At 37.6% G+C, this 205,950-nt stretch overlaps 68 protein-coding genes across 68 annotated transcripts; 31 read left to right on the top strand and 37 right to left on the bottom strand.

The window, feature by feature from the left end:
* Nucleotides 1–646: 646 nt before the first annotated feature.
* Nucleotides 647–2,510, bottom strand: GCK72_017270 (uncharacterized protein; the record flags this gene model as incomplete). Its single annotated transcript, XM_053731986.1, has 7 exons — nt 647–754; nt 1,131–1,496; nt 1,542–1,637; nt 1,686–1,904; nt 1,958–2,109; nt 2,169–2,227; nt 2,278–2,510. 7 exons carry the CDS (start codon nt 2,508–2,510, stop codon nt 647–649), a joined length of 1,233 nt encoding a protein of 410 aa, XP_053580899.1.
* A 1,023-nt stretch (nt 2,511–3,533) lies between these two features.
* On the bottom strand, nt 3,534–5,079 carry GCK72_017269 (uncharacterized protein; the record flags this gene model as incomplete). The annotated part of the gene is made up of 7 exons (XM_053731985.1): nt 3,534–3,784; nt 3,829–3,944; nt 3,991–4,085; nt 4,136–4,576; nt 4,622–4,713; nt 4,759–4,889; nt 4,934–5,079. 7 exons carry the CDS (start codon nt 5,077–5,079, stop codon nt 3,534–3,536), a joined length of 1,272 nt encoding a protein of 423 aa, XP_053580898.1.
* A 1,913-nt stretch (nt 5,080–6,992) lies between these two features.
* Nucleotides 6,993–8,924, bottom strand: GCK72_017268 (uncharacterized protein; the record flags this gene model as incomplete). The annotated part of the gene is made up of 8 exons (XM_053731984.1): nt 6,993–7,094; nt 7,141–7,289; nt 7,340–7,446; nt 7,499–7,593; nt 7,805–8,017; nt 8,064–8,333; nt 8,378–8,469; nt 8,657–8,924. 8 exons carry the CDS (start codon nt 8,922–8,924, stop codon nt 6,993–6,995), a joined length of 1,296 nt encoding a protein of 431 aa, XP_053580897.1.
* Nucleotides 8,925–10,035: 1,111 nt separating this feature from the next.
* Nucleotides 10,036–11,399, bottom strand: GCK72_017267 (uncharacterized protein; the record flags this gene model as incomplete). The annotated part of the gene is made up of 6 exons (XM_053731983.1): nt 10,036–10,106; nt 10,156–10,537; nt 10,580–10,646; nt 10,691–10,904; nt 11,043–11,156; nt 11,285–11,399. The coding sequence occupies 6 exons, from the start codon at nt 11,397–11,399 to the stop codon at nt 10,036–10,038; spliced, it is 963 nt and encodes a 320-aa protein (XP_053580896.1).
* A 526-nt stretch (nt 11,400–11,925) lies between these two features.
* Nucleotides 11,926–12,498, bottom strand: GCK72_017266 (uncharacterized protein; the record flags this gene model as incomplete). The annotated part of the gene is made up of 4 exons (XM_003097582.2): nt 11,926–12,023; nt 12,071–12,248; nt 12,292–12,420; nt 12,469–12,498. 4 exons carry the CDS (start codon nt 12,496–12,498, stop codon nt 11,926–11,928), a joined length of 435 nt encoding a protein of 144 aa, XP_003097630.2.
* A 943-nt stretch (nt 12,499–13,441) lies between these two features.
* On the bottom strand, nt 13,442–14,746 carry GCK72_017265 (uncharacterized protein; the record flags this gene model as incomplete). Its single annotated transcript, XM_003090282.2, has 7 exons — nt 13,442–13,533; nt 13,577–13,754; nt 13,798–13,926; nt 13,973–14,114; nt 14,159–14,293; nt 14,341–14,419; nt 14,464–14,746. The coding sequence occupies 7 exons, from the start codon at nt 14,744–14,746 to the stop codon at nt 13,442–13,444; spliced, it is 1,038 nt and encodes a 345-aa protein (XP_003090330.2).
* A 129-nt stretch (nt 14,747–14,875) lies between these two features.
* On the bottom strand, nt 14,876–15,579 carry GCK72_017264 (uncharacterized protein; the record flags this gene model as incomplete). The annotated part of the gene is made up of 4 exons (XM_003097542.2): nt 14,876–14,987; nt 15,072–15,214; nt 15,275–15,478; nt 15,523–15,579. 4 exons carry the CDS (start codon nt 15,577–15,579, stop codon nt 14,876–14,878), a joined length of 516 nt encoding a protein of 171 aa, XP_003097590.2.
* Nucleotides 15,580–18,079: 2,500 nt separating this feature from the next.
* On the top strand, nt 18,080–19,430 carry GCK72_017263 (uncharacterized protein; the record flags this gene model as incomplete). The annotated part of the gene is made up of 6 exons (XM_003097552.2): nt 18,080–18,229; nt 18,278–18,388; nt 18,433–18,543; nt 18,591–18,653; nt 19,172–19,273; nt 19,377–19,430. The coding sequence occupies 6 exons, from the start codon at nt 18,080–18,082 to the stop codon at nt 19,428–19,430; spliced, it is 591 nt and encodes a 196-aa protein (XP_003097600.2).
* A 197-nt stretch (nt 19,431–19,627) lies between these two features.
* On the top strand, nt 19,628–21,035 carry GCK72_017262 (uncharacterized protein; the record flags this gene model as incomplete). The annotated part of the gene is made up of 6 exons (XM_003097600.2): nt 19,628–19,786; nt 19,833–19,940; nt 19,993–20,115; nt 20,172–20,231; nt 20,766–20,882; nt 20,934–21,035. The coding sequence occupies 6 exons, from the start codon at nt 19,628–19,630 to the stop codon at nt 21,033–21,035; spliced, it is 669 nt and encodes a 222-aa protein (XP_003097648.2).
* Nucleotides 21,036–23,044: 2,009 nt separating this feature from the next.
* GCK72_017261 (uncharacterized protein) lies at nt 23,045–24,428 on the top strand (the record flags this gene model as incomplete). The annotated part of the gene is made up of 5 exons (XM_053731982.1): nt 23,045–23,215; nt 23,266–23,373; nt 23,976–24,146; nt 24,192–24,302; nt 24,348–24,428. The coding sequence occupies 5 exons, from the start codon at nt 23,045–23,047 to the stop codon at nt 24,426–24,428; spliced, it is 642 nt and encodes a 213-aa protein (XP_053580895.1).
* A 6,749-nt stretch (nt 24,429–31,177) lies between these two features.
* GCK72_017260 (uncharacterized protein) lies at nt 31,178–31,675 on the top strand (the record flags this gene model as incomplete). The annotated part of the gene is made up of 3 exons (XM_053731981.1): nt 31,178–31,267; nt 31,336–31,414; nt 31,467–31,675. The coding sequence occupies 3 exons, from the start codon at nt 31,178–31,180 to the stop codon at nt 31,673–31,675; spliced, it is 378 nt and encodes a 125-aa protein (XP_053580894.1).
* Nucleotides 31,676–39,943: 8,268 nt separating this feature from the next.
* GCK72_017259 (uncharacterized protein) lies at nt 39,944–40,587 on the top strand (the record flags this gene model as incomplete). The annotated part of the gene is made up of 3 exons (XM_053731980.1): nt 39,944–40,222; nt 40,281–40,489; nt 40,539–40,587. The coding sequence occupies 3 exons, from the start codon at nt 39,944–39,946 to the stop codon at nt 40,585–40,587; spliced, it is 537 nt and encodes a 178-aa protein (XP_053580893.1).
* A 164-nt stretch (nt 40,588–40,751) lies between these two features.
* On the top strand, nt 40,752–42,090 carry GCK72_017258 (uncharacterized protein; the record flags this gene model as incomplete). Its single annotated transcript, XM_003097566.2, has 7 exons — nt 40,752–40,809; nt 40,856–40,975; nt 41,042–41,187; nt 41,237–41,409; nt 41,538–41,616; nt 41,668–41,908; nt 41,957–42,090. The coding sequence occupies 7 exons, from the start codon at nt 40,752–40,754 to the stop codon at nt 42,088–42,090; spliced, it is 951 nt and encodes a 316-aa protein (XP_003097614.2).
* A 540-nt stretch (nt 42,091–42,630) lies between these two features.
* GCK72_017257 (uncharacterized protein) lies at nt 42,631–44,294 on the top strand (the record flags this gene model as incomplete). Its single annotated transcript, XM_003097574.2, has 5 exons — nt 42,631–42,849; nt 42,893–43,005; nt 43,058–43,316; nt 43,365–43,628; nt 44,160–44,294. 5 exons carry the CDS (start codon nt 42,631–42,633, stop codon nt 44,292–44,294), a joined length of 990 nt encoding a protein of 329 aa, XP_003097622.2.
* A 188-nt stretch (nt 44,295–44,482) lies between these two features.
* GCK72_017256 (uncharacterized protein) lies at nt 44,483–45,801 on the top strand (the record flags this gene model as incomplete). Its single annotated transcript, XM_003097615.2, has 6 exons — nt 44,483–44,698; nt 44,749–44,861; nt 44,905–45,033; nt 45,080–45,209; nt 45,262–45,522; nt 45,574–45,801. The coding sequence occupies 6 exons, from the start codon at nt 44,483–44,485 to the stop codon at nt 45,799–45,801; spliced, it is 1,077 nt and encodes a 358-aa protein (XP_003097663.2).
* A 1,123-nt stretch (nt 45,802–46,924) lies between these two features.
* Nucleotides 46,925–47,375, top strand: GCK72_017255 (uncharacterized protein; the record flags this gene model as incomplete). The annotated part of the gene is made up of 2 exons (XM_003097547.2): nt 46,925–47,052; nt 47,096–47,375. 2 exons carry the CDS (start codon nt 46,925–46,927, stop codon nt 47,373–47,375), a joined length of 408 nt encoding a protein of 135 aa, XP_003097595.2.
* Nucleotides 47,376–52,980: 5,605 nt separating this feature from the next.
* GCK72_017254 (uncharacterized protein) lies at nt 52,981–54,687 on the top strand (the record flags this gene model as incomplete). The annotated part of the gene is made up of 6 exons (XM_003097586.2): nt 52,981–53,199; nt 53,246–53,487; nt 53,541–53,673; nt 53,720–53,811; nt 54,322–54,496; nt 54,544–54,687. 6 exons carry the CDS (start codon nt 52,981–52,983, stop codon nt 54,685–54,687), a joined length of 1,005 nt encoding a protein of 334 aa, XP_003097634.2.
* Nucleotides 54,688–55,950: 1,263 nt separating this feature from the next.
* GCK72_017253 (uncharacterized protein) lies at nt 55,951–56,950 on the top strand (the record flags this gene model as incomplete). The annotated part of the gene is made up of 4 exons (XM_053731979.1): nt 55,951–56,223; nt 56,270–56,352; nt 56,593–56,767; nt 56,816–56,950. The coding sequence occupies 4 exons, from the start codon at nt 55,951–55,953 to the stop codon at nt 56,948–56,950; spliced, it is 666 nt and encodes a 221-aa protein (XP_053580892.1).
* Nucleotides 56,951–57,335: 385 nt separating this feature from the next.
* On the top strand, nt 57,336–58,521 carry GCK72_017252 (uncharacterized protein; the record flags this gene model as incomplete). The annotated part of the gene is made up of 4 exons (XM_053731978.1): nt 57,336–57,523; nt 57,571–58,090; nt 58,211–58,401; nt 58,452–58,521. 4 exons carry the CDS (start codon nt 57,336–57,338, stop codon nt 58,519–58,521), a joined length of 969 nt encoding a protein of 322 aa, XP_053580891.1.
* A 38-nt stretch (nt 58,522–58,559) lies between these two features.
* GCK72_017251 (uncharacterized protein) lies at nt 58,560–59,287 on the bottom strand (the record flags this gene model as incomplete). Its single annotated transcript, XM_003097601.2, has 4 exons — nt 58,560–58,727; nt 58,776–58,965; nt 59,014–59,097; nt 59,253–59,287. 4 exons carry the CDS (start codon nt 59,285–59,287, stop codon nt 58,560–58,562), a joined length of 477 nt encoding a protein of 158 aa, XP_003097649.2.
* A 109-nt stretch (nt 59,288–59,396) lies between these two features.
* Nucleotides 59,397–60,143, bottom strand: GCK72_017250 (uncharacterized protein; the record flags this gene model as incomplete). Its single annotated transcript, XM_053731977.1, has 4 exons — nt 59,397–59,531; nt 59,581–59,882; nt 59,930–60,050; nt 60,099–60,143. 4 exons carry the CDS (start codon nt 60,141–60,143, stop codon nt 59,397–59,399), a joined length of 603 nt encoding a protein of 200 aa, XP_053580890.1.
* Nucleotides 60,144–62,434: 2,291 nt separating this feature from the next.
* On the bottom strand, nt 62,435–65,370 carry GCK72_017249 (uncharacterized protein; the record flags this gene model as incomplete). The annotated part of the gene is made up of 12 exons (XM_003089216.2): nt 62,435–62,602; nt 62,654–62,843; nt 62,886–62,969; nt 63,361–63,469; nt 63,528–63,648; nt 63,692–63,999; nt 64,052–64,172; nt 64,221–64,568; nt 64,623–64,751; nt 64,908–65,079; nt 65,129–65,221; nt 65,267–65,370. 12 exons carry the CDS (start codon nt 65,368–65,370, stop codon nt 62,435–62,437), a joined length of 1,947 nt encoding a protein of 648 aa, XP_003089264.2.
* Nucleotides 65,371–65,786: 416 nt separating this feature from the next.
* Nucleotides 65,787–68,206, bottom strand: GCK72_017248 (uncharacterized protein; the record flags this gene model as incomplete). Its single annotated transcript, XM_053731976.1, has 10 exons — nt 65,787–65,954; nt 66,001–66,274; nt 66,325–66,433; nt 66,478–66,598; nt 66,649–66,956; nt 67,005–67,125; nt 67,170–67,520; nt 67,743–67,914; nt 67,958–68,050; nt 68,103–68,206. The coding sequence occupies 10 exons, from the start codon at nt 68,204–68,206 to the stop codon at nt 65,787–65,789; spliced, it is 1,821 nt and encodes a 606-aa protein (XP_053580889.1).
* A 1,260-nt stretch (nt 68,207–69,466) lies between these two features.
* Nucleotides 69,467–69,731, bottom strand: GCK72_017247 (uncharacterized protein; the record flags this gene model as incomplete). The annotated part of the gene is made up of 2 exons (XM_053731975.1): nt 69,467–69,634; nt 69,681–69,731. The coding sequence occupies 2 exons, from the start codon at nt 69,729–69,731 to the stop codon at nt 69,467–69,469; spliced, it is 219 nt and encodes a 72-aa protein (XP_053580888.1).
* Nucleotides 69,732–70,691: 960 nt separating this feature from the next.
* Nucleotides 70,692–71,232, top strand: GCK72_017246 (uncharacterized protein; the record flags this gene model as incomplete). The annotated part of the gene is made up of 2 exons (XM_003093006.2): nt 70,692–70,802; nt 70,849–71,232. 2 exons carry the CDS (start codon nt 70,692–70,694, stop codon nt 71,230–71,232), a joined length of 495 nt encoding a protein of 164 aa, XP_003093054.2.
* A 1,149-nt stretch (nt 71,233–72,381) lies between these two features.
* GCK72_017245 (uncharacterized protein) lies at nt 72,382–77,169 on the top strand (the record flags this gene model as incomplete). The annotated part of the gene is made up of 19 exons (XM_053731974.1): nt 72,382–72,420; nt 72,467–73,016; nt 73,063–73,232; nt 73,280–73,500; nt 73,555–73,685; nt 73,732–73,949; nt 73,995–74,260; nt 74,306–74,491; nt 74,536–74,803; nt 74,852–75,046; nt 75,091–75,165; nt 75,211–75,420; nt 75,467–75,570; nt 75,622–75,830; nt 75,877–76,007; nt 76,058–76,150; nt 76,204–76,362; nt 76,409–76,682; nt 76,730–77,169. 19 exons carry the CDS (start codon nt 72,382–72,384, stop codon nt 77,167–77,169), a joined length of 3,939 nt encoding a protein of 1,312 aa, XP_053580887.1.
* Nucleotides 77,170–81,289: 4,120 nt separating this feature from the next.
* GCK72_017244 (uncharacterized protein) lies at nt 81,290–86,077 on the bottom strand (the record flags this gene model as incomplete). The annotated part of the gene is made up of 19 exons (XM_053731973.1): nt 81,290–81,729; nt 81,777–82,050; nt 82,097–82,255; nt 82,309–82,401; nt 82,452–82,582; nt 82,629–82,837; nt 82,889–82,992; nt 83,039–83,248; nt 83,294–83,368; nt 83,413–83,607; nt 83,656–83,923; nt 83,968–84,153; nt 84,199–84,464; nt 84,510–84,727; nt 84,774–84,904; nt 84,959–85,179; nt 85,227–85,396; nt 85,443–85,992; nt 86,039–86,077. 19 exons carry the CDS (start codon nt 86,075–86,077, stop codon nt 81,290–81,292), a joined length of 3,939 nt encoding a protein of 1,312 aa, XP_053580886.1.
* Nucleotides 86,078–87,226: 1,149 nt separating this feature from the next.
* GCK72_017243 (uncharacterized protein) lies at nt 87,227–87,767 on the bottom strand (the record flags this gene model as incomplete). Its single annotated transcript, XM_053731972.1, has 2 exons — nt 87,227–87,610; nt 87,657–87,767. 2 exons carry the CDS (start codon nt 87,765–87,767, stop codon nt 87,227–87,229), a joined length of 495 nt encoding a protein of 164 aa, XP_053580885.1.
* A 790-nt stretch (nt 87,768–88,557) lies between these two features.
* On the bottom strand, nt 88,558–89,710 carry GCK72_017242 (uncharacterized protein; the record flags this gene model as incomplete). The annotated part of the gene is made up of 5 exons (XM_053731971.1): nt 88,558–88,714; nt 88,764–88,990; nt 89,038–89,345; nt 89,396–89,516; nt 89,564–89,710. 5 exons carry the CDS (start codon nt 89,708–89,710, stop codon nt 88,558–88,560), a joined length of 960 nt encoding a protein of 319 aa, XP_053580884.1.
* A 1,730-nt stretch (nt 89,711–91,440) lies between these two features.
* On the top strand, nt 91,441–94,527 carry GCK72_017240 (uncharacterized protein; the record flags this gene model as incomplete). The annotated part of the gene is made up of 10 exons (XM_053731969.1): nt 91,441–91,544; nt 91,592–91,717; nt 91,764–91,856; nt 91,901–92,072; nt 92,250–92,378; nt 92,859–93,206; nt 93,253–93,373; nt 93,419–93,705; nt 94,208–94,315; nt 94,360–94,527. 10 exons carry the CDS (start codon nt 91,441–91,443, stop codon nt 94,525–94,527), a joined length of 1,656 nt encoding a protein of 551 aa, XP_053580882.1.
* Nucleotides 92,855–93,343, bottom strand: GCK72_017241 (uncharacterized protein; the record flags this gene model as incomplete). The annotated part of the gene is made up of 3 exons (XM_053731970.1): nt 92,855–92,988; nt 93,082–93,174; nt 93,307–93,343. 3 exons carry the CDS (start codon nt 93,341–93,343, stop codon nt 92,855–92,857), a joined length of 264 nt encoding a protein of 87 aa, XP_053580883.1.
* Nucleotides 94,528–95,323: 796 nt separating the features above from the next.
* GCK72_017237 (uncharacterized protein) lies at nt 95,324–101,065 on the bottom strand (the record flags this gene model as incomplete). The annotated part of the gene is made up of 16 exons (XM_053731966.1): nt 95,324–95,491; nt 95,536–95,643; nt 96,146–96,432; nt 96,478–96,598; nt 96,645–96,992; nt 97,474–97,602; nt 98,643–98,792; nt 98,840–99,113; nt 99,164–99,390; nt 99,453–99,763; nt 99,809–99,929; nt 99,976–100,323; nt 100,367–100,495; nt 100,607–100,778; nt 100,823–100,915; nt 100,962–101,065. The coding sequence occupies 16 exons, from the start codon at nt 101,063–101,065 to the stop codon at nt 95,324–95,326; spliced, it is 3,090 nt and encodes a 1,029-aa protein (XP_053580879.1).
* GCK72_017239 (uncharacterized protein) lies at nt 96,508–96,996 on the top strand (the record flags this gene model as incomplete). The annotated part of the gene is made up of 3 exons (XM_053731968.1): nt 96,508–96,544; nt 96,677–96,769; nt 96,863–96,996. 3 exons carry the CDS (start codon nt 96,508–96,510, stop codon nt 96,994–96,996), a joined length of 264 nt encoding a protein of 87 aa, XP_053580881.1.
* GCK72_017238 (uncharacterized protein) lies at nt 99,839–100,327 on the top strand (the record flags this gene model as incomplete). The annotated part of the gene is made up of 3 exons (XM_053731967.1): nt 99,839–99,875; nt 100,008–100,100; nt 100,194–100,327. 3 exons carry the CDS (start codon nt 99,839–99,841, stop codon nt 100,325–100,327), a joined length of 264 nt encoding a protein of 87 aa, XP_053580880.1.
* A 1,089-nt stretch (nt 101,066–102,154) lies between the features above and the next one.
* On the bottom strand, nt 102,155–103,121 carry GCK72_017236 (uncharacterized protein; the record flags this gene model as incomplete). The annotated part of the gene is made up of 5 exons (XM_053731965.1): nt 102,155–102,322; nt 102,367–102,640; nt 102,685–102,790; nt 102,844–102,964; nt 103,020–103,121. The coding sequence occupies 5 exons, from the start codon at nt 103,119–103,121 to the stop codon at nt 102,155–102,157; spliced, it is 771 nt and encodes a 256-aa protein (XP_053580878.1).
* A 1,820-nt stretch (nt 103,122–104,941) lies between these two features.
* On the bottom strand, nt 104,942–108,708 carry GCK72_017235 (uncharacterized protein; the record flags this gene model as incomplete). Its single annotated transcript, XM_053731964.1, has 8 exons — nt 104,942–105,109; nt 105,156–105,429; nt 105,473–105,578; nt 105,627–105,747; nt 105,936–106,243; nt 106,292–106,880; nt 108,325–108,438; nt 108,493–108,708. 8 exons carry the CDS (start codon nt 108,706–108,708, stop codon nt 104,942–104,944), a joined length of 1,896 nt encoding a protein of 631 aa, XP_053580877.1.
* A 209-nt stretch (nt 108,709–108,917) lies between these two features.
* On the bottom strand, nt 108,918–110,429 carry GCK72_017234 (uncharacterized protein; the record flags this gene model as incomplete). Its single annotated transcript, XM_003097543.2, has 6 exons — nt 108,918–109,016; nt 109,065–109,154; nt 109,446–109,572; nt 109,635–110,193; nt 110,261–110,329; nt 110,375–110,429. The coding sequence occupies 6 exons, from the start codon at nt 110,427–110,429 to the stop codon at nt 108,918–108,920; spliced, it is 999 nt and encodes a 332-aa protein (XP_003097591.2).
* Nucleotides 110,430–111,243: 814 nt separating this feature from the next.
* Nucleotides 111,244–112,930, bottom strand: GCK72_017233 (uncharacterized protein; the record flags this gene model as incomplete). Its single annotated transcript, XM_003097545.2, has 7 exons — nt 111,244–111,516; nt 111,565–111,764; nt 111,810–111,914; nt 111,958–112,091; nt 112,505–112,633; nt 112,678–112,756; nt 112,816–112,930. The coding sequence occupies 7 exons, from the start codon at nt 112,928–112,930 to the stop codon at nt 111,244–111,246; spliced, it is 1,035 nt and encodes a 344-aa protein (XP_003097593.2).
* Nucleotides 112,931–119,101: 6,171 nt separating this feature from the next.
* GCK72_017232 (uncharacterized protein) lies at nt 119,102–121,373 on the top strand (the record flags this gene model as incomplete). Its single annotated transcript, XM_003097596.2, has 8 exons — nt 119,102–119,132; nt 119,235–119,368; nt 119,422–119,537; nt 119,582–119,709; nt 120,184–120,622; nt 120,667–120,807; nt 120,862–121,209; nt 121,256–121,373. The coding sequence occupies 8 exons, from the start codon at nt 119,102–119,104 to the stop codon at nt 121,371–121,373; spliced, it is 1,455 nt and encodes a 484-aa protein (XP_003097644.2).
* A 1,474-nt stretch (nt 121,374–122,847) lies between these two features.
* On the top strand, nt 122,848–125,205 carry GCK72_017231 (uncharacterized protein; the record flags this gene model as incomplete). Its single annotated transcript, XM_053731963.1, has 8 exons — nt 122,848–122,899; nt 122,950–123,082; nt 123,808–123,935; nt 123,978–124,091; nt 124,142–124,457; nt 124,500–124,640; nt 124,686–125,033; nt 125,091–125,205. The coding sequence occupies 8 exons, from the start codon at nt 122,848–122,850 to the stop codon at nt 125,203–125,205; spliced, it is 1,347 nt and encodes a 448-aa protein (XP_053580876.1).
* A 981-nt stretch (nt 125,206–126,186) lies between these two features.
* On the top strand, nt 126,187–128,484 carry GCK72_017230 (uncharacterized protein; the record flags this gene model as incomplete). The annotated part of the gene is made up of 8 exons (XM_003097593.2): nt 126,187–126,241; nt 126,292–126,431; nt 126,485–126,600; nt 127,127–127,254; nt 127,300–127,413; nt 127,458–127,920; nt 127,972–128,319; nt 128,367–128,484. 8 exons carry the CDS (start codon nt 126,187–126,189, stop codon nt 128,482–128,484), a joined length of 1,482 nt encoding a protein of 493 aa, XP_003097641.2.
* Nucleotides 128,485–129,759: 1,275 nt separating this feature from the next.
* Nucleotides 129,760–131,520, top strand: GCK72_017229 (uncharacterized protein; the record flags this gene model as incomplete). Its single annotated transcript, XM_053731962.1, has 6 exons — nt 129,760–129,863; nt 129,918–130,145; nt 130,189–130,296; nt 130,343–130,479; nt 131,153–131,348; nt 131,406–131,520. The coding sequence occupies 6 exons, from the start codon at nt 129,760–129,762 to the stop codon at nt 131,518–131,520; spliced, it is 888 nt and encodes a 295-aa protein (XP_053580875.1).
* Nucleotides 131,521–131,775: 255 nt separating this feature from the next.
* Nucleotides 131,776–134,393, top strand: GCK72_017228 (uncharacterized protein; the record flags this gene model as incomplete). The annotated part of the gene is made up of 9 exons (XM_003088855.2): nt 131,776–132,094; nt 132,144–132,331; nt 132,819–133,018; nt 133,145–133,306; nt 133,389–133,500; nt 133,544–133,645; nt 133,870–134,007; nt 134,051–134,224; nt 134,289–134,393. 9 exons carry the CDS (start codon nt 131,776–131,778, stop codon nt 134,391–134,393), a joined length of 1,500 nt encoding a protein of 499 aa, XP_003088903.2.
* A 1,176-nt stretch (nt 134,394–135,569) lies between these two features.
* Nucleotides 135,570–137,312, top strand: GCK72_017227 (uncharacterized protein; the record flags this gene model as incomplete). Its single annotated transcript, XM_003090950.2, has 7 exons — nt 135,570–135,724; nt 135,783–135,857; nt 135,901–135,959; nt 136,133–136,275; nt 136,329–136,825; nt 136,877–136,992; nt 137,050–137,312. 7 exons carry the CDS (start codon nt 135,570–135,572, stop codon nt 137,310–137,312), a joined length of 1,308 nt encoding a protein of 435 aa, XP_003090998.2.
* Nucleotides 137,313–137,430: 118 nt separating this feature from the next.
* Nucleotides 137,431–138,555, bottom strand: GCK72_017226 (uncharacterized protein; the record flags this gene model as incomplete). The annotated part of the gene is made up of 2 exons (XM_053731961.1): nt 137,431–137,588; nt 138,360–138,555. 2 exons carry the CDS (start codon nt 138,553–138,555, stop codon nt 137,431–137,433), a joined length of 354 nt encoding a protein of 117 aa, XP_053580874.1.
* Nucleotides 138,556–141,510: 2,955 nt separating this feature from the next.
* GCK72_017225 (uncharacterized protein) lies at nt 141,511–142,254 on the bottom strand (the record flags this gene model as incomplete). Its single annotated transcript, XM_053731960.1, has 3 exons — nt 141,511–141,831; nt 141,878–142,027; nt 142,210–142,254. 3 exons carry the CDS (start codon nt 142,252–142,254, stop codon nt 141,511–141,513), a joined length of 516 nt encoding a protein of 171 aa, XP_053580873.1.
* A 1,683-nt stretch (nt 142,255–143,937) lies between these two features.
* Nucleotides 143,938–147,313, bottom strand: GCK72_017224 (uncharacterized protein; the record flags this gene model as incomplete). Its single annotated transcript, XM_053731959.1, has 12 exons — nt 143,938–144,222; nt 144,272–144,342; nt 144,594–144,642; nt 144,960–145,045; nt 145,097–145,193; nt 145,243–145,328; nt 145,382–145,458; nt 145,757–145,829; nt 145,883–145,934; nt 146,598–146,797; nt 147,190–147,239; nt 147,285–147,313. 12 exons carry the CDS (start codon nt 147,311–147,313, stop codon nt 143,938–143,940), a joined length of 1,155 nt encoding a protein of 384 aa, XP_053580872.1.
* Nucleotides 147,314–147,391: 78 nt separating this feature from the next.
* On the bottom strand, nt 147,392–148,467 carry GCK72_017223 (uncharacterized protein; the record flags this gene model as incomplete). The annotated part of the gene is made up of 3 exons (XM_053731958.1): nt 147,392–147,579; nt 148,184–148,360; nt 148,413–148,467. 3 exons carry the CDS (start codon nt 148,465–148,467, stop codon nt 147,392–147,394), a joined length of 420 nt encoding a protein of 139 aa, XP_053580871.1.
* Nucleotides 148,468–148,751: 284 nt separating this feature from the next.
* Nucleotides 148,752–150,027, top strand: GCK72_017222 (uncharacterized protein; the record flags this gene model as incomplete). The annotated part of the gene is made up of 2 exons (XM_053731957.1): nt 148,752–148,806; nt 149,852–150,027. The coding sequence occupies 2 exons, from the start codon at nt 148,752–148,754 to the stop codon at nt 150,025–150,027; spliced, it is 231 nt and encodes a 76-aa protein (XP_053580870.1).
* A 251-nt stretch (nt 150,028–150,278) lies between these two features.
* Nucleotides 150,279–151,980, bottom strand: GCK72_017221 (uncharacterized protein; the record flags this gene model as incomplete). The annotated part of the gene is made up of 4 exons (XM_003089770.2): nt 150,279–150,407; nt 151,150–151,586; nt 151,652–151,751; nt 151,801–151,980. The coding sequence occupies 4 exons, from the start codon at nt 151,978–151,980 to the stop codon at nt 150,279–150,281; spliced, it is 846 nt and encodes a 281-aa protein (XP_003089818.1).
* A 5,659-nt stretch (nt 151,981–157,639) lies between these two features.
* GCK72_017220 (uncharacterized protein) lies at nt 157,640–157,945 on the top strand (the record flags this gene model as incomplete). The annotated part of the gene is made up of 2 exons (XM_053731956.1): nt 157,640–157,811; nt 157,857–157,945. 2 exons carry the CDS (start codon nt 157,640–157,642, stop codon nt 157,943–157,945), a joined length of 261 nt encoding a protein of 86 aa, XP_053580869.1.
* Nucleotides 157,946–158,122: 177 nt separating this feature from the next.
* GCK72_017219 (uncharacterized protein) lies at nt 158,123–159,840 on the bottom strand (the record flags this gene model as incomplete). Its single annotated transcript, XM_053731955.1, has 3 exons — nt 158,123–158,188; nt 158,241–158,374; nt 159,681–159,840. The coding sequence occupies 3 exons, from the start codon at nt 159,838–159,840 to the stop codon at nt 158,123–158,125; spliced, it is 360 nt and encodes a 119-aa protein (XP_053580868.1).
* A 264-nt stretch (nt 159,841–160,104) lies between these two features.
* Nucleotides 160,105–162,126, bottom strand: GCK72_017218 (uncharacterized protein; the record flags this gene model as incomplete). Its single annotated transcript, XM_003096441.2, has 6 exons — nt 160,105–160,288; nt 160,400–160,525; nt 160,575–160,952; nt 161,184–161,402; nt 161,675–161,913; nt 161,977–162,126. 6 exons carry the CDS (start codon nt 162,124–162,126, stop codon nt 160,105–160,107), a joined length of 1,296 nt encoding a protein of 431 aa, XP_003096489.2.
* Nucleotides 162,127–162,424: 298 nt separating this feature from the next.
* On the bottom strand, nt 162,425–167,087 carry GCK72_017217 (uncharacterized protein; the record flags this gene model as incomplete). Its single annotated transcript, XM_053731954.1, has 12 exons — nt 162,425–162,691; nt 162,805–163,045; nt 163,522–163,725; nt 163,768–164,047; nt 164,106–164,191; nt 164,247–164,317; nt 164,362–164,483; nt 164,531–164,686; nt 165,383–165,486; nt 165,529–165,880; nt 166,749–166,938; nt 166,992–167,087. 12 exons carry the CDS (start codon nt 167,085–167,087, stop codon nt 162,425–162,427), a joined length of 2,169 nt encoding a protein of 722 aa, XP_053580867.1.
* Nucleotides 167,088–168,473: 1,386 nt separating this feature from the next.
* Nucleotides 168,474–169,500, bottom strand: GCK72_017216 (uncharacterized protein; the record flags this gene model as incomplete). Its single annotated transcript, XM_003096439.2, has 3 exons — nt 168,474–168,564; nt 169,008–169,074; nt 169,437–169,500. 3 exons carry the CDS (start codon nt 169,498–169,500, stop codon nt 168,474–168,476), a joined length of 222 nt encoding a protein of 73 aa, XP_003096487.1.
* Nucleotides 169,501–180,885: 11,385 nt separating this feature from the next.
* On the bottom strand, nt 180,886–181,351 carry GCK72_017215 (uncharacterized protein; the record flags this gene model as incomplete). Its single annotated transcript, XM_003096418.2, has 2 exons — nt 180,886–181,200; nt 181,250–181,351. 2 exons carry the CDS (start codon nt 181,349–181,351, stop codon nt 180,886–180,888), a joined length of 417 nt encoding a protein of 138 aa, XP_003096466.2.
* Nucleotides 181,352–181,630: 279 nt separating this feature from the next.
* GCK72_017214 (uncharacterized protein) lies at nt 181,631–182,112 on the top strand (the record flags this gene model as incomplete). Its single annotated transcript, XM_003096458.2, has 2 exons — nt 181,631–181,768; nt 181,819–182,112. The coding sequence occupies 2 exons, from the start codon at nt 181,631–181,633 to the stop codon at nt 182,110–182,112; spliced, it is 432 nt and encodes a 143-aa protein (XP_003096506.2).
* Nucleotides 182,113–182,324: 212 nt separating this feature from the next.
* Nucleotides 182,325–183,858, bottom strand: GCK72_017213 (uncharacterized protein; the record flags this gene model as incomplete). The annotated part of the gene is made up of 6 exons (XM_053731953.1): nt 182,325–182,420; nt 182,466–182,639; nt 182,688–183,116; nt 183,167–183,256; nt 183,310–183,759; nt 183,817–183,858. The coding sequence occupies 6 exons, from the start codon at nt 183,856–183,858 to the stop codon at nt 182,325–182,327; spliced, it is 1,281 nt and encodes a 426-aa protein (XP_053580866.1).
* A 1,322-nt stretch (nt 183,859–185,180) lies between these two features.
* Nucleotides 185,181–185,636, bottom strand: GCK72_017212 (uncharacterized protein; the record flags this gene model as incomplete). The annotated part of the gene is made up of 2 exons (XM_003096436.2): nt 185,181–185,480; nt 185,538–185,636. The coding sequence occupies 2 exons, from the start codon at nt 185,634–185,636 to the stop codon at nt 185,181–185,183; spliced, it is 399 nt and encodes a 132-aa protein (XP_003096484.2).
* Nucleotides 185,637–186,368: 732 nt separating this feature from the next.
* On the bottom strand, nt 186,369–186,850 carry GCK72_017211 (uncharacterized protein; the record flags this gene model as incomplete). The annotated part of the gene is made up of 2 exons (XM_003089566.2): nt 186,369–186,662; nt 186,713–186,850. The coding sequence occupies 2 exons, from the start codon at nt 186,848–186,850 to the stop codon at nt 186,369–186,371; spliced, it is 432 nt and encodes a 143-aa protein (XP_003089614.2).
* Nucleotides 186,851–187,118: 268 nt separating this feature from the next.
* Nucleotides 187,119–188,278, top strand: GCK72_017210 (uncharacterized protein; the record flags this gene model as incomplete). Its single annotated transcript, XM_053731952.1, has 2 exons — nt 187,119–187,220; nt 187,964–188,278. The coding sequence occupies 2 exons, from the start codon at nt 187,119–187,121 to the stop codon at nt 188,276–188,278; spliced, it is 417 nt and encodes a 138-aa protein (XP_053580865.1).
* Nucleotides 188,279–188,942: 664 nt separating this feature from the next.
* Nucleotides 188,943–189,451, bottom strand: GCK72_017209 (uncharacterized protein; the record flags this gene model as incomplete). The annotated part of the gene is made up of 2 exons (XM_003089573.2): nt 188,943–189,254; nt 189,311–189,451. 2 exons carry the CDS (start codon nt 189,449–189,451, stop codon nt 188,943–188,945), a joined length of 453 nt encoding a protein of 150 aa, XP_003089621.2.
* A 305-nt stretch (nt 189,452–189,756) lies between these two features.
* GCK72_017208 (uncharacterized protein) lies at nt 189,757–190,251 on the top strand (the record flags this gene model as incomplete). The annotated part of the gene is made up of 2 exons (XM_003096424.2): nt 189,757–189,906; nt 189,958–190,251. The coding sequence occupies 2 exons, from the start codon at nt 189,757–189,759 to the stop codon at nt 190,249–190,251; spliced, it is 444 nt and encodes a 147-aa protein (XP_003096472.2).
* A 1,202-nt stretch (nt 190,252–191,453) lies between these two features.
* GCK72_017207 (uncharacterized protein) lies at nt 191,454–193,998 on the top strand (the record flags this gene model as incomplete). The annotated part of the gene is made up of 7 exons (XM_003096457.2): nt 191,454–191,495; nt 191,566–191,655; nt 192,431–192,553; nt 192,602–192,959; nt 193,578–193,644; nt 193,705–193,833; nt 193,878–193,998. The coding sequence occupies 7 exons, from the start codon at nt 191,454–191,456 to the stop codon at nt 193,996–193,998; spliced, it is 930 nt and encodes a 309-aa protein (XP_003096505.2).
* Nucleotides 193,999–196,111: 2,113 nt separating this feature from the next.
* On the top strand, nt 196,112–197,560 carry GCK72_017206 (uncharacterized protein; the record flags this gene model as incomplete). The annotated part of the gene is made up of 4 exons (XM_003096394.2): nt 196,112–196,166; nt 196,212–196,354; nt 197,025–197,270; nt 197,324–197,560. 4 exons carry the CDS (start codon nt 196,112–196,114, stop codon nt 197,558–197,560), a joined length of 681 nt encoding a protein of 226 aa, XP_003096442.2.
* Nucleotides 197,561–197,686: 126 nt separating this feature from the next.
* On the bottom strand, nt 197,687–199,109 carry GCK72_017205 (uncharacterized protein; the record flags this gene model as incomplete). Its single annotated transcript, XM_003096400.2, has 5 exons — nt 197,687–197,979; nt 198,023–198,221; nt 198,273–198,397; nt 198,444–198,611; nt 198,941–199,109. The coding sequence occupies 5 exons, from the start codon at nt 199,107–199,109 to the stop codon at nt 197,687–197,689; spliced, it is 954 nt and encodes a 317-aa protein (XP_003096448.2).
* Nucleotides 199,110–199,710: 601 nt separating this feature from the next.
* On the top strand, nt 199,711–201,057 carry GCK72_017204 (uncharacterized protein; the record flags this gene model as incomplete). Its single annotated transcript, XM_053731951.1, has 4 exons — nt 199,711–199,723; nt 199,984–200,141; nt 200,195–200,401; nt 200,935–201,057. 4 exons carry the CDS (start codon nt 199,711–199,713, stop codon nt 201,055–201,057), a joined length of 501 nt encoding a protein of 166 aa, XP_053580864.1.
* Nucleotides 201,058–201,327: 270 nt separating this feature from the next.
* On the bottom strand, nt 201,328–203,296 carry GCK72_017203 (uncharacterized protein; the record flags this gene model as incomplete). The annotated part of the gene is made up of 6 exons (XM_003096444.2): nt 201,328–201,448; nt 201,501–201,625; nt 201,676–201,801; nt 201,852–202,157; nt 202,875–203,031; nt 203,082–203,296. The coding sequence occupies 6 exons, from the start codon at nt 203,294–203,296 to the stop codon at nt 201,328–201,330; spliced, it is 1,050 nt and encodes a 349-aa protein (XP_003096492.1).
* Between the last annotated feature and the right edge of the window lie 2,654 nt (nt 203,297–205,950).

Here is a 205,950-nt window from a genome sequence, read left to right as displayed (position 1 = left end):
ACAGCAGCGGCAGAGAAGGTTGTCTAGGTGATGCGGAGTCCCCTTTTCCAATCTTCTATGGTTACCAATATGTACACACGGCACAACACAATACACAAGGAGGGCAACGCAGACATATGATTTAGGCCGTCGGAGAGAAGAAGATAGTTCGTAAAGAAAGAAAGAGATGAACTTGTGATTCTTTTATACTTTCATATTCAGGAAACCCGAATAACAATCGAAAAATCAATAGTATTTACGATACGGAGAAACGTTGAAAATGGGTAGTGTTTGCCGCGGAAATAGACGTGAAGAGAGTTAGAGAAACAGAGATAGACTACTACAAAGCTTAGTACATAAGGACAATAGAACCACTTGTTACTTCGGAGGGGTACCTCCGATCAAAGGTTAAAATCTTGTCTAAAAACCATCTTCGAATATTTGATTAGACACCGCGTGTTCAAGAATTGACGTCATTTTCTGACTGTGTTACGAGTCACAACAGACCAAAAACGTTTTTACCTCCGATGAATCGAAACATGGGTGACTATTAAAAACACAGTATTTATGACGACGCCTACACATGTTTGTTAAAAAAAATTTATTCCAGGAATGTAACCAGTTCACGTTAACGTGGTGTTATTCAGAGATCACACGAATAATTTATTTAATCGAAACGCTCATAAATAAACAAATCGTTGTGAGACCATTGTACACGGAATGCGTTGAAAATCTCGCCGAGGATTCGGATCTTTCGCTTTTCCTCCATTATGCTCTGAAAAATCAGTTATTGTCAGAACAGAAAACATTTTTTACGCTTGGAGACAAAAATTCCAGGTCTATTTTTTTGTAGTTGACAACTTTTCGACAGGAGCTCAAGATTTTGAGAAGAGCGCTTTTGAAGCAAGAATATCTCGTTTCTTTTTTAAGCCACTAGCCAAAAACCGTCATAACTCAAAACCTAATAAAGTTTTCAATAAGTTGTCAACTACAAAAATATTGTTCATGTTTACATCTTCATTTTTGTAGTTGAGCATTTTTTGATATCTCTGCAAGGTTTTGAGATATGCAAACAAACAGAAAGAGAAGAGACGCAGAGAAGCTAGAGTGTCTCGTTTCTCTGCGTCTCTTTCTCTGTCAAAGTAGCTCACCTTATACTGCTGACTAATTTTCAATATCTGTCCAAGCCTATGCGAATATCTCGATGTCTTATCGTGTTCCACATAATATTGATGCAAATTATCCGCCAATATCCCTTGAAACCGTTCCATTGTCTCCTGCATCGCACCGCCCAACTTGCTGCCAAGGAAATAAAAACATAGATCACAAAGAATATAACATAGTTCCTCTTCAGTAGGTTGTACTTCTGCCATACAATTTGTTAATGGTTCACAGAGAATCATTTGAGTTGTTCCAAGAAAATTTTGCATTTGATCGGAAGGGAAGTGTGTGAGCCAGTTGAAATCCCATTTTAAGGTTTTGGTGTTGATAACTGAGTAGGTGGTGAATGCGTAGTCCTGAAAATGTAATGTTGGGCAATAGTGAATCAACTTAAAACTTACACTACTCCCACACTTGTTCGCTCTTCTTAACTCAGCGGTCATCGCACTTCTCTCCAATCGAGTGAATATAATCCACATACATTTGCTGATATGGGTCTGAACATTTATAGTTAAAAAAACTAAAATGGGGAAAGGAAGACTCACTTTATCTTCTATACTCAACTTCTGAAACTCATCGAAGTATGACAGCCATGTACAAGCCCTTTCCACCTCTGATTTCCAGAAAATGAAGGACTCATTCTTCCCTATACATTCGGTAATTGGTAGATCATCCCAGATTTGTGTTTTCCTGACTTCTCGTAGGCCATAGGCTAGTTTTTGGAGAGGATTCAAACATTTTCTATCGTAATCTTTGAGAGATCTCTGTGAATGTTATAAATGAACTTTTTTTTTTGAAAAAAAAACGGTCGACTTACATCTGATAACATTTTTTGTAAAGTCTCGAGTAAAGGTGAGATATCTATGAACGACGTATGCTCTGGTAATGGTGGAGATCTAGAGATTCGATTGCATTTTCTGGTCAAGAAGTCCTCAGAACAGAAAAAGTGATCTCGGTTGTACTGGATATCTGAAATATAAATCACACACAGTTTCAGACATGAGGCTACTTAGGCTATGACGACTCACTGTCAGGTTTCATCCCCAGTGCAAAACATCTATCGGTTCTACAGCGTTTGCAGTTCCATCTATAAACTTATTCCCATTAAATCTTTGTTCCTATCAAATGGAAATCTACCTCCCATAACTATCCGGCAGACACTTCTTATTCCCATCTCTACACTTGAAATGCTGTTTATGCGTCACAAAAACACGTCTGAAAAACGCGGCACACGCGCGACAGCTGTCTACACCAAAGTGTTTTCCGTGTGCAGCCTGGAAGCATATCTGACATTTCCCCATATCGGGGGTATTAGTGCCAGATGATGCTCCGAGCGAGGATAAAGATGAGGTAGAGGTGGAGGGATTCATTGCTGTAACAAACTATTTTTTCAGTCATTGAAAAGTGGAAAAAGAAAAAGAAATTTGAGAGTATAAGAGCGTGGACAATAGATATAGGGCTTCTCTGTCTATGTACACACAGAGAGGGAGACTAACGAAACAACAATTGTCATGGCATCCATTCGCTCGGAACGCCTCAGACATAAGGTTTGTTTCTTGTTGTTATGGAAATGAAATGAATAACAAGACTTGGAGAGCGGAAATTAATCAAATTTTGTGCCAGCGATTTAGTGGGAACATTGAGAAGCCGTGAAACGAAAAATCGTGAGAATAAAATTTATAAAAACTTTATTAAAATGTACATTACAATTCAAACCAAGGAGGAAAAGAGGAGAAAGAATGTTTGCGTAGAGAGTGAGTCAGTTGAAATTCGGGGGATGAAATGATGACGGAAACGCAGGTAGGTAGAGAATAAGGAAAAAGAGAGAATGAGAAGAAGACTGTCATGGTGAAAAGAATCACAGGGAGGGAAGGGGAGGAAACGTACTAACACGTTTTACATAGATTGGAGAGATCAGAACTTTAATAGTACAGACATGTTGGTTGGTTGGTCGGGAAAGAGAACGAGAATGGGGTATATATTATTTCGGCTCTTGAGATTTTAATTCTGAATGGCAAATCTAAATATGAGGTTTTAGAGCTCTTGGTTTTCAAATTGGGAAAAAAAGCGTGATAGCAAAGTGCGTTGAAGTTTTCGGATTATGTAATTTTGATAGTTAGAGAGCTGACAGTTACATGATACCAAATCTGTTAATAAATTTGAGTTTACATCAAAATGAGCTGAGTTATGAGTTATGAGGAAAGCTGGTTTTATTGTGATGACATTTTATGTAACAAGTCTCATAACTCAACTGATTAAACAAATTTTGAATTTGAAAACAGATGCAGAATCACGACGTCAGCTTCTCCACAATAATGACAATGCCTTAAAAGTCTCATTGCAGAACTAAAATCCTTAAAGCCGGAATAATATGAAAAAGGACTCAAGAAATTTCAACCCGAATACTGAAACAACTCTGGATGCGAGAACTTCACGTGGAACGCATCCAGGATATACGCCAAATGCAATCGGTCGTGTCTCTTATGCAGCAAAGCCAACCAGTCATTACCCAAAGATAACAACTTCCCCAACCGATGTGCATATCTCGACATCTCCATTTTCTCATAATACTTATGCATGGAATCAGCAAGCACGTCTTGTAGCCTTTGTGTGATTTCCTCAAATTCTCCGCCTAGTTTTTTGCCTGTAATGAAAAGGTTACGGAGCAGTAGACTCTACAGAGCTCACCTGTCAAGCGTAAGCATAGATTGCACAGTAAGAATACTAGCTCGGTATCCGTGGGGTTAACATTTATGAATGAGTCCACTAGAGGCTCTCCGTGATATGTGGGAGCGTCTAGGAAGCTGAAAACCAGGGCTTGAAATTTTAATATAATAGTTACAGACTTACCACTGCAGCTCCTCCTTTGAATACGTTGTGCTCCATTCCAAATCACAACTTATATTGTCATAGTCAATAAGGGAGTCGTGGGACACCACGAATTGCTGAAAAACTCAATTGTTTCTACTCATAATCCTTCAGGTTAGACACTTACTCTCTTCCCACAATATCCATTAACCCGCATCTCAGCAGTCATCGATAGACGTTCCAGCCTGCCCCAGACATGCCACATACACTTCAACATGTCAAACTTATGATGGAATGGAAGTTGTCGGAACTCATCAAAATACATTATCCAGTTAGTGGCTGTGATCAATTGGGACTCCCACATAAAGCAGGTCTCTTCCTTCCCCAATTTTTTCAGAGCGAACACATGAGTCCTCTGGTTTTTTCTTGCTTCCTTCAACCCGAATGTTAGCTTCTCCAGTGACGTCATTTTTGATATTCTGGGATCAAATTCCGGTTGGCTCCTCAATATCTTCTCAGCTCTCTCCACAAGATACTCCAAATCAATATACGTCCACATTTTCTTTGGCAGCTTTTCCCGTTTGAAATATAGTATGGAATGAGGTACGCCCATCACTTTTTCCACGGTCTGAAATTCCTCAATCTCTGTATTCAAGTGCTGCATGAAACTTACATTCGGGATAGTACTCACTTGCAATTTCCGTCTTTTGTGGTTTTCCTGAAATAGTTGGGAGCTGTGGAATGCATCCCTGTCGTGTTGGATATCTGAAATTTTCAGATCAGGTAAGGTCGGGTAAAGTAAAAACTCACTATCCGGAGTCATTCCAAGACCGTAGCATTTATCAAGCCGGCATTTTTTGCAGAACCACCGCCCATCTCTCGGCTTACAATCCTTCCTTAACCTACACTTCTGTCGATGCCCGGTCCCTACAATCATTCTTCTGAAATTTTTTTTGTTGGTATTTCAAACACAATTAGTGGTTACCTAAAAAACGCTGCACACGCTCTACATGTATTCACACCAAAGTGATTGCCATGACCCTTCCCAAGACAGATTTCACATTTCACATAGTTATTCTCAACGCTTCCGATGGAGCATTCAGATGAGGACGGTGGACTTTCACAGCTCATTTTTCTGAAAGTTATGTGAATAAGTTCGGAATAGATTTCGCAATCAAGATAATACAGTAGCGAGCATAAGTGAGCACCCCTTCATACTTTCATGTGTATCTCTGCTGAATCGTGTCCTTTTGCATAAACTTTTTTTTTGAAAAAAAGCCAAACTATTCAGCAATAAGGAAATATGTTTTTTGAAAAATTTCAATCACTGATTTTTTCGATAATCGATTTTTCCTAATCTTGATTTGAAAATTTGAAAAAAAAAACTTTTTATTTTTCTCTTGGAGATATTGAATTTTTTGTTTCAAAATGTTGGAAACAGTCTGAATAAACAAAAAATTGTGTTGAATTAACTTCTCAACTCCTAAGTATCGTGCTAAAGCTCCAGAAGTCAAAAGTAGTGCCCTCGGGGAAACCATCATAACTCATCAAAAAATTCTCCAAATTTTTTGAAACATGTATCAAAATACGTGTCTTGAGTTTTTCTACAAACCAACATTAAAAAGTTACAATTTTAGAAAAAATAATTTTTCAAATTTTTTTCACTCAAAAATTATTTTATTCTCATTTTTTCTCAATTTCCGTAATTTTTCGGCTATAAAACGTACATACCTTTCCAAAACTGTATGCAAAGTGCGTTATCACAAATAACAAAACACATGTATGTATTCCTTGTTCGTGTTATAGCCAAAAAATTACGGAAATTGAGAAAAAATGAGAATAAAATAATTTTTGAGTGAAAAAAATTTGAAAAATTATTTTCTCTAAAAATGTAACTTTTTAATGTTGGTTTGTAGAAAAACTCAAGACACGTATTTTGATACATGTTTCAAAAAATTTGGAGAATTTTTTGATGAGTTATGATGGTTTCCCCGAGGGCACTACTTTTGACTTCTGGAGCTTTAGCACGATACTTAGGAGTTGAGAAGTTAATTCAACACAATTTTTTGTTTATTTGAGTGTTTTCCAACATTTTAAAACCAAAAACTCAATATCTCCAAGAGAAAAATAAAAAGTTTTTTTTCGGATTTTCAAATCAAGATCAGGAAAAATCGATTATCGAAAAAATCAGTGATGGAAGTTTTTCAAAAACATATTTTCTTATTGCTGAATAGTTTGGCTTTCTTTCAAAAAAAAGTTTATGCGAAACGGACACGATTCAGCAGAGATACACATGAAAGTATGAAGGGGTGCTCACTTATGCTCGCTACTGTATAAGTATTTAGATTCGGAGAAAAAATCCAATCGATATTAGAGTGTGATCAAGGAAACATAGAGCAACAATTCATTCATTAATTTTTTCTCTCTCAACTCATGATAAGAATAAAATAGAATACATATAAAACACGTAGAATACATAGATAGCGAAAAAAAGAGAAAAGGGAGAGAAAGAAAAGAAATGCAAACATTGGGGGCTCACTAAGTTCATGTTTAAAAATCTTGGGCTCTTTTTACTCTGCTTCTCTCTCTCTCTCTCTCTCTTTTTTTCTCTCTCATCCTGTTACTAAGGAACCAAAAGTTTGAGAACAATTGAGGGCAAAGGAAAAAGAATAGGCGACGTGTTAATTATCTCGGTCAAAGATCTCCGGGCAAGGTCAAGAACGGGACGAAGTGGAATAACTGAATTGGAGGGTTCAATAAGTTCGGGTAGGGATAATGAGAAATAAATCGTTATCTAGCAGACAATTGCAAATGAAAGGGAAAGGGAAGATTTGGCGAAAAGAAGATAGTATAAAATATGATATGGTTTGAATCACTTATTTACATACATTAAAAATGAATAGCTATCAACTTTGAGGATTCGTCAGGGAGCGATGACTTTGTATACTTTTTGTATAGATCAAATTTACAGATCGCGAGAGACGCAGAGAAGCCAGAGTGTCTGACTTTTCTGCTCCCTCTGGCTCCCGTGAAACAATCCATAATTAGCATGCTACTTTGAAAAACTCCTCATTTGAAATATAAAGTTTGAAAACATCAAGAATCGAGCAGATGTGGTATTTTTCCGATCGAATATTTCTCAACTTCTGAATCAAAAATAACTTTGAAAAACTTCCAGCTAGCTCAACTTACAACAAATTTCTCATAAATCTTCATTAACTGACGTAGCCTTAGTGTATACGATGTTTTATTCCGTTTAGTATAATAGTTGTGTAAATCATTGGCCAAGGTGTCCTGCAGTTCCTCCACTACATCCCGGAGCTCTCCGGAAATTGAGTTTACTAAAGAAAAAAATGGTCGAGATCACATAAGAAAGCGTTACCTGCCAAACCAAACGACAGACTACACAACAGGTACGTAAGTTCAACAGAATCCGGTCGAATCTCGATAATCTCCCACACCAATTCATCATAGTGCAGATCTTTCGGGTTGAATAGACTAAAAATATTGGGATTTGTAATTCGCGCTCTATCGAAATGATTTCTCTTACTATTCAAGTTCTTCGTAAGTATAATGACTCCACCAACTCATATCCGCCTTGGTTCGAGAAAAGTCGATTAGATGTTCGTGAGAAACCACAAATTGCTGGAAACAAAGAAGTCATAGATTTTGATTTTTGGAATGTTTGGTTTCTGTATATTTACACAGAGGCGCGTAGAGTGTATGAGCAATATGTACAAGGCGAAAACAACAGAATGAGTGTAAATGAACGAAAATTGCAGTGGAGCGCGTTTGTATCAAATAAACAGCCTGTGTGCAAGTAAGCTGTGTTACCAAATTCCCAAAGGTAACTCACATCCTTCCCACACTGCCTATTCACTCTCATCTGAGCTGTCATTGCGATTCTTTCCAACTTTCCCCAAATCAGCCACGTGGTTTGCAGTAATTCTTGCTTTAAATAAACCGGGAGATTTCTGATAATTTCTGAATAGTTCAGCCAGTTCGCAACAGTTAAGATAATATTCTCCCATCCACTGACAGCGATTTCTTTGGTTATTAGAGTGGCTTCCTGAAATGCAAATATAAGAAATTTTTCACTAAAAAATGATACTCACATTCAAAAAAGTCTGCTGTGAAGATCGATAGTCATCCAGTCCAAATGCGAGTTGCTCCAAGTTGCTCAACTTTTTTAGTTTGAGTTCAACATTCTCATTATGCACTATTTTTGGCGGATGGTCAAAAGAAAATGACGGTTTTTCTACCAAAAATTCACTCAACCTTTCAGCAAACTCAGTCATATCTATATAGACAAACTTGTGATTGGTTGGCAAACTTTTCAGTTTGAAGCATATATAATGAGGTGAGCCAAGGATTTTTTCAACAGTCTGGAACTTTGGAACTGTCACGAGGTAAAAAATTTGATGCTCACCGCTGGCACTCTTTCCGTCAAATAAGAAGATAATAGACGTTTCTTCAAAAAAGTTTTTGATGACCTGAAGGAATCTCGATCATACTGGATGTCTGAAATATTAATATAATTTATTAACTAAGACTGCTAGCGCAGCACAGTTCTTACAATTGCGCTCCACCAAATCGCCCTTGAAAAATGCCAATACTTCTCTGTGTCTCTCAATTTCTCACACAATTTTCTTCGGTTTCGGTAGAGCGCGGTTGTAAAAAGCGTACCGTGATGATACCAATAACCTACTTTTAGTAGACATCCCTTGTCCCAAACATCTATCTAATCGACACTTTTTGCAACTCCATCTTCCATTTTCATCTGGTTTACACTTAAACTTCATATTCCGACATTTTGGTTTAGCTTCTTTCGAGAAATGACATCTCCGGAAAAATGCAGCGCAAGCCCGACAAGTAAACGCACCGAAATGCTGGCCATGTGCTGGCTGGGAACATATTTGACATTTTTGAAGGCTCAGGTCTGGCAGACAAATTTCGGTTGATGTTGAGCAATCCATGATCTGTAATTCTTAGAAATCAATATAACTTTCATAATGGGGAAAAAGAGAGAAACGAAACATAGACAACCGAAGAAACGGGGAAGCGCACTTGTATGTTTGCCGTCAGAAGAGTAAAGAGAAGTGTATGTAACTAAATGGTGCAGACCAAGTGATTAAAACAGGTAAAGAAAGGTAAAGAAATGAATCACTAGGTTGGGTTCAATGATCAAAATTGAAAAGGAATTCACATATTTGTCGTGATTTCTTAACTATGGAAGACTGATAACATTATTTTAAAACTGATAACAAAATGGAAAGTTCCGGATATAATGTACTAAGAATACTTTGAAGGTATTGTGATTCATAGAGGATCGGTGATAAATTTCCAGGAATGTTTTTGAGTTCCATACATTGTGGGCGTGCTATTTGACGGGCTTTGTAAGCACACAGAAATAGAAAATTGAACCGTTCAGCATGTAAAATAACATTGATAAGATGTTAATTTGTCTTTTTTGTCTCTCGTGACAATTTATTATAGATTAAGTAAAATGCTCAACTTTTGTAAATAGTTATTTTATGTGCGGGCACTCCCTCGAGAAGTTACAGTCAGTTTATGTAGAATGACATGCAATACTCACAATGTGGTATTTATGTACTTTGACTCTAATTGGTTTGCCCCCTTCAGCTCGGGTTGGTCTTACAATTAGAAATCTAAATCCGAACAGTTATGTCTTCCAGGGTCATCAATTTTTTCGTTTTTTAATAAATCTGATCAGTTATCGTGCTCAGCATTCCGTTTCACATGCATCATTTGAGAAACCAATGTTTTTGTAAACTTGCTGTCCCCTGTTTTTCTATTTTTCCAAGTTTTTTTCAAATATTCAATGAGCAAACATTTCGGCCAGCCAACCAAAGTTTGCACGAGACAGGTGTTTTTTCTTTCAAAGTTTCACATGTGATTCGCAAAATGACAGCATTTGATGTAACACTTTCAAGTTCAAAGGGTTCACTTTTTGAGGAGATGTTACAATAAGGAAACGACTAGACACGATCAATGCTTTTCACATTTATTCCCCTTATTCAATTACTCGCAAAAAACTATAAAATAATCAGGTTTCCAAACGATTGGTTATAGAGAAGTTCGACCCTTTGAGTATAAGGAAGTGACTTCTTGTTGAGCAACTTTTCGACAGAACAATCCTAAAAATTGATTGGAATTTATTAGAAGCTCTCAGACTGATCTACTCACGTTTTATAGCATTTCTATAGTCTCGAATGATCCATATAATTGCTAACTGATCTAAGGGTGGGTACACTGCAACCATGGACACCGCAATATTGGAATATGCACCAAAGGATACCCCAACAATCGGAGAGACTAGGAGAAGAGCAGTTGGTGTATACATGATAACAATTGGGATCCCTGCTTGGATCACCAGAGCAAATAGTAACTGCTTCTGCATTTTACTTGTATGCTCGCTGAGTTCTGATTTCATTTGATAGAGTCTATAATAGCAACGGGTACCAAAATAACCCATCACTGCCAGACAGATTACGAAGCAAGAGCATAATGCCAACATTGTTAGCCAAACACCGATAGGCTTAGTGCAGACGTCTTTTTCATCGCAGATCTGAAATTTCACTTTGCTAAAGGTACTAATGCTATACCATACGTAATAGATAGGTCCGTTATATAGCACTTGGTCCATGGTGAGATTATAGTTAGTCAGAAATTCTTCTCTGAAACAACATTATAAAGATCAAGTAGATCAAAACTGACTAACCTCAACTGCTCTGTAAAATGAGGGAACTCTCCGAGGAAAAAGTATTTGAGAGATATTAGAAGCAATCCAAGAGTGAAGGACCCAAGTACCCATAAGCCCAAATAGAATTTGTTGAATATCCAAATGTATCTATGATAGAAGATAGCGACGTAGCGGTAGATAAAGTGGACAGAGAGGATGATGAGCATGGTGACGTACATGGTGCAGAATTGGACTGAAAGTATGGGGAGATTGAAGGGGGAAGTTCTGGCTGGTCTTGCTTAAAATGTTGAGTTGGATTTTGAGTTGAATAATTTGATAACAGTTCCTTCTACAGCTTGAAGCTGGTTATCTTTCGACTTATAAGACTAACCCGGAATAGGTCTGGAAACAAACATGTGGCCAGTTTCAAGCTCACTCCGTTTCAAGCAATCATTTTCATAACGCTTTTGGTAGGCTGAGGACTGTCTTGCACATTTCAGGTTGCCTGGACCAATGCATTTGAATTTTTATGAAAGAGCATCTCACAAATTAGTCCGGACCGGAATCAGGCTCAGCCAACTTACGGCATGTTGCCCTGTCCTTGCCGAACTCACTTCCCCAAACTCAACTTACGTATAAACAACGGTCCCACTGTTCTGTTCGGACCATTATACATTCGAAACAACACATAGGACGTCTCAGTACTGTGAGCTGCCAAATTTGCGTTTGACGTCGCAATGGAATACATGATAAGCACCACATTATACACTATCATTAGATATTTATAATGACCAAAACTTTCTCTAGATTTGTATACAATTAATACTAGTAGAAGGATCTCTGATATTAATGAGACGAAAAATCCAATTCCAGAAGTATGGAGAGCCATGTTGAGAAGGAATTGGGAACTCATCGTGGAAGGTAAACTAAAACAAAATAAAATAAAGAAACTTGGCGAAGGAAAAAGAAAGTGAAACAAGTTAAAACACGCTGCACGCAGGTGGATATTTCGTTTAGGCTAAGAAGCTATGAGGTGTTTTGCGAAATGTGATTTATTAATATTTATATTTGATCAAAGTTTGATTCAGAGTAGAGTGAGTGACTGATCATTTATATATATAAATGTCCACATGCAAAGGAGACGTCTCCCGGGAATATAACTGAACGAGGCGGTTCTTGTTTCTATAATCCCTCTTGTTTTTTTGCAAACTCATTACAAAAATACATTTTATTCAAAGATCTCGAAAGAAAAAACATGCAAAAAGCCAAAAAAATCACAATTTGTGGAGCCCAGTTGTATCTGTGTGGTTGTTTTTGATGTTGTTGTTCACTGGTCCCTTCCTTGTTCGACGCACAACATCGCAGAAGATTTCTGAAATTTTTCGGTTTCAGAGTTTTATTTGTTCTAGAGACCCATACTTTTGACGCATTGTCGGAAATCCTTGATTATGTAGATTATAAAAATTTGGTCGAGTGGTGGGTAGATAGCAAAGGCGATCATGTTCAGGTTGGCATAGGGGCCAAAGGAGATACGGAATATTGGGACGATGTACATAATGAGGATTGGGAGGTACATGAAGAGAATTGGGTTGACGGTCTGGAAATTTTAGGTGGTATGGGACCTCTTAGGGTGCGAGTACCTGAACAATAAGTGCTATCCATAGTTGCCTCTGTAATTTCAGCATTCGGTCACTTCTGGCAATTTGATATTCGGATAGTTTGAAGTATGTCATGGCACCGAGGTAGATCATGGATCCGCAGATTGTTATCTGAATGATATTTGAGTTGGAGCGCGTTCGCTGACCCGATAAACTTACAATGTAGATGACGATAAATGCTACTGCCATACAAGTGACAATGGAAAGTTCGCAGTCTTCAGAATTATGGTTGCAGATCTGATAAAGAAACATCGAATTATTTACCGTAACCCCATTTTATTAAGCGTACCCGAAGTAGCGGCCCATTGTAGACAATTTCTTCCATCGAAATATTATAAAGGCTCCTAAACTCGGCTCTAAGTCTATCTGTATTTTCCGCTGTTTCAGAAAAAAACAAGACTTTGAATAATACCCCGATTGCCCCAGCCAGAAGGCAGATGACTATCCAGGCGCATAGATTTGCTCCACGAAAGAGCCAAAGGTAGTTGGATCTAAAATAATTTGCTGCGTAGCGACTCAGGATACACAACTCACTTGCACAGCACACAAAATCTATAGATAAAATGAACAAGGAGGAATACCAAAAGAGAGAGATAGAAGGAGCAGAAGGATACTGTCAGGAAATGAATATTTAAGATTCAATTTGTGTTTAAGATTCAACTCACAAAGAAAACTCCTTGCTAAATATCTGTTTAAATCTCCGACCGGACGAAACAAGACATAACCATCTGGAGTGCTGTGGATTGCCTAAAAACTTGAAACATATATCATTCGACTTTGAAACAAAACCAATTCCGAAATCAGTGCAGCCAGTGAATAAGCCAGCTCAAAAATAGAGTAAGCTATCATAATGTACTTATAAGTGCCGAAGTTTTCATTAGATTTTTTGATGATAAGGAATAAAAGTGTGGAGTTTGAAAGAATCCCCACAGCTATTCCAGACTTTTGCATATTGTGGGATAAGCTGATCAGCCATACGACACTCATTCTCAGGGAATAGTAATGGAAGTGTTGGTGTGTCTGCTTTAAGAGGAACTTATTATAATCTCTTGGAAACTGCTATTGGTAGACAAGTTTTATTATATTTAATTAAGAACATCAAAACCAATGTCTAGACATGTTCTAAAAACATTTAGAAGGCGTTCGCCCTGTAGCTCCCTCGAGAAGATACGAAAGCAGCGGAGGACGTCGCACTGACGGATTTCTTCTTACAGTTGAAGAAGTCTGAAATCTTTGAGCTTTATAAAACAATCACAAGTGTACATACCTCTGATAACAGTTCTGAAATCCTTAATGACATAAATTATAGCGAATTGGTCAATCGGGGGATAAATGGCAAGAGTGGCCATAGCGATATTAACATATGGGCCAAAGCCAACGCGAAACATTGGGGTGACGAAGAGAAGGATTATTGGGATGTACATAAACACGATTGGAATGACGGACTGGAATGAGGTAGTCAGTATTAGAGTGGCCTGAGTACTGTACCTGAATGATCAGAGCTGTCATCAGTTGCTTCTGTAGCTCATTGGTTCTGACACTCGCATTTGGATCCTTTTTGTTAAGCTTTTGAGTTGACCGATACCCACAGTAGCACATTATGAACACTGAGGCTACCTAAAACTGAAGTTGTAGCTGCAAGAAAACCCAATGAGACTCTTACCAGCGCACCAGATAGGTATATCATAAAGATCCAATCACCAAGAGGTCTCTCACATTTCCCCGAGATATCACATATATAATAAGTGGGACCGTTGTATACAATTTGATCCATTGTGAGGTTGTAGTAGGTCATGAAGTCATTGCTAGAAACAAAAATGGATGATCTCTAAAATGAGATCGAGCATACCTCAGCTCATTACTCAAACGCTCATTCTGTGGGAACATGAAAAACTTTAAGAGAGCGTTTGAAAAACCGCAGATGACAGAGCCAAACACCCAGAAAAACAAGTAATAGCCCTTGAAGTACTCCAACTTTTTGAAACTGAAATGAAGAGTTGGGTGATCTAATTATAAACCTGAATAGCTCACTCGCAAACAACAAAGAAGCGGTAGATGAAATGGACAACAAGAAGGAGAAGCAAGGTGAAGTAGATTCCACAGAAGTCGACTATATATTTTTATGGAAAAGTGTTTCAAGAAAACTAGACTCACCCAAGAACAACGGCGCAATTGATCTCTTGACATAACCATAATAAAGACTGAAGACTACAAAAGCCTTGTCGGTACTGTGAGCCACCATTCCTGCCATAAAACTCAAGACTGAGTAGATCATCTCAATGATGGTATAGGCGAACATTAAATGACGATAGGCACCGTATGAGTTCGTAGCCTTGAAAGTAAGCATGCCGAGAAGGATAATGTTGGAAAAGGTGGCGATGAAGATTCCCAACTTTTCAGACCGAAAAGTTAGGTCTAGCATCCAGCGAGCGCTCATTTCGTGTTGAGTGGTGGGAACAATGAAATGAACGAAAACAGGAAATACATAATGTTTTTATTCAGTTTAAAAACTATTCATTGGGGGATTTCTACTATACGATTTGAACTATTTCAAGAAAACAAAGTTTTATTCGAGGAATAGAGGATACTCAGAAAAAAGTGCCAAGTCCTTGAGCGATTTGCCGACTCCGAAGTCATTGGGATTCGCGCCAGATCCGATTTTCGAACAGTCAATACATCTGAAAAACAAAACCATAATTAACCGTCTCCTCTCAAAAAGCCTCAAACTTCTTATAGCATCTCTGAAGTCCCTTATGACGTACATCGTCGCTAGCTGGTCTAATGGAGGATAGATGGCGAGACAGGCCATCGTGATGTTTTGATAGACTCCAAAACCAATTCCAAACATTGGCGACGTGAACAGGACGGCAATGGGAATATACATAAAGATAATTGGAATTCCCGCCTGAGTGAGATAAAGTTTGAATGAGATGGTGTCTGTCGGGATAGAAAAAGTAGACAGTACCTGTATGAGAAGTGCTGTGAGAAGTTGGTGTTGAATCTGACAGGTGTGGACACTGAGATTGATATATGACGTGTTGAGTCGGGTGTATGTAAGATATCCGAAACTTGACATGAGTAGAAGACAACCGAAACATGAAGCCTGTATGAAAATTGAAACCGCCCAGATATAAGGGTCACGTCTGCATTGGTTATCTTTGTCGCAGATCTGGAAGGATAATGATTGCTAAAACTGTTAATAGAGTTTCTTACGTAGTAGATGGGACCGTTGTAGCAAACGTGCTCCATGGTTAAACCATACTCTTCCATGAATTCTTGTCTGAAAATGTATACATTCTCTATCTAAAACGGTCTCAACGATTCTAGGTTTAGCGGCTCTGAGCTCAGCGGTCTGGATCTCAGCGGTTCTGAACACAATGATTTTTTAAATCTAGAGCCCAGTGGTCCTAGCTGATTTTCGCGAACTTTATGATCTTTTCAATTGGAGTTGTTGAATATTTGCGATAACATCTACTTCCGATTTCCGACTTCCAGCTTCCGGATAAGAAAATTTCACTTCAGTGCAACTCTGGTGCAAACCGTACCTCAAATTTTCCGTCGCCGCTGAATTCTCCCCCAAGAACAAATATTTCAAAGATGATTCAAATATCCCCACGCCTATAGCTCCCAGAATCCAATACGCGATTCTATGACCCTTGAATAGATATAGGAGTTTTGTGCTAAAAGAAACCAAGTTTTGAAACTATTACAATTATGAGACTGACTTGCAAACCGCAAAGTACCGATAAATGAAATGAATTGCAAGGACCAGAAGGAGCACGAAAATAGCCGTGCAGTATTGTACTGAAATGTAGTTTATTCAGGGGAATACCTTAAAGCTTACGTATAAAAACTGGTGCCACGTCTCTACTGGGTCCATTATACATACGGAAAACCACATAAGTCGTGTTGGTACTATGGGCGCCCTGAAATACCAGTTGTTTTGATATATTCCGTAAACCTGAGCTTACCGCGCTGGTACTGTAACCAATGCATGAGTATAGAAATTCAATAATGGTATAACTGATCATCAGGTACTTATAAGTACCAAATTTTGTGTTTGACTTGAAAAAGAGAAGTAGAAGTAGGACACAATTCAAGACGGATGCCAGACAAATACCTAACTTCTCACTGGCCATAGCCAAGTCCAAAAGAAATATTGAAGACATGTCTTAAAAATGAAAGGATTTGCTATTATTAATGACCCTTATATATTTGTGTTTGCAGCGGCTCTTATTTTTGCTTTTTTGTTGTTTGTTGTGTCCATAATGAACTCAACCATTCTTAAGAAAAGTCGGAGATCAGTTTTGAGAACAATGAGTATATCTATAGAAATTGGGTCAGTTCGTTCAGTGGATTTATGTTGTTGATATGGTTGTTCCTATGTCTGGTCACGTTATATAAAGGAAAAGCAGGCAGACTGCAAATAGTGTAGCGACCAGGGTTATTGCTTCTGGCTAAATTTGAAAAGGTAATGTGGTTATGGTCTGCAGAAAGTTTTTTTTAATCTACGAGGTATGCACCGAGTGCAGAATGATGAAAATTCTGGCAAGGTAAATGGGAAACTGAAATAGTGGGGATCCGCATTTCGCGTAATGACACTTTTTTGCCAAACATTTTGGTATTAAGACACTGTGGCCGTTTTGACTAACAATAGCCCATTATCTGGCCCAGCTCTTGATACTGCCCGATGACTTGCTCACCTCCACAATTGGAAAACTCGATCTAACAAGGGAAGTCTTTGGAGACGTGGCTTTCAAACGATCTATGCGGCCGATTTGGAATTCCATGTGAAAAAGCTTAACCATATGAAATGTTTGAGAGTCCATAACTCGGCACGCAGAAAGATTTAGCAGGTTTTGATGGCAGAAATGGACTCCCCGTAGTCGAAAGTACCTATAACCAAATTTATAGATCGTTTGAAAGCCGCGTCTCCAAAGACTTCCCTTGTTAGGGTGCGAGTACCTGAACAATAAGTGCTATCCATAGTTGTCTCTGTAATTTCAGCATTTTGTCACTCTGGACAGTTTTCGTTTTGGATAGCTTGATGTATGTCATGGCACCGAGGTGGATCATGTACCTATAACCAAATTTCGTTTAAAAGATCGTTTGAAAGCCGCGTCTCCAAAGACTTCCCTTGTAAGAATATTGTGTTCGCAACATCCCACGAGACTACATTAGGCTTGCTGGCCTAAATCCGGCAACAAATTTCCTTGAGATGACATCACTATCTAAACAATAATCAAACTATTTCAGCAATTTCAGTCCTGCCCAATCAGAACACAATACCAACAATAACCAGTTTCCCTTTTAGGTAACCATTCTTCTCTCTCGTCATAATGACTACACTACGTTTACTTCAAGGTCTCCTTGCCCAATTCGAAAAACAAGACGACTTTCTTTGTGTTTTTCAAATTCTCCCTCTTTCTCTAGCCTCATCAAAGTTCTATTCCAAATTTCTTCGGTCATTTTAAAGGTCACTCACGTCGTCTTCCCTGTTACACTATCTATAGAACGAGAGGGAAAGTGAAATGTTGTTTTTATCATTGATCTTCTGATATAGTACTTGTATATTTATTTACAGACAATTTCTTAAGATTTAGATTTAAAATACAAATTTTCTGAGCATCCATTTAAAAAAACCTGTAAACATAGCATACATAACATGTCATACGACCCCTTCATTCGCCGAAAACGTCCTTGCCATCGGATTACCTCGTCTTATTCCAAACCTTGGCCATTCATTCATTCATTCTTTTTTTTGCAGAAAATGAAACCTCTTACTAAAAACATATTGATCGGATTGGCGGTTGCGATAACTATCGTTTTAATTCTTCTCATAATTCTGTTCGTTGTTATGTATGTGTTGTTGGTTATAGAAAAAAATGAAGAGCACAGAAAGTTAGGACATTGTGTACCGGTAGGCCAGATTTTTCGAGAGTTAAGAATTTTAACTGTGAATTTTTAGCTAATAGACTCCGCCCTTGAAACCGAAGAAGATTTTTACAACTCGACGAAAACATTTTTGAGTAGTCCCAGTAACTACAAGGAGTTGGCGGATGAATGTGAAAAAGCTATAGTGAGTCTTTAACTCCTGACTTTAAACTTCAAGGAAATTTCCAGAATTGCGTCGGAACAGTCGATTCATTTATCTCGGCGGATGTACTTCACACGTTCTCCTCTTGTCAGTTTTATGTGTTTTATAATAGGCAGTTTGCGCCGTGCGCAGAAAAGGTGAGTCTAAGGATGAGATGTTTAAAAAAGAGGGTTTCAAGTTACAGCTGATAATGAAGAGAGATGGAGACGCAGCATGTTTGAAAAGGGTTTTCGATGATAGTGAAGAGGTGAGTGTTTAAAAATTGAATTTGATGAGTATCGACTCCGGCGATACCGAGCTGAAAGAATGAATAGTCATAGATGCGAACTCAGAGACCGCAAGGGACGAAGAGAGAGCCTTTTTAAAAAAAGTTCTGAGACGGATTGTTTTAACAGAGCCTAGTTTTTATCCGGGTTCTGCTGATATCCCTTTCCAACAGACTTGTCACGGACCGGGCCGAAATCAAGCAAAATCTCGACCCGGCCCGGCCAAGAGAAAATTCGGCCCGGCCCGATTTTTGACAAGTCTACTTTTCAAAAATAGTTAATTGCAGTTCTCTCAATGTATTGCTCAAAATTCGTGACAGCGTAGCGACTCACGGATATGGAGTCTATCGGTTTCGCGACATAACACCACAAATATTTAAAACTCTGCCAATGATTTTGATAAGCTGAAATCACTACGCTGCTCGTGGATACAGAGCCTACAAATTACAAAACCCAAAAATCCTACCCTAGCCTACTGTATTCATGTTTCTCTTTCCAGTCAACCGATAGCCGCTGCAAAGAATGGGATAACATTCAAAAGTGCATAAAAACGCAGATCGGCATCACTTGCGGCGACGAGATGACGAAGCGTTATGAGGAGGTGAGTAGAAAAGGATTCCCGCCGGATATATCCATCCGACGGACGTTCTTCTTTTTTTTGCTTCATGTTATTCTTATGTTTCCCACCATTCCTTCCTTTTCAGGAGGCCGCCAATCTGCGTTCCTCGATTTGCATGGGAGGAGAAAGTTTAGTTTAGATACATATGAGAATCTATGAGAATCTAACTGTATTGTTTTCTGTTTTAAAATAAATAATTTATTTTTTGAACATCTGAGAACATTCCGCTTACTTTTTTCGACGATCGGGAACAGTTATATAAACCTTTGCAAATCCTCTCGACATAGCAAGCAGTGTTTCTTCTCCACCTATTGTTAGTACAACTTTTCCTGAAAAATGGCTTGTGGCTGTGCCGTCCAACTAGTCTGCTGGATTTGTCTATTTTTCTGTATCATTCTATTCGTTGGCTTTATAATGACAGTCTGGGAAGCTACCACCTCTAACAGTGACTTCTGCTCAAGGGCTCAACTGCTGACAGGTGTGGATTGCGCTAAGGTAAGTACCCTCACTTTTTTGACCTGTCACAAATCCTATGTTCCAGAAAACGCGTCGCCTTGAAGACTCCCTTATGAAAATCAACAAAACAACCCGGTTCCTTCGACCACCATCAGAATACACCGAAGTGGTCGCTGATTGCGAGAAAGCAGAAGTAAGTGAAATGATCCCTGTTCAGACATCAAGGACGTTTTTTTTTGTTTCAGAGTTGCTTTACAAAAATAACCTGTGAAGATGGTCACGACTTTGTGGCCGATGTGATGGACACGTTTCCAGCATGCAAGTTTTATAGGTATTATACCGGAGATTTTATGGAGTGTGCTGAGAAAGTGAGTGGAAGGGGAGGGGAATGAGATTTGAATAATTTGGGAAAACATTTTTTCAGTTAATGTCACTAGCACCGAATACCACATGCTTGAATGCTCTGTTTAATGCAAAACATGTGGTAAGTGAGCAGATATGTAGATTCTGGAAAGCTTAAAAACCCCTACACTCGCGAGGTTTTCTCATTTTAATCATTTTTAGCGGTGTAAAACCTGAAAACCAGGGCTCCAAGCATTTTTATAGGAAGAGGAGGATGTTTTCAGCATCTGAACAGTCTGCAAAAAATATTTAGCCCGAGTGGGGTTCGAACCCTGGTAGGTCAGGGTGGGAGACGTTGGGGGAAAATCCCACTGAGCCACTCGGACACCTTTTTTCGAAATTTTTCAAAAACCCGATTTAAGTGTTTAGATACAGGTTTCCAAGGGCGCCGAGTTCATTTTTCGCACTTTCAGACCCGTAAATTTTTTAATCTTCGCAAATCAGCAGAGCAGATTCAACCGCTTTTCAAAAATATGACAAACTTTTGGAGTTCTGGTCTTCAAAGTCTTCTACATTGACCAGTTTAGATACTAGTCAAAATCTAAAACCTGATTCAGAATCCTCAAGTTTTCTGCTCTTTAATTATACCAATTATTTACTTACTCCCTAATTCCAGATCCGATTCAACCGCTGCAAACAATGGCTCAACATCCAACCATGCATATACGATGCTATCCTGAATGAATGTAACTTTGATGGTAACTCCACTCAACTGGTGACCGATTATGCAGAGGTAAATAACTTTTTTTCCACACACTTTTCCAAAAAAAGTTGATAATTCCAGACCGCCCGAGATTTCTACCGCTCGATGAACTGTGAGCCAAAACCTCAACGCATTGACACAAATGACATTGACTACGAGATAATTGGACTAGTCGGGCAGTAATAATTTTTTGTTTGTATACATAAATTGTTTCCCTCAATTTTCGATTTTTCTTTTTTCCAATTGATGAAAATTTCAAAACAAATAAAATCGTATCGATCTGATCAAATTAGCTTGTTAGGCGGTCCTTCACATTTTCGTCAACATTTGAACTAATTCACGCCGCGACGACGTCTAAACAGTTGCCTGCCTCGTTTTCCCCAATCAAACACTGTTCTTTTCTCTCACCATCTAATACTTAATTTTAAGCCCGAAGCTGTTTTTGTTCGAGACCCCCAACTGGTTGCGGTGTGACCGATGATGCGAACAAATTCAGAGAGAAGGGGGCGGAGCCTGTTAATTAAGCGATCGTGGTCAGTTGACTACATAGAGAAGTACTCTGGAATATACTTTTGTTTTAATCGAAAGATTCGAAACATTCGTGGGCGTGTTCATGGGCACCGGGTCGAACCAAGTCAGGCGATTTTGGGTTCTAAGATATAAAAAGTTCGATATGAACCAAGAAATCAAAAATCATAGCGATCACTCAATCAGGGTGTTAACGATATACAACTTTTTGTCTAGCCTTATCTAAGATTCCAGAATCTTCCTAGATTGGAAAAAATCTAGACATCACGTGCCACACATTTATTTTTGTTGTCTTGTCCCCTCCCGATAGTTCCGTAGGAAAACTCCTCCTTGCCCTATCAATTTTTCACTTTCCGTCTCATCCCCCCATCAACCTTTCTTCCAAAGAAGAAATGATTGTCTTTCCGTTTTCCTGATTGATAGCAATTGGTTCTTCATCTTTTTGACACTAGCGTTTTTGACTTTTTGGATCTCCTTGTTTCAACATAGTTCCCATGTAAAAAAGATTAGAACAGAGTTCAATCCAAATTGGTTCATTTTGATTAATTGATTCGATTTTGACCTTGAATTCTTCAGATAGAAACCTTTCAAACATTTCGTTTCCGTTCTCTAACCGTCATCGGGCTGATTCGTACCGGCAGAAAAAACGAAAACGTACCGATAGATATCATTCGATGTTCAATGAACGGTATTTTTGGACGTTATATGGGATTTCTGTGAATCAGGGATAGGTGTGACAAAAACATAGTGTTCTAGATAAAATATAAGGTGACTCCGGTTGTAAGGTGTCAGAATCCGCTTTCAAAGTTGGGCTGACAATCAGAAAGCAGGAGTTTTTCAGTTTTTTGAAATTTAATTGGAACATTTGTTTGACTAATCGTTAGCATTCTGAAACTGTCTTCATGACTTCTCCTTGATCATCATTTAACATGACGTTTCCTCATAGTTCTAGACTTTTGAACCAAAAATCCTTGTACAATTTTGAGAATGTGTCAAGGTAATACTGATTATCCCACTAAGAAAGTTTTTAATGGATCGTAGAGATTAAAAGTAGTGCTTCACTTTTATAGTTGACAACTTTTTTGTATAGACACTCAAAAGAGAGTTATGGTCGTTTTAAAACCACAGCTCAAAAAGTTTTGTCAACTACAAAAATGGAGCTCTTCTCTTGGCCTGTTCGATCCATAAAAATTTATTTTGTGGGACAATCAGTATTACCATAAAACACTCTTGATGTTGGACAGTTTCAACTGAAAACGCCCAAAGTTTACAACCTTTTGACCGGTACTGTAACTCGGCTGAAAAAATCCAAAAATCTATTCGGAATATCTCCATATAACTAAAAAACCCCTCAAAATCTTCCTCACTTTCCTCTAGACCATAGATCTATTCAAAAACTACAAAAGTCCGCACGCACTTTTTCTCGCTGGACGAGACCGCTCTTGTAAATTTTTCAATTAAAACCATTCACTCTTTTCTTAATTGGGATTCCATTCCTTTTGGACTTTACTGAATCAAAAATGTTCTGTTTTTCACGACATCCTGCGTGTTTTATGTATTGTTGAAGTTGTTGAAATTGTATGCCGAATACTATTTGATGTCTAGACACCGTAAATTCCTAATTTATCTATTTACCATTATCTAATTTCAGAATTTCAGAAAAAATGAAGCGATCTACGAAACTGTGTATAATCCTAAACCTCTCCTGTTGCTTATGTATTTCACTGATCGTCGGTTCCGTGGTAGCCATCTACATGTTTGGATTACAATCCAAAATGCCGGATCCTGGATTTTGTACGAGGAAGCATGCGGCGATAGCTATGGAGTGTGCAAAGGTAAGTATCTGAATGGGAGGAAAAATTATTTGGAAAATGAGAAATTTCAGAAAGACGATGAGCTTGGAGCAGCTGCAGCAAGTTTGAATCATACGAGTATTCTATTGAGGCGACCCGAAGATTATGAGCCACTCGGAGGATTGTGCTTTGTCACTTTGGTGAGTCTCATAGTTTTTCTATAAAAAAAACTACTGTATAAGGTATAAAGGATCAGGCGATACCATAAACTATTCAAAATTCTAAACGGTGAACAAACTTTAACAACTTTTTTAAAAACACTTTAAATTGTTGCCATTTTTTAAATAAAAACATCACAAGTTTTGTACATCCGTAACTCGTTTATATATCTTTCAAACATTTTGAATTTAATATGATTTTGTAGATCAAATCCAGCTCTCCATTTTTGTAGTTAACTTTTTGATATCTATTCACGCTTTCGAGATATGCGTCTTCAAAGATACACACCTGGAGAAGGAGGGATAGAGGCGCAGAGAAGCTAGACACCCTCCTCTTTTCGCACACTCTCTCGCTCCCCAACTTTGAAGGCGCATATCTCAAAAACGTGAATAGCTATCAAAAAGTTGTCAACTACAAAAATGAAGATCTCGATTTGATCTACATATTCTAAAAGTTTTGAAACCTTGTGATTACTGGTATACCGTGAATCACTTTCAAAATTGATTATTTTTTATTTAGTACTGTATCTTTGCCTAAATCGGTCCCGAACTGTATATGTTTCTTCAATCTCATTATTTTTTAGCAATGCGCTCGTGAGATCAAATGTCGAGCTATCCGAAGAATCCTCAACGACATCAGCATCTGCGGTTTCATCTATTACTACACGAAAGAGTTCTCCGAGTGCGCGGACCGTCTCTACGAGAGAAGGAATGATGTCCCGTGTCTTGGAGAGATTTTCAATGAAAATAATCGAGTGAGTAATTGAATTTATCATGCTGAAAGTTAAATTAAACTTTAGACTCCTAAAGAGGCCTGTCAAAAGTGGAAATCAATCAACCCATGCGTGAAAGAAGCGATTCGAAACGAGTGTGACGACAAACTTGGAATCCTACAGTTTAAATGGGAGCAGGTTAGTCAGTAATGTATAGTTTCTAAACTTTTGATCTACTTTCAGAAATCCCAAAAAGCCAATTCGATCTACTGCGAAGAAGATCACAGGATCACCCTTGGTTCAGAAGAGGCGCCCGATAATTAAAGATAATTGAATGATCTTTGGATTCAAAATTCCACTTTCTTCTAATTTTGACCGGTAATAGACGTGATTTGATTGTCAGTAGGATGTTTTCTTGTATCTATTCTATGTTGAAGTACAAAACGTGAAAAATGAAAAAAATTGTATACATATGAGAAAAAACTGGGGTGAACATGAGAAGAGATACCAATGATATACATAAAAGATGATATGATTTTTGTTGTCTTAGAAGATCACTATTCGTTTGATTAGGGTGTGATAGATGGTTTTTTTAATAAGAATTTAATATTGAAACTTTTCTGCCTTCTGAGTGGTTAACTAATAATCGAAGTCATAAAATATCGAATCAACGTTCTGATAATAAGTACATTGTGGCCTGAGGTTTTATACGTAGATCACACTTTTAACCAGAAAGCTGAGAGGATTCTCAATAATATGAATGTTTCCTTATACCGAAGAGGGGCCGAAATGCATGAAATATTTCCGACATACCCATGCATTACGGGATTTTTTGTAGAAACAATAATTGAGAATTGTCTTAAAATGAGACCACTATGTATTAAGTTTTGCTTGTGAGTATTTTATTTTTGCACAGGGTGTTTTGAACCAAGACGTTCTAAAACCAATGTAAAATTATGTTTGGTTTCAGAATGCTTGTTGCCGAATTGTCCAAGTTCCCAAAAGTTGTAACTTTTGAATTTGTCGGTTATCAATAATCATATATCAGAATGTCAGTGTTTCGTAATATAAGACGGTTGAAATTTCAAAATTTCTTGCTCACGAATTTATTTTCTTAAAAATTGAGAAATTCTGTACTAGTACATATTCATTTCTTAGTTTTAGACTTCGTTCAAAAATGTGTGAAAAACCATGATGTAGAACAATTTTGCTTCACTTTGATCTGTTCACGTCATTTTCTGTACTTTTTTTCAAAGTGTTTTCCAAAGTACAGAATCGGTATCGATACCGATTCTGTACCAAGAAATTTCTCCAGATTCGGTATTCATACCGATTCTGTACTCTGCATAAAAGGTCACGTGAAAAAAGGTTTTCTCTAAATTTATTCAAAAGTACCGATTCTGTACTAAACAACAACATTGTATAAAAGGTCACGTGGAAAATTGAAAATCCACAGTTTCATATTGTCAAATTTTATTTATGATTATTTTCGCTTACGTGGATTCAAATCTGATGTTCATCGAGTGGATAAACTGACAAAGATGATAATTTTCGATGAATATTCACCTAGATTCTGTAATTAGATTTTGATCAACTTCATTTTTTCTTACTTAAAGGAGGTGAGAACGCAAAAAAAATTATGATCTTTATTGCAAAATCTTTCAAATTAACGGAAATATTGTATTTTCAGTACAGATTATGAAATTCGTTTTTTAGTTCGCTAGCAAAAAATTTTGAAATTTCAACCGTCTTATATCTTGAAGAGGAATCAAAAAGTTTCGAAATGTCCTAAGTTTCCCGGTTTTTGAATTTATCGGTTTCAAAACGCCATGGATCCATTTTTTGACCAACAAGATATAACCTACTAAAAATTTACCATTTATTTTCTTGATTCGAAGTTCCAAAACAAGTTATCTCCTCTGCGAAATAACCGTTTCCAAGAATACATCTGAAATAAGTGACGATTTGACTTGAATTACTTCAAAAAAATATTCAAATTGATGTGTTTCTATAAAACGTATGTTTGAATAATTATATATCATAACAAAACACGAAACTACATATTTTTTTACGCGTTTCTTATAACTTTGAGTTTGAAAAATCGACTGCGGCTTTCCAAAGTTATGCTATAAGACTTGAAACTAAACTCAGCTATACTTAGAATTTCCAATATATTTTTATTGATTCAGACTATAAATGAGTTATTTACAAATGTCCGACAACTACCTGGAAACTGATCTCGAAATTCCCCAATTTTTAATTCATCATTATTATATTAGCGGGAGTTTGTGTATTGCTATGAACACGTTCGTCATTTATTTATTAGTTTTTCGAAAAGGAAGGCTTGACACTTTCAGATTTTACCTGTTAGCTTTTCAGGTAGGCTTTCATCTCTCTATTTCCTAATCCTCATCTTTAAACTATTTAAATTTTCAGTTAATATGTTTCTCCAGTGACTTCCATCTATCTTTCCTTATGCAATTAGTCCCCTTCTTCCCCTATATTGTTGGTGGATTTGCAGTCGGGATTCTACCAAGACATTCAATTTTGACACCTCACTATTGCATGACTATACTATCGTTTTTAGTGGGATTTCAGATTAACACACTGACTATTTGTTTCTTAAGAAAGCACCGAGCAATTACTAGAATGAGTGGGAAGTATGCGATATCGAAAAAAGTTTATAATTGTATTGCAATTAGTTGTTTGCTTATCCCATTTTCCTATTCTATACCATTTCATCTGACAGGGAAAACTAAAGAAGAGCAATTTCAAATTATAGATATAAAATACCCGTTATTCCGTTCAAAATTCGAGAAACTATCCAACTTTGAAATTTATGAGTTTGATATCATGATGAAAACCTTCTCAGCAATGGTATCATTTGGATGTGTCCATTCAGTATCCACAGTTTCTGTATTAGTATTTCAAATGTATCATGCTCTAATTTTATGTAGCCTAAGCTTGTCGAAAGCCACACTGGAAAAGCACAAGTCATCACTAAAGAGTTTGATTGGGCAGGTATGTAGGTTTGCGGATTTCTACTAAGAACAAAAAGTAATTTAAGTTTCTAACCACACCGATTGCAATTCTACCATCTGTAATGATAGTGTTAACAATAGTGGTTCCATTTGAAGGGGCGCAAGGTAAGTTGGGTAAGCAACTGGACAACCCTTCTAAAAATTAAGATTTCCAGTTTTCACCTGGTATCTACTCATGATAATGACCACCCACTCTACTATCAATTGCCTTGTCGTGATATTCACCTTCCCAGAATTCCGCGCTTTTGTATTATTTTGGAGTAAGGAAGGAAGGAGATGGAGGCAGAGTAGATTAGTAAGCAGATCTACGTCATTGGTGGGCACTCGGACTGTTAGGAATACTTTTGTGTTATAAATACGTATAAATAAACTGAATGAAAACAAAATAGTTGTTGGAAACTTAATTTGGTTTGATTTCCGACCAAAACCCAATTTATTAGGTTGTCCCATAAGTTTTCGAACATTATTGAAATCAAAATTATTCAAAGCCAGAAAATTACAAAAATCAAACATAGTGACCACCTTTATCCACGACTGTTTGCCATTTAGTAGGTAGAGATGCAATACCTTTCCCCTAAAACTCAGGCTGCTTCGAGTCAAAATACTTTTTCACCCATTTTTCGACCTCTGACTTTGTTTTGAAGTCCTAGCCTACAAGGGATCGATGCATGTCGCTGAACAAATGGTAATCCGAAGGAGCGAGGTCAGGGCTGTACGGAGGGTGAGTAAGGACTGTCCAGTGCAATGTAGCCAGGAGAGACTTTATCGTCTTTGCGGTGTGTGGTTTTGCGTTGTCATGGAGGTAGCGGACTCCGTGACCGTGTAGAGGGGAGGTTTTCAGTTTGGACTTCACCTTTTGTAATTGAGAAGAATAGTAGTCGGCGGTGATATTTTTTCCCTCGGGAAGCAGTTCCCAATAAAGCAGTCCATGAACAGACCACCAGACGGAGAGCAATATTTTCTTAAGGTTAAACTCCTGTTTGATGACATCCTCTGGCTGTTTATCAGCATCAACCCACTGGGCTCTCCTGTGGTGGTTTTCTTATAAGACCCACTTCTCGTCCGACGTAACCAAATGATCCAGCCAGTTGAAATTAGGATGGAGGGTTAGAAGTTGCAGTGACATCTCTACTTGGCGCTCAAGGTCAAAGTTAGACAATTTGTGTGGTATCCATCTTCCCATTTTTTTTAGCTTGCCAAGAGCTCCCAGTCCTCTTTCTACCGCAGAGTGGGTAGAGCCCATTATTGTTGCCAGTTCGCGAATGGATTGAAATGGGTCACTTTCCACTACCTCCCGTAGCTTGTCAATGTCCAACTCCACTGGTCTTCCAGAACGTGCTTCTTCGGCCAAAGAAAAATCATTATTTTTGAAACAATGAACCCAACGGCTAATTGTCTGCCGTTGGGGGCATTATCCTTTTAAACTTCAACCATACGTTCTTCAATCTCAGTGATTTTGGAGTTAGATAGAAACAAAAATAAAATGACATGACGAATATGAATTCGGTCGGGGACAAAGATTGGTGCCGCGTTCATTGAGAGAAGGCAGCCAGAAGAAATGAATGTTATTGTCAATACACCCGACGTCTTATATAATGGAAAACGTGCACTATTTGGTTTGATTCTTGCTCTCTTTCCTATAGCAGAATAACAAAACTATGTTCGAAAACTTTTGGGACAACCTAATACATAACATAAAGAACGCGCAAAATATGTTTATAAGTATAGGGTTCAACTTTGCACGAGGTATGAAATATATTCTTTGAACATGTTGTTGTTTTCCTAAAATTTAAGAAAATCGAATTCTCAGTTTGTTCTAAAGATCCTTATTCTGAGAGAAAGATGCCTCAGAATTATCTGGACACTGATCTCGAAATTCCCAATTTTCTGATTCATCACTATTTTATCAGTGGGAGTTTGTGTATTGTTATGAATTTCTTTGTTTTTTATTTATTGATATTTCGAAAAGGAAGACTGGATACTTTCAGGTTTTATCTTTTAGCGTTTCAGGTGGGTAGCGCTATAATTTTTTCATTTCATCTCAATTTTCAGATTATATGTTTCTCTTGTGACTTCCATCTATCCATCCTAATGCAGTTAGTTCCATTCTTCCCTTATATTGTTGGTGGATTTGCTGTGGGACTTTTACCAACATTTTCTATACTGACACCTCACTACTGCATGACTATCTTATCGTTCTTGGTTGGATTTCAGACTAACATGCTGACAATTTGCTTTTTGAGAAAGCATAGAGCGATTTCAAAGATTGGAGGGAAATATAAACTATCACAAAGAGTTTACAATTTTCTAGTTTTCTTTTGTTTGTTAATCCCATTCACCCATTCTGTCCCGTTTCATCTGACGGGGAAAACAAAAGAGGAGCAATTTCAAATTATTGATCAAAAATATCCGCTGTATCGTGCAAAATTCGAAAAACTATCCAACTTTGAAATTTATGAGTTTGACACTATGATGAAGATATTCTCTATTATGGGCTCATTTGGATGTGTCCACTCAGCTACCACAGTTTCTATACTGGTATTCCAGATGTATAGAACTCTCATTCTATACAGTGCGAGGTTATCGAAAGCAACATTAGAGAAACATACGTCTTCACTAAAGAGTTTGATTGCGCAGGTTCGTTTATTAGTGAAATTCATCTTTTTAAAACGAAGATAGTTTTTTTTTTCAGTTTCTAACCACGCCAATTGCAATTTTCCCCGCAGTTGTTATAGTTCTTACAATGGTGTTTCAGTTTGAAGGAGGGCAAGGTATTATAAGTTCAAATTTTTAAGTTAGCCATCTCTAAAAATGGTTTCAGTTCTCACTTGGTACATGCTTATGATGATGACCATGCACTCTACTATCAATAGCTTGGTAGTCATTTTCACAGTTCCCGAATTTCGTGCTTTTGTTTTTTTCTGGAGTAGGGAAGGAAGAAACTTGAGGAAAAGCATCTTAGTCAGCAGATCTACGTCCTTGATGGGAAATCGAACGACACGGAGTACTAATGTCATGTTTTGAAATATATATGTTCAAAATGTATTCAACAGACTAAAATTCTTTTTTTTTTTTAAATTTAGTAATACCTAGTAGCTGTTTGGTTCAAATAAGGAAAATTCAAAATTGTTAAAACACACTTGATGTCTTGTAACAATAATCAGAATAAAACCACCTGCCCTTCCAGTCGATTTCTAATCTCAGTGAATTTGTCTTAATTCATTTCTCACTCGTAGTCGTCTCTAATAAATTCTAGATCAAGAAAATGACCGAAATATCTGAAAACTACCTTAAAACTGATCTTGAAATCCCACAGTATCTGGTTCATCACTATTATATCAGTGGGAGTATCTGTATTTTAATGAACTCGTTTTTATTTTATTTATTGATTTTTCGAAAAGGAAGGTTGGATACATTTCGGTTCTACCTGCTAGCGTTTCAAGTGAGCATCTCTCTAATAATTTTAGTCCAATTGTTAAATTTCTAGATAATATGTTTTCTATGTGACTTCCATCTATCGTTCCTAATGCAGCTAGTGCCATTTTTCCCTTATGTTATCGGCGGATTTGCTGCAGGACTCTTACCAAGATTTTCTTTACTGTCGCCTCACAACTGCATGACTATCCTATCATTTCTCGTCGGTTTTCAAGTCAACATGCTGACCATATGTTTTCTTCGGAAGCATCAAATTATTTCAAATATCAGTGGTAAATATAAATTGTCCACGATGATTTATAATTTCATTATAATTTGTTGCTTGCTGATCCCTATAACTTACTCAATCCCATTTCATCTGACTGGGAAAACTAGAAATGAGCAGTTCAAAATTATAGATGTGGTAAGCCATACTTACTCAAACAACCTCTTTACGTATCCTGTATCCTGCAGAATTATCCATTATTCCATGAAAAGTTCTTGCAATTGACAAATTTCGGGATATATGAGTTTGACACTATGATGAAAACATTCGCTACAATAGTATTGATTGGCTGTGTACAGTCAGTGATCACAGTTTTCTTGTTAACTTTCCAAATGTATAAAGCGCTGGTTTTATGTAGTTCAAGTTTGTCGAAAGAGACATTGGAGAAGCATAAGTCATCGCTGAGGAGTTTGATAGGACAGGTTAGTTGGGAGCTAAACTTTATTTCCCAAAAAATCTCAACAGAGCGCAAAAGAAGAAATTATTTCAGTTCATGGTAACCCCGATTGCAGTTCTACCCGCCATGCTAATAGTATCAACTATAGTTTTCCCATTCGATGGAGCACAAGGTACATATTTTGATTTATATTAGGATTCGACTCCATCACGGTTGTTTTTCAGTTTTCACTTGGTTCATGCTTATGATAATGACCACTCACTCTACTATCAACTGTCTCGTCTTGATATTCACAATTCCCAAATTCAGAACAATTATTCTATTCTGGACTGAGGAAGGCAAGAAGTTGAGGCGAATCAGGATGGAGAGTCGATCTGTGTCTTTTATGGGAAACCGAGCGACTAGGAATTCATTCAGGAACTCGATGTCTTGAAAATAGTGGACATTTTCATATAGACCAATAAATTTCCTTCGATCTTCATCCCCTTCACTCACAACTGAAAAAAACGGTTAGTAGGAAACACTTCTCTATTACTCATCTTTCCAATCATTCTCATTCCAACTCTCCAATAGCTATATAAAATGACTGAAAACTATCAGAAAACTGAAAAAAATTGGAGGGTCACGATCGATTCAGGTTATATTGTGATAACACTGGAACCTGGAATCTACTAACAGAATTCATGAGAACTATTCTCTGAAACTATGCTCCAATCTTAAATAATATAATATATAATGCAAGGAGACATTTCGGTTCCGATCAGTTGCAGACCTATCTCAGACTGAACAGGCCTGAAAACACAAAACGGCAAACGAGGTGATGTTCCTATCTTCGAACGAACCGAAATTCGAACAATGATTGTCCTTTCTCAACCACCGTCCACTAAATACCTCCTAGAATGGAACACTTCATGGAAATATCAACTTGATCAAATTTGTTTGTTTTCCCCCTGCTTATTTGATCCTTGGTTCACTCACTCAACTTTGATTGCTTATTAATTGAAATTCGTACCTTAAACAAACTAAAACATCTGTCATGTCAAAAATGATTGCATTTTTTTTTTCCACTTCTAAATTTTAGTTACCTTCGCTTAAATATGACTGACGAGATATTTTTGGATGTTGATTTTGAAACTCCCCAGTTTCTTGTGCATCATTATTACATATCGGGTTCGATATCTATAATAATTAATACATTTGTCTTCTACCTTTTGTTGTTTCATAAAGGAAAAATGGATTCTTTTAGATACTATATGCTTGCATTTCAGGTAAGGCAGATTAATGATAACTTTTTATTAAATTCTTTTCAGCTCACATGTTCCTTATGCGACATCCACCTAACCTTCCTTATGCAACCTGTAACATTGTTTCCCATGGCGTCTGGGTACTGTACAGGAGTTCTTATTAAACTTATCGATTTAACTCCTCATTTTCTCATGACTATCCTCGGATTTTTTGTTGGGTACCAAGTGAACGTACTGAATCTCTGTTTTTTGAGAAAACATCAGGCTATCGCAAAAATAAGTAACAAATATGTCCTACCGGAGAAGATTTACAACGCTATTGTGTTTTTCTTTATGACCTATACTTTTACTTATGTAATACCGTTCTATCTTGCACATCTAACTAAGGAAGAAGAATATCAAATAATTGACAAGGTGAACAGGGTAAACCATGAACAGTTTCCAAATTTCCAAATTTCTGGTTTCAAAACGTTCCATTTCTAGGAAGTTACGAATCCTTTTACTGGTCATGAAGCGTTTTTAACAGTTAACTATTACTATTCCAGAACTACCCCAATCTCCGTCACAAATTCGAAACACTTTCTAACTTTGATATATTTGAGTTTAACATTATGATTCAACTATTCGTTGCAATGATAATGGGAGGATGCATTCAGTCTACAATCACTGTTTCCGTGCTAGCTTTCCAGATGTATCAAGTACTTGTGCAATGTAAACTGAACCTATCTAAATCCACGTTGGAGAAGCATAAATCAGCGCTGAAGAGTTTGGTTGGGCAGGTAGAGAATTACAGTGTAAAATAGATTACAGTCAGATGTTTATAGTTTATGACCACACCGATTGCAATACTTCCTGCCATGCTGATTGTGTCGACACTTTTTTTCCCGTTCAAAAGGACCCAAGGTATATCATGTCTTTAAAATTATCGTAGTTTGAAACATACATTTTTTCTTTGCTTTTTAAAACTGTAATACACCAAATGCGCCAGCTAATTAACATTGTATATATGTTTCCAGTTTTCACCTGGTATATGCTTATGTCAATGAGCACACACTCGACGATCAACTGTCTTGTCGTTATCTTTACCGTCCCGGAATTCCGAGCATTTGTATTATTCTGGACAATGGCTGGAAAACATCAGCGACACCGAAAAAGTGTCAGTTTTGTGAGCAACTCTGTTGGAAGTACACGGACGATTCGTGTGTCACCGAGAAGTTCGGTTTTGTGATAGGCCAATTTAATTAACCTCCAGTAATAAATATTTAGGTAATGTTTTAAACTCTTTTTCAGTAAAAGTCCAATATTTGAGACTTCTGGAAATCAGTTCTTCGATATATCCATGTGAAGCAGATGACCGTGATGGGGTTATGTAACCAGATTGAGTTGCTTCAGAATGGAGCATTTCTCCATTTTTTCTGTACACAACTGATCTTTCAGGTCTTGGTTCATTTGTAATCAATCGTAATCAATCTAAAAATCTCAAACAATTTTCTACACTATAGTACCTCATTCATTGTTTTCAGCTCTTGTTCTATCAATTTACAATTATTTGCACTATTGTGTAATTGATCTCTCAAAGACTTAAGCTAAAATATTCTATAAGGCATATGAACATGATGATCTGTTTCTCAACCTTCTTTTCAATCTTCAGTTCTTCAATCACTTGATCGAGGTTTTTTCTGATTTCTTCCAAATCCGTTCGGTGTTCTCCGTTTTCCTATAGGAACTTCAATGAAACGAAAAAAAAACTCTAGAAACCTTGTGTGTTGTCTCGAATTTCGCTTTCCACTTTTGGGTACGTTGAGTTCCATTGAGCCGCTGGAGCAGCGCTATTTTTCGATTAGAAGTGACAGGCATGAGCTACTTTTATTTTAACTCGAAATGATGAAAATCCCACGTATCTCCAGTTTTTTGTTTTATTCACACGTTTCTGAGATATTTATCCCAAAGATCGTACATACAGTAGGAAAGTACTGCCCGCCTGACTTCAAACTGGACCTACTTTTTTGTATGTTGATCAATTTCGCCGTTTCAAAGTGCTATAGATTCAGGTTGAAATTTAGAAACTTCGCATGGGGCCTATCAACTTGATCGAATTTATTTGTTTTCATCTTGCTTATTTGATTCTTGGTTCACTCACTCAAATTCAGTTGCTTATTTATTGAAATTCGTGTCTTGAATAAAATAAAACATCTGTCATGTCAAAAATGATTTCATTTTTCTTCACTGCTCAGTTTTAGTTACTTTTGCCTAAAGATGACTGACGAGATATTGCTGGATGTTGATTTCGAAACTCCCCAGTTTCTGGTGCATCATTATTATATATCCGGTTCTATATCTATCATGATCAATACATTTGTCTTCTACCTTTTGTTGTTTCATAAAGGAAAAATGGATTCTTTTAGATACTATATGCTTGCATTTCAGGTAAGACCTACTGATAACTTTTTATTAAATTCTTTTCAGCTCACATGTTCCTTGGGCGACATCCACTTAACCTTCCTTATGCAACCTGTAACATTGTTTCCATTGCCGTCTGGATACTGTATAGGAGTTCTTGTTAAACTTATTGATGCCAGTCCTCATTTTCTTATGGTTATTCTTACATTGCTCATTGGATATCAAGTAAACGTATTGAATCTTTGTTTTTTTGAGAAAACACAAGGCTATTACTAAAATAATTAACAAATATGTTCTCCCGGAGAATGTTTACAACGCTATTGTATTTTTCTTTATGGCCTATACTTTTACTTATGTAATACCGTTTATTCTTGCACATCTAACTAAGGAAGAAGAATATCAAATAATTGACACGGTAAATTAGAAAAACCATTAACAACTAACTATTACTATTTCAGAACTACTCCAAGCTCCGCCACAAATTCGAAAATCTTTCTAATTTTGCTATGTATGAGTTTAGCATTATGTTTAAAATTTTCCTTATAATGATAGTGGCGGGATGCACACAAGCTACAATCACCGTTTTCGTGCTAACTTTCCAGATGTATCATGTACTTATGCTATGTAAACTGAGCCTGTCTAAATCCACATTGGAAAAGCATAAGGCAGCGCTGAAGAGTTTGGTTGGACAGGTAGAAAGTGATAGTGCGAAGTTGATTAGAGACAGATGCTTATAGTTTATGACTACACCAATAGCGATACTTCCTGGAATGCTGATTATGTCGACAATATTCATTCCGTTCAAAGGGGCGCAAGGTACACAATTTTATATATTTTTTGCGTTCCGTAGTTTATAGCACACATCTTTTTTTGTTTTTTAAACTATGATACACCAAATGCGCCAGCTAATCAACTATATATACATTTTTCCAGTTTTCACCTGGTACATGCTCATGATAATGACCACCCACTCTACTATCAACTGTCTCGTCGTGATATTCACAATTCCACAGTTTCGATCGATTGTTCTAATGTGGATTGAAGCGGGGAAAAAATTGAAGCAAATTAGGATAGAGAGTCGATCTGTGTCGTTTGTAGGAACCCGAGTTGCTCCGAACTCGTTTAGGAACGCGATGTCTTGAAAGTTATCGATTCAAACCGAATAAAGAATATATATATAAGAAACTATAAATGCTGATGTGTAAAACTTTTGCTTTATAGAACTATCCAATGTACATCGATTTATTTTATTTGCTTAAAATTTTTATGTTTTATAAGCTAAATCCAATGATAAACACGTTTTTCGCAATGGTTATTATCAGGTGTTACCAATCAACATTCATAGTGTTTTTGCTAGCTTTCCAGATGTATAAAGGGTTAGCTATTTGTACTTTGAGCCTATAAAGCATACTTGTCAACCGGGCCGAAACGGGCCGACACGGGCCGGCGCGTAACTTGCTTCAAACTCAATTCTATGAGCTGAAAAATATACCAAAATGTAAATCTTTACGAGTTCTATGTCTGTGTCCTACTACGGGCCGGATGGCTATTCGTTAATGTGCCGCGGGCCGGGAAAAAGTGCCAAAAAACGCGAAAATGGCCAAAAAAGCCATTCTAGCCCGGCCCGCGGAATATTAACGAATAGCCATCCGGCCCGTAGTAGGCCACTGACATAGAACTCGTCGAGATCTACATTTTGGTATATTTTTCAGCTCATAATATTCATTTTGACGCGAGTTACGAGCCGGCCCGTGTCGGCCCGTTTCGGCCCGTGTCGGCCCGTTTCGGCCCGGTTGACAAGTATGCTATAAAGGACAACATTGGGGAAGCATAAGTCATCATTTAAGAGTTTGATTGTGCAGGTTGGACTCGTGTAGAAACAAACGTCTGATAAGTTATTTCAGTCCCTAGCAACACCCATAGCAACTCTACCTGCTATCTTTATAGTTCTCACAATAATTTTTCCGTTCGATAGATCGGAGGGAAACTATTCATATTTTCTGCCAGACATACCTACCAAAAAAGTGTTTCAGTCCAAACTCGCTATATGACGATGACCATGCCAACGCACTCCTTCATAAACTGTATATTAGTGATTTGCGCGTTTTCGGATTTCCGAGCGTTTGCATTGCTGGAGTAAAGAAGAACGATATAATATAAGATGAACTCAGACATTTTGGTTCCGATAAGTTGCAGATCTACATCTTAGGCTGAAACAGTCCTGAAAGCACATAATGGCAAATGGGGTGATGTTTTTGCTTCCATTTTCGAACAAGCTGGAATCCTAACTATGATTGTCCTTTCTCAACCACCGAATACCTTCTGGAGTGGAACATTTCATAGAAATATCAACTTGATCGAATTTCTTTGTTTTCCTCTTACTTATCTGGTTCATGGTTCACTCACTCAACTTCAGTTGCTTATTTATTGAAATTCGTGTCTTGAATAAAATAAAACATCTGTCATGTCAAAAATGATTTCATTTTTCTTCACTGCTCAGTTTTAGTTACTTTTGCCTAAAGATGACTGACGAGATATTGCTGGATGTTGATTTCGAAACTCCCCAGTTTCTGGTGCATCATTATTATATATCCGGTTCTATATCTATCATGATCAATACATTTGTCTTCTACCTTTTGTTGTTTCATAAAGGAAAAATGGATTCTTTTAGATACTATATGCTTGCATTTCAGGTAAGACCTACTGATAACTTTTTATTAAATTCTTTTCAGCTCACATGTTCCTTGGGCGACATCCACTTAACCTTCCTTATGCAACCTGTAACATTGTTTCCATTGCCGTCTGGATACTGTATAGGAGTTCTTGTTAAACTTATTGATGCCAGTCCTCATTTTCTTATGGTTATTCTTACATTGCTCATTGGATATCAAGTAAACGTATTGAATCTTTGTTTTTTGAGAAAACACAAGGCTATTACTAAAATAATTAACAAATATGTTCTCCCGGAGAATGTTTACAACGCTATTGTATTTTTCTTTATGGCCTATACTTTTACTTATGTAATACCGTTTATTCTTGCACATCTAACTAAGGAAGAAGAATATCAAATAATTGACACGGTAAATTAGAAAAACCATTAACAACTAACTATTACTATTTCAGAACTACTCCAAGCTCCGCCACAAATTCGAAAAACTTTCTAATTTTGCTATGTATGAGTTTAGCATTATGTTTAAAATTTTCCTTATAATGATAGTGGCGGGATGCATACAAGCTACAATCACCGTTTTCGTGCTAACTTTCCAGATGTATCATGTACTTATGCTATGTAAACTGAGCCTGTCTAAATCCACATTGGAAAAGCATAAGGCAGCGCTGAAGAGTTTGGTTGGACAGGTAGAAAGTGATAGTGCGAAGTTGATTAGAGACAGATGCTTATAGTTTATGACTACACCAATAGCGATACTTCCTGGAATGCTGATTATGTCGACAATATTCATTCCGTTCAAAGGGGCGCAAGGTACACAATTTTATATATTTTTTTGCGTTCCGTAGTTTATAGCACACATCTTTTTTTGTTTTTTTAAACTATGATACACCAAATGCGCCAGCTAATCAACTATATATACATTTTTCCAGTTTTCACCTGGTACTTGCTTATGGTAATGACCACACACTCGTCGATCAACTGTCTTGTCGTTATCTTTACTGTCCCGGATTTCCGAGCATTTGTATTATTCTGGACTACGGCTGGAAAACTTCAGCGCCAACGAAGAAGTGTCAGTTTTATGAACAACTCTGTTGAAAGTAGAAGGGCGATTCGTGTGTCGCCGAGAAGTTCGGTCTTGTGATTGATCAATTTTTTTCCTAAACTGTATTTTCTCTTTCTGAATCCATTGTTCTTTTTCTCCCAGTTATTTTGTTGCCTATCCCAAATATCTCGCATTTTCCTCCATATTTTTTACTAGTCCATCTCGTGAGGGATGTATCTCCTTATATATATATATATATATATATAACTAACCTGCAGTAATAAATTTTTAATAAATGTTTTTTAACCTTTTTCTGTGAATGTCCAATATTTGAGACTTCTGGAAATCAGTTCTTCGATATATCCAGTTTAAGCCTTATGACCGTGATGGGGATAACCACTCACCTTACTCTCAACGCGATCGTTGTAAATTTAAGTTATCCGAAATTCAGAAAAAAACGGTGTTCTTTTAAAAACATAGAAATCTTAGGTAAGCGGTATTTGGTGCAGAAGTGAAGTTAAAAAAAATTATTTTTCAGGATGCGATTGTGTCAGTGGTTTAAAAAAGGTGGTATAACTTGCATGCAATATAAAGTAAAATTAAAGTAGTCTTAATCAAAACTTAATAAGAATGAGGTATGTCTTGGCTCAAAAAATTTCAAAGCTAAAAGTGTCAATTGTTGGTGATTGTTGATATTTCATTTGCCTTATATATAGATTCACGCCAAATTTCTACTGGCAGCTGGAACTCAAAACGCGTCTAGTTGGTCGACGACTCCTTCATGTCAATGCCAACCAATTTTAGCATCGAATTCCAACCACCCAGTTATTTAGCAGAACACTTTTATATTTCTGGAACAATTTCTGTTATTTGTAACGCTTTTATCAGTTATTTATTGTTTTTCAAGGGCAAAAAGCTAGACACTTTCAGATATTATTTGTTGGCTTATCAGGTAGACATCTCAATATTTATTAATGCAGTTTTATTGTCATTAAGCTTTTCTGCGCTATCGGTGACATTCATTTATCAGTTTTAATGCAACCAATTGGTCTGTTTCCTATAACTGCAGGGTACAGTAACGGACTGCTCGGCAAGTTTTTGTCAGTTCCAGTAGATATTCAGATGGTATCACTGTGAATCAGATAAATCAAACTGTACGAAACAGTTCAGACCCTCCTGTCCCTTCTTGCCAGTATGCAGGTCAATATGCTGAACATTTGTTTCATTAAAAAGTACAAAACTATATCTCATATGAGTAGTCGTTTTGAGTTATCTATGATTGCCTACAGAATATCTGTAACTGCTTTAGGAAGTTACCCACTGCTATTTTCTGGCTCATTTTTTATGAGTAGTATATCAAAAGAAGAACAGTTTGTGGTGATTCGGAAGAAGTACCCATTCTTCGAGTCACAATTCCTCTCCCTCAAAGATTTTCAACTATATATCATGAATTTCTGGATGTCCGTCTACTTTTTTCTTGCAATGTTTGGATGTATTCAATCCGGTGCCACAATAGGTATCTCAGTCCTACAAATGGTTCGAACCCTTCATGAAGTGAAGTCACTCATATCTAAAGCAACTTGGAAGAAACACCGGGTGGCAGTCAGGAATTTAGTACTTCAGGTATGTACACAAATAGGTCTAACTAAACTATGTACACAACAAATTATAAAAAATTTAGTTTCAAAGCTCTTTGGTCGGCATTGTTCCAGCTGTCTCTATAGCGTTTGTTGTCGTCATACCCACTAGATATTCTCAGGTGCTATCTTACTATTTTACTATGATAGTGGCAATTCACTCAACCTGTAATGCAATAGTCATAATGATCACTTACCCGGAACTCAGGAAACACGCAATGTTCTGGAAGAAAGCAGAGATTTCTACGATAAGGTAGGTTGTTGATAGAGCGCGTTTGCTATTCATGTTTTTTGAATTTCAGTGTGAGCGTAACACAGAATTCTTCTCAGCGGGTTAGGTCGATGGCTTGAACCTATTGTTATTTTGTTATAAAATTCATACCAAACTATCCTATCCAATTATAACATACAGACACTAGTATTCAAGTTGAAAGGGTAAATCCTATAATCCGTGTTCCCCTATTTTTGCCTGCCCCGATATAATATACACTTTCATATGTGTAACATATATTCCGATGGGTGTTATACTACAAGACCAGGTGGCTCTGGTAACTGGGGCCTCCAGGGGAATCGGTAAGTCTGAAATTATTATATATTCGAGTCACCAGTGAGTATTTAGGTCGGGGGATTGCTCTCCAACTTGGTGAAGCTGGCGCTACAGTATACATTACTGGAAGACGGCCAGAGTTAAGTGACAACTTCGGGCTTGGCCTGCCGTCATTGGAGTATGTTGCAAAAGGTAATTTGTTAATTAACAATCCCTAACAATCAATTTCTGTGATTTTACCTAAATTTATAATATTAGAAATCACTAACCGAGGTGGGAGAGGGATCGCGTTGTATGTCGACCATTCGAACATGACCGAAGTGAAATTCTTGTTCGAAAAAATAAAAGAAGAGCAGGATGGACGACTTGATATACTGGTGAACAATGTATATAACTCGTTGGGGGTAAGCTTTCAATTTCAACCCGTAGACTCAGAAAAATGCTAACTTTTAGAAAGCCACGGAGATGGTTGGGAAACCATTTTTCGATCATGACCCATCATTTTGGGATTCGATTAATGATGTTGGGCTGAGAAACCATTACTATTGTGCCGTGTATGCATCGAGAATGATGGTAGAGAGACGCAGAGGGCTTATTGTGAATGTCGGATCGTTGGGTGGCTTGAAGTGAGTTTCCTTTATTAATGCAAATGCGCTCTTCCGAAGAAAATCTGAGTTTCTGTTTTTGCTGAAAGGGACAATGCCATATGAATCCAATTTTTGCTAAATAAGTCAGTCCCTTGCTACTATTTCAGATATGTATTCAATGTTGCGTATGGAGCTGGAAAGGAAGCACTGGCCAGAATGTCAACAGACATGGCTGTGGAGCTCAATGTACCGGATATTATTCTGCCTCGTTTCCTAGTATAACACTTCTATTTTCAGCCCTACAATGTTTGCGTCGTTACTCTTATTCCCGGTCCCGTGAAGACTGAAACGTCGCTTCGGAAAAATGTGGAAGATTTTATGAAAGAAGACACAGAGGAGTATGTGAAAGGAGAGTCCACTGAGTTTACTGGAAAAGCGTTGGCTCGGTTGGCGATGGATCCGGGGAGACTGAAAAAGTCTGGGAAGACTTTGTTCACAGAGGACTTGGCGCAGAAGTATGATTTTACGGATAGAATTGGTGAATCCTCCAGGTTAATCAATTTTTTATATTCTTGGGGGTTTTCAGGAATGGAACCGCAAAACATCCGAAGCGTCCGCACGATTCTTGGGACTATGGGGAAACCAGAAGTGGCAAAGTTTATTTCACCAAAGATAAAACTACCGAAATGGGTCATCTGGCAAAGTGTGAACCGCTTTTAGACTGGCAGATGCAATTTAAGTTGTTGAGAATGAGCAATGAATCATTTGACTATTTGAATGAAGATTATTTATTATTTACCTCTCTCCTGAAGTTTTTAGTTCGATCTCATAAAAAAGTCCAACTGAACCAAAGCTTAGTCCTTCCTAATGACTAAGAGATTAAGAGCCTTTTTTCTTTTTCCAGGTTTTTGAATAGATACAAAACCTAAGGTTCTTGATCTAACCTAATCTTGTCACAAGACATTTTTCTAATCCTTAATATAAATAACCTTAAAACAGTGTAGTCAACGAACTTTTTATCTATTTCTACCCAAATTTGAATTATATTTTGTATTACTACTATTACACAAACACTTCACCTGTTCCTTGCCATTTCCCTCGACACCGACCTATTAGATTTAATTTTTCAGACATTCTTTCTATCATTTTTCCTATTTTGAAACGATCACTTGACTGGCTTAGCAGGCGCTTAACTTTCTAAAGGTTCTGAGCCATATAAAAGGCTCATTCTAGTCTTCTCCGCTTGCAAACAAATTAAAAATGATCGAGCTCGTCCCAAAAACCATTCTTGGATTCATACTTCTCGTGGCATCTACCATTGGACTATTTCTCAATATCACTGTGGTGTCCCCAGTTTTCCAACTGGCATTTTCTGAGGATAAAAGTTCGATTTATGTGATTTCAAGTGTGAATATAGTCAATGACATTGCCCACTTGCTGATTACGACATTCTACTTGGCGCCAACAATTATTATGAATGTAAGCCACGGGGAAAGAATGGGGTTTTCTAGACAAATTTCAGAGTTTCTTAACCACCGAGGAACGGAATGGCCAACTTACTGTATTCATCTCCTTCATCTTCATGGTCTTATGGTATATTGGGAATATTACTCAGATTGTGATGGCGGTAAATAGGTGAATTCTTGAATTATCTTAATGACTCAAAATATGTAAAACTTTTTTCTAGATGGGCGGTTATCTGTATCCTCCGATCTTCTATGTTCACCAAGAAGAATTTATTGATATTTTTCACCTTCACTTTCATATTTGCCTTGGTCAAAAGCTACATAGTACAATATGTGTTTCCATGTTGTACCTTCTTGGTAGATCAAACTGTTCTATCCTATTCCTACTTTCAAATTGGAAATCTTACTAACTACACTGATCAAAGTGATATCCCTCTGAACGCTATTAGCTCGATTATTCCGGTTGTTTGTTACTCATGGGTACGATTATATTTCAGTCAGCAAGGTCTAGCTAACTGAAAATTCCAGATTTTCTACACAATCCGCAGTGCTTCTAAGAATATCACTCCAAATATGGAAACTGGGAACCAACGGAAAAGAGGACGTCAGGAATTGTCGTATGCAATGCAATTCTGCTTGATCTCTATGTTTTACACGTTCTCGTGGATTATGTTTCGGATTTTTCCTATTATTTTCACCGGGAGGCAGATCGAATGGTTCATACTGACATCGTTGTGTCACGTGTTTAATTGCAGTGCAAATGCGTTTGTCTACATTGTTTTTAATCAGGAGGTGAGTTAGAAGTCTCCTTGTTGTGAAAATTTTTGGGACACGTCCCCGGAAATTCTACCGTAACCCGTAACAATGGGTGGTAGAGAGACATGATGGTTGAAAAGTTAGGCCACAAAGTCATTCATTACCTTCAAACCCACCAGAAACTGCGACCCCTCTAGCGGCATGTGCGACGCCTTTAGTGAAAAACGCGACGCCTTTAGTAAAAACCGCGACGCCTCTAGTGAAACCGCGATGCCTCTAGTGAAACCGCGACGCCTTAGTAAAAACCGCGACGCCTCTAGTAAAAACCGCAGCGCCTCTAGTAAAAACCGCGACGCCTCTAGTGAAAACCGCGACGCCACTAGTAAAAACCGCGACGCCTCTTGTAAATACCGCGACGCCTCTAGTAAAAACCGCGACGCCTCTAGTAAATACCGCGACGCCTCTAGTAAAAAGCGCGACGTCTCTAGTGAAAACCGCGACGCGTCTAGTGCAAACCGCGACGCCTCTAGTGGAAACCGTCTCTAATATCATAAAAGAATATTCCAGATCCGTCGCCGTCTCTCCGAACACAAAATCTTCCGATTCTCCGGAATTGGCACCACTGATCACTCCCACGAACAACACACCCAGTCGAAAGTGCACACTATTCCAATCCCATCCGCTAGACCTACAACTCATTAATTCTTATAACTATTTTGAAAACTATAAATCAATTGTATGACTTCCTTATTATATGATTATATGGCAATGAATTGTACATACATATACCTCATTTCCGTTTTTGTTCATCAGGACACCATGTGATTTTCAGTAAGCGATCAGTGTCTGTTCTTTCATTATTATTCTTTCTCCCATTCATTCATGCTGACATGGAAATCACTGTGAAAGTAATACTCGGATTCTGCTACGGCATCCTATCTGCTACCAGCCTTCTCCTCAATATTATTGCACTCTTCACAGTATTCCGCTTGGCCTTTGTGCTCCGGAAAAATCATGTCTATATAATCGCCTTCTTCAATATTCTATCAGACGTCCTTCAGATGACAATGTCCACGTTTTACCTAGCGCCTAGTATAGTAGCCAGCGTAAGTAAGAAGATACGGTATATCAAATCTGATCAATTCTTTTCTTCCAGTCCTTTTTAATCAGCACCGTCAAAAAGAGCACATGGACAATGGTGTTCGGTTCTTCGTTCATGTTTCTATGGTACTTTGAGACAATCACTCAAGTAATCATGGCTCTTAACAGGTGATTCCAAAGTCTTCTACTCAGAGATCATAAGAATTTTCAGATACGTGATCATCTGTCAACAAAAGCACAAAATTTTCACCTTCACCACTACTATCCTTCTATTCACGTTTCTGATTCCTTTCTGTTTTATGCTCATGTACAATTCTCAGTACTTGAACCCATGTTGCGCGTAAGTAGACAATGTTGTGTTTTACTTCTATTTTTTTCTTTTTTAGATTTGTATTCGACCAAGAATACCTTTCGTACTCCTACTACTCATTAGAGGGGATTCCGAATTATTCGGATAAATTTGACCTTCCTTTGAATGCAAGCAGCTCCATCATTTCTGCAATTTGTTATATCATGGTAGAAAATTATTTCACCTGCTGCTTAACCCTAATAGTGAATAAAATTCCAGATCTTTTGGACTGTCCACAACTCTACTCCTACCTTCTCCTCGGTGGCTGGAGAGCACCAGAAGGCAAAAAGAAACCGAGATATCAGATACGCCATACAATTTAGCTTACTCTTGGTGTTCTATGTTTTTGTTTGGGTTTTATTCCGAGTTCTCCCAATCCTGCTGGCAAATAGACATGTGGAATGGTTCATCTTAGTTCCCACGTTTTATACCATTAACTGTACATCGAATGCTATAATTTATCTTGGTTTTAACAGTGAAGTAAGAACACGAAATTCGAAACGAATCCTTGAAAAAAGCGAATACTTGCAGGTCCAAAACAACATTTTCCCTCAAAAACTACTCTCTGTGCTTCAGTTCATTGGTTTGGCCAAACAAGAGTCTCCCAAGTTTAACATGTCTATGATGAGTGTGACAAATCAGTCAAGAGCAAGTGTCGGACCGGTTGCACATGTGGCGATACGATTTATACCGGAAAGGAAGCATCAGCCATTCAGATCGATTGGAATGGTCCATGAGAATCAGCAGAATGTAGCATGAAGAGGATTTATAACATTTTGATTAAAAATTATAACTTATTCATAAACGTTTTATAATCACTACTAAACTTACAGCAGACATCTTACTGTACCAGGAAAACACCAGGAAAACAGGGATTGTTGGAAAATCGGTGTTCATTTAACTGGATCCCATCTTGTGTATCGCTGGCCAGCCAATCCTGCCATAATTTGCTGAGTAGCAACTCACAGTCATCAGTTAACAGTTGGCGGGGATACGGACCTAAAATAAAATTTTAAGACATGCACATCTTTCAGTCAAATTTTTGGTTTAGAGTCAATCTTTCGAGCACAACAACCTAATCAGACTATCCCACAATACACACACCTCCGCTAAGGCAGAAATCCAATTTAGCCTATGTTCTTTGTAGAACATCTACACGTCTTTAGACAATACCGGAAACCATCCCAATTTCCGAGTCACCTCAATAACTATATAATGTGGGAACTGGACAACAACAAGCTTATTTCACGTAACAATGACGCTGAAATGGTATCTCGGCATGACTTCCTTCTCCCTCTCGCTCTTCGCCATTTTTTTGAATTTGCTGATTTTTATGCCGGTATTTCGACTGGCATTTATTGCAAAGAAGAGTTCGATTTATGTCATCGCATTTTTCAATGTTATATCAGATTTGATGCAATTATCGATAATTTGCTTTTATCTAGCAGCTTCGATTATAGCGGACGTAAGAGTTTTCTGAGCTGAAGTATACCTTATCCCGATAATAAAATTAAAGCGATACGTGATTACCGGACACCGGACCAATGCCCTGGCTATTGTATTCGGTTGGATATTTATCAATGCCTGGTACATGGAGTGTCTAGTACAGATAGTTATGGCGGTTAACCGGTTCACCGTGATTACGTTGAAACAGAAAAATGTTTTCACTTTCAAAACTACCATGATAATTTTTGCGTTCCTTATTTCGTTTACTGTGGGATCTGCGGTTTGTACCCAGTATATTTTTCCGTGCTGCGTGTAAGACTCACTAAGATTGAGTCTGTCGAATCTCATCAGACTTTTATACAGATTCATCGCCGATCATAACGTAATGTCATTCATGCATATTAACATAGATGGTCTCTACTCCTACTCTAACCTAATGCTTGTCTCATATGATATTGTATGTACCTCCACTTCCACACTATGCTATATATCAGTATTCCGGTCAATCCGAAACCATAACAAAACAAGTAATGTTCAGAGAAATAAAAGTAACCAAGATGTGAAGTAAGTTATGAAGAGCTGAAATTCATTTTAAGATTGTGTTCAGGTACTTATTCCAATTCGTGTTCATCTCTATATTTTACATTTTCACTTGGGTTCTATTTGAGCTCCTTCCCCATATCGTCCCAACAAATCAATCAGAATGGTACTCTGTTGTACCAGTGCTAGTGACCTTTAATTGCTCTTCCAACTCTATTATCTACCTTTCCATAAACCTAGAAGTTCAGAAATCTCTTCAGATTCCATGGTTGAGGAAGAAGCTCGTTGGAGCCAAAGCTTCAAGTCAGGTTCAGGTGATACAAGTTCGTGCCGCCAAAGTTGCTTAATTGAAGAATAAAGGTTTATTTGAACTTACGAGACTAATACACACATCATAAAAAAGAAAGAAATGCAAAGCGGAAATGAGCCTAGCGGAAGTCTATGTGGGCTTTATGTACATATGAATTAAAATACTTTGAGTAAAAAGAGGGAGAAGAGGTTCAAGAGGGACCAAATAACTCAAGGAGGGTGTTGGTTCTGACGCATTTTTCTTGGAAATACTCGACGATAACCTTTTCTACCCGATCCTTAACTTAGCAAACACTAAGCAAAGAGCACATGTACATGGGATTATGTTCAGATGTCTCAGAAGTCTACCTTTGTGGACAGGGTGCTGAAAAATGATGAATACATACATATGGACAACTTTGATAGGGTTATAATTAGGAAAAATTGGAGTTGTTGCAAATCACATCTTGAGTTATAAAGACGTTGTATACTCAGTATGATATTGTGACAGGGCAAAATACGTTCCTGTCATTCTTTTATTATTCTGTTGTTCCTGCCAGCGCGCAGAATGATTTATCTCCAATGACCCCTCTTGTTTACACTTTCCACTATCTTTCCGTACGAACGGCCTTTTTCCTCACTTTTATGCATACGCATCGGTCGGAGTAGGTTGCCTCTTGGCACCTCTCTTATACCGACTATTTATACTATTTAATAAATATGTTGCAACATATCAAAGTGTTAGAAGAAACACACCAAGACTAAAAGACAAGACAGGCGAGTCTTGATCCTTTTATATGGAGGTTCCTAAGAGTAGGATTTCAACTGATTCGCCTATAATCAGTAGTTATCCGTGAACTCTCGGTCAAGGATTCATATTCCTCGGTGCTCCCGAGTTTTACCGCTACACCTGGGTACCGAACCGTCTATTTATTCCCTTCTGTTTTGCCGTTCTACTATTCCTTTTTCTATTATTTGTGAGCCGATTTTCCGGAAGCTGATCTCCAATGCGGATGCTGTGATGTCAACCGTCGGATGCTGACTTCTCAACTGGCAATCATAAGTTCTGTTCTCATTAACAATTATCGAAAAGTTTGATCCACTGAGTAGTAGGCGTTACCCCAAAGAAATTATTCTAGTGTATTGTTAAGGCATCTCTACACCTAGGTAATTATCGAGTAGGATTAGTTTTGAGACCAATGGATTTTGAGTTGGGACCTCCGTCCATTGTTAACTTATGAATTGTATGGTAATCTTTTGAGAGTTACATTCCTAGTTTGATTTTCACTATTTTGTATTGTCGAGTTTCATTTGATTTTATTGTATCTCAGATTCTTAGTGTTTTGTCGTTGTCACTAATCGAGTTAGAGTATCAGTTATTGAGAGTGACTTTTTCCGACGTATTAGTTTATAAGTTTAGTGATAGAATATTAGTACATTGTGTTTATTCTTTTGGATGTTAAGGTTTTTCGTGTAACTATTTCTAACTAGATTTTTCATATCATTCCATGGGATATGAGACTTCAGGGACGAAGTAGCTATTCGAAAAGGAGGGAGAACCCGCAAAGCTTTGTTTTGTTATTGTTCTATTGTTATACTTTTTGGGGGGAAATGGTTCTAATTCGAATTCAAAATTCCATCAATCATTTTTGTGGTTCGAGGACGAACCATCTTTTCCTAAGAAGCGGGGATGTGACAGGGCAAAATACGTTCCTGTCATTCTTTTATTATTCTGTTGTTCCTGCCAGCGCGCAGAATGATTTATCTCCAATGACCCCTCTTGTTTACACTTTCCACTATCTTTCCGTACGAACGGCCTTTTTCCTCACTTTTATGCATACGCATCGGTCGGAGTAGGTTGCCTCTTGGCACCTCTCTTATACCGACTATTTATACTATTTAATAAATATGTTGCAACATATCAAAGTGTTAGAAGAAACACACCAAGACTAAAAGACAAGACAGGCGAGTCTTGATCCTTTTATAATATACTGTATTTCAAACACGCTTATTTTTATGATAAGCAAAACAATTCGTCGGCTCAAGACAAGCCTTCTGAAACAGTACTAAAAATTTCCAACTGGAATTTATTGTTAATATTTTATGTAAAAAATTGGAATACTAAAAATTGAATACTACAAACTCTTTAAACGTCAGAGCTGTTCGGATTCCGGATTCTGGCTTTTTTGAATTTTCAATTTCCGGAATACGGAGCTTTCGGAAATCGAAAAAAAAATCCGTAAAACTATGCACCTCTCAGTACCTCTCAGATTATGACCAAAATACATTTTTCAAGTTTGCAGTACTATTTTTAAATGAACAGAAAAACTCTTAGGTACTCGTTGTTGTCAAATATGAGCAACAATGAACCTCTTTAAAATTTCTCGCTGAGATCTGGGCAGCTTTACATTATGTTCAGTTCTAAATTGAAACTACTCGAAAGTTTTAAATCTGACAATGAAATTGTTCAAAATTTCGCAAACAGTGTTTAGACAAGAATTTGTGACAACTTTAAAAATTCGAATCGAATTTTTTACAAAAACATTTCAGATGAGATATATCTGCAATCAACTTGACCAACGTTGGAAAATATCATGCTACTAGATTGAATTAGTAAGAAGACATTGAAACTAAGGGGCGGGGCTTGGTAGCTTTTAATTTTAATTCTTGAAAATCGCTTCTCAGGTATTTTTGGGCAAGGGTAGGGCAACGAAACTTTCGATTGGGCCATGTGGCCCGTGAATAGAGCACAGTGCCCACAAAAAGGGCCACATGGCCCAGTGGGCACTAGTTGGGCACAGGTTGGGCCACAGGCTGAGAGATAGGAAATAGTTGGTGGATGTGGGCACAGGTTGGGCGCTTGGTGAGGCAGGATGGGCACAGCATGGGCACGAAGTGGGCACAAGTTGAGAAATCGCGCTCTACTGCACACTCTGATTTTTCGCCACAATTTTTCTTATTTATTTCGTTTCTTTCACAATTTTATCGTCTTTCAATTTTATGCTACTTATTCAAACAGAAGATGAAAAAAATCTACACTCGACTCATCAGGTAAGACAGTATTTTTTATTTGTTTTTGTTCAATTTTCATGAAATTTCAGCTGTACAAAAAATTATTTCAACAACACAATAATCATCATCAACTACGCTATCCAGCTGCTCACCTTCTTCTATCTTTCACCGTCTTCTATCTTCAAATTTTTTGCATTTACTCTAAATTTTTTGTTGTAATTTGAATATTTATAGTTTTCACGAAAAATTATTTCCTTCTTCTGTATTCCTATTCTCCATCTCATATTTTGACAATTTTAGTTTATTTTACCCTATTACTTCCCATAATTACTGAAATTATTATTATTTTGTGTTTAAATTTGACAAATAAATAGTAGAAAGTACAAATATGTGTAACCTTGTTAACTATATTGCTGAATGGGAAGGAGCAAAAGGAGCGAAATGCCGCGCGTTGTACCGAATCTGGGCACTTTGCCCATCGAGTGGGCCATGTGGCCCTGAAAACGGGCATAGTGGCCCTCATTGAATGGGCCACCATGCCCATTTTCAGCGCCACATGGCCCAATTTGAGGGCAACTTGGCCCAAAAATACCTGACAAGGGAACCTTTTAAGTGGTCCCTAATGCCAGCGAAAACGACCTATACAGGGTGAAAGAGCATGTTTCAAAACCTATAAATCAACTTTCAAAAGTTGCTTACGTGGCCTGTAAGTGGCTGAAATCTCGACCTGAAAATCGACAAATTTTGCCATTGATTTATTGTATCTCCTACCACGTTTGTAATGACTTCGGCGGCAGTTTAAAAACGTGTTCGAGTGGCGCAGGTGGTTAGCGCCCAGGAGGAGAAAATTTTTGCGCTGGTTCGATCCCCTCTACTGTTTTTATTTTTTTTGTTTGATTTATTTTTTTTTCATTTTTTCAGTGTTTTTCGGAAGTTATCATTATAGATTTTCGGATTCCACCTGGCGGCACCTGGCAACCGGAAGATCTTTCTTATAATCATCAGTTAAAAGGGATTCAGAAGGTAATCACGTTGATGGTGGAATCCGAAAATCTATAATGATAACTTCCAAAAAACACTGAAAAAAGAAAAAAAATAAATCAAACAAAAAAAAACAGTAGAGGGGATCGAACCAGCGCAAAAATTTTCTCCTCCTGGGCGCTAACCACCTGCGCCACTCGAACACGTTTTTAAACTGCCGCCGTAGTCTTTACAAACGTGGTAGGAAATACAGCAAATCAATGATAAAATTGGCCAATTTTCAGGTCAAGATTTCAGCCACTTACAGGTCACGTAAGCAACTTTTGAAAGTTGATTTATAGGTTTTGAAACATCCTCTTTCGACCTGTATAGGTCGTTTTCGCTGGCATTAGGAACCACTTAAAAGGTTCCCTTGTGAGTTAACGTACAGATGGTCAGTAGTCCAGACTTCAAATTGAGAAAACAGGATTTCTAATAACTAACTTGAAAACGATCCTGATATACACTCAGATTTTGAAATAGCTGATGCCATATAATGTATAGTTTTCAGAACTAACCTTAATGGTATACAGATTGAATTAAAATCAAATTATACTTGGCAAGCCGGCAAATAAATACTCCAGGATCGTTCTCAATTTAGTTCTCAAAAATCCAGTTTTCTCAATTTTTAGGACTACTGACCACTTGTACGTTATATTATATTGTATCCCGATTTTCAGGAATCAAAATTCTCAGAAAGAACGATTGGAGTTATTGTTTGTATTTTGATTTACTGCTTCTCCTACCTCACTGCGGTTCCAAAGTCTGCTGCAATCCACATGTCATTCGCAGATTGCTCTTTGCATTAAAATATTTCCCCACGTGTGTCTATGTTGTCTCTCTTAAATTATAATTGCAGCCTTCTCTCTCTTCTAGATGTCTTCCATCATTTGACATTACCGCAACTTATTGTTAGATTTCTGAGATATTAGGAAACCTAAAAAGATTAAGCCTAAGCACATGTGCACCTATTGTCTCTGCTAAGTTCTTAGACGCTAATCTTGTACTTCTTTCACAAAAAAATCAAGGATCGAGCATTACAAAAGAGTCATCGTCACGGATTACCAGAGTTAGGGGTATTTATTAGAACCTAAGACTCTTCGAGCCTACGGTAATCGTGTCACTCATTTTTTGCTCATTTTTCTATTTTCCTTGGTAAAGCAGCATGTTGAATGTAATTAGTAGCGATGAAAGAATTTAATTTTTATTTTCTAGAGTGCCAACGTTAAGACACCCTTTTTCCATTCTCAATTTCAATTTGTTGCCTCCTCCTCCTCCGCTTCCTCTTTTTTAGCATTCTTATTATATCTATATGTGCAAATAGCTTGGGGAGAGCCTTTGTTTACATTTCATCTGAATCACGTATCCTCTGGAATCGAGGACACCCCACGTCGAGAAGATTAAAAATTTTCTCGAAAGTTTCATTCTAAGAATGAATTTTCAGGAACTGTGACATAGACAACCTTCCTTTTTATTCATTTTTTAGTGTCTGAGATGCACAGACCACCCAAAAAACATGTTGTCGTAGTTAGCTTCTTTAGTAAAAGCATATTCATCATCATCACTCTCCATTTAAATTTTCCTCACGTCTTTTGAAAGGAACACAATTTGTTCTCATCTTACATTTGCAGAATGGTTCCCTGGACCCTGAAAACTTTTCTAGGCTGTGGCCTTGGCCTACTCTCTCTGGCTGGCCTAATCGTCAACTTGCTTGTCGTGATCCCAGTATTCCGTCTGGCATTCATCCAAAATAAGAGTCCAATCTATGTGATTTCATTTATAAATATAGTCACAGATATTGTGAATGTTTTAATGTCTACCTTCTATCTGGCGCCATCTATAATTTTCGAGGTGAGACCTAAACAGTGACGAATTTTATTATTTTTTGAACCTTTAGACCTATTTTTTCACCGAAAACAAAACTGGAACAATCCCAAAACTAATGGGATCCACTTTCATGTTCTGCTGGTATCTGGGATCTATGACTCAAATTGTAATGGCTGTTAACCGTCTGGTGGTTATCTATTTCCGCAGGAGTGATCTTTTCACGCGGAGAAATATCTGTAAACTATTTGCTCTATTGATCCCACTCTCCTTCTTTCTGATGTACATGGCACAGTATGGGACTCCGTGTTGTTTGTAAGTTAATTAGTTAATTGACCAATTTAAATAATTAACATGAACATTTTCAGCTTTGTGTTTGACCATGTTGTTCTATCCTACTCCTATAACCAAATCGAGGGACTGGACAACTACCCGAACATGTTTATCGACTTGCCATTGAACACTGCAACTTCTGTTATTGCAACGTTTTGCTATGCTATGGTAAGCTGATGGTGGAAGATTGAACTGTAATAAAAAATAATTTTAGATTGTCTGGACGGTCAGAGAATCCACAAAGGGTATCGCTGCGTCAATGGCAACTCAACATATGAGAAGATCACGGAAGAATAGAGAAGTGACGTAAGTTGGGAGAAATTAGACCAGGGCTTTTGCCATTTTTCCAATTTTTTATAAAAATACAGTCTAAAAAATTTATGAGCCAGGTTGTGGGTCCCTTTAATAGTAGTGTACTCAAAAATGTACTCTTGATTTCTTTCCCCAAAGGTTTTCCTTGTCTAAAACAACCAACACCATGAAGATTCAGAATTTTTTTTCAGAAAATTTAGAAAAATTCAGGAAATAAGAACCGGTGACCGTCTGAAAATGTTTTAGAAACGATATTTTCTGAAATTGAATAAATGCTCAAACCTTTACTAATTGAAGAGTCACAATCTAATCTACCTGAAAAGGCATTCATTTTTTGTAAAAAAAAATCAAAAAATTTAACATTTGAGCTATATCTGATTCAAACTATAAAGCGTATTATTCCCGGCATCTAGAATTTTTTTCCTGGCTATTCAAAACTGACTGCAACTTTTATGCAACCTGCTCTTCATCTATCCCACCTTTCCCTTACTCCCCTTTTTCCAGCTATGCCATGCAATTCTGCTTCATCTCTATGTTCTACACATTCTCCTGGATCACGTTCCGTGTATTCCCTGTGGCCATCGGTAATCGTGGGCTTGAATGGTTCATTTGTATCTCTGCTGGAGTCACTATTAATAGCAGTGCAAATGCATTGGTCTATCTGATTAGTAACCAGGAGGTAGGTTTCTTTTTTCCGCGATTCTAACCAAAATTTTTGTTATTTAGGTCTGGCGCAATCTGAAATCCAGCGGTCTCAACATCTTCACCCGAGCCACCAACTCATCGGACGTCGCCAACAACTCGGCAGATGGTCACAGCATCGTCCGCCACAGTCATAATACCACTACCAATACAACCTCTAAATATTGATTCTATTCAGATCTCCTCAAATCGACATTATTTGTGATGTTTTGGTGAACTTTTGTGTATATATAATATATATAACTCACTATACAACATATATTCCTAATAAACCATTATTTCCTACTACTGAATTGTCTCAGGTGGTTTGGTGTCTGAAGAAACAGAATAGTGATCGTGCCGATAACCTTAAACAATTTCCTACTTCTGAGACCAGAGGACTCACGTCAGAGTATACCAAGGTGGGCTATATAAAACTGCTTGAGATATGGATAGCCTCTTTGAAAACAAACTTTTCCATACTTGCAAACCGTTCCGAAACGGGCCGACCCGGGCCGGCCCGTAACTCGCTTCAAACGCAATATTATGAGCTGAAAAATATACCAAAATGTAGATCTCGACGAGTTCTATGTCACTGATATAATACGGGCCGGATGGCTATTTGTTAATGTGCCGCGGGCCGGGAAAAAATGTCAAAAAAGCCATTCTAGCCCGGCCCGCGGCACATTGACGAATAGCCATCCGGCCCGTATTATATCAGTGACATAGAACTCGCCGAGATCTACATTTTGGTATATTTTTCAGCTCATAATATTGTGTTTGAAGCGAGTTATGAGCCGGTCCGGGTCGGCCCGTTTCGGCCCGGTTTGCAAGTATGAATTTTTCTTTCATTCCAATATTTCTCCAGACAGCCTGAAAGTTCTGAAAGTATACTTGATGAGCATTTGAACTAGAAAACTCAAAAACCAATCCCAAAAAATCACGTACGTGTCTAACAATTGTAATTAGAAAACGTAGATCATTACAGCTCATTTATATAATAAGATATACTTAACTTTTGTGATACTTTGTTCTCCTTGAACTTATTCATTTAAAAGCTGATCTTTCCGAATTTCAGCTTGCTCAGATGCTCCAAATCACCTTAAAACTACTCCTGGGTATCCTTCTCGGAGGTATCTCTTTCTATGGCCTTGTCGCTAATTTTTTGGTTGTCCTTCCTGTTTATCGTTTGGCATTCGTAGCGAAACGAAGTCCAATATATATTATTTCACTGGTAAATATATTCGCGGATGTTTTCAATTTGTTACTTACCACTTGTTATTTAGTACCTCTTATTCTTAAAAGTGTAAGTGCCCTCTGGTATAAAGAAAGTCCAGAAAATAAGTTTTACAGGCATATATACCTAATAGTACTACTGATTATAAAGTGTCTGTCTTTTTTGGGACCGGATTCATGTTCTGTTGGTATTTGGGATCAATAACTCAAATAATAATGGCTATCAACCGCTTAGTGGTCATCTGCTTCAAAAGCCAAGACCTATTCACTTGCAAAGTGCTCATCGTCATCTTCTCCTTTATTTTCCCCTTATGCATTGCGATGACGTATATAGCTCAGTTTGGATTCCCCTGTTGTGCATTGGTCTATGATTCACGCATCCTTTCTATAAGCTATATGTCTAGCGGGGAAAAGAACTTTTCGAACATGTTCATTGATGTTCCTTTGAACTTTACTACCTCGTTCACTGCGTTGGTTTGTTATAGTCTGGTGAGGAAAAGGAAAAAAGGTTGAAAAAAATAAAAGAGTTTTTTAGATAACAATAAAAATCTGGAAGTCAAAGAGAATGGTCTCACCAAATACGGATTCAACTGGTAGCTTTGGAAATAGGGAATATGCGTGAGTAATAGTGAGAGACACAGAGAAGTCAGACTCTCTAGCTTCTCTGCGCTCTCTTTTCGTCTCGTTATTCAAATAGGTTGAGTTTGAGGGTGCATATCTCGAAAACAAGCAAAGTTACTGAAAAGTGGTCAACTACAAAAATAGAGCTCTTGCTTTGATCTACACAACCATTATAAATTTACATAGATTGCGTTTTAGAATCATATTTAATGAACGCTCTTATTCTATGTTTTCCAGATACGCCACTCAATTCTGCCTAATCACAATTTTCTACACTATCAGTTGGCTCTTGTTTAGAATTTTCCCTATCATCCTGGATAACCAGAAAGTTGAATATTACTGCTTTGTAATGATTGCAGTATCCCTTAATAACAGTGCCAATGCAATGGTATATATTGTTTTTAACAAAGAGGTGCTCCACAAGTTTAGGGACAACGAGAAATGAAAACAATAGTTTCAGGTAATCCGCCACATTCTACGCAGCCGATTTTTCATATTCCCACTCAGCGGAGCACATTCTTCGATTGCCTACGAGAATAATGCGTTCAAAATGGTGTCATCTGCGAATTTTCCGTCGAGTGTTAGGCAGATGTGAAGTATGAATTCCGTTGACACCCACATCACTACGGGTTCAGTGAACTGAAAAATGTTTGTTCGGCCGAGTTGAGAGAGCTAATGATTTCCATTCGGTGGTTCTTTTTTTCTAGATCAAGATTTTTTAAAGCTTTTGGCATAGATTTTTTTTTCAAAAAATGTTGAATTTACCAAATAAAAAATTGTTTTTGAAATCGCTTAACTTACAAATTTCAAAGTTTGAACTAATGTTATGTTCCTTCCAGTTTTTAAACAGTGTTATAAGGTTCATCCCTCCCCCTCTTCTAGACAGGAACTACTATTTCCAGTTGATTCTGAATCCGCTCATCCATATTCTAATTGCATGTCGCACCCCCTCAATCTCAGAAGTTCAGTTTTTTAGAAACATGTTCCTAACTTTTATATTCATTTGGCACGCATTCGGCTCCGCTTTCGGATGTGTTGCAAATCTATTGCTTCTCTACGCAGTGATTACAAAGACTCCGAAACAAACAAAGTCGTATGCAACACTTATTATCAATTTTGCCCTTACTGATTTTACGGAATGCTTGATGGATATTTTTATTCAATTGAGGTATGTGAACACTTTTTGAAACTTGGTTTTGATTTCTTAGCGTTAAGGTTCATAATCCCTCCATTTGATGTCACTTATATTTATGTGTTCCACGGGTTATGTCAATACACTGGTCCACTATCTTGCAAAATTGGATTGAGTATCTTCTACCACTGCTTCCCACATAATGTCTGGTCCCTCCTTTTATCATTTTCATATCGATATTATGTGCTCCATCATCCGGTGATACCGAGAAGAATTTTATCCTTGATAATACTAATGATCTATATTCCTTCATTCATCCAAGCGGTGATCTATTGGCCAACAATTGCTGACCGAGAAACTATTCTTCCACTAGCCAATAAGTTCTTCCCGCAATATGACTTGGCTCACGTAGACGGTCTACTTGCTGGAATTCCTACTATAAAAGACTTTGCCTCAATATATGTTATCGCACATCTTTGTGTTCCTATCTTCCCGGTTTATGTCGCAATTTTTGTATTGAGGCATAAAGTGATAAAAGAGTTGCTGAAGAAGACAGGGATGTTATCAAAAGATGCAAAATCTTATCATTCACAGATATTGAAGGTAGGTTTTTTTTGTTATTTTTTCATTTTTGTAGTTGACAACTTTTTGCTAGCTCTGAGATACAAGCCGACAACTATTAGGTAAGAGAAGTAGAGAAAAAGAAAGAAAAATCACTTTCAGTGCCTCACAATCCAAGCCATCATCCCTTTCATCTTTGTCATTGGAGTCCTATCCTACCTAAGTGCCCAACTTGGAATTTTCACTAATCCTATCCTAGAATACTCTATTTTTGCCTGCACCTTACCCATGCCAATGTTCTCTCCATTCACTTATCTTCTTTATATCAAACCTTATCGGATGTTTTGTGCAAGGTAAGTTGACTCTAGTTTGAAGTCAGAAATATGTGTTTTGTGTTTTGCAGGTTATTGAGACGGCGGAAAGATGTGGAAACTTCACTGGTGGAACGGAGTAAACAAGTATTCAGTATTTGAAGCGTAATAATTGTTTGGTTTATATGATAAAGAATATTTTAAAAATTATCCATAACATCCTCTGCAAGTTTCTTGAATAATGGATCCATCTTCTCTAATCCTGCACTTGTAATATGTACAGTGTTGTCAACATAAGATAACTTTGTTTCCCTATCAAAAGTGAGGTACTTGTCACCTTCCACAAATACACTACTCAAATCGAAGAGCTGAAAAATTTAAAATAATTACAAAATTTCATCATTTCCAAAAAATACCTGACACTTCTCACATTTCAACATACTAAACCTCTTCTTCACATTACTCATTTCTTCATCTGCCAGCTTCTTTTTCAGGTGGAGGGACTCAAGTTCACCAGGTTTTTGAATGAGGTAGTGTAGATATAGGTTGAGGAATCCAAGACTATATAAAGGGTGTGCATCCATAATGTAGATTTTCTTGGTGAATCTGAAAATGGTTATAATGGACGAGTTAACGGGGTTTCCAAATACCTACTTCTCATAAAAGGATATAGCTTCATTCATTTGTTTAACATACTGGTCGTCTGGGGACACGGAGGTTTTCATAGCTCTGGTGTATCTGAAAATTTTTCGAATTAAGGTATGCTTAAAAAGATGGAAGAAAGAGATAGAACCCAAAGCAACCAACTTTTTTGTTTGAACCCCTAACCCACTGTATATTTCTGAGCATGAACTTTAAGAAGTGTAGACTCAAAATCTGTCTTTCAAACTAACCTCGCTACTATCATCAATACATCCGGCTTATACATCTCGACTTGCTGCTTTCCTACCTCCAACCCTCGGTGTGATATCGGGGAATCTGCGTAGATACCGTACCCCTCTAAAAATATCTACAGTATTATCAACTATCCCCGTTTTCTATATTAGCTCCCCATTTATTGCAACATATCTATAGTCTGAGTAGTTATGATGGAAATGCGCTCTGATGTGTTCTCCAAGATTCATCACGTAACTATTGCCGAGCATCATAATGGAGAAGTTTCCACGACCTTGCTAAATAAATTTTGTTAGTTAAATAATTTTCATTGAATCAAAATCTTACCGGAAACTTGCAATATCCGTACATCTTCTCATACAGTGGTTGAATTTCCGTTTCTATACATTTCTCATTTTGTGGCTCGACTTTCCAGAAATATTCAAAAAACTTTTTGTTAGAATGAACGACATCTTCAATTTCCGGAGGAATCGTGGTTTTCCAAAATGTATCGTTTCTAATACTATACTGGAGGTAAGAGTTTCCAAGGATCAGCACTATAATCAGAGGGATCACCCCTTTCCAGGATAACTGCAGATACTGTTTTTCAAAAATGTGATGGAGAATTATAGATGCGATAAAGGTGATCACTGAAAACGTATTGAAATGTAGATCAAAATGGATATTATAAGCTTACTTATGCAAAACAAATGACTATTCACAGTTGCTGAAATGAAAATTGACAAAACTGGCCAGTGAACCAGGTACACCACATAGGAAATATCTCCGATGTATCCGAGAGCTTTGGATTCAAAAATCTGGAAAATAATAGAAAATTTTTAAACAAAGTCATTGTTTACAATTACCTGATTACTTTTGGATTCCAGAGTTATTATCAGAGCCGTTGCCATAGTTACCAGAGGTCTCGATATCATTACATCTACTTTGGACGGGAGTAGGCATATTGAGATAACTGATAGCGCGATAATCACGATGTCTTCTAGGCTCATCGGATAGCTGATAGGACTATCTGTGTCCTTTTGCATATCAAAAAATGCCACTTTGTTCCAAAACAAAGCTACAAATCCTGCTGAGAACTGCCATAACCGGAGAAACATAAAATTAAATGAGAATTGAGGGTTGATTGTGGCAAACAAGTTGAATACAGTTATAGTAATCAAGGAGACTGCGATTAATTTTAAAATATCTTTCCGGAGAATTTGAAGTCCAATGAAAATGAAAGGAACGAAAATGTAGAATTGCATTTCAAGGGATAAAGACCAGAGGTGCACGAAGACGTTTAGGGAGGAGCGCTCTGCTTGAAACTGTAATTTTTTTGATTACCTATCTATGGAAGGCTCTCGAGTGACCGTGGAGTTATAGGACGTGACCTATATCATTGGAAAGCTGAGAAGGCGTTGATTGCGAATATATTCAATTTTTCCTGAAGATCTGGTATTTGAGAAGAAACAAGGTCAAAGTTCGGAGCGCTGTCTACGCTGCAAATATTTTTTCACAAAAATTTAAACTTTGACCTCGTTTTTCTCGAAAAACAGACCTCGAGGGCAAAAACTGAATATATTTTTGGAATCAGCGTCGTTTCAGCTTTAGTACGATACAGGTCACGTTCCATATCTCCACGGTCATTTGGGGGGGGGCCTTCCCTAGTAAGTTCTCTGACATAGTACCTCTCTAAAATAATCCGCTTGATCCTCTATAACCAACTGGTTAGTCCACAGGAATAGTGAAGCCAAAGAGTATCTGTCGTTATTCTCCCATAGAAAATCTTCTAGGTAGATATGAACCAGGACAACAGTTAAGAAGATAACTAGGAAATACAATGGTAAAATTCTTTTGAATCTGAAAATTCTAGACATGCGTGAATGAATATAAATTCATGTAACTCACCTTCTGTAATAAAATCTTAATATATCTTGAACTTTTGTAATATCAGTTCTCGTTAAATTCCTACCCATCAGGTATCCGGAGATCACAAAGAATATATCAACTCCAAGAAATCCGTTTACAAACAAAGTTGGGAATAGATGATACAGAAATACACAGATGATAGCGACTCCACGAAGGCATTGGATGTCTTTTCTCATTTTCTGACAAAATTTTTTGTTGTATAATATAAAATTGAATTGAATAAAAAATCAGATTGCCTGGATCGCAACGACATTATGTTCTGAACGCGTTATCAAGATTCGATCTCATTCAAACTACAGACGCACTCAAAACACACTTGAATACACACAAAGGTTCTTGATTTTTTATCGTAAAAGATCAGAAGATGAGACATTGAAGATTAGAATACAGATTGTATCTTTGGGTACCTTGAAAGGCTTGGAGTAACCAAAGTGTAGAAAAAATTCATATAGTATAGTGATTTTATTTATAAATGTTCTCTAAGAATGATGATTGTGTTTTGGCGTCGTTATCTTCTCCTTCGGGAGATATAAATTCCGAGAATCGCAAAGCCCGACAATTAGGTTGATTGCTGGTTTGCATTATCACAGTAGTGCGAGGCGTAAGATCGCGGAAACGCGCTCCGTCGCACAACGGTTGGCACGGTGCCAAAAAATACTTGGTTGAGTGCCAAAGATTTTTAAATTTATTAGTCATATCTTTCAATGTAAACCGCGGTGCGCACGCAATGTGACTAGGAAAAATTCGAATCTGTTTGTTGCGGACCTTACGCCTCGCACTGGAACACTGGTCAAAAAAGAGTACAGTTATAGGACGCGGGTAGAATTTCTTTCCGGAATGGAAACTGATCTGCCTACTATGCAAAATTTAGCGGTTTCGAAATTTGTTATTTCTCATTAAGATCTTAAATTATTCAGTCTCATTCGATTTTTCAGAAAATGTATTACTTTTTACCCTACAAAACCAAAATCGTCAGTCCCTCATCTCCCTTTCCTTTTCCTCCTCCCCCACTCCATTTTCCCATTCTGTGTGATAGTTTGTGTCACCATTCATCAGGTTTTTTTCTCTGCGTGATCTCAAGAGATGAGAATTAAGAAAGAAAGAGAGACAGCATCCTACATTCACATACATCACTGCAAATGGGTGCCTCCTTTCCGAGATGACTTTTGAAAATGGCAAATCGAGCGAGACTAATGGTATTGGGTCGGAAAGTTTAAAAGATCGAAGGACACTGGACAAGTGATAGAAACCTTTTATTTAATTTTTTACTAAATCATATACTATCCATTATCTCTCTTGCCACTTTCTGGAAGACTGGCTCGCATTTTTTGACTCCTGGACCAGTAAGATGAACCGAGTTGTCAACATATGATAGCATGGTATCCTTATCATAGGTTAGGTACTTATCACCTAGCAAGAATACACGGCTCAAGTCGAAAAACTGAAAAAAAAACTTAGGAAATCGTTTTCGCAAAAAAAAAAAACAACTCACTTGACACTTATTACACTTAATTTTTGAAAACCTCCTTTTCACCGGTCTCATTTCATCGTCCGCTTGTTTTTTGTCTAGGTGAAGAACCTCCATATCATCAGGCCTAGTTACTGCATAGTGTAAAAATAGGTTGAGAAAGTTTTCATGATATTTTGGATGGGCGTCAAGGATGTACAGTTTTTTGACAAATCTGAAACGAATAGTGTAAAAATAATATGACAGGGTGATTTACTTTTCATAAAATGCAATAGTCTCGTTGATTTGTTGGGTGAGTGGATCGTTGACTTGGATAGGGTCTTTGATGTTTTCCATGTACCTGGAATATGTACAAAAAATGAATGAGTTGGAGAGGTGGCGGGGACGTCTTTAGTGTGTTTTCGAGATCTTTTCAAAATCCGATCTTGCCTATGTTATGCTTAGAGTTACCAAAGCCTTGCACAGATCCTTTCAAGGTTTTGCGTATGGTTTTTCCAGATCTTGTCCGGGTCTTGACCAGGTACGTATGTCTGAATCTAGTAAGGTCTTGTCAAGGTTTGCCTAAAGGTTGCTTGGCTCCTTCCCAGGATTTTTCTTAACCTTATCCAGGTTTTTCTTGGCCATGCCGAGACTTTGCCTAGATAATGCCCAGGTTTTGTCTAAACCTTGTATAAGTCTTGCTCACTGCTTGCCCAAATCTTGCCCAAGTCTCGCCTTTAGTTCAAACTAACCTAGCAACTATGAACAAAACATCCGGCTTATGATTCTCCACCTGCTGCTTTGAAAACTCCAATGCTTGTTGTGAAAGTAGAGTATGATCTGAGTACAAACCGTAGCTAGCTGAAAATAAAAATCTGATAGTTACTTGCCCCCGAAGTTTGTTATTTTTGTTTATTACCTATAACCGACATGTACCGATAATCCGAATAGTTATAGTTGAAATGAGCTCGCATGTGCTCTTCCAGATTCAATACGTAACTATTGCCGAGCATCATAATTGAGAAGTTTCCATGGCCTCGCTAAATCAACTATTTGCTGAAGATAGTACTGAGTTTGACCTACCGGATATCTACAGTACCCTTTGAGATGACCTTTCGGAAACGGTGTCTCTATATCCGTCTCTATGCACTTATCCTTCCTGGCTTCCAAATCCCATAGTGAGGTATACATCACTAAGTTCTGGTCAATAATCTGACGGGTTTCTGCTGGGAAGTCATTTTTCCAGAAGGTGTCGTTACGAATGCTATATTGAAGGTAGGAATTAGCAGCGATGAGTAGGAATATCAGAGGGAAGACTCCCTTCATGTTAAGCTTTAAATATTGTTTCTCGAAAAGATGATGAAGAAGAATTGAGGCGATGAATATGGTTACTGGAATCAATACATCGAGGTTTGATGGTCTAGGGAAAACTTAAAAACTTACAAATACAAAATATATAACTTTTGACAGTAGAAGCTAAGAAAATTGAAATGACAGGCCAGTGAACCAAGTACATCACATAGGAAATGTCTCCGATATAGCAGAGGGTGTCGGATTTTAAAATCTGAAAATAAGAATAAATCGCAAAATGCGTCACAGTGATATTTCTTACCTGAAAACCCTGAGATTCACTTGCAATAATCAGAGCGGTAGCTAACGTGACTACTGGTCTAAGAACCAGTACTTCGACTTCCCTAGGTAATAAACACAGGCTTAGAATACATAGGGAAATAGTCACAATGTCGTTTTTAGTGAATGGACATTTCGATGATGGAGATTCCGATTCTGTATCCGACTTTTTCGGGAGCTCTTTACTATTCTGAATCTTGCTCCAGAACAAAGCCATGAATCCCGCAGAAAACTGCCACAACCGGAGGAACATGAAGTTGAAGGCGAACTTGTCGAGGATCATTGCAAAGGCGATGTAACCGAATATAGTTATGAGGGATACTGTGATAAGCTGGAATTTGAAATTTTGGATAGAGCATTCCGGGGTCCTGTAGAAGAGACGTACCTTCAAATAATCGTGCTTGAGAAATTGAAGCCCGAAGAAAATGATAGGAACGAATAGATAGAATTGCATCTCAAGGGATAATGACCATAGGTGGAGGAATCCGTTTATGGAGGACGTGGAAGCAAAAAACTGGAAAATTTAGGATTCTGCTGCATTTTTCAGTCAATTAACCTATTTCGAGTCATTCTAAACTTTGTTACCTCTAATTAGTATCAGTTTTGATCTAATTAGGCTAATTATGATTCTAGTGGAATTTCAATTAACTGCTGATACCTCAGAACGTACCTCATTAAAATAATCCGCCTGATCATGAATAACCAGTTGATTAGTGACCATTAACAGGGAGGCCAACGAGTATCTATTATTATTCTTCCATAAAAAATCCCCCAAAAATAAATGAACCATCACAACTGTCATGAAGACAGCCAAGAAGTACATTGGAAGAATTCTTCGGAATCTGGAAAACAATCTTTCATTTGTAATAAATAAATGCTATCAAATCTCACCTCATATAATAAAACAACAAAAAATCATGAATTTTTACTAGCTTTGCCTTTGTCAAGTTTTTAGCCATTAGGAATCCGGATATCACAAAGAATCTGAAATTTAAGAAGTTACAATTAATAATTAAGTTAATTACTTACATATCAACTCCCAGAAATCCATTCACAAATAAATTTGGGCATAGGTGAAATAGTAGCACAAATATAATAGCGATTCCACGAAGACATTGTATATCTTCCCTCATTTTTTAAAGAAAGTATTAACCGTATGGAAAAAAAACCGAATGATTGTGTTATCCGATGGTGTAAGTTGTCATGTTGTGTTGTGGAAGGAAATTACTGGCGGCTATCCATGTTTGGTAAACTAGGATCAGATAGACAAACTGGTTATTATTAGTGTGTATGTGTGTGTTCGGTTACTACTTAATAGAAAGTTAATGGAGTAGAAATTGAGATTCTAATGAAGGCGCGGTAGAATGTATTTGCAGCCAGCGCTGCTATAAAGTATCCAAGTCCTTAATTCTAAAACAAAAATTAGAAACCTTGAACATGATCAGGCCGTACTAGAACCGACTCGTCCCAACCTGTTCCATGTAAAGTACAAAAAATGAATTTTAAGCCTGTCAAACACAAAAATTCTTAATTTCAACTTTAAAGCACACTACAAACTATCCATAATCTCTCTAGTCAAATTCTTAATAACTGGATCACAGGGCCTGACTCCTGCCGCATTCAAATGAACCGTATTATCAATGTATGATAGCATAGTGTCCCTGTCGAATGTCAGATACTTATCGTCCTCCAGAAATACATGACTTAAGTCAAACACCTGCAAAAAGGTTCTAGAATTTGAGTTACACATGTGGGAGCCTTACCTTGCATTTGTTGCATTTTATCATTTTCAGCCTTCTCCTGATATTCTTCATTTCTAGATCCGCCTTCTTCTTATTCAAGTGTAGGAGCTCCATATCATCTAGGCGTGTAATCAGATTTTGTAAAAACAACGTTTGAAAGTTTTCGCTCCAATTAGGAAGGGCATCCAGTATATATATTCTTTTGGTGAATCTTTCATAGAACTCAATATTTGAATTCATTTCTTCTACAAGTTCATCGTTTTCTTCAAGTGGATAGTTCGCATCTTGCATGTATCTGAAAAAATCACACTCTGAATTCTAAAAATTCGCCGCGAGCCAAAAAACCTCGGCAACACAAAAAGAACATCCGGTTTATGCAATTCAACTTGTTTCCTTGAAAGCTCCAACGCTTGATGTGACAATTTCCAACTGCTTGCGAAGAAACCGTAGCTGCCTGAAGACTCAAGTCTGTCGCTACGCAGCAAGATAATCACTCACCAATGATAGATAGATATCTAAACTCTGAGTAATTCAATTTGAAGTGCTCCTCGATTTGATTCACAAACGTAAGAATATAACTGTTCCCTATCAGCATTACAGAAGTGTTTCTTTTACCTGGCTGAAGTTTTTTGATCAGGATTTTTTTTAGAATTTGCACGGTTTACTCACCGGAAGTCTACAATATCCAAGCAGGTAATGTTTTTCAAACTCCACCTCCAAATCTTTTTCCATACATTTGCTTTGTCTTGTTTCAATATCATACAAGGGCGCATAGGTCTCATGGTTTCTTTCAATAATTGATTTCTGCTCCGGTGTGTATTGATACTTCCAGAAAGAATCATTTCGAATGCTATATTGTAGATATGCATTGGTTGCGATAAGCAGGAGAACCAAAGGGAAAATTCCTTTCATTTCTAGTTTCAGATATTGTTTCTCGAAAAGATGATGAAGAACTATGGATAGTATGAAGATTAGGACTGGAATTTTTTAAATGCAGAGGTGTAATATAAGTGAGGTTTACTTACCAATACAAAACAGATAACTGTTAACTGTAGCTGTCAGGAAAATAGAGATGACTGGCCAGTGGACCAAATACAACACATAAGAGATACCCCCAATGTAGCTCAGCGTTTTGGAGTTTAAGATCTAAAACCTGAAGTAAAAATATCTAATTCAAAATATTTACGTACCCGTAAATCCTGAGATTGACATCCAATTATTAGTGATGTGGCCAGGGTAACCAATGGTCTCAGAATTAACTTTGGTATCACATTTGGCAGCATACAAAGAGCAAGAATAGAGAGAGCACTGATAACGAGATCATGCTGGTTGATAGGACTAGTGAATTTATATTTTCCTTCATCAGGGGTTTCAGATTTCTTAGGAAGTAGTCTCGTTTTCCTTATTTTGATATAGAATAGTGCAATGAACCCAGCAGAAAACTGCCATAACCGGAGGAATAGGAAATTGAAGGCAAACTTGTCGAGGATGATTGCAAAACCGATGAACCCAAAGATAGTGATGAGTGTGACAGCAATTAGCTGGAAATATTTTGAAAAGATTTCAATGGAGCGAGCTTACTGGTTTATACGTTTAAAAAATCCTTCTTGAGAAATTGCAGTCCCAGGAAAATGAATGGGACGAGTAGGTAAAATTGCATCTCCACGGATAAAGACCATAGATGGAGGAATGCGTTCATGGAGGAGGCCGATGATAAAAACTGGAACTATTCAATTTTTCAGAGAGCTCCCTTAGTCCAGTACCTCTGTGAAATAATCCCCTTGGTCATGAATAACAAGTTGGTTAGTTATCAGGAACAAGGAAGCCAAGGAGTATCTGTTGTTATTCGTCCATAGAAAATCTGGCAGATATAAATGAACCATGATAACAATTATGAAAATCGAAAGGTAGTATAGGGGGAGAATTCTTCGGAACCTGAAATTTCCACTGTTGAGTTTTAAGGTTCACTAGAGTTTACCTTTTATAATAGAACTTTAAGAAGTCATGTACATCCAGCAAGTTTAGGTTCGTCAAATTTTTAGCCATAAGGAATCCGGAGATGACAAAGAATCTGAAATATTTATAGATTAAGTTATGTTTCTAAAGTTTTTCTAAAAACTCACATATCAACACCAAGGTAACCATTGACAAATAAATTAGGGGATAGGTGGAAACTCAGCACAAAAATTATAGCGAGGCCGCGGAGGCATTGTATATCTTGTCGCATTCCTGTGTATTATGGAAGTCATAGAAAGAAATTTGGTTGTATTTTACGAAAAGATATTAAATCGGGTTACAAATAAATTATGAAGAACGGAGACCCCGGGAAGGAAAAAAACGCAACAATTACATGCGGAAAATGTTAAAAAGCAGAAAAATGCCAGCATTGATAGTAAGGGAATTATTGTTATCCTCGATTCGTTTTGTCATATAGTTATGTTGCGGAAGCAAGCAAAGTGGTTACAAGATAAGGATCTGTAGGGGGAACTGGTTTTTTTATTAAGGGAGAAATACAATTGGTAATAAAAATATTCAATTGCATATCAGGAAATGCGAGAGCTCAAGGCAAGCCGGTCTGATACAGGTTATACTACGGTAAGGGTAAAAGATTCACCACCTGTCCTTTGAAAACGAATAACCGTAGTAAAACCATACATGTTCTCAAGAATGGCTATTTATACAAAAGTGTTTTTTTGACGGCAGTTTAAAATTAAAAAAGAATGCTGTGGAAGTGAAAAGCTATCAGGAATACTTGAGATGCGCATAGATCGAAAAATAGCGGACAGGGAAGAAGGTGTCTCCAAACTACAAACGAAGTGTGAGAGACTTAAGGAGTGGTCAAGCAACTTTAAAGGGCTAATTAGCTAGCTAATTAGCTGGCTGATAACTTTGCAATCATGAAAAACGTTTATTCAGAATATATTTCACTTTAAATACGTTTTTTTAACATGGCACATTATTGTCTATGGATGTTATGAGATAAGAATAGTTCATAAAATGGTTAATACATTAAGAATTGTAATGAAGATGTCGAGAATACGTGGAGAATTTTCTTGCTGAATTTCGGAATAATTTTCGTATATGCTCTGGCAAATAATTATTTGGGTTTCATTTAAAAACGCAATGTGTTTGATTATAACTTCAATTTCGGCGCAAATTTGACGTTTTTCAAAGGATTTATTATCTTTATGGTCAACCCAAGGAGCATTCTCCAAATTTCAATACCTAAAAACTACGAAGCACAAAACTAGGAATCCAAATCTTTAGCTGTTTCCCTTACTGATTGATCAATTCTAACAAACTCGACGGGTTTCAAACTGTATCAACTCCGAGAAAGCCATTTACAAAGATTTAGTATGTAGAAAAAGGAGCATATGTGAGATTTCGGTAGCCGTTTTGATGCTAATGCAATTAACTTTATTGGTAATAATTCAAACCAAGTATGACCCATATACAAAGCAATTATTTGGTCGTAGTATTACTGAAACTACACATTGTCCATAACTTTCTTTGCAAGTTTCTCAAATACTGGTTCACATAATTTAACTCCTGCCGCCGTGATGTGACCGGTGTTGTCCGCATATGCAACTAACTCATCTCTATCAAAAGTTAGGTACTTGTCATCCTCTGCGAACACGTGACTGATGTCGAAGAACTGGAAAATTTTAACAATTTCTGAAGTAGTTTAAGGTTATATTTACCTCACACTTTTCACACTTCACGATTTGCAACCTCTTTCTTACAAACTTCATCACTTTATCATGTTCCCTTCGGTTTATATGTAATGGCTCCAGCTCGTCTGGTCGATTTATCACATTTTGCAAAAATCGATTCAAAAAATTCTCCTCAAACGTTGGGAAGTGATTCATAATAAGAGAAGTATGGGCTACATTTAATACACACAAGGAAAGGGGAGGGTTAGGAGATACAGGAACACACCGTGAGAGACACCGTGTTTCATACGTGAAACATATGTTTTCAAGGGTTATGTGGTTGAGTTTATTGATTATATAAGTGTTTTAACTAATTAGTTTCGTTAATTAGTGGTTTTCCATATTTTATTTATTGAAATTAATTAAATTTTTTCTGTTTTTATTTTATTTTATTTTATTCTAAGACATTTATATAGTTTATAATTTCCGTGTACTTGTTTATTTAACTAATTAAATTTGTTTTTGTTTTTGATTCATTTTAATTAGTTAATTGATTTTTGTTTTTATTCATTTTAATTAGTTAATTGATTTTTGTTTTGATTCATTTTAATTAGTTAATTGATTTTTGTTTTGATTCATTTTAATTAGTTAATTGATTTTTGTTTTGATTCATTTTAATCAGTTAATTGATTTTTGTTTTGATTCAATAAGTACCAGATACTATTTATTACACGTATATTATAAGTTATATTACATATGCTATAGTTTATCACAGATCCATTATTTTTGACTATGTGAACTTATTAATACCGAATGTATTTTTGGAAACTATCACTAACCATAAGAGAAAAAGGGGCGGAGCCTGAGACTGACTATAAATACCCGAACGAATTAGAATATTATTTCATAATGTTTCCTTTTCTTTACTATGAGTGACGTTTTTTTTTTCTGTCTTGGAAAACTCTTTGAGTTTTCATATGTTGTCTTGCCGTAAATCATCTCTGAATACTGAATCCAGTCAAAATTCATGTGTTTTTTTACAACAGGAAAACCAACGCAATGTCATCAACATCAGGGAATGATCGAGAGATTTCTCCAACCAGGGATCAAGAAACTTCTGAGACAGTTGCGTACATCAAATCAATTAGTGCTAATATTTTATCTCAAGAGGTGAACTACAAGTAACTTAACAACTCTTACGTTTCTTATTTTTCAGGAACTCAACAAGAAAGCAGTGACCATTTTGAGAAAAACAACAGAAGAAGCACGAGGAGCCTTCCAAGGATCAGTAGTCACAGTCAAACTGTTTGTCGAACTCTCACGAGTAATAACTGTTCATCCGTTGGGCCCTGAAGCATTTGGAGAATGTGTTCATCAACTTATCAACACTCATAATCCATTTGATAACTCGAATCGTACACATGTATCAGTTGCTTTTGAATCCACTCATTCTGCTGTACCACTCGCTAGTTTCTTCAAAAGTCTAAACGAAATAACACCTGAAACAGTTGTGGACTGTGTGGCTGAAAGTGATCAATGTCTCGAACTGGACATTCCAAGAGTGTCAATCATTGTCACATACATTCGTTCACCTTTTTGATTCATTTATACTGTGTTGCTGTTTGACAAATAAACATTTTATTGAAAGTATTCTTTGTTAGTATTTGAAAAAACACAACAATGTAGAACGTATAATAGTTTCTCTCAGAACAAACCAAAATTGTTATAATTACTACAAACAACTTTGTTAAAGTATAGAATGAAATTAAAATTATCAATCTAATACTAACGTGACAGCTCTGAATATAATTATTTTAAAATAATCTTGAGCATAAGGAATCCTATTACAGTGAAACAATAACTATTGAATACATGTTTACGAACAAATAGTGAACATTTTCATTGATTATATTCTCTAATTGAGTTATATTTTAAGTGCAGTTAATAGACGTACAATTAATTTATATAAAGAAAACAATACAGCTTGAACTATTAATTTTCGATCTACCAGTAGAAATAAATTTAGCTAACAAGGAATATTTGTTTCTGTATCATTTTTCATCTATCTCTGAGAAACGTTGCAAATAATTTCGCGTGAAAAAGAGCTTTTTGAAGTTGTGCTGTACATGTTTCCAAGTTTATTTGGAGTGTCACCTGATATTCACATTACTTCAAAACAGAAGAACCAGGAAGTAACAAGAAAAAAAAAATCAATATTTTATTCTGAGCAAGGACAATGATAAAAAGTAACCAGAGCTATGTACAGACATCCCTTGAACATTCAACGTATTTTTATTCTGAGCAATAGGAAATTATTGTGAAACTAGAGTGTAGTTTTGTGAACTGAGACTTCATCGTCGTCGACCAGAACAATTAAAGATCAAAAGATCAAAGATCAAAAGATCAAAGATCAAAAGATCAAAGATCAAAAGATCAAAGATCAAACATTAATAAATAATTATGCAATCTCGGAAGTATAGAAAACATAATCAAATTAATTACTTTAATGATTATAGTGAAAAATCGACAAAACAAGCTTTTTTAGACAAAACACGGTAAAAGCACCAAAAAATGGTATATTGTGATGATTTGTGCAATTTTTGACATGTTCGGAGGGTAGAGGTCACTATATAAGACACTGAAAGTCTGGTTTCCGTTATTCATTCACACTCTATCAGAGTGTGACGGTGAGCTCTCTTCCGCTCTCTAATTATTTTGTTATTTTACTTTCTATTTACTTTGCTTGGAAATGCATAATTCATCGACAACAGAAGGATTCATCTTCGAGGTAGCTGTTAATACATTAATATTTTCATAAAATTGTAAGTGTTTAGGAACAAGTGGGAGGTGCCAGAGTTCGCTTGATAAGTAAAAATGTTAAGAAAGCAGAAGGACGTTTTCGTGGAATTGTGGAACTAGTGACACTCTCCATCGAGTTACCTACAACTATGACATCGCATCCCCAGGCAGCCGAACTATTTTCGGAAACATTGGTGGAATTAGCAAAAAGACACGACCCATTCAAAACTACGAATACAATGGTTGGAATAGGAATAGATTCAGAAGAAAACCCGACATCAATCATCGGCATACCACTTCGCGAGATCAGAAAAGTAACGACTGAGGAAATTGTTACAAATCTAAGCAGAATATCTCAATCAAATAAGTCTCCACTTGAATTGGATATTCCAAAGCTGGTTGTAACATTCACATACGTCAATCCTCAGACGGGAACCGGAAAAAGAAAGTTTGACACGGGCTCAATACTGGAACTAACTGCTTTCGAAAAACGCCAAAAACTTGAAGAGTTGGACAAGGAACTTTTTAACGATTCGGAAATGAACAAGACAAAACAAACAAGGTCGAATATTATGCCAAACGAAGGTAAAGTTGCAAATAATCATACATTTTAATTAAATAAATATTACAGTTCTCGACGATTGTCTCCCACATGCTCTCTATCAAGCTCAAATGTATTATGAGTGGAAACACTGCCAATCATTAGAGAATTTGAGGAGATACCGTGATTCGATCCGAAAAACGTATAAACGCCCAGGAATCTGTACTCATGTTTATGAGACAGTTCAGAAAATGAAAGAAGTAAGCTAACAAAAACATAGAATTCTTTTAAGCAATTTATTTTCCAGAGAGCAGGAATGACGAAATGCAGCAACTTTGATCGCCTGGACATAGAACAATTCCAAAAGACAGTGTTTGCAGGACAATACCAAATCACGTGCTTTGTCAAAACCTCCAAAGTACCTTACTATGTTGGCCCATATCTCGGACCAGGAAAACAACTCGTTTTATATCTAAGTGATGGTCATTATAGTGGAGTGAGAAGTGTTTGTGCATTACTGAAGACAAGGTTTTACTGTTTTCTATGCAATACAAGGTACACAAATGCATCATCTCACTACAGTTGCCCACTGATTCATCGTTTGTGCGGTAAATCAAACTGTCCAAAAACAAAGAAAGGAGAAGAAATTAGATGTGAATCATGCACGGTACTTTTCCATTCCCAAGAATGCTATGATAACCACAGGAAAAAAGGTAATGTGAAATGAGAATATCCAACATGTGTATTGTATTCTTACAGGACCAAATGGAGGAAAAAGTCGTTGTGATTATACGAAAGCTTGTAAGAAGTGTAACGGTATATACTATACGAATAAAAATAAAGATGCCCACAAATGTGGCGAGAAGTGGTGTTATCGATGTAACTGTAAGAGAACCAAAAAACATGATTGTTTTATGCCGAAGTCAATCAAGAATGAGAAGAAACTAACTAGACAACGAGTGTACTTTGACATAGAGGTAGTGTATATTTGTATTAATGTTTTAACTGTTTCAAAATTTCAGAGTAGAGCAGATGAAAAGACAGGACAACAACACCCAGTTCTATTTGTTGCTTTGCGGTGCTGTCCAAATTGTTCAACAGTAATTCCAAAGGATGTCAGCATAACTAAAAAAGAAATATGCGAAAAATGTGCTCCTGATGGTCGTTTGAAGATAATAGAATGCATTTCACAACGTAATAGAGATGTAAATGTAGCTCAAGAACTAACGAAATGGCTTTTTGCGGATCATCACAGAGGTAGAGTGGTAGTAGCCCACAATGCATCGGGGTGAGTTTAAATTAAATGTTTTTCATCCTTATATGGGTTTTTTAGATATGACGCACAATTCATACTCGAACAGATGATTTCAAGCAACAAAGCAACACCGAAACTGATTCTGGAAGGAACAAAATTAATTTTCATGGAACATAATGGTGTACGACTGTTGGACTCTATGAAGTTTTTAACGATGAGTCTCGCAGCTATGGGAAAAGCTTTTGAAATTGACTCAGTCAAAGAGTAAGAAAACGTTAATTTTCAATTTGTACATTCGTAATTTTCAGAGATTTCCCGGTTCTTTTTATCAAACCAGATCATTACGATTATGATGCCGACATTCCAGATGAAAAGTGGTATGATCTGAACAACAAAACATCCTCTGTCAAGAAGCAAATACTAAGTTTTTTGGAAAGTCAGAAAAATGTTCCTCAGAAGTTCAATTTCTATAACGAAATTGTGAAGTATTGTTACAATGATGTCTATATTTTATCGAAGGCAATGAACATTTTCGAAACAGAATTTGAACAAATGACCAACGTGTGTCTGTTAGAGGTAAAAAACAGCTAGTAATATGCCTTATACGGTATTTATTCATTACAGGAATCTACTACAGCTGCGTCAGCGGCGGCAGTGGTGTTTAGAAGAAATCATCTTGACCCAACAAAACCCATAGTCCTTGATGAAAAACCATCTGTTTCGAAAACCAGCTCGGTTGTCAGTCAGAAATATCTCGCATGGTTCAGTCAAAAAGAAGGAGTACAAGTTAACATGTCGACAACTTATGGGGAAGAAAAGGTTGAAATAAATTCTAAGAATAACTAAAAACTAATAATTTACAGATTGGTAAATATAGAGTAGACGGTTTTGTACCACCGTGTGAAAAATATCCAAAAGGTTTGGTAATCGAATTTCAAGTAAGTTGCCACTTATACTATAGTATTCCATTACATCAGTTGCAGGGATGTTATTGGCATGCTCATGATTGTACGTACGCTGAAGAATCTGTGATATCTGGTGAAAGTGCAAGAGATATCAGAGCAAGAGACGAGGCAAGATTTGAAGACTTAAAACAAATACACCCAGTAAAGATAGTATGGGAATGTGAAGTAAATCAAGAACTTCTCAAAGATAGTGAAATGGCAAAGTTTTTTGAAGAGTATGAGCCTGTGGTATGTACATAGAAGAGAAAAAATAATTTAAACTATACCATTTAAGGGAATACTTCATTGTGAAAAGTCACTTGTGGGTGGAAGAACAGAAGTGTATCGCTTGCATGCTAACAATGTCCGTCAGTTTCTTCGTTACTTGGATGTAGTGAGGTAGGATATTTTAAAACAATCAATATTTTTACAGAAAAATACTTTTTCCAGTCTTTACCCCACTGTAATGAAGCACGAAGCATTCCCAATTGGATCACCGGAAAACGTTCAAAGAAAAGACATGAAAAGTGTGATGACGAAACCAGATGATATACCATTTCGAGGATTCTTGAGTTGTAGAGTATTGCCTCCAAAGAATTTGAAACTTCCAATACTCCCAATGAAACTATCTGGAAAACTACTTTTTTGTCTTTGCAAGAGTAAGAACTACATTTAATTTTCAATTCAAAGTAGTTATATTTTCAGAATGTGCTGTTGAAATGTGTAATCAGGAATGCAAACACAGTGACGAAGAGAGGTCCTTCAATGGTACCTTTACAACCATTGAACTCCAAAAAGCTCTAAGCTTGGGTTATATCATAACCAACATTTATCACGTGAGTTCCAAAAATAGTTATTTAAATTCCAAACATTTCATACTTTGTAGGGTTTGAAGTATAGTCATTGGGTACAAAACGATGAAAAAGGTGAAGGTGGACTCTTCACGTCTTATATAAATCAGATGATGGAAGAAAAAATTGTAAGTTTTCATACAACATTCAACATTTTTTAGATAGAAAAAGATTATTTCAGTATAGTTCCGGCTGGCCTTCAAATGTCAAGACCGATGAAGAGAAGGATGCGTTCTGTAAAGCTTATTTGGAAAAGGAACACATCCACCTGACTGACCGAAGACGCTTCAAGAAAAACCCAGGAAAACGTGCCGTAGCTAAACTGATGCTCAATTCATTGGTAATAATTTTGTCTTATTATCTTTTCTAATTGTATAATTTTGCAGTGGGGTAAATTTGCACAGAACGTCGATCGAGAAACTACAACAATCATCACTGATCCGTGCGAGTTTTGGAACCTGGTGTATGACACCAGTGTAGTTATTTCCATAGTCCGATGTGTAAATGATGTTCTTGTTGTTAAACATCGAAAACAACAGGAAACACTCCAAAGTTTGAAGACAAGTGCAATGCAACTTGCATCCTACACAACATCGTACGCCCGTCTTCGACTTTACCGATTTATGGAAATGGTTGGTGGAGAAAATATAATCTACACAGGTTTGTTATTGCGAAATACCTCAAAAATATATTTTGTATTTTCACAGACACCGATTCCATCATTTACGCAGTACCGGAAGGCACAAAAGATCCGTTGGAAATGGAAGTTGGACCTTATCTCGGACAGCTTACTGACGAACTAAGTGGCGAGATGACGGAGTTTGTCAGTCTAGGACCAAAGACTTATTGCTACAGAGACCTAATGAAAAACAATGAAGAGAAGATTGTCAGAAAGGCCAAAGGAATTACGATGAGCTCACAGGTAGAGAAGTATGTAAACTTTGAAATGATGAGAGCGATGGTCGACGAAGCCATCAATAACACCGGAGAGCGAACGGAACATCTTCTACCTCAACACACTATTCGTAGAGATAATTCTCACAAAATGTATAGTAAAAACACTGAAAAGGTATTTAAGTATACATTTAACAAGAGAAGACTCTTAGGCAATGGGACTACATTACCATTTGGTTACTGTCAACTTTGAATTTGTTTATTTTTTGTTTGGTTTTATAAAAAGGCACCAGGAAAAAACACTTGTTTCTACCATCAAAACTTTTTTTGTTGTATTTGATTATTTATCCAGGTTTAAACTACATTACTGTTTGATCCAAGAATTCCATTGATTATTTTTTAGTTTAATTTTTATAATTTCTCACATTTTCTCTGTATATAGATGTATAGTTAAAAAAATTTTCTGTTTGTTAATAAAGTTAATTTCATCCAACCTGTTTAAAAATAAAAATGGAAAACTGATACGAATAGAAATATTCCGATAAAAGGTTATTCGGAAACGGTTAGGTTTCACATGGTGTGCAAGAATCAAATCTCATATACGGTAAACGTTACTTGTTCAAAAAGAAACTCATTTGACGGCTGATAGTGTAGTGAAGAAAGATATCTATTTAACTTTTTAAAACATACATCACCTAATTCCACTTCTCTTTGTTTTCTTTTTTATAAAAAATTCATCAAGTCCAAATACTTTTTTCGTTTAATACCTATCATATGAGAATATGTTTTTTATATTTCGGCAATGTTCAATTATTAAAGTCTCCTTCAAACCTGTAATATTTTTTCTAATCAAATTTTTAAAGAAATAACTAGTATAGTTTCCCTCAATAAGAATAGAGTGTTTGTATTATGTGCCTTCACAAATTGTGACACACTTTTTCCCTCTTTCCCACCAATGTGAGTCATGTTTGGTTAGTTCACCAAGGCCTTATGTTTGTGAATCATGACGCAAATTGTGTGCACATTAATTTTAACATAAAATATAAAATGAGTGATAGAAATATAATTTAACTCCATATTCCAAAGTATAAATCTTCCAAGTCTACTGAAAAATAAACGAAAAATATTATTCTAATTCGAATACTATACGAACTTGGTAAAAATAAAAATAATATATTGTTTTTCTGGAATTTTTAATAAAAATTATCAGATATTTCATGGTTTTCAGGGCTTTTTCAAGTATTTTTTAACTATCTAGATGATCATTTCAATCAAAAATGTTAAAGTGTAGAAAGAAATGAAAGAAATATGCATTAAAATATCGGAAATGAGCAGAAATTCGAAAAGTAAACTTCTGAAATATCCTAACTAATACAAATTTTGTACGGTTTTCAAACAAAAACAAAATATTATTAGTAATTTAAATCAATTTTACGAATTATACTGAAAAGTAATGAAAAAATAGGCTTAGATTGATTGTTTTTCTGGGATTTTTATTAAGAGGTATCAGATATTTTCGTGTTTTCCGTGCTTTTTTTCAAATAATTTTAAATGTCTAGATGAATTTTCAAATGAAAAATGTAAAAATGGTGATATAAATTTTAGAGAAAAGTGATGAATTACCGGAAATATTAAGTAATTTTAAAGTGAACTTCTAAAATAAACAAGCACTAGTGCAAATTTTGTGCAGTTTTTAAACAAAACAAAAAATATTCACCAATTTTAGTACGATTTTACGAAATACACTAGAAAAATTATGAAATAAATAGGTTTAAGTTGATATTTTTCCGTAATATCACAATATTAATTAGTTTAAAATTAAATTTCTATGCGAAACAACACTTGAGTCTCATAATTTAGTACAATTTTTATGAATTATACTAGAAAAATTATGAAGAAATAGGTTTAAGTTGATATTTTTACGTGATATCATAGTACTAATTAGTTTAAAAATTTAATTTCCATGCGAAATATCACTTGAGAATCCGTATACCAACCAACGAGAGAAGTATGGGGGTACACCTAGGACCATTTTAATTTCGCATGCTGCGCCCTCTCACTCTCTCGTCGTGTGAGAGAGCATCTCTGCGCTCTCTCACTCTCTCGCCTGTCTGCACCCTCTTTCTCTAACATTGTCTCTAATTATGTTTTCTTTTGAGACGATCACTTGCCTAATTGATTTTGATGAGTCATACTTTCCCAACCTCTATCCTTTAATATGTTTTTTTGAGAGCCTCTATGGGTTTTGAACCCTCAACTATCCGACTGTTGACTCAGACCCTAACCGCTAACACTAAGTGTGTAAGTCAGACCGACCGTCTTCATGTGGTTTATATATTCACCCGTCTCGGTCGGTCAGAGCAAATAGAGAGAGGGGCAATGATTTCAAAACTGATAGAATGTAAGGCCCCTCTCTTTCATGTCGACACACTTAGTGATATCGTCGGAGTCAACAGTTCCAGAGGCTCAAAAACATATTAAAGGATAGAGGTTGAGAAAGTATGAGTCATTAAAATCAATTAGTCTAGTGTTCATCTAAAAAGAAAACATAATTAGAGACAATGTTATAAAAAGAGGAAAGCTTATTTTCCGAGAGGTGAGAGGGTGTACCCCCATACTTCTCTCGTTGGTTGGTATACGGATTCTCAAGTGATATTTCGCATGGAAATTAAATTTTTAAACTAATTAGTACTATGATATCACGTAAAAATATCAACTTAAACCTATTTCTTCATAATTTTTCTAGTATAATTCATAAAAATTGTACTAAATTATGAGACTCAAGTGTTGTTTCGCATAGAAATTTAATTTTAAACTAATTAATATTGTGATATTACGGAAAAATATCAACTTAAACCTATTTATTTCATAATTTTTCTAGTGTATTTCGTAAAATCGTACTAAAATTGGTGAATATTTTTTGTTTTGTTTAAAAACTGCACAAAATTTGCACTAGTGCTTGTTTATTTTAGAAGTTCACTTTAAAATTACTTAATATTTCCGGTAATTCATCACTTTTCTCTAAAATTTATATCACCATTTTTACATTTTTCATTTGAAAATTCATCTAGACATTTAAAATTATTTGAAAAAAAGCACGGAAAACACGAAAATATCTGATACCTCTTAATAAAAATCCCAGAAAAACAATCAATCTAAGCCTATTTTTTCATTACTTTTCAGTATAATTCGTAAAATTGATTTAAATTACTAATAATATTTTGTTTTTGTTTGAAAACCGTACAAAATTTGTATTAGTTAGGATATTTCAGAAGTTTACTTTTCGAATTTCTGCTCATTTCCGATATTTTAATGCATATTTCTTTCATTTCTTTCTACACTTTAACATTTTTGATTGAAATGATCATCTAGATAGTTAAAAAATACTTGAAAAAGCCCTGAAAACCATGAAATATCTGATAATTTTTATTAAAAATTCCAGAAAAACAATATATTATTTTTATTTTTACCAAGTTCGTATAGTATTCGAATTAGAATAATATTTTTCGTTTATTTTTCAGTAGACTTGGAAGATTTATACTTTGGAATATGGAGTTAAATTATATTTCTATCACTCATTTTATATTTTATGTTAAAATTAATGTGCACACAATTTGCGTCATGATTCACAAACATAAGGCCTTGGTGAACTAACCAAACATGACTCACATTGGTGGGAAAGAGGGAAAAAGTGTGTCACAATTTGTGAAGGCACATAATACAAACACTCTATTCTTATTGAGGGAAACTATACTAGTTATTTCTTTAAAAATTTGATTAGAAAAAATATTACAGGTTTGAAGGAGACTTTAATAATTGAACATTGCCGAAATATAAAAAACATATTCTCATATGATAGGTATTAAACGAAAAAAGTATTTGGACTTGATGAATTTTTTATAAAAAAGAAAACAAAGAGAAGTGGAATTAGGTGATGTATGTTTTAAAAAGTTAAATAGATATCTTTCTTCACTACACTATCAGCCGTCAAATGAGTTTCTTTTTGAACAAGTAACGTTTACCGTATATGAGATTTGATTCTTGCACACCATGTGAAACCTAACCGTTTCCGAATAACCTTTTATCGGAATATTTCTATTCGTATCAGTTTTCCATTTTTATTTTTAAACAGGTTGGATGAAATTAACTTTATTAACAAACAGAAAATTTTTTTAACTATACATCTATATATAGAGAAAATGTGAGAAATTATAAAAATTAAACTAAAAAATAATCAATGGAATTCTTGGATCAAACAGTAATGTAGTTTAAACCTGGATAAATAATCAAATACAACAAAAAAAGTTTTGATGGTAGAAACAAGTGTTTTTTCCTGGTGCCTTTTTATAAAACCAAACAAAAAATAAACAAATTCAAAGTTGACAGTAACCAAATGGTAATGTAGTCCCATTGCCTAAGAGTCTTCTCTTGTTAAATGTATACTTAAATACCTTTTCAGTGTTTTTACTATACATTTTGTGAGAATTATCTCTACGAATAGTGTGTTGAGGTAGAAGATGTTCCGTTCGCTCTCCGGTGTTATTGATGGCTTCGTCGACCATCGCTCTCATCATTTCAAAGTTTACATACTTCTCTACCTGTGAGCTCATCGTAATTCCTTTGGCCTTTCTGACAATCTTCTCTTCATTGTTTTTCATTAGGTCTCTGTAGCAATAAGTCTTTGGTCCTAGACTGACAAACTCCGTCATCTCGCCACTTAGTTCGTCAGTAAGCTGTCCGAGATAAGGTCCAACTTCCATTTCCAACGGATCTTTTGTGCCTTCCGGTACTGCGTAAATGATGGAATCGGTGTCTGTGAAAATACAAAATATATTTTTGAGGTATTTCGCAATAACAAACCTGTGTAGATTATATTTTCTCCACCAACCATTTCCATAAATCGGTAAAGTCGAAGACGGGCGTACGATGTTGTGTAGGATGCAAGTTGCATTGCACTTGTCTTCAAACTTTGGAGTGTTTCCTGTTGTTTTCGATGTTTAACAACAAGAACATCATTTACACATCGGACTATGGAAATAACTACACTGGTGTCATACACCAGGTTCCAAAACTCGCACGGATCAGTGATGATTGTTGTAGTTTCTCGATCGACGTTCTGTGCAAATTTACCCCACTGCAAAATTATACAATTAGAAAAGATAATAAGACAAAATTATTACCAATGAATTGAGCATCAGTTTAGCTACGGCACGTTTTCCTGGGTTTTTCTTGAAGCGTCTTCGGTCAGTCAGGTGGATGTGTTCCTTTTCCAAATAAGCTTTACAGAACGCATCCTTCTCTTCATCGGTCTTGACATTTGAAGGCCAGCCGGAACTATACTGAAATAATCTTTTTCTATCTAAAAAATGTTGAATGTTGTATGAAAACTTACAATTTTTTCTTCCATCATCTGATTTATATAAGACGTGAAGAGTCCACCTTCACCTTTTTCATCGTTTTGTACCCAATGACTATACTTCAAACCCTACAAAGTATGAAATGTTTGGAATTTAAATAACTATTTTTGGAACTCACGTGATAAATGTTGGTTATGATATAACCCAAGCTTAGAGCTTTTTGGAGTTCAATGGTTGTAAAGGTACCATTGAAGGACCTCTCTTCGTCACTGTGTTTGCATTCCTGATTACACATTTCAACAGCACATTCTGAAAATATAACTACTTTGAATTGAAAATTAAATGTAGTTCTTACTCTTGCAAAGACAAAAAAGTAGTTTTCCAGATAGTTTCATTGGGAGTATTGGAAGTTTCAAATTCTTTGGAGGCAATACTCTACAACTCAAGAATCCTCGAAATGGTATATCATCTGGTTTCGTCATCACACTTTTCATGTCTTTTCTTTGAACGTTTTCCGGTGATCCAATTGGGAATGCTTCGTGCTTCATTACAGTGGGGTAAAGACTGGAAAAAGTATTTTTCTGTAAAAATATTGATTGTTTTAAAATATCCTACCTCACTACATCCAAGTAACGAAGAAACTGACGGACATTGTTAGCATGCAAGCGATACACTTCTGTTCTTCCACCCACAAGTGACTTTTCACAATGAAGTATTCCCTTAAATGGTATAGTTTAAATTATTTTTTCTCTTCTATGTACATACCACAGGCTCATACTCTTCAAAAAACTTTGCCATTTCACTATCTTTGAGAAGTTCTTGATTTACTTCACATTCCCATACTATCTTTACTGGGTGTATTTGTTTTAAGTCTTCAAATCTTGCCTCGTCTCTTGCTCTGATATCTCTTGCACTTTCACCAGATATCACAGATTCTTCAGCGTACGTACAATCATGAGCATGCCAATAACATCCCTGCAACTGATGTAATGGAATACTATAGTATAAGTGGCAACTTACTTGAAATTCGATTACCAAACCTTTTGGATATTTTTCACACGGTGGTACAAAACCGTCTACTCTATATTTACCAATCTGTAAATTATTAGTTTTTAGTTATTCTTAGAATTTATTTCAACCTTTTCTTCCCCATAAGTTGTCGACATGTTAACTTGTACTCCTTCTTTTTGACTGAACCATGCGAGATATTTCTGACTGACAACCGAGCTGGTTTTCGAAACAGATGGTTTTTCATCAAGGACTATGGGTTTTGTTGGGTCAAGATGATTTCTTCTAAACACCACTGCCGCCGCTGACGCAGCTGTAGTAGATTCCTGTAATGAATAAATACCGTATAAGGCATATTACTAGCTGTTTTTTACCTCTAACAGACACACGTTGGTCATTTGTTCAAATTCTGTTTCGAAAATGTTCATTGCCTTCGATAAAATATAGACATCATTGTAACAATACTTCACAATTTCGTTATAGAAATTGAACTTCTGAGGAACATTTTTCTGACTTTCCAAAAAACTTAGTATTTGCTTCTTGACAGAGGATGTTTTGTTGTTCAGATCATACCACTTTTCATCTGGAATGTCGGCATCATAATCGTAATGATCTGGTTTGATAAAAAGAACCGGGAAATCTCTGAAAATTACGAATGTACAAATTGAAAATTAACGTTTTCTTACTCTTTGACTGAGTCAATTTCAAAAGCTTTTCCCATAGCTGCGAGACTCATCGTTAAAAACTTCATAGAGTCCAACAGTCGTACACCATTATGTTCCATGAAAATTAATTTTGTTCCTTCCAGAATCAGTTTCGGTGTTGCTTTGTTGCTTGAAATCATCTGTTCGAGTATGAATTGTGCGTCATATCTAAAAAACCCATATAAGGATGAAAAACATTTAATTTAAACTCACCCCGATGCATTGTGGGCTACTACCACTCTACCTCTGTGATGATCCGCAAAAAGCCATTTCGTTAGTTCTTGAGCTACATTTACATCTCTATTACGTTGTGAAATGCATTCTATTATCTTCAAACGACCATCAGGAGCACATTTTTCGCATATTTCTTTTTTAGTTATGCTGACATCCTTTGGAATTACTGTTGAACAATTTGGACAGCACCGCAAAGCAACAAATAGAACTGGGTGTTGTTGTCCTGTCTTTTCATCTGCTCTACTCTGAAATTTTGAAACAGTTAAAACATTAATACAAATATACACTACCTCTATGTCAAAGTACACTCGTTGTCTAGTTAGTTTCTTCTCATTCTTGATTGACTTCGGCATAAAACAATCATGTTTTTTGGTTCTCTTACAGTTACATCGATAACACCACTTCTCGCCACATTTGTGGGCATCTTTATTTTTATTCGTATAGTATATACCGTTACACTTCTTACAAGCTTTCGTATAATCACAACGACTTTTTCCTCCATTTGGTCCTGTAAGAATACAATACACATGTTGGATATTCTCATTTCACATTACCTTTTTTCCTGTGGTTATCATAGCATTCTTGGGAATGGAAAAGTACCGTGCATGATTCACATCTAATTTCTTCTCCTTTCTTTGTTTTTGGACAGTTTGATTTACCGCACAAACGATGAATCAGTGGGCAACTGTAGTGAGATGATGCATTTGTGTACCTTGTATTGCATAGAAAACAGTAAAACCTTGTCTTCAGTAATGCACAAACACTTCTCACTCCACTATAATGACCATCACTTAGATATAAAACGAGTTGTTTTCCTGGTCCGAGATATGGGCCAACATAGTAAGGTACTTTGGAGGTTTTGACAAAGCACGTGATTTGGTATTGTCCTGCAAACACTGTCTTTTGGAATTGTTCTATGTCCAGGCGATCAAAGTTGCTGCATTTCGTCATTCCTGCTCTCTGGAAAATAAATTGCTTAAAAGAATTCTATGTTTTTGTTAGCTTACTTCTTTCATTTTCTGAACTGTCTCATAAACATGAGTACAGATTCCTGGGCGTTTATACGTTTTTCGGATCGAATCACGGTATCTCCTCAAATTCTCTAATGATTGGCAGTGTTTCCACTCATAATACATTTGAGCTTGATAGAGAGCATGTGGGAGACAATCGTCGAGAACTGTAATATTTATTTAATTAAAATGTATGATTATTTGCAACTTTACCTTCGTTTGGCATAATATTCGACCTTGTTTGTTTTGTCTTGTTCATTTCCGAATCGTTAAAAAGTTCCTTGTCCAACTCTTCAAGTTTTTGGCGTTTTTCGAAAGCAGTTAGTTCCAGTATTGAGCCCGTGTCAAACTTTCTTTTTCCGGTTCCCGTCTGAGGATTGACGTATGTGAATGTTACAACCAGCTTTGGAATATCCAATTCAAGTGGAGACTTATTTGATTGAGATATTCTGCTTAGATTTGTAACAATTTCCTCAGTCGTTACTTTTCTGATCTCGCGAAGTGGTATGCCGATGATTGATGTCGGGTTTTCTTCTGAATCTATTCCTATTCCAACCATTGTATTCGTAGTTTTGAATGGGTCGTGTCTTTTTGCTAATTCCACCAATGTTTCCGAAAATAGTTCGGCTGCCTGGGGATGCGATGTCATAGTTGTAGGTAACTCGATGGAGAGTGTCACTAGTTCCACAATTCCACGAAAACGTCCTTCTGCTTTCTTAACATTTTTACTTATCAAGCGAACTCTGGCACCTCCCACTTGTTCCTAAACACTTACAATTTTATGAAAATATTAATGTATTAACAGCTACCTCGAAGATGAATCCTTCTGTTGTCGATGAATTATGCATTTCCAAGCAAAGTAAATAGAAAGTAAAATAACAAAATAATTAGAGAGCGGAAGAGAGCTCACCGTCACACTCTGATAGAGTGTGAATGAATAACGGAAACCAGACTTTCAGTGTCTTATATAGTGACCTCTACCCTCCGAACATGTCAAAAATTGCACAAATCATCACAATATACCATTTTTTGGTGCTTTTACCGTGTTTTGTCTAAAAAAGCTTGTTTTGTCGATTTTTCACTATAATCATTAAAGTAATTAATTTGATTATGTTTTCTATACTTCCGAGATTGCATAATTATTTATTAATGTTTGATCTTTGATCTTTTGATCTTTGATCTTTTGATCTTTGATCTTTTGATCTTTGATCTTTTGATCTTTAATTGTTCTGGTCGACGACGATGAAGTCTCAGTTCACAAAACTACACTCTAGTTTCACAATAATTTCCTATTGCTCAGAATAAAAATACGTTGAATGTTCAAGGGATGTCTGTACATAGCTCTGGTTACTTTTTATCATTGTCCTTGCTCAGAATAAAATATTGATTTTTTTTTTCTTGTTACTTCCTGGTTCTTCTGTTTTGAAGTAATGTGAATATCAGGTGACACTCCAAATAAACTTGGAAACATGTACAGCACAACTTCAAAAAGCTCTTTTTCACGCGAAATTATTTGCAACGTTTCTCAGAGATAGATGAAAAATGATACAGAAACAAATATTCCTTGTTAGCTAAATTTATTTCTACTGGTAGATCGAAAATTAATAGTTCAAGCTGTATTGTTTTCTTTATATAAATTAATTGTACGTCTATTAACTGCACTTAAAATATAACTCAATTAGAGAATATAATCAATGAAAATGTTCACTATTTGTTCGTAAACATGTATTCAATAGTTATTGTTTCACTGTAATAGGATTCCTTATGCTCAAGATTATTTTAAAATAATTATATTCAGAGCTGTCACGTTAGTATTAGATTGATAATTTTAATTTCATTCTATACTTTAACAAAGTTGTTTGTAGTAATTATAACAATTTTGGTTTGTTCTGAGAGAAACTATTATACGTTCTACATTGTTGTGTTTTTTCAAATACTAACAAAGAATACTTTCAATAAAATGTTTATTTGTCAAACAGCAACACAGTATAAATGAATCAAAAAGGTGAACGAATGTATGTGACAATGATTGACACTCTTGGAATGTCCAGTTCGAGACATTGATCACTTTCAGCCACACAGTCCACAACTGTTTCAGGTGTTATTTCGTTTAGACTTTTGAAGAAACTAGCGAGTGGTACAGCAGAATGAGTGGATTCAAAAGCAACTGATACATGTGTACGATTCGAGTTATCAAATGGATTATGAGTGTTGATAAGTTGATGAACACATTCTCCAAATGCTTCAGGGCCCAACGGATGAACAGTTATTACTCGTGAGAGTTCGACAAACAGTTTGACTGTGACTACTGATCCTTGGAAGGCTCCTCGTGCTTCTTCTGTTGTTTTTCTCAAAATGGTCACTGCTTTCTTGTTGAGTTCCTGAAAAATAAGAAACGTAAGAGTTGTTAAGTTACTTGTAGTTCACCTCTTGAGATAAAATATTAGCACTAATTGATTTGATGTACGCAACTGTCTCAGAAGTTTCTTGATCCCTGGTTGGAGAAATCTCTCGATCATTCCCTGATGTTGATGACATTGCGTTGGTTTTCCTGTTGTAAAAAAACACATGAATTTTGACTGGATTCAGTATTCAGAGATGATTTACGGCAAGACAACATATGAAAACTCAAAGAGTTTTCCAAGACAGAAAAAAAAAACGTCACTCATAGTAAAGAAAAGGAAACATTATGAAATAATATTCTAATTCGTTCGGGTATTTATAGTCAGTCTCAGGCTCCGCCCCTTTTTCTCTTATGGTTAGTGATAGTTTCCAAAAATACATTCGGTATTAATAAGTTCACATAGTCAAAAATAATGGATCTGTGATAAACTATAGCATATGTAATATAACTTATAATATACGTGTAATAAATAGTATCTGGTACTTATTGAATCAAAACAAAAATCAATTAACTGATTAAAATGAATCAAAACAAAAATCAATTAACTAATTAAAATGAATCAAAACAAAAATCAATTAACTAATTAAAATGAATCAAAACAAAAATCAATTAACTAATTAAAATGAATAAAAACAAAAATCAATTAACTAATTAAAATGAATCAAAAACAAAAACAAATTTAATTAGTTAAATAAACAAGTACACGGAAATTATAAACTATATAAATGTCTTAGAATAAAATAAAATAAAATAAAAACAGAAAAAATTTAATTAATTTCAATAAATAAAATATGGAAAACCACTAATTAACGAAACTAATTAGTTAAAACACTTATATAATCAATAAACTCAACCACATAACCCTTGAAAACATATGTTTCACGTATGAAACACGGTGTCTCTCACGGTGTGTTCCTGTATCTCCTAACCCTCCCCTTTCCTTGTGTGTATTAAATGTAGCCCATACTTCTCTATAATATAAAGTTTCTTTACAAATTTCTCATAGATTTTGATATTTTCTTCCATTTCTTGAACGATCTGATCGTTTTCCAGAATTGGAAACAGGACGTTATAGGAATGTCTGAAAAAAAATTACTTATTTATTTATTTTAGACGCAAAAATAACTCACTTCACAATGATAAACAAAACATCCGGCTTGAATTGTTCAACATGTTTTTTAAAAACTACCATAGAGCTTCGTGATTCACCGGAGTCTGATGTAATTGCGTATCCACCGGAGAACGACATGTATCGGAAGTCAGAGTAGTTTTGGTGGAAATGAGCACGGATTGGATTCATAAAATTCAAGACAAAACTATTTCCGAGCATCATGATTGAAAAGTTTCCATGTCCTTGCTGAAACAGAAAATGCTGAAACAGATTCGACGTGCTATAGACCTCACCTGACAATGTCCATAGCCATAATTTCTAGATGGTTCTATCGAGTCTTCTAGAACCTCTTCGGTACAATCCTTCATTTGTGGGTCCAATGCCCAAAAGTTAGGGAGTTGAGCTTTGTTCATTGACACAATTCTTTGAACATCTGTGGGGTATGTTGCATTCCAGAAACTATGCTCCCGGATACTGTTTTGGAGGAAAACGTTACCAAGAACTAATATGAAAACAAATGGAACCAGTGCCTTCCAATCGAGTTTCAGATATTTCTGCTCAAAGATGTGATGGATTGTGATAGAGGAGACAAATATGGATACTGTAATTCTTATGAATTTTGACATACATAAATATCAGTGGCGAACTTACTTATCAAAAATATATAGTTTTGAGTGGAGAGCGGAGGGAATATAGCTATTACTGGCCAGTGCACAAGATACACAACATAGGAAATATTTCCAATGTATCCAAGAAGTTTAGATGATAGAATCTGAAAATTTGCAACATTTCAATGAGATACATTTTTTCAGAATATACCAGATTGTCATGAGATTCACAATTAATTATATAAACTGTGGCCAGGGTAACAGCAGGACGGAGCGCCAATACTGTGAACTGGTGGGGCAATAGACAGAGAGCAAAAATGGATAAGGAAATTATCAACCCGTCGTCTTTTGTAAGCATGCTTTTGAAAATCGGTTCATAAGAAGGTTTTTCCTCTTTTTTCGGTAGAGTATCTGACCCAAGTTTAGTCCAGAACAGAACAATAAACCCTGCTGAAAACTGCCAGAGTCTGAGAAACATGAAGTTAAAGGCGAATTTTTCATTGATCACAGCAAACGCAATGAATCCAATCAGAGTTATTGAAGAGACTGCAATGAGCTGAAATTTCAATGAAAAATAATTCAAATAGATTGAGAATTGTTGGTACTTTTAGATAGTCGTGTTTCAAATGTTGGAGTCCGAAGAAAATGAATGGAACCAAGAGGTAGAATTGCATCTCAACGGATAAGGACCATAGGTGGAGGAAGGCATTTATGGATGTAGATGAAGCGCGGAACTGAAATACCATAAAATTGTATTATGACAAAGGCACTCCAGTTATTAAAGACTGGTTGTGTTTAGTCTCACTATGACCATTTTGCCTCATCTGGAAACTTTTTTGAAATTCAACTTTCACTATTTTCAGAAATGGCATGCCGTATAATCAAGTTTTTGGTGTTTACAATACCCAAAATTACTTCATTAAAATAATCTCCTTGATCGTGAATAACCAGTTGATTAGTACACAGGAACAATGAGGCCAATGAGTATCGATTATTATTCTCCCATAAATAATCTCCCAAATATAAATGGACCATGATAACAGTCAAAAATACAATGAAATAGTATAAAGGGAGAATCCTTCGAAATCTGAAAAAAATAATTAAATTTTATTAGGTTCTCTAAACAAACCTTCTGTAATAAAAGATCACAAAATCATTTAAACTGTGCAATCCCGTTCTTGTTAAGTTTTTAGCCATTAGGTATCCGGATATCACGAAGAAGCTGAAATTGTTCAATTAGGTCGTTTAATCAATTGGTATTACGCTTACATATCAACTCCTAGAAACCCATTTACAAAAGTCTTTGGAAACAAATGGAATACAGATACCAGTGTTATAGCAATACCACGCAAACATTGTATATCTAAACGCATTTTGAAAAAAAAAACTGGCAGCTGACCAAGACTGTCAAAGGTGTCTGTGAGGGAGAGAGATGAGAAATTCAATATTTTGCATGCGACCAATAAACTTGTACAACAATGGAGGGAAAGAGCGAGAATCATCCTACATACAAATCGTCTGTTGCATACTAAATTGTTCAAGAAATCAAAGAAAAACGGGTGGAAGTGGATTTCTGAATGGTAGCATTCCGAACAGGTAATTTTTTAGGTCATGTAAAAGTGTATTTTAATACAGTTTTTCATATTCACGAGCTGTAAAAAAAAGGGGGGGGGGAGAAATGTAAAAAATTAGAGGAAAATATTGGAAAAAACATATTTCACCGTTCTTAAATAAGGTTAAATATGTTTTGAAATGTTATGTTTGATATTTTTTTTGATTTGTAACATCCTTGTTGCTATGAAAAAATCACCACAATATTCCAAGTTCCATTGCCGCATCAAACAAACCGTTGGTCAAAAAATTACCTGTTCGGAATGCTACCATTCAGAAATCCACTTCCACCCGTTTTTCTTTGATTTCTTGAACAATTTAGTATGCAACAGACGATTTGTATGTAGGATGATTCTCGCTCTTTCCCTCCATTGTTGTACAAGTTTATTGGTCGCATGCAAAATATTGAATTTCTCATCTCTCTCCCTCACAGACACCTTTGACAGTCTTGGTCAGCTGCCAGTTTTTTTTTTCAAAATGCGTTTAGATATACAATGTTTGCGTGGTATTGCTATAACACTGGTATCTGTATTCCATTTGTTTCCAAAGACTTTTGTAAATGGGTTTCTAGGAGTTGATATGTAAGCGTAATACCAATTGATTAAACGACCTAATTGAACAATTTCAGCTTCTTCGTGATATCCGGATACCTAATGGCTAAAAACTTAACAAGAACGGGATTGCACAGTTTAAATGATTTTGTGATCCACCTGTTCCCAACTTTGTTTGTCAATGGATTCCTAGGAGTTGATATGTCAGTGATGCCAGTTAATTAGCTGATTTAATTAGTTAGTTTTCAGATTTTTTGTGATTTCTGGATATCTGATGGCTAAAAACCTAACCAAAAACGAATTGAAAACTTTGAATGACTTCGCACAGTTTTATTACCGAAGGTTTGTTGAAAACTTCTGAATAATATATACTTCAAAACTTTCAGATTCCGAAGAATTCTTCCCTTGTATTACTTTGTTGTGTTCATTATTGTAGTAATGGTTCATTTATACCTAGGAGACTATTTATGGGATAACAATAATAGATACTCATTGGCTTCATTGTTTCTGGTAACCAATCAACTCGTGATTCATGATCTGGAGGATTACTTTAATGAGGTAGTGTTACTTATCGTGTTACCGTATACCATACAGTATACCGACATGCTTTCAATTTTCAATAGATTCACGTATAACTGAGTTTTCATAGCCTTGGTAGCTGTGCCTGTCTGCTAAAAGGGAGCTGGTCTATAAGAGGATGGCAGTTCAGTAGAGTGAAAACAATTTATGTTCCAGGTCCAAGCTACTGCTACATCCGTCCACGCGTTTCTCCATCTCTGGTCCTTATCCGTTGAGATGCAATTCTACCTTCTCGTACCATTCATTTTCTTTGGTCTCCAACTTCTGAAGCAAGACTATCTGAAAGTAAGTCTTCAGTTCTTCAACACCTATATTGAAATTTATTTATTTCTTCAAAGGGCGGAAACCACTGACATGAGAAAATGGAATGGTTTTTGGATTTACATGTAAGAGATGGTTAGTAAATAGAGAAAGAATACATACATAATGATAATGGGCCTATTCTAGCGGTAGCAAAAAAAAAAGGAAAAAACTACTTTTTATTAAAGAAAAAATAGTTTTCTGCACTTTCTGCTACCTCGAGATTAGCTCCACTATCCATAGGAGGTAAAGTAAAGTTAATAATTTGTTGGGTTTAATGACAGGAAATGATTGAGATCATATTTAAATATTCTGCTCTTAAAGACAGCTGTGCTCGGTTTAACCGGAAACACCAATTCTGATAAAGAATTCCAACAACGGAGAACTCTATTAGAGAGTATTTGAGAAGATAATTTATTCGAGTTCGTAGTTAGAGATTTGAGATATTTATCATCAAATTTTTAGCTCATAGCCTCCTGCCTCATAACAATATTCGGCTTCATCGCGTTTGCTATGATTCTCCCAAAATTCGCCTTCAACTTCATGTTCCTCCGACTCTGGCAGTTTTCAGCAGGATTCGTTGCGTTGTTTTGGTCTAGAATTGAAAAAAGTATACGTGATAATCCGGAAAACAAAAAAGAAGCAACAGAGTCAATTTACAAATTACCATTCATCAAAGATGACTTACTGACTGTATCTCTAACAATCTTGGCCATCTGCTTCTTGCCAAGTGAGCTCAATGTACTGTATCTCCGTCCTATCGTTACCATGGCGACTGCGGCTGTAATTATTTGTGAATCTCAGAATAATACGGTAGGTTACAACGATCTTAGTTAAAAATTAAATTCAATTCATGTAGATGTTGTCTTCTAATACACTGGGATACATCGGGGATATCTCTTATGTACTATACCTTGTACACTGGCCCATGATTGTAATATTTGCACCATACTCACCACAAACTTATATATTCCTTACTGGTGAGTTACAGTAGTTGTGATTTCCCACTCTATAACAAATTTCAGTGACCACCTTCCTCTCCTCCATCATTCTCCACCACATATTTGAACAGAAATACTTGAAAATGGACTGGAAGACTCTAGTACCTTTCCTGTTTGTCCTGATAATGGGAAACGTAGTTTTGCAATCGAGTGTAAGGAGGGATAGCACTTTCTGGAACATGACATACACTGAAGATGTCCAGAATATAATGATTTCTAACAAAGCACAGATTCCAGCGTCATGGCTGACAGAGGAGAAACGAGATGAATGTGTTGAGGAGCCTATTGGAGAGAATATAGAAAAATACAAGGTTTTTGGCTATGGTTCTTGCGTGGTTTGTCATTCTCTATTGACATTTAAACTTTTATAATGTTGCAGAACGGCAATGGAAGTCTCTCCATTATGTTGATAGGTAACAGTTATGCGCTAAGCTTCAGGAATCCTCTTCGAGAGCAATTTGGCTTAAATTACTCAACTTTCCGGTATAGTTCTCTCATAGAAGGTTTTGGTATCTATGCAGACACTGTGACTTCACGGTTAAGTCTGGAAATCACTAGAAGACAAGTTGCTCGATACAAACCGGATGTTCTTTTTATATTTGCACGGTTAGATTCTGTCTTTTTAATCAGCGAAGAATGATTTTCAGATATTACCCATCAATTAGAGATCCAATTCGAGAAAATGATGATTATATCCAACAGATGAATGATAATATAAAATTTTACGAGAAATTCGTAAAGAAAATTTACATTCTGAAACCCCATCCATATTACAAATGGAATTTCTTGAATATATTTCTGCAAAATGTTCAGCATCGGCCGGATGATATAGAATCGTTGCATATGAATCGAAGAGAAGCGGATAAGATGATGATAAATGTAAAGAAAAGATTCAAAATGATTAAATGCTCCAAATGTCAGGTAGTTTCATCAGGAAATCTTCAGAGAATAATTTCTAATTTCAGTTCTTTGACGTGACCCATTTGTTCGTGGAAGACAACAAATACCTCATGTTCGATAGAGATCAAATGCTTTCTTATGTAGACAACACGCTTCATCTCACTCACTCAGGTCTGAAAGTCACTGAGCCGGAGTTGAAGAGAGTTGCCAAGGAAGTTATGGATACTGTATAACTTATTTGAATGTGCCATACTTTTTTTCAAAGTTTCGAAGTGAAACATATTTTGAATAACCTTTTTTCCTGCAAAGTTATCAGAAAGCTGATAGCTGCTTAATTAGCCTTTTAATGTTTCTTGACCACTCATCAAGTTTCTCTCCACTTATTTTGTATCATTTCCCGCAAAGACATATCCCGCAAAGACGGGATATGTCTTTGAAAATCATTGCGATTAGAAAACACTTTCGTAAAGGATGCTGTGAATAAAACACGTTTTCTCCATTGAATCAATACCAACAGAGCCCAAAATACATATATCACAATTATATTGTATTTTATTTGAGATGGCATCGTGCCATTCAGGATACCTTGCCATTTCATCGGAACCTTAAATTCTAAATTTTAATGTGTTATCTCACCCATACCATTTTTTAAATAATCCACTGTTATTTTTACTTCTTGACCAATCAAGCCCCCTCAGTGTGTGCACCTTCTTCCCTGTACGGTCACATCAAATATTCCTGATAGTTTCGGAATTAAGAAAACGTCAGCTTTCCAGCGATATACATCATGTTGTGTATCTTGAAACATTGTGTAAGTCATTATATAGTAAGCGTTTCAAGGGACGTTTAAGTGTTTTTTGGGACGTTCTAGTTTTCAGAAAACATTTTGGAATAAGGAAATTTTTCTCACTAATTTCATCTAACTATGCGGCTAGATACACAATGTTTGCGAGGGATTGCAAGTATACTTGTATTCGTTTTCATCTGTTTCCCAATTTATTAGTGAATAGTTTTCTGAGAGTTGACATGTTATACAGTATCCATAACTTCCTTGGCAACTCTCTTCAACTCCGGCTCAGTGACTTTCAGACCTGAGTGAGTGAGATGAAGCGTGTTGTCTACATAAGAAAGCATTTGATCTCTATCGAACATGAGGTATTTGTTGTCTTCCACGAACAAATGGGTCACGTCAAAGAACTGAAATTAGAAATTATTCTCTGAAGATTTCCTGATGAAACTACCTGACATTTGGAGCATTTAATCATTTTGAATCTTTTCTTTACATTTATCATCATCTTATCCGCTTCTCTTCGATTCATATGCAACGATTCTATATCATCCGGCCGATGCTGAACATTTTGCAGAAATATATTCAAGAAATTCCATTTGTAATATGGATGGGGTTTCAGAATGTAAATTTTCTTTACGAATTTCTCGTAAAATTTTATATTATCATTCATCTGTTGGATATAATCATCATTTTCTCGAATTGGATCTCTAATTGATAGGTAATATCTGAAAATCATTCTTCGCTGATTAAAAAGACAGAATCTAACCGTGCAAATATAAAAAGAACATCCGGTTTGTATCGAGCAACTTGTCTTCTAGTGATTTCCAGACTTAACCGTGAAGTCACAGTGTCTGCATAGATACCAAAACCTTCTATGAGAGAACTATACCGGAAAGTTGAGTAATTTAAGCCAAATTGCTCTCGAAGAGGATTCCTGAAGCTTAGCGCATAACTGTTACCTATCAACATAATGGAGAGACTTCCATTGCCGTTCTGCAACATTATAAAAGTTTAAATGTCAATAGAGAATGACAAACCACGCAAGAACCATAGCCAAAAACCTTGTATTTTTCTATATTCTCTCCAATAGGCTCCTCAACACATTCATCTCGTTTCTCCTCTGTCAGCCATGACGCTGGAATCTGTGCTTTGTTAGAAATCATTATATTCTGGACATCTTCAGTGTATGTCATGTTCCAGAAAGTGCTATCCCTCCTTACACTCGATTGCAAAACTACGTTTCCCATTATCAGGACAAACAGGAAAGGTACTAGAGTCTTCCAGTCCATTTTCAAGTATTTCTGTTCAAATATGTGGTGGAGAATGATGGAGGAGAGGAAGGTGGTCACTGAAATTTGTTATAGAGTGGGAAATCACAACTACTGTAACTCACCAGTAAGGAATATATAAGTTTGTGGTGAGTATGGTGCAAATATTACAATCATGGGCCAGTGTACAAGGTATAGTACATAAGAGATATCCCCGATGTATCCCAGTGTATTAGAAGACAACATCTACATGAATTGAATTTAATTTTTAACTAAGATCGTTGTAACCTACCGTATTATTCTGAGATTCACAAATAATTACAGCCGCAGTCGCCATGGTAACGATAGGACGGAGATACAGTACATTGAGCTCACTTGGCAAGAAGCAGATGGCCAAGATTGTTAGAGATACAGTCAGTAAGTCATCTTTGATGAATGGTAATTTGTAAATTGACTCTGTTGCTTCTTTTTTGTTTTCCGGATTATCACGTATACTTTTTTCAATTCTAGACCAAAACAACGCAACGAATCCTGCTGAAAACTGCCAGAGTCGGAGGAACATGAAGTTGAAGGCGAATTTTGGGAGAATCATAGCAAACGCGATGAAGCCGAATATTGTTATGAGGCAGGAGGCTATGAGCTAAAAATTTGATGATAAATATCTCAAATCTCTAACTACGAACTCGAATAAATTATCTTCTCAAATACTCTCTAATAGAGTTCTCCGTTGTTGGAATTCTTTATCAGAATTGGTGTTTCCGGTTAAACCGAGCACAGCTGTCTTTAAGAGCAGAATATTTAAATATGATCTCAATCATTTCCTGTCATTAAACCCAACAAATTATTAACTTTACTTTACCTCCTATGGATAGTGGAGCTAATCTCGAGGTAGCAGAAAGTGCAGAAAACTATTTTTTCTTTAATAAAAAGTAGTTTTTTCCTTTTTTTTTTTGCTACCGCTAGAATAGGCCCATTATCATTATGTATGTATTCTTTCTCTATTTACTAACCATCTCTTACATGTAAATCCAAAAACCATTCCATTTTCTCATGTCAGTGGTTTCCGCCCTTTGAAGAAATAAATAAATTTCAATATAGGTGTTGAAGAACTGAAGACTTACTTTCAGATAGTCTTGCTTCAGAAGTTGGAGACCAAAGAAAATGAATGGTACGAGAAGGTAGAATTGCATCTCAACGGATAAGGACCAGAGATGGAGAAACGCGTGGACGGATGTAGCAGTAGCTTGGACCTGGAACATAAATTGTTTTCACTCTACTGAACTGCCATCCTCTTATAGACCAGCTCCCTTTTAGCAGACAGGCACAGCTACCAAGGCTATGAAAACTCAGTTATACGTGAATCTATTGAAAATTGAAAGCATGTCGGTATACTGTATGGTATACGGTAACACGATAAGTAACACTACCTCATTAAAGTAATCCTCCAGATCATGAATCACGAGTTGATTGGTTACCAGAAACAATGAAGCCAATGAGTATCTATTATTGTTATCCCATAAATAGTCTCCTAGGTATAAATGAACCATTACTACAATAATGAACACAACAAAGTAATACAAGGGAAGAATTCTTCGGAATCTGAAAGTTTTGAAGTATATATTATTCAGAAGTTTTCAACAAACCTTCGGTAATAAAACTGTGCGAAGTCATTCAAAGTTTTCAATTCGTTTTTGGTTAGGTTTTTAGCCATCAGATATCCAGAAATCACAAAAAATCTGAAAACTAACTAATTAAATCAGCTAATTAACTGGCATCACTGACATATCAACTCCTAGGAATCCATTGACAAACAAAGTTGGGAACAGGTGAAATAGGAATACAAGTATGATAGCTATCCCTCGCAAACATTGTATATCTTGTCTCATATCTTGAAAAAAAGTTTCCAAAAAATCTATTTTTATCCAGGACGTCTATTTATATGTATTTCATATAGGCATCTCAAGCCGGAGATGAATAGTTCAAAAAGACGTGTATTTTCCGTGCGGCACGGAAGAGAATGGACGAATAAAATCCATGCTACATACAAAGAACAGCGGTTTAGTTGATTGCAATGGACTTCAAAGATATCTCCCGCAAAGGCCAAAAGATGAAAAGAACAAAGAAGCGTTGAGTGGAGGAAGCGTCTCCAAACTACATATAAACAGAAGTGGCAAGAGACTTAAGAAGTGGTCAAGGAACTTTAAAAGGCTAATTAGCCAGCCAATAAGCTGGCTGATAACTTTGGAATCAGGAAACATGTTTATTTAGAATATATTTCATTTGAAATAACTTCCTTGGCAACTCTCTTCAACTCCGGCTCAGTGACTTTCAGACCAGCGTGAGTGAGATGAAGTGTGTTATCTACATAAGAAAGCATTTGATCTCTATCGAACATGAGGTATTTGTTGTCTTCCACGAACAAGTGGCTCACGTCGAAGAACTGAAATTAGAAAATTTCATCGTTAACGATTTCTTGACGGAAACTACCTGGCATTTGGAGCATTTAATCATTTTGAATCTTTTCTTTACATTTATCATCACCTTATCAGCTTCCCTTCGATTCATATGCAAGGATTCCATATCATCCGGCCGATGTTGAACATTTTGCAGAAATATACTCAAGAAATTCATTTTATACAATGGATGGGATCCCAGGATATAAATTTTCTTCACGAGTTTCTCGTAGAATTTTATATTTTCATTCATCTGTTGGATATAATCATCATTTTCTCGAATCGGATCTCTAATTGATGGCGAATATCTGAAAACCTCTCCTTGTTGTTTGAAAAGAAATATATGGCTGAGTTTAACCTTGCAAATATAAAAAGAACATCCGGTTTGTATCGAGCAACTTGTCTCCTAGCTATTTCCAGACTTAAACGTGAAGCCACAGTGTCTGCATAGATACCGTAACCTTCTGATAAAGAACTATACCGGAAAGTTGAGTAATTCAAGCCAAATTGCTCTCGAAGAGGATTCCTGAAGCTTAGCACATAACTGTTGCCTATCAACATAATGGAGAGATTTCCATTGCCGCGCTGCAATTTTCAAAAGTCAAATATCACCAGAATAGAAAAAAAATCAAAAGAAAGTTACGAACCACACAAGACCCGTATCCAAAAACTTTGTGTTTCTCTATATCCTCTCCAATGGGCTCCTCAACACACTCATCTCGTTTCTCTTCAGAAAGCCATGACCATGGAATTTGTGCTTTGTTGGAAATCATTATATTCTGGACATCATCAGTGTACGTCATGTTCCAGAAAGTGATATCTCCCCTTACACTCGATTGTAAAAACACGTTTCCCATAATCAGGACAAACAGAAATCGTACTAGAGTCTTCCAGTCCATTTTCAAGTACTTCTGTTCGAATATGTGATGAAGAATGATGGAGGAGAGGAAGGTGGTCACTGAAACTTGTTATAGAGTGGGAAATCACAACTACTGTAACTTACCAGTAAGGAATATATAAGTTTGTGGTGAGTATGGTGCAAATATTGCAATCATGGGCCAGTGTACAAGGTATAACACATAAGAGATATCCCCGATGTATCCAAGTAGATTAGAAGACAACATCTACATAAATTGAACTATATTTTTAGCTAAAATTGTTGTTACCTACCATATTATTCTGAGATTCACAAATAATTACAGCCGCAGTCGCCATAGTAACGATAGGACGGAAATACAGTACATTGAGCTCATTTGGCAAGAAGCAGATAGCCAAGACTGTTAGAGATATTGTCAGTAAGTCATCTTCGGTGAATGGGAACTTAAAAATTGACTCTGTTGCTTCTCTTTTAATTTTCAGATTATCACGTAGATTTGTCTTAGTTTTAGACCAGAAAAACGCAATGAATCCTGCTGAAAACTGCCAGAGGCGGAGGAACATGAAGTTGAAGGCAAATTTCGGGAGAATCATAGCAAACGCGATGAAGCCGAATATTGTTATGAGGCAGGAGGCTATGAACTGAAATTTCGATGATAAAGGTGTTGAAGAACTGAAGACTTACTTTCAGATAGTCGTGTTTCAAATGTTGGAGACCAAAGAAAATGAATGGTACGAGGAGGTAGAATTGCATTTCCACGGATAAGGACCAGAGATGGAGGAAAGCGTTGACGGATGTAGCGGACGCTTGGAACTGGAACATTGATTGTTTTCACTTTATTATACTGACATCCTCTAATAGACAATCACTCTTTTAGCAAACTGGCACAGCTATGGTATACGGTAACACGATACGTGACGTTACCTCACTAAAATAGTCTTCCTGATCATGAATCACAAGTTGATTAGTGACCAGAAACAATGAAGCCAATGAGTATCTATTATTGTTATCCCATAAATAGTCTCCTAGGTATAAATGAACCATGACCACAATTATGAACACAATAAAGTAGTATAAGGGGAGAATTCTTCGGAATCTGGAAATTCGAATGTATGCATTATTCAGGAGGATTTAACAAACCTCCGGTAATAAAACTGGGCGAAGTCATTCAAAGTTTTCAATTCGTTTCTTGTTAAATTTTTAGCCATCAGATATCCAGAAATCACAAAAAATCTGAAAACTAACTAATTAAATCACCTAATTAACAGGTATCACTGACATATCAACTCCTAGGAATCCATTGACAAACAAAGTTGGGAACAGGTGGAAGAGGAATACAAGTATGATAGCTATCCCTCGCAAACATTGTATATCTTGTCTCATTTCTTGGAAAAAAGTTTCCAAAGAAAAATCTTTTCCGATCAAGGGCATCTATTTATATATATGTACTGTAGGCATCTTAAGCCGGCAGTGACTTTCGAAAGTGATTTGCCGCCTAGCGGGGAAGGTGAAAAGTTCATCCGAAAATTGTGTCCGATGATTGCATAGGAGAAACCAGCAAATCCGAATTACAAAAGTGAATGAGGAAACCAGAGTACATACGTTGGAAAAATAGACCATTCTAGGATTGAGAAAATATTTGGGTGTTGTTCATGATGGTGCGTCCTAAATCTGAACTGAGGGTTCACTAAGGTTTCAGTCACAAATTGACAATTTTCAGTTCAAAAAATTTATTAGTAAGCAAAACACGAGTGTCGGAAGCACCTAATGAATCCAGACTACAAAAAGAGAACGTGCAAAGACAGACTACTTGAGAAAATCTTGTAAGGACACTCTAATGGTCAAAAAGCTGAAGCTGCCGAGGAACAGTCTTGATTTTCTGGACAAAATGATGGATAGGAATTCTGAATAATTTGCAGACTAGACACTACTAACGAACAGAATTTTTTGAGTTCCAAGTTTTACTGAAAATCGTATATTGAGACAATATAATTTTTTTGAGTCCTCAGATGATGCAAAAATAGCGCACCATTTTTGTAGTTGACCATAGGGACAATATCTTGAATGTTACAGGTTGTCAAAGAGAAAAGTCCCAAAATTTCGGTTATGTGCGCTGAAATCATTCTGTTTCAGCAAAGTTGGTCATTTTCCACTAAAATCAGGCAAAGTTGATAACCTTTCGAGCGGTTCTGAAGTTTCCTATATATCTTGTATGGATTCCAGTACATGACAGGTCTAACAATGAACACATGCCTCTGTGAAATGGATTTTAGGATCTGAAACTTTAGATCTGAAACTTGTAGTATCGTATCCAGATGGGGGTGATGAAACTCTTCATCGCTCCATTTTTGTTCATGAATGTAATTTGAGTGGGACGAGTTATGGAAGTTGGGCAATATTCCTTTGCGTAACAACATTCATTCCAAAAAAGATTCACAGATGACTTGACACAGGTGAAAAGCTGGGTAAAGATTATAAGCCATCCATAACTTCCTTGACAACTCTCTTCAAAACCGGCTCACACAATTTCAATCCCGCACTAGTCAGATGAATGGTATTGTCCACATACGAGAGCATCTCATCTCGATCAAAAGTTAGATATTTGTCGTTTTCCAAAAACACATGACTCAAGTTGAAAAACTGAAAATTGAACTTTCACTTTATGCCACAGGAATATGGGCTACCTGACACTTGGTACATTTCACCATACTAAACCGTTTTTTTACGTTTCGCATGAGATGATCAGCTTCTCGCCGGTCCAAGTGCAAAGATTCCAAGTCCTCCGGGCGATTCATGATAGTTTGTAAGAATATATTCATAAAACTCAGTTTATATAATGGGTGCGATCCCAGGATATAAATTTTCTTCACAAATTGCTCATAAAATCTTATATTCTCATTCATCTGGTGCAATAGCTCATCATCCTCTTGAATGGGTGCTCTAACCGATTCAAGGTATCTGATGAAATATTATTCAGTTTATAGAAACTGATTTTTTGTTACCTGGCAACTATGAAAAGCACATCAGGTTTGTATTTCTCTACTTGTTGTCTAGAGAACTCTAAAGCTGCTCTGGATTGAGGAGAGTCTGCATAGAAACCTACTCCTCCTGAAATTAAAAATTAAACAGTCCTATTTATAACCCAATATAAATATATATACCTGAAACAGAGCTAAACCGAAAAGAGGAGTAATTATAATTAAAATGCTCCCTAATTGCTTCTCGGAAGTTCAAAACATAACTGTTACCAATCATCATTACAGAGAGGCTTCCGTTGCCACCCTGCAAAATTTTCTGTTTGAATAAGTGTCAATTGAAAAACAAAACTCAAATTCACCTTATAAGAACCATAACCATAACTTCCATACGGTGGATTTTTCTCTTCAACACATTCATTTCTTTTTGACTCCCTCACCCAGGACTTTTGAGCCTTGTTCATCTCAACTATCTCTCTGAGTTCTGCAGGGTACTTGATGCTCCAGAATTTGCTCTCACTTCTTATATTTATTTGAAGTAAGGTGTTTGCTAAAATAAGGACAAAACAGAGAGGCGCCAGGGTTTTCCAGTGCATTTTTTGGTATTTTCGCTCAAAAATGTGGTGGAAAACGATGGAGGACAGGAAGATGGCCTCTGAAATAATATTGCAGTTCTACGCCAGTATTGAGGTACCTCACGTATTAAAAATATATAATTTTTAACGGTGTAAGGCACAAATATCGCAATTAACGGCCAGTGCACAAGATACATTGCATAAGAGATGTCTCCGATGTAGCCTAACATTTTAGATGACAGAATCTGAAATATGAATATTTATTCAAATATCTTCTGTAATATTCTTACTATATTATTCTCAATTTCACAACTGATCACACAAGCAGCTGCCAGGGTAACCAATGGTCTCAAAAATAACACATTGATTTCTGTTGGCAGGAAGCATAGAGCTATGATAGATAAAGAAATAATAAGAAAGTCATCTTTGTAAAATGGGATCTTGAAAATTGGTTCATATGCTACATCGGTTTTGTATCCTTTGAGTTTTAGTACGTATAGAGAAATAAACCCTGCTGAAAACTGCCAGAGTCGGAGGAACATGAAGTGAAAGGCGAATTTTTGTAGGACTAGAGCGAATGCAATGAAGCCAAAAAAAGTTGTTGAGGAGACAACGATCAGCTGAAACAGGGTGTTTTAAATTTATAAATATTGCAGTTTTGAATTGAGTTCACCTCACCTTTAAATAATCATGACTCAAGATTTGTAATCCCAAGAAAATAAACGGGACCAAGAGGTAGAATTGCATTTCAACGGATAAGGACCAAAGATGTAAGAAAGCGTTTATGGAAGAAGCCTAAAATACTCAAAATATTTAAAATTGGCTTATTGCAATTACCTCATTGAAATAATCTCCCTGGTCATGGATAATTAGTTGATTAGTTACCAGGAACAAGGAAGCCAATGAGTATCTATTGTTGCTATCCCATAAATAATCTCCTAAATAAAAATGAACCAGGATGAGAGTCATAAAAATAACAAGGTAGTATAACGGGAGAATTCTTCGGAATCTAAAACTTGTTGAGCATTACTTGATTCTAAGCTTCAAAAATCTCACCTTTTATAATAAAACCTCAAAAAATCATTCAAACTGTTAATTCTGGTCTTTGTCAAGTTTTTAGCCATTAGGAACCCAGATATAACGAAGAATCTGAAATTGTTTAATTAAATCACCCAATTAACAGGGATCACTGACATATCAACACCTAGGAACCCATTCACAAAGATAGTTGGAAATATGTGAAATAGGAATACCAGTATGATAGCTATCCCACGCAAACATTGTATATCTAACCGCATCTGGAGAACGAAAGGAGGTCTTTGTGAAATGAAAAGTTGCAAGTCTGTTTTGATCCAACCTTCCTGAGATATGCAACAGGATGTTTCGAAAAAAAATAATAAGAAAAATGTCGACGGGAATAAAACTTTTCAATTAACGGTAGAGGCAGGATGGTCGGATTCATTTATTATTTAAAAAAGTTTATTCCTACAGACTGAGTGATGGAAAACGTTCAAACTATAGAGATTCTCAGGGACATGTTGGCTGTCGCGCCTTTGACGCTTTTTCTAGCATTTTGCCCAAAACTTTTTGACCAACATTGAGAAAGAGGATATTTATTATTATTGAAATGAGATAGTTATATACAAAAAATTCCAAGAGATTCACAAACAATCATCTGAATTGTACCCGTCGAAACCACCAAATTCCATTCAAATAGTGTCCATAACCTCCCTAGCAACCTTCTGAAATACAGGCTCGCACATCTTGATTCCAGGACCAGTGAGATGAATTGAGTTGTCAACATAAGATAGCATCTGGTCCCTATCGAATGTTAGGTACTTGTCGTTTTCAATAAACACGTGGCTTAGGTCGAAGAACTGAAATGGGAATAAACAGTAAGGTTGATTATAGCTAATTACTCACCTGGCACTTTTTGCACTTTATCAAACTAAACCGCTTTTTGACATATCTCATTTCTTCATCCGCTTTTAGTCGGTTTAGATGAAGGGATTCCAATTCGGATTGTCGCTGGACTGCGTATTGCAAAAAGAAGTTGAGGAAGTTCAAATTATAAAGTGGATGGGAGCCCAGGATATAAATTTTCTTTACGAATCTTTCCAAAAATTCGATATTCGTATTCATCTGATCCACAAAAGCATCTGGTTCTTTGAACTGTGTTCTGATAGCCGGAGAGTACCTGGAAGGTTCCTAAATAACAGAGAAGTCATTTAAAAACTAACCTAGCCAATACAAAAAGAACATCCGGCCTATGTGTTTCTACATGCTTCTTAAAAATGTCCAATGCGATTCCAGACCAATAATTGTCGGAATAGAACCCGTAACCTTCTGAAATCACTGTATAGAGAGAGTTTGCTGTAAAAATAGGAAGATTACCTCCTATAGAAATATATCTGAAATCTGAGTAGTTATAGTGGAATTGAGCTCGGATAGGATCATGAAGGTTCATGACATAGCTGTTGCCAATCATCATGACGGAGATGTTTCCAGTGCCACGCTGAAAAAAGTAAAGGGATCCGAAATTACAGTGTTTTGAGCACAAGTAATCTCTAAGAAGTTTCTAGGAAAGGTGCCACAACTCTGTAGGAACAGCCCGTACAAAAAATTTGTCAACTACAAAAATCAAGTTTTGAAGATTTCAGACAACTAATTACATCGTTTCACACGTTATTCATTTTGACTCACCGGATATCTACAGTATCCAAAAACTCGCTTCTTCTCTATCGGATCCTCCAGTGTAGTCTCTGCACACGTATCGTTTGAAGGTTCTGTTTCCCACAGGTTTGGAAGCATCACCTTATTCCTATTGACTATCAATTGAATCTCATCCGGATAGGTGTTGTTCCAGAAGCTGTGCTCTCTGACACTATTCTGCAGGAAGGCGTTACTCAGAGCCAGCATGAAGAGTAATAGGACTAATGCTTTCCAGTCAAGTCTCAAATATTGTTTCTCGAATAAGTGGTGGAGTACTACAGCAGCGATAATAGTGACCACTGCAAACGATTGTAGAAATTTCCGAAACTTAAAAAGGAATTACTCACTTATACAGCAGATATGCGTTTTCAACGTGGAGGTGAGAAAAATTACAATGAGTGGCCAATGCACCAAGTAGATCACATAGGAAATATCTCCAACGTAACATAGAGTTTTGGATTTCAGGAATTGGTTATCCTGAGATTCATTGGCTATAACAAACGCCGTTGCTAAAGTCACCAATGGCCTTAACACCAAAACTTCCAGCTTGTAAGGTAGTATACATAAAGCAATCACTGACAAAGACACGGTCACCAAGTCCTCCTTAGCCACAGGTAACACCATTTCTATTTTTGCTGGTTTAAGTTTTTCAGAGTACTCATAGAAACTTGTTTTCTTCCAGAACAGGGCAATAAATCCTGCTGAGAATTGCCATAACCTTAGAAACATGAAATTGAAGGCGAATTGTTGGTTGATGAATGCGAAGCAGAGGAAACCGATGATAGTTGTTAGGGAAACAGCAATAAGTCTTAGCAAGTCGTTTTTCAATGATTGGAGACCAAAGAAAATGAATGGGACGAGAAGATAGAATTGCATTTCAACACCCAGTGACCATAGATGGATGTACGCGTTTAGAGAGGAGCCGTCGGCAAGGAACTGCAAATTGTTTTTGAAATTTTGGGATTAGGTTTATTGTCGCAACAAAAAAGTTCCGACATTTTTTCCCCCTCGGTGTTTGCGGACTCAAGCCAAAATTTGATAATTTTGGCTTGAGTCCGCAAACACCGACGAGGAAAAAATGTCGGAACTTTTTTATTTCGATAATAACATGTTCAGCCCTATTGTAGATTTACTAACCTCCCTAAAATAATCCGCACTGTCATGAATAATAAGTTGATTTGTCACTAGAAACAATGACGCCAAAGAGTACCTCCGATTTGTGTACCACCAAAAATCACCGAGATACAAATGAACCAGAACCAATGTTATGAATACCACCAGATAATACAAGGGGAGGATTCTACGAAACCTTCTGTAGTAGAACTTGAAAATGTCCAGAACAGATTCTAGTTTGGATTTTGTCAAGTTTTTGGCCATTAGGTAGCCGGAAATCACGAAGAATCTGAAACTTAGAGACTAGATCCCACTAATGATAAGAATAACTTGCATATCAACTCCGAGGAAGCCATTTACAAAAAGTGTTGGGTACAGATGATAAGCAAGCACGAATAAAATAGCAACACCCCGCAGACATTGTATATCTTGTCTCATGCTTTTACGATGACACTTGTGTGAATTACCACCTTTCTCCCCTCACTTTATACCAAAAAGTAAAACGAGGACAACATCAATAGAATATGCAAATTTTGTGCGCTGGGGTTCGGTAATCGGGAGGGTTCACCGGTTTTCTGGGTTAATTGTGTTTTTCCCCTGGATTTTTGAACTCGTTGATAATGCAAAGATCGGCGGGAAAATGGGAAAAAAGTGAGAGATCAGACAGACTAGAATGTTTTCCGGGTCGCGGAGATCATCGATGTTTGACATTTATGGTGGTCTGTCTGCCGGGAAAAAGTATACGATAAGAATACGATATCTGCCTATGTGTCTATTCGAAAAAACAAAGTCAAGCAAAAAAATTATTTTAGAAGAATATGTGTCTGGATGGTAAAAACGAGTCAGAGAAAGACAAATTGGAAGTAAAACTAACACTTTGAAGCGTTTTCTGTAAGAGATGATCTGAAAATGTGAGTTGTTTCCCAACAGAATTTGATTGTTGGAATTTTCTTTTTCAATTCTAGAGTCGATGAACTTGGCACCGGACGTCTACAGGTAATAGAAACTTGAAAACTTTTACCGATTGTCAGCCGCTATGAAGCAATGAGCGCATGCAGGACGCCGGCAGCACTAATGCAACAACTATCCAGATTTCATTTAACACTTGCACGCCTCTGACGCAGCCGGCGAGCAGTCCTCGAGTGACTGCTGCGTTAGTGTTGCGTAACAGTAGCGAAAAGTAGCCGAGTGGATCTGAAAACGACAAAAAACACAGAAAGGGATACAAACATTTTTTTGTAAGTTTTTTTTTCATCTTCGGCACAACCTCTTGCTTTTTCGGATCCATATCGTCTTTTTGGGACCACTCACGACTGAATTGCTTGGAGGCACCATCTGGGGTGTTCGTCGGCTCGACGTTGATACCGTCGTTCTTGATGTGCTGGAAAATAGGGATATGGGGGGAGAGGCCAACCCTGGGGTCTTACCTTCTGACTGAAAACCCTTCTGACCTGAAAGAAAGAGACGGACGACAGAACATTGGGTCCCGTGAGTCGACACCACTACGCTTCGTGTTGGTGGTCTTGATTCCATTTGGTGGTCGGGCCGAGGGATTGACACGAAGTGGTGGTCGAGCCGAGGGTTTGATCACCTTGGCGATCTTCACGACGGGCTGGGTCTGGATGTCTCCTGGTGGGACAGATTGGGCCATGGTGGTGCAGTTGAAAATCTAGTAGAGAGTGGAGATTCTGGTGGAGTCGTTCGCTATTTATGCGAAACGCTTATCAATGCTCTAGATCTTTGCTCTAGATATTGAGGGGAGATAAGCAGTAAAGGTTACGAGTTTAACAAATTTAACAAAACTTTTATTCTTACACGTAATGTCAAGAGATCACGCAAATTTAAATTTTTAGAAAAAATTCATGTGGTTCTCCAATTCTTCATGAGAAACTCCATATATTGATCGTTATTTTTGGAAGTGTGCCAGGCGAGTATGTCCGTTTTTTCTTCGGCTGTTTTCTGAAAAACCGTATATTTTGTTTTTTTTCAAGAATAAAAAATACACACGTCTCCTGGAAGCATGTAAAGCATTGGGAGACTTTTACGGGTAACGCCAACGTCATCAGCAAGTAGGCCAGTAATGAAGACGTCTTCTATCTGAAAACGTGGAGGGATTGGTGTAGTTGTAGGTCAAGTTGTAAAACTCTGAAGCTGTTTAACTTCTAAAGTGTGTCATGACGCCCTGGACTGTCCCATGAGGGCAACTTTTAGGTGGTATGTAGATCAAATAAAGATCTTCATTTTTGTAGTTGATAACGTTTTGCTAGCTCTTCTAGCTTTTGAGATATAACAGTTCTAGCAAGACCAGATAGAAATAGGACGCAGAGAAAACAGACACTCTAGTTTCTCTGCGCTCTCGCACTCTCTCACTCTTTATGAAACACCCACCGATATAAAATTCCTATGTTTCGTCGCACTCAATATATCCAATGCCGCTTTCCTCGTTGCCAAGTAAAACGGACCAGACAAACATTCCGTATATTTCTTACACCTGTATGCTTTTTCTGTGACGTGCCTGGAAGAACAATCTCCTTCTTTTGAGACTAGAACCGCCCCTCCCCCAAAAATAATACTCACCACCTCTTACTCTTATCATGATTCACTTCTCCACCTTCTCTTACAATCTCTCCGTACAAAGTAGAAGTGTTGGTGTCGATGACATCGTTATAGAGAAGGTTGATCAGTCTATCCGGGAAAAACGCCACGTCCTCATCGATTTTTCCAATCAATTGAAATTTCGGAGCCTTACTTGTGGCATACAGAAGGGATGCAATGGTCTTATAAGTCAACCCCACATAATTATCGATTAGATCCACCACAATAAGATCGCCGTACAGCTTTGCTTCCTCTAGCAATATTTTTTTGTTATTCTCATCTTTCTGCACTATTCCAACTAGAAATAATGCCTTCATCCTTCCTTCTCTCGTCATCTGACTACTATTCTCGTCCATCCAAGTCCTTCTCAACACATTCCTCCTTCCAAGATTCTCCGATCGCGATTGAACTAACATCAATATCTCACTCTTCTCACTGGTCACAATTTCAGGTAGATGAAGCCATTCCATACGTTTTTGAACATCACCGAAAGCGATAAAAAACGAGGAGCCATGGTCTGTGGTCTCTTTTATTGTGGGATCTACAAAAATTCAAATTTATTTAATTATAATTTCGGGTTTTTTTTCTAAAGCAAAAAAAAAACATACTCTGATGCCATTCCTTTTGAATACATAGTTTATCAGCTTTGCTCAACGCTCTGCCATCTTCATTTATAACTGTAAATTTTTCAAAAATTAAATTAAATTTTCAAAATAACTCACATATTATAATTAAGAAAACCACTCCAAATAGTACAGCAGTTATTCGGTAATTCATGGAAAATCCTGAACTTTTAAAAAACGCAATGGAGCGCAGTTTCAAAAATCTTGTCATCACTTTTTCACATAACAGGAAGAAAACAAAGAAATCAATGTGACGTGTCATTGACTACACCCAACATATGATATGATAAGGAGTCATTGATTTTGTGCACTCGCTGAGTTGTCTGCTTTGAAATGTCAAAAGTAAACATGAACACTCCTGAAATTGTATTTCTGTGACTCATAGAAATCAAAATATCCGGGAAGAGGAAAAGTATAGAAAGGATGTTTTTGTATTATATATGTTTAAGAAATATATATGTAAAAAATTTCAGCGGTGTGCTGATATCAACGCAAGGGGGCAGTTCACTGTAGTCGTGAAGACACGGTACACGTTAGATATCCTTGGAGAGCTGAGCACACGCTGATTTCAAAAAATATATGTTATTTCTGCCTTGGAGAACTGGTGTTTGAGAAAGCTAGGGCAAATGATTTTACCATTTGATAGTCATAACTCTCTTTGTTATTAGAATTATCTTGTTGCCCGTGCGTGCTCACAATTTTCAGAGGTTGAGCAAACAAACAAAGGAAGTGCAAGAAAATTTATTAATTTTAATAGTAGTTGTTAATTGCCCAATTAAGTTTGATGTTCCTGCAGGTCTCTGCAAATTGAGTCAAAGTTGTAGAGCTGGAAATTTATCAACAAAATATTTATTTGTTCAGGATTACGGAGACTCTTTTGAAAACCGTATCAAATATCGTGACGATATGAGATCTCCGGAAGAAAAACACGTTAAGGTACAGAGATCAAAATTTAAAAATTGACAAAATTAAACATCAGCTTGAACGGAAAACCGTATAGACTTCTGGCTCCCATTCCGAATCTTCTTCCCATCAGAATCCGTATGTGCCTGTGGGCAATTTGCAGAGTTAGTGGCACTTCCATGCTTGCTTCCCCTGCTTCTCTCCTTATCAAATATCTTCGGAAACGCGTGCCCACAAGTAATCCAATGGAACTGTTCACGGAACGCTTTTCTGAATCGAGGCGATCGGAAATAGGTAACATAGTAGGCTTGGCAAAAGTTGGGCATCACGATAATGATCTGAAACTTTTTAAATTTGATTTATATCCTTAATCAAATAAAACCTACCAGATAAGGCATATATTGAGCTGCTTCGCTAAGATCGGAGACCACTTCAGTCATAATTCGGAAGATTACAACAACTGACCACCAGGAGACAATGTAGATCAAAACCAAAAAGAATGTAGATCGAAATACTTTACTCTTATCTTCACGAAGACTGTTTGTACGCGAACTGCTAGAATGTCGGCTACCACGCATGTTTTCAGCTGAAATTTTATATAAATGTTGCTCTTAGCGTGCCCCTGGCTTACATTTCCGAACTGCACAAACCACTGAAAGCACAATTATGATCACTGTGAGTGTGTTCAATGCAATTAACGCGCTGGACACCATTTGATATATCCGCATGTCTGTTGCTGCAACAATAATTTGAAACATGTGTGTAGCGAAATTTCTTACTTAACATAAAAATGCAGTAAGGGATCTCCTCGTCGGGTATGAAGAGAAAACTGACGACAGTGGTGGAGGTGGCGAAAACAGCCGGGAAGATGCACATGGCGGTGACATAGTTTCGCTTTTTCCATATCATGTGTCTATAAGAAGGTGTTAAAATTTTCTTGATATTTTTGACATGAACTTTTTGAGGTACTGCCTTTCAGGCTTCATATATTTTGGCTCCAAAATCTCTTCCCTCAGTTTTAGAGCTCCTGAAGATGTGACAATTTGAAAAAGAGCAAACTTGTCAAATTTCAGCACAGCCCGGTCCGATCGGCCTGGCTTCAAGAAAAGCTACCTATTTTAACCACATTTTTTAAAGTTTTTTTGAAATTTTACGTTTAAAAAATCCAATTTCTTGATGCATGACTAGCTTTAGATTGAATTTTTGAAATTTTTTACATTTCATTTTTAGACTTCATCTTAAAGCCACATTCGTGAAGCTATATGTTTTGCTCTTTATTCAAATTCCCTTGGATTACACTTGATCCACCCCCGCCCATTAACTCACTTTATCGGAAGAACTATACTAAAACAAATATCCATAGCCATTGACAAATAGAGTGCCGACTGGAACATGACCGCAAATTTGTATAGAATGTTATACTCGAAGCATGTTTTTTTGGACATTGCTCGGAATCTGAAATAATTTGATTTTGGGAAAAAATGACTCAAGTTGCTTACCGAAACTGTAAAATGAGTCCGATCACTTCTGAAATGTTACACACCAAGTGAGCAATCGCCAGGATCATTACAAACATGGCTGTAAATTATTTTATTAGAATTTTGATGTGAGGTATCAAAATATCAGAAAACTATTACCTCCTTTAGTCCTCAAAACCTTCTTCCTGCAAATCGCCACAATAACATTCACATTCCCGAATATCCCGAACGCCATGCCGACAGCCGTGATGGCTTCAAGCACATGTTGCTGCATGGACACTCTGGAATTAGGGAAATTTTTTTTAAAAGTAGGTCAGGTCAGACATGCAAAAACAAAGGTGACAAAAGATTTTGTTTTTCCTCTATTTACTATGAGGAGAGATGTCTCATAGACAATTAATATGCAAAAAAAAAGTGAAGAAAACTGAAAAGAAAAAAAATAAGGGAAGATATGAGAGCTGCATTACTTACTATTTCGGGAGGGGGTTGTGTATGTGTATCCAAATTATGTTTTCATGGAACCGAAAAAGGGGGAGTGGCGAAGAACCAGAATACCTCATTTGAATAGAAATAGGTTGGGATGAATAGGCAGGATAATTGAACGTACACACACACACACACATTTTTGACGTTAGCCAGAAAAAAAGGGGGGATTCTATTTTCATTGGGGAAAAGTGCATCAAGGAAAAAACAAGGTTTTAAAAAATTAGAATGAAAAATTAGGATTCTGAGTGAGAAATGAGGGGGGAAAACAAGGAATAAAACACATGAAACAAATAAAACAACAAAAGCTAGAGAAGAGACGGAGATCAAATTTCAAGTTCATCTTTTAACAAGTGTGAAAGCCATGCCCCCCTTGATGTTTGGAACTAAGGGGGATTACTTGTTTATGACACCTACGAGAAGTTCATGGTTTTGAAACAAAGAAAAGAAAGTTCGTGATAGGTTTTTGAGGTTTTAGGAGGGAAAATAGAATTTTGTGATGATAAGCAAGGTGAGATTTTTGGTCACGGAAGTCAGGGTATATTCCAGATATTGTTTGATATCCGCCTGGTCTGGGACTCTCAGGTTAGACGATTTTTTAACGAAAATTTTTTTTCTGATAAAGATCTGTAAATCGGTTAAAAATAATCAAATGTTATTTCATAATTTTAAAGATGACAAGCGAAAAAAAGTTCTCTGTCGGAAAATTGAAAATTAAAGGAGGACTGAAGTCATTTATTTATTTATTTCGGATTATGATACTTCAGAAAATTCTAAGAAACTTTCATCATTGGAGCACGTGCTAAAAATCGCTCTAAACGCCACAAATTCCCGTTCTCCTGACTCAAAAGGAGCCTTCGTGGAAGAGTTTTCCCACGCGAGATTTGTCCGCCGTGTAGTCCTCTCGGACAAACATATTTCTCAATTCCTCGTTTCCTCGCTTTTTTGCGATATAAACTGAAAAAACACGAAAATTTGTTGAAAAAAACGAGGAAACGAGGAATAATTTTGTCCGAGAGGACTACACGGAAAAAAAACTCGCGTGGGAAAAATCTTCCACGAAGGCTTCTTTTGAGTCGGGAGAACAGGAATTGTGGCGTTTAGAGCGATTTTTAGCATATGCTCCAATGATGAAAATTTCTTAGAATTTTCTGAAGTATCATAATCCAAAATAAAAAATATAACTTCAGTCCTCCTTTAATTCGATTCGCTCAAAAATTATACAAAAAAGCGAAAAAAAAAAATTGCCACCACTGGGGGTCGAACCCTGGTACTCAAATTGGTACAAAAAAGATGTTGTGGTTCCTTAATGGACCTAACCATGTGTATTGTATTTCTTTTTATTGCATTTTATCTTTTGTTTGATTAACCTTAACGTATCGAGCATGCGTAAATAAATAATAATAATAATAATGATAATAATAATAATTTACCGGTAATTTACCGAATACTCATTTACCGGTAAATTTTCGGTTAAAAATTATCGGAATTTACCGGTAATAAAAAACTGCATTTACCGGTAGTTGTTCACCGAATACGTCACACTGATAGTCTATAGCTAGAGTTTTCCATCAATCTAAATTGCTGCTTAAAACTTCAATTTATACGCCGGCAATCTTTTGATGAAGCTAATTATCGTAAGGATGACCATGCGACAAGCACAGAGCACAAAGTTTTCAAATTTTCTTCTAGAAAATAAGTTTTAAAATAACCAAAAAGTTTCATGCTGCACGTACCGTTTCATCAATTCTAATAATGCAAATGTTGTTTCATTAATCAAATCCCACATATTCTTCTGAAACAATGCGATTGAAGACATGCAAAGCGAGAAATTATTCAGATGAGATGGCTCTCAAATTAAAATCATCTGAGCGTAAGGAAATAAAGCATCCGGTCAAGCAAAGGATGACCAAATCTCAGAAGCTTAAAATAAACTTTTTATCGCAACAGGAAGGCGAATAGCCTTGTAGATTCTTATCAAATCACAAAGGATGTTTGTAGGCTAGATGTTATATAAATTGGAGTGATTTTTGCTTGAAACGTAAGAACAAAGAGTATCAAATTCCAAAAATGTAATAGGTGTTCATTTCAACATGCAAAGATTCAAGTTTCTCTCAATTCTTTGGACCCCAAAAGTTTTCACGGACCGGAAAAGTAGGTAGGTCTCAAGAATCCTGAATTCTTAAGAATTCTAGAATAAATAAACATAGACACCCACCATGTGTACCAAGTTTGTAGCCGGCTACAAGGGTCCCTACCCCTTTTTGATCTCTTGCAGGGAAAAAATATGAGAGGAGAAGGAAGGAAATACAATCTCATTACTCCCTTCCCCGCCTTTTCTTCCTAATCAAGTTTCCCTGCACTTGTGTTTTTGATGTCGTCGGCATACTCAAATGAAGACATATGTAAAGAAAAAATTAGAAAATCTTTTTGAAAAGTCTTTGTTTTTGAGATGAGTCTCGTTTTTTTTTCTAAACGATGAATATTTCAGCACAGATTTGGTTAGTGGGGAAAATATATTTAGAGAGAATAGAATAATTTAAGGAAAATCTGTTCTGAAAAAGATGAATCGAACATCTGAAAGATAATCGGATAGCTTCAGATGAAGTACAAATATTTGGAGGGCTTTGACGTCAGGACGTGGTTTTTGGATATTTTTATTTGGTCTATGGTTCAGAAGTGTGTCGGTTTCCGAGTTTTTAAACGGCCCAGTTTCAAAATGTCTGATTTCAAAACGTCCCTGAGCTTAAATAGTATAAATCCACAGGACCTTAGAAAACTAGGGCAACTTGAAAATATGAAAACTAAAACGGCTTTTTTTAAAACTCAGAAGTCCCTAAATTTGGATAAGCCGCGGCGTTTTTGAATTTTTATTGGGTTTTGGATTTTCAGGTTTTCAAATGTCTAGTTTTGAAACGTCTTGATTTCAAAATTTTTGATTTCGAAACGTTCGGTTTCTCGAGTATGATATTATGTAGAAAACTAGGGCGTTTTAGAACTGAGACACTTTGAAACCAAGACAACTCAAAACTGTAAAAACTCAGAAAACGGACAAATCGAGACACCTTTCAAAACGCGCGCATTTCAAAACCACAAGTTCCACAACGTCCGACTACGAGTAAAAAAATTGTGGTTATGAAACGTCCCATAACCAACCTTGAGATATCTATCAGTAGGCATGTTTATGGCAAAATACCAGAATAAATAATATTATTGTAAAAAAAGGCTTCATACCTCCAGACTATGTATTGAGTCACTAAACAGTGATTAATCGGGAAAAACAGAAAAAAAATGGGGAAACGACGCCTGATAATAGTTATAACATCCAGTGGACCTCCACTACCCGGAACACTAACAAAAAACAGACATGACTGATGGTGAAAACAATCAAATTTCTTTTCACACCTATACAAAAACCAACACAATTACGTTCTAATTTACTTATCAAGTTGTTCAAAATACACCACACCTGCGCGCCACACAAAAAATCTGCCTTGAATCAAATGACGATTAATGATCCAAAGTTCTCCTAAGAATTTCATTTCACTTGAGCGTCTGGAGAGGAAATTGAGGGAAATGAGCAAAAGAAGACGTCCTCCAGAAGTTGTCTCATTTCAATCAAGCTCGCCACCTCCCATCCTTTTCGTTCATTCTCCCCTCAACTCCAACCTATGGTGGAGATGTCATGATTCATTGTGTCCCCGGAGCGGATTTGAATAATCATAACTGTCAAAAGGGGAACTAGTTGATCTTTGACTAATTCCTCGTCCCCAACTATTTTTTTCTCTGTGAAAAGTGAAATAAACTAGCGATTATCTCTTGACACTTCGTCAAGGAGAAAAATAGAATAAATCGTTCGTGTGGGGGTGGTGATGATCTTTATTGTGCTTTGTAGTATGTGAAAAGGGATGGTGGAAAAAAAAAGGAAAAAAAGAGAAAGAAGAAAACAATATAACAGAAATCATGACGAACACTTGTTGTATTGGTCTGGCCGCAGAAAGGAAGAGGGAGAGAGATGGCCTGTGTTGATAAGATGATATCTTGGTATGAGTATAGTAACCTTGTAGCCGGTAGTCGGTGGCCTAGAAAACAAGAATGGGGAAATTCGGCCGGCTAAACTGAAACGGCGAGCACTGGGAACAGTTGAACAGGAGAATTGACTTTAAGTAACTTATGGCACCGAACTTTTTTCGATAAAATTTCTGCCATCTATGAAAAACCTCTTTATCAAGGTCCCCATCATTAACACTACTCATGTTATAGTTTTGTTATGGTGGCCTAACTTTTTCAAGAAATTATGAATCTCGGCCACAATATAGACTCGAGACTACTGGAATTTACACCTGGAAAAGTTTTCTCAATTATCACAGTTTTACACAGGAATACATGAATTCAATAGAAGAATTACTTGGCCAAGCTATAACTCTCCAGAGATCACTTGTATAAAAACCTATCAACTGCAAAAATGAAGCTTTACGTTTAATCTACACATTCCACATAAACGGAAAAAGTGTGACACACTCTGAAAATTTGAAATGTTTTGCTAAAAAAAATTTTATCCCAAACCAAATCCAACAAGTCAAAAAGTTCAACTTTTTTAAATATGATGTATGTATTATAAGAAAATATGTAAACCGTGAAAATGTGACAATGGCGTCAACTTTATTTGCAGTGTTCCATTCAGATCTTCGCCGTCTGCCATTTTTTCTTCTTTTATAAACTTCTGAAAAAAAATTCAGTCCCACTGAAAAAAAACTCTTAACAAGAAAGGAAAATTCAATACGTGATTGATCGTTAGCCTTTCTCTAAACTTCACCCCATCAATAACAGTAATCCAAGTTAATCTCTGTCACAATGAACATCGGGATACTTCCCGCTACGATTCTATAGTTCTGACAGGTTTTTCAATGGGAATTTTTTTGTTAAATGGTGTTAAAAGAAAAAATATTTTAAAAGGTAAACTTTTTATTAAGATAGCGGCCAACAAAACATACTATTAACCAGTTCATTGCTGTCTTTCATATCATATATCATTTTTCTCTCCCATCTGTAACAATACCTATAAATTATGCATGCAAATCTGCAGAAACCTTTTTTCCAGAATCTATCTATGAGTAATAGTTAGTAGGTCAAAGAAGTCATCAAGTTATCATGATTCACGTTTATTTCAAAAATCCCCAAAGCAAAAACATTCAGTCACAAATCACAATTGTGTAGTAGTCAGCGAACTTGATTGAGGGGGAGGTGCGCAACGCGGCGGAACTGTTTAAAATGGGCAAATTTATTGGGTAGGAAACAACGATGAGAGATTCATATGTGCAATCCTCTTTTGAAAAAAGTTCAGATGAGATCAATATTTTTTCACAAAGTTATGCCATTCCGTCACTATATTTAACTATAATGCGTTCAGCTGTGAATAAGAACATCATGACAAGCTAGACATGCTGAAATATGAATTTATATTATAAGGATATTCTAGTGTGTGACTCAAAAGTTTTCCCACAAACTTTTTTTCTGCTTTGATCTTTTTTCTTCTTTCTTCCTTCACCTGCTTGCTCATATAATTTTTTGTTTTTGAAAACTTTTTCCATATAATTCCTTTAAGGGTGCCGTTTTGAGGAACGTAGTTTGATTTACCCGAGAGCTTAATCACATTTTTAATATCGACCTTTCTATGATTTTTGATCAAGTTATGAGGTTTCTTTTCAAACTTTTCCCGCTGGCTTTTCTCTTTTTTTTTTCAAATATTCTGTTCGCGTTGCCCCTAGTTTCTGTTTCGTCGGTCTTCTCCGTTTTGTTATTTTTTATTCTAAAAGGTCTAGACAACAATTTTTGTTTCTTTTTCTCATGAACATTATGTGAGTAACTATAATATTTATATTCTTTCTCCCTGACTCGTTATTTCTCAAACTGATACTTTTGATGTTTTAGAAAGATCATGGGAGTTTCAAACAACTTTGAAATGCTGGAAAAACGAAGACCCTCTGTGAAAAGTGAGTCATTATTCTAAGTTTTTGAAAACTAATCCCCATTGACATGGTGCTAAAGGGAAAGTCTAAAAATGAGCCGTCTCATTTTTATACTTCCTCTTTAAGGAGACAGTTTGGTGGTCCCTGACAGTGAGGACACAACGAATTGGCGGCTGATAATTGTTGCTGGAATAGTGTCTGCATTGAATGCAGTAGAGAATTCTGTGTTGGGAATCGGAGAGTGGCCGTATATGAAAGAGGTGAGTCATAAAAAAATCTGGAAAAATATAATTGCAATTCATGTTTTGTCCAGATAGACAAGGATGCAACCGCCCAGTTTTTCGGGTTCGCTACATCTGCATCCAAGTGTGGACACGCTTTGTTCGCCCTTGTTTTCTCGATTTGGAGTTATAAATCGCATTCAGTCAAGTATGAAATTGTCAAAAACCATCAATTAAAAAAGTTGAATTCAGAATCCCTCTCCTCGTGAGTCGTCTGGTGGCAATCGTCGCATGTGTGATCTACTTAAACATTGAGTATGTGCCATCTGGAAAACGATACGTGTTGGGAGCAGTCTATGTTCTGCTGGGAATTGCAAATAGTGAGTGGTAACAAAATTAAAACGAGAAAAACTTGAAAAAAAGGCCATAGTTGAAGCCAAAGTCATAAAGGTTCTAAACACACATTTGCGTTTTTTCTCGTAACTTCGCCTATTTAGATGGTAGCCAAATTTTGAGTACAGATTCAGAATCCTCACGTGTTCAGCTATCGAGCGGTACTAACTTTATTTAGTATAATAAACATTGTCAAGATTCTTACAATGTAATTAATGTTTTCCTGTCATTTCTACGCTCAGCTTAGTGTCAACTGAAGCTTCAGCTTAGTTTTAAAATCCTCACGCCTTGAGGTTTCCAATCATATAACTTCCATTTCCCAACTATCTTCCCCGCTTCCTCTAAGCCACTAGCAAAATTGAGATACCAAGAATGTTAGGAATAGAACCGCGCTCTATCTTTTAACTTGATAACATTTGAAAAATATTCCCAGCTCCTATCCCCAACATAGCGAATTCCAGGCGCCTCCACCGTACTCCGTGGCTACATCGCAATGTGCTCTTCGATCCAAGACCGCCCGAGAGCCTTCGCCGTCATTGGCCTCTCCATCATCGTTTCTATCGTTGTCGGCCCGACGCTCCAACTCATCTTCAGTAGCATCCCCTACCCCGGCTACGAGATTTTTCATGGAGTCCGATTCCACATTTATTCCGCACCGATTTGGTTCTCTTTCACTCTCACCATTCTTACCGTGTTCTTCATCGGGTTTTTCATGCAAGATGTGCACAGAGCGTCCACTGAAAGCAAATTGGAAGAGGAGAGTGCTAAGCCAATGTTCTCGATTGAGCAGTTGAAGGAAACGCTGAGCAAGTTAAAGAATAGTAATTTGGATTGGACTTTAATTGGAGTTTGTCTATTTGTGAAAATCGCTGTAACCTTCTCACATGCTACTATGCAATCGTAAGTATCCGCACTTCAGGGAGTCAACAATTCCTTAAATTTAGAATTATGTCAATCCTCTTCATGGTGCAATATGGATGGAATGGTACCGAAACCGTTCGTATGGGTTCCACGTTGATGGTTGGGTTTGGCGTTTTCTCATGCGTCATTCTCCTCCTCTATATTTTCTGTAAATTAGGTCAAATGTAAGTTTTTTCCAAGACTCCATAGCTTCTCAGATTTCAAAATTTTGGTTTCAGTCTCCCTCAAGAAAAGGTGTACCTCTTCTGCACCATTGCCTCCGGATGTGTGTTCCTTGTCACCTATCCATTTGACTTTAATAGCCAGCCGATAGCAGTTTACAACGAGACAACTCACGCCGGCTGCAATCCTGTAGAATATTCGTGGTGTGAAAGTGCCATGGCAGTCAACCCCTACTTCTTCATGATAGTCACAATGCTTATCTCCGCCCCGTCGATCCCCATGATGCATACCGCGTTGGATACCGTATACTCAAGAATTCTAGGAAACGTGGATCAAAGTGTTGCTCAAGGAGCAATGACTATTGTAGATGATATTGTATTCATGGTGACTCCTATCTTTACGACGTAAGCTGAAATTATAGACTACGTATATATCCTAATGAAATTTCAGAACAATGTTCACACTAGTCGGTGTCGGGCCTCTCTGGCTTATCAAGTCTTCCGTGTTCTTCGCAATTGCAGCTGTTTGGTTTGTTAATCTCAAGAAGATTAGCGCTCACATGTATTAATTTATAATGTTTATTTTGTTTGTTTTGATTTGTGCAGCTTTATGAAAACGGGTATAGCTGCGTATTTAAAGAAAAAAAGAGAGAACCGGTTTCTAAATAAAATGGTGTTGTTTTATGTTTTTGTGAACAAAAACAGCTTGACAAACAGAACACACTCAATGCAAATATAAGACAGAGGTCAAAAAGAGATCCCCCTTCTTACAAAAGACAAGGTCAAAGCAAATCACAAATCACTGTTTCGGCGAAGGGAAATGATATCATTGCCGATTTTCAAAGAAGATATATTTTTGACGTAATCGCTACAATTAGGGAAAGAAGATTGATTGATGATGGAAAAACTAAATGCGGAGAGAGAGAGACGTTTGTAGTTCAATTTAGACACCGGTCAAAAACTAAAATACGAAAATAGAAATACCGTGAATAGTTCTAATATCTGCGTCAGTGTCATTTCTGGTCCCATTATTCCAATTTTTGTGGAAATTGTAGACTTAACTTCACTTTTACAGTTGGCAACTCCATTTTTTCCTAAGAAGTTACAAATTAGCAAAATAATTTCCTTCTCTGACCTTCTCGGAGATTTCAGAGTTACATACATAGATAGATGTTCTATAACTTTTCAGGGAGGGTTTGAATGAATAGTTATCAATTATCGAAGTGAAGCTCTAAAATGTATCTACAATTCCCATACTTTAAACGCTCGGCTAATTGGCGCCAAAATTCAAAATTCAAATTTTTTCGAATTTTTCGAAATTTTTTGAATTTTTCTTGCGAAAGACTCAAAATTTTGACTATCATTCAGAATTAGAAGAAATTCTGAAAAATCATCAAAAATGATCACATTTTTGATGAAAAATTGAAAAAATGTTTAAAAAAATAGGTTCATTTTTCGTAGCCTGGTCGGACTTTGACAAATTCTCAATTCCCATAAAAATTGACATAGAAATGACAACGTGCCACCGGTACTGTAATTGCTCGAACATCTGAAGGATTGATTTTTTCCAACCTCGAATTTCTGAATTAAAATTTCATTTTACGAAGTTAACTTGCAATCTTAAAAAATTCAAACAGCCGAAACTATGAAACAACATGTTACTGAACCTCAAAAAACAACAAAGTACAATTCTTATCAACATTTATTCTGGCAGGATGTGATAATGAACTCTAAAATATAAAAAACTAGGAAATACGCTTTAATGACAAGTTCCCCTACGTTCACACAAACCCCGTCATGATTTATTCCAGCAATTATCCTCCTGTTGTAGTGATTCTCATAATCCATCCATTTAAAAGTACAACACCTGAACAATTGATCCAAACAATTCTTTCCCTTGTTTGGACGATTCCCGGGCACAAATCACGATAACAACACGTTCACCGTCTCTACTCTCCACTGCGATAAAAGTGTTGGGCAAATACAGACGACCTTCAACAAATAGTGTTTTTTTCTTTTACTCTCTACACTAAAAAAAAATCAATGATCAATCCGGAAGGATTTGAGTTATTCGAGCAAGATGTTAGTCAGGAAGGTAACTTTGTTCCCCTATTAAATTTAAATTCTCACAATTAAAATTTCTAGAATCTACCTCAATGTCCACACAAGAGAAAAGCAACTGGCGACTGATCATTGTCACGGGTGTCGTATCATGTTTGATTGCCGTCGAGAATTCGGTACTTGGAATGGGCGAGTGGCCGTATATGAAAGAAGTAAGGTTGTAAGAATTGAAAAGAGGATTCTGGAAACAGGAAATTGTTTTTTTGTCAGATAGATAGCAGTGCCAGTGCCCAGTTTTTCGGTTTCACACAATCCGCGTCAAAATGTTTTCACGCAATTTTTGCATTAGTTTTTTCGATTTGGAGTTTTAAGGCGAAGTCTGTGAAGTGAGTTCGGCAAGTTACGGTTTTTAAGTGTCCGGTGTCCTACAGTACTGTGCAGAAATATACGAACTTTGGCTGTTCTTAGTTGAAATTGTCCAACTTTGAGAGTGTGTCATGGTAATACTGATTGTTCCATCAAGTAGATTTCTAATGGATCGTACTAATTAAAAGTAGAGCTCTATTTTTGTAGTTGACCACTTTTTTGTACGGACACTCCCTAAAGAGTTATGGTCTTTTTGAGACGACAGCTCAAAAATCGCACTATTTTGCACTGAAATTGGTCGATTTGAGGTAGAAATTTCTTTGTCGATACGTAACTTGCTAGGTGGTGTGCGTACAAAAAATTTGTCAACTTCAAGAATGAAGCTCCACCTACCTTCTGGATGGTATTTACATAATTTAGTTTGTGGGAGAATCAGAATTACCATGACACACTCTCAAAGTTGGACAATTTCAACTGAAAACGACCAAAGTTTGTATTGTTTTGCACAGTACTGTATGCACCGTAAAGTTGAAGGTACAGTGGGAAAGAGGAGCATAATTCATAATATATTTCCAGATACCCCATGATAGTAAGCCGTCTCATCGCTCTCCTCGCCTGCGCCATATACCTCAGTGTGGAATATTTCACATCTGACAAAAGATATGTGTTAATGTCTGTTTATGTGTTGATAGGAATCTCTAATAGTAAGTCTTCAACTGAAAAAAAGTTCGAATCCCTTATATTAGGTGCCTGCACGATCCTCCGTGGCTACATCGTAATGATTTCCTCCTCTCAAGACCGACCTCGAGCGTTTGCAATTATTGGGTTATCAGTGATTACTGCAATTGTAGTGGGACCTAGTAAGCCATGAGCCTGATATACCCTCTTTCAAATATAATAAGAATTCCAGCCCTCCAACTAATCTTCTCTGGAATCGCCTACCCTGGTATCGAAGTCTTCCCCGGCATTCGTTTCCACGTCTACTCGGTCCCCATTTGGTTTTCTCTAATTCTCTCTGCGATTACCACAGTCATCATATGGGTTTACATGACCGATGTTCATCGCGTCTCGAGTAATGATGACGAAGAAAGTTCAAAATTTATATCGTTGAAAAAGTTGAGGGAAAACTATGAGGGTTTGAAGAATAGTAATTTGAAATGGAAACTGATTGCGGTTTGTCTCACGGTGAAGATTTCAGTGACGTTTTTGAGTGCATTATTGGGATCGTAAGTTGTCAAAATTGTTATGAATTGGATCCGAAATTTCAGTATCATGTCTATAATCTTCATGGTTCAATACGGCTGGACCGGTACAGAGACAGTGCGCTACGGAGCAACTTTAATGATTGCATTCGGTGTTTTGTCCTGTTCAGTTTTGATCCTTTACATCTTTTGTCGTTTGGGAGAGATGTAAGAATACCTGAAGGAACTCTACTAAGTACAAAGAAATTCCAGCATTCCTCAAACCTATGTCTTCCTTGCCTGCACCATCTGCGTCGGGTCCTACTTCATTATCACCTACCCATTTGCCTTCACCAGTCAACCCTTGGCCCCTTACAACGAGACAACACACGCCGGGTGCAATCCATCGGAATACTCCTGGTGTGACACTACATTGGCTGTCGACCCGTTATTCTTCCTGACCGCCACTGTCCTAATATTCGCGCCATCTCTCCCAATGATGGGTACTGCTTTGGATACAGTATACTCAAAGGTGCTAGGTGATATTGATCAGAATATTGCTCAAGGTTGTATGACAATAATGGATGACGTGATTTTTATGATCACTCCAGTTTTGACAACGTTAGTTTAGTTTTTTTTTTGTTTGTTGAAACGAATACCTCGAATTGAAAGTTTCAGATCAATTTTCGCCATTTTCGGCGTCGGCCCCTTGTGGATTATGGAGGCGGCACTGTTCCTTGGGATGGCTGCATTGTGGACGTTTAATTTGAAAGCGTTGAGAGAAGTCGAATAATTTATAATTTTTTGAAAGTTTTGGGTTAATGAATAAACCGGGTTTAAATATTATGAAGCAGGAAGTGTTAGTCGATTTGCGCGCAGTATTTCAACCATCGACACGAGACAAGCGTAAATCGACTAAAAACAAGCGTAAATCGACACAAAACAAGCGTAAATCGACACAAACAAGCGTAAATCGACACAAAACAAGCTTAAATCGACAAAAACAAGCGTAAATCGACACAAAACAGGCGTAAATCAACACAAAACAGGCGTAAATCCACACGAGACAAGCGTAAATCAACACGAGACAAGCGTAAATCGACACAAAACCAGCGTAAATCGACACAAAACCAGCCTAAATCGACACAAAACAAGCGAACAAGGATTGTCCCAAATACGCCGTAATTCGGGACCTGTCCAGGCTACAAGACTTTTTCAAACAGGATCAGTTTGAAACTGATTAAATCGACAAGACTTAGGGTTCAAAAAAAAAAAAATCAGGTTTCGAAGTATCATCACAGTTTAGATCTTGTTTGTTGCAAAGTGTCCCGGGAGTCTCTTTTAAAGTCACATCTCCCACAAAATCTGAAGGTCGAAAGTTCAAATACCTTCTCAAGTGGCCTCATGTGAAAGTCATGCATGAAAGAACGGTTTGCCATCACACAGTACAACATGTTATGATGAATCAAGAAACTAATAAATCTTCGACGAAAAATCATTATCATCATATCCCGACAGTACAAAAGGGAAACCGTGGTTTGTTGCGAATTGGTCGATTGACCAATTGTGGTTTCTTGGCATAAGAGAATACAAAAAACAGCGTCTCATTAATTTTTTCCAACTGATCTTTCTCAATTTTCCCCCACAACACAAACCACGATTATCTCGCTAATTTGTGAGAAGTGAGACTATAATAGGGTACGATTGATATCATTACGCCGCTTATTTTTGGTAGTATTTTTGTTTTTTGTCAGATTTTGATTTTGAAAAAAAAATGGAGGTACCGATGGATGATTCTCCTATTGTGCAGGATGGTGTACTTTTGGAAAGTGAGTTTTATTTTACTTGAAATAAATTTAGTTCTCAAATGTATTTGCAGAAGAAGAACTGATGAAAAAGACAAAGGAAGATGATAGAATGACCAACTGGCGTCTTGTTACAATAGCTGGAATTGTGTCTTGTTTGAATGCGGTGGAGAATTCGGTATTGGGTATTGGAGAGTGGCCGTACATGAAAGAGGTGAGCAATTTTGGCTGAAAATAGATAAAATTAAAATTTTTAAATATTTTCAGATCGATGAAAACGCTACGGCTCAATTTTTTGGTCTGGCTACGTCGGCTTCAAAATGTGGTCATGCAGTATTTGCCTTGATTTTTTCGATTTGGAGTTGGAAGACACATTCTGTCAGGTAACTTGGGAGCGATGCCATGACACTTAAAAACATTAATTTTATATAGTCGATGTAGATTTGGGGTTCATCCAAATCTTCATTTTAATAGTTGTCAATTTTTCGATAGCTCTGCCAGCTTTTGAGATATGCAGATTCAAAGAGAGCAAAAAAGGGTGAAGAGCGCAAAGAAGTTAGAGTGTCTAGCGTCTCTGCGTCTCTCCCTCTCTTTCTATTTTGGGGTTCAGCGGGTTGTAGGCTTCAAGAACGCGTATCTCAAAATCTAGAAGAGTTCTGAAAAAGTTGGCAACCGCAAAACAAAGCCCTAATTTTCTATCGAAATCAATATTTTCAAAATATTGGAAACGTTTTCTGACATCGTAACATAGATGCAAAGTTGACTACTTATTTTCATGTAACCTCACTTTGAAACTGTATATCTCAAGATTCAGAATTGCTACCAAGAAGTTGCTAACGAGAAAAATAAAGTTTGATCTACCTGAATTTTTTAAATTTGAAAAAATTCAACATTTTCAACGTATTTCAGAATCCCTCTTCTCGCCAGCCGATTCATTGCTATCATCGCTTGTATCATCTACCTTTGCATAGAATATGTACAACATGACAAGAGATATGTGCTGATGTCTGTTTATGTGCTACTAGGGATAGCTAATAGTGGGTTAATCTCTTTATATTCTCCCGTATTCAAAGAAATTTCAGGTGGCGGCACTGTCCTTCGAGGATACATCACGTTATGCTCTTCTAATGAAGATCGACCGAGAGCCTTTGCAGTTTTAGGACTCTCCTTCATTGTGTCAATCATAGTGGGACCGAGTGAGTTTTCATATAAAATTCTTGTTTGAAAAAATAAATTTCAGCCATTCAACTGCTCTTCTCCGCTTTTCCCTATCCCGGCCATGCAATCTTCCCCGGGATTCGTTTCCATTTATATTCTGCTCCAATCTGGATTTCTTTCATTTTGACCATCCTCACCGTCTTCGTTATTCACTTTTTCATGAAGGACATCATCAGAGAAAAATCTAAGAAGTTAAGACCAAGTGACTCTCAATCCAGTTTCTCCATGGAAAAAATGCGATACGCTTTCCAAAAAATCAAGAAGAGCAATCTGGACTGGAAGCTGATCGGAGTGTGTTTCTTTGTCAAAATGGCTGTAACCTTCTCTCATGCAACAATGAGTAGTATTGGGTCAATTTTATACATGGTGCAGTTTGGGTGGGATGGTACAACGACTGTTCAAGTGGGAAGTTTTACGATGGTCGTGTTTGGAGTTATGTCATCAACAGTGTTGCTTCTTTATATTTTCTGTCACTTGGGCAAAATGTAAGTTGGAATCTGAATCTTTGATTTTCGCATCTAGTTTTAAGATTTCAGTGTCCCCCAACACAAGATGTTCCTCTTCTGTACAATTGCCTTTGGCTCCGTGTATGTTATCACCTACCCCTATGAGTTCACCAGTACCCCGGTAGCCCGGTACAATGAAACAACTCGTGCGGGTTGTGACCCAAGGGAATACGATTGGTGCTTCACCGCTCTTGCAGTCAACCCCATCCTATATATTACGGTTTCTCTGCTAGTCGCTGGACCAGCTATCCCCACTATGAGTACCTCTCTAGACACGGTTTATTCAAGGATCCTTGGTAACATTGACCAATCGATAGCGCATGGAGCAATGACAGTGGTGGATGATGTGCTATACATGATAACTCCGATATTTCCAACGTGAGTTTTACTGTAATCGTCAAATCACTCTGAAAACCAAATTTCAGAACAATGTTCACCCTCTACGGTGTCGGTCCGCTATGGATCATCAAGTCTCTGGTATTCGTTGTGATAGCGCTGACGTGGGCGTTCAATTTCAAGAAGATCGAGAAGCACTTGTATTAATTGATAGATGATCCGCATATGTGTCTTGTACATTGGTTTATAATGAATGAAATGTTTGATTTATTTTTGGTCGAGGGGTCGTTTGCACTGAGTGAATTAGGATCAAACACTTGTGATGGTCTTATGATAAGGGCAGAATGTAATGTTGGTGTGAGGTCAAATAGTCAAGGGATCAAACGGATAAGGGATCCGCAATCAACGGGTATAGCCTATTGGTAAAATATAACAAGCTATCGAAAAGTTTTGAAGAAACTATGAACAAGATATGTCTATCACGTTACAGACAAGTTATGGCACGCTATGGGTAGCTTATGGGTAAGTTATGGACAACTTAAGGGTAAGTTACAAGCAACACTGTCAGACTTAACAAAATCAATTAAAGCATAGTTGCAAACCGGGACGGAACGGGCCGACCCGGACCGGCGCGAAACTTGCTAAAAACGCAATATTATAAGCTGAAAAATATGCCAAAATGTCGATCTCGGCGAGTTCTATGTCCGTGACCTACTACGGGCCGAATGGCTAGTTGTAAATGTCCCGCTGGTCGGGAAAAAGTGCCAAAAAACCATTCTAGCCCCGACCCGCGGTATCCTAACGAATAACCATCCGGCCCGTAGTAGGCCACGGGCATAGAACTCGCTGAGATCTATTTTCGTATATTTTTCAGATCATAATATTGCACTTTAAGCGAGTTACACGGCGGCCCGTGTTGTCCGTTTCGGCCCGGTTTGCAAGTATGAAATAAAGGTGCATAAAGGTCAACTCTGACTTTTTAATAGAATAATGAAAGTGTTTACGTGAGCTCATTTTCATACCGAAAGAATTTTTTGGTTCGGACCAAACTCCGCTGAGAACGAGCTGCTAAACGTGGCCGTAGAACATTCTAGAAATTTCACTTCGAAATGTTCGATGAGCTCACAGACAGTATTCTATGAAAATGACTTTATTCTATGAAAAAAATCAGAGTTGACCTTTATGCACCTATAATCTGACATCTCCTGACAAATTTCGAGATCTCTGTTTTCAATCCCAGACTATACACCTCGTTAGCAATCCGAACTATACGAAAACAGTGGTCCCTGGAGTGCTTTGTATCACGTTTTCAGTCTAGATAGCGTGATTTCTCATCTATCCACATAGCAATACACTTTTAGCTCTCCCAACGTTAATTGAGTAAGCGTGACTGCTGAGATTTATAATTTTGCTTTCCTCTACTTTTTTGCCTCACTTTACTTCTAATTTTTTTTGTTGGTTTTTTAGCCTCATATTACAAAAATGATTGCCCTGGAGCTCATACCACTTGGGATCATTTTATTGATTGTCGCATCGATTGGTATTGTTGGCAACACTATAATGGTGGTGGCGTTCTTTAAGTTTAAGTGAGATCTACATAATCAATAAATAAATATATCTCGATGAACACAAAATTCCAGAAAACTCAAGTCTTACTGTCACTTGTTCATCATGCTGACATGTCTAGCCGATTGCTTTCATAATTACGGCCAGTTGATCTTCACCGTCCATCTTTTCGGGGATTTTCAGACCCCACAATTCATATGTTCTCTTGTGAATATCCCGACGCTTATTGGTGTTATCAGTGGGTCCTGTTGGATGTTGGCATTAGGTCTTGACAGATTTTTCGCTTGTAAATGGCCGATCAGGTAACACTAGATAACAATCTGAAAATTTTCGTGGGTTTTTCAGCTATCGTACATTTGTCGGGAATACCTTCTACATCGCCTCCCAATGTGCGCTTCCAGTCATCTACACCTCAATTTTTATGTTTCTGATTTTTTTGGAAGTTGGTAGCACGTGAGGAACCTGGTTCATCAAGATTTCTATATATATAAATTTTCAGCCCAGTAACATGTGCTGTCCCCTTAGCAATGGGATCCCATACATTCGTCATTTGGTCTATCTCAAACATAGTTTTGAATGGAATCACTATGATGTTATATTCTATAGTTAATTGTTTTGTGCACAAGCAGGAGCATGGTAATTATTTATTCTTTTTCCAAAATTAGAGTGACGAGTTTGACGAGATATTTGTAACACATCAGTTTCTTGAAAACGAACGATGTCAGAAAATAGTCAGAGTAGTATTGTGGGCACAAAAAAACAACTGGAAAAGGCAGGTGTTACTTGATTATGAGTAATGGGATCAGAGCTTATTCAGTTTTTCGGGAATGTAACATAATCACAGTTTATGTAAACTAAATACCATAATCCAGTTGATTTAATCCAATAAAATTTGAAAGCAGAAAAGTTATTTTGCAATCTGAAATGAATAATGCGTTCTGCAAAAAATAAATCTGGATTTATTTTTTTGCACAACTAGAGATTTTCCAGACAATAGCTCATGTTCTGAAACTACGTAATAACAATAAGAAAGCCCCGCTCTATGAAATCAGGTCGTTTTGCAACTGAGACGTTTTACAACTGGTACAAGTTGGGAAACGTCTTAGGTTTGAAAAACAATAATGTCGTGTTGTAAAACATCTCAACCCAGGTATTTTCGCAACGCTTGCTCTTGTACAAATAAATACTTGTAAATAGATTCAGAATCCTCACGTCTCCAGCTTCATAGACATAAAACGTTTTCTATAACGACACCGTGCTCAGACTGACAAAACTGCTTGAACCCGAATAACGTGAATCCCTATTCCAGGCTTCAAAACCGTCTTCAAATCCATCTTCATCACAGTCACCCTAGTCATCGCCGGCTGGACAATCACATGCATCACCAACACACTCGTCGTACTCTTCATCCCCTCCGAATACTCAAAACAACTCGTGAACATGTATGCAGGTATCCCCGTAAACCTCGCCTGCTCTTCAAATATTTTCGTCTTTTACAAAATCAAGTATGATTCAACATACCTCTATCGAAAATGACATGTTATTCCTTTGTCTATTTTCAGTCTAGACTACCGCAGTTGCATCAGAAAACTTTGTTGCTGCAAGTGTGCAAAAGTGGCCGGCACTTCATACGCAGAAACAAAACACTCGACGACGGCTGCGCCATTACCCGCATAAATCTTCTATATAGAGTTTGTGGCTAGTGAACCTTTAGGGAAATCAAATAATCAGAAATATGCTCTCAGTCACATACATCATGAAAGCATTTTGAGTGTTTCTTAAAAATAAAGATTAAAAAATCATGTTTTTTCAAGACTAGACAAACACAAAATACGAGTGACTCTCCAAGAGCAAACACTATTTTCAGATCGGGAACTGTAAATATACAATATAAAAACACAGTCTTACTGATAACAGACAGTTAGTGACCTAATGATTCTTATTATTATTCTCCTCTGTTTCCTCGTTTTCCTCTTTCACCAATACTTCTGGCGACGCAGAGGCTTACCACCTGGACCCACACCCATCCCTATCTTTGGCAATTTATTCCAGCTCTCTGGCTCAGAAGCGCCTGGAATCTCCATATTCCAAAAATGGAAGGATCAGTATGGCCCGATGTTTACCTTTTACATGGGACCAGTCCCCTTCATCGTTTTGACGGATTACCAAGATATCAAGGAGACTGTAATTAAGGATGGGGAGACCTATGCGGATAAGTACCTGTCACCGGAGTTTAATATTTATTTTAGAGGTCTCAAACCCTTTAAAATACGTTGATAGTAGTAAAATAAGTCTTTTAGGTGGCGAATATGGAATAATGGATATCAGTGGAGATCGTTGGAGGGAGCACAGAAAGTTCGCTGTACTTCAACTAAGAGAACTGGGTGTCGGAAAGCCATTAATGGAGTCAAAGATTCTAATTGAGGCGGAAGAGATGATAAGGAAACTGAAAACAGCAGAAGTTATTGGGGAAGAATTCTTTCTTCAGGTAAATAGTTTTTTTGTGACTTTTTACGAACCGGAGATTCTGAAAAAAATCTTACATAAGATCAGTGCAAATCGGTTTTTTACGTAAAAATGACAAAAATAGAGAATTTTGGCTGAAAAACTGACTTTTTGGACAGAAATCCGGCATTGTAGCCTGATAATATGAAATTTCCGGTAAAAAGTCACATAAGAGCACTAAAAACGCTGTTTTGGCTTGAAAAATCGCTGAAAATGTCGCTATTTTTCAGTGGAATATCGGTTTTTGCTAAAAAATAGAACATTTTGACAGAAAAGCTGACTTTTTGCTTGAAAAAACGGGTAAATTGATTTCAGACCAATTTCAGAAAAAATTTCGCTCAAAATTGTCAAATTTTCAGTCATTATAAAAGATTCTGCTCCCGAATTACGGAGCAAGAATTAATTTAACTCTGAACTCAGAACTCTAAGATCCGGAGCATGGGCTAAACTACCATAATTATCATTTCCAGACCGAGATCGATGTAGCAGTTGGAAGTGTCATTAACCAATTTCTGTTCGGCTATCGATTCGATGAGTCTAAACTTCACGAGTTCGTAAAAATCAAGACTCTAGTCAATAATTTTATGGAAGAAGTCGGGAAGCCGCTAGGAGTTCTGGCGTTTACATGTCATGGGATACCACCGTTTATTGTGAAGATGATGGTTAGCGGGTTAGTATTTCAGGATCGTAACATTGTCTTGGGTTACTGTACCCGTATTTGTCAGTAGATGTAATCTCACATACTAGTACGGTAGCTTGAGCACTTCATCCCGAAACCATCGTCCTCAATCTTCAGAATCGAGGAACAAAAACGCGAGCTCTTCGGTTTTCTACGTGCCCAGATCCAGGATGCCAAAGTCAGAATCAATTATGAAGAGGAGCATAATGACGATTTCGTGGAAGCCTATCTTCGGAAAAAATATCAACGTGAACAAAACAACGACTTTGAAAGCTACTGGTGAGAGAATTTGTGACTAAAGTGATCTGTCGAAGCATTTGTGATTTCATGTTTAATTTATGGTTTCTCTTTCTTTTTTCAGCGACTCTCAACTCGAAAACGTGTGTTTCGATATCTGGGCCGCTGGATTTGACACCCTCGCGAATACACTGGGCTTCCTATTTGCCTACGCTATCAATTATCCGGAAATGCAGGTCCGAGTGGACTAAAAATAACAATGTAAAGACATATTTTTAGAAACTGATTCATCAGGAGATTGACGAGTACTTGGGTCATCACAGACGGCTTCTGACAATGTCAGACAAGAACGCGCTGGTTTATTTCAATGCGTTTGCAAATGTACGTGAGATTTTGCAACTTTTTAGCGGAGATTAGGTTTGAACTACATATATTCAAAACAAGGAAGGAATTTGTTCCACCTGTCTGGAATAGGAACTTCTGACAAGATTCTGACGGGGCTCGCTGAACAGAGAAGTAAAAGAAATTATAATTTTTCCAAAAGATCAAAAAATCAAATGCAATCTTTAAATGTCTTCGGAGATCGTCAGAGATTAGTGTTCCAGGAAACCCAACGCCTCGCCAATATCCTCCCGATGAACCTTCCACATGCCCTAACAAAAGACGTCGAGTTAAAAGGTTACCATTTGAAAAAGGGTACCGGTGTGATCCACCAGATTGCGAATGTCATGACCGATGAGACTGTAAGATAACAACTAAATATTCTCTGACTTTGACTCTTTTAAGATCTTCAAGGACAGCTACCGTTTCAACCCATCGCGCTTCATAGACGAGTTCGGGAAGCTCAAGAAGATCGAGGAGCTCTGCCCTTTCTCCATGGGCAAGCGACAATGTCTCGGCGAAGGGCTTGCCAGGATGGAGATATTTCTGCTGGCCGCTAATCTCTTCAACTATTTCGAGGTGATTCATGACAGATCACTTTTCGCCTGATACTTAGAAATAGCTTGGAAAACTTTATTTGCAGTTTCTTCCTGCTTCCGACGGGGGATTACCTTCGCTCTTCAAGGATTTCAGTCTGGTTTCTCACGTCATTTCATTCAAATGTCGAATCAGATCGAGAGATGAATAAAGATTTCACTAATAGAGTCGTCATGTTAAAATTTAGTATAAATACATGGAGTTGACACCCGCAATGTTCATTGGTCTCGTATTAGTATTGCTCGCGGAGTGCAAAATAATTTTCAAATGAAAAAGATTGGTCTCTTGATCTCCTCTCCCTCCCTATAGTATTTTCTCATTAAGATAACAATCTTTGAAAATCGCAGGGAATACCTTTCCGCGTAAGATAATTCCCCCAATTTCTTTTCCTCTTTTCGTTTCCGAAGTGGACTTCCCATAATTCCCTTTCTGATCTAAATGTCCAAGTCAATTCCAATTCCGTTCTTCTCCTTCTCTGACGAAAAATTGGTGTAGATCATTTGCTGCTTCCGTCGAATCAAGAAGAAAGTCAAGTCACAAAACAGACGGCGCCCCGATATCACTTGATAACAACGCCTCCCCCCCTATTCACAAATCAGAATCTGTTGAGAGAGAGGGGGATTCTGACAACAACAACCACAAATTTTTTGCTTCGAGCACTGTCTACGTGGTCGAGGCGGGACCACGGCTCCGCCCCCTTCTCATCTAAGAGACGCCGCCGCCTGTCATTAAGATATTATGTTGCCGCACGACGCCCGCTTCTGACTAGAAAATAATCCAGTGTGTGTATGTGTGTGCCCGCTCCGTGTTTAGTATGCTCTGCTTCTCACCAGGTGAGCAGACGACACTCCTCTTTTTGATACGAGCTTTGCTCACAGAGTCACACATATCAAGCACATTTCACATCACTGAGGAGTTCCCCCTCTTCTGTTTTTCTTGGAAAACTCAGGGACTTTTGTTGTGCTGTTCTGAGTTCTGACACGGGGAGTTCTGACTTGGGGGGGGGGGCAATATTTGTAGTACTGACGGACGCTATTTTTGATTCTGAGAAGCTCGGAGTCTTCTCGATAGCATAACAGGAATAATATCAACAAATAACTCCATTCTATTCCACGTCTTCTGTCTTCTCGAAGACCATCCTTTGTGATTTCTGCTGACACTCACACAAAACATCTGTCGTAGATACAGTCTTCTTTCCATTTTCATTATCTTTTGTCTTCCCCTCTCTTCATCACAGTGTCTCAGATTGGAACTGATCTTTATGTCGTCCGTAGACCATATTTTGTAGAAGAAGACACTCCCCACGTCATCTGCTATCATTCCAGATATGATGGAAATCGTTCCGCTCAACCTTCAAACAACGCTCAACCTTTTCGCGGTACCGTTGCCACCGCCGCGCACAGTGTGCAAGATATGCGGACTTCCTGCTCACGGAGTTCATTTCGGAGTCATGGCTTGCAGAGCGTGTGCCGCGTTTTTCAGGTACTCGTGTGTTTTTTTGACAGACAGAATGAATTTTATATACTTCCTCGTTTTTCAGGAGATTCGTGGTGCTGAATCTAGATTATGAATGTCTGAAGGATAAGAGCAAGTGCAGTCTTAATAAGATTCGGAGGTATGTCTCTGACCAGCGGGTTCTGACTTCGAACATTTTTCAGAAGCTCCTGCCGTCACTGCAGATTCCAGAAGTGTCTAAAGATGGGAATGACAGCAGATAGTAAGTTAGCCATACAGTAGGCTCCGCCCAATGAAAGTGCCTTTTAGATACCGTAACCCATTTTCTGATTTTTGAATTTAGATTTTAAACTAGGATTAAAAGAAGAATCATACTAATCCCGCATTTCATTCTATTTATATTTAAAGTCCATTCACATCACTTCCTCCTTTCAGATGTCCAATGGAATCGCGACGTCTACTCCACTGACTTACGATACAAAAAGATTAAGACACCTGAGCCGAAAAACGACGAGAATGATTTAACCATCGCGTTGCCCAGCACAAGCACATGCCTCTACTCTCTTATAAAAACACAGGTGATATCAAAATAGGCACATAAATTTAATACCCTGACAGATTTGATTTTCAGGATCAGCTTTACACCAAATCGGTTCTCTCTGAGATCAACTACGACAATATTGAGCGTGATATGCATCGAATGTTTATGTCCGACGTCCCTTCGACAGATCACGGCTACTTTGCCTCGTTGAGCCCCCTTCATAAAATTGTCGAGGGGCTTCGACTGGTTCGAAAGTCACAACGAACTGCAGATATCAAATTCGAGAATCGTCTATCAATGGAAACGCTGGTCCCGCATTGGAGAGCTCAAGCCAAGAATACGGCGATTCTCTCTATGCACTCTATGGCTTTCCGGGATATTCCGTTGACCGAGAAGTCCCGCATTTTCAAATCTCTTTGGCAGAATATCTATCGGTTTGAGAGAATTCAAATGTCAACTGAAATATTTGGAGAGAACTGTGTTAGTGAGAAAAAGCTAGCGATCTCCTGTGAGAGAGCTATCCAACTGGATTCTCTCTTCTTTGATATTGAAGGCGTCGCACAGAACAAACTAAAAATAACACTACAGTAAGATTCTGACCAATCACAACAATTGTTATCACAAATCACAAGTTTCAGAGATTACAAGGCATTCGCCGAGAGATGTGTCGAAGAAGTGGCGAAACCTTTGAGTCAGTTGAAACTTTCCATCGAAGAAGTGGCCTATCTAATCATTAATTTTGTATTGCATAATGGTAATTAGTGTTGTGTGTCTATTTAAATAAAATTTTTTCAAATTTTTCAAATTTCAGAGGAGAAAATCATCGGGGAATCCTTCGATATCTGTGACAAATTCCGTGATTCCATAGCCGACGATCTTCATGAGTACTATCGGAAGAATGATATTGTGAACTATGCATCGAGGATCACAAAAATGATGAATACCATCGTGGCGATGAAGAAAATCCATTATGATGATCTCGGGGGAACTTTTGTGACGAACACTCGGAATGCGAAGGAGGTGGAGGTAAAGGTGGAAGATGATGATGAAGAAGAAGAAATAATAGTTGATTGATCTCTTTTTTATTTATTTTGTAAATATAAATACTCTTGAAGATATCTTTGAAAATATTAATAATAATGATCACGATACCAATACCGATGTAATGTAAATAAATAATTTATTTGTAAATTCAAACCAAGAAAGCCGGTGACATTTGATACTCTTGAGCGGCGTCGTTCACATCCGGAAGACATGTTGGAATCTTGAAGCATGGCGTAAAGTGACATTTGACTTCTATCATCGCGCACTTCTCTTCGTGATCACACTTTTTGGTTGCACAGGAAGGGACTGGAATTAAGAGAGGGTGAACTTTATCGAGTGGTGTAAACAAATTAGACATTAGAGCAGCTCAAAGTTTGATCAGAGTGAGATGGGATACGGTAGGAACTGAGAGAGTGTGCAGCTATGTTATGAGTTGCCGAGTCGTTTAGATTTTTTGAGCAAGTATAGAGCAAGTATAGTACTTTAATTTTGTAATTGACAACTTTTTGAGAACTCTTTTAGATTTTGAGATAAGCGGCTTCAAAGATAGGAACCTGAAGTTGAGAGCGCAGAGAGGCTAGACTGCCTGGTTTCTCTGCGTCTCTCCAAGGATCAAAAGCTATCGAAAAAATTGCAATTTGAAAAATGAAAACCTAGATTTCATCTAATTGCTCCTTAGAATTTGAAAATTTCATATTTTTGAGATATGCGTCTTTAAAGTTAGTGGGATAGTGACAGAATAGAGACGCAGAGAAGCTAGGGTGTCTGATTTCTCAGTGTCTCTCTTTCTAGAACCTGACCAGCCTATTGCCAAAATTGAGGGACATTACTCCAACAGTTTATATCTGCACAGGGGAAACCTGTACAACAAAGTTGTCAACTTTAAAATTGTAGATCAGACATTTAGTATCCAACATGTCGTGAAACCTTCCAGAACCGATTCTGATTAAAAATCAAAAATCTGCGCGACTATTGAACCGAGATCAAACTAGAATTACCGTATTCCACCCCGCGTTTTCTGCCTTATCTCCGCTAATTTCTATTCCTGTTCTCCCCCTCTCTATTATCCTGATTCACCTTTCATACAAATAGGCACGTACTCCCAATCTCCGGATTCCCTGTTCTTCTGTTTCACAGGTTGACACTCGGTGAACGCGTGGCACATATTATTCTCACAGGCTTTTCTCAAATTCTCCTTCTCGACGAGTTCGTCATGCGACAAGACTTCATGCGGTAGAGACTCAGAACTAACCATCAAAATGACCATAAACATGTATTGTAAGGTTATGAAGTGAATCTGGAATTGCTAAGTTTGGGGTGACTGGCTAAAATAATTTTTGAGCAAAAAACTAACCATGTTTAGTTAACACCAAGAAGAAATGAATTGAAATGAGCAAAAAATTTATCGAATTGTTTTTCTTCTCGAAATTTTATTTCAATTGTTGGCTTCTCGTTTTTTCTACAACCGGAACGTCACGCTAGATTAAGTTTTTTTGCGTTGCTCACTCTATTTTTTTTGACTTTGTTCAACCAAGCATGTTAACCATTTTCCATGTCTATTAGCAATATTTAGCACATCATTATGTGTACGTGCCGAATCGAGAATTCATAAACTAAAAACACTTTCTGAAATCTCAAAGATGCATCACAGGTGAAAGCAAAACGCGGATAATCTATTCAAAGAACACGCAGACTAGAGGATTATGCACGCGAAAGGCTCTCTCTGGGCAACCACTGATCGTATGATTTTGTGAGTGTGTCTAACTATAAGTCATAATAATCCTTTAGTGAACGACAGATCTCTCCTCGACGAAAGCATTTCCTGACGTTTTTTTGTGTCTAGAGCACAATCTGAGAATTAGAATGAGAAAGGGGGAGAGAGTGGCTTCTGAAACTTTTGAAAACGCACGTGGCGAGGGAAAGCCTGAGGTTTAACGGGAACAATTAAATCAGAAAACCAGAAATCTTCTCCGGTAAGAAAACTGGGGGGAATAGAAAAAATGTTTAGGAAGCAGGAATTACAACTGCGATTCCCGCCATACATAAAAATGTATTGGAATAAAACTACAATAAAAAATGGTAATTGTTTTTAAGTCCAATAGTGTAGACCACCGAGATCCTCTTACAGACACCCTTCACTTCAGAAGGAAACGAAAGAATAAGTTAAAATATTGGGTAAACCTAGAGAAGACTTCCCATTTACAGTACCGATCGACTCCAATTTCTCGAGGATGTGCGGATTTGGATCCAGGACGTTTCAAACCTGGACGGGACGTATAGAAGTTGAGACATTCGGTAACCTTGGCATTTTGAAAGCACACATAAAAATAATGACTTTTCGACACACGAGTTGAAACTTGCTTAAAAATGAGTCATTTTTTGCGATCTACCTAACCAATAAGAAAACTCCTCATGTCTGGTTTAAAACGTTCCAAAACCGTGAACGTTTGAGGCTCATTTCTGTAATTGACGAAGATTTTGTACATTTTGTCAATATAGAGTTATTGCATGGAAAAATGGCAATCCTATGAAATGTGCTTTTTCTGTAACGTCTTGATGAACTTCCGCACAGAAAAATTGTCAACTACAGCAATGAAGATCTCAAATTTAACTAACCAATAAATTGTGACACACTTTTCCGTTTTCAAATGGAAATTGGCGTATATTGAGTATTCGCCATTTTGAATGCAGGTTTTTACAGAAAATTGTCCAATTGTCGGAAATCCATCAATGGTGGACCGTCATGTTTTTCGGAATCATTAGAATAAACTTGTTTTTTGAAATCTTGCATTTTTAAATTAGTTCATAATAAACTGTAATCTATGTATGTCATTTGGACTCAAATTCATTGTGCTTCTATTTTCTAATTTCCTGTATAAATGTTAATATGTGTGCCCAACCTCATAAAATATTCTGTCAATCTTGTTTCCAAACGTCATAATTCCCATCATTTCCTGAATAAAGGATAAAAGTACTCGTGCTTCCTGTTAATTTCTGATGATGAGTTAGTTCCACTAACCACAAATCAGTTCACGTTTCTGATTTTTTGCAGTCTCAGTTCAAAAGAAAGGATGATTGTATTTTCATAGTTTCTAGTCTTCCTCTTTTTATTTTGAACCCAGCTGAAAATCTTCTGCTTTCTTCTTTTTGAGATCAACATGTGAATGGCACTATTCAAAAAGAAATGAGGAAGTCTAAACTCTTAATCCAACTTCCTGCTTCTGACACCAACGAGCACTTTTCCTTCAGACCAAAAGTTTCTGATTTCGTTGGTCTCAACCAGCAATGTAATGTCAGAATCACACAGAGTTTGTGTTTTGAGAATAAAATCAGAGAACAATCAAGTTTGAGTGGTTGTAGAAGTTTGCTAGGGATTTAAGAAATTGGGTTTTTTTTTCTTCAGGGAAGAACTTGAGACCCTCTTGTCCACTCTAGCAAATTAAAGAAATCAATGTTCTAAGAATCTTTGAATTTCAAGTTTTTTTTAAACAAAAACCTTCCCCAAAACAATAAAATATATAAAATATATATGATATCAACCAAAATTAATTTCGGTCTGCCGAAAATTTAGTATAATTAGTTAGGGTCTGAGAAAAAAACAGTGTACTTGTGTATGTGAGTTCTTAAAGAACTACCGAAAACGAAAAAAAAAACAGAGACACATCTCGTTCGGTACGTCACAGGAATTGATTTACGTACACCCAAAACCAAACCTGTCAGAATATGTATATCAGATAGACTTGGTCAAGTGCTGCGCAATCTCACGGGCTTAGCTAACTTCAAACCCCGACGCGATCCCGATTCACAGTCAGTATTGTACCCAATCTTGAAATCTTACGTTCTAGCCACACCCAATAAAACTGTGTAACCCGGCATGGCCAGGTTTTGCCCAACCTCGCAATACATTGGCTAGAAAAACGACAGGAACCGTTCAAAGACAATGCTCGATTTAATGGAACTGTTCCCCTAATCTCAAAAGTGTACACTCTGGCCACACACCGTCATGCTCATTACTTGCCCAACTTTATCTTGCACAAACTCATTTGTACAGTAACTAGTGTTAAATTGAATAGTGTTTGTTACATAGTCATCCCCCCAACAAAAAACCAATCTAGCATTCATTTATTTATTAAAACTTTGAGAAATAAACAGTTGTTCTTTATATCATGGGCAAGAGGGTAATGGAATGTATGAGAGAAAAAAAAGTTACACACAAAAGAAAATGTGATTACAACGTGAAGAGCTCGAGTGGCCGACTCGGAACATTCCGGCACATGCTCAACTCGGTACAAATCACTCCATTGCGAACCAATCCTGGGAGGCATCTGCAGACGTTCCTGGCGCAATCAGTGTACTGGCAGAATGTCGGGTACGGGTCCTCGCAGCTCGGTTGGCACACTGCTCCACACACTTGGAACTCTTCGTCTTCAGGGCATCGAGAGGTTTCTGGAGTGCACTCGAGGCGGTGGACGCATTCTCCGAGGGTGTTTCGGACGAACCCATCCTTGCATTCACAGACATTTGGGATGCACTCGAGACTGCAGACCGTCTGGAAATGTATTTTTTTCTTTTTGTAAAAGCCGTTGGATACCTACCGGCTCAAATCCACACTGTGCCTCACAATTATACCCACACTTGACTCTTTCCTCATTCTTTTTGCATCCATCCTGCAATGGAGCCATCGGAGTAAACCATTTGGCAGCAACACCCACAACCACAAAGCTTATCAAGATTGCAACAGTTTTCTGAATAAGAAATTTCAGATTTAAATGAGAGATCCCTCACTCACCATTCTCCTTGAGCAGATAGGAAGAGAACTGACTTTGTGTTTGCTTCTTTTTCTTCTTTTTTAGAAGAACACCTCTCTGAAATTTTGGGCGGTCTTTCAGTCAAGTAGTCACAAGAACAGCCAAGAAGATGTGTCTACCATATAATTATGTTTAAGAATATAGGAAAAGAGAACGTTTTTCATTTCACACGAACGAGAAAATTCAAGGGGAAAGAGATGAATAATTGGTTTTCAGGAATGCCGGAGAATGAATTATGTCTAATGTTTTGTTCAGAGGAAGGGAGAATGGTATTGAACAAACACACATAAGTATTGAACAACACACTCTACATTTTTGTCATTTTCAGACTGCTGGGGATTTTTCAGAATTGTTAAAATTGCGAGCTTGGATAATGGCGAACAATGAAAATGTCAGGACTATATAATGGCTCCGAGCTGAACTCAAAACGAATTCGTAGGCTACTGTAACTTTGCTCTCAGAAACTCTACTTGAAAACTGAAAGCTTTATTTTCAAGGCAGACTTTGGTAGGTATGATACGTCACTGAAAAAGGAAATTGTGCACTTTAGAAATCCGGAAACTGAAGAGGACCTACGCAATTATAGAAAAAGCTCAAAAGTTTTACGCTGCGGAAATGATTGAAAAATGGGTAGACGGGAGATTTCATGACGAAAATGGAACTATACTAGAGTTAGGTAAAAAAAAACCTTCTGAGGCAAACCTTGTCAGCTTTCCAACGTTATTTACTACATACAAGAAGCTTACAGCCCGATCCTGCGTCAGGTAATATGTTCAGTCTATAAAAACTCAAACTATGTCAACAAACTTATATAAGTGACATAAAAATCTACAAACGTTTACAAGTCAACACCATGGAAACACCATTACACCCGGAAAGGTTTTCCCGGAATCAGAACAGGTTGATTTGAAAAATGATCTGTATAACTTGGCATTTTGACAGGTGAATCAAGCAGGGCAGAAGTCATTTTCTGGGAAAGTCTTGCGAAAAACGGAAAAATTGTATTTTGGAGAAGCCGTTCCAGGAATATTGATGTCAGAAATTACGACAGAGACTTGTCGCCCCGCTTCTCGGTAATAGCCTACCGATTAAAATGTCTCTTTTTTATTACTCATCATCATAGTTAGTCATAACTGAAATTTGAGACTTCTCTCAAATAAATAACTTAAAGTTCACTATTCCGGGATATTTGAGAACCAAGACCACCCAAGAAGAAAATAGTTTTCAATGTTTCAAATAAAAAACTATAGAATTTCAACACGCAGACACACTACCACAAAAACACTTTATATATAAATGAACAAAGTAATTATAGCTGAAATTGAAAAAGTGACGAATCTATTAGCTCATCGAAACGCTTTTATAGCCTCGTGGATTATAAAGTTCGGGATGAATTAAAATTTTCTGAGAACTACAAGATTTTAAAAGACACAAAACATCATTATATCATTTTCATTTATTGTTCTGGATGAATGTACACGTGAGATTTTATTGTTCATTTTTAATCCTTGATATTTCGCTTCCGGTTAGTCTGCATTGACGAGTAAAAATATAGTGTGCACTTCAATTTCTTCCGGACTACACCTATAGCTTATGGGCGATCTGCAAGACTAAAAAGACCTGAGATTGTAGGCCACGATTTTTATCTGAAATTCAATACCATATGCATTTGTAGCACTGTAATTAACTGCGGCCTGCTTGTCAAGGTTTTGCCAGAAGGACGCTGTAGCCATAGCCTCTAGGTCATTATATTGCCCACATAGCCTACTCTCAATTCCTGAAAATCTGGAAAAAAATGAATCAAAAACGTTTATTTATGATTAAAGCCAGAAAAAAAACAAATCAATTCACTTCGGGCAATCCCCCTTCGCAATACATCTGAATCCATGACGAACGAATCCCTTGGAGCACTGACACACATTCACTAAACACTGCTTGGTGCAAGCCCTCGGATCCGGATTCTCACAAGTCGGCTCACACGCTGTACCGCATCCCTTGAACTCCTCATTCTCCGGGCACTTGGTGGTTTCTTTGGTACACTGGAAGACTTCTACACACTTTCCCAGCGAGTTACGGACAAATCCATCCTTGCAGTCGCAAGCGTTCATGATGCATTGCTCGGTGCAGGCTTTCTGTAATTTAGAGACAATTTTGACTAAAAAAAAGAAATTAGAAACTTACCGGAGTATACCCGCATTGCGGCTCACAAGTGTTATGGCAGCCAACAAGTTCTTCGTTTTCTCCACATGTCTCTAAATTTCAAGATCCTTTATTAAATGGGCTAATTGATGACATTTTTAATTGATGACATTTTTCTCAAGTCAGGAATGTCAGGAAGGACTTGTTTGTGGTCGAAAATTTGACCTCGTTTTTCTCGAATACTAGGCCTTGAGGGCAAAAACTGAATATATATTTGGAATCACCGTTTTTTCAGCTTTCTATTGATATAGGTCATGACCCATATCTCTAGGCCGACTCCATGACCTTCCCTAGTAAGACTTACTAGTAGCACTGCTGACTGCAATGAGGCATAGTAGAAAGGTTAGAGTCTTCTGAAAGAAAAAGAATAAGTTTATCAAATTCATGATTAAAAACTCACCATTCTGTTAGAAATCAAATAACCGACTGATTTTTTTCTGCCAGCTATCTCTCCTCTTTATCACGCCAGAACAGTTGTTTCCGTTCAGTCCGCCCATTTTTCAAAAAAAAGTGTGTTGCCGAGAGAAGAGACACCTGGTTGACTGATCTTTTATTGTTTTGGTTTCTTGGAAATCATAAAAACTATTTTATTGGGTCACGAAATACACACATTGTGGTTTAAAACACGTCATTTTTGTGTAATTCTATCGACGGGAGGCGCGACACATACATCAACCACTGCACATGGTTCCTGCGCACAAGGCAATGTTACAAACTCGCATTTTTCGTTTTCAGAGCATTCACGTGTGCACTTTTCTGAAAATCGAAACATTTGAATTCTTAAATTCTCGATCCCTCCTCCCTTACTGCAAGAGTTTTTCTCCACACACTGGTCTGATGTCGAATCCCGAACAAATCCTTCCCTGCATTGACAGACGTCTGTCATGCACGTGGAAATGCATTCCTGGAAAAGAAAAAAAAAATTTCCAGCCAAATTATATGTTCTGACATACCGGTTCCGGGTTGTCACACGTTGGTTCACACGCCGAGCCGCAGGTTTTGAGCACCTCGTTCTCCGCGCATATTGGTTTGCGGATTGCTTGAAAATTGTGGGTAAATAGAAAATAGATTTGAATTAAAAAGGTAACTAACGAATAGCAATACACTTTGGAGCAGTTGAGCAGCCGTCTTCATTGTCACAGTCCGTGTTTGGGTCTGGGAGTTCACATCTGAAAGAAGTTTATAGTTTAACTTTGGAAAGGTGTCACGGAACTGAAAACGGTCCCATGTTTTCAGATTTGTTTTGGTTGTGTAGATTAAACCAAGGGCAACATTTTTGTAGTTGACCATTTTTTGATAGCTCTACAGATTTCAGAGATATGTTTGATAGAAGATGGCGAGAGACGCAGAGAATCTAGACACTCTCGCTTCTCTGCGCTCTCTCCCTCTTCCGGCAATTTTCAGAAGGCGCATATCTGAATGCCTAGGAAAGCTACCAAAAAGTTATTAACTATGAAAATAAGTCACCTGTAATTATCCGGGCACTTATCCGAACCACATAATGGGTCTTCGTGAGTAATCGGCTGGTCTTCAGTAAGTTCTGAAAACTAATTAAATGCCTAATTAAAGAAATTACAATGTCTAAAAACTCACTAATAACACCACAGCTCCCAACAGCGATTAGAGCGAGTAGAATTGATAAATTCTGAAATTTTTCGAGTTTTCTTGAGAATTTCTTGAAGAGACTTTACTCACCATTTGAAAAATATACAATAAAACGAAGTAAAGAAAAAGAAAAGTTGTAAGGCATAAGGCACCCGAAGGATGAGTCAAGAGATTAATTGCTTGAGGGAGAGAGAGAGACGTGACAAGTGAAAAGTTAACTTTCGTTTCACGGGTCATAAAACAAAATAAAAACAGAATAAGTCAGAACAGAATAATACATTTCGAAACAAATCCGATTAGAACACTTTCAGTCCAGCAAAAAACAGCCGGCATGGTCTCTCGGGTTACTTCCGTCCGGACATGCATATATTCTACACGCCGGTCCGATTGGGCATGGTGAATTTGATAAACAAGGTATAGTCACTGGAACGCATACAGATTCTCCGTAACAGGTGACGAATTCGCAGACATCAGGGATCTCGGATTGCGAATAGTTTATTATAATTGATAAGAATAGTAATATCAGCTTATTCATATTTTCACTTCAAAAAGAAGAAAAATCCGGTGGAATGAAAACAAAACATGGGAAAAGGGAGTTGGGGGAAAAGGAAAACATGATTTGATCAAAAGAGAAAGCAAGCATGAGAAAGTTGCGTTAACGGGAAGAAGTGGTGTTGAAGGTTCTCGGTTGGTAGTCTTCAACCTCCCGGTCCGTGCAGATTGGCATTATTGAATCGCATGTTGTGTTGGGTACACAAGTGATCCGGGCGATTTTGCAAATGGATTCGCCGAAGCATCTGATATCTGCTCCGTTGACACAGAGACGATCATAGTCTTTGAGGTTTTCGGCGGTGCTTAGGATGGTGTATGGCCGGTTTTCTTTGGCGAGCCGGGGCTTGTCTTCTGGAATACGGTAGGGATGAGTTTCTGGAGGGGGGCTATCTAAACGCTCGGTAACACTGGGAAATCATGTTTGAGTCCTAAGACCATAGGTAGAAAGTTCAAATCATCAAAGTTTATGATTTACATGCCTGTATGACAAACATTTTACGATTTTTTGTTTAGAGCAAAGTCGACAATACAAAAACATCTATGCATTTTTGTTTCAATAACCCAATATATAGAATCAACGAATCAGTAGATAATCACACACAATCCAATTTTCTGGTTCTATTTCTGTTAACACATTCCTTAGTCTCCCATGGGAAAATTTCATTTATTACACAGACACAGCATATTGTTAGGGGAAAGTGGAAAACAATAATCAAGGGGACAAAAAATTACATGGACCCCACCGTTAGCAAAAGAGTTCAGGTAGATGATGACAACAGCCATTAGGGTGATTCTGAATAATTAAGAATGACTGAAAAATGATTTTATAAAGACTTACGTGTAATATACAGCACGGAAAGATGTCATGATTCAGAAATACTGACAAAAACTAGAAAGAAACAAGGAAAAAAGAAAACCCATTCAAAATTAACGATCCTCTCAAAATTATAGTATAGAAATGGTCGTTGTGGTGATCGGGGAGTCATCGCAGAAGGGAAGATAATTGATGCACGTGGGGTCGTCGGCACAGGGGACTCTGACAATGGTGCACGTATTCATACCATAGCAATTGATACCTTGGCACAGGACATCTTTGTCATTGGAATTCATGTAGTCCGGTTTTTGAACGAGTACTGAAAATGAGTCATTATGAAAAAAATTGGATTTTGAACCTGTTTTCAATACTTAAAAGTACCAAAAGTTTTGTAACTTGATTCATTTTTGCTCTACATAGAATTTTGACACATAGCCTGAATCCTCAGGATTTCTGCTGTACACAAGAGTAGCAAAATTGCTATTCTACTGTAAAATATTATATGACAGACTTTTCTGGCTCTGTCATGCTCTTAGCCCTAATGTTGAAATTGCAAATTTTTATAGCTAAAGATAGGTTTAAATTTTCAAATGGTTTTTAATTTGGTTCTGAACTAAAACTGTGTTACGGCCAAATTACCACACATTGGTAAATATAGAGAATAAACACTTGAATTTTTAAAATTTATTGAAATTTGATCACAAATTCAGAAACACTGTGACCTCAGCTTTTCAATAATGTAAATTTCCTTCAAACATTTTTATTAAGATTTAGGTTGATTCATGGTTATCTTTTTTACCTTACAATGTAGTATAAAAAGTTTGTAAACTCGTCAAATTATTCGCATTGGCTTCAGAACTTCTAAGTTGTTATCTACGAAACTAAATATACAAACTATAAAAAACGTGTGCACATACACTTACATTCAATATTCTTCGACGCAATTATATCCTTAATGTAATCCTCAATATTTTTATCCGAACACTGTGCCACTTTTGGAATCGGCAGCAACGTCCCATTGTAATACGGCTCATCTATCTCATGGCAAATCGCTTGACCATAACATGTAACAGTTTTACAGACCGATTGGCACATAGTCTCTGAAGTTTTTTTTTGATTAATGATTAATTGATTAATTGAAGATAATCTTACCTTTTCTGAAAATCATAATAAAAAAGCAGACTAAAAGCAGAAAGCTAGTAGTCATGGAATAGAGAAATGAATAAGTTTTCCTCGCGTCGTTGGTATATGCAGGAAATATGTGGGCTGACTAAGTTGGATTGGATAAAGTAATCAAGTTTCCCGCATTGTTAGATATATTACTTAAAGTAGTTTATTTCTTTTAGTTTATGATTAGAAACTGAGAAAAAGAAAACAAAATAAAACGAGAAAAAAAGAAATGAAGATCAAAAATATATTAAATCGGATCAACGGATTTTTGGAAAGAGAGACAGATAGATGGATCATTTTCAACAGTATTTCTTCCTCTCAATGCATCTATTTTTCGTGTTTTTTGCATTGATTCAAATTGGATTGAGAGAATTCGGTAGGTCAAGACTTTCTTTGAAAAAAGTAACGGCTTAAGAAAAACAAAAAAACAGTGTCTAATTTTTAGACACACGCTAGCAAAAATGGTGATTCAGTCAAGGTGACAGGTGTTTTATTTACTTCCCACGGTTAGAACAGCTTTTTATTGCTTTGTTTTAAAATATTTTGTGACGAAAATGTTTTTTTGCGGTTCGTGGGATTTTTTGAAATCTCATACAAATATCAGCGAAATTTTTTCTTTAAGGATTCTCAGAATATAATTCTCTGAGAATAATCAATATTTAAAACCCTATACATAACCTAGACGTTTTAGAACCGAACCAATATCAAAACTAATTTATTTCAAAAACGCGATCCATTTTGAAACCGCAGCTTAGTAACCAGATAAAAACGTGCCGTCACTAACTAGGGAAAGTCATGGACTTAGTTTGGAGTTATGGGATGTAACCTATATCATTGGAAAGCTGAGGAAACGCTGAATTTAAATATATATTCAGTTTTCGCCCTCGATGCCTGGTATTCGAAAAAAAACAAGATCAAAGCTTGGAAAAATGACAAATTATTACTTTTCTGATACGTTAATTCTCTATTTTTCCGAACTTTGACCTCGTTTTTTTGAACACCAGACATCAAGGGCAAAAACTGAACATATATTTGAAATCAGCGTTTTCTCAGATTTCCAATGATATAAGTCACGTCCCATATTTCCAAACTGACTCCCTGACCTTCCCTAGAAAGACAACCCGCAACCTCCTTCCGTTTGGTTAAAAGCTAAGACGTTCCAAAACCAAGTCGCTTTGTAACCAAGACTATTGGAAACCAGCGAAGTTTTTAAACTGAGATATTCGAAACCATACGTAATTAAAGAAATTTCAAAACTGAGCCATTCATGTACCAAGAAAATTCGAAACCGATTTCTGGTTAATAAATGTCTAGCTAGTTCAAAGATTGACTTATTAACTTCGAAATTATCTGTTCTATACAAATGTTTAATGTGTAGTTTTTAATCATCAAATTACTCTCATCATGTTTATTATTTCCAGCACCCGCTCCTCCAGTCGGCACCATTCTCGAGAACGTCGACGACACTCCATGCGAGAATATCAAATGTTACGGACAGAACGAGTGCAAAATGGTACAGACCTACTGTAATGCAACATCTTTGGATCTATGCCCACCTGCACCATTGTGTACTATTGTTATTCTGAAAGAGAATTGAATAAAATGTCAGTTTATGTACATTTATTGGGGAGCTGGTGCTGCGAAAATGATACATTTAAAAGGAAATGCCGAAAAAGAGAAGTAGACCGGTATAAAAGCATTTCAAGGGGAAGACTACAAATGATTGAAAAAAAGAAAAAGAACTTGTGATCAAAAGGCGACTCAGTAGTTGAGAAACAGTACGGAACAAAATCGAAACGGGGATTAGTTTTTTCAAGAAGATTAAAGCTTTCAAGAAGTCGCTCAAGCTTATTCTTTAGTCTTTCCCGGTGGCAATGGGATGTCGAAGATGATTGGATCGTAGGCGCTTCGTAGTTTGTGGTCACACAACGCCGCGTTGATAAATGTTGTCTCTCCGTTTGTGGTCACACCGTGCTTCTGAAAGTAACTTGTTTTTTGAATTGTTTGCATGTTTTCTAGATGTAAAGTCATAAATCTCCCGAATTACAACACATTAAATAAGACATTTGTTGAGAACGTTGACCTTTGAAAGGTGGTTTGGTCGATCGGTGAAATAGATAAGATTGTGATGACTGGTTTACTAATTTGTCTACTTCAAATTTATATTGTTTTGTAGATCATATCAAATTAAACCCTTCATTTTTGTAGTTGAAAGTTTTTAAATATCTCTGTTAGGTTCTGAGTTATGCGCCTTTAAAGACAGGTACCTATTGCAGTGAAAGAGAAAAGAGGTCGCAGAAAAGCTAGAGTCTCTGACTTCTCTGCGTCTTTCTTTTTCGAAAAACTAAAACGTTTGGCCCCATAGAAAAAACCAAGCTCTCAAGTTTCGAAAAATTGGAGAACGATAACTTCCTAATCGAGAAAATATGCGAACTCTTGAAGCTATGTCATAGATCTACAAATGAACCGAAATTTTTGAATTTTTGTTTTTGTATAGGTAAAATCTAAAGCTTCATTTTTATAGTTGACAATTTTTTATTAGTTTTTCTCGTCTTAAAGATACGGCACTACAAGTAACTTCCACAGCGTATTGAAACGAAGTACAGAGACGCAGAGAAGTCAGACACTCTAGCTTCTCTGCGCTCACCGCTTTCTCTGCCTGTGTTTTAAGGCTTTTATCTCAAAATCTAGTCAAGACATTCAAAAGACAATTCCATACCTGATGAACATGTCCAAATACATGATATTTTGGCTTAACCCTCTGCTCGACCGTATTCAAAAGTTCTGCACATCCACAAAGAATCCCGTCCATTTTATCCCAAGCATTGAAGTCTCCGTGTCCAAGTGGCGGTGTGTGAGTCATCAAAACATCAACTTTTGCCGGTATCTGATTCCATTTGTGTAAAATTTTCTGCCCTCTAGGGCGGTAGAATGAGTAACCCGGCATCGAGTGCCACGGGGCTCCGTATATTTTCAGACCGAACGCTTCGTAGCCTTTGTCGCAGAGATATGTACAATTGGAGAGTAATTCATAGGCCTTGTTGATGCCAAGCATGTTGAGACCGGCCAACTGACGTTCACTCATCTCTTCGCCGTCCTCGAACCCCAATTCATGATTTCCAGCAATTACGATTTTATGTTTGTGTGGTAGAGTTCCTGGAATTGGTTATGAAATAGAAATTCTGTGTCTCTCAACTTAAAAGTAGACTAGACCGACTTACCAATTTCCGCATTAAACTTGATCACCTCGCCGATGTCTCCACAGTTTGTAAAGTCACCCGAATGAATAAGAACGTCGCCGTCAGGAATGTATGGTAGAATCTAGATTTTTTAATAAAAAAAAAAGAATTTTATAGAATTTTTAACTTACCTCATGCAACTTCTCATGTGTATCCGAAATACAAACGAATCGAACTTTATTCTCAAATATCGGCGTGTCAAGTCTCATTGGCTTCAACGGCTCACATACACGTCCCTGCTTCACATATTTCTTCCAGCAATCTATGGGTTTCACCGACAGCGGGTCGACAAGGACATAGTTGTCCGACATTCTGCAATTCGCGGTTTTGTGGTGAAATGGAAGGAATTGAGGAAAGAATGACACGATTAAACGGTTTTACTAATAAGTGTGTCCATTGTGAGAAAGAAATTGTTACAAACTGTTATAGACTACAAGTGGTTTCTGATTGACAGGGCAGAGGTGGAGGGCAAAAAAACGAAGAAAAAAAAAATTAAGACAGTTCTTTCAGCAAAACAAAAACTATAAGGAAAACGTAGATCAAAAAACGTTTTTCACGTGAATAAGAGGTTCTTCCAGAAAGACTCCCTCCTAGGTACAACGATTAGCTGGTCTCTCTCTTCCCGCCATCATCAAGCCAACCACCACTTCCTTCCAATGCCATGAGATGTTTTGTTTAGAACTGGTTCATGGCAGAAAAAGAAAAAAAGAGAATTGAAGGAGACGAGATGCCGCCCGTCTCCGCCGGTCTTACTGGTAGAGGCGAAGGAGAAAAAAAATAATAATAAAGGAATTGGAAGGAGAAAACGAAAAACGAATTAATGTCCATGTCAAGTACCTTGGAAAACACAGAAAGGGAACACTCTAAAGGTGTCTTTTGTCATTCGGAAAAGCATGAGGGAGAGAGAGATTTGAATCTGATTTTAGACGACTTGGAAATAAATTCGGATGTAGTCAAATAGATCGGATCTGTCTTCATCTTCATTTCACAAGCCTGCATAAAACCGATGGCCTATCTTTGTAGGGCGGCGGTGCCTGGGTGGATAATAGAGCTATAAGGGAATTTCAAAATTGAAAAAACCGTGTAGTGTTTCAATGATCGAGTAATTATAGGTCGTCCCCTTGGTTTATGGTTTCTTAGAAAGATGATAAACAAACAAATGGTTTTTGTGTTCATGGTAGGAAATGATCGTAGTTGGAAACAAAACCCAGAACTCAGATCACAGCAATCACGCTCTACTGGACTCTTTGAAATTTCGTTAGAGCGCACTTTCCAGTACGCATCTTCAAAAGTCACTTTCTCTTTTTCTATGTACCTATTACACCTCCCGCAGCAGCAACAACCTTTCTTAAAAGATATTGGGCACGATCAAACAGCATCTCTCTTCTTTGCAGATAACCAAACAACCCATTCCTCCCCCCATTTTTACTCGTTCACATCATTTCCGTGGTTATCAGAGAGACGACAGACAGTGTAGAAACCCCCCAATAAACATCGAAAGAATAGGTAACACCTTCGCCGAATTTGGTGGCAGGAACATCATGGAACTATGCACTTGAATGAAAATGGGAAGAATTCTGTTCCCGAAAAGTAATTATGGTGGAGTCATGAGACCGCCTCCTTTTCAGACTACATTCAGACAACAACAAAAAACAATCAGGTGGTTGGCGATGGTACCATTTCTTTGAGGTTCGGGGTGTTACGAAACAAAATTCAATTGCGAAATTCGAAATTCAGAATATGAAGACAAACAAAAAGAGATGAAAAAGACGAAATGAAGAAGCCGTTGAGATGGTTATCAGGATGAATTCAATGACCAACGATGGTTCTTGTTGTTTCTGGAAGACTACAATGACAATGTAGTGGGTAGAAAACTGATGTTCGGGCTCGGGTGAACTGATAAATGTTCAGAAAAGATGTAAACGTTAAGGAAGCGAACGGCTTGAATGTACTAGCTCTGTTTTCAAATTTCTGCTGGGACTTAAACGGACTGAAATACATTGTCTGAAATTTTCAACAAAAAGAAAGGCTGTGTCTGAAAATCGTTACATGTGCCTCTGTTTAAACTGAACATGAACAAAATTTCAGAATGGGTTCAGATTCTTACTGTAGCGCCAATTTTCGCTATAAAAGCAGATGTCAGAATTAAAATTTCACAAAACTACGATTCGCTTCTAATGCTGAAAGAATTACAGTGTTGAATTTCTTTTCAGATATAACATAGCTCAATAATGAGCCGAAACACACATTTTTTCAGCACACATTGAGGATTTGAGATTGAAAACCAAATATATCGGTTCTAAATTGTACTAAATTGTACGTAAATCAAAAAACTCAGAATTGTGACATTTTCAGCAAAATGGCAACTTTTGGCTGATCTACATGAAACATCCATTACTAAAAGTTAAAAGAAATATTTGATTTTAAGAGAAACATGACAAACGGCAGGGTTATTGTAAAGATCATGGATAATAAAACGCTTAAAAATTTGAAAACATTGGAACTCCTGAAAACAGTTTTCAGATTCAAAGTATGAAATTGAAATACAAGACATTGAAGTTTCGTGGACTCAAATTCTACCATTATCGAGATTTTCGTTAAAACCTGTGCCGCGAAACTAAAATTTCAAAGTTTTGTGTCAAAATCTACAGATTCGAGCTTTCCACTACTAAATAATTGTTACATTGATCCATTCCTATCAAGAAGGTTACGCAACGTAGTGTAAGAAAAAAAATCAGAAATCCAACTTGGGCAAACAACTTTCCACTAACCAACTTTCTTCTAATTAACTCTCCTAATTAAGTGGAAAACCTCAAGAGACGAGATGTTTCATGTTCTCGAGACTCCTCGCGCCTATTTGTAATCTTCATAACTCAACAAAAACAATCAGAAATTGGAGTTAATTTGTGAATCACAAGGAGGAGGACGAGACTAAACGTCGCCACATACGACAGCAGAATAAAAAAAACAATGACAGCTACTTGAGAATCGAAAACACTAATTATGGTTATTTCTCAAGTACAGTCAACTATTTGACTATAGTTATGAAAAAGAGGAGTGAAAAAATAGAGAATAAAGAGAATTGTAGGTTGAGTGGGCCAATAACTATGGAATGGAATAAGAATACGTATGAAGGGAGGGAAAAAAACGGAGGAAGGAAGAGATAGAAAATGATGTGGTTAATCATACCGTTAGATCTTCTGACGGAAGAAGAAGACGGAATGATGACTGTGTTGGTGAAAGCAGCGGCTGGAGAGAGAGAATGAGGGAAAACGAAATCGAAACTTTTCGCCCCCGGGGTGGAGCGTACCATTTTCTCTTTTTTCTTAATTCCCTTTGATGGTTTCTCAAGTTCATCTTGATAAGCTTTTTCCGCCTGACAACTCGAAGAACTTCCGTATTTCATTTGAAAAAACATTGAAAATAGGAAGGAAACTTTGAAAACATAAAAAAGAAAAGTTGGGTCACTTGGTTTCACAATTTGCCCCAGAAATCTTGAGAATACGGTAGATCAAAACTAGGGATTCACGCTTTTGAGATATGCGTCTTTAAATATCAGCGACTGTGAGTGAGGAGGAGACGCAGAGAAGACAGAGACTCTCGTTTCTCTGCGCCCTCTCTCCTTCATCTCAAGTTGCTTGCGTTTGAAGGCGCATAACTCAAAAACATGAGTAGCTAACAAAAAGTTGTCAACTACAAAAATGAAGCTCTTGATTTGATCTACAAGAGAAATATAAATTTGAAAAGATAGGCCTAGCGCAGCCGCACCAAATACACATTTTACAGTATGCATTTAAAAAAAGCTTATCTCAACAGCATGAAGAGCTATAAAAAAGTTTTCAACTAAAAATTTCGAGACAAGAATTTGATCTATACAACCAATATAGATTTACAGTTTTTGGATAAGATAAAACAACATCCCGGACTCTCAAAGTTTACTTTTTTGTCTTGTCAATTGAATTGTGTTTATTTCTTTAAAGGCGCAAACCTCACAAGCTTAAAAAGCTAGTTAGCTATAAAAAATACAACAAATATGAAAAATTTGGACACCCGAATACTCCCAAACCGCAATTTTTCCATTTAACAAAGATAGAAATGGAAAATGACCAGGTTACTGTGAGAAACTGGTAACCATTCCACTCATGTCACTCATTTTTATAGGACCACTTGATTCTAGCACCGTAATTAAACCGTCAACAAGCTGCCTTATTACCCGGAAAACTGGTAATCTTACCTCCCGTGGAGTTATAGTTTTTCATTATTTGCAAAACACTTGAGTCTAGTTTCCACACCTTTTCTATTCATTCACGTTCACTAAAACAAGAGATGAAGATCAAAAATGATAAGACGCTTAATCATTCGACGAATGATAACAAGGCGCGAGAACAGAAAACGTCTGGGAAATTATGAGAAGAAGGAACAAAACGTGAATCCTTGAGAGAGAGAGACTGACCGCGCCGTCGCTCTCTCATCTGATTCAAAACCAATGCGACGGCCTCGTCTTGGCATCGTTTTGCCTTCTTCCTTCTCTTATTCTTCAACAGGCTAACAGGTTCCAAGACGGATAATGATCACCATATATTCATTTGGATTGCGCCTTCAAGAGGGGTGCGTAGAAAACGGTTGGTGGAGCTGAATTATTTGGTGGTCACTGGCTGGAGAGGAAGAAAAAAAACACTTTCCACTTTCTCCGTGTTGGCCTTGAAATCAGACAAAAACTGACCCTATTCAAATCTATGTACATACAACTACTACTATTCACATAAACAAACAGTCTGACATGTTCGGAACGGATTTTATTTCTGGACAAAAGGAAAGGGGGGGGGGCGGCGGGAAGTTTGACAGGGAATGGGTTTAAAAAATAGGAGAAATGGTTAACATTATATTAGCTGCATAGAGCAAATCCAGACCATCATTTTTATAGTTCACAACGTTTGGTGGCTCTGATAGATTTTGAGATATGCGCTTTTAAAGATGGGCGAGGGAAACAGGTGGGAGAGAGGGCGCAGGTAAACTAGAGTGTCTGACTTCTCTGCGTCTCTCCAGGCAGGTTTTAAAAATAGATGAAAAAAGGATTTAACCGCTAATTAGATATTAAAAAATAAGAAATAATTTTGAAAAACAAAATCTTGTGATAAAAACCTCAATTGAACATATGCCAATTTTGATATTATGTTACTAGGCCAGCTTTCGCTCAGTTGCTTTGAAACTATATTGGTCGTATAGAAAAAATCCCAATCTTCATTTTTGTACTTGACAACTTTTTGATAACTCTACACCCCGCTAAGATACGCGTCTTTGAAAATGGGCACCTCTGGCGGCGAGAGATGGAGAGTGGGGAGACGCGGAGAAGCGAGAGTGTCTGACTTCTCTGCGTCTCTCCGCCTTTCTCGCTATCTTTGAAGCCGAGTTTCTCAAAAGCTTAAAGGAGTATATAAAACTATTCAACCACAAAGACCTATGTAAAATTTTAACAAAAAATGAGAAATTGAGGACTCCAGTAACCACTCTGACCGATTTTCACTAATTAAAAAACAGTCAAATGAACCAAAAAAAAGAAGTTACTGTATTCAATTCAATTATAGAAAAACTTAAGTTTATAGTGCAAAACACTTGGACAACTTGTTATTCTACTGCTGTATCCTTGTTTCTGTTTCCCCGAGAGACAAGTGATGTGATGATTGTTTTTTGATGATTGCCTGCCAATCTATTATCACACGTTCCTTCAATCCCCTCAAACATCCATGACGTTTTTTGAATGTTTGTCTTTCGATAGAATAGTTTAGTTTTTTTTAGTTTCAGATAAATAATACAGTGACTCAGGGTCATTATATCTTTTTTTGGTTATGGATTTTAGTTATGAATTGAGACTTCCCTGTTTACCCATCTGGAATACAAATTAGGCACCCGTCGCATAAAAGGATGGAGCAACGGAGCACCGGTACTATTTTGCTCCGTCCCAACCATAGTATGAAGGTGATTCTCTTCCTCTTGCTTCTCGTCGCTATCTCCTGGACTCTTTTGGACGTCGTCGACTCGAAAGGTGTCCCAGCGAAGCGTGTGAAGAGACAATATTACGGATATGGCGGCTATGGCGGATACGGAGGCTGCGACTGCCCCACCTATGCTCCTTGCTCACATGGTGAGTTAAGTAATTAGGCTGAAAATTTGAATGACAATATTTCAGCCCCATACTACGGAGGTTACGGAGGCTACGGAGGCTACGGAGGCTACGGTGGATATGGCGGATACGGCGGCTATGGCTACAAGAAATAAGGATTTTTCAGATATTTCTGTAGTTTCAGTTGATATGACTTATAAAACGCTTCATTTTCACATTTTCAATCAATTATTTATACAGACACGTATTTATTGAGATTTATATTTCCACAGATGGATTATCAACTCCCCAGGAAGATGAGCGCTGAAATTTTTTATCATTTTTTAATTCTATTATTTACCCTTTACCATTCCGTGTGAAATTTCCAGTGGCCACAACACAAACATTAAATCCGCATCCTGAAAGAAAGTTCAAACATACACACAGACACTATTTGTTCAATCTCCTCACCGGCATCGCAACACTTTTGAACGTTTGAGAACATACAGTCCGTGTCTGTCTTACAGGTTTTCTTGGCTCGTGACAAGGACGACGATGTCTGGCAAAAGTATGACATTTGCTGGTGGGAAGGGCACGTCTTGAAACTGAAATTTGCTATCTTAAACCTTCATCTTTTTTTCTTTTGTGTACTCTTCAGTTTTCCTCTCAATCTCCGGTGAATGATTTGCCTCCATGCAGCATCTTGTCTTATTCTTGGTCTCGCAACTGTACCCCGAAGAACATGTGATGTCCATTCGGCATTGCTGGAAATGAGGAAAAATAGCAACAGGCAAAAAATTAGTGAAAAAAGGTATGTAGTTTCGGCCCTCTCTGCGAAAAGATTGTTATCGACTTCAAGTTTTTCAGGTGGAAACAAGACACACAGGGCGCACATACATAAAGACGAAACGAAATGCCGTTTGAAATGGAAACCGATTGGCGCGTGAAATGAATCGAGGGGACGGAGAGAAGAGGGGGGAAGAATTTGAATACCTTATATCCACTGTCAAGATTTGAGGAACACTGGGGGAGAGGGGCGGCGAGTTTTCGGAATTTCTTGGTCAATTTTAGTTTTTCGTTCCGTTTCTCGATGTTGGCTATGATTTTGGCCAGTGGGGACATGGTGGAGTTCGAGGAGGGGTCTGAAAGAAATTTTCAAATTTTTACAACTTTTTGGCAGCTTATCGCACTTCCGAGATACGTGACTTTGAAAATAAGGAGCCATGAGCGAGACGCAAAGAAGTCAGACACTCTAACTTCTCTGCTCTCTCCTTCCCTCTCGCATGAAATTGCTGTTTTTTGAAGGCGCATAACTCAAAAGCATAAAGAGATATCAGAAAGTTGTCAACTACAAAAATGAAGACGAAGAGTAGTTCTATACAAAACTGAGACTAAAACAAGGAGAATGTCGGAGACGCAGAGAAGTCAGACACTCTAAATTCTCTGTGCTCTCCTTCCCTCTCGCATGAAGTTACTGCTGTTTTGAAGGTGCATAACTCAAAAGCGTGAAGAGATATCAAAAAGTTGTCAACTACAAAAATGAAGACCATGACTTGCTCTATCTACACAAAAAAGGACAAGAACAAGGAGAATATTGGAGACGCAGAGAAGGTAGACACTCTAACTTCTCTGCACTCTCCTTCCCTCTCGCGTGAAGTTGTTGTTTTTTGAAGGAGTATAATTCAAAAGCGTGAAGAGATATCAAAAAGTTGTCAACTACAAAAGTGTAGCCTGAGTTTTGATTAACACAAAAATTACAAAATCAGAAAAAACGACAATTTATGAAACTGGGACACACCTTCAAAGTATAGCGTTCTAACAGATTGGGCTCTTTGGTTACCTGGTTTCTTACGGTACTATAGGTTATTTAAATGCTATAATTTTATATTCCAAATAACAAAATCTTCTCACCTTCCACATTATCCAACGTCACTTTATCACATTCCGCCGTACTCCTCCGAATCGCTTTTAAATACAAACACAGCTTCATAGTCCTCGGTGAAGATGATGCTTCTCCATCGTAGCCCAAAAGTATCAGTAGCAGAAAAAGCAATAGTATCGAACTTTGCATCACCTTTTCCTAAACGTTTCTCGAGCGTTGATGTGTGTGCATATGTCAGAGGTCTCAATTAGCTAGGCCTCTCTCCCGCCAGCAAACAAGAAACCGAGCAGAGACAAACAATGACACTTATTATTTCGCTTGCCTTTTTTGAATGGCCTCCTATTGAGCAACTTAACATGTGTTTATTTCGGGGCGATACATTTGGAAGAAAAATAAATATTTCATGTATAATAGCTTATGAACATCAATATATACAAAAAAATGAAAGGAACATCAGGCCGACGCGGTGCTCGTCCGTGGCACAACATTCTCTTCCTCCTCTGTTTCCACGGTTACTGTAGCTGACAACGCTTCCATTTTGAGAATGCTGCTGAGTGTCGGGAATTGGTAGTCGCTTTTCTCCTTGTGTGGGTTCTCTTTTTCAAATTTTACCGGGTCGAATTTGTCCATTGTTTCTCTGAAATATTTTGTTACGTTTCCAGTTTGGGTTTCTAGGCAGTTTTGGCCCCCCCCCCTTAACACTGGCCTAAAAACCCAAACTGAAAAGTTCGGCCACCAGCACTATTACCTCATAATCTTCTGAATATTCTTCAGCGACCTGACCGTCCTTCCAGGGTTATGCGAATCAAATGGGTCCTCAATATAGACCTGCTTACGGTTCTCGTTTTGTACCGTTTCACTGGCGCTTCGTTCTCTAAACCGTCATAAATTTCATAGGTAACGAACTTTTAAAAATAAATTACCTGATCTTAGTTTTGCCGTGCTTGATAGAAATGTAGAACTTATCAAAATTGAATTCCGAGTAATAATTCAAGAATTCTAGGAAGAGACGTGCAATTGGTGCCTCATTCTTTTGGATTTTTGGGAGAGGAAACGGGAGGGCAGCGCCGAAATCCAAGCGAACTGGGAAGTCCTTTTCGCTCATCGCAATGAAATTCTTATCTCTGTACAGAAACTGCAAGTTTGGAAGGACCGGTGGGAAGGTGCCGCATTGAAGGTAGTGGATGACGAGGAGAACTAGAGCGTAACTGTTGAATCCTCCATCTTTTGGATTTTTGACTTTTGTACTGGCCGCCCATTCTTTGACAACAGCGCATAGAGGGCCGAAGCGATGGTCGATTCTGGGATTTATCGCTCATAAATTGTGAGTCATAAGTTGAAGTTTTGTAAACATTTTTACGTTTTCGTAAAGCTGAAATCATGAGGATTCTGAAATCGCCTTCACATTATCTGTGGCATTAAAGTTCATTCTTACACTAATTTACAATTGAAAACTGACTCAGAATCCCCTCAACGTCAGCTTCCACATCATAATGTTCTAATTTTTCAACCAAATGTTTAAAAAAACTCACAAAACCATATGTTTAATCAAAAACGAGTTGTGCATTGACGACAAAAAGGAGTCCATAACCACACTGATATCGAATTCAATCCCATCCACAGTTTTTAGTTTCAAGATTTGAATTTGAGCCTGGACTAGATTGACACCTTCTTCCCAGTCGATCATTTGACTTATCTCTTCGTTGTTTGCCAGAACGAGACGAACGATTTGAAGGATGTTTAGTTGCATTCTGGAAATAAATCGGTTTTCTGGTTATTCCAAAAAGTCTTATTGCAGTGGGGTTTGAGAGACGCAGACAAGACAGACACTCTCGTTTCTCTGCACCCTCTCTGCTCGCTCCTACCTAACTTTGAAGAGGTATATCTCAAAAGCGTAAAGAGCTACCAAAAAGTTGACAACTACAAAAAATACGCTCTACTTTTGATTTATTTACCCCACAATTTTTGAAATTACTTGATCATAAATAACAGCAGATATTTCTCATACCAAAAACCAACTCACTCTCTCCACATAATTTTCTTCTCCTCCGCATCTATCTTCTTCCCTTTACACCTTTGCTCCAGTATAAGCGCAGCCTGTGGAATATGAATTGCTACGTCCAAATCACTATTAGCAGTTGCCAGACCAGTAACCGAACTTCCAGTTGGCACTATATTGAATAACCAATCCGGGTTGTGTTTCGAGATTGCTTTTTTCAAAGTTTTACACAAATTCATCTTCCGCACAAATTCTTCTTCTTTCTGAAATTAAAATTAAAATTAAAATTAGCTAATTCTACAAAAAAGAATAAAATTCAGACAAACCTGCTTCGAATTCTCAAAAAAATCTACCATATCACATGAAAGAATATCAAATTGATCTTGAAATTCGCCAAGTATGGCTCCATATTTTTTGTTGAAAGCAAAGAAAGGATCCTCGTTTGGAGTTGTTAAGTAGGCTTCAAAAGGATCCATTCTGATTCTGAATAAATCGAACTTTTTGGTTTTTTTCGGAGCAAGAAACACGCAGAATCAATAAATAGCACAAATAAACAAAAACGTAACCAACAAGCTATGCAAATAAAAAAAAAGCGGAGCAAGAGACTACACAAAAGAGGAGTATCAGAGAAACAGAGAAACGTTTGAATGTCGCGGGATAACGGAGTGTCGTTGTCAAAAATGTACCTAATTGTTATACTTTGAAGTTAAATCCAAGGTTTTATAATAAGAAAATAAATGAATAATTAATTTTTACATCAAAAAATTGAGTGAATCAGTAATAATCTCTCTCCAGAAGCGGCTCATCCATTGCATTCCATTCTTCTGACATCTCATTTTCCCCTTGGTCTTCTATACTCCTTTCGTCCACTGGTTTCCGTATGATTTTCTGATTTTTCTCACTTTTTTCACTTCCTTCTTTAAGACTATCACTATCTTCTTCGCTTTCTTTCTCAGATTCCGAGATATCTTCTTTATCCTCAATTTTCGATGCAGGAATGAATTTGTCGAGCAGCATTTTGTTCAGTCTTATCATCGGAATCTCCACAATTAAACTCAGAAAAAATGCCACAAAATATGAGTAGATCACGATGGGCACCGTATAGTGGAAGTACTGAAATCGATAGTTAAGATTTTCACACTAAAATATTATACCTCATGCCAAAAGCTGACATATCTCGGCGCCTGTTCTTCCATATTGAACAAAAAGTAGACAGCCATGTGATGTACAATGAATGCACAGTATGACAACTTCCCAAATGGTCGCCAGAAGGGGTGTTCCATGAAATGTCCGATAGGCCCCGCCCACTTCATTTCCGTGGATACTATTATCCAGGCTAGGCAGATGCACCAGACGGCTCGGCTGAAGATGTTTGCCATGGCTCGTTGGAGTTGGCTGGAATTTCAGGACTGGGTTACGGTAGTTTCTAGTTGACAACTTGTTCATAACTCTTCTAGTTATGAGATACGCGTCTTTGAAGATGAGAAGAGAAGAGAGATGCAGAGAAGTCAGACTCTCTCGCTTCTCTGCACCCTCTCTGCTCTCCTACCTAACTTAGAAGACGTGTATCTCAAAAGCGTGGAGAGCTATCAAAAAGTTGTCAACTACAAACCTGTAGATCAAGTATAGAACTACATTTTTGCAATTGACAACTTTTCGATAGCTATTCAGGTTTTTGAGATATGACGGTTCGAAGCTGAAGGCTGAGAGAGCGCGCGCAGATAGCCAGCCACTCTCGCTTCTCTGCGCTCTCACCTTTTCGCATGCTCAACTTCAAAAGCACATACCTAGAAAACGCAAACAGATATCAAAAAGTTGTCAACTACAAAAATAAAGATCTGTTTTTGCTGATTACAAAGATAGAACCCTACCTCGTCCCAACATTCCCAAACATCAAAGCCGACACCGCTAAAACCGAAACAATAACCCATATTATTGCAGACGCGACCGGGTGAATGATCCGTCGACTTCCAGCTTTCTCCGCTAAAAAATATCCAACAATCATTCCAATCATATACGGAGCCATTTGATTCCATGGTTTTGACAGGATGAGTTCGACTAACTTGTCATCGAATCTAAATTGTACTGTAGCGGAAAAAATCCATCACAAAACCTACACATGATCACCGGTAAATGCCGAATGCAATATATTGTTCTTGAGGAAGAAATAAATAGTAAATCCCGATCCAGCTAGAGATGCCATAACTGCAAGACTAGTTCCAATCTTAGCAGAATAGTAGAACGCTATCAGAAACAATGGGGCGACTAAGGTAAACTGAAAATCCACTGCTAGATGCCAAGCTGGTAGATAGCACATTTCATCGACGGCCACAAAGTTGCTCACATGGATTATATCCTTCCAGTAAGTACATTGATCCGTCTGGGTTACCATGGAATCTGAAATTTTATTTTGAAAAACTCCGAATATTTTCATTTCAAATATTTGGTCCCTTACACCCAGTCAGCGCATCATAAGGACCCTGAATGTACTTTCCGTAGGCATCGAAAAAACCAATAAATACCATGAGTGCAGATGTCAATCTGAAAGTATATTCTCAGACTGGGACAACTGCAAATAAAAATTTTCAATGTGTACCTTATCCATCGATGAAAATAGAAAACCAGCCAAGTGATCGGTCGTTTGATTATCTGTGGTGACGGGTTTGCCTAAAATTTTCCACATTTTCAAATGTTCAGAGCCTTATAATTACCCTAATAAACGCATAGGACACCGTGAGTCCCGATATAAAGATATATGTATAGATGGGAATCAAACTTGACAGGGCAGAGCTAGATAAAGAAATTTGAGATGGAGTGGCTCGCAGCTCCTTGTCTGAAAAGAAATTTTGAGAAAATAGATATTAGAGGCTTGATTGGTACCATAAAACGCCAAGTGTCCCACTACATTCTGCCCGACTATCCAGGTGAATGTGATCGAGCGGAGACAATCCAGACACTTGATGTAGCCATGACGGTTTTCTTGGAATAAAAATTCGATGTTGGACCAGAGGGAAAAGGAGAGGATCGCACGTTGACCTGGAATTAGAAATCGCCTGTTTCTTCTTTTATTCCAGAATCAGTCATTTCAAAACCGGAACATATCAAAACTAGTCATCTCAACACCGTGGTATTCACAATCTGTTTCGTTATTTTACGGTTGCAAAACGTCTGGTTTTAGAATGTCCTAGTTTTGAAACGTCCCGGGTAATTCAACTGCAACTTTTTAAGTTTTTTTTAAAGTTGAAGACGCGAGGTTTCTGAATTAGTATTCTAAATTTCAGTCTATTCAAAATGAACCGAGATTTAAGAGTTTCAGTCTGTCCGTTCCGCTCTGTATCTTGGTTCAAAGTTGACCAACAAAATTTTTGACTGAATATTCTGAATCCTCAAAACTTTAGCTTACTTATGCCATAAGTGAAAATTTCCTGGCAGCAAAATAAACCAAGTTACAGTATTCAAAAACGGTAAATCTGATAAGCTATTTTCCTTTACAGATTCAGAGTCCCTACAATTTCTGCAATTTCTGCTCTTTTTGGAAAGTCAATTTCAAAAACATTTGTTTCGTCATTTCTCTTCAGAATTTCGAAATCCGTTGCCTAGCGGAAATTGAATAAATATTTTGTCTTTTACTTTTCTCTTTGTTTTCGTAACATTTCCAAATAATAACTTCCAAATAATAATTTCGAAATTTCCAGCATGAATCAGAAATCAAATTACATGTTTACAACTTACCAAAAACCTTCTCCGTATCAGAGCTCAACCGATATCTGGTATCTCTGATATAGTCATAGAGCGACGAGAAGAACACAATACTGACTAGCAAGATCATAAAACTTCTGAAGAAATTCGGTTCAGCTAGTTGTTAAGAGATAACCCACGTAAAAACATAAAACATATTCCTCTTCGGTATCTCTCTCACAGTACAAAACACCGCACAAACCGGGCGGTCCATCATAAAATGGAACGGTTTTTGTTGCATCCCACCGAATATCGACGCATAATCTTTCCCATGACAATCCTCTGGCCCGCACATCCCAAAAGCAGTTCTATTCGGGTGGAACAGAACCGAATGGTACTCCTCTCGACAATTCATTTTCTCATCCGTCTGTATCAAATAGCAATATTTTCTCCGGTGCCGTCCCCTCTCATTCAACTCATTGCATTTTCGAAACGACCCATCGTAAATGTTCGGTGATCCCGGTGCCGGAAATCTGGCGAATGCATCGAGTTCTGAAAAAAACAACATCTTTCTATTTTTAATATCATGAGTCTAGTCGGGGCGATGTCACTTTTTTCCCATTTTTTCTACGCGCCTTATAAATCATTCATTGCAGGTGTTGGTGCTTGTCGATTAGCACGTTCGACGAGCAACAAACAGAAACATGTAATGCGTTTTTTTCATTTTGTAATTCATTTTGCGCGGAAGTAAATGACTTTGCACCACGGATCGGAAATCCGTTAAGTGTTTGTGGAAATGCAAATTTCTTTTCGCTCTAAGGCTAAATTTAGAAAAAAATCTAAAAATGCTCTTATTAAGTACCTTGACTAGAAAAGTCCACCCACTCAGAACTTTTTTTAGTATTGGATATTTTTGGCTTTATAAGTTTTTGATCTACCCCAAACCCAGTAACAAGAGAAACACGATACTCATTTTTAGTTAATAATTCCAGGTTGGCAAACAATCTCACACGTCAAAAAGTGATCCCTGAGAGTGGTTTTAGGACACTGATCCGTTTTGAAACCGAGCAGTTTCAGAAACTAACATTTTAAAAATGTGAGAAAACTGGGGTCTTAAATCTTCCATTTTCTATTTGCGTGCAAATTTCTCGGCTTCGAAACATCTAGGCTTGGTTTTGAAACGTCCTGGAACTAACACACCAGCCATTTCAAAACGGGACAGTATAAAACCGGGACAGTTCAGAACTTTTCAAACGGGTCGGTTCTGAACTGTGCCGATTTTGAAACCTTGGTTTTGATGTGTTAGGTTTCATGTTCCGGTTTTGAGATCCCTTAGACGTCCCAGTTTGAAAATATATCAAGTTCCAAATTTGTCTGTTTTAAAACATCCCAAATTTTCAAATTTCCCTCCAAAACTTACGATCCAACGCATCCAAACACTCCTCAGGCTTCTCACACTTCCTCCCATTTTTCAACTGACTCAAATTCTCAAACCATTCAGATATCAACTTTTTACAAATTCTCGGTGTCGGCAATTCATCTGGCTCTCCTGGAATCTTCTCCCGATAGACCAGCTTATCGACGGAAAATGACGAATTCGAAAGTAACACCTGCAACCCTGATGTGAATGAGATTCTGAAATTGAAATTAAGAGTCAAATCACCTGGATTCTAGAATCATTTATTATTTTGACGCCTCCAACTTGCAATAGGATCCATGAAACGAAAACGAATCGACTAAATATCTTTAGACCGGACATTCAAAAACATTCAAAAATAACTCCCCTCTCCACGTGTTACTTTCGTTTTTCTTTACATTTTTCTTTCAACATTTGATTTATACCAGTTCACGTCAAAAGTAACAAAAAAAGTTTTGTTTAAAAAATTGTTATATATATTTATTTTTCGCCCCGTTTCTCCAGTCTTCTTCCTCACAGGATGGTTTGTTTTCGCTGAAGTCGGGAAGGGGGGAGCGACGGGTCGTGTAAATACTTAGATACTACTGTAACCTGTTTTTGTTGCAATGACAACACACTTTCTCTACTCTCGAAATAAATAGTACACTTGAAACTCTCCAGAGGAAACATTTTTGAAAAGTTTTCAGGCGGGGGTACAGTGCACATGACGAAACACTCGAGCAGATTAGAAAACGTTGGTGTTTTGATATGCAAGGTCAAAAACTGAAAAATTTCATGGTTGAGTTAGTATGTCAAAATAATTCATGAGCTTAAAGTGAAATGAAAGAAAGGGTTTCAAAGTTCAAGAGCATATTAGATTTGGTAGAACTAAACTGCACACAAAAGTGTCTTCCTGGATTATGGCAAATGCGCTCCTTTTAAAGTTCGATAGGGCGCGCTTGCATCCGTCCAGATTTAGAATCTCGCATATTTGGTAAATTTGAAGGAAATCTTGCAATCGCGCTCCACTAAAGTTCACAGTATACCAGCAAATCATGTTGACAGCTCTAGCAATCTCGCTCCACCGAACTTGTGCTACATGTGAAGAGACACAGACATGAGAGCTTCATTCTAGCGCGCATGGCCGCCTAAGATTCCATGGCCGCCCGAGATTCCGAAGCAATCGCGCTCCACCGAATTCTGACTGAAGTTGAAGAGACGCGGACAAGCCAGATATATATTTTGATATGTTTTTCCCCGCAATCTCGAAGACCAAGGTTCTCTACTAAAATTTTCAGACTTTCCCTCCAGAACCCAGAACGAGACACTTCAAAAAATCACGTTCTCTTCCGACGATTCCACAAATGTTCATAGTAACTACTTAAAAACCGGGCGTGACAACGTGAAAAACAGTAAAATATCTGAAAAGTGCAGTGTCGTGATGTATGAGTACACAGTGTATATCAAATAAAATCATTCATTTTTGCTTAGTATAGAAAAAAAGACAGAAGGAAGAAGCAGAACAAGAAAAAAGAACGAGAGAGAGAGAATTCCCGTTGCGACGACCGCGTATAAGCGACACCCGTTTTGTTGGATTGAGATGGTTCCATTAGTGCGGCGGGAGGAAGAATAGTCCTCCTATGACTAGACACTGTGAGAGAGAATGGTTTCGGGTCAAACGTATAGGACCCTGTGGATTCGATTGTTGAGATTCGGGTGTACGGTTCGTGATGACTTCAGATTCCAAAATCAACGGCACTCGGCGGCCACCGAAAATTCGTCTTCTTCGAGAATCGTCGGCATTGGCTCGATGTGTGAGAATTGCGAGTTGATGGACGATCTGAAAACTTGGCAACATACATCATCTTGTTTACAGGAGGGTGTACAACTTTTTAAGGGGGGTGGGGGGGGGGGGGGGGGTGGTAAGGAAAACTTAATTGTCCTTCATTATGAAGAACGGGCCGAGACAACTGTGACAACAGTAGTAATAGTAAATTGGTTTTGTACTGAAATACTCAAACTACAGGTCATTCTGTTTCAAAACATCAAAACATAGTAGTAAACAAGGAAGAACAAGGGGGTCCGAGGCCTTAAGCGTAAAAAGTGTTAGCCCTGACTTGTGACCCCTAAGCCTAAGCCTAAAAGGGAAAAGTCGGAACAAGGGGCCCACAAGCCTGAAATGCCTTCAGCTCAGAAGGTGCAATGCCATGCAAGTATCGCTCTTAAGCCTAAGCCTAAGGAAAAAGTCAACAATTCATTTTGCACGTTTCCCCTTTAACTAACCGTTGTCTCTGCTTCTTTCGTTGCTCGTAGATCTGGGCAAGGCATGATTTTGATGATTGGACTTGATCTAGAAATAGAAACATTTTAATTAGGGACGACGGTCATTTGACTGAAATCTTGTGGTTACAAACATGCACTTTCTAAGACCTGTCTTAAAGATTCCTAATTTTTTTCTTTTCCTCCCACCAAACTACACCACACCTTTGACCTACAGTTTTTTGCGTCAATGCTCCTTCCTCCCCCGATTGCTAGCTCAGGTCAAGTCACGTGCAAAAATAAGAAAAGAGGGAGAGTCAACAAATCAAATTTTGGTCGACAGTCAGGAGAGAGGGCAAATAGGTGCCTTTTTGGTCTTGTTTAGTGTCACGAGGAGCATTTACAATTTCAATTTTAAAAACCCCAAAAAAATAAAATAAAAATTGAACTCACTTCCTCTGCCAACGAATTTGAGCAATTTCATCAGAAAGCTTTTCTTCTTGTTAGCGACGAGCATTTTTGGATGAATTTGGTTTGGGTGTGCACTGAAATAAAATAAAATTAGGTTTACTTTAGGTACGTCACTGGGAGAGTGAGAGATAAATGGATCTTTGCGAGAGACGGGAAAAAGACAATAAATGAGGATTTTTAGGTTGAGTGAGCAGTCAGGAAATGACGGAGAGAAGGGACAATAGACGCTGTTGTCTATGGACGATGGCAGAAGAAAAATGTAATTATTAAAAAAGAGCGAGTTGGCTCGAAACCTAAAGTCCGAACAGGCTGGTATGTATCCTTTATGAACACATGGGGCAGCAGTCGGCGTCTCCGATGGGAGGGGCGGGGCAACGGGCGCGGGCTAGGCGCCGCCCATCAGAGGGAGTTGCTGGCAACGCGCCAACAACATAGGAGACTGATCTATTGATAGTGGAGGGTAGAAAGAGGAAAGACAAGACAATTGTGAATGGTTCGACGAACGCTGTCGTGTAGTTTCAGTGAAATGAGATATACATATGTAGTTAATGTGACACAAGATTAGAAGGACGGGAAACAAAAATAGATATGTTGCGTGGGGGAAGATAGGCTATAATCTGCTAGATGATGTGCAAAGGAGGAAGCCATGCAAGTGAGCTTTTCATAAAATGGAAAACATCCCCCCGTCGGGCTCTCAGGTTGTCAGGAGCAGGAGAACAAAGCACAATTTATGAAATGCAATAACTTTTTAAGTGGAGCAAGAGCAAGCTGGAGAGCATCTAGGTTCCAATCTAGTGACTCATAGACATAGACTTCTTGAAGTTTTGAGGTCAACAAAACAGAGATCTTGATTTGATTTTTTGTTATTTTATAGTTAAATAAAATAACAGGAGGTAGATAGACATCATACCAACCTATCAAAATAAGAAAATAAAAAAACAACAAGTAAAGGTTCATAGCTCTTCTCGTGTCCAAATGTTTGGCTGGTCAAATTTATTTATCATACTTATATCATTTTTTTCAGATAGGGAGCTCATCGGGACTAAGTAGGGCACATGGCCGGAAATTGTGCTGTTTGAGAACGTTTGTACTCAAAAGGGAATCGGAATCTGTGCTAGAAACGTTTTGCCTTGAAAAAAATGAACCAAATTATAGGGGTTTAAGGTTAACAAGCGTAGAAAATCACCCTTTTCCGGGTCTAGGGGCGAAAAATGAAAGAGTTTAGGTTAGAAACCAAATATCCTAAAATTTCAACAAAAAAACTAAGGTAAGAATTGAGAATCTGTGCTTAAAATCTGATTATCATCAAGATAAACCAAGTTACAGAGTTTCAGATTCAATCATCCTTCGAAATTCTCCCAACATAGAAAAATGATCCAATTATGCATACTTGTCAACGGGCCGAAACGGGCCGACACGGTCCGGCTCGTAACTCGCGTCAAAATGAATATTATGAGCTGAAAAATATACCACAATGTAGATCTCAGCGAGTTCTATGTCCGTGGCCTACTACGGGCCGGATGTCCATTTGTTAATATGCCGCGGGCCGGGCTAGAATGGCTTTTTTGGCCATTTTCGCGTTTTTTGGCACTTTTTCCCGGCCCGCGACATATTAACGAATAGTCATCCGACCCGTAGTTCATTTTGACGCGAGTTACGAGCCGGCCCGTGTCGGCCCGTTTTGACCTGTTGACAAGTATGCAATTATGACCCAATTTCAGCACAAAAACATTCATAACTTGTATGTCAAGCGGAATTTGATAACTCTCCATACCATACATCTTCCCGAGCATCCTATCGATGTACAACCCGTTTTCAGTACATTTTTAACCCCGTGCTTACTCGAAAAACACAAATCACTTTCTCTTTTTACTTTACTCTTCTAGGAAGACGCCGAGTACAATAAATATAAGCCGTCGATGTGAACCTCTTATTTTTATTTCTTTTCCGCTTCCTCATAACATTGTTCTTCGATTTTTCTTTTTCTGGTCAACCGAGAAAACATACTAAAAAAGCGAGGGGTTCCTTTCTATAAATGGAAAGTGTCACTAGTACCTGAGACTATGAATTTTCAATTTCTTCCCAAAAAAGTGACGCGAAGACCACTACTTGCCCTCGTGAGAGAGGAGCTGTGTGACCAGTTACATTTGAATTTAGAGAGGCAAAAGGGGGGGGGATGAATAATGGATGTGTATGGAAATTGCCAATTTCGACACTAAATGCCTCACGCCTAAAGGAAAAAATTGAAGAGAAATTAGTGGTTGGGAGAGACAATGGAGACTTAGACGGCGTGAGGAGAAACAACGGTGACTAACAAAAGTATACATAGCTGTCCGTGTTGTTACGAAATAAGATATTCTGTAGTAGGTGTAGTCCTTTGAAGTTTTCTTGGAGAAGACAGAATTAGAATTCTAAATTCTGAATTCAGAATTCCAGTATTCCATGTTGACATCATAGGTAATCTTCGACACGATTTTTCACAAAATCCGCCTGGCTAGACGCCTGTAAACCGTTTGTTGATTGATCGTCAACACGTGATCTATACACAATCGAAGACCGATCCAATTATTGTTCGTGGACCAAAGTGATATCATCAGCTGATTAGTATGTAAATACAGTTGACAACCCACTCACACCCATTGTTTGCTCGCCGAGCCAAATATTATAAACTTTTTTTGTTTTACTATTTAGTTCCAAACTTTGCAAGTACATGTTTACCAAAACTTTCGTACTTAATGGGGCGATGTTCTTATCACTTATGTAGCTAGCTCGCTAATTCTGATGCAATCTATACTGAACAATGAAGCGCGCTGACAAAAAAATTCGTGGAAAACTGAAAAAACTTTCGACGCATGCATAGATAAGGCTACAACAAGGAAGTCTCTAAAAGTCGGGAAGTAAAATTTGCTATTGAAAATTAGTTTTTTGTTATGATCCGGGGTGTCAGGTCAGAGACTGCAGGTTTGACGAACCCAGATCAATTCAGGATTGGCCCCAGGATTCAACAGACATCAAACACCTCCGGAGAATGACCAGTAGCAATGGACAAAAGTCACGCGGGTGTCGAAAGGAAAGTTGTAGAACAAGATGAATCAAAGAATGCAGATAGATCGAATCATTTATCGTTTCGACTGGATCGGGGTGTATGTTGCGTACACTACAAAGTGAGGATACATTTCACTATAACTACCGGAGGGTCTTCCGAATACGTGGCTTCTGTGAAAAGGGGTATTCGGTGAACACGATGGATCTCGGAAGCTACGGGCGGTCTAGACTAGGGGCTTCCATGTTTTGGGTGCAAAATGTGGTGCCTGTGAAGCCTAAATCTTGCTGACGAGGTTGGTGTCAAGACTCGCCCAAAACATCCGAAATGTTGTCCAAACACTGACAATAGTTTGTCAAACGTTTTTTGCCGAAGACTTGCCCAGTCTGTTAAACGGTTTGCCCAAAATAGTCTGATTAGGGAAAGTCCCCGAATGACTGTGGAGTTATAGGACGTGACCTCCATCATTGGAAAGCTGAAAAGACGCTGATTAAAAAATATAAATTCAGTTTTTGCCATCGAGATCTGGTATTCGAGAAAATTGAGGTCAAAGTTTGGACCGCTGACATTACCCTACCTACGGTTGAAAAACATCGGCAGCGTGGTACCCCTTGACAGCGGCCCAAACTTTGCCCTCATTTTTCTCGAATACCTGACCTCGAGGACCAAAACTGAATATATATTCAAAATCAGCGTCTTTTTAGCTTTCCAATGATATAGGTCACATCCTATAACTCCGCGGTCACTCGGAGGCCTTCCTAGTGAATCCCTTGGAAGGCTTGTCAGAGACTTGCCCTTGGTCTTTAACCAAAACTTTTTGTCTGACAGTTCCGACTATACTCTTCAACTCCACTGTCTCAAAATTTTCCATTTCCAGACTAGAATATACATGTTCTATCGAAGATCACTGACAAACCATCACCACCCCCTCCCCCTCTCTTCTTTACGATTTACCAATAGCAATAAAGTTTCCTTCCCCGGTCTATTCCAGATAAGCAAGACTCCAATAATCAAATTCAGATGTATCACGAAACCTTAAAACCTACTCATTATCACAAACAAAAAATCTCTCAATTTCAACAGTTACGTGCAGACTACGCGGGTTAAACTGTCGACTTTTGTTTGCTCATGATCGATCAGTTGCCCTATCACCCCGAGCCAGAAGTAATCGGTTTTTGTTTCGCTTTTGCTCTTTCTCTCTCTATTTCAACAATCCGCTCCATCATGGGACACGTGGGGAGACGATAAGCATAGGCGTCGCGTCTAAAGACCAGCTGTGTACAGAAACAAATAACAGAGAAATTATTTAATTACTTCTATAACCTTTCACCTAATTTCTTTGAAAAAATGCCTATGATAACGGAACTGACTTCGTCGGAGAGCACACCAATCATTACGTAGAGAGAGCAATTGTTATCTATGGAATGGAATTATAAGATACAAATAAGAAGATGGGAAGAGAATGTAGTTTTTTTCAGGGAAAAACTGGGAAAAAAACTGAAAAAGCAGGAAAAAGGGGTGTGAAAAGCAGCATACAAAATGAGCCACTTTCCAGATTCAGATATGCTTTTGACGGGAGGAGGTAACTCACATTTCAAAAAGAGGAAGTTTTTTTTATAAACGAGTGGGTAGAAAGGGACAATGAGGGTAATTTTTATGTCCTGACAAAGCTACTTAGAATTTCTTGGAAAAAGGAAAAGTTATTTTTGAATCAGAAAGGTGTTTTGCACTAGCAGGAGATTGGATTCTGGAGGTGGGATCCGGATTTGTGAAATTCTTTAGCTAGGTCTGAAAAGGTTTATTGAGGGCTTGCGGGATGTATTGGCAAAGCTTAGGCAAGATTTCGTGTAGGCAGAATTTGGACAACGTTTTGCATGACGTGAGGAAGCGTTGACCATGTTTACTAGGGAAGGCCCCCGAGTGACCCTGGAGTTATAGGATGTGGCCTATATCATTGGAAAGCTGAGAAGACACTGATTCCAAATATCTACTCAATTTTTGCCCTCGAGGTCTGGTATTCGAAAAAAATGAGGTCAAAGTTTAGACTGCAAGTGATTACCTTACCGACGTGTGAAAAATATCGGCAGCGTGGTTTCCCTTGACAGCGGTCCAAACTTTGACATCGTTTTTCTCGAATTCCAAACCTTGCTGGCAAAAACTGAATATATATTTGGAATCAGCGTCTTTTCAGCTTTCCAACGATCTAAGTCACGTCCTATAACTCCACGGTCACTCGGCGGCCTCCCCTACTTAGCTAAGGACTTGTAGAAGTTTGCTGGAAGAGTCGGTGAGTTCCTTGGCAAGATTTGCAAAGACCGTTTAGCTGGAAACTGAATAAGTTCCAGACAAGGATTGAGAATGCTCTGAGCATTCATTACAAAACTTTGGACCATCACGGTCTAATGGCTTGAGAAAAACATTGGCAAGACTCCGGCAAGCTCAGGTAATGCTTTGGTCAAACATATGGTATAGCCTGGACAGGCAAACGTCGGGCAAGCTGAAACTGAGACAAGAGTCCCGGCAAGAACAACAACAAATCTTCTCAAAAATCTCATGCCAATTAGAACATCAGAAGAATTAAAGTCACGTTTCTCTATTCATTTCCTTAAGACTTTAAGCCCAGGCGCCTGGCACCAGAGTGTGACGTCTACCCGTCCGGTGTCAAGATGGAATCGCGATAAGACAATGACAAGAGAAAATGTGAGACCAAGGGTCCTTGCTCATTTCCGACCAGCCTTCGGTCTTACTCAATTTTCTCACTCCCCGCCATATAAGGAAAATAAAAGAATAAAATCTAAAAATAGAAACCGAGAAAATTCATAAGAGATGATAATATAGGCGCCGCACTTTTATGACAATTACGGAAATGTTTGCCTGCTAGTGGCACATACACACAGGGTGTCCGGAAGTAAACAAAGGAGAATGGAGAAGTGAGTGAGTCATTCATTTAGTCGAGAAGGGAAAGTGAGAGAGAGAGAGTGACCAATCAACTGTGCCCATCTCTTTCAAGAACAATTATGAGTAAAGTGAGGTGTTGTAAGAGGGGGGACGTCCTCGAAGGAGAAGAAGCTGTTCGACAAATTCGGAATTCTTCAATTCCAGCTTCTTACTCAAATTAATGAAGAGAATTGAGATTGTTTACAGTGTTTCACTACTTTGCAAAAGAAAAATTCGCTGATATTTTTCGAATTCTCTCGGAAAAATGAAGATGATAAGAAAAAAAAGAAGACCAAAGTCTATTCATTTTGTTGTATCTGATTACAAAAGAAACGAGGAGAGGTATGAAAAGGGATGAAAAAATAGAAAAAAACCATCGGTTTTAATTGTGTCTGTCTTCGTCTTCTGTCTGATGCAAATTGAGGAGGACAGCACGAGAAAAGTTTAGGAAATCTGTGATTTCTTCTACAAAAAAGAGGAAATTTTGTACCAGGGAATACATACAAAGCAGAGAAATTGTGTCCGTAAGTGCATCAAAACAAGGAATTGGTGTTTTTTTTTTGGAAAAAAAAGGGAAGAGATGGGGATTGTCAACATGAAGGAGTACATATTAGGTCCTTTCAAAACTGTGCCATCTAATAACCAGGACGTTTCAAAACTCAAAAATATATTTAAAAATACATTTTGGATTCGGGACGTTTCAAAACTGGCCCATTTCAAAACCAGGACGAAAAAACGAGAATTCTGATTGATACATATTGAAACCCTTACATTTATGACTATTCAAAACAGAACTGAAATAAAGTTTTCTGGCTCGGAAATGTCTCGGTTCTAAAATGTCTGAAATTTTTAGAAGTCTTAGCGTCAGACTGTCAGACTGTCAGACGCTCCATAATTTAGAATAGGTACTTTTATACAAATTCATGTATCTCAGCTAATTTCAGTTCTAAACGAGATTTGAATACAGATTCAGAATCCTCACGACGTCAGCTTTCTCGACATCTAAGTTTTTTTCTAAATATTTAACTTTGAATTCATCTAAGTAAACTACAAAGAATAAAAGGCTACAGAAACACACTAATCCGAATGACTGGAACTGTTTCTCCCAAGAATAAAGGAAAAGTGATTTATCAGAATTCGTGTGTTCGTCGAAAAAGCGCGCGAGGCGACAAAAAATGGGGGTCGACGACTAGCGACCGGTAGAATAGAAAAGAAGTCAAAAGCAAAACGAAGGGGGGAAACAAAAGATGAGAGCGAAACCACCTTCTTTCTCTTTTTTTTGCGGTTTGCCTTGTAGCCTCTCTTCTGAATAATAGGTTTTACTACTAGGTCAGTTTTTCAGTTTTCAATTTGACAAGATCAAAGCACGGCCCTGAGAAGCCGTGCAGTTCAAACGGTCAAACTTCAGATTTTCTGGAAGTAAAATGAAAGAATAAAGTTATCTGGGAAAAACTGAAAAAGCTGAAAAGACGAAAAAAACAAGACGAGAATAATAACAACAAGAGATTATGTGGAGAAGTTGGTGTTTGGTTGGGAACCTCATTTTTTCAAAATTTTTTTGTAAGCTACTGACTTGACTGGGCTCTGGTTCTTGAATGATAAACGACTGGGGAGAATATGAACTTTGAAATTTTTAGGGGGTCCCGTGCCAGCGCCACTTCCGGATTCTCACGTTTATGAAATATGCGATGGGCCATCATAATGAAACTTGAGATCTTCTTTCATTCCCATCTTTTCAATTTCCCTCAATGCAAAAGAAAGGACTTTGCAGATCACGAGTACCCATGCCGGTACCCACAGGGTCTCATCAATCTCCGAAATGAAGAAAGATGTAAAACATTTGATAAGATGATAAGATAATGGTTACACCAGGAACTAAATCAAAAAACAATTCAGAACATTATGATTAAAAACGAATAGAGAAAAGATGAAGAAGAAGTCGCCAAAAAATGTTTCTCAGTCTCTAGGGGGACAGCGGCGTGGGGGTGTAACAAAAGGCTTATAGATCAGAAATCAGAGAAAGACTTTCCGAAAAAGACAACTTCTTGTTTATTTTTCGACGGTTGTTTTGACATCGTTGGTGGTGGTGGGGACCGTAATTGGAGATGTGAGATGCGATACACATCAGTGGCAGTCTGAAATTTAATTGCACTGCGAGTACAGTAACTAATTTGTGTAGTGCAAACGTACCGAGGTGGATTTTGGAATAAAAAATTGTGGGGTATAAAAAATGTGTGAAGTAGACCAAATCATTAGTTAATACAGGGATTGTTTCAAAATTTAGAAAACCTGCAAAAATCGTCCAATTTTGAGCTTAATGTATTTTGAGCAAATATGTCTAAAACGTATAAAGAATTTCAAATTTGTACTCGACGTGTAGATCAAACCTAGATCTCCATTCTTGTAGTTGACATTTTTTCGATAACTCTTCATGCTTTTGAGATATGCGTCTTCAAAGTTTGGTAGCTGAGGGGCAGAGACGAAGAGAAGTGAGAGTGTCAGACTGTCTGCGTCTCTTCTATACTACATCTAACTTCAGAGCTAAATATCTCAAAACCTAAAAGAGCTATAAGAAAGTTGTCAACTACAAAAATATTATTCACATCTAGATCGCCATTTTTGTAGTTGACAACTTTTTGATAGCACTTCACTCTTTTGAGATACGGTTGCTTAGAAGTTATACAGTGATGAGAAGAGACGCAGAAAGTCAGACACTCGAGCTTCTCAGCGTCTCTCTCTCAGTGGTTGTACATCAATCTGCAAGTTTTTTTGTTTTCATCTGTTTCCTAATCTAACCAATACCGTACTCGAAACATCTCAAACATCTTTTCCCATTTCCGAAAAACATCCCGATAAAATCTGAAACCGTCTGCAAACCCAGACTATTTACAATAACATCAAATGACATAGACTTCTTGAAATTCAAAACACGTCCATAACCATCAAAATACAAAACTGAAATTCCAACTTGTTTATCTCAAGAGAGAGAGTTCAAGGAGAACTGTCAAACCAGTTTAAAATCGATCACAAATGAGTACTTTCTGGGTTCCTCTATCTCTTCATGTGTCTATTGAACACTCATGCCGGCGTGCCGATAAGGAAAAAGAAAATGGACTGATCGAAAACCTCTGTCTTGTAATCTCTTGGACACAAATTGAAAGAAAAAAAAAGAATCGAGGGAAAGACAAATGAAAATAGATCAAAAATCGCAACAAACAATCAGGAAAAAGTACTGTAGTTTTGAACTATCCGTCAGGTGAGGGGATTGTTTGCATTCATTCTTCCAACAATAACAAGTCTGCGGTTTTGAGGGCAAATAGATTGAGTCAGGGACATTGAGTGGGAATGTAAAATTTCAGAAAGTTTTCAGCCAAAAAACTAAAATATCAAAAATCGTGTTGTTAATTTGATCAATGTTTTTCTTTCTTCTACATCTTCTTCCCGCACCGATTAAAAATCAAGAGATCGAGAGAGGCGAAATTCTTTGATTTGATTTAACACTACACGTCGATAATGGTGGAGGGGTTCAATTGGATAATGCATCCTAATTATCTGTACCTATAGAGAGAAAACCTTTGACTTCTTGTTTTTTTTTCGAGAATCATCAAACAAGACACAATATTTGTGTCCAGGAGACCGGAGGACAATATGTCTGGTATTTCTTAAAGAAGGGATTTGATTGAAAGGGCATAAGATCAGGTAGGAATGTTTCTATTGAAAGGAGAATTCTATGAAGGGATTGAAATTCTGAAAAGTTTTTAGATTCCTGTTCAAAAGCGGTTTTTTGAAATCAATCAAAACTTTTAGATGATAAACTAGCTGTGGAGTTCTCTGTGAATCACGATCAAGCTTTCTGCAAACATTAGTCTACTTCCAGAGCTTGTCACAAGCACAAATTTAATTTTCTTTGTCCAAATTTACGTTAGTTGTGTAGATCAGAACTAGCTCTATATTTTTGTAGTTGAGAACTTTTTGATAGCTATTCACAGTTTTAAGATATGTGACTTTGAAGTTTGGTAGTCGCAAAGAGAGACGCAGAGAAAGCAAACACTCTAGCTTCTCTGCGTCTCTCCTTCCTCTCTCTATCTTTTCTCGCAGGTACCAGTGGTCAAACGCACATATCTCAAAAGCGTGAAGAGCTATGGTAAAACGGTCAACTACAAAAATAGAGATCTAGCTTTGATCTACACATCTAACATAAATTTGAAATAATTGAAAAGTTAAATTAGCCGACTTTCATGAAAAATTGAAATTCCAGTTTTTAACACGAGACCATGATCCCTTTGATTCCCATCGATCAAAAACCATCCCGAATCTCTATCAAAGATTCTTGAACTCTCTTCATCTTATCTTCTCGCCATCTCACTTATCACATGTCCTGTACTAAAATCGTTCTCAAAGTGCATCACGATCCGAATCTCCCATTCCCATTCATTATCTGCGAATTCTGCAGCTACATATCTAGCATTCCATCCTCTCTATTATCTGCTTTCTCCCCCATGATGACGCAATAAAATGCTTTAAAAACAACGAGTCGGATTCTCAGATTCATACGTTCTCTTCTTCCGACACATTCTCAGTTCTTTACAGGTCGTGTGTCGACTACACACCCAAAAACTTGTTTCTGTCTATCTCTCTTCCCGCCAGACCTAATCCCTTTTCATGGCCGGTCATACATTGACTTATCGTTATCTCCCCCAATTGTAGTTTGTGATCTTCTAAGGGTATCTCCGAAAATGATTCATCAGGGGGAAGTGTTAAAATGATATCACGCAGCTTTTTTTCAAATCAGAACAAAACAACGTTTTGAACGGAAATCCCAATCAGCCATGACCCTGTCTACAGTAATCCTATTAGGAATCAACAAGTTGTCGAAACCAGATGGATCAAACAACATACATTGAGGATTCCGAATCTTTGAACTGGAGGAATATTTACTGGGGACTGAAAATACTGATTTTTGTTGCAGGAAACAATACATATCAGTAACATAAAAACAATGAGAACCGGAATATTATCATCGCATATCAATAGTGTGCGTGGTCAATGACTAACAGAAAACTTTCTCATTTACGAGCGACTGTAAAATAAAAACATGGAAGTGAGGTTGGTCGGACGGCCAGTGATCATTCAAATCACATCACCGTTTTCTGATCCTCAAATGGTTTTCGAAGATCTGGAATGAATTGATTGATAACAATTAGAATCATGGGACTGTAAATGGGGACCGCCTGATGGGGTTTTTGCAACAAAAAAATTGGATAGGGACTGTCAGATTTTGTATAAAGTTAATTCAAATTTAAATCTTCATTTTTGTAACTGTTAACTTTTTTTGGGCACCCACTGTCTTCTTTTTTAGCACACTCAAAAACAAAGATGTATAAGTTACAATAATTTATTTACTATGAAAAATACAAGTAATGTTTTAATTTCAAGTACAAAAAATATCAATTACTCGTGAGCTTTCTCCTCCAACGCCTCTTTCTTCTGAATCTTGATCGATCTTCCTTGAACAACTTCCTTCTTCGGCGCCTCGATCGCAAGTTTTCCATCCTCCGAAAGATTCGATGCAACCGCGGAGACGTCAACGTCTTCTGGTAGGAGAATCACTCGCGAGAATGATTTCTTCGAGTATCCATGCTCATTTTTGACCTCTTCATCTCCTTGAATTGTCAGGGTTCTTCCCTCCAAATTGATCTTGAGATTCTCAGGTTTGAATTGGGATACATTCAGATTGATGGCGAATTTCTCATCGGTGTTAGTGATCTGGAATAAACCATGGATTGGAAAATAACAGAAAGTCTTGAGAACTTACCTCAGATGAATTCTTATTAAGACGATCAACTCCAGTAAAATCTCTCATCAACTCATTGAAAAGAGAGTGTTGGGTTGGACGGTAGTAGTGGTAGAGGGACATTTTGTAAGATTTCAGTTAAGTTGCTTACAGCCGCGTTCGCTCCACTATTTATACAAAATGCCCATTTGTTTCTAGAATGTTCTATAACCTTCTCCAACGGCGGCATCTGAGATAAATAGTGTGCAATCTGGGGAGACGCAGAACTCTGCTTGTCTGAGTCTCCTCAGTGGTGGTCACCACAGTCAAGCTTCTCAAATATTCTAGAGCATTTCAAAACAGGGGTATATAAACCAGAGCTATTCAGATGAAGGCATCATACTTTTTTTTGGAATTTCAACCATGATTGTCCTCCGTTCCCCATTCTCCAACTCCTCCGCTATCTATAACTTCTTCGATGAGCTCACTGGCCCTGTCCAGCTCCCTTACTGGAGGGATGCTGACCACAGCTCCTTCAATTTCTCGGATACTGTTGGAGAGGTGCGTTCCTTTGAAAATTTAGAAGAAGTTCTATTTTTTCTTATTTCTAGATCATCAACAACGAGTCTAAATTCTCCGTTCAAGTCTATGTCTCCCACTTCAAACCAGAAGACCTCAAAATTCAACTAGACGGAAGAGAGCTGAAAATCGAAGGATGTCAGGAGTCGAAATCAGAACATGGATACTCAAAACGATCCTTCTCACGAATGATTTTATTGCCGGAAGATGCTGATCTGACAGCTGTAAAATCCGCGATTTCCAACGATGGAAAACTTCAAATCGAGGCGTCAAAGAAGGCGAATTCTTCAAGATCTATCCCAATTAATTTTGTGGCTAAACATTGACTTAATTACCTTTTGCTAATTACAATAATTACACAATAAAACAAGGTACTCTTTGAAACGGTTTATTTCAATTCTCGAAGCCATTTGTATAGCAATTTTTGAAACCGCAAAACCGGAAAATGAAAGAACACACATTATCATGAAAGTAGGTGTTTTGACTTCAATAATCCAGAAATTGGAGAAAAAGAGACGAGTAGATACGGGCGGATGGTCTAGAGATCCTCAAAGTCGACAACCATCATCTCCTCCTCATTGACAACACACGGCAGATGGAGGTAATAGGTGTCGCTACAGTCGTCTTGGAAAGTCTGGAATATAGTTGGTAGGTGAAAACCAGCAGAGATTTGAATTACAGCCAAATGATCAATAATCTTTTCGTGATGAGTCGGATTGCTGGCCAAGTAGATGAAACGATTGATAATGACAAATCCAGATGAGATTTCGGTAAGTAGAGTAGCAAGCTCGGTACCAGATTTCGGCCAGATTCCACGCAAAGATTGAGCAACAATACGGATTGGGGCGTCGATCTGAAAGTGGAAAGAAATAGTCTCAAAGCGTACCGAGGATTGTCTTACATCAATATGTTGTGGTCCAAAGTGTAAAAGGAATGCGTTAAAGTATAGAATGAGTTGAACATCACTACGAATATCTTCCGGAGTGATTGGCTCCCAAGTGTTGCGATGTATTGTGCACCCGCCTTCCAACGCAGAATCATGAATACGTTGAGTATAATACGAGCTCGTCGACAAACACACTGTATTCGATATCACTTTGATGCTCCTATTAAAAATACGAATCACTCCAGTCGGCCATTGAGTTAACGCTTCACTAATGAAAATCGAGGAGAGAGATGACGTGAATCGAATCGTGAATAGGTTATTCATAGCTTGCAAAACATTATGATACGGTAGGTAGGCGTGGGCTTTCAGGAGATTCATTATCTCGGTCTCGAAAATTTTCAGCTCGACGCATTGTGCCACTGTCCAGGACTCTGGGGTGATTGTCTGAAAGAAAAAAGTTTTAAAAACTTTGAAAATTTGGGGCCTTGAATTACATCTTGCACGATCTCCTTCTTCTCGAAAAGCCGTCCCTTCGCATTATTGCTACATTGGACTAGTTGGGTGAGTGCCGCTTCGTCGCCGTACTGAAAAACTCAAAAAAATTTTAAGATTTAAAAATCCTGAATCTTGTTCCCACCGTCCCATCCGGATAGCAGAATCTCACTGCCAGTGTATGTCCACGATACGAGAATCCTTCAAAGTATTTCAGCACTTTAAGGGCGTCTTCCGCGCGGAAAAAGTTTAGAAACCACTTCCCGGGCGGTACCACAATCACGTCTTGAATCGAGATATCGTCCCGGATCTCTTTCTTCACCAGGTTCATTATAATACTCTTATGAGCCGGCGGAAGATTTGGGACATTCAAAAATAGTAATTTTGCACGAACCAAGGTGTCCGAGCTGAGCATATCAGAGACCCGGACGTCACGAGACGCAGGCGGTGGTTGAGAGTCATCGGAATAGACGCGTGTCCAGTAGTCCCATCCGGATTGCGACGATTGCTTGGGAGCCACCGGAGAGGCAGGAGGATTGATGAAAGGAGTTGGCGGCGCAATTAGAGGAAGAGTCATGAGAGGACGAGTCTTTTTCTGGAAATGGGAGCAGAAAGGATTCTGGAAACAAGTTAAGAGGGGACGGGAGCTTACCGGAACAGGTGGTCGAGAAGATGAGAGGGTTTGCGTTTGCATTGCCGAAGTTTTCGTATACTGAATTTTTTTCTTTCTTTGAAGATCCTATAAAGGAAAAAAGTAAAACGTGTTAGTAGGGGCTCACGATTTTACAATTCATTTTTTTCTTAAAATTTTCATTTCAGAAAGTTCACGTTTACGAATTTTAAAAGGCTTGCAGTATTTTCAGTAAATTCTTTTGAAATGTCGAAAAAAAAACAACCAACTCGGAAATTGTTACAGTTTTTATTGTTCAAATTTTTATAGATCAAAAACAGGACTTCATTTTTGTAGTTTACTACTTTTTGATAACTATTCACGATTTTGAGATATGCGCCTTTAAAGATTGAGAGGCGAGAGAGAGACCGTACAAATCGGGAAGAATGCTCAATCGGGAAGAAACGAATCGGGAAGAACGCTTTTTCGCAAGTTTCAGTGCCGGAAATGAAAGAAACTGTCATTTGAAGGTGTATTGTGTAATTATTGCCACTTTTAATGGTGTCTTTACCTGCTTTTGATGACAATTTTGAATATCGCTCGATATACCGTAGTTTCGAAAATTTTTCGCAAAACGAATTTCCGTAAAATCAACACAAAAACATGAAAACACACCATTAATAAGCTAAATAACTACACTAGACAGAAAACTATTAACTTTTCTTTCATTTCCGACACTGAAACCTACTAAAAAGCTTTCTTCCCGATTCGTCACTTCCCGATTTGCTTCTTCCCGATCCGTTTCTTCCCGATTGAGCATTCTTCCCGATTTGTACGGTCTCGCGAGAGACCGTACAAATCAAAAAAAATGAAGAAATGAAGAACTTTTTTTGATCTACTCGAATATTTTTGACTTTTAAGTTTGGGACTTGTGAAGAAAGTTACACGGCATCAAATTTTCGTGACTTTTCAATTCACTTATTATCGAAACTTATTATCGAAACTGTCACGATGTTAGGTATTCCCTAGTGTTGATGTTTTGAACCTTTGAAATATTTCATGCTGACTATGAGAGAACACTGAAAAATTTTCAAAAATAGCAACAAAAAAAAGATTTTTAATTTTTTTCAAAAAATTCCCAACTTTAAAGGTTTGTAACTTTGTTAGTTTTTATGTTTGATAGGGCGTGAAGGGGCGGAGCCTATAAAACGCTCATCTGCAAGGTAAGTGTCATCTACAAAGCTCTTGAATTCAAATTGTTTTTCTTTTTAACAAAAATTCAAAATACAATGTTTTATTTTATACGTTGGTCAAAAATATTAATGCGAAATACTTCGAAAATGAATATCAGCAGGAATGACAAATAAAGAATGACAATTTCTGTTTTTTTACATTCAATTAAGCAATTAGTCATGACGATTCTCCTCAATAGCAGCACCTCTATGTCTCTGTGGAAGGATCAGTTTCGGCGCTTCAATAACCAGATGTCCATTATCCGAGAGATTAGTGTCGACCGAGGTGATGTCAACGTCTTCCGGCAGAAGAATCACTCTGGAGAACGATTGTCTGGAACTGCCACGTTCATTGGAGACATTGTGCTCCCCTTGAATCGAGAGACGTCTTCCTTCCAAGTTGATTTTCAATTCTTCAGGCTTGAATTGAGAGACATTGAGGTTGACTGCGAACTTCTCATCGGTGTTTGAGATCTGAAATTGGAAACTTTTTGAATGAAAAGTTATTCTCAAAAATGTATTGAAACTCACTTCTCTGTTAGAGTTGTCAATAGTTCCAGAAACCGGCATAAGCTCACTGAGCATTTCTCCAACATGAGAAGTTGGGTTGGCAAATGGGTAGAGAGACATTTTTCAGCGAAAATTTCAGAAAACTCTTTGAAAATTCAAATATACGAATTTATAAAAAACCCGAAAACTCCGTCTGTATTTATATGATTGTTGTTGTTGTTTTTTGTGTTTTCACGAACTTTCCAAATGTTTTTATTTCTGGTTCAGAGCTCGTCGACCAGGAGGAGCCCACAACAAAACATAAGAGAGTTTGTTGTCTGAAGAGACAGCAGACGCTTTTCTTCTCTGCGTTGAAGTGATGCCTTCTAGAATCTTCTGAAGGCGTGTTTTCTAAACAAGGGGATGAAAAACAGTCAGGGGATTCGGATGGTGTTTAGAAGTATAAATCAGGATTAGAAATCAAAAATCAAAAAAGAGTATTCCCGACTCCACCCAAACTGGATTTTCCTTTAAACCATTAAAATTAGGACGCCATTGAATTAAAAAATTCCAAATTAAAAAATTATCACACAAAAAATGTTCTGGATACCAAAAATGTAGACTTACAGCACTACCAATACTGGTGGTAACATTTTATGGTTGACGACTTCAAAGATCTCTAACCAATTCTGTATTTTTTTTTTCAATTTCTGTATTTTTGAAGTCAAAACACCTACTTTCTTGATAATGTGTGTTCTTTCATTTTCCGGTTTTGCTTACCAAATATCCTCAAGAAAACACTGTCTCAAATAGGTATAGTATTCATTAGGAGTTGAAAATAAGTTACAATGCAATTAGCAAAGGTTAATTAAGTCAATGTTTAGCGACAAAGTTAATTGGAATAGATCTTGAAGAATTCGCCTTCTTTGGCGCCTCGATTTGAAGTTTTCCATCGTTGGAAATCGCGGATTTTACAGCGGTCAGATCTGCATCTTCCGGCAATAAAATCATTCGTGAAAAGGATCGTTTTGAGTAACCATGTTCTGATTTCGACTCCTGACATCCTTCGATTTTCAGCTCTCTTCCATCTAGTTCAATTTTGAGGTCTTCTGGTTTGAAGTGGGAGACATCGACTTGAACAGAGAATTTAGATTCGTTGTTGATGATCTAAAAGTTAGAAAAATTAGAAATTCTTCCAAACTTTCAAAGGAACGTACCTCTCCAACAGTATCCGAGAAATTAAAGGAGCTGTGGTCAGCATCCCTCCAGTAAGGGAGCTGGACAGGGCCAGTGAGCTCATCGAAGAAGTTATCGATAGCGGAGGAGTTAGAGAATGGGGAACGGAGGACAATCATGGTTGGAATTCAGAAAGCTGAGTTCATCTGAACCTTCTTGGTTTATATACTCCGCGCCGAGAACATTCTAGAAGATTTCTGCAAAAATTGCTTGACCACCACCGAGGAGACTCAGACAAGCAGAGTTCTGCGTCTCCCCGAATTGCACACTATTTCTTTCAAATGCCGTTGTTGGAGAAGGTTATAGAACATTCTAGAAACAAATGGGCATTTTGTATAAATAGTGGAGCGAACGCGGCTGTAAGCAACTTAACTGAAATCTTACAAAATGTCCCTCTACCACTACTACCGTCCAACCCAACACTCTCTTTTCAATGAGTTGATGAGAGATTTCGCTGGAATTGATCGCATTAATAAGAATTCCTCTGAGGTAAGCTCTCTAGACTTTCTGTTATTTTCCAATCCATGGTTTATTCCAGATTGTATTGTATTTATTCTTATAAAAAAACTATCAATATATGGGGCGAGAGGCTGAGAATGAGTCCCTCACGAGACCATTCAAAGGGTGGGTTAAAGTGAGAGATGTGGGCAACAAAAAAAAGAATGACCGGTATGAGGGGAATAAAAAAAAGGCATATGAATTGAGAAATATGGTAATGCGGGGAAAGGTGGTTTGGGAGTACAGAATAAGAATAAGCTCTAATAGCGTGTGATACTAGACGAAATTAGGGTATTGAACTCGGAAGGGGAGAGAAAATATGAGCTTTGGGAGGTAATGGCATTCCAGATGGGAATGGTGTGGGAAAAAAAGTCAGAGCACTTGGGTTTAATACAAATAAGATTCATAGGGCGACGGGTGGAGGAGGAAAACCGGATGTACGAATCTAGGTGTGGAAAGTATGAGGTACCGCTTAGAAATTTATATAGGAGGAGAAGCTGGGCTTTGAGTCTACGATGGCGCAATGAGAAGAGATTAAGTTGGGCTAGACGATCGGAATAGGAGGAATAAGTTATGTTACAGCGTTGAAAGATTTTCCTGGTGAAGAAACGGAGAGGAGTTTCTAGCGATAACGATAATTTAGAAGCAGGAGGGGGTGAGTATACTACAGAGCAATATTCAATAATGGGTAAAACATAGCAATTGAAAAGGAAAAAATCAGCAATACCAATCAGATCAGCAATACCAATGAGAAATTCGCCATCAATCTGAATGTATCCCAATTCAAACCTGAAAACCTCAAGATCAATTTGGAGGGAAGAACCCTGACGATTCAAGGAGATGAAGAGGTCAAAAATGAGCATGGATACTCGAAAAAATCATTCTCGCGAGTGATTCTCCTACCAGAAGACGTCGACGTCTCCGCGGTTGCATCGAATCTTTCGGAGGATGGAAAACTTGCGATTGAGGCGCCGAAGAAGGAAGTTGTTCAAGGAAGATCGATTGAGATTCAGCGAAAAGAGGCAGTGGAGGAGAAAGCTCAGGAGTAATTGATATGTTTGTACTTATTATTAAAACATCACTTGTATTTTTCATGGTAAATAAAATATTGTAACTCATATATCTTTGTTTTTGAGTGTGTTAAAAATAGAAAAAAAAAGTTTGTCGAAAAAAAATATGATAGTCATAGTGCAGCTACGATCAACCAATGTTGAAAAAGTTTAATTTTGAGATGTTGTCCTGGAAATTTTAATTAGCCAATGAAACTAGTTGTTGTTGTTCGTGTAGAGAAAAAGTAGTGCTTCAGTAGTGTAATTGACTACGTTTTTGTACAAGTGCTCCCAAGAAAAGTACAGCCAAATCACCTTGTTTTGCATAAACTGTAACTCCCCAGGTAGTGCCTATAGAAAAAAGTTGTCAATTACAAAAGTGAAGCTCTAGGTTGAATCTGTGCACACACTATGTGAAAGATAACAATTTCGTAGTCATCCGTGTCAAAAGATAGGGATTTCAAAGTTTGTTATGATCAATGTGCGAGGGAGCGGAGGAACATTTGCTCCCTGACACTCTAACCGTGATCCGAATTTACTGTGAAAAACAACAAGGATTACTAATTACCATACTTTATTTATACACAAAATTCTCTGTACAACATTATTATTATTAATATTCTTACATGAAAAGTTTCAGAAATACAGGGTTTCAAAAAAAAAGTTATTCAGCAGGCTTCTCTTCAGCAGTGGACTGAGTAATCGGAATTGCTCTTCCTTGAACCGCGACCTTCTTCGGCGCCTCCACAGAAAGCCTTCCATCATCCGAAAGATTCGAAGCCACTGCTCCAATATCAACGTCTTCCGGCAGGAGAATCATTCTGGAGAACGACTTTTTCGAGTACCCATGCTCATCCTTTACTTCCTGCTCTCCTTGAATGGAAAGGGTTCTGCCATCCAAGTTAATCTTCAAGTCTTCCGGCTTGAATTGGGCGACGTTGAGATTGATGGCGAATTTCTCATCGGTGTTGGTAATCTGAAAATCAAAATTGAGATTAGGTTGCTGAAATTCTGAAATTAGTTGTCGCTTACCTCTGGAGCAGCAGCTGAGCCAGAGTCAGGAGCCTCGAAATGAGCAATTGGAATGAATTGACGTTCCATTCTCGCCATGTCTCTCATCATTTCTCCAATGAGTGAGAATGGGCGAGGACGGAAGAATGGGGAAATTGACATGATTGAGAATGAGTTGATTGAGTTGAAATTTGAACGTATGCGGAGCCTATTTATATGTTTTCCATTGTTTTTTCTGGAATTTTCCAGCTGATTTCGCCACTCGCACTTGCAAAAAGAAGTGAGATAGCAGGAAAGACCACAAGACGCAGACATTTCTTTAGGTCTGCGTCTCTCGGGTGCCCGTCGCACGCGTTCCTTCTAGAATGTTCTGGAGAAGCGGGTGGAACCTGTATATAAAGGAATGGGGGTGAGATGAGAGCAACTCAATTTCAGTTTTCTCATTCACCCCTTTGAAAAATCTGAAAATGCTTCTTCTCCGCTCTCCATTCTCATCTGGCCGTGGTGCCTCTTCTGACTTCGACAACTTTTTCGATGAAATGACTCGCGGGTCTCTTCTTCCATATTGGAGAGACGCCGATCATAACTCGTTCAACTTTTCGGACACTATTGGAGAGGTAAGTCTCTTTTTTCCCTATTCAGTTCCTATCAATGTTGAACCCTTTCAGATCATCAACGACGAGTCCAAGTACGCCATCCAACTCGACGTCTCTCACTTCAAGCCAGAGGATTTGAAGATTGAGTTGAATGGAAGAGAGCTCAAAGTCGAGGGCTCCCAGGAAACCAGAACAGAACATGGATACTCTAAAAGATCATTCTCGAAGATGGTGCTTCTCCCGGAAGACGTCGATGTTGCCGCGTTGAAATCCGCGATTTCAAACGAGGGAAAGTTGCAGATCGAGGCGCCGAAGAATGCGAACAACTCGCGTGTTATTCCGATTAATCGTGTCGCCAACCATTAATCTCTAATCTGTATACTGTTTGGACACTGAATGTAACTATTGTATTTTATTCATTTCATGTATGATTTTTTCCAGTTTCAATAAATTTGGTAACTTGGAATTGAACGGTTTTCGTTTTTTTTTTCAGATTCATTCAATCAATCAACAATTAGAATAGATATTGGTAGGCATGTTAGAATAGGTGAAAGTAAGACTAAAAGCAAAGAATTAAAAATTTTAGTCTGTTTCAATGTGAAATCCGCTAAATGCGTTAGCAGTCATTGAATAGTGCAGATAATGGAGTTCTTATCTTCCAACTTTTATATCTCTAAAACCTGCAGAGCTATCAAAAAGTTATCAATTACAAAAATGTAGAACGAGATTAGATCTTCATTTTTGTAGTTGATATCTTTTTGATACCTTTTCATGCTTTCGAGATATTCGCCTTTAAATATATATACTACTGGAGAGAGGACGCAGGGAAGCTAGATTGTCTGCCTTCCCTGCGTCTCTCGAAGGTTCCTTAGTCTTTTAAAGACACATACCTGAAAAGCGTTAAGAGCTATCTAAAAAAGTTCAACTATAAAAACAAAAATACAGGATTTACCTACAAGAAAATTTCCGTTTTTTTTTCAAAAATGTCATAAATAGCAGACTTTGAAAGATTTGAACATTTCCGGCTCCCAATGAGCTACCTCTTTCGTCACAACCTAAAATCTCAATATTCAGTCTAGCATGACTCCAAAGCACTAATTAGCTCCCTTGAGATTTCCTCTACCTCTCCTGCATTACTTCCTACTACATAGTCCTCCCTCGTTCCATTTCGCTCCCCCTCTTCTGAAGAACCATCGTCGATTAAAATGAGGGTGTCATTCGTCACAAGAATCCTCTTCCTTCCTTTTTGAGCCCTCCTTTTTCTCTTCCCGAAGGACATAGTACTACTGGTTTGAATCGTTTCTCTCCCTCCCTCACTCTTCCAAACTTTTGTTCCTTCTCTTCCATTTTTCACATTCCCTTAACCAGCAGCAGTAGCAGCTTCCCTCTCTTTTTCCTCCCCCACCACCAAAATATTGTTTCACTTTTTCTCCCTTCTCTATTTATTTTCTATTCCATTTTTTCACATCAATCCCTCCGATTCTCTCCGATTGTTATGCGTGGCAAAAATGGTTTGTCTAACTGTCTGATTCACTTTTCGAGAATCGTCGCTGCCCGTCGCCGCAGAAATGATGTACAATTGGATGGAGCGGCTCAGCGACGATGCGGAGGTAGGTGTCAGTTTTTATAGATGGCCATATAAAAATGGGGTATTCATTCGTAACTTTTGACATGATGCAGGTGCCAACACCACGCCGGATTCCGGCGTGCTTGTCAGTGGCGTTCGAGTATGTGGAGGCTGAACAGGAATTCAATTTTTATATTAGAAATGTGAGTTTTTATGAAGATAGGTGAAGGGTGATGAGTAATTTTGTCTAAAAAGATGAGAGAATTGAATTTTTAACAAAAAAATTATATCACCAGAAAGCTGACGAGATGGAGGTTCTGAGTCTGTAATCAAATTTAGGCTAGGAAAAAATTGGAGTGAGATACAAGGCGGAAGGCTCTGAAATTTAACTAAGATAAACATAACTGAGACACTTCAAAACAGAAACATTTTGAAACCAAGAAATTTCAAAACTGAGAAATTTCAAAACCGTGACATTTGGAAACTGGACGTTTCAGAACCTTTACTTTTCATATTAGGAAATTTCAAAACCAAGACATTTTAAAACTGTGGCATTTAGAAACTGGGCGTTCCGTAACCGGAAATTTTCATATATATTAGGAGATTACAAAATCGAGACATTTTAAAACCGAGACGTTCAAAAACCATCACATTTCGGAACCGGTGTCGTTTAGACATCAATGATGAGAAACTAACTAAAAATTGACATGAAATTAAACTCAGTTTTTTGCATGTGATCCCTATATCTTGGCTCTAAAATATTTTGGTTTCTTCTCAAAAATGGTAAGTCTGAAAACTTCACTTAAGCGAAATTTAGTTTTCTGGAACAATTTTTTATATTGAAAACTATGCTGAAAAAGTAATATCCGGAACTCAAAGTCGTGTATCTCGGCTAGTTTCGATGCTAGACAAAATTTGAATACTGATTCAAAATCCTCACGTCTTCAACTTTTCTACTAGTCATACAAAAATTTCCAGGTAACCAACTACCCAATTACTCCAACCCTCCACAAAACCGAATCCCGTGCTGTCATGCATCTAGTCAAGGGAATCTCCAGGAAGACCTCCGTCATGGGATGGGCAAGGACTATCACTTGGCAGGTACGGTATCTTACTAATCTAATCACTTCCTTCAAAAAACGTTTTTAGGACATCAAAGAAAAAAATCCGTTCACATACCGCACTTTGAACGTTGTCCGTGCCCCAACCACCATCTACAACGAGTTCTTCACGTGTAAAGTGTCTCCCCGGGAATTCAAAAATACACTTCTTCGAATTCAAATCTGTGATATCGACGAGTATGATCAGAATGTGGTTGTAGCGGAAATGGATTACTGGGTTAATACGCATATCATCTCTCAATTCACTCAATTCGAGCTACCCTTCCCTCCGTTTACACCGGATATCGGGGAGATTGAGCTTCATATGACATATCTACCGACTTCGCAAAGGCTTATTGTACATTATTCGACGGTTACTAATTTGAAATTGGATGATGCGTGTAAAGGTGAATATTACGGGTTTCCGGGAATATTTTCTAGGTTAAAAGTACTTGCCTTAAGATAGATCTTTTTTTCATTTTTGAGGTTGAAAACTTTTTGATAGCTTTCCTAGAATCTGAGATAAGTCAGTTCTGAGCCAACGAGAGAAAAAAGATACGTAGAGATGACAGACACTCTCGCTTCTCTGCGTCTCTCACTTTACCAGTTGAGGAATAACTGTTCTCCTTAAAGAGGAATATCTTAAAAAGTAGAAGAGTTATCAAAAAGTTGTCAACTAGAAAAATGATGAGCTAGTCTAGAGCTACATTTTTGTAGTTTGTAGTTTTTTGATAACACTTTACGTTTTTGAGATATACGCCTTCAAAACTTGAAAGGAGTAGGAGTAGGAGGCAGAGAGGGCGCAGACAGACAGACACTCTCCTTTCTCTGCGCTCTCAACCTCTCTCCAACACCTGCTGCCCATCTTTGAAGGTTCATATCTCAAAATCTAGAAGATATATTAAAAAATTGTCAACTATATAAATGAAGATCTACACAAAATTTCTACGCTCACAAAATTCTGACTTAATGAGGTTACACCTGACGTCAAGACAGCGTTTCAAAAATCTCTTACTAAATTCCAGAAATCTACATCCACGGAGTTCTCTTCGTTGGTGGCCGCCAATTCGAGAGACACCAATCGGAAGTGAAGTAAGTTTTCATCCCCCAAAAACCCCAAAAACCTCATTCCAAATTCCTCTAAAACTTTAGAAAACGAGCCGAGAACGCTTGCACAGACGACGGGATGCACTTCACCCACAAGCTTATTTTCGATTTAGATCGAAAGTTCGTTCCAAAAGCCGAAGTTTTAATTCACGTGATGCAAGTGGTGGATGACAAGTGAGGGTTTTTTGAAAATGCCATTAATTTTGTTTTATTTTAAGAATGCTGGTTGTCGGGCAGGTGACACTTTCAATGCTCCACTCCGAACAATGCCAACAGATGCTCAAAAATTTGAGGACCACAATATCTCGTATTCATCGATTGACTCCAAGTGCTGGTTAAATAATAAAATGAAATAATAAAATACACATTTAAACACAGTGATCGTTTTTTGCGGGTACATTTGAAAAGTAACAAACTCAGCCAGCTGACTGGGTGTTCTTTGAGGGGAGGGGGAATGCAAAGAACGATTGAAAATGTGGTTGTTTACATGGGAGTCCGGATGGAAGGCCAAACATATTTGTTCAAGAGTTCTTTGTTTTTTGCAGGTTTTTATACTTTTTTAGTTTTTTGAAGACATTTTCATTGATAACGCTTTTGATCTTTCTGAACCCAACATTGTGCTGCTCCTTCTCACATGTGGTGGTGCCTACAAGACTACACATAAATCAGTTGGCAGGTTCCTTAGAAAAAGAAAAATATAGCTATCCCGACGTTTTAAAAATAATGGAATGGGTTTCTCGGCTGTTTTGTGTTTATTTTTAGAAAGTTCAAAAACAAGTTCACATTCCAAGCGATGATATGGGAGTGGGAGGAAGAAAGTGAAAATTTCGTGAAGATTTTTTGTAACAGGACGTTTTCAAACTAACACGTCGTAAAACCAGGAAAAACTAACTATAAAGATGGAATATTTCAACATCAGAAACTTTGAACCGACGATGTTCAAACCGAGGCATGCCAGCACTGGAAAATTGTAAACAGGGAAATTCGCTCAGTTTTGAAACGAACGGTTTCTAAAAGTCCCGATTCGAAAACGGATTTGAAATCTCTCAACTTTGAAGCGTCTACGTTTCAAACTGGTACACTATGTATTTCTAGTCGATATCGTTGGTTTTTAAACGTCCCGGTTGTGAGATGTCTTGTTTTCAGTTTTCCCGATACTGCGTTGTCCTGTCTTAAAATATATTACCCATTCGCCGGTGGTTGACCGCTCGCTCAAAGTTGGGGCGGGGGACGCGGAGTGGGTATACCGTACTTTTAAAACTCAAAAAAAAAACACCACTCCGCGTCCCCGAACCGAACTTTGAGTGAGCGGTCAGCTACCGGCGGATTGGTAATATGTACTTCTAGTCGACATCGCTGGTTTTTAAACGTCCCGGTTGCGAAATGTCTTAGTTTCAGTTTATCCGGTACTATGTTGCTATGTCTTAAGTTTTTTGCGACCACCGTTTTCGGTTTTTTTAGAATTCCTTTCCTTCTTCCATTCTCGTCCACATATCGAAAGGCTTTTTCGACCACTCCACTAGATTACTTCACCTTCTCCTATATACATACTTTCTTAGTTTTTGATCATCGTGAGTGAACTCGGCTCACAAGAGACTTGACAAGCCTTAAGGTCACATTACTATTGTCCATATAACTCTCAGCAGCTCAGCCGGGAGCATAGAACAACCATATTTACCACATGTCCAAACAAATTGTTGATTTTCGGACAAATTTCTCTAAACGCTGTAAAAAACTGTACTGTTCCTGTTTTTAATAACTTCCTTGTTTCGCTTGGAAGCTGTCATTTCCATAATTGAAACATATTTTAAATTTATTTCCCCACCGTCAATTATTGGAAACTTTGAACAGTTTCGTTTCTTTCCGCCGTATCTTATCATCAATTTCATTTCACTTTTTTCATCTCTAGACACCAAGCACATGGTTTGTACCATTTGTCGTCGTCCTATTGCAAAAACTTATCATACACTCGGTCCAAACCCCAACAAACAAAGAAATATAATGTGTCTCCCCCCAACGAAATAGTGCATAAGACTCCGGAGACGCAGCATTTAGATGAATATCGTGTTGTTCACGTGTTCCTTCTCGGAGATGTGGGTGCAAAGAACCGTGGAGAGGATCAGAGAACAAAAGAAACAAAATGAAAGAGAGATAGTAAGAGACGTAGAATGGTCAAGAGGAGGGGTGGGAGGGTTCCTGACGGGAAGGAGGACAGCTGATATATATATATATATATATGTATATAAATACACACCCCTGCAGAGGGCAGAACAGAAAATGGCTCTAATCTTCAGAATCTTTTCCTGTTGGAGGACACATGACCGCATTGTTTTCATGTTTTTCACTCCATTCCTCAATTAAGCTCTCTCCTTTTTTTTCAACTCATCGGTTCAGTGCTTTCTTCTTTTTCTTCTTCTTTTTTCAACCCATTCATTCCATTCTTTCTAGAACCATGTCGTCAATTGTTGTTGGAAGCGGAGCTCTTGCTGAGACTGTCGTTGGACTATGTGAGTTATACCCATAACCTATGTAGCAATGTTTACCCCATTCAGTGTGTGCTGCGGGAAGACGTGTCTCGTTGGTGGCCCCCAGCGGGAAGGTCAACGCGCAAAAGTTTGATTCCGTTGTGATCAAAGCGATTCTTCAAGAGGATTCGGAGAAGAAAATCCCGTTTGAGTTTGTGGATGATTTGAGAGTGAGTTAGGGGTTAAATTTGTGGTAAGCTTATAACAAAGTCGTGTTTTACGTTTTGTCAAGTCTCATAACTCGGTAAATTTCGACACCTAGCAAAATCTGACAACAATTTCTGAGTTCCCCAGCTTTCTAAAGGTATAAGTTATGTCAAAACATTTCAACCGAAATTCTGAAATTTTGATTAAGAACCGGTGGAGATTCCTAGTACTTTTGCACAGGATCGTTTTGAACCGAGATTTTCTGCTCTTTTCGGTATTTTTCGCGACCCAACAAATAGCCATCCGGCCCATGGTGGGTCAGTATTATATAACTCGCCGAGATCTACATTTTGGTATACTTTTCAGCTCATAAGATTGCGATTTGAAGCAAGTTACATGGCCTGTTTAGGCCTGCACCGAATGTTTTATATCTCGGTTCTTATTGACAACGGAAAAAATTTGAAAACAAATTCAGATTCCCTGTGTTGTCAGCTTCTCAGATACATAGGTTAAACATTTCAAAGTCCACCTTTAATTTCGAAAATTTGCCTTGAAAACTGAGGACGGACTATCTTGAGGCGAGATACGGGGTTTCTCACGTTTAGCCTTGTATCTCGGTTGATTTTGTTAATATTCTGATTCTGAAAACAGATTCTGGATCCAATCCACCGTAACCCAGTCATCTTCTTCCAGCAACAACAAAAACTCGCCGAGAAGAACTTCAAAAAGATCAACGTGACCACGGATCTCTCAAAAATCGAGGCTGCCGACCAAATCATCGACGCCTGCTCTGCCGATGAGACCTCTCTCTTCTCTCATGCGGCCAAAGCGGTTCCAAACGCCACAATCATCTCGTTGAATGGAGACAAGTCGCCAATTCACTCGAATCACGTGTCCGTGAAGATGTACAGCCCGATTTGTGAGACAAAGACTGCCAAGGTGAGTGTACAAATAAAAAAAAGAATATGTGTAGCTACAACAAGCTTTTGCAGATGTTCACCAACTCAAAAGTGTCCAAGAAGACTTTCGACGAGGTCAACCAACTTCTCGACTCAATGGGCTTCACTGTCCTGAGCGAGGAGGATTCTCAGGTGGCGGATCGACTTGTTCAAGACATGCAACAAGTTGAGAAGTCGTCACCACTTAGCAGACTCGCCTCAATTCTTGTGAACCCATTGAACACCCCAGTTACCCCGTCGGTGCAGAAGGAGCAATATTTGCTCTTTTAATTTAATTGAAAAAACGCTTTAATTACTGTACATTTGAGATCTCTTTGTAGATCAAAGAACAAACTGTTTGTAATAAATTTGGGATGCTTTGAATATTATTCACTCTCTATTATTCATATTTGATAGCTAGTAATCGAAATGACAAGAATTATTAAACGGGATGTAGACCTTCTTCAAATCCCCTTTTGGTGGGTACTCATCACTGTATAAAGTGATTCCACTGATTCCCGCGGTAAGGTTCAACGCCTTGAAGAACTTGTGCAATACTGTAAAGGATCCTTCAGGGGTGTCCACGAGATGGAAAATCAAAGTTGCATTCGGATGCTTCTCCAGCATGACATTCGATAAAACTTTCATTGCATGGAAGGCAATGTCGTCGGAGTTGGCAAACAGTGGAGCGATTTTGAACAAGTTTTTCTCTGAACCCGCAGATTTTTTTCTATTCCAAAGCTAACGGAATACCTCTATGACCAGTCGGCACTGCTGAAATCACACCAACAATGTTTCCCATTGTGTCATAAAACGTGAAGCCAGTAGTGTAATCCAACTTTTTGTAATAAGTCTCCAAGAATTCATGACGATCTCTGCCGGTTACACTTTGGTCGTAGTTCAAGAATTTCTGCCAATCGTCTCCAGAGAGGTCACGAACACATTTTTGGGTCTGGAAATAATTTTTTTTTAACTGAAAATATGAAAATTTCAGATTTGATACCAATTCAAGAGTTTTATAACTTTTCATCACATCATGAAAATCCTTGGAGCTCAATCGGTAGTTCTCAAGCAGTGCTCCGTCTACTGGGGTGTCTTGAGACTTGTATTTTGGCGCCATTTTTACCACTGAAATCTTTTTTTCTCATTTTCAGTTTCATAGTTGTTCAATTACCTCCTCTCAACGCCAGAACCAAATCCTTCCGGATTCTGGACATGGCTCTCGCCCAGATCACAGATCCAATTCCCTTGCCTCGGTATTCTGGGGACAGGAGGTAGAATCCCAGCCAGCAAATGTCATCGTACTCATTCCAGACAACACTGCCCACCAGATTTTGCTCTGCTGGAATCAATGAGAGAGTGGAGGAAAGGGAGACGCAGATAAGTCAGACACTCTAGCTTCTCTGCGTTTCCCCTGTCTTCGCGTTTCAGCCACCTAAGTTTGAGGGCGTATATCTCTAAAACGTGAAAAGCTATCAAAATGTTGTAAACTACAAAAATATAGTTCAAGACTTGACCTACACAATCGTACAAAAACTGAGAAGTCTGCACAATTCTGGACTTTAGAAATTTATCTAAAATTTATGTTCATTGACCTCTGCAAAGATCACGAAGACATTTTTACATTGCAAAAAAGATCACCAGATTTCCAAACAAAACAATAAAACTCACGTGTTTTCGAAACCGCCCAAACACTTCGGGTAGTCTTCAGAGATGGAACAAGACCGGTTACCGAATTGTCATCCGATGTCCATCCCTCAGTATCGACCAAATGTTTCCATTGTTTCCAAAGGTGGCTAGTAGGAGCAGGGTTCTCGATTATATCGAAGGTGTCTTTCATTTCTAAGGAATGAATATTTTCTAAATCAATGAATTGGAAAGGTCGGTCAAAACAACCGTCTCACGATTATATACGAGAAGAAATCATCAGTGATAACACGGTATACAAAAGATTCGGTGATAAGGTCACAAAATACACTTGCTACAAGATTCATTATCAATAGATCGAGTATCAACAATGCTTTCAGACTTATTAACCCACTTGAAATTTGAGAACGCTGGCAGAAAAAATGCAATAAAAAGTCTACAAAATAAAAAAAACATCTGAAAATGACTCTCCCTCTACTTGTCTCTCTGGTCGGCTTGACTTCCTGTGTTCTTGTAATTTCAATAAATTTTTTAACGGTTACTAGAACAAATTGGGGGTCTATCAAAAAACAAACAGATTTGGTTTTGATCTACTCTAGATGTTTGTTGGATGTTTTCGTGGGGTTTTCAGGTAAATGATGGGTATAATGAATTGAAAGCAACATGTTTGTAGTTGATTTGGGAACCAATCCAAGCGGCTTTTAGTTAACATTTTTCTATGAGCGTGTAGATCAAGATTAGAGCTTTATTTTTGTAGTTCACAACTTTTTGATAGCTCTTCCCGTTTTCGAGTTATGTGCCTTCAAAGTAGGTGTATTTGACAGACGAGAGAGCGTGCAGAAAGAGGAGGGCGTCTAGCTTTTCTGCGTCTCCCCCTCACTCCTTTTCTCTGCTACTCTATCTTTAATTGCGCATATCTCAGAAGGTAAGCGTGCTATCAAAAAGTTGTCAACTACAAAAATGATAACCTCGAGTTCCTCTATTTGTCAAATCTGAACATTATGATGCGACGCACGACGCCGATCCCAAAAACTAATAAGTTTACCCCTTAACCCTTACAATTCCAGTTATTATCTACATCGCTGTAATTATTTTGAAAACCCTGGATGCTAATAAAACCAACGTCTCTACTACCTACTTTGTTGTTTTCTCATCCCTACCCTCCGCTTTACTTTGGCCCACCCGTTTTCTCCTTTCAATTTTCATCGCGATATGGAGAGCTATTGTGAGTTTCTTTATTATTTTTAGAGAGACTACAATATATTTGTACTAATTCAGTGCCTCACTCGCCCCCAATTCACTGAGTCATCGGATATCAAAGTGGTCTGTGCTATTCTTCTGACTATTTCTGTGTCAATTGGAGTCACCGACGTCCTGGTATTCTTTATCGGGTGTCGTGTTCATTTTGTCGCTCATCCTGGGTGTATGGCGCTGGGGTGCATGGCGGGACCATGTTTTGTGAAGTACTCTTTGATTAATCGGACGGTAGGAACCTTTTGCAAGGAATATTTTCAAAAATTTTCAGATTTTATTCTCCCTAACATTTCTATGTTCTTTGATCTACGCTGTGTTCATCTGTTTCTGTAAGACTAACAGGGAACGAGAAATGCGGATAGTGGAGGTTAGTTCTTTTTTCCATACTTGCAAACCGGCTCGTAACTCGCTTAAAACGCAATATTATGAGCTGAAAAATATACCAAAATGTAGATCTCTGCGAGTTCTCTGTCTATGACCTACAACGACTCACGCGGCTATTAGGAAAATGTGTCAAAAAACGCAAAAATGATTAAAATAGCTATTTTATCCCTGTCCGCGACATATTAACGACTAGCCTTCCGGTCCATAGTAGGTTACGGACATAGAACTCGCTGAGATATACATTATGGTATGCTTTTTAACTCATAAGGTTGCGTTTTAAGCGAGTTACGTGCCGGCTCGGTTTGAATGTATGCCTTTCTCCCAGGACGTTTTAAAACTGAGACACTTTGAAACCAAAAAGTTACAGTTCTAAGTTCCAGACCGATTACTGGTTCCTCCTATGTATGTTCAACACAACTATTTTCGATTGTATCCCGTTTGCCATCACTATTTTACGAGGCGCAGATTTTGGAGCGAGTGTGAGTTCCAGAAGTTCCGGTTAAAATTCCAGCGACCAAGAAGAATTGGTTTCAGAATTTCGGCCCCTTCATCAGCACCCTAAACATGTTGGGCGCGTGCTTCGACGCGGTAGTCACTTCGAAAATTTTCAACATTCAGTAAATAATATATAATTTTCTTGACACGACATTCTCAGAACCGTTTTTGAACAAATAAACAACTTGATAATTATGAGGACGACAAGTAAGCGGGAGAGATCAAAAGATCAAAGGGAAGAGATCGGAATATAGAGATAGAGAAAGAGATTCCTATAATTACGCCATAGAAGTTTTTGGAGACGTTTTTGCAAACGTTGTGCATGTAGAATCAGATTTATGGAGCAGCTTTCGTTTGTTCACGTCGGTTAGACTGTTTTCAGGCAGGTCTCGGCGTTTTCTGGAAAATAAACCAGTTTCGAAACGTCCCTTAATTGGGAAATAGTGCTTACTGAAACAAGTATGACAAAATATTCCGGAATCTTGCAGAGAAGAAATAATAGATGAAAAATGTTGTCCCAATATGGATAATAATTAGTATATTTGAGATTTCTATCATCACTTCGAAATATTCGTTCTGAAATATTACCCAATTAATTAATGAGAAATCAACTTTTAAAAACTTACATGGCGAGTCAAAAAGTCCTTGAATAAACTTTCCATCAGCTTCAACGCCATACTAAAAAAGTGGCAGAACCCGAAGAGAATAGTGACAACCAATAACATGACCGTTGTGTTTTGCTCTTTTTGGAGCTGAAAATAGAAAAGTTTTATTTTTATTTTTGGACAAAAGGTCAACTCACCGAAGTAGTAAGTAGTGCTCTTTCTTTCCTTGACTTCCTCAGTTCATTAATTACTTTCATATTGGCAACGAACATGATCACAAATGGAAGTAAGTAGTCGAATATCACAGAAATAAAAATGAAATAAGTGATGTAGTACCACCAATGCTCCTCTGCATCAAGGATACCACGTTTCGGCCAATAACCCAAAGAATCAGAGTAGCCGATTTGGTACTCGAAGAATTTGGGAAGGTTGAGGATGATGGAGAAGGCGATGATAGCGATGACGATTCGCACGGAGTTTTTGAATGTGCACCAGATATGAACCTGGAAACATTTGAAGTGAAAATATAGAAACGAGTTCGGGTTTTAGCAAAATGGCAGGCTTCTTGATTTACTTTGATATTCATAAAAATTTCAGAACGCATTTGAAAACCTCAGTATTTCAGCTTTTGAATGATTATAAGAGTCATCGAGGTTTCAAGAACTAACCAAGGAAAGTCAGTTTAGAGTAATGGGGCGTGACCTATATCATTGGAAAGCTGAGAAAACGCTGATTCCAAATATATGTTCAGTTATTGCCCTCGATGCCTGATATTCGAGAAAAACGAGGTCAAAGTTTGTTATTTTTTACAAGTTCAAACTTTGACCTCGTTTTTCTCGAATACTAGGACTTGAGGGCAAAACTTAAATATATATTTGAAAGCAGCGTCTTTTCAGCTTTCCAATGATATAGGTCACGTCCCATAAGTCCAAACTCACTCTATGGTCTTCCCTAGTAAGGGTCTTTAACTTTGAGCCTATTTTGGTATAGGTTTTCTTTTTTCAGACAAATATTATATGGCTGGAAAGGTGACGTTCTAAGGATTCTGTTTTTTTTTTCAGTTTGTAAATTTTGTGTACGACCAAATCCAACTACGAAACTCAAAATGTTCTATACTTTTTAGCTTTCTTCGTTTTAAGCATAACGAGAACTTATATTATCAACTTTCTTATAATCTCAATTTCGTCTGGAAGATCCCGACCACCTCTAACATTCCCAACCTGCAACGGTCTGCACACCGCAATCCATCTTTCCACTGTGATAACCACCATAATATACAAACTTGCAGTTTTTGCAGTCATGCATAATGGATAGAAAAATTTCGTAGAAAACGCGAGAAACATTCGGCGTTTCGACCAAGCCCCATACACGTTGTCCCTGAAAAAGTTTTTGAATTTTAAATGAAATTATGTGACAGCATGACTTACCAAATAGGTAAATATGAGATACTATACAATGGCAGTGCGAAGAGGAGCACAAAAATATCACAAATCGAAAGTGAGTAAAGTAGGAAAGCCACGGTTGACTTCCTCATGTTGGGTGTCGTGTAGACATATAGGGACAGTCCGTTTCCAACCAATCCCACTAGAATTATAGGAAGGTAGATCATAGAGACATACTCAGGCCAACCGGTTAACTGCATTTTGAGTTGCGGATCTGAAAATGATAAGTGAAGGAGGATTCTGAGAATCGGAATCGGAATCCGAGGAGAAAGGAGAAAAAATGACATAATTGAAAAGTGTCAAATGCACTTGAAACACGTATTTATTTTAGAAAATAAGAAAAAAAAGAAAGAAGAAGGAACGAGAAGAGCAAAAGAACCAGGAAACATGTAAAGCAGAGAAAAGTGTGAAAAATAAATAAAAATTTGGAACACTTCTTCTGTCAGAGCCATTCTCTCTAGCTTGACACATCTCTGACGTTTGAAAAAGTAGAAAAAATTACAGATAGGATATTGGTAATTACTGGCAGTTACAATTAAGACTGACGTTAGCTGTCTGGAAAGTTCTCACGAACTCTATTAGAGAGAAAAATATAAAAATAGTGAAATCTCATGGCTCAAAAAAAGAAGCTTATAGGAAATTACCCAGGAAGAGTGGGGACAACGGAAATGAGAAAGGAAATTGAGAAGGACAGATAGTAAAGAAACAAGTGAAATTTTCAGATTTCAGAGCACAAGTTCAGGAGCACAAAGAAAGACTTTTATGTATAATAATAAATTATATGATATACAACTATAAAACCCGCCCCAGTGATAAATTAAAATGACGCGAGATTTATTTTTAAAAGTTTTTTGGAGTCGAGGGGGGAGGGGCGAAATGAGGGGGACTAACTACAAGTTGATTCTGACTAGGGGATGTTCAGGAAGATTCTGACAAGGATTCTGACAAAAAGGATTTGTCAAGGATAGTATAATATGGCTTTCTGACTTATGACTTATGACTTCTACCATACAATTTCAGGCGGAAAAGAAGTTGAAGGAGTGTTTGGAAGGGGTGATCTTAAAGATAAAGGTAAGAATGAGGAAATGGTAGAGATGGGCGGGACAAAGTGATAGGTTAAGACTTATGAAACGATATGATCCAAAAAAGTGGAATTTGAGGCTCGGCTATACTATCGCATACTGACTTTAGCATACACCCTCCAAGAAGTCGGCTTACTAGGGAAGTCATGGTCTCGGTCTGGAGTTTTGGGTCGTGACCTATATGATTGGAAAGCTGAGAAAACGCTGATTCCAAATATATAATCAGTTTTGGCCCTCGATGACTGGTATTCGAAAAAAAATGAGGTCAAAGTTTGAACAGCTTACAAGTCATTTTCTAACGTATGTGTTAAAAATATCTACAATTCAAACTTTGGCCTCCTCTTTCTCGCATACCAGGCATCAAGCCCAAAAACTAAACATATATTTGGAATCAGCGTTTTCTTAGCTTTCCAATGATATAGGTTACGTCTCATAACTCCACACTAACTCCATGACCTTCCCTGGTTTGCGGTTTCAAGTTATATCAAAAAAATTATGTTGGGCCTAAAGACAGATCTGCTGGGTGAATAGGCTTCGACACACTCAGATTTTTAAGTCAAAATGCTAAATGAGACCAAATTGGTCTTATGAATCCTTACTCTTGACAGATAGGTCAGAGAAGGGATTCGACCCGGCTGGAGGGTTTCGCAGTTTGAAAGAAAGGCTTTTAAGCCTTTTCTTTTGAAAACGAGAAGGAAATAAAGTACGCATCAAGTCGAAAAGACAAATAACCAAAATAAAGTCAGTTAAAAGAAAAACTATCGTTGAAAAGTTGTTACGGCCGTTCCAAAATGTCAAATTTTTGAATGGCATGTATAAGCTCGCCACAGTTCTTATAACTGCGCTCCACCGAAATGCCCTTGAAAAATGTCACTTTTTCTCTGAGTCTTACAATTTCGCACACAACGGTGGTTGGCGTGCTAATAGTTCAACCGTAGAAATTCCCTCTCCTAGTGAATTTTTTTAGTACGGAGTTCTTGGCTTGAACATCATACTCAACTAAAAATAAAAGTTACCTAAAAACCGTACCACATTCTCAAAATTTGACTTTTTCAAGAAGCAGAACAGGTCTCCGACAATGATCTAGGCACACTTAGGCTGAGTGCTAGCCAGAACTTCCCAAAAATGAGTGAGTAGCACTTCTCGAGAAAAAATTACTAGTTGTCAAAAGCACCTAACAATATTGTGCTCGTGCTCTCCAAAAGTTCGCGTCGAGACTCATTTCTCAGAGATATGTCTAGAATTCCAGAATGAGGTTTCCGCTGAGACGGTAATTATTCTTATATATGTTGTGCTTGCCAGGAACTTTTGAATTGTAGAATTTCTTGAAAAAACTGGATTAGCAGTTCGATAACAAGAAATTGGTGTGAATTGAATCCAAATTCATGACCACCGAATAACATGATCGTCTTCCTTTTTTCTTTGAACCCGAGAGAGATGTACACAGATTATCTAATTATGGGAAGGCTCAGTCTTCTAGATTCTTTTCAGTTCAGTCATTGGAATTAATGACGTGACTAAGAGGGTTCGCGTGAGAAATTGAAATGTAGCTAGGGGTAATTAAAAGTTGAAAATGAGAGCGAAAGAAAAAGAAATCAAGATATTCTGGGGATAGAAAATTGAAGGGAAGAATATTTTCCCTCATAACTGATTCATCATTTTCTCACCGTCGACGAGGCCGTGTTCGTTGGTTTTTGGATGTCCATGGGCTTTATCTCAAGAGTGACGAAAGGACGGATTAAGACGCGGTGGCTGTTTTCATGAAGTCAAGT

This window comes from Caenorhabditis remanei, chromosome V, assembly GCF_010183535.1.
Source record: "Caenorhabditis remanei strain PX506 chromosome V, whole genome shotgun sequence".
In the NCBI taxonomy this organism is placed as follows: domain Eukaryota; kingdom Metazoa; phylum Nematoda; class Chromadorea; order Rhabditida; family Rhabditidae; genus Caenorhabditis; species Caenorhabditis remanei.
This window is presented reverse-complemented; position numbering and strand designations above follow the sequence as displayed.